The sequence below is a fragment of the Acomys russatus genome, chromosome 13 (assembly GCF_903995435.1).
Source record: "Acomys russatus chromosome 13, mAcoRus1.1, whole genome shotgun sequence".
Classification (NCBI taxonomy): domain Eukaryota; kingdom Metazoa; phylum Chordata; class Mammalia; order Rodentia; family Muridae; genus Acomys; species Acomys russatus.
The window spans coordinates 47,308,589-47,581,482 of record NC_067149.1 but is presented as its reverse complement, the minus strand read 5'-3'; the positions used below and the strand labels follow the sequence as shown (position 1 = coordinate 47,581,482).

The window sequence follows — 272,894 nt, the reverse complement described above, 5'->3', positions numbered from 1 at the left end:
TGTCAGCCACCCTCAAACCACCTTTTTAGATTAGTAAACAAGACCTGAAAACATCTGCCTTGCTAACCCTTATTCAGTTTGCTATGAAAATGGTCGCCTTATCAGAAACCTCGGTTGTAAGGCCGGGCACGGTTGCTTACGCATAGAGTGCTGATCAGCAAGGGCTGTTTAGTGAAACCTTATTTAAAAAGTAATAATAAATAATAGTCCAGGGTGGCCAAGGCTACACAGAGAAACCCTGTCTCGGAAAAAAAAAATAATAATAATAATCCAGGCCGCTGGAATACGCTCCTACAATTCTTTCATACGTTTAAGTCTTGTCCGTACAAGGTGGAAGGCAAGAACTAGCTCCAAAAGTCGTCCCGGCCGCCATATGCACACTCGTATGAGTGTGTGCCCCGAGCGGCATGGGAAGTTTAGGTCTGGCTAGGCTACAGGAGACCTTGTCTAAGTTAAAAATAAATAAATAGACAAATCATTCAATCTCTGTGTGGTAGCACAGGACTGGGAAGGGAGATGTAGGGACGTCCGCGTACTGAATGCCAGATCAGTCAGGCCGGAACAATGGCTCCGCGGGCAAAGGCGCTGGCCGCCAAGCCTGAAAGCCTGAGTTTGATTCCTGGAACCCAGATGGCTGAAGGAGAGCCCTAGAAGATGTCCTCTGACCTTCACACGCATACATGTACATAGTCACAATTAAATAAATGAATGAGAGAGGCAGGGAAAGATACTACGGGGTGAAACCCTGTCTCAAGAAGAAAAAGGGAGGAAAAAAAGGTACTGTTCTGCTAGTCAAAGGGATGGCCCAGGTTCAAGAAAGAGGGGAAATGGACTCTACTCAGTGTATTCACTAACTTTTCTGTATTAGAAATTGAAACCAAGTCCTTGAATATATTAGGTAACTGTGCCCTGAGCTGTAACTCCAGTCTAGTCTCCATTTCTTGGGGGGGGAAAAAGTTGTATACAAGGAGATATGGACACAGGAAAGTATGACAAATTATATACAATTAGTAAAATAAGTTATAATAAGACATAGATTGTTTAGTACTTAATCTGAAAAAAGTAGTGAAATTCAAAAACAGTTCTCTCTCTCTCTCCTTTTTTTTTTTTTAGGTTTTTGGAGGCAGGATTTCTCTGTGTAATTGTCCTGGCTGTCCTGGACTTGATTTTGTAGACCAGGCTGTCCTCAAATTCACAGAGATCCACCTGCCTCTGCCTCCCGAGTGCGGGAATTAAAAGTGTGTGCCAACATGCTGGTCCTAAATTTATTTTTTAATGCAATAAAAATTCACATAATCAGAGTAACAGAAGTGGGCAAATCTCATTGAAAGAAAAAGGGTATAAGTTCTTGAGTTTCTTAAAAAAAAAAAAAAAAAAATGCCTTTTACAAGTGGATCTCAAAAAACCAAAAAGAAAAACGAATGCCTTTTAATTTCAACAGTTAATAGGTTGTTTGATTTTGCAATAGTAGGGATTGAACACAGGGCTTCTCACGTGCAAGCCCTCTGCCACTGAGCAATTAAAAAAAAAAAGCCCACAGGGCATAGTGGCACACGCCTTTAATCCCAGCGCTCAAGACTACACAGAGAAAGCCTGTCCTCTCAACTCCACCCAAAAAAACAACAAAAACCCAACAAAACTATTATTTTATTTTGTGTTTGTGGGTGCCATGCCACGCACTGTGCCATGAAGTGTATATGCAAACCAGGGGACCACCTGCTGGAGTCTGTTCTTGTTCTGCCATGGGTTCCAGGAATTGAACTCAAGTCATCTGGCTGTCAGCAACTGCCTTCATTGCTTAAGCCATCTCAGCAGCCCCTCATCTTGTTGTTTGTTATAAAGACATTATTGATTGTATGTATGAGTGCTTTATCTGCATATGTACTTGCCTGTTAGAAAAGGGCAGCAGATTCCAGTATAGAGAGGGTTGTGAGCCACCATGTGGTTGCTGGGAATCAAACTCAGAACCTCTGGAAGAGCAGACAGTGCTGTTAACTGATGAGCCATCTCTCCAGCCCTTGATTTTGTTTTTTGAGACAGAGTTTCTCTGTATAACAGCTCTGGCTGTACTGGAACTCACTCTGTAGACCAGGTGGGCCTTGAACTCACAAAGATCTACCTGCCTATGCTACCTGGACTCCCTCAACCTTTTTTTTGTTTGTTTGTTTTGTTTTTCAAGACAGGGTCTTTCTGTGTTAGCCTTGGCTGTCCTGGACTCCCTTTGTAGACCAGGCTGGCCTCAAACTCACAGAGATCCACCTGCCTCTGCCTCCTGAGTGCTGGGATTAAAGGCATGTGCCACCACGCCTGGCTCTCCTCAACCTTTTTTAAAAACTTTGTTTTTGGTACAGGGTCTTGCTAAGTTGCTCATGCTTTTTTTTTCCCCCTTCTTTTCTGAGAGACAGGATTTCTCTGTATAGTCTTGGTTGTCTTGGAACTTGTTTTGTAGACCAAGCTGGCCTTGAACTCACAAAGATCTGCCTGCCTCTGCCTCCTGAGTGATGGAATTAAAGGTGAGCACCACCACTGTCCCACACTTGTGCTGTTTTTGAACTCAATTCTCCTTCATTAGTTTCTACACCTGGTTGATTCTCAAACATTTTATTAGGAATTCATTCTAAGCCAGGCACAGTGGTGCACGCCTGTAATCCCAGCACTCAGGGAGGCAGAGGCAGACAGATTGTTGTGAGTCTGAGACCAGCCTGATCTATAAAGTGAGTTCAGTACAATCAAGGCTACACAGAGAGACCATGTCTCAGAAACTAATTAGTTAATCATAATAATGATAATAATTAATTATAGCTGGGAGTGGTGGCCTTTAATTTACCAGCACTTTAGAGGCAGAGGCAGGAAGATATCTGAGTTCTTGGCCAGCCTGGTCCACAGAGTGAGTTCCAGGACAGCAGGCTACATAGAGAGAGACCCTGTCCAGGAAAAGAAAAAAAAAAAAGGAAAGAAAGAAACAAAGAAACAAAGAAAGAAAAAAAGAAAAAAGAAAAAGCCCTTTATAGGAGATAGAGAGATGGCTTAGCAGAACATAGTACTTGCTGCTCTTCCAGAAGAGCTGAGTTCAGATCCCATCACCCATGGTAAGTGGCTCACAATTGCCTGTGACCACAGGCAGCTCCAGGAGATCGAATGCTCTCTTTAAATTTCTGAGGACATGTGCTCACATACAGCACATATACACGTAAATAGGTAATAATATTTTCCTGAGACAGGGTCTCTCTGTGTAGCTTTTGCTGTCGCAAACTCACTTTGTAGACCAGGCTGGCCTCGAACTCACAGAGATCCACCTGCCTCTGCTTCCCTGAGTGCTGTGATTACAGGCATGCGCCACCCCAGGCTAATAATACATTTTAAATGACTTCACTTCAGGATAGCCATACCTGGTAATCTGGCATTCAAGGTCATCCTCTGCTACATAGTAAATTTAATATCAGCTTGGGTTGTATGATCTTGTTTCAAAAGTCAAAATAACATGTATGTATTTTTAAAGTATTGAAAGACACCAAAATTTTTATGTAGATGGTATATATGGATATTTATATCTTCCATATAGTATCAATTAAAGCTAATAAACTTTCCTGGCAGAATAGCCCATAATTCCAGCAGAGTAACTCTTAAGACATGAGAATCATGGGTTCAAGACCAGCCTAGAAGCATTTAAGATTTAAGGTTCCTCCTTGGTTTTTGTTTTGTTGTTGTTTTTGTTTTTTGTTTGTTTGTTTGTTTTCAGTTTTTCGAGACAGGGTTTCTCTATGTAGCCTTGGCTGTCCTGGACTCACTTTGTAGACCAGCCTGGCCTTGAACTCACAGTGGTCCTCTGCTTCTGCTACCCCAAGTGCTGGGATTGCAGGTGTGGAAACTAAGGAAGGAGAATTGAGTTCAAAAATAATATGAGCAACTTAGAAGACCCTATACCAAAAGTAAAGTGTTTTTTTTTTTTTTTTTTAAAGGTGAGGGAGTCCAGCACACAGCTTTTTCTTTTTTCTTAGTTTTTTGTTTTGTTTGTTTGTTTGTTTTTAAACTGGGAGACAGGGTTTCTCTGTGTAGCCCTGGCTGTCCTGGACTCACTTTGTAGACCAGGCTGGCCTCAAACTCACAGGGATCCACCTGCCTCTGCCTCCCAAGTGCAGGGATTAAAGGTGTGTCATCACTGCCCGGCCAAGCCAGTGCTCTTAACCACTGAAGTATCTCTCTAGTACACATTTCCAATTTTTAAAAAGGAGGAGAAGGGGGAAAAAATCTTAAAAAGCTGTGTGCCATGCAGGGCATAGTGGCTCACGCCTTTAATGCCAGCACTCAGGTAGGCAGAGGCAGGCAGATCAATGTGAGCTCGAGGTCAGCCTGGTCTATAAAGCAAGTTCAGGACAGCCAAGATAACACAGAGAAACCTTGTCTCAAAAAAACAAAACAAAACAAAACAAAAAAACAAAACAATGTATTTATACTATATACTAAAATTTTAGTTTTTTATTTATTTTGTTTATGAATGTTTTGTCTACATGTATGTACATAAATCAAATATGTGCCTAGTGTCCAAGGAAGTCAACAGAGGACATCAGAACCCCTGGAACTGGAGTTAGGGACGGTTATGAGCCACCATGAGGGTGCTAGGAACTCTACTTGTAAGCCACCAAGTCATGGAATTTTCTCTCTCCTGTTTTGGCTTTTTTTTTTTTTTTTTTTTTTTTTTTTTTTTTAAGTTTTTTGAGACAGGGTTTCTCTGTGTATCTTGGAATCACACTGTAGACCAGGCTGGCCTCGAACTCTCAGAGAAATCCTCCTGCCTCTGCCTTCTGGGTGCTGGGATTAAAGGCATGTGTCTCCAGCGCCCGGCCCCGTTTTTGGCTTTTTGAGTCAGGGTCTTAGGTAACACAGGCCTCTATATAGCTCTTTGACTGAGGATGACCTTAAACTCCTTTTTACTTCCCTTTCCAGGTATTGGGGTCACAGGCTTCTCTTGGGTTCTCTTGGGTTCGCTTGAAACAAATTGAAGGTTAGACCAAATAACAATGTGTACAAGACACTCCTTTGAGCCACTCGTGATTATGTATGCCATTTATGCAACAGATTCCATTTTAAAAAAATAGTTGAGTTTAGACCGACCCCAGCCACCACATTCCGTCAAGGCGCAAAGGTGTGTGCAGATGAAAAACTACACTTCCCAGAAACCTCTGCCAGTGAGGCGCAAGGCAAGATGGGAAGTGCTGCTGGACGAACAACTGTCTTATTGGTGTGTCACCCAAAAGGCCGCCTGAGCTCGTGAGCGATTGGTAGAATTTTGTGGACGCTCGCTGATTTGAGTTGTTTTTCAGTTGCGTTGTCGGATGCCGAGGGTTAGCGCTTGGTGAGTGTTGATTTCCAGGAAAAGGGTTTTAGGACAGACGTTGGGAAGAAAATCTGATGGGATAAAAGCATTCGTGATCAGTGCGGAAGGGAGCTACAGAAAAATAAACCTTAAGAGGTCTTCCGGGTTCTCATGGAAAAGTTTGCCTGCAAAAAGAGAGCTCTCCCGGACGCGGAGAGCTGTAAGAGTAAGTGAGCTTAGATCTGGTCAGGAACTGCGTGAACGGGCAAGAGAACAGGATCCAGACGTCCTGGAGATGGAGTTCCGGTTTCCCCTTTCTCCTGCTTGTCTAACGTTCGATTTGTCTTAAGTTTGTAAAATAAGGGATAATAAAAATACTTAAGAAAGTAAATTATGCAGATAAAAACATTTTCGGGACCGGGTTGTCGTCAATATGTAGAGAGTGTGTTTGCTCAGCATGATCGTGCCCTTAAAGTCTATCTCTTACACCTGCAAAAAGTAAACCCACTAAAACGTGCATTCCTGCCTTAAAAGGTAGTGTTGAGATGGCCGTCTAGAAGATTGGCTATCGTAGTAGAACTGCAAATACAGCCACATTCTAGTGAAAATATTTGGTTGTTTTAAATTTTTATTTATTTTAGCTCTTTGAGTCGGGATCATTCTGCAGCTCAGATAGGCTTGCAGTTCACGATGTATACTAGACTGGTCTCGAACTCATGTCAGTACTGGCCAGCCCTCCAAGTGCTGGGAGTACAAGTGCACAATCATTTTGTGGGTTTTGTGCTTGTATTTATTTGAGACAAAGCCTCACTCTGTTGTCCAAGCTTGCCTGGAACTCTGCACCCTAGGATGCCCTCGATTTTGGGTAGTCTTTCCAGTGCTCGGTTTGATAGATTGGCTTGATAGATCGCTTTGAATGGAAAAATTCAGGAAAGGGATGAAGGAAATGGTATTTAAGATGAATTTTACAGCTGGGATGGTGGCGCATGCCTTTAATCCCAGCACTCGGGAAGTAGAGGCAGGTGGATCACTGTGAGTTCGAGGCCAGCCTGGTCTACAGAGTGAGTCCAGGACAGCCAGGGCTACATAGAAAAACCCTGTCTTGAAAAAACAAAACAAAACAAAAATTATTAGAGCCAATTATAAAAAATAGTTATATAATCCCAGCACTTGGGAGGCAGATGCAGGCAAATTTCTGTGAGTTCAGTACCAGCCTGGTCTACAGAGGGAGTCCAGGACAGCCATGGGTACACAAAGAAACCCTGTCTCAAAAAACAAAAAACAAAAAAAAAATTATAAGTGGTTAAGAGCACTGTCTGCCCTTCCAGAGGTCCTGATTCAATCCCCAGCAACCACATGGTGGCTCACAACCATCTATCATGAGATCTGATGCCTTCTTCCGTCATGCAGGTGTACATGAAGACAGAGTTCATACGTGAAATAAATAAATACATCTTTAAAAAAATAGCTGTAAGATGGCTCAGCAAGTTGAGATGCTTTCTGCCAAGCCTGACAACCTAAGTCTTGGTATCTGAGTAGGAGGAGGAGAGAACTGACTTTTTAGGTTGTCCTTCAGCTTCCACATGCGTACATACACTCACGTGTGCATGCGCACGCACACACACACACACACACACACACACACGTGTGCACGCGCACACACACAGACAAATATTTTTCTTTTTTTTTTTTTCTTTTTTTTTTTATATTTTTCAATCAAAAAATAAGATGGTCTTTCCTCCCCAGTTAGATGTTTTCAGTTGAGATGGAGATTATGACTATACAGATTTTTTCTTTTGCTATTAAATAAGATATATATATATATATATATATATATATATATATATATATATATATTATTTTATACATTCTTTCTTTCTTTTTTTCTTTTTCCAGACAGGGTGTGTGTAACAGAGCACTGGCTGTTATGGACTCTTGTTGTAGACCAGGCTGGTCTCAAACTCACAGAGATCTGAATAAGGTATATTTAAAATTTTTATTTTGTTTTTCTGGTGCTAAGGTTAGAACCCAGGGCCTCACATATCCTGGGTTATCTTTGGCAAAGATAAAAACAGTTGAAAAAGTATATCAAAGAAAGTATTTTTGGCTTTGTATTCATTCTAAATTTAGCATGATAGTTTACCTTAATTTCTATATACTGTGTTTCTTGTTTTCTTCCCCCGGCCCCCATTTCTTTTTAAGTTTTTTGAGACAGGGTTTCTCTCTGTAGACTTGGCTCTCCTGGAATCACTCTGTAGACCAGGCTGGCCTTGAATTTACAGAGATCTGCTTGCCTCTGCCTCCCTGAGTGCTGGGATTAAAGGCGTGTATTTTAGTTATTATTGTGTTTATGGGCATGTTTGTAGAGGTCAGAGGACAACTTTGTGTGGGTCTCAGTATTAGGGTCAGGAACACACTGAAGAAAGGACCCCTGATTCAAACAGTATGCAAACAACAAAGAGCATTTATTCTGCAGGATCCAATATGTTGGGGTGACCATTCAGACAAGATGGTGACCCCGGGTGAGCTTGAAGGCTCTTTTTGCAACATTTAAATTCCAAAAGGGGCTTAAGTAATCATTAGGCTAGAGAGCCCAGGCAAACATGGGCGACTCTGGCCAGGTCATGAGTTCATCATAAGGCAGAAGATCTCCAGACTGGCAGGATATCGTTCTTAACCGATTGTACCAGCAGTAAGAAGCCATCTTTAAATAACCTTATCTTCCTCTGGCCAGGTCATGGCCATCTCTGGTTGGCTGCCTACTCTTTGCAGCATTTCCAATGACAGAGGGACCCGCCTCAGAATACTGGAGGGCCAGGCCTGCTCTGAACGAACAGAAACAGGCCTTTTGCTAGACTTATTTCACCAGACCACCCACCAGGGGTTGTACTTAGATTGCTAGGCTTGCTGAGCAATGTCAGCAGCCCCTGTTTCACTAACTAGAAACTGGCTGGTTACAGGGATGTAAGCCCCGTAGTCCAGGAACTTGAAGGCTGAGGGAGGATGGCCAGTTCCAGGCAAGAGTAGACTACATCGCAAAATCCTGAAACAGACAGTGTGCGTGAGCATGGTGCTAGCACGTACCTCCATACTGGTGCTTTGGAGTTGGAGGCAGGAAGATTAGAGGTTCAGTGCCAATCTGAGCTATGGGAATTGTTTTGTTTTGTTTTGGTTTTTGCTGTCTGCACTCCGTAAGCTATGGTTTTGAAACTAGCCTGGACTACATAAGATCCTGTTGGGGTGTGAGTGGGGAGGTCTGGGGATGCAGCTTAGTTGTTTGCTTAGTATGCAGAAAACACTGAAATTGATCCCAAGAATTATCCAGGAGTTTTGTTTGGTGACACATGCACTCTGGAGTTGGAGGCAGAAGGGTCAAAGTTCATAACAAGTTCAGAGTCATTCTGAGATACACAGAGAGTTGAATGCTGTAACCTATATGAGACCTTGTTCAAACAAACAAACAGACAAAAACACAGTCAGGAAGTGGTGCATGCCTTTAATCCCAGCACTTGGTGAGGCAAAGGCGGGTGGATCTCTGTGAGTTCAGGGCCAGCCTGGTCTACATACTGAGTGCCAGGACAGCCAGGGCTACACAAAGAAACCTTGTCTCAGAAAAAAAAGAAACCCATAATATACCATGTTCAGGGCTGTAGCTTAGTGGTAAATGCTTACCTTGCTTCAGAATGCTACATTTAAAAACTGGGTATGACTGTTTACCTATAATCCCAGTGCTTGGGAGGGAGAGGCAAGAGGGCAGACAGCCCAGACACTAGCCTGGTCTATGTAATGAGTTCCAGGTCTCTCAGGGCTACGGAATAAGACCTTGTTTCAAAACAAGACCAGAGCCAGTGGTGGTAGCACACAGCTGTCAGCTGTTTACTTGCTCCGCCTCTTGACCTAGAGTTAATTTTATTGAGCCCTGTTTACAGAACGTTCCTGAACTAAAGGTGTTGCTAGGGCTAACCACACAATTCCCAATCTCGGTTCTCAGTGGGATCAAATATCCTGCAACAGGCTGGAGCTCTGCTCCAGTGGTTACTCTTGCAGAAGACCCCAGTTTGGTTCTCAGCACTTACATGGTGGCTTCCAACCATCCATAGCTCCATTCCCAGGCTATGTGATGCCCTCTTTTGACCTCCTCGGGCACCAAGCACCCTTGTGTAGCACATACTTGCATGCATGCATACATACATACATACATACATACACACATACATACATACAAATAAGATAAATCTAAAAGAAAAGTTTTGGTTTTCTCTTTCTTTTCTTTTCTTTTTTTTGTTTTGTTTTGTTTTGTTTGAGACGGGGTTTGACTGTGTAGCCTTGACTGTTTTAGACTCACTTTGTAGACCAGGCTGGCCTGGAACTCACAGAGATCTGCCTGCCTTTGCCTCCTGAGTGCTGGGATTAAAGACGTGTGCCACCAGGCCCAGGTGGTGTTTTCTTTAATTACAAGCTGGAGAAGCAGTAAAAAAGACACGTGATGTTGCTCTAAGTGAGGAGGGGATTGTGCTGTATGACTTGTGTTTATTTATCTTCCTCTTGCTGGCCCTCATCGTCATTTCCTGTATTTGATAGGTGTGAAAGACAGAATGAACTTTACTCCGACACACACACCCGTCTGCAGAAAGTAAGATATTGCTTATTTGAGTTGTTAACTAATCAATACTTCTGTAGGTTTCATACAGTCAGTATAGATGTTAAGGGGACAACATACTTCCTAATTCTCAGTTCTTTATTCTTTATTTTTTTTCTTTTTCAAGAAAGGGTTTCCCTATGTAGCCCTGGCTGTCCTAGACTCACTTTGTAGACCAGGCTGGCCTCTAACTCAGAGAGATCCGCCTGCCTCTGCCTCCCGAGTGCTGGGATTAGAGGCGTGGGCCACCACACCTGGCGGCTGCACAATCTGTTGAATACCTTGGAACTGAAGTTACAGATGGTCACGAGTTGCCATGTAGGTGCTGGGAGCTATTGTTGGTTATTTTGTTTTGTTTTTCTGAGACAGGGTCTCTCTGTGTAGTCCTGACTGTCCTAGACTCACTCTGTAGACCAGGCTGGCCTCAAACTCAAGCGATCCACCTGCCTCTGCCTCCCTAGTACTGGGATTAAAGGCCTGCGCACCATGCCTGGCAGTGCTGGGAATTAATCCTGGGTCCTCTGCAAGTACAACCAGTGCTCTTAACCACTGAGCCATTTCTCTAGCCCCTTATATTATAAATTTTAGAACACCAAACTGGATTGGTTTTCATAGGAGGACTTCTGTACTGTTTTTCTTTTTAATTTTTTTGGTTTGTTGGTTCTTTTTATGGGGATGGGTGGTACTTTTTTTTTTCCTTTTAGACAGAGTCACATTATGTAGCCCAGGCTTGCCTAGAACTTGCTACATAGACCAGGTTAGCCTAGAACTCAGAGGTGCACCTGCCTCTGCCTTTGAGATAAAGGTTTGCACTGCCACACCAGCTCACTATTTGTTTTCTAGCTCTTTTTTTTTTTTTTTGGTTTTTTCGAGACAGGGTTTCTCTGTGTAGCCTTGGCTGTCCTGGACTCACTTTGTAGTCCAGGCCTCGAACTCACAGCGATCCGCCTGCCTCTGCCTCCTAAGTGCTGGGATTAAAGACGTGCGCCACCACGCCCAGCTTGTTTTCTAGCTCTTACTGTGCTAGCTTAAGTCTCTTGATTATTAAGAACAAAGAAGCTAAACTTTCTTGTCCAGTCATTCCCCTTTTTTCTTTTGTATCCTAGGCAGGCCTGAATCTCAGGATAGCTAAGAATGACCTTGAACTTCTGACCCTACTTCCTCCCCCTCCCGTGTACTGGGACACTGTTACCATTCATGTCACCTTGTCCTAACATTTGCAGTTCGGTTTCAGAAGCTAGAGATTAGGATCTGATGTTGTTCTGTTGCTTTGTGTCTATCTTGCACTGCACTTTCTAATGGGTACCATGTAGTTTCCATTCATACCATCCTAAATTGTTCTATTAGTCTCCAGTGCTTATTTTAGATATAGTTTTAAGTCATTGATACTTAGAAAATATTTCATAAAAATCTTTTGATGCATATGAGCTCTTTTTTTTTCAAGACAGGGTTTCTTTGTGTAGCCTTGACTATCCTGGACTCACTCTGTAGACCAGGCTGGCCTCGAACTCACAGCGATCTGCCTGCCTCTGCCTCCCGAGTGCTGGGCCTAAAGGCATGCACCACCACTGCCCGGCATATGAGCTCTTTAATCATGAGCACTTGAAGAGCGTAAACCCACTGGATATGGTGACTCATCCAGCCCTTGGGAGGCAGAGACAGGTAGATCTTTCTGAGTTCAAAGCCAACTTAGTCTACATAGTTGGTTCTAAACCAGCCAGGGCTACACAGTAAGACCCTGTATCAAAATAAAATACTCACAAAACTCTTATTCAAAAAATTATGTTTTACATAATTTTACAAGTGTTCAGAGGACTTAATATTTGTTTTTTAATTTCACACAGAATAACAGTTACTTCCAAACGTGGTACTGCCTCCAGCTTCAGTGATCTCAGCAGATGGAAGAACATGGCAGACTCTATGGAGTCAACTCCCCTGCCTTCCATCGAGGACCGCCTGGCCGTCCTTCGCCCGTCTCAGGAGCTCCTGGAGTATTATCAGAAGAAGATGGCTAACTGTGAGGCAGAGAGTGAAGAGCTGCTGAGGAAGTTAGACCTCTACAGAGAAGCTTGTGAGGGACAGGTGGGAGAGAGGGAGAGAGGGGTCTGAGACTTCCTACACTGGGAATCGGAGGATCCTGGAGCTCACTGCCCAAGCCTCTCCGAATTGCTGAGCCCTCAGTCTAAGGAGAGACCCTATCTCAAACAATAAGTTGGAGAAGTGATGGAGGAAGACACCCAGCATCAATTTCTGCATCAATCATGTACACACACACACACACACACACACACACGCGCGCGCGCGCGCGCGCGCGCGCGCACGCACGAGGCAGCTGGCATTCTCGGTGCTATCGTATGTGAAAGGAAGGCTTGAGGATGTTGTTGCTCATGTAACCTCCAGTCACACTAACCCTGTAGCTTGCCTCCTCAGGCTGCCCTCCCTCTTCCTCCTTCCTTTCCTCTTTCTTTTCTTCCAGTGCTAGATACTGAAGCTAGGGCTTCGTGCCTGCTTAGCAGATGCTCTGCCACTGTGCTGCACCCCCCATCTCATCCTTTTGCTTTTTAGCTCAAATGTGTGCACAGCCCAGCGCTGCTACTTGAGTTCTGTATTGACGAGACTGTCAGTTAGGATTATTCTGCACGAGCCGACTCCTCCAGACCTACTAAGAGGCATCTTTGAAACCTAATATATTTTCAACTACTCTGCTTTTTTTGTTTTGTTTTTAGCATAAACTTGAATGGAATTTGCAGCAGAGGGAGGAGGAGATTGCTGAATTGCAGAAAGCCCTGAGTGATATGCAGGTCTGCCTCTTCCAGGAACGGGCACATGTGTTACGGCTCTACTCAGAAAACGACCGGCTGAGAATCAGGTACTGAAGAGAAGGAGGGAAATGTTAAAGTTACAGCTCTGAGTTACAGTTAAATTAGGAGCTTTATCTGCACTTGTTCTCCGTGATTGTGTTCCTAAGAAACAAACTTCGAGGTAGAGACTTACTTGTAGGACAGTTCCTGGGAGGCTTTTAGGAAAAGCACCTCTGAGCAGATTTTTTTGGGGGGCCATATATTACCAATGAGAAAACTGGAGCTATGATAGGGTGGTTCCAGAGGCCAGCCCCACAACATGCTCTAGCAGTAGGATAGTCTTTCAAGGGCAAAGCATTCTGACCTTTGTATCTTGATAGTGACTAGTGTTGGGTGTAGGCTGTCCTCATAAAGAAGTCATAAACTTGGGAGAGAAAGCCTATATTCAATCATAATTCCTTTAAAAAACAAAACAAAAAACCAAAGCCAAAACAAAACAAAACAACAAAAAAAAAAACCTCAAAAAACCTTTCTTGAGTATTTGAAACAAGGTTTCTCTGTGTAGCCTTGGCTGCCCTGGACTCACTTTGTAGACCAGGTTGGTCTCGAACTTACAGTAATTCTCCTGCCTCTGCCTCTGGAGTACTGGGATTACAGGCATGAGCTACCATGCCTGGCTCTTTTCTTGTTGGTTTTGTTGTTGTGCTTTAAATTTTTTATTTATTGCCAGGTGGTGGTGATACACACCTTAATCCCAGCACTCGAGAGGCAGATGCAGGCAGATTTTTAAGAATTATTATTATGTACCTCTGGCTGTTCTGCCAGCCTCTGCCCCCCAAGTACTGGGATTAAAAGCATGTCCCACTGTGCTCAGCCTGGGTGTTTTTATTTTATAATTTTGAGACAGTGCCTGGAGTTCACTTTGCTGACTGTGTTGGTCAGGCTAGCTTTGAGCTCCTATCTCTGAATGCTGGGAGTGTACGCTGTGCCACTGTTTTAGTTAACTTATTTATGTTTTCGTTGTTGTGTTTGGGAATTCCTTATGGGTTTTTTTTTGTTGTTGTTTTTTTAAATATTTATTTATTTATTATGTGTACAGTGCTCTGCCTCATGTACCTCTGCAGGCCAGCAGAGGGCACCAGATCTAATTATAGATGGTTGTGAGCCACCATGTGGTTGTGGAAATCGAACTCAGGACCTTTGGAAGAGCAATCAGTACTTTTAACCTCTGAGCCCCTTCTCCAACCTGGGAATTCCTTATGTTATAGATACTAAATTCTTATCAGATATGTAACTTTCATATTTCTCCCAGTCCACAGATTGCTATTTTACTTTAGTAATGTCCCTTCCATTAAAGCATAGAAATTTACATTCTGTTGTATAATTGTTTTTTATCACCTCTGTGACTTTTAAGACATCACTGTCAAACCTAATATCAGGGAACTTTCCTTCATGTTTCCTTTATGTTTATGTGGTTCGTGTGTGTGTGTGTGTGTGTGTGTGTGTGTGTGTGTGTGTGTGTGGTGTGCAAGCACACATGTATGGGTTGAGTGTAAATGACTGTGAAGGTCTGACATCAGGTATCTTCCTCATATTTAAAAATATATATTTCTTTCATCATACTTAAAAATATATATTTAGTTTAAAACCAAAATACATAAATGAATGAAAAAAAATTTAGCCAGAGATGGTAGCATATACTTTTGTTGTTGTTGTTTTTGGTTTTTTTTTTTGAGACAGGATTTCTCTGTGTAGCCTTGGCTGTCCTGGACTCGCTTTGTAGACCAGGCTGGCCTCAAACTCACAGCAATCCGCCTGCCTCTGCCTCCCAGTGCTGGGATTAAAGGTGTGCGCCACCAGCCCGGCTTATTTATTTGTTTGTTTGTTTGTTTGTTTGTTTGTTTATTTTTGGTTTTTCAAGACAGGGTTTCTCTTTGTAGCTTTGGCTGTCCTGGACTCACTTTGTAGACCAGGCTGGCCTTGAACTCATAGCGATCCGCCTGCCTCTGCCTCCCGAGTGCTGGGATTAAAGGCGTGTGCCACCACATCCAGCTCTAGCATACACCTTTAATCCCAGCATTTGGGAGGCAGCACTTAAGACTATCCTGGACTATAAAGTCCAAGGCAGCTAGGGCCACAGAGTGAAACCTTTTCTCAAAATAAAACAAAAAAAGTTTGATTCCCAGAATAATACTTATTTATGTATACAAATGTTTTCCCTGTTTGCCTGCATGTATGTACACACACACACCTACCACCTGTGTGTAGGAGCCAGCAGAAGTCAGAAAAGGGCACTGAATACCCCGGATCTAGAGTTACAGATGGCTGTGAGCTGCCAAATGGATGTTGAGAATCAAACCTGGGGTGTCTGCAAGAGTATCAGTGCTCTTAACCATCGAGCCGTTCCCACAGCCTTCCCTCTTAATTTTGACAGGGTCTCACTGAGCCTGAAGCACTCGAGTGTGCCTAGAGCAGCCGAGTTCTCCAGCATCCTTCCCTTCCTGCCTCTCAGCACTGCGATGTTTACAACAAGGGTGCTGGGGATCTGATGCTTGCACACCAAGAGCTCTTTCCACCGAGGCATCTTCCTGGCCTTTCTTTTTTTCGGTGGCCAAGGCTGGTCTAGAGTTCCTTATCATCTTTTTTTGGTTTTCCATGCGCTGGGATTACAAGTGTGTGCCATCATGTCTGCTTGCCACATGTCTTATGATTTGGAAAGACTGATATGCCTTAAAATCTTTTTTTTTTTCTTTTGTTGTTAGTTTTTTCAAGACAGGATTTCTCTATGTAATAGTCCTGGCTGTCCTGAACCCCCTTGGAGACCAGGCTGGCCTCCAACTCAGAGATCCGCCTGCCTCTGCCTCCCGAGGGCTGGGATTAAAAGCGTGCACCACCATGCCATGCCCGGCTATGCCCTAAAATCTTTCCTGTGTTCTGTCCGTGTGAAAGAATTACATATATCATCCATAGTAAATTTCCTGTGTACTGCTAAAAAGTAAAAGAGTTACCACCGCCTAGGGAGTGACTCCCGAAGCCCTCTCCTGCCTGCCTCATGTACACATGAGCTGTTTCCTTCCTCGTCGGGATGGAGACTAAGGCGTTTGCCTCATTGGTCCATTTTCCTGAGACCAAATTAGTCTGCTCTAGCAGAGACACGCCTGCCATTGAAGCCTACTTTGTGGTTCTCAGAGTCCTTTCGCTCTTGTCTGGTCACACTGATGACTGAAGGAATGACTGTGTGTGCACTTCCTCTGTGACCGTTTACCTTTATTTGTCATCATGACCAAGTAGGGGCAGCTAGTGTGAGAAGCTTCCCACTGGCTTACCTCAGAAGACAAAAAAAAAAAAAAAAGAAAAAAGAAACAAACTAGGGCTCAAGAGATGGATCAGTGGTTAAGAGCACTCTCTGTTCTCCCAACGGTCCTGAGTTCAATTCCCAGCAACCACATGGTGGCTCACAACCATCTATAGTGTGATCTGATGCCCTCTTCTGGCCTGCAGGTGTACATGCAGGCAGAGCACTGTATAGGAAATAAATAAATCCTGAAAAAAGACAAAGAAAAGAAAAAAATAAATTAAAAACCAAACTAATTTGGAGGTTGTGCCAACTACTAAGTGTGTACCTCCTAATTAAACATTGGAACCTGGGGACATGAGTCTGAAAACCTGGGAGACTGACTATGAACTAGACCTGGGCCAAAATCCAATTACTAGGATGGTCCCTGTATGCCTTCTGCCATGACGGTGCTTCACGTTACCAAGTGACAGTGTCTCCTGAGACCCTGTATCCAGCAGGCCTTATATTTTCCCCAGTGTGACAACCAGAAGAAATGGCCGTAGACCCTTTAGTGAGGCTGTTGTGGAGACACAGGGTCTTGTATCCTGGGAGATCAGCCTCTTCTTTTTCAGCTTATAGTCTGTAGGAGTTAATAGTTTTTTTGTTTTTGTTTAATGTAGCCCCAACTGTCCTAAAACTTGGAATGTAGACCAGACTGACCTCCAGCTCACAGAGAGCTGTCTGCCTCCCAAGTACTAGGATTAGAGGCATGTACCACCGTACCTGGAGGGATTTTTTAAAAAATTGTGTTTATTATTGTGGTGTGTGTGTGTGTGTGTGTGTGTGTGTGTGTGTGTGAGAGAGAGAGAGAGGGGGGGGGGGAGAACACAGCGTGCAAGCAGGAACATGTGTGTCCCATGTATGTGTGGAGGTCAGAAGACAACTTTTGGGAGTCAATTCTTTTCTTCTACGATGGGTTTCAGGGAATGAACTCAGGTGCCAAGTTTGTACACTAAGCACACTAACTCACCGAGTCATCCTGCTGGCCAGAGATTGTGAGGTTTTCCTTGTCCTTGTTTTGGAGGAAGGCGGTGGTCAGTCCTCAGCCTCTTTTTCTTCTTGATTATTCTAATTATTTAAACTACACCCATGACTTCATCACCTGTCTCACTCTTAGGAACAGGATGGACTACAAGTCATCTCTGTGTCATTAGCTCCAAAACCAACCAACCAACCAAACAAACAAACAAAAACCCTTTATAGAGTTTGCTTCCTTGGACTGTTCCTAACTTTAAAAAAAATATTTATTTATTTATTATTTGTACAGTAAGTATTCTGCCCACATGTGTGTGCCTGCAGGCCAGAAGAGGGCACCAGATCTCTTAATAGATGGTTGTGAGCCACCATGTGGTGGCTGGAAATTGAACTCAGGACCTTTGGAAGAGCAGACAGTGTTCTTAACCTCTGAGCCATCTCTCCAGCCCAGACTGTTCCTAACTTAAGCTGTGTTAGCTTGTGTGCCTTGGGGGACAAACTGCACCATGAGATTCTCTTCCGGAATGTCCATCAGAAGCACGTTAAGGAGAGCCGCCTCTGAGGAAATACGGGGAGTTTGACTGGGCAGATGAGAATGTCAGCTCTGAAGCTGAGTGGCTGAGGCAAAGAAAATGGATTTTTATTCCCCATTCTCAGCCCTACTGAGAAGGCACAGGACGCAGGCGTCCCTGAGGAATGAGAGGCCTGAGCAGGGAAGCGGGTGTCCTTTCTCTTTGAGCAGTTCTGAAGGGAAAGTCAGCTGTGAGCCATGCACAGGCTATATTCTGTATCAGAGCTGAAGGAGGACTCCAACTGCTGTTCTCTCCTAGGAACAGCCCAGCAACCATTCCCCAGCCCTTCCCAACTCTGAATTGAAATGCTTAGGGCTGGAGAGGTTAAGAGCACTGACTGCTCTTCCAGAGGTCCTGGGTTCAATTCCCAGCACCCACATGGTGGCTCACAACCATCTGTAATGAGATCTGGTGCCCTCTTCTGGCATGCAGGTATACATGCCAGCAGAGCACTGCATACATAATAAATAAATTTTTAAAAGAATAAAGAAAAAGAAAGAAAGAAATGCTAACATTTTAATGGCTGGAGTTGAGGGTATATAGGTCTTTCTCCTTTTTAGCTTGTGGGTATAGTCATTCTTTTTTTTGTTTTGTTTTTTGTTTTTGTTTTGTTTTGTTTTTTTTTGAGACCGGGTTTCTCTGTGTAGCCTTGACTGTCCTGAAACTCACAGAGATCCACCTGCCTCTGCCTCCCAAGTGCCGGGATTAAAGGCGTGCACCACCACACCCAGCCGGGTATAGTCGTTTTAGGGCATCAGGAGCTGGGGGTGTAGCTCAGCTGTGGAGCACTGGCAAAGCATGTACAAGGCTCCAGGTCCAGTCTCCAGCACTGCATAGACTGTGCTGGCATAGACCTGTTATCTCAAAGGCAAACAGCAGGGTACTTGCCTGTATAACAAGCTCAAGTCCCACCTGGGATATGTGAGACTGTCTCAAAAAAAAAAAAAAAAAAAAATCAGGAAATCTTTTGAATCTTTTTCTGTTGTTGCTGCTGTTATGTTTTGTTTTAGACTACTGTGCAGTCTTGGCTGGTTTGGAACTAACTGTGTAGACCAGGCTGGTGTTGGACTCACTGAGATCTCCTGCTTCTGCCTCCTTTGTGCTGATACTAAAGGTGTGTGCTACCACAACTGGCCAGAGGGGAATCTTTTAAATAGAAATGTTACTTACTGGAGTGCTAATGTCTACCTTTTATGAGAATTGCAGGGAACTGGAAGACAAGAAAAAGATTCAGAGTCTCTTATCTCTTGTGGGAACAGACACTGGTGAAGTGACCTACTTTTATAAGGAGCCTCCGCACAAAGTAAGTAATCTGTGCTGTGGTGTGATGAGGGTGACCTTTATAAGACACAGGTGAGGAGCCACACTCAGAGCATCTCTACCTGCCAGAGATGCTGCATGGAGAGCAGTTAGCTAGCCAGTATCTACTGCAGGCTTAAAGCTGCCCCCCGCCCCATTAAAAAACCTACGAGGGAGCTGGAGAGATGGCTCAGAGGTTAAGAGCACTGTCTGCTCTTTCAAAGGTCCTGAGTTCAGTTCCCAGCAACTACATGGTGGCTCACAACCATCTAGAATGAGATAGTGGTGCCCTCTTCTAGCCTACAGGCATTTATGCTGGCACACATGTGGACAGAATACTATACAAATAAATTAGAAAGAAAGAAAGAAAGAGACCTATATGGTGCTGGAGAGATGGCTTAGCAGTTGGGAACACACACTGCCCTTCTAGAGGATTTTATTCCAAGCATCCACATCTGTAACTCCAGTTCCAACTCTCTCTTAGACACGGACGTATACACAGGCAGAACACCCATACACATAAAATAAGTAATTCTAAAAGAGTCGCTGTAGGACTAGGCACATCCTCTCTTACTGAGGCCAGACAAGGCAGCCCAGGTAGAGGAACAGGATCCAAAGAGAGGCATCAGAGTTAGAGAGGGCTCTCGTACCCATTTTTGGGGCATCCATGAAGACAAAGCTTTGCATCAGCTACATATAGGGGAGGGGCGGGGCTAGGACCAGTCCATGCATGCTCTTTGGTTGGTGGTTCAGTTTCTGTAAACCCCTGTGCTCCCAGGTTAATTGACTCTGTATCTTCTTACAAAGTCCTTGACCCCTCCATCTCCCTCAACTCTTCCATAGGACTCTCTGAGCTCTGTCTGATGTTTGGCTGTGGGTCTCTGCATCTGTTTCCATCAGCTGTAAAAAGAGTTTTGTGGGTATTTTTGTTTTGTTTATATGTTCATTTGTTTTCCGAGACAGGGTTTCTCTGTGTAGCCCTGGCTGTCGGGAATCACTTTGTAGATCGGGCTGTCCTTAGACTCACAGAGATCCGCCTGCCTCTGCCCCCTGAGTGCTGGGATTACAGGTGTGCACCTTGCTCCTGGCTGTTGTTTTATTTTTTGAGGCAGTGTCTCACTGTAGCCCTGGTTGGCCTGGAACTCTTTGTAGACCAGGCTGGCCTTAGACTCACAGAGATCCAGCCGCCTCAGCCTCCCAAGTGTTGGGATTAAAGATGTGGGCCATGGAGGCTGGAGAGATGGCTCAGTGGATAACAACACTTGTTTTTCTTGCAAAGGACCCAGGTTCAGCTCTCAGCACCCACATGATGGACATACATGTATGAAGGCAAAACACTTAAACAAAATAAATAAAGATGTGGGTCACAATTTTTTACTTTGTATGTTAAAAACAAAAACAAGGTATAATGTGTAGCCCAAGTGAGTCTGGCCTCAGTAGGTAAGCCAGCCTGGCCTCACACTGAATGTGTAGGGCACCTACCTTGCTTGGCTGCCTTTTCACTTTTGTAAAGAATTTCTTGGTAGCATTATTGTATATATCTAATGTGCACATTTTTACTATTTTCTTAATGTCCTTGTCAAAGAACACCTTACTTTTTTGAAGAAAGAACATATTTTGAGACAAGGACTCCCTTTGTACCCCTTGCCTGACCTGGAATTAGATATATAGACCAGGCTGGCCTCAAATTCTTTTTTTTTTTAAAGATTTATTTGTTTATTATGTATACAGTGCACATCAGATCACATTATAGATGGTTGTGAGCCACCATGTGGTTGCTGGGAATTGAACTCATGACCTCTGGAAGAGCAGTCAGTGCTCTTAACCGCTGAGCCAGCTCTCCAGCATCTGGCCTCAAATTCTTAAAGTATCTGCTGGGACTAAAGGTGTGCACTACCACACTTTGCTCAAAGAGCACTTTTCAAAATATATTTTGTTAAGTAGCCCTGTGAATGTATTTATTGTTAATTAGTTTGGATTAACACTGGACTTTATCCAAAAAATTGTTACTTTGCCCATGTTGTCTCTCACATTCATGGTCTGTGTTTACATGATTCTATCAGTTTTGACCAGTTTAGCTTATAAATGTTAGATCTGTAGAACTAAGGCTAAAAACTACACTTGCACACATATTGAAACTACCTCTATATCCTTTGGTTTTTAGGTCATCATTCCCCAGAAGACTATCCAGGCTGGAGACGTGTGTGAGCCCTCAGCTTCCAAAGCAGGTAACCTCTGCACTGATGCTTTCACTGAAGTTGCGTTGAAAGTCCCAGTGCAAGCAATTAGAAAAATTCCCTACTAGACAGAGATAGTGGCATTCGTAATGAGGACTCTGGCAGGCTAATACCATGCCTCCCTAGAGCAATGCAGGGGTGAGCTGCTGTTTAATGCAGGGGGTGGCGGTGGTGGTGGTGCATGTGTTCATACGGAAGCATGCGTGTATGGGTGCACATTCATATGAATGGCAGAAGTCTATGTCAGTTGTCTTCACCTTTTTAAGCCAGAGACATTGTGTTAGTGATCAGGGTAATTGGTAGATAGCCATCACCTTTTGTAAGCACTATGTAGCCTTGTCTGCTACTAGCTATTTTTGCATATACAGTTGTTGTCAACCATAGTTATGCTATTGTGCTAGAAAACACTAGAAGTTACACCAACTGTCCAGCTGCACCGTTGCACCATCAGCCATCCTCCCCCCACCTTTCCTCCTCCATACCGTTCCCAGGCTCTAGTGAACTCATAAAGGTTTTGTTGCTTGCTGCCCTTTCTTTTGGAAATTGTGTAGTTGTTAATGGGATCAAGAATAGCGGCACACTGACCACTGGAACACCAGACTCAGATTGGAGAAAGTTTATTGAACTCTGAACTAAAACCGAACATAAACTGACTGGTCAGGGCCATAATCTGGGCTTGGAAGCCAGACTATGACACTGGCCTGTTTCTAAGGCAGGCTTTTAATATGAAAAACCATAACCAGGTAGCAACCAGAGACCCAGGTGGGGAGCAGGGGGAGGGCAGCATGAAGTTATTTTGATTAGCTAATCACAAGAAGAATCTGTTTTGTTCTAAGCACATCCAGGTGGCTAGACAAAGCATTTTTAAGCTGATTGGCTAGGATATAGGCTTGGGGACTTTCTAATTCCCCACCATTCTGGGAGAAGGGAACATAGCAGGGGGTCTCTGTTTTATTTTTTTAAAGATTTATTTATGTATTATTATGTATACAGTGCTCTGTCTGCATGTACACCTGCAGGCCAGAAGCAGGCATCAGATCATTTTATAGATAGTGTTAAGCCACCATGTGGTTGCTGGGAATTGAACTCAGGACCTCTGGAAGAACAGACAGTAACCACCGAGCCATCTCTCCAGCCCCAGATGTTGCAGTCTTAACACTAATAGAACATACATTTATCTTTAACTCAAGCAGAACATGCATTTATTATCTATTGTTTTATTCTAAGCAGCAAGTATTGAACTATTCTGGTCTCAGGCACGTAAAGGCTAGAGAACTTGAACTTAATTTCACCTTATGATCAAAATGGAGACTTGGAGGCAAAATGGTTTTTGATAGGCTAGAGGTGACAGCGGATGAGAACTGAGGAGCTGCAGTTAGACCAAGAACTCAGTCTCAATGGAGGGGCTATAGAGTTTAAGCAGGTTACAACTCAGTGTGTCATAACCACAGTATTTACATTGGATTTTTACTAAGAAATACTTGCAACTCTAGAGGAACATTCTGCCAGAGGATGAGTGTGATTACCCAGGTGAACGGCTGCAGAATTCCCTTAAGAGATTTCTGTGTAGGAGCCGGGCGCTGTGGGCCTCTAGGTAAAGGAAGCTGACCTCCTGCCAGGCTAGCGGATGCTTGGGTAGCAGAAGCAGAGAGAAGAGTTGAGCAGAGTTTGTGATGAACCTTTGTTTTCTATTCTAGATCCTAGAGGAAGCAAAAAAAGAGTAACAATAAGAGAAAAGGAAGGCATTTCTGAGCGTTACCAGAGGGACGTTCAAACACTCAGCCTGCAGGTGATATGTTTGTCTGACAGACCAGGGTGGTGTCTCTCCTCACATTTAGCTGTGTGTAATGGTTATACAAGAACTATCTCTTTGCACCTGGATTGCATTCAGGCATCACAAGGTCAAAACAATTTTCAGATTATTCTTAATATTTAAATACTTTTTTTCCCTAGCAAAATTAGAGATAGTTTTTGTTTTGTTGTTTTGTTTTAAGACAGGATCTCTCTACACAGCCCTGGCTGTCCTAGAGTTTACTATGTGGACCAGGCTGGCCTTGAACTCACAGAGAGCTGCCTGCCTTTGGGATTAAAGATATGTTGCACTACATTTGGTTTAGAGATAGTTTTTGTTTTGTTTTGTTTTTCTGGTTGTTTCTTTGAGACAGGGCTTCTTTGTGTAACAGCCCTAGCTGTCCTGGAATTCTCTTTGTAGACCAGCCTGGCCTCGAACCCAGAGAGATCCGTCCACCAAGCTGGATTTAACTATAAAATTCAATGTAGGAGAGAAAGCCCTACATAGTTATTGACACACTCCTGTAACCCCAACATTTAGGAACCTGAGGCAGGAGGATTGCCATAAGTTTGAGGCCTGCTTGGCTCTATGTAGGGAACAGCAGGCCAGTGAAGGATACCTAGGAAAACCCTATTTCTGTATATCCCCCCCTGAGCCCCCAAGGTGTGAGGTGAGAGTGAGGGTACTGCTGTTATGGGGTACCTGAAGAGAAAAACTCCTGAGATGCCTGAATAAGTCACATGGATGCTTTATTCACTGCCTTTAATTTGCTGGAGTTTTTAAAGGCAAAATTAGAATTGTGAGTCGGGTGTGGTGGTAATGCATGCCTTTAATTTCAGTACTCCAAAAGCAGAGGCAGGTGGATCACTGTGAGTTTGAGGCCAGCCTGGTCTATAGAGTGAGTTCCAGGACAGTGAAGGCTACACAGAGAAACCCTGTCTGAAAAAAACAAAAACACGAACCAGCCAAACAAACAAACTAATAAATGCAACTGTGATGTATCCAGAAGGCAGTGTGGATATCTGCAGCACCAAAGTGTTGTTGACAGAAACAGAGATAGCTGTTAAATGTCAGGCAGTTCTCATGGCCTTTAGGTCATAGACACACTGTATATATTTATGGCTGGTCCAGAGACAAATTTACACTAGGAATTTATGGTTGAGATAATTTTAGCACTTAAATATTCATAAGGTAACTTTCACAAAATAGGAGAAATATAGTTTAGTAGCCCATTACACTGCCTCTGGCAGCCTAATACTGCACAGACCTGGAACTATATACAAGGAATGAAATTTTGTTTAGTACAGGGGTTTTGTTGTTGTTGTTATGTGTGCTCGAGTGTGTGTGTGTGTATGTGAGTGTGTGTGATCGCATGGCTAGATAGCATACGGTTGCACATTTGGAAGGAAGCAGGGGGAGAACAGCAATTCATGCCCTAGATAGATAGATGTGGTTTTCTCAAGAAAGAATAGCCTCTTAGCGCTTACACTTTAAAATCATTATTCTCTATTTGAACATTCTAGAATGTTTCCTATGCTAAGCTGTATCTAACAAAACCATCTTAAAGTAAGAATTCCCATTTGTTGAGTGTTTGACATTTTTGTCTTTGTAGTGTTTTGTTTTTGTTTTTGAGACAGGGTTTTTTAGTGTACCCTGGCTGTCCTGGAACTCACTCTATAGACCAGGCTGGCCTCAAACTCCCAAAGATCCACCTGCCTCTGCCTCTCAAGTGCTGGCATGAAGGGTGTGTGCCACTGCTGCCCAGCTTTGTTTTGCAACAAGATTTCGTCCTGTAGCCCTGGCTGTCAGGAACTTCCTATGTAGACAAGGCTGATCTGAAACTCACAGAAATCCTCCTGTTTCTGCCTTCTGAATGTTGAGAGTAAAGGTGTATGCCATCATGCCTGCCTAGAATTTACTTGCTGATTGGCCAAAGGACTAAACAGACAGTAGCATAGGAATGTTTGTGTGTATGACAAATCAACATTTGGGGTATTATTCATTTATTTAGTGTTTGTGTTCTAAAATCTAAGAAAATAATAAGCCATGTACATCCTTTGAAAAGTTCCTATCCTTATTAATGCAGCAGATTATCAACTTAAAAAAATTATTTCTGCCTTTGGAAAGTATCTCAAAAGTTATAACTACCAGACCACAAGAAATAAATTACATTATTACATTATATCCATTTTGTCACTGTGTGTCTGTGTAACTATGGCTTTTTTTTTTTTTTTTTTTTTTTTTTTTTTTGAGACAAGGTTTCTCTGTGTAGCCCTGGCTGTCTTGGAACTCACTCTGTAGACCAGACTGGCCTGGAACTCAGGGAGATCCACCTGCCTCTGCCTCCAGAGTGCTGGGATTAAAAGCGTGCGCCACCATGACTGGCTTAACACCATTTATAAGGCACTAACTCAAGAGAACTGGGAGTCAGTGAAAGTGCTCATCTGGTAAAGTGCATGTTGGGAAATGTGAGAGCCTGAGCTCAGATCCCTACCACCCACATCAAAAATCTGGGCTGGGGACTGGAGCAACGGCTCAGCAGTTAAGAACACTGGCTGCTCTTTCACAGGACCCAGGCTCAAGTTCCAGTACCCACACGCAGCTCACAACTTCCTGTAACTCAGATGCCTACCTTTGACCTCCTTAGCAGGCACCAAGAATGCACAAGGCAAACACACATGCAGGCAAAGCACACACACACACATACACACAGTTTACATATTTATTTATATTTAAAAGAAAAACTGGGCTGGGCTGGCAACACCTATCTGGAATCCTAGTCCTGGAGGAGTAGGGACAGACAGATCCCTGGAGCTCGCTGGCCATTCAGCTTAGGCAGTTGGTGAGCTCTTAGCTCAGCGAGAACCATGTTGTAAGAAAAAAGGAGATGGAGATTGATTGAAGGAAACATTTTTACTTTCACTCACAAGTATACACACAAGTATGCACAGAGCACAGGCATATACAACAGACATACAAAACAGAATCAGAACTGAGATTTTTCTGCTTGTTTTGTTGCTGTTTTGTCTTTGTCTTTTTTCGTTTCTTTTGGTGAGTTTGTTGTTTGTTCCATCTTACTTTGTGTCTAGTAGGGGCTGACCTCCAGAGATGCTGAGTGACAGAGGCAGGGATGGCTAACTCACTCTCTTGGCCCATGTAGGTGGAAGCACTTGAGGCACAGCTGGGAGAGCAGACAAGGCTTTCGAGAGAACAAGTAGAAGGGCTCATGGAGGACAGGCGGATTCGAATTGACGAGATACAAGTTCAGCACCAGAGAAATCAAGAGAAAATCAAAGAGCTGACCAAAAGGTAAGGACTCCTAACAGGCCTCCTATTTTTCTGAATGGCTTAAGAGATGGCCCAGCAGCCTAGTCTAAGTGAGTCCAGGACAGCAAGGCTACACAAAGAAATGCTGTCTTGAGGTGGGGGTGGGGGTGGGTAGATGGCTCAGCTGTTACGAGCACTGCAGCACTGTCTTGAAGAGGACCTGGGTTCAGTTCCCAGCACACACATCCGGTGGCTCACCCCATCTGCCACTCTGTTCCAGGGGATCCAGCACCTCTGACCTCCAGAGGACAAAGTACCTTGTGCAGATGAGCTCACATAGGTACACATTTTAAAAGAGTCTCAATATTGGCTGGGTGTGGTAGCGCGCCTTTGATCCCAGCACTAGGGAGGCAGAGGCAGGCAGATTGCTGTGAATTTGAGGTCAGCCTCGTCTATACAGCCAAGACTAAACAGAGAAACTCTGTCTTAGACATTCCCCCACCCCCACCTCATGCAAAAAGCAATCTTGATGGTAATATTCCCTTGACTAACATTTGCTGAGCCCTGGGTTCATGCTCTGATATCAAGAAGAAGAAGTAAAGATTAATGGTTATGGGGCTGGAGAGATGGCTGGGCAGTTAGGAGTGAAGAGGACCCCTCCTGGCACCTGCAGCCTCAGCTCCTCCCACAGCTGGCTTTTATACTGTGTGTACCAGCACAGCTGGCTTTTATACTGTGTGTACCAGCACAGCTGGCTTTTATACTGTGTGTACCAGCACAGCTGGCTTTTATACTGTGTGTACCAGCACAGCTGGCTTTTATCCTGTGTGTACCAGCACAGCTGGCTTTTATCCTGTGTGTACCAGCACAGCTGGCTTTTATACTGTGTGTACCAGCACAGCTGGCTTTTATACTGTGTGTACCAGCACAGCTGGCTTTTATACTGTGTGTACCAGCACAGCTGGCTTTTATACTGTGTGTACCAGCACAGCTGGCTTTTATACTGTGTGTACCAGCACAGCTGGCTTTTATACTGTGTGTACCAGCACAGCTGGCTTTTATACTGTGTGTACCAGCACAGCTGGCTTTTATACTGTGTGTACCACCACAGCTGGCTTTTATACTGTGTGTACCACCACAGCTGGCTTTTTTTTTTTTTTTTTTAAGATTGATTTATTTATTATGTATACAGTGCTCTGCCTGCATGACAGAAGAGGGCATTAGATCACATTATAGATGGTTATGAGCCACCATGTGGTTGCTGGGGATTGAATTCATGACCTCTGGAAGAGCAGCCAGTGCTCTTAACCTCTGGGCGGCCTCTCCAGCCCCTGACAGCTGGCTTTTATATTGGAGTTATACATGTCCACCACCATAGCCAGCTTTTCCTGTGGGTTCTGGGGAGAAATTCAGGTCATCTTGCTTATATAGTAAGAACTTCACCATCTGAGCTCTTTTAAATTTTTAATATTTATTTTTTATTTTATGTGTATGTCTGTTTTGCCTGCATCTTTTTCTATATACCACTTCGCATGCCTGGTACCTGAGGAGGCCAGAAGAGGATGTCAGATTCCATGGAACTGGAGTGGTTGTGAGCTTCTGTATGGGTGCTAAGAATTGCACCTGGGTCCTCTAGAAGAACAGCAAATGCCTTTAACTATTGAGCCATCTCTCCAACCCAAAAAATATTTATTTTTGAGACAGGTGCCTAAATCCCTATGTAAGCAAGGATTACCTTGAACAACTTAGAGTCCTGCTCCACCTTCCAAGTGCTGGGCTTACAGGAATACTCTCCTGTGGCCCATGTGTGTAGTGCTGAGGATCAACCCTTCTGCAGGACCTAGATGATGTTGGACAAACACTGAACCAGCTGAGCTACATTCCCAGACCTAAATTTATCCATTTATTCATTTTTGGGTTTTAGTTTTTTATTTTGAGACAGGGTCTCACTATTTAGTTTAAGGGTGCCCTTGAACTCACAGATATGTGCGTGCCTCAGCCTCCCAAGTGCTGGGACTAAATTCCCAGCAACCACATGGTGGCTCATAACCATCTATACTGGAACCTGATGCCTTCTTCTGGCATGCAGGTATACATGCAGATAGAGCATTCATATATAAAATAAATAAATAAAATCTTAAAAAAAAAGAAAAGAAAAGTTGGGCTGTGATGGTGCACGCCTTTAATCATGGCACTTGGGAGGCAGAGGCAGGTGGATCTCTGTGAGTTTCAGGACAGTCAAGGCCAGTAAGTCCCAGGACAGCCAGAGATGTTACAAAGAGAAACCTTGTCTCAAAAAAAAAAACCAAAAGAAGAAAGAAAAGATGCATACCACTAGGCCTGGCTATTTATTTGTTTTGGGGGGAGTATTGAATATTAAACAAGGGCTTTACACATGCAAGGCCAGCACTATACCACAAAGCTATACTCCTAGCCCATTATATGTGATTTTACAATATTTCAGTTTTTAACTCTGTATATACCTATGAGTCTGTACTTGAGAGTGAATTACCACTCATACAGTCCACAAGAAGTCAGAGTAGCGTGTACTGTGTGCTCTCAGCCACTGAGCCATCTCTCCAGCCCAAATTGTTTATATTTTATATTAGTTGTCCAGTATGTAAATAACCATCTTTCTAATTGGCACTCAGGAAAGTGTCTGTGAAGACGATTGGGAGCCAGGAAGTGCGATAAGCACAACACACCTCAACTAATAGAGCGTGTAAGACTGTCAGCCGCCAGACTGTGCCTTTTAGAGCTGCTAATCTTTTGGAGTTCATATTGCACAATGTGTGAGGAACCTATCTCTTTTGCAGCAGCCCTGTGTCTCGGCGGTGCAGCGTCCATATCTTCTTGCTCACCGTTGTTCCTTTTTCATAGCCTCCATCACACCCAAGACCTGCTCTATGAGAGCACCAGAGACTTCCTAGAACTAAGATTTGAAAACCAAAATAAAGAGAAGGTATGGATGCTTGAAAAGGATCACTTGATGGCAAAGATTAACCAGTATAGAGTGCAGTGTAAGAAGAAAGAAGACAAACTTGGAAGAGTTATCCCGGCTTTACATGAGACTCATCATACTCAAAATGAATATATTAAGGTAGGGCCACTAGTGCCGGGGAGAGTCGGAAAGCCCAGGCTTTCTTGGGGGCTGAGCTGAGGCTCACTTGGTAGCATGCTTGCTGAGCATGCAGAGGCCCTGGGTGTGATTCCCAGCACCACAGAACACCAGGTGCGATGGTTCATGCCTATAATCCCAGCATTTGGGAGATTAGAGATGGGAGGATCACAAATTCAAGGTCATCCTTGGCCGCATAGTGAGTTGGAGGCCAGCCTGGGCTACATGAGACCCTGTCAGAGACTTGGAGAACTCCAAAGAGCCTATAAATTGTTATATAAGATCCATTCAGTTCATGAAGTTAAGTAGTGGTAACGTCATGTGATAGATGCCAAACCGTAACTGATCATGATTGCATTTGAGGATTTGAAATACTAAGCTAGACAGAATTCAAAACCAGCTGTGGAGTAAGACCCTGTCTCAAGAAAAAAAAACAAAGAGCCAGAGAGATGGCTCAGCAGTTAAGAGCACTGGAGTTTTTCCAGAGGTCCTGAGTTTAATTCCCAGCAACCACATGGTGGTTCATAACCATCTGTACTGGGATCTGGTACCCTCTTCTGGCACACAGGCAGAACACTGTATATGTAATAAATCAATCTTTTAAAAAAAGAAAGAAAGAAAAGAAAAGAAAAACATCACATTTCATTCATCCATTCACTCAATTTCTGATTCAATACATGGACCAGACTCTGGGTACAGCACTGTGTAAGTTAGTCTTTTTCCACTGTGCTTATATTTTCATGAATAAGGAAAATCATAGCCTATCAAGTAATTTTATGTTAGTCAAACTTGTTGGAACTCCACTTCAGAAGGGGACTTAGGGATACTGTCTTAAGTCTGGTGCTTTTGCTGAGGCCTGCAATATAAATTAAGAGAAGGCATTCCTGACCGAGAGAGATAGAAGCCCCTGAAATAGGTTTGAGGAGAAGGAAGGATGCTGTCATTGCTGTAAAACAAGCAAGGAGGAAGTGAGGGCTGGCAACGTAGCTCACTGATAGAGATCGAGTGTGCATAAGGCCCTAGTACCACAAGAGAAAGAAAGAAAAAGAAAGCAACGAACAAACAAACAAAAACAAAAGAGGCACTGCCACGTAAGCCCTGGGGTTTGGCGGAAGCCAGCTGTAGACGGCCCTGTCTGTCACCGTGAAGAATATAAACATAGCTCTAAGGGTTAAGTCTTAGGAGGGTTGTGCAAGGAAGTAACATAATATGATGGAAAGGTTATCTGTCATCTTGTTTTTGGCCTCTTAAAGCAGGGTTTCAGGCAGCCCCCGCGGGCTTCCAGCTCACTGTGTAACTGAGGGTGGCCCTGAGCATCTAATCTCCTGCCTCCACCTCCTGAGTGCTGGCACTCGGGGTCTGTGCTACCACAACAACTTATTATTTTGAAGTGAGAGGTGCATTGTTGTTTCCCAGGCAGGGCTTGAACTCCGGAGCTCAGAGATCCTCCTCCTGCCTCCACAGTGGCTGGATTCTAGGTGTGCGTTTGTGTATGTGGATCTTGTTTTTGTTTCTAATTTTTAAAATTGCATTTATATATGTGTGTGGGGGGTTGATACATGAACATACCATGACACAAGTGTAGAGGCCAGAGAATTTGCAGGAGTCAGTGCTTCCCTTCCACCGTGTGCATGCCAGGCTTGTGGCCTTAATTGCTAAGCCATCTTGCTGGGCCCCTGGTTTAAGGTGTGGAAGGATTGTTTTTGTAACTCCTCCTTGGAACATTTGTAATGCCTGTTGTCGATGTTTCTTCTTTTTAACTAGCTAAAGCACATGTCTTACTTGAAACAAATTCTGAGGTTCATTTGCTTCTCAGCCAAAGATAATTTTTATTTTTTGAGACAAGGTCTCTTTGCCCCAGGTTGGTCTGTGTAGCTGAGGATGACCTTGAACTCCTGGAGCTCCTGAGTGCAGTGCTAGGACTGCAGGGTGTGAGTACAGGGGTCCTGGCTAGTTTGAGGTCAACTCAACACAAGCTAGAGTTATGCTAGGGGACGAGGGGAGCTGAGGGCGCCTCAGTTGAGAAAACGTAAAGTTGGGCTGTAGGCAAGCCTGTAGGGTATTTCTTAATTAGTGTCTGACAGGGGAGAGCCTACCCCCTTGTGCGCCCCCGGCTCTGTTATAAAGCAGGCTGAGCAGGCCATGGAGAGCGAGCCAGGAAGCAGGACCCGCCACGGCCTCTGCCTAAGCTTCTGCCTCCAGGTTCCAGCCCTGTTTGAGATCCTGTCCTCACTTCCTCCAATGATGGGCTCTGATCTGGAAGTGTGAGCCAAATGAACCCTCTCCTCCCCACGTTGCTTTGGTCATGGTGTTTCATCGCAGCAATAGTGACCCTAACTAAGGCACCTGGGGCCCATTTTATCTTGAATAATATCTACATATGTACACTTGAGAGAAAAGGTGGAGAGGGAAGTATAGATGTGGCAGGCTCTGGTGTTTTCTCACATCCATTTCTGCAGACTTTCTCTGAGAATCTCTTCCCCCCTCCTCTTTACCACAGTGCTATTTTGAACAGCATGGTTATAGAGCTGAACACTAAAACCTTTCGTCCCTTTGGCCCACAGTCTCTGAAGGATAAGCTAATACAAGAGAAAAAGCTGTCCAACATGTACCAAGAGCAGTGCATTTCCCTAGAAGAGGAACTTGCTCGAATTCGGGAGGAAGAAGGAGCGAGGAGAGAGATATTCAAGGTACCGTGTTCACACTTGTGCTTAGTGGGACATGCAGACGGCTGGCGAGACTCCCCCTCACACACTGCTCACCCCCATTTCAGGATCGCTCCGACAAGATGGGGAAGCGCTTGCAGATAATGACGAAGCGCTACGAGGCCTTGGAGCATCGGCGGATCCTGGAAGTAGAAGGCTTCAAGACAGACATTAAGGTTCTGCGACAGAAGCTGAAAGACCTGGAGCAAATGCTCTATAAGGTACTCTTCGCTCCTGAGGAAGGAAAGAGGAAGCGGGGCGGAGTGTACAAAGATGGTCAGGCCTTCCTCTGCATGGCCAAGGATGTGTTGGAGATTTCAGTAGTGTGTGAGAATAACAAGGCTCCAGCACTCCGAAAACCCAAACGCTGTGCTTTGTCCTTTTAACCTCTGAGCCATCTCTCCAGCTCTCTGTATTGCTCCCTTAAGTAGCTTCTCTTTCCTCTCTCTTCTTGGGAGAGTTGGGCATATCCTAATCTGTCAAAATTAGACATCTCTCTCTCTCTCTCTCTCTTTTTTTTTTCTGAGAGACAGGGCTTCTCTCTGTAGCCCTGGCTGTCCTGGACTCACTTTGTAGACCAGGCTGGCCTCGAACTCACAGCAATCCACTTGCCTCTGCCTTGATGCTGGGATTAAAGCTATGTGCCACCACACCTGACTTAAACATCACTTTCAAACATGGATGCCTCTTTCTACGATCTACCTTCATTGTTTGGGATTAAAGGTGTGTACAACCACTCCTGGACCTAAGCTGAAACTTGTTCTATACCAGGCTGGTCTTGAACGCAGATATGCTTGCCTCTTGTCTCCTGGATTAAAGGCGTATTTGTATTCCATCCTGATCCCACAGACCTAGGTCTTTGGATGTGATCTCTTGCAGAGCAGCCATGTTCTGTTTTTTGTTTATTTGTTTTGTTTTTGTTTTTTGTTTTTTGTTTTTTGAGACTGGGTTTCTCTGTGTAGCCTTGGCTGTCCTGGACTTGTTTTGTAGACCAGGCTCGCCTCGAACTCACAGCAATGCCTCTGCCTCTGCCTCCCGAGTGCTGGGATTAAAGACATGCACTACCATGGTGGGTGCCATGTTCTGAATTAAAATTCTTCTGCATAAATGGAAGTTAATGCTGAGAGATGATGTCAGGAAGACCCCAGGGATATGCTAGCCAGCCAGTAAAGCCAAAGCAGTGGCCTCCAGGTTCACGGCAACACCGTCTCTCAGGCCTACACCTTTATCCCAGCACTCAGGAGGCAGAGGCAGGAGGATCTCTTTGAACTAGAGGCCAGCCTGGTCTACAGAGCAAGTTTCAGGGCAGCCGGGGCTGTGCAGTGAGACCCTGTCTCAGCAGAGAAGCCCAGAGGGTGGAGAGTAACAGAGGACAAACCGAAGTCAGTCTCTAACCCTCACCCCTGTGTGCATGGGCGAGTACACACATTCCCTCAAAAGAGATGTTGGGATTGGTTTTGTTTCTCTCTCTCTCTCCTCTCTCTCTCTCTCTCTCTTTCTCTCTCTCTCTCTCTCATTGAGATTCTGTGTGTATTGTTTTGTTTTTAACGATTTTACGTGCACTGATGTTTTGTTTGCATATATGTGTGTGTGAGGGTGTGGTATTCCCATGTGGATGCTGGAAATTAAACCCATGCCCTCTAGAAGAGCAGTCAGTGCTTTACCACTGAACCATCTCTCCAGCCCCAAGAATTGTCTGCTTTTAAAGTATCTAGGTTGCCTCAAGAGCTTTGATGGGGATTTAACAACTACCCTAAGTCCTAAATAGTTGCTGTGTTTTGAACAAAGTTAACCATAGGGAAGGGAATGTTTTTTATCATTTTTGACAAATTTACCAATAATGCTACTTAATGGTCTTAGGTTTTTTTATTTGTTTTGTTTATTTTTTAAATTTTTTTGGTTTTTCGAGACAGGGTTTCTCTGTGTAGCCTTGGCTGTCCTGGACTCACTTTGTAGACCAGGCTGGCCTTGAACTCACAGTGATTGGCCTCCCTCTGCCTCCCAAGTGCTGAGATTAAAGGCGTGAACCACCAAGCTGGCTTAGTTTTTTTTTTTTAATTAACTTTATTTATTTCCATGTGCAGGTATATGCCTGCACCCTGGCGCCTGTGTGGAAGTCAGGGGACAACGTGTGGAAGTCAGTGTCCCCCTCTCAGTTCACTCCTTCCATCATGTGGCTCCTGGGAATGCAACTCAGATCCTCAGGCTGGGTGACAAGTGCCTTTCCAAGCCACTGAGTGACCTCACCAATGCTGATTGGTCTTTTTGTTAGTTACTTATTAATCTCCATCCCATAGCTTCTCTGTCCTTTTATTTTGCTGTGTGTTTTTTAGGTGGTTTCTCGTTGCCTAGGCTGTCCTCAAACTGCATAGGTAGGCAAGGGTGACCTGGAACTCTTGATCTTCTTGCCTTCTTCTCCCAAATGCTTTAACTAATTAAACACTTTCATTTTTAAAACGAGTCACTGAGGGTTTAGTACTGCATTTATCATATGTAAAAAAGGAGCCAGCCTGTTCTCTGTGGCTTGATTTCTCTGCCTTAGTGTATACCATAACTTGTTCTCTCTTTTCTAGGCAACAATGAATAGCCATGGAAACCGAGACCTTGCCATTCTGTGTGAAGTCCGTGATAGCAACAGACGAGCGCACAAGATACAAGGGGAGCTGAGGAACCTCAAGTCCAAAGTGTTCGGTCTGGAACATGAGCTGAGGCTGTGCTGACGGCTCCTTCCAGGGGAGGCTGTCCTCCTGAAACCTGAGGCAAGGGCCCCTGGTCTCGTGATGTGGACATGGAGCTGTCCAGAGCAGCGGTATCTATTTTAATAAAGATGATGTGAAGGGCCTGATGGCTCACGCCTATAATCCCAGCACTTGGGAAGTTGAGGCAGGAGGATTGCCACAAATCCATGGTAAAGGAAGGTGGATCTCTGTGATTTATGGCCAGCCTGGTCTACAATAGTGAGTTCTAGGTCATCCAAGGCTAATTAATGAGACCCTGTCTCCAAAAAAACAAAAATAAAACATCAAAACTAGAAAGAAGAAAAACAGCGACAAATCGGTTGCTGGAAATCTGCTCTCGTACTAACGTTGCTATTTCAGTGTTCCGGTAACCTTGTGGGGCATCTGAGTTACTCGGACACTCTCCTACATTTCTTTTATGTATTGATGGACTCTTCGGTCTTTAAAAAGACAGTGATGGGATGTAGCTTAGCTGGTGAAGTGCTTGCCCAGCACTCAGAAAGCCCTGGGTTTCTCTCCCTAGCACCATCCAAAGTCAGCGTTGGTGGCTCACCTATGATCAGCACTGGAGAGAGATATAGGTTGGAGAACCTTATGGTGAGTTCCAGGCTAGCCCAGGGTACATGAGACTATGTCCAAAAATAGAGGGGAAAAAAAAAAATAGGTATTTTGCTGAGCTTGGCTAAGTGTTGGTAGAAGAGCATGTTTCCTGAAGGACCAAAGTCATTCATTGAAGAGCATTCCTTCTTGGCAGGGAGGGGAGGGAGCAGCAAATTTCAAGCACATTGGCATTCGGTTATTTAACTGTGTTCCAAGTGACTGACCACCAGGGGGCAGTACAGCTTCTGCTCCCAAGTAAAAATGGTAGAGCGAGCAAAACCAAAATGATACGTGAAAAAAGTTTGATTTTGCCAGTGTTTCTTTAAAAATTATTTAAATTAAGTATTTTCAATAAAATATGTAGTTTAAAATCTTTCAATGTTCTATGGTGTCTCTCTTTTTTCTCAAGACAGGGTTTCTCTGTGTGGCCTTGGCTGTCCTGTACCAGCTTTGTAGACCAGGCTGGCCTTGCATTCACAGCGATCTGCCTGCCTCTGCCTCCCAAGTGCTGGAAGGCACTGTTTATATCATTTTTAATATGTAGTCTGGAGCCTGGAGCACAGTGGACGTTCAGTTACAGTTAGCCTATGACCTGTGCTCTCTGCTTTGGTTTCAGTTTGATTTCTGTAATTGCCCACTGTTACCAGTCAGATTTCAGTATGTATTTAATACCATTCATTCCTTCAGAAATATAGTTAAGATGGGTGTGGTGGCTCACATCTGTAATCCCACGTGGATTCTGCAGGTAGATCAAACATCCAAAATACAGGATTGCAGCAGGAGACACTATCAATTTAGGTTTCAAGTTCAGCTTATTGGACATTCTAGGCACAAAGGAGTATCAAATGGACCATATTGCTTAGTAAATGGAACAGGCAAGTGAAAATATTGATTTCTTACAAGAAGGGAGAAACAAGAGGAGGGGCTGGCTTTTCCATGAGTGCATGGGTTGGCCCTCCTGCTCAGATGGGCAGGTGTCCAGGAAACCCACAGCTCCAAAGCCTGGGAAGGTGTCCCAGCTCTGAGGAGGGACAGTGTCCCAAGGGAAGGGCATCCTGAGACACAGGAGCGCAGGAAGCACAGCTCTGAGGGGAGGCCTCCTCAGCAGAGGTGTTGCAGCTCCCAGGGGAGGGCATCCCCAGCTGAGCTGAGGAGCACAGCGGCCTCAGCCCTGCTCTCCAGCTGTTGCAGCTCTCTAGGGAGGATTTCCCCAACTCCTGCGAGCTGAGGAGCTCAGGAGCCTAGGCCCCGCCCCTTCTTCTCTTCTTCTCTTCTGGGGCCTCTTGGCTTCTTCTGATGAGAGTGTCACGCCAGGCAGCAAATCTCATGAGAGATTTATTGGAGGGACAAATCCATGAAGTAGTGGAGGCCTCTCCTCCCAGGAGAAAACTGCAGAGAACTGCAGAGACATGGCCTTTATAGCGACAGAGATTTCCAGGGTGAGGATTGGTGGAATTTCAAGTCCTGAGTTTGGGGGAGCTTAGGGATTGGTGGGTTTTCCTGCTCAAGGATTGGTGAGTTTTTGTTCAGCCTTTTCACCTAAATTAGCATAATCTCAGTAGGGTTCCACTGGGCTGGAGATGGCCTTTGTGACAGAAGCTGGAACTGCTATTGTGACAGAGAGGTGTGGGGGAGGGGCATATTAACTCATGCCTCAAGGGGTTTACACAGACTTGAACTCTAAGCTAAACACAACTTTTCCTAACTAAACTATGAACTTAAACTAAGGGGTCAGATTCCTGGTCCTGATCCCTGGCTGACAGCGCCAAACCCTGTAAAGCTTCCTGCTTCCAGGGAATGGCTAGTTTATACACTGTTGCCACAGAGATGGTGATGGAGCTCACAGACTAGTTGCAGTTGGACACGCCTCCCTCCCCCTTCCCTGCAGTTCCCTGTCAGCAGCAGCCACAACTGAGGCCTCAGGTGCTGCTGCTTTCTCTGTGGCTTCAGCGCCTCAGTTTCTCCAGGCATCTGATCTCAGATCCTCAGGCTGTGGAGATTTAGCCTCAGCTGCTCTGGAGTCCTGAGGTGTTGCTATCCGGAGTGTAGAGAGGCCAGCAGCACAGCCTGAAGATCTCAACATCCCTTTCAGTGATAACAGGAGGTGGCCCCCAGGGGAGCTGAAGAGGGGGTGTCCAGGGAAAGATGTAGTGGGAGCTCAGAGGCCAAAATTGAAGGAGACCTGCCTGGCTGCAGAAGCTCCTCAGGCAGAGCCTGGGACTCTTTCCTGCTGAGTATACAAAGTTTACAAAGTTAACAAAGCAGACTGGCTTTCCTGCTGCTTGGATCCTCCTGAATAGCCAATAGCATGCTCACATTCAATTTGAGAGACACAGTAAATAAGTCCTGTTTTGGGGAGGTAGCTAGAGAAAAGAGGTGGGGGAAAGACGTTGCTAAAGCTGCAGTTTTCCTCCAACAGCACCTCCTCTTCTTCCTTGCCTCACAAAGTGGTCCCCTCCCTTGGCTAAGATTATTGTTGGTGATGATGCACCCTGACCTACTGGTGGGGTAACCTCACCCTGCATGAATGGGATGGACTGAGAGTTTGCTAAATTGCTAGTCAGGCCACCAGCAATCGGATCAGCCCAGAGACAAAACCCAAGTTCCTTCCCAAGGCACAGCAGCTTGGGTATGAACGGAAGAGGGAGGACAGAAGACAAAAGTGAGGGAATGGGCCAGGCATGGAGGCACACACCTCTAATCCCAGCACTCAGGGAGGCAGAGGCAGGCAGATCGCTGTGTGTTTGAGGCCAGCCTCGTCTACAAAGTGAGTCCAGTGTAGCTAAGATAACACAGAGAAACCCTGTCTCAAAAACCAATACCAAAAAACAAACAAACACCAAACACCAATGACAAAACAAAAACAACTAACCATCCAATCAAACAAACAAAAAGCTGAGGGAACAAGAGGCTGGAGAGTTAGCTCAGCAGTGAAGAGCATTGGCTGCTCTTTCCGAGGACACCGGATGGTTCCGGTACCCACATCACCAGGAGGCCCACAACTGCCTGTAACTCCAGTTCCAGGGAATGAGATGCCCTCCTCTGTTCTCTGAGGGTACAAGGCATGCACATAGTGCACATACATTCGTGCAGGCATCCACACATACAGATAAAAATAAATCTGGTTTTGTTTTTGTTTTTTGTTTTTGGTTTTTCGAGACAGGGTTTCTCTGTGTAGCCTTGGCCATCCTGGACTCACTTTGTAGACCAGGCTGGCCTCGAACTCACAGCGATCTGCCTGCCTCTGCCTCCCGAGTGCTGGGACTAAAGGTGTGCGCCACCATGCCCGGCTAATCTGATTTTTAAATAAAGGATAGGTAAATGGGTTACAAAGAAAAGGGTGTAGCTTTGCAGAAACATCCTCAAAGAGACTCAAAGTAAGACATGAATTTGATTCTTTGCTCCATCGTACTAGAAACCTCCAAGAGTAAAGTGTGTTTGCATCCTGCTCTCAGGCCCTCAGCTTGACAAGATCAAACTAAAGCCTGGTATGAGGAGCCTCACTCGGAGTAACATACTCCATTCAAAATAGTGATCAACTAGACTAATTTTTTTGACAATTTCTTTTTTTTTTAAGATTTATTTATAATGTATACAGTATGCATCAGATCACATTATAGATAGTTGTGAACCACCATATGGTTGCTGGGAATTGAACTCAGGACCTCTGGAAGAGCAGCCAATGCTCTTAACCGCTGAGCCATCTCTCCAGGCCCTTTTTGACAATTTCTTACATGTATATAATGTATGTGGGTAATTTTCACACTCAGTTCCTATGTTTGAAAGGTGAAACTGCCCATTCCATGTGGAGAAGGAGATGAGACCTTGATGGGTTCGCATGGAGAGAACCGTGTGGCCGGGAGGAATGGACTCTGGCTCGCAGTGGAGAGAAGCAGCTCAGATGGAAAGCGGGTACAAGAACTTGTGGGGATGCTGGCTGGGAAGTAGCGCAGAAAGCAATGACTAGAGCGATGACACGCGATGCAGGGCTGTGAGGTAATGAGATAGTATCTGCCCACCCCAGGTGAAATAAGGCTCATTTAAAATTCTATCAGAGGGCTGGAGAGATGGCTCAGGGGTTCAGAGCACTAGCTGCTCTTCCAGAGGTCCTGAGTTCAATTCCCAGCAGCCACATGGTGGCTCACAACCATCTGTAATAGGATCTGATGATGCCCTCTTCTGGTGTACATGAAGACAGTATACTTATATACATAAAATAAATCTTAAAAAAAATAAAATTCTATCAGAAAGCTGGACACAATGGCATACACCTGTAATCCCAGCACTCAGGCAGGCAGAAGCTGGCAGATCTCTGTGAGTTGGAAGCCAGCTTGATCTATAAGGCCAGTCCAGGACAGCCAAGGCTACACAGAAAATCCCTGCCCTGTCTCGAAAATAAATAAATAAAATTCTATCAGATGTCTTTGTCTTTTATTGATATGGTAGCAGGTTAATAACTGCCATAATAATTATAGGCAATTAATAATAAAAATTAATAGCCTATTTATTGTCTACAACAGAGGAGCCTCACTCTGGGTGAGATACTCATTCAAAATAGTGATCATTTAGACTTTTTTTTGACAGTTTCTTACATGTATATAATGTATTTGGGTAGTTTTCACACTCACCCTATTCCCCTCTCTTACTCTTTTCCTGTTGGACCCACCCTTGCCCCCCTTTTTTCTTCTAGACAGGGTTTCTCTGTGTTGCCTTGGCTGTCCTGGACTGGCTTTGAACTCACAGAGACCCTCCTGCCTCTGCCTCCCAAGAGCTGGGATTAAAGCTGTGGGCCATGACCACCTGGCTCTTTCCTATTTTCATGTCTTTTTTGTTTGGTTCGGTATGCTGGCTTTTTGTTTGGTTTTGGTTTTTGTTTGTATTTGTTTTTTGTTTTTTGTTTTTTGTTTTTTTTTTGAGACAGGGCTTCTCTGTGTGGCCCTGGCTGTCCTGGACTCACTTTGTAGGCCAGGCTGGCCTCGAACTCACAGAGATCTGCCTGCCTCTACCTCCCAAGTGTTGTTTTATTTTTTTGAGTCAGGGTCTCATTACATAGCCCAGGCTGGCTTCAAGCTCAGAGATATCTGCCTGCCTCTGCCTCTCAAGTACTGGTATTAAAGATATGCACCACAACATCTCATTATGCCTTTTTTCTTTTGGTGATCCGCTGAGTATAATTAGGGTTGTTTGCATGAGCTTGGGTTGGGGTTATTTCCTGGAATATGGACAACTTACTAATAGCCACGCCACTAAAGCTACACCTGAACTACAGCCAGCCAGCATTAACTACCAAGAGTTTCTCAGGATGGGGTGGAGCCTCATAGGCCCCTCCCCCATCCAACCCATCCATCCTGGATAGAATATTGACAACCCCAACTAGTGCAGGTTTTGTGCAGATGACTGCATCTGCTATGAGTTCATAAGTGCAACAGCCGTGCCGTGTCCAGGAGACAGCTTTCCAACACACTTCCCCCATCCTCTGGTTCCCACATTTTTTTCAACCCCACCTTCTGAAGTGTTCTCTGGGCCTGGTAGTGGGTGACATAGGTTGTGAGTCTCTGTCCTCCTCTGTCATCCTTTGCAAATAGAAGCTTCTCTCAGGCTAGGTTGAGTTAATTTAAACATAAATATGTAGGAGGCACTATAGCTACATATCCATATAGCAAAACGTCAGTAGTGTAAGGGTCTAAAAAGCACTGAAGGAAGACCCCAGACTCAAATAGTATGTAAAAACAAAGAGTATTTATTCTACAGAAACAGAATGCATGCAGGGGCCAGCCATACAAAATGGTGGCAGCCCTGAGGAGGAGCTCACAGGCTCTTTTAAAGACTCCATGACTCTAAGTAGGACTGACTGGTGCCTGAGGAGGCTACATGGCCCCAGCCATGGGCCTTTAAGCAATGTCTGATCCTCTCAGTAGTACAGCCTTCTCTAGAAGCCTGGCCCCTGGCTTCTGACCTAGTTTACAGTATCAGACACATAGTCCCTCTTCTGGAGTGAGTCTTAAGTCCAATCAGAATGCTTACAGGTATTGTCACTATTGCGCTAGTAGACACATCTGGCCTGGCACACCAGAATGAGGGTGTTGTGCCCAGATCACTAGATTCCCCACCAGGAGTCCGAAGCTATATGCACAAGCAAGGAGCCTTTATTTCTGCAGAAGTCCAGCATGCAGGGATCACTGTTTAGACAAAATGGCGACCTCGAGGTGAGTTCACAGGCTCTCTTTAAAGGCATTCTGGGGAATTCCAAGGGAGGGGTTAGTGACCTTTAACACGATTGGACCATTCAAACAGAAAAAGTGCAGGCAGACTGAAAAGGTGAGGGCAGCCTTAGACAACAGTCACGAGTTAGTCATAAGACAAGAGAGTTTCAGACCGGTGGCAAGCTAACTTTAAGCAGTCTTATCTTCCTCTGGCCAGGTGGCTAGGCTGTCCCTGATTGGCTGCCCATTTTCTGTGGCATTCCCAATAACCTCTGAGCTTATTTCTGAGGAATGGAGGCTCAGGCTTGCTCCACGGTTACAAGAAAATGAACCCTGTCATGGAGTCGGCTAGAATTATTTAACCAGTCTTCTCAAGGGATGTCAGCGGGGAAAGACTGTTGATGACCTTTCTCAGCTGCCTGCACAATGTCTTTTGGCACCATGAACACTAGCCATCAGGGAGAAGCTTCCAGCAAAGCTCCAGCTTGATTTATTTCGGGTGCTACAACCACAATGTGTGGTATCTTTTGCAATTGGGTCTTATAGTCTACTTTGTTTATTTGTTTGTTTTTTCTTTTCTTTTTTGAGACAGGGTCCCTCTGTGTAGCCTTAGCTGTCCTGGAACTCACTCTGTACACGAGGTGACTTCAAACTGGGAGATCTACCTGTCTCTGCCTCCTGAGTGCTGGGATTAAAGGTATATGCTACCATTGCCAAGCGCTTACAGTTTACTTCTGATGGGGAACCAAGAATAATGGGAATAGCATATGTTGTTTGGTGGACTTTTGGAGCCTCACAGGGAGGTATTTCACAGCTAGCACTTCGGTTTTCCTTTGGTAAACCTCTGGCTTTTCTGGGAAGGACTGGGCTAATTAATAATGACTTGAGTGTGATTCTAGTAACAGGGTACTATTCTATGAACTCCATATTCCCCTCCTATTTTTATCTTCTTTTTTATTTTTCACTCATGGTTTTGTGTGTGTGTGTGTGTGTGTGTGTGTGTGTGTGTGTGTGTGTGTGTGTGTGTATGCAGATGTAATAGAGGCCACACACCGGATCTCCTAGACCTGGAGTCACAGGCAATTATGAAGCACCTGATGTGGATGCTGAGACTTGACCTCAGGCCCTCTGAACAGAGTGGCAAGCACACTCAACTACAGGGGCATCTCTCCACCTCCATTTTTTGGGGGGGAGGATGGGATCTCATGTAGCCCAGGCTGGCCTTCTGCTTGCACCTCGGGATTGCAGGCATGTGCCACTATGTCCAGTGAATTGGATATGCTTTCCATAGAATCCCAAAGGTTCAATTTTACCAATGAAAACTTGGGAGCTGTGGAAAAAGCCTGCCAGCTCAGAGAGGCAGAGAAAGCTCCCAGCTGACCTTCCTACTCTATTGATGTCCCAGAGGAAAAAGGCCAAAAGCTTGCAAGCTCAGCTGACTGCCCAGGAGCAAAAGCCTTGCTAGCTCACCTGACCCAACAGCCCAGAAGGAAAAAGCCAAAAGCTCTTCTCCATGATGTCTTAAATACCCCTCAACTCAAAGTACCCTCTTACTGTTTAATCCCTGTCAGCTGGTTACTTGCTCTACCTCTTGACCTAAGGTTAACTTTATTAAGTCCTGTGTACAGAAAGCTCTTGGACTGAAGGTGTATGCTAGGGCTGAGCCACACCATAATCATCTGTTTACAATAAACAAGTTCTTATACTTCATAATTTCAGAGTTCACAATGGGATGAAGTGTCCTGCAACAGAGCAGTAATAGTTTGATCTATTTTGGGGTTTTACTTATGGCTCTTGGATCATCACTCTTTCCCCAAGGCAGGTCGTAAGGGTTCTGAGTTTGTCCTGCCTTCTTACCTTGGAGCCATCCATTGTCTGCCTAGGTATGGTGGTTTATGACTGAATTCCAACATGTGGGAGGGAGCCTGAGGAAACAAGACACTGACGTTGAATTCAGTCTAAGCTACACAGTGAAAGAACTCACAGTGAGAGAGGAAGGGAGAGGGAGAGGGAGAGTTAGTTCTCTGACCTCTCCTGACACCACTAATAGGTCAAAAATTCTTATTCCAGAGTGGTCCTTCCTGTGTGCCCCTGAGAAAAGAAAGCTACACAAAGCCAGGTGCGGTAGCACATGCCTATAATCCCAGTACTCGGGAGGCAGAGGCAGGTGGATCGCTGTGAATTTGAGGCCAGCCTGGTCTAGAAAGTGAGTCCAGGACAGCCAAGGCTACACAAAGAAACACTGGAGAGAGAGAGAGAGAGAGAGAGAGAGAGAGAGAGAGAGAGAGAGAGAGAGAGAGAGGAGAGAGGACAAGTTAGTGATCTAAAGGGATGGATGCTGTAAAATTAAGGCTGTCTACAGAAGGAGATGTGGTCTTTGATATGACTGAGGGATTGAGAAGAGTTGGATGCTTGGATAGTTTAGTTTGGAGACCTCTCTCTCTCTCTCTCTCTCTCTCTCTCTCTCTCTCTCTCTCTCTCTCTCTCTCTCTCTCCTTTTCTTGGCTCTGGTAATGAGAACCAGTTATATGAAAGTGTCCTACCACGGAGCCACATCTCATCCCCCAGGAACAGGAATTATTGAGTTGAACTGGTAGCCAGTGAAATCAGTCTGGGATTGAGGGAGTCAAAGCTGGCTTCATCTGCCCCACTGACTTCCTAAGTAGGGAGGGCACAAAGCCAAAATCGGTCCAGACTAGGCAAGATGTGAGGGGCCCAGGAGAAAGGCTAGAACCGCAGGAAAGAGTTGGCTGCCATTTGAAAGGAGACTCTGCAATGGAAAAAAAAAATTTTTTTTAAAGAGTGTTAAATCTCCATATGAAAATATTGTCTTATGGGCAAAAACTGAAATTTTCCACTTGTGGGCCGGGCTGGGCCTATGCCTTAGTTTCAAATCAGGCCCATACATAGCAACTGTGAATACATCCAGGACTTCAGGAGCCATTGCTTAATCACCTGATATCTGAGTGACATCACAGCATAGCCATGGGGCTGTGGATAGGCTGTTCTTCACTCTGGAGATGGTACATGTGTGCCTTGGCATGACCAGACAGACCATAGTAAGCAGATGTAAGAGTGTGTGGAGTAAGACTGGTCTGAGAAACACGGAGGCCTTGCCTCAGTGGCCTTCAGGGAGTTTGACCTCAAGTGGCATCTATGACTGTTTGTATTTGCTGACTTTCTTGGCATCTTGTCTTCTTTGCCTCTTGGCTGCCATAGTCTCTGTCTCTGTCTGTCTGTCTGTCTCTGTTTCTCTCTCTCAGCTATTCCTTTGCATAAGGTCCTGAATTCAATCCCCAGCACTGGGGGGAAAAAGTGTTGTTGGAACTGTGAGGTGAGCTATAGCTCAGGGTGCAGCACCTGTCTAATATCCAAGAGGCTCTGAGCTCATTCCCAGCAACACACACACACACACAAACACACACACACACACAGAGGCATACACACACACACACACACACACACACAGAGGCATACACACACACACACACACACACAGAGGCATATCCACACACACACACACACAAAGGCATATACACACACACACACAGGCATATCCACACACACACACACACACACACACACACACAGAGGCACACACACACACACACACACACACACACACACACACACACACAGGCATATCCACACACAAATTGTATTTTATCCACATACACATATCCCTTCACAAGTTGTATTTGTAGACCCAATTAAAACTAGATACAAGGTTGTTGTTATTATGATGATGATGATGATGATGATGATGATGATGATGTTTGTTGAGACAGGGTCTCTCTGTGTAGCCTTGGCTGTCCTGGAACTTGCTCTGTAGCCCAGGCTGGCCTCAGACTCACAGAGATCCGCCTGCCTCTGCCTCCCAAGTGCTGGGATTAAAGGCGTGTGCCACCACGCCCAGCTCCAGTGCTGATCTCAAATGAGTACAACTTTAATATGAATATGTTGACTGCCTCGGAGCCCTTTAATTGTCAGTGTTGCCTTGACATTTGGCGAGACAATGAAATATTAAATATGGAACCCAGAATCTGAATGAGTCTAATGTCCTGACGTCACACAAGTGTTTTATAAGATTTCATTTGGCTTCCAGCTCCGTAATCAGTCGAGACTGATCTGTCTGGAGCTTTTTCACTTAGATTGCCGGCCCCTCCAGCCTTGCATCTGCTGTGTTACTTCCCAGACCAGCTCCTGTTGCTTCTCTGGGAAAGAGCTCTGGTCTCTGTGTGAACAACCATGTTCTCTTTCTTACTTTATACCAAAACAATAAACTCCTTCCTTTCGAAGAACCATGTGAAACTTCCCCCTCCCCCTTTTTTTTCTGTGACAGGGTCTCTCTGTGTAGTCTTGGCTGTTCTGGACTCACTTTGTAGACCAGGCTGGCCTTGAACTCATGAGACCCTGTTTCTGCCTCCTGAGTGCTGGGATTACAGGCATGCACCACTCTACTCGGCACCAGGGACATTTTTTTAAAGATTTATTTTACATATGTGTGAGTGTTGGCCTGCATGTGTGTATATTCCCACATATGTCTGATGTCTCAGAAGTCAGAAGAGAGCTGGAACTGGAGTTACAGATGGTTGTAAGGCACCATGTGGGTGCTGGGAACTGAACTTGGGTCCTCCATAAGAGCAGCAAGTGCTGCTGAGGCACCATAACCTTGGATTTAAAACAAGTGTTCTTCTTCTTCTCCTCCCTTCTCCTGCTTCCCTCCCTCCGTATGGCACATGTGTATGAGAGAGTGTAGGTACACGTGTGCATGTGTGCCTATCAGAGAACAACTTTTTGGAGTTGGTTCTATGGACTGTGAATTCTGTAGGTTAAATTCAAGTCATCAGGCAAGTGCTTTTATCCACTGAGTCATCTCTCTCTCTCTCTCTCACGCACACACACACAAACATACATATATATACATGCGTACATACGCACATATGCACACACACATACACATTCACACATATAGACACATACAACACATACACAGATACATATACACACATATATACACATGCACACATACATAATACACACACACATATACACACACATGCACACATATACACACACACATATACACACATACAATATACATATACACACACATACACCTTGGATTCCCTCTCACACAAATGAGTTAGTCAGCTTTCTTTCACTATAGCAAATGTCTGTATTAACTCAAACATTTTATTTATTTTTATTTTATGTGCATCGGTGTTTCGGTTGCATGTATGTTTGTGTGAGACTGTCAAATCCCCTGGAACATGAGGTACAGACAGTTGCAAGCTGCCATGTGGGTGCTGGGAGTTGAACCTGGGTCCTCTGGGAGAGCAACCGGTGTTCTTAACCACTGGGCCATCTCTCTAGTCCCTTATTAATCAACTTACAAAGAAAAAAAACAAGTTTGGTTGGGGTCACTGTTTTGGAGATTTTAGTCGATTGTCAAGTTAGTCCAGCCTTGGTTACATAGTGGGTGTGAGACCGTCTGGGTGATGTCCTGAAGATGCGGAGCAGACAGGCAGGCAACTCACGTGAGAACAGTAATGCAGAGGCCAACGCGAAACTTCTTCGATCACTTTACATCCTCTAAAGGAGAAGCTAAAAATAGAAGCACACACCTATGATCCCCGTTAATGCCCGGCTGTTGCTCTGAAGAGGTCCAGGGTAGGGTCTCTGGTGCTGGATGCAGACGCCCAGTTCACTTCATCTCTTGGGTGGCCAGAGCTGATGGCTCAGGCAACTGACCAGGATTGCAAGAAGAAAGAGGAAAGGGAGCGCAGGGTTTCTTCTCTAGGGGCTAGCTGTACTGCCGCCGAGGAGGAAAACTTAAACTGACCACGATTTTCCTGTGGCTGAGGCTGTAAAAGAGGCTTCTGGTTTTCTCTCCAGGCTGGAAAGATGGCTCAGAGGTTAAGAGAACTGGCTGCTCTTCCAAAGGTCCTGAGTGCAATTCCCAGCAACCACATGGTGGCTCACAACCATCTATAGTGAGATCTGGTGCCCTCTTCTGGCATGCAGCTGTACATACAGGCACAACTTTGTACACAATAAATAAATAGCTCTTAAAAAAGAAGTGGGGGCCTCACCCTCTGTTGACAAGGGTGGGAAATTTCGCTTCACCCTCGCTCATCCCAATCTTGACAAGGCTTTAGTGGGACTTACTGCCTGCAGAGGGCGTAGGGAATCGGAGAGCAATGTCCTTTTCTAATTTTCCCTCTCCTGGGCCAAACTAAATTCCAGAAAACCACATACAGTGGGGATTTTTGTTTTCTTTCTTCCATCCCCAGTCCGGTGGCGGCAGGGCTCAAAGAGCAGTCTGTTCTGGGAAGAAACCGGCGTCTGCCTCTCTCCCCAAACCAGCCCCGATCAAATCCCAAGCAGCCGGGCCTTAGATAACGTGGCTGAGAAACCCTAAACCAGCAGCTCGGACTCGCATCAGTGCCCAGCATCGCTGTCTGGAAATCGAGACCCGCCGCTGAGATGCCTCAGTGATTGCGTGTTAAGTGGCACAACAGTGCTCTCTCTCGTACTGGGTTTACAGCCTGGACCAGTGGCCCAAGACAAAGAAGGTTTTCAGAAAGTCTGTCCAGGGCTCGAGCGCCGGTGCTGCTCTGTGGCACTTGGCGCATGTACTGGGTTTTAGTACCATTGTTCTTTCCCAGAAAACCAGAAGGTAGGTTACTGTACCGGCGAGGAAGCCATTTGTCCAAGGTGTCTACAGTGGTCCTGGCAGGTGAGTGGGTGCAGCTGTTGTTTGAGGCACCATGTGAAAGACAGTAAAAGAAAAGCACACGGGTGTTTTCTTTTCTTTTTTCGTTTTCTTTTTTTCCTCTGCTCTGAAGTTTGCTTCTAGAGCTTTGACCGTGTTGGTTAGGCAAGTCATCAGCTACAGTTTCAGAAGCTGTTTTACTGTTCATTTCTGTTTTACTAGGAGAAGGTCCTTAGATGGGTGACCTGTGGAGGAGACAGGGACTCATATAGTAGAGATTAGGTGTTATTACAGAGTGCTTATTAAGGCCAGGAAGAGGTGACACACGCCTTTAATCCAAGCACTTGGGAGGCAGAGGCAGGTGGATCTCTGAGTTCAAGGCCAGCCTGATCTACAGAGCAAGTTCCAGAACAGCTAGGGCTGTTTGTCTAGAGAAAAAAAAATTTTTTTAAGACTTATTTATTATTATGTATACAGTGCTCTATCTGCATGTACATCTGCATGCCAGAAGAAGGCATCAGATCACATTATAGATGGTTGTGAGCCATCATGTGGTTGCTGGGACTTGAACTCAGGACCTCTGAAAGAGCAGTCAGTGCTCTTAACCTCTGAGCCATTATCTCTCTAGCCCCTGAGGAAAAAAAATTTAATTTATTTTTAATTTATATATTCACTTTATATCCTGATCATACACACCTCCCTTCCACATTCTTTCCCATATACTCCCTCCCCTTCTCCTCAGAAAAGGGAAGCCCGCCATCCCACCCCAGCAATTCAAGTTGCATCAGGACTGAGCTCACCCTCACCCACTGAGGCCAGGCAACGAAGCCAACAGGTTTCACGTCATAGACAGCTCTCACCCAACTTACTAGGGGACCCATATGAAGATCAAACTGCCCATTACATATGTGTCAGGGCTTAGGTCCAGTCCATGCATGCGTGCTCTTTGGTTGGTGCTTCCATCTTTGTAAGCCCTCAGGGATTGAAGAAAATATTTTAGAAGAAATGTTTATTGGATGGTTGCTCAGCTGGATGCTACAGAGGCATGCAGATCATAAGAAGCAGAAAATGAGATCAGAAGTCAGGCATGGCGGCTCATACCCATAACCCCAGCATTTGGAAAGAAGAATGGATGGATGAGCACAGAACTCCAGATGGAGTTACACAGTGAGTTCAAGGCCAGCTCGGACTAAGAGAAAGATCTTATCTCAAACAGAACAAAACCAGAACAAACAAAAGATGTGCTCTGATCTAAAGGCTTAGATCAGTGACAGAATATTTGCTCAGTATATATGGAGACCTTTAAAGAGTTCCTTTCCTTTAATTCCAGCACTCAGGAGGTAGAGGCAGGTGGATCGCAGTGAGTTCGAGGCCAGCCTGGTCTACAAAGGGAGTCTAGGACAGCCAAGGCTACACAGAAAAACCTTGTCTCAAAAAACAAAACAAAACAAACAAACAAACAAACAAACAAACAAAAAAAGAGTTCCTTTCTTCAGACTGGGCGTGGTGGTGCATGCCTTTAATCCCAGCTCAACGGAGGCAGAGGCAGGTGGATCTCTATGAGTTCAAGGCCAGCCTGCTCTACAAAGAAAGTTCCAGGACAGCCAGGACTACACACAGAGAAACCCTGTCTTGAAACACCCCTCTCTCCAAAGAGTTCCTTTCTTCAAGATAAAAGCATAGAGATAGGACTAGGCATGGTGACACATGTCATTAATCCCAATACTCGGGAGGCAGAGACAGGTGGGTCTCTGAGAGTTCAAGACAGCCTGGTCTACAAAGTGAGTCTAGGACAGTCAAGACTACACAGAGAAACCCTGTTTTGGAAAAACCTAAAGAAAGAAAAGACAAAGAATAGAGATAGGAGCAGGGCACTATGTCACACACTTTTGATCCCAGCACTTGGGAGGCAGAGGCCAGCCAAATCAAAACAACAACCCCCTACCCCCAAATGAATAGAGATTAGGAGCTGCTGCTGCTGGTGGTACATATTGTAATCCCAGCACTCAGGAGGCAGAGGCAGGCAGCTCTCCAAGTGTAAGACCAGCCTGGTCTACAGAGCAAGTTCCCTGTCTTCGAAAACAAAACAAAACCCAAAAAGAATAGAGATAGGAAAGGCCAGAGGCTCAGAGTACCCCTATAGACTATTCTGAACATGCTGGGAACATCCTCAGAGACACAGAAGGTGGTGCCAGAGAGCTGCTTTCTGGGTCCTTGGTCAGTGCAGCTCCCTGAGGGGGAGTGCAAACTCATGTGTTTGTGCAAATTTACAAGAATTCCAAGCACTTGTGAAAAAAGAAAGTGCCAGATCCTCATTGGTGGTCTGTGACTGCCTAGAAGAATGGTACACTTGACTTCGGACCGGGCAAGGTTCTGCTTAGAGGCTTAGAGTAAGGAGTCGACACACCTTAGATCCAGGTTCACATTTCCTCACCATTATCTCTAGTATCAGACCACAGGATGCAAAAGAAGAGTGTCTTTCTGGAGAAAGGTAAGAGGGTGTCCTTCAAGTAGGGTGTAGAATGCCCCCTCTTCCCAACCCTGCCTCACACCAGTTGAAGCCAAGGACTTCAAGCCTGCTAAGTAAGCGCTTACATAGGGCATCACCTGCAGTTCCTTGAGGCGGGGTTAGCGATAGAGAAAAAGCAGAGCTTCAGGGGAAGGCCAGTTGACTTACGCTTCAGCATCAACTAAAGAGAAATGAGTTTTTCTGCCCTGGGTGATAAGATAAACTTTCAACTGTAGTAAAAATAAAAATAAAAGTGGAAAAATAAAGAGAAATCAAAATGGCTTTTCTGGGGGCTGGAAGTGTAGCTCTGAGGCAGAGCTGCTTGCCATACAAGGCATAAAGACTTCATTTCAATATCCAGCCCTAAAAGGATAGCGGGAGGGGAAAGGGGGGGGGGAGGGGAAGGGGAAGGGGAGGGGGAGGAGAAGGGGGGGAGGAAGAAGAACACTTTTTACTTGTGTCCTATGGGCTTCCTAGCAACAAAGCAAGATTCAGGGGAGGAAAATAATTGATATAATCCTATTGAAAAGCCTGGGCAAGGGCTGGAGAGATGGCTCAGAGGTTAAGGGCACCGATTGTTCCTCCAGAGGTCCTGAGTTCAATTCTCAGCAGCCACATGGTGACTCACAGCCATCTATAATGTGATCTGATGCCTCCTCTGGTCTGCAGGTGTACATGCAGGCAGAGCACTGTATACAGAATAATAAATAAATAAATACTAAAAAAAGAAAAGAAAAGCCTGGGTAAGCATTCGGGAGGCAGAGGCAGGTCTACAAAGCAAGTCTAGGACAGCCAAGGCTACACAGAGAAACTCTGTCTCAAAAAACAAAAACAAAAACAAACAAAAAAAAAAAAAAAAAGAAAAGAAAAGAAAAGCCTGGGCAAATAAACCTGTATTTTCTTCCCCCAGTCGATAAATGCCTGGTGGATTCCCTTGCACTGAAGGAAGGCAGGAAGACTGGCTGCCATGATTTGGAGGCAGGAGCTAGGATATAGCTCAGTGGGTAGAATGCTCTTCTAGCATGCATGACGTTCCAGCTTTGATCCCAAGTACCACATAAACCAGCCTTGATGGCATAGCATACCTGGGTCAAACTTGGTCACCTAGAAGAGAAAATGTGGGCATATAGCTCAGTGGTAAAATTCCTGTCCTGCGTGAGGCTCTAAGTTTGGTCTGTAGTGTACAAACAACCAAGCCTGACAGTGACAGAACCTATAGCCCTGGTGTCCCGGAGGCTGAGGCCCTCAGGAAGATCTTGAGCCAGCCTGTTGTGCAGTGAGCCCCATTTCAAAATACAAAGCACAAACCGGGCACAGGGATGCACACCTGTAATCCTAGCATGCGGGAGGTAAAAGCAGGTGGATCAAATATTCAAGGTCATCCTCAGGTACAAAGGGAGTTTGGGGACAGCTTGGGCTACATGAAATCTCATCTAAAAAATAATGGGTGTGTAGGGTGCATTCTCACTTTGAACTAGAAAATAAGTGATGGGTTGACCAGTGGAAGATTTCAAAGCCCATACTTCTGCTCTGGGGGTACCCTCATATCGTTTCCTGCATACTGTGCCAAAATTTGAAGCAGGGGTTATGATAAACTCATGATTTCTTAGTTTGTGAATTGCTGAGGGTATTCCACAGCTCATAAATTTTATTTTGATCTGAGCATAATGCGGTCATCCTTTCTTCTTTTTTTGTAGCTTCCTTCATCTGTTCTTTCTTTCTTTTTTTTCTTCTTTCTTTCTTCTTTGAGACAGGTCTCTCTGTGTAGCCTTGGCTGTCCTGGACTCACTTTGTAGACCAGGCTGGCCTCGAACTCACAGTGATCCACCTGTCTCTGCCTCCCAAATGCTGGGATTAAAGGCTTGTGCCACCCTGCCCGGCTCATCCTTTTACTCTTTATGGCTTAATAGTGCATGTTATTTTCAGTATTGGGGATTGAATTCTAGGCCCTATGACCTACACATGCTAGACAAATCCTCTCTCTTCAGTTCTTTCTTTCATTTAAAAAAAAAAAAATTGTGGCCTGCAGAGATGGCTCAGAGGTTGAAGAGCACTGACTACTCTTCTGGAGGTCCTGAGTTCAATTCCCAGCAACCACATGGTGGCTCACAACCATCTATCATGTGAACTGATGCCTTCTTCTGGCCTGCAGGTGTGCATGCAGGCAGAACACTGTGTACATAATAAACAAATAAATCTTTAAAAAAAATTTGAGGTAAGGTCTTGCTAAGTTTGCTGAGGCTGCCTTTGAACTCAGTCTGTTGGCCAGACAGGCCTTGAACTTGAGAATCTTCCTTCCTGTCTGAGATCACAGGCCTGCACCATTAGGCCTGTTAATCTTGCACATATTCTTCCACAGACATGGTAATTATTTATCACTTTTCCTGTCTAGTATGCAAAACTGTGTGAGGTCACAGGCACAGGGCTTTGGCAGAGTGCCTGCTGTTTATTTCATCATCCAGGTGAAAAGGAAAGATCTGACTACACTGGAAAGTAAGAGGAGTGGCAGAGAAAGAAGGAGGGTTCAACTCTGACGTGGCAATGTGTGCCTATAGTGCCAGCGAGTGGGGAGGGCAGGCAGCAGGATTATTTGAGCCCATGGATCAAGAGACATCCTGGGTGACACACTGAGACCCTGCTGCAAACAGCAACAGTGCAGCAAGAGCAATTCATTCAGCAAGCGTTCCTATCTGCTGCTGGGAACCACCCCATACAAGCAAACTCTGTAGAACAATGTGTAGATAACAGACCAAAAACAAAACTCATGAGTTAGGGGCTGGAGAGATGGCTCAGTGGTTAAGAGCACTGGTTTGTTCTTCTAGAGGTCCTGAGTTCAATTCCCAGCAACCACATGGTGGCTTACAACCATCTATAACAAGATCTTGTAGACAGTCACACATGCAGGCAGAAAATTGTACACATAATAAAATAAATAAATTTTTTTAAAAAGAATTTTTTTGTGTGTGGGGGAGGGAGTGTGCATGTGTGTGCAGCCACCTGCACTGAGAACCAAACACATCCTCTACTACTGACAGACATCCCAGCTCGATCTTGCCTTCTGTATTCCCTACCCCCAGATTCGTTTTGTCTATGACCTTGGCCCACTTTAGGAAGCTTGCCTTGACCTTTCTTTCAAAGCTTCTATAACCAGAAAAGAAGACCTTTTTTGATTTGATGCTGAGATCCTTGCCAAGCCAAAGCCTGGGGAAAGCTCTTTCCAAATGGTACCTCAGGTGTGGTGGTTTGAATAGGTTTGGCCGCCATAGATTCATGTGCTTGAGTGCTTGGCCACAGGGAGTGGCACTTCTAGAAAGTTTATTGGAGGAAGGTATGCTGGAGGAAGTGTGTCACTGTGTTGGTGGGCTTTGAGGTGTCCTGTGCTTAGGATCCACCCAGTGTGGAAGAGGGTCTCCTGGCTAGTTGAGGAACATAGTCTTTTCCTGTTGCCCTTGGATCAAGATGTAGAACTCTTGGCTCCTCCAGTACCAAGTCTGTCTGCATGATGCCAGACTGAACCTCTGAAACTGTAAGCCAGACTCAATTAAATGTTTTCCTTTATAAGAATTACCTTAGGCCAGGCGGTGATGGCACACGCCTTTAATCCCAGCACTCGAGAGGCAGAGGCAGGTGGATTGATGTGAGTTCAAGGCCAGGCTGGTCTACAATGCTAATCCATGATAGCCAAGGCTACACGGAGAAACTCTGCTTCAACAAACAAACAAACAAACAAACAAAGAATTGCCTTAGTCACTTGGGCATGGCGGTGTGGTGTATGCTTTTAATTCCAGCAGAGGAAGGCAGATCTCTGTGAGTTTGAGGGCATCCTGGTCTACAAAGCAAGTCCAGGACAGGCAGGGCTGTTATATGGAGAAATCATGTCTCGTGTGGGCGCTGTTGGAGAGGTAGCCAACTGAGCTCATTCTATTATGATGATGGACTCCCTTTTTCAGCAGGGTTTTCTCTTCCCCTGTCTCCTGATCTGGGACACCTCGCACCCCCCTTTCCCCCAGCTCCTCTAAGGAGCTTAGCATAGCCTTGGGGAGGATTATAGGCCTGACCCTTTTGTTCCCTTTTTTTTTTTTTTTTTTTTTTTTTTTTTGTTTTTGTTTTTTTTTTTTGAAACAGGGTTTCTCTGTGTAGCCTTGGCTATCCTGGACTCGCTTTGTAGGCCAGGCTGGCCTCCAACTCACAGAGATCTGCCTGCCTCTGCCTCCCGAGTGCTGGGATTGAAGGCGTGTGCCACCACCGCCTAGCTTTTTCCTTTTTCTAAAGATTTATTTATTACATATACAGTGTTCTGCTTGCATGTACACCTGCACACTGGAAGAGGGCATCAAATCTCATTATAGATGATTGTAAGCCATCCTGTGGTTGCTGGAAATTGAACTCAGGACCTCTGGAAGAGCAGACAGTGCTCTTAACTGCTGAGCCATCTCTCCAGCCTGCCTGACCCTTTCCAGATAAGAAATCTGTTCAGCAAGCATCTGGGGGATTCCTGGAAGTACCTTACCCTATGCTAAGGAGATCCCAGCCTTATGCAAATGACCTTTAATAGTACCTAGAAGTTCTTCCCCCACACATAGCATAATTAAGTCCTGTTTTTTCCTTCTTGTGATAGGACCAGTGCTACAGCATGTAAATGAGGTACTGTAGCACTGCATGTAGTATCCTTGGACCTCCACCCACATTGAATCATACACATTCACCCACAAATCGCTCCTCACTGCCCAAGGGTTATAAATAAAGGCTGGCATGAGTGCTCACGCCATTCCTCCACCATGACAGTCTGAGACTCCATTTATTCTGGGGAAGAATCACTGCAGGATGCCTGGGGCTTGACTGCCAGTCAAGGCAGTGATGGTAGAGCTGCCTTGGCAGCTGATGAGGCCCACTCCATTGGCGCTAGCTTGGTGCACCGTTGGGCCTGTGTCTCACCGGATGCACCTGCCATCTGGCTTTGCACTTCGTCTGCCATGTTTAGCACAACACAAAGGGTTGTAACAATTTGCTGTCGTCATGGGCTTGTGGAGCTCCGGAGTCTCCATTACCATCTGACCCCAAAAATCTCATTCTAAAATAGCTAAACTGTAACATCTCCCCCATATAAGACTGGGGATCTCCCCTGGAGTTCGGGCCTTAACCTAAAGTGCTCTAGCAGTTCCTGAGAGAAACAGGAACTTGGGACTTTTGATCTCAAGGTCCGTCCCTTCTCATCTGAAAGCAAGCAGCTCCCAGGCCAGCCTTCTGGATGCTGAATGACAGTCTTGAAAAACCAAAACATTGCCAGGTATGGTGGCACACGCCTTTAATTCCAGCACTCAGGAGGCAGAGGTAGGCGGATCTCTGTAAGTTCGAGGCCAGCCTGGTCTACCAAGTGAGTCTAGGACAGCCAAGGCTACACAGAGAAACCCTGTCTTGAAAAACCAAAAACCAACCAACCAAACAAAAACCTCAAAACAAAAAACCGTAACTAAGGCACACAGGTAATAGGATATAAACTATTTTTCCTTTCATGTGCAGCCTCAGTGTCAGGAAGTAAAAGTCACTGAAAGACATCAGAAGAATGAGTGAGTATCCAGTTAACATGACAATGAGAAGACATGATAAACAATATATTTAGCCAGGCAACGGTGGTGCACGACTTTAAGCCCAACACTTAAGCAGCAGAGGCAGAGGCAGGTGGATCTTTGAGTTCAGGGCCAACCTGGGCTACATCGAGAACTACATAAAGACACCCTGTTTTAAAAAGTACCAGTAAGAGCCGGGCGTGGTGGCGCATGTCTTTAATCCCAGCACTCGGGAGGCAGAAGCAGGCGGATCGCTGTGAGTTCGAGGCCAGCCTGGTCTACAAAGTGAGTCCAGGATGGCCAAGGCTACACAGAGAAACCCTGTCTCGAAAAACCAAAAAAAAAAAGTACCAGTAACAAGCTGGGCGTGGTGCTGCATGCCTTTAATCCCAGTACACGGGAGGCAGAAGCATGTAGATTTCTGTGAGTTCGAGGACAGCCAGGGCTACACAGAGAACTCCTGTCTCAAAAAACCAAAACAACAACAACAACAACAACAAAACAATATATTTAATATATTAGCCTGCATATATGGGTCAGCACGAATATTTCAATCCATATACTTAGCTTTGGAGTTCAGTTGATAAGGAAAGAAATTTGAGTGCCAAAGTCTGCGATAACACTGGAAGCCAAAAAAAAAGGAACGTACGTGTTAGAGTACTTGCCCAGCGTGCATAAGGCCCTGGGGTTCAATCTCTAACACTGCAAAAGAAAAAAAAGGGGGGGGGTGTAGAGAAAGCAGGGTGCCATGGAGGCATATGTAGCAGAAAAGTAGACAGAAGACAGGAGAGAGGAACCTCCAGAATGTCCTGGCCTCCTCTACATTCACCTCCATCTTTAGCAGGGAGTTATAAGAACAGAACATGGGGCTAGGGTGTGGCTCAGTGGTGCAGCTTGTGTTCAGAGCACACAAGACTTGAGCACAATCCTTAGCGAGGAAACGAGGCAGATTGAAAAGTGAGACAAAGCAGGCTCAAGGTTGATAGACGCAGGGTGCTTTTATTTGTCCTCTGAATTTCTTGGCAACTTGTTGCTTGGGCCAGAAATTTGACCTTTAAAGTGTCTGATTTCTTTTTTTATAAAATATCCTTTCTCTCCGATGAGAAGACGTGTTCCCTGTTTCTGCTCTCTCCCAGTTCCCACGCACAGGTACTTCGAGCATTTGGTTGAGTGAAAGTGATGGATGGCCATCTTTCAGTAGAGAGAGAATCACGGTAGGGGACAGGCTGCTGCCCATTTCGATGACAAAATGCCGCACGTGACACTTAGTGGTGATGCTACTGATAAAACAAAGAGGCTTCACAGGAGGCCCAGCCCCTTCCCCTCCAGACTCAGGCCAACTTGAATGTGCTCCCCTCTTGCCTTGGGCTTTTGGAAAACAAACAAATGAACATAAGTGTCCAAAGCTTCCACACCTGTGGCTTTAGGCTGTCACACAGATGCTTCCTAGGGACTTCAGTCAGAACTATCCCCTTGCAGTCTCCTTCCGCTGAAGAACACTGAGGAACCGCACAGCCGACTTCTGTCCTTGTACAACATTTGCATGATATGTGCTTGATTTTAATATGTCCTGGAACACACTGGGTCCTTCTGGTTTTTTCCTCTGTATTGGCGGCGGAGGTGGGGGGGGGGGGGGCGGGCATTTTTATGCTAGGCTGGCCTCAAATTCAACTAGGTAGCTGAGATGGACTGAATTTCAGGTCCTCTTTGCTTTTACCTCTGATTCCTGGGATCACAGCTGTGTGTCACCATGCCCAGCTCTCTCCACATTCTTCTGAGAGTGGAACATTTGAGCCTCCACCTGCTGGGTGACCTTTGACAAGTCACTCTGCCCTTCTGGGTTTTTAAACTATCTCATTTAAATCAGATAGTACTGCTTTCTCTGCCTAAAGTCAGGGCATTGGAATGTGGAGTGTCTGGTGGACCCTTTCAACCCCCAGTGACTTATTTTTCTCCTGTGTTTGGGGGCGGGGGAGGAGAGCTCCAGATTTTTTTTTTTCTCGAAACTTGGATTCTCTGTGTACCCTTGGCTGTACTGAATTTGCTTCTTTGTAGACCAAGCTGGCCTCAAATTCACAGTGATCCCCCTGTCTCTGCCTCCCCGAGTGCTGGGATTAAAGGTGTGGCCCAAGCGCCAGCTATTTTAAAGGTCTTTTAAAGGGTTAATCATGAGGGTTGGGGAGAAAGGAGGGACTCAGAAGAAAGCAGTGCATATCCAACTATGCTATGGGCTCCATAAAGAAGAGGTGCCTCTCCTTTTCATTTTTCTCCCCCCCCCACTCTTTTTAACATATTTTATTTTACATGTGTGTGTCTGTGGAGGTAGGTACATGCATGTTAGTGGAGGTCGCAGCAGAAGCTAGAAAAGAACATCGGGGTTACAGGGGATTTGGGTTCTGGGACGCAAACTCAGGTCTGGTAGAAGAGCATTATGCACTCTTGACAGATGAGCCATCTCTACAACTCCATCTCACGCCCTCCTCACTTCCTCATTTCTTTTATGGTTCCGGGATGGAACCAGGGTCTCCTACATGCCAAGTGCATGGTCTACTACTTAGTTGCCCCTCCACTCTTTTCTTCTTCTTCTTCTTCTTCTTCTTCTTCTTCTTCTTCTTCTTCTTCTTCTTCTTCTTCTTCTTCTTCTTCTTCTTCTTCTTCTCCTTCTTCTTCCAATTCTCCAACATCTCTTTCACCCAAACACCCAAAATGGGGGTAGGGGTGGGACCCAACGACTCCTAGTTGCGCTCCCTGGTGCCTTTCAGAGTGTAGTTGGTGGCCAGGAAAAAAACGGTATTCAATTTCATTTGGAAGACAGAGTTAAAGCTAAATTAAGTGTCCTTTGGAACTAGAGTTATTGTGACAGAGAAAAAACCCTGAGGCCAAAGTCACAGTGGCCACTTCAAAAATGAGTCCCAACTCCACGTACCCTTCGGAGGAGCACCTTCAAATATCTTGGTGGTGACTGGGTTTCCTTGGGTCACAGAGTCCGCGTGTTCACTCGCATCTTCTTTCATTCCCATATCACCCTCATCATACACCTGACACACCCTCCCACATAACCCTAAGAGGGTGGCTGTATCTGGGACCAGCTCTCTGGCCCCACCTCTTGCCTGCCCTCAGCCTCTAGGGGGCGGGGCCCACCTGTGCCTGGGGGCGGGGCCGAGGCGGGGGCGGGACAGGTAGGGTGAAAGGTAAAGCTCGGAGCTGAGAGAAAGCGCCCTAAGTGTTGCAAGCAAGCGCAGGGTCGGGCGGGCACCTAGGAGAGCCTCTAGGGCAGCGTACTGGAGCAAGAAAGGAGAGAAGGAGGGAGGTGGCGGGCCTGCGACGAGGAGAGGCGTGGAGCGGACACTTGAGGAGGAGGAGCCGGGCTCCGCGGCCGGAGAGAGACCTGAGAGGCGCCCGCGCTACGGAGGGACCCCAGCGCACCGAGCATGAGCGGGCGGCCGGCCGGAGAGCGAGCCGGGGAGACTGCCCGTAGGCTGCGCTGAGCCGCAGAGTCGGGCCGGGCGGCGAGTGGGTTGCCGGTGCTAGAGCGGCCGGCCAGGCGAAGAGCCATGGGGAGCCCCCGCGCCGCGTTGCTGATGCTGCTCCTGCGCCCGATCAAGCTGGTGAGGAGGCGCTTCCGGCTGCTGCTGCTGCTCGCCGTGGTATCGGTGGGACTCTGGACTCTGTATCTGGAGCTGGTGGCGTCGGCCCAGGCCGGCAGGAACCCCCTGAACCACAGTAAGTAGCGCCGGGGGGCGAGGAGGTGGCGGAGGTGGGCGGGCGCTCCGGGGCGGGGACCCGCCTCTCCCAGCGGATTCCAGGTGTCGGCGCCGCCCCGCACTTTCCTGGGGACCTGGGCCGGTGGGGCCCGCCGGTGGTCGCTGATCCTGGCCTGCCCACCCAGGTTAGAGTCGGGTCGGGACGCTCTCTTACTTCCCGAGCGCTGGTGGAGATTTGGGGCGCTTTCCACCCTGCGGGACTCACAGCCTCGAGAACGGAGAAACGCGCGGTTTGCGAGCGCGGGCTCCGGGGATGCGGCGCGTTCGGCCGCAGGCGGTCGGTGCTCCCCTTCCCCCTCAACTTTGTACTTGCTAGTGTGGTTAGCTCGCAGTTTCCCCTCCGGCCGAACTTTCAGGGGTTCTTTTTCAGTCGCACCTCGGAGAGAGTCGCCTGGCCTTCCCGCCTTGCGTGGGCCACTGTTTACAAGTTATCCCAGGTCCTGAGTACGTAGTTCTCTGCTCGTCAGACTGCTTCCACCACTGTTTGAAGTCCTCCCTGCAAAACCCGCGCATCCTACAAACTCCCTAGATCCCGCCTAAGGCGACCCTGCCATGAGTAAATTCCTATTTGCACCTTTATTTCACCAAAGCACTCAAGTTTCTGCTTAGGAAAACGGGAGGAAATGGCTTTTCCCTTCTTAAATGGATATGATTATCCACTGTGATTTTCAATCTGCCTTTGACAGGCCTAACAAAGTGTAAAGTCATCTAGGAGCCAGAAGGGACTGGATAAGTTTCCAGAAGGTTCCGGTGCCCTTCTCCAGCCTAAAGGGGGTGCTTCTAGTTTATTTTTCTCCCTGAGTTTCCTTCCTTGTTTTAAGACATTTAAAGAATACCTCCTGGTAGATACTTTGGTCAACAGCTGTGTACCCTTCGCTAGATGTGGTGCTTTATCTTTTGTGGCCCAGAAGAAGAAATTACTGCCCTAGGCAGTAACTACGCAGGATCGGTTTGGAGGTGTGTGCATGCAGCCCAACCCTCTCTGTGGCAGTGGACATAATTCTGGCTGTGAGCTGGGGGACTGGCTGTCACAAGAGATCAAGCTACAGATGGAGAGGAAAAGAGGAATCTGGCCTCCGTGATCTCCAGGGTCCCTCTCAGGTGGATGCGGAGACTTATGGCCTCTGCCACTTGAGCATTTTCCAAGGCGGGAGAGCCCTGCGCCTGGGGAAGACGCTTGCACACAGCCACAAAGCATGGAGTCCGACATAGAATCCTTCCTTCCCTTGGTCCCAGTCTCTCTCCTTGGGTTTGGTTTTCTCTTTGTAGAGGCTGTCACAGCATGGCCACCCAGCTGCAGATGGCTGAACTTTCCTGGAGTGTGTACAGGCGAGAGGTTGGAGCCTTCTCCCCAGAACACCCTTTGCCAGCATGCTTAGTGGGATACTCTATAAATTAGGCAGGAAAGCAGTTGCTTTGCCACCCTGAAGTCAGTGGGCTGCCTTCATTCCTCCTCCCCTTGCCTCTGACTCAGGTGTGCTTTCTCTTAGAGCAGACCCAGGTGGCCACGATAAAGCTGCACTCTGGCTCCCAGTCTCTGGATCCTGCTGACTTCCTCATACCAGACTTGTGGGCTTTTAATTTGTATTAAAAAAATATATATTTCCTTTTCCAAACTGACCCTTCTCCAAAAACATGTTCCCAGAGTCTTACTCCAGAGTTAGCTTAGTGTTCCTTGTGGGTTCTTTCTTCCTTTTTGAGACAACCACTCTGTAGCCTAGGCTAGTCTGAAACTTGCTATACATATTGCAGACTAGGCTTGATTTCAAGATCTTTCTGCCTCAGTCTCCTGAGTGCCGGTTATGGGTATGTGCCATGCAGCCGACCTTCCTTCTTGTGATCTCTCTCTCTCTCTCTGGTTTTTCAAGACAGCGTTTATCTGTGTAGCCCTGGCTGTCCTGAAACTCATTCTGTAGACCTGACTGGCTTCAAACTAAGAGATCCACCTGTTTTTGCCTCCAGAGTGCTGGGATTAAAGGGATTAAAGGTGTGAGCTATCATACCTGGTCTTCCTTGTGAATTCTTTTTTCTTTTTTTCTTTCTTTCTTTCTTCCTATTTTTGTTTTGTGTGTTTTTTTTTTTTTTTTTGAGACAGGGTTTCTCTGTATAGCCTTGGCTGTCCTGGACTTGTTTTGCTGACCAGGCTAGCCTCGAACTCACGGTGATCCGCCTGCCTCTGCCTCCTGCGTGCTGTGCCCTGTTCTCCTTGTGATTTCTAAAAAGAGCCTAAGCCTGGGCACTGAAGATAACCATTTCCTCTTGTTAGATACCTAGGACCCTAAAGTCCATCAGTGGTGAAATGTGTCTTAGTCTTGCCTGACTTCCTTAGGGTGAGATTTAGGTGGCTGTACTTGTTTCCCCCTCCACCCCCCCCCTTCTTTTCCAAGACAGGGTTTCTCTGAGTATCTCTGGCTGTCCTGGAACTTACTCTGTAGAATAGGCTGGCCTCGAACTCAGAGATCTACCTGCCTCTGAGTCCTGGGATTATAGGCATGTGCCACTACCACCTGGTATTGTCCTTTTTGTCACTAAGAAGCCCAGATGTTTTGAATCAAAATTCCCTCTTGTGCTGTGTCTTACTCTCAGCTCAGAGCTATTCCTCTGGGGAAGAAGTAGGGGAGAAGAAGGAAGGGGGTTGCCAGTGCTCCCTCCTCACCCTGCATACCAGTAGCCACCAGAGTCGTAAAGACACTCCTCCCAGCACTGCACCCAGGCTTCACCACAGCAACCAGAACCCCATCTCGGCTCTCTTTCCCAATGAGCCGCCCTGCCACTTTCTAGGATTCTCTGCCAACTCAGGCCACACCCGCCTTCCTGTCATCCGTGAGGCTGGCCCCCGTTGCCCAGAACCTGTCATTTGCTTGTCCCTGTGTGAGGGTATATTGGTTTAGCGCTGGAAAAGTGTATAGAGAATGGCGATCCCAAACTCAAGGGTGGTAAAGTAATGACAGGGGAGCATGCTTCCTGCTTCATCTTCACGAAATAACCCGGTAGTTTAGAATATAGATGGTGTGCAATTTGGGCTCTATATGCAGAAAAAGATATAACGACGATCAGAATAGCTTTAAAGGAAAACAACAAAAATCATTAACAAATAGAAAAGGGCCCTTTGGCTGAAAGAATTGCAGCCATTCATGCAGTCATATTTGTTTAGTACCTAGTGCAAGGAAAGCACTGTGCTAGGTCATTTTTTTAATTAATCAATTAATTATTTGCTTTCTGAGACAGGGCTTCTCCCTTTAGTGCTGGCTGCCTGGAACTCACTATGTAGACTGGCTGGCCTTGAATTCTCAGAGATCCACCTGCCTCTTCCTCCTAAGTGCTGGAGTTAAAGGCGTGCGCCACCATCACCTGGCTGTGCTTGGTTTTTTTTTTTTTTTGTTTTTTTACGCTATGATAGGCAAATTATGCTGTTTTAGTTAGGGTTACTATTGCTGCAATGAAACACCATGACCAAAAGCAAATGGAAGGAAGTCAGGACAGGAACTCAAACAGGGCAGGAACCTGGAGGCAGGAGCTGATGCAGAGGCCGTGGAGGGCTGCTGCTTACTGGTTTGCTCCCCATGGCTTGCTCAGCCTGCTTTCCTATAGAACCCAAGACCAGCAGCCAAGGGGTGGCACCGCCCACAATGGGCCTGGCCCTTCCCCATCAATCACTAATTAAGAAAATGCCCTACTGGCTTGATAGTACCCTAAATTGTTTTTGTTTTTCGAGACAGGATTTCACATACAGCTTAATTATATGGAGGCATTTTCTGAGTTTAGGCTTCCTCTTCGATGACTACAACCTGTGTCAAATTGACATAACACTAGCCAGTGCACATACAGTTTTTTTTCTATAGCTTTCTGTCTAGGGTTAGAATAAAAGTGCTTCTATGAAAACAATCAGAATACTATACATTAGATTTTTTAAAAGTTGAAAGTAGATGTTGCTGTGATATTTCTGAAAATGGGGTGCAGCTCTCAAGTAATTTCAAAGAAGTGGAGACATTTGGGGAGATGGTAAGATTCTGATAAATTGAGGCTGGAGAGATGGTTTAGTGGTTAAGAGCCCTTGGTGCGCTTGCAGAGGACCCAGATTTGGTTCCTAGCATCAACATGGGGGTTCACAGTGACTTAATGCCCTCTTCTGGCATGGCATGCATGAGTTACGCTTGTTGATGCACAACACACACACACACACAATTAAAAAGTGCTGAATTGAGGCTGGGGTGTAGCTCAGTTTGTAGTGTGCTTGCCCAGTGTGCACAAAGCTCTAGGTTTATTCCTCAGGACCATATATAGCCGGATGTGGGGCACACCTGTAGTCACAGAGCTCTGAGGAGGAGACAGGAGGCTCGGATGGTCAAGGTCAACCTTATATACTAACCCTGTTCAAGGCCAGCCTGTGCTACATGAGACCCTGCCTCAAAGAACAAACAAACAAACCAAAAAGCAAAAACCACCACCACTGCCAACAAACTGAAAGGAGGAAAAAGAAGACCAATGGAGAGGGGAAAAAAAGCTGCTCTCAGGCAGCAAAGACCAGGTGGCAGGGAAAAGGGAATATGGAACAACTGAGTGTAGTAAGGCAGGAGGGGTGTAGGTAAACGAAGCTCAACCGTGAAAGACTGTTGGGCCACTGAGCTTCATCTCAGCTCTTTTTTTGTTTATTTTGTTTTGTTTTTCAAGACAGAGTTTCCCAGTGTAGCCTTGGCTGTCCTGGACTCGCTTTGTAGACCAGGCTGGCTTTGAACTCACAGCATTCCACCTGCCTCTGCCTCCCTGGTGCGGGGATTAAAGACCTGTGCCACCACCACCCAGCCTTTAAAAAAAAAAAAAAAAAGAAGAAGATTTATTTATTATTATGTAACAGTGTTCTGTCTGCATGTACACCTGCCTGCCAGAAGAGGGCATCAGATCACGTCATAGATGGTTGTGAGCCACCATGCACTTGCTGGGAATTGAACTCTGGACCTCTGGAAGAACAGTCAGTATGCTTAACCTCTGAGCCATCTCTCCAGCCCATTCACCCCAACTCTTGTGCAAGACTTTGTGAATAACAATTGGCAAAGAGACCATAGCATCTAGTTCGTGGAAAGCAGAAAAATGGTCTAAGTTTTCGGGTGGGATAGCATTGCTATGAGGAATCAGGCAAGGGCCATGGAAATCTGTTTAATAATACTTTGAGGATGGGTAGTGGTGTTGGACAGGGTCTTAAGAACAAGTCCTTGCTGTGCCCCATATGAGTCCTTAAGATGCTGCATGGTAAAGCTTGCATTGGAGTGGTTCATCACAGTAGTGGTGGTGGACCCAAGGTGACTGCTGCGTTCTGACATGCACCTAAGTATTTCAGGCACACCTAATAGGCTGGTATGCACTGGATGAATAGCAGCCCAGGGAACAGACTGTTAAGGGGTCCGTTGAGCACGTAGGCTTTACCAGGTTATATCCATAGCTGGGTGTGGTAGAGCACACCTTTAATCCCAGCATTCAGCAGGCAGAGGCAGGCAGATCTCTGTGTGTTGGAGGCCAGCCTGGTCTACAGAGCAAGTTCCTGGACAGCCAGGGCTACACAGAGGAACCCTGTCTCCAAAAACAAAAACCAACCAACCAATCAACCGAACGAAAAAGTTATATCCGTTTGTTCATATTGGATCCAGTTATGGTTCTGCTGGAGGGTAGAGTTGCACTAAAGTGGTTTCTAGGTACTTTGCTATATATAATGGACCTAGAGTTGGGGTCAACTTGGAGCCAAGAGATGATGACACTTGGTACAAAAAAAAAAAAAAAAAAGCTAGCACAGAGAGATATACTGGTTGTATTTCAGAATGGGCTTGACATGTTCCTAACCAATGTGCTAGACACCAACATGCTCTCAAGCCTAGGAGACTACTTGTCTTTTGCTGCCCTTCATGTCTAGTTGGCCCTTGTGATTTTTTTGATTGCCTTAAGTCCAGGGAGGGAGGGAGGGAGGGATATCCACCGATGTCAGGCAGACAAGTTGCTCCCATATCATCACAGCCATCCTACTTGAAATGATACAAACTTCCTGCAGCAAGGAAACCCAGAGCAGAGCTGTAATCCCAGGAGCGAGTGGCAGGGAGACACAAAGTCTGACCGTATGGGTTGGAGAAGAACCTCGCACCAGAGGGTTCCTCTTTGCTGAGGAACTACTGGCTTTTTTTCTTGTACTCTGTTCACCTTTTTGTTCCTTGATATTTGTTCTATCACCTGGCTACTGTGGGCCCCTTCAAATTAGTACTCAGTTCTGGGCACATACCAGGTACCTACTTGCTTAAATACCTCTTGTAACTGAGGCTGTAGAGATGGCTCAGTGGTTAAGAGCACTGACTGCTCTTCCAGGGGACCCAGGTTCAATTCCTGGCACCCACATGGAGGCTCACAACTGTCTCTAATTCCATGTCCAGAGGATCAACCCACTCACACATATGTGCATGCAGGCAAAACAGCAGACAAAATACAAAAAGTAATAAGTAAGTGGTGACGCACCTCGCCCTGGCAGAGACGGGCAGATCTCTGTGAGTTTGAGGCCAGCCTCATCTACAAAGCAAGTCCAGGCTCTGTTAAGCAGAGAAACCATTTCTCAAACAAACAAACAAACAAACAAACAAATCCTGGTAACCAATGCTATCAAAGCACCTGATAATTTCTATTATCAGACACTAATTTATCAGTGACTAACTCAAGAATAAAAACCAGGAATTCTTGTCCTGAGTACCATCAAACACAGAATCTCTAATGCCTTTGAATATGATCATCAAAGATAAGAATTGAGCAGTCCCCTAACCCTAACCCTAGCTAGCCAATGGTGGCTCATGCCTTTAATCCCAGCACTCGGGAGGCAGAGGCAAGTAGATCACTGTGAGTTTGAGGCCAGCCTGGTCTACAAAGTGAATCTAGGATAGCCAAGGCTACACAGAGAAACTCTGTCTCAAACAACTCAAACCAAACAACAACAACAAAAAGGGATTAAGCAGTCACTGGGTGGTGGTGCTCACACCTTTAAGCCCAGCACTTGAAGGTTGAGAGGTAGAGGCAGACGGATCTCTGATTTTGAGGTCAGCCTGTTTATAGAGTTAAAGGAAGGCCAGGACTACACAGAGAAACCCTGTCTCAAAATAAAATAAAATAAAATAAAATAAAATAAAATAAAATGGGCAGTCTGGAGCTGGAGAGATGGTCCTAAGTTTGGTTCCTAGTACCTTTGTTGACAACTCACAATGCCTATAAATCCAGATCCAGGGCACCTGAACTCATGTGCCCCTATACACAGACATATACACATAATTTTAAAAAATTCTTTAAAAAGAGTTGAGGTGCCTCTGTCATTTGTGAGTGTTGTCTAGCAGGCATGTAGTGTTTGACTGGAGGAGACTGTGTCCTTATTTGTGTCTCTCCTTTACTAGGACTCTGTAGTGTCTGTTCTGATGGAGCTTGGGAGTATCTCGGCAAGACATTCCCCAGCTTCTTCCTGTTCCAGCGGGGGTCCTTAGTGTCAGTGTGGTGGCCTTGGAACTGCCAGACGCTCCTTGTCCTCGGAGTTGTTCGGGGCTTGAGTCTCCTGCTTTGCAGCACAGGGTCTTCTCAAATAACCACGTCCGTGCTGGTTCACTGGAGGCTGGAAGGTGCACTGCAGTAATTTTCCAGGCCACAGAATCTGGCCGGGCCCCGTAGTGCTGAGCTTTATGGAGCAGAGCAGAGCAGAGCTGAGCAGCCGCTATGGAGTTTGCTTTGGAAGGTGGCCTGGAGACTGTTCTTGGAGTTGCTGCACAGTCTAGTGTGTACCCACTCCCTCCAGTCTCAAACCCCTCCCCTTAAAGAAAATCTCCACTTGAGCTTTTTCTTGTATCCCAAGACGGTGAGGTCTAAACCAGGCCAGCCATACATTTAAGCTGTGACCTTTTGATCCACCTAATTAATAGATCTATAGATTAACTAACACACAAAAGAAGACTGCTGGGGCAGACAAGTTTGGACCATGTGTATAGAGTCTGTTAGACTGAGTGAATAGGTTGTGTATTCTGAGCAAAGCATGATAGGGATTTAGTTTTTTATACTCGCAGTTTCTGTTTTTATTCCACCCCCCCCCCCTTTTTTGGACAGGGTTTCATGTTGCCCAGGCTAGCCTCCAACTCTCGACGTAGCCAAGGATGACCTTGAGCTTCTATTGCTTTTTCCTTTCTGAGTGAATCTGATACCTTGGGTTACAGACACGCACCGCCACACTGGTTCCTTCCTGTGCTGGGATGGATAAGCCAGGGCTCCCTGCACTTTAGGCCAGGGCTCTACCAACAGCTAAATCTCTGGCTCAGGCACCTCAAATGTTGGAAACATCTGTTAGATTAAACAAAAATGATTGTGTGGGTTTTTTTGTTTTGTTTTGTTTTTTTGCCATGCTGAGTTTGAGCTAAGACTTTATACCACTAAACCTATATTTGTAGCTTAAAAAATAAAAAGTTATCTTTAAGGCCAGCCTGGTCTATAGAGCTAGTTCCAGGACAGCCAAGGCTATACAGAAAAGCCCTGTCTAAAACAAAACAAAACAAAACAAAAAAATTGTCTGTCTGTCCCTATCTATCTATCTATCTATCTATCTATCTATCTATCTATCTATCTATCTGAGTTTTACCTGGAACTCACTATGTAGACCAGGCTGACCTTGAACACATAGAGACCTGCCTGCCCTTGCCTTCTAGTGCTAGGTTAAAGGTGTGCACATGTGCTACTGTGCCCAGCTATTCCTCTTCCTCATTTCCTCTCCTCCTTCTCCTCCTGCCAGTGGATCTCTGTGAGTTTGGCATCAGCCTGGACTACATAGTGTGTTCCAGGCCAGTCAGAGCTACACAGTAAGGCCCTTGTCTCAAAAAAAAAAAAAAAAAAAAAAAAAAGATGTGTGTATGTGTGTGTGTGTGTGTGTGTGTGTGTGTGTGTAGATGGCTCATCAGTTCAGAGCACTGGCTACTCTTCCAGAGGACCTGTATTTAATTCCCAGCACCCACATGCCAGCTCACTGTCTGTAACTCCAGTTCTGGGACTTCTGACACCGTCACACAGACAGATATGCAGGCAAAGCACCAATGCACATATAATAACTAAGTAAGGAAGGAGGGAAAGAGAGAGGGGAAGGAGGAGGAGGACGGGGAGAGAGAAAGGACTTCCAAGAGATTTTCTATATAAGCACCCGGGAAATTGAGCAATGTATGTCTTTCAATTTTCAGTTTGCACATCTTGACTAGTAACTGGGATGACTCACTGTAAAGCTTAAGGGAAGATGTCTGTGGAATGGTTACTTTTTTGTGTGTGTAGGGAACTGAATGGAATAAAGCCTTGACAGTTCCTGGAAAAATGTGGCATTTGGAGACAAGGCGGGGTTTTGATCTCAGTTCTGTTAACTCACCGATTTAAGACCTCACTTAAGGTAATTTCTTTCCAAGCCCCAGTGCCTCGTCTGGCCCAGGGGTCATATTGCTTGGTGTAGGGCTTTTCTTCTCAGCAAGGTTAATGAGTCTGCCACATACAGGTGACGAAAGGTCTAGAAGTTAAGTGCTCAGGGAATATTGGTTCCCCCCACCTCTTCCTTCTTGAAGTTTCCAGTCTGGAGGAAATGGAGAATGCTGAGGTAGGCAGGGGTGAGTGGGTATTCTCTTGGACAGGCCGTGTGGCCCATGTTCCTTCAGGTTAGCCTATGACCAACCTACGCACAGCCCCAAGGATTCGCTAGGCCACCCCTGCCCAGCACTTAGTTCATCCTCCAGCCGTGCTTTTCCTTCATGACGCTCAGTGCGGGGCCTTTCCATCCCTGCTGTAGGTATATAACATTGGGTCGGGAGGTAGGTCAGCAGTCAGGGACTTGTGGAGACTGAGCGCTGTTTGCTGGTAGAGGCATGAGAAAGCGCACTGGCTGGGATATAGCAGCCTGGGCTACATGCTGAGGGCGGAAGCACTGGAAGGCAGGCACATGCGCAGTAATCTTAATTTTAAATTTTAGGAGCCAGGCGTGGTGGCACATGCCTTTAATCCCAGCACTCGGGAGGCAGAGGCAGGCGGATTGCTGTGAGTTCAAGGCCAGCCTGGTCTACAAAGGGAGTCTAGGACAGCCAAGGCCACACAGAGAAACCCTGCTTCAAAACAAAACAAAACAAAAAAACCAAACAAACTTAAATCTTAAGCCTTTACCTCTGCTCAGGCAGAGGCAGGAGGATCTTTATGAGTTTAAGGCCAACCTGATCCACATGAAGTGAGTTATAGGCACCCCAAGGCTACATACAAGCAAACAATAAGATAAAAATAATTTAAATCTTAGCTTTGACATGCTATGAGTAATAGAGTAGATAAAATACATTTATTTTAAATGATTAAAAAGAAAGGAAAATAAAATTAGAAGGGCTGGGCGAGGGTGGCGCATGCCTTTAATCTCAGCACTCAGAAGGCAGAGGCAGTCGGATCTCTGTGAATTAGAGGCCAGCCTGGTCTACAGAGTGAGTTCCAGGATAGCCAGGGTTGTTAACACAAAAACCATGACTCAAAAACAAACAAACATACAAAAATTAGAAGGGACTTTATTAATTACTGTTGCTATGATTAAAAAAAAAAAAACAAAAACAAAAACCCAAAACATCAAAAGCAACTTACGAAAATATGGTGGCTAACGTTTGTCAACTTGACACTCCTGGGAGAGGGACCCTCAATTCACAAGTTGCCTTTCTTGGCTTCCAGCAGCCATGTCTGTGGGGAATTTTCTTGCTGGCAGACTGAAGTAGGAGGCGTTGTCATGCCTGATCAGGCGAGCCTGGGCTGTAGAAGAAAGGTAAATAACAAAGCAGAGGAAACAAAGGCTGTGAGCATTGTTCCTCCACAGTCTCTGCTTCCCTTCCTGCCTCCAGGTTCCTGAGGTGGCTTCCCTGCCTAATGGACTGTGACCTGTTGGTTTTGGCCGTCGTTTATCACATCAACAAGAAAGCAGATAGGATAGGAAGGAATGGTTTATTTTGGCTAACAGGTTGGGGCACAGTCTATCATGCTGGGGAAGGAAGGCATGGTGGCCAGGCCATGGAAGCAGCTGGTCACTTTGTGTTGTCACTCAAACAACACCGGGACATGAATGACATGAGGGCCAGTGCTCCACTTGCTTTCGCCTGTTCATTCGTTTTGGAGCACCAGCATGGCATGAGATGGGGCTACTGCTAATTATTAGGGTCTTTTCTCTTCAGTCAAACCTTTCTGGAGCCGGGCATAGTAGCACACGCCTTTACTCCCAGCACTTGGGAGGCAGAGGCAGGCAGATCGCTATGAGTTTGACGCCAGCCTGGTCTACAAAGAAAGTCTGGGACAGCCAAGGCTACACAGGCAGCAGCAATGAAGACTGCACAAGGGAGGAAAAGGAGGGCGGAACCCAAGGGGGAGACCGTTAGCCTCTTTTTTTTGTTCTATTGACTCTTTTTGATCTATAACTCCCCCCTCCCTGGAGACAGGGTTTCTTTGTGTAGCCTTGGCTGACCTGGACTTACTTTGTAGACCACACTGGCCTCAAACTCATATCAGTACACCTGCCTCTGCCTCTTGAGTGCTGGGATTAAATGTGTGAGCCACCATACCCAGCTGGTCTATAACTTTTATTTGATTCTACTTCAACAATTTTAGATCCCTTTAAGATGCCTTTTTAGCCGCTCGTAGTGGTACATGCCTTTAATCCCAGCACTTGGGAGGCAGGGGCAGGCAGATCACTGTGAGTTCGAAGGCAGCCTGGTCTACAAAGGGAGTCCAGAACAGCCAGGGGCTACACAGAGAAACCCTGTCTCGAAAAAACAAAAAAAACAAAACAAAAAAACAAACAAAAAAAACCCTTTATTAATTATATGTTTTTGACAAGTGTAAACAAGTTTATAATCTAATATTGTTGATTGCCCCCAAAACTAAGGGACCTTTATCTGCTTGCTGTTCTGATTGTCATACCTATGTTTTTTTGTTTTTGTTTTTTTTTGTTTTTTGTTTTTGTTTTTGAAGCAGGGTTTCTCTGTGTAACAGAACCCTGGCTGTTCTGGGACTTACTTTGTAGATCAGGCTGGCCTCAAACTCAAAGAGATCTACCTGCCTCGAACTAAAGGTGTGCATCACCATGTCTTGTTTATGTTCTTGTGTGTGTGTGTGTGTGTGTGTGTGTGTGTGTGTGTGTGTGTGTGTGTTTCTGGTCCTTGGAGATTTCTTTTACATTATGACATTATGAAGGGCTTAGCTGTGTCCATAAGAAGAAACCGGTAACATCACATACAACACTAGTAAACATTTTGCAGTGTTTTCCTAAAGAAGTCCTTTAGCTCAAGCACTTTTAAAAAGAGTTTTGTTGTCTGTTTGCTTTTTGTTTTTGTTTTTTTTCTTTTTCTTTCTTTCTTTCTTTTTTTTTACTTATTATGTATACAGTGTTGTGTCTGCATGCTAGAAGAGGGCACCAGATCTCATTATAGATGGTTGTGAGCCACCATGTGGTTGCTGGGAATCGAACTCAGGACCTCTGGAAAAGCAGCCAGTGCTCTTACCTTCTGAGCCATCTCTCCAGCCCTGCTTTTTGTTTTTCAAGACAGGGTTTCTTTGTGTAGCCCTGGCTGTCTTGCAACTCACTCTGTAGACCAGGCTGGACTCGAACTCCCAGATCCACCTGCCTCTGCCTCCTGAGTGCTGTCATTAAAGGCGTGCTCTGCTGTTGTCACCACCACCCAGCGAGATTTATTTATTTTTACTATTTATGTTTTGTATGTTTGTGCCTGTGTGCCTGTGTGAATGCAGCTGGACTATGGAAGCTGGAAGATGGTGCTGGATTTCCCTGGGGCTGGACTTAACATGTGGTTGTAAGCTGTCTGATATGGGAACCAAATTTGGGTCTTTGTGAGTGCTGAGCTGTCTTACTTTTAATTTGAGCTTCTAAGCTCTCTGTCAGTCTGTGTGTGTGTGACAGACAGGTGAATATTTCTGTGGAAGGCAGACAGCACTGACTAAGTGACAGCTGAGGGAACCAGGACCTGCTGGATAGCAGTTTGCTTGGAGTGAGAGAGATGAAGTCGGATAGCCTTGGGTGAGTTCTCTGCAGACGTTAGATTTGTCAAGGGATGGGATATCAACATAAGCTCTATTAGGCAGGAGTTTGAGATAACCAAAGCCTCTTTTTAGAAATCTACCAATTTGTGTTTGTATTCATCAGACATTTATTGAACTTTTATGTATTCCAGTAACTGACTGTAGATAGATAAAACTGTTGGAAGTTTACAGGGTGGCTTGTGACAGACATTCAGAGCTGGTCATGATAGCACATGTCTGTAATCCCAGTGCTCAGGAGACTGAGACAGATTGCTGCAAATCCGAAGCCAGCTTTGCCCATATGGTACAACTTTTTATTTTTTATTTTTATTTATTTATTTTTTGAGATAATGTATTACTCTGTAGCCCTGGCTGTTCTGGAACTCACCAAGCAGACTAGGCTGGCCTCAAACTCACAGAAATCTGCCTATCTCTGCATCCACCATGCTGGGCTACAATCTTGTCTTAAAAGTAATAGCCGAGTGTGTGGCATGGGCTTTTACTCCTAGCACTCAGTGGGCAGAGGCAGGTGGATCTCTGTGTAGGGTGTGACATAGTCAGACCCTGTCTCGAAGGAAGGAAGGAAGGAAGGAAGGAAGGAAGGGACAGACCTCCTCAATGCCAGACCACCCTAGTGGTTACTATGGTAATTCCAAGGATAAGCAGTGACTATCTAGCTTGAAAGGGAGACAGAGAAAACCTGAACCATCCCAAGGAAAGAGGTGGTAGAGTTTTGGTGGCAGAGTTGATATAGTAAAGGAGAAAATAGGAAGTTATGGGTTTCAGACACGATTCTCTGGCTCCATTCTATCCTGGTCATTTTAAGTAAGGGAGGCTGTATCTCCAAAGTGTTTCTTGTCAGAAGGAAGTGCTTTGTTCCGTCTCGCATCTTCATCTCTGGGATCTGGGATCTGCGCTTGTCCTGGAGAGCAACATTAAGGGACCAGGACACACACAAGTCAGCGTTCAACAGATATTTCCCGAGTACTTGTGGGACACCAGGCAATGTCCACGGCACTGGGGGGCACAGTATGGGTCATGACATTTTTAAGAGGTTTTTTTTTCCCCTTCTGTAGACCCTGCATTTATGATGGGGGAGGGACAGGCAATGATCACAGCAGCAAACAGGGAAGGATTTTAGGTGGTGATGGGGTTCTGGGAGGAGAAACGAGGCGGCGGCCCAAAGTGACCGCTTGGAGGTCAGAGGCTTCCCAAGAGGTGGCGGTTTGAAAACAGGTGTCTTAGCAGTACCGGATATGCTCAAGCACTCAGTGAATGTCGAGATTATGAAGCCTCTAGTGATTCAGAAAGGGGAGCCTGGAAAAAGATAGAACAAAGTTGCCGCTGGTTTTCAGTGTCTCCTTTCTACCCATCCTGCTGTCCTGGAAGCTTTGCCCTTTTACCTCCTGGCAGGAAGAGCCAGCCGCTGCCTCTGAGCTATCTCTTCAAGGATATTCTGGGCCTCGAAAGAAACCCATAGTATTATAACCCTGGATCCCAAAACAAGTACGGGTGGGGGCGGGGCCTTCCTCTCCTCCTGAAAGCTTGGCTGGAATTAACCTCTGCTCCCCCATTCCCTCACAACAGTTTTTTTTTCCCCCATACCTCCATTAGTGCACTTACCAAGGTCGGCTTGCATCAGAGTTATTTCTGTCTGGGTTTGTCTTTCCCCAAGAGATTGTGAATTTCTAGAGTGCTGGACTTAGGCATTGCCCCCTGTTTAGCTCCCTGGTACAGAGACTTTTAATACTTTGTGCATTCTGTATACTTGTAAGACTCTCATGGAGAAACTGTAGGCCCTTTCTCCAGTAGTTTGTTCACCCCCTTAAGTATTTCACATACTATTTTTTGGGAGTTACTCAGTCCCCCGACACCCCATCTCAGAATCATGGACGGTAATTTCCTAATTGTTTCCCCCACGCTCTGGTAAGTTCTCGGGAGCTGATCGATGAGAACTTTCTGCCAATAAAGCCCCCTTTAGCTGCAGGGCCGGATATTAGGTGGTAGCAAGGCAGCTGGAAAGAGCGCCTCTGTGGAAGGGAGCGTATAAACTGGATGCTCCCATCCAGCAGACTGTGCGGTTCAGAGAACTGTGGCTCTCCCCAAGCCTCGGGCTGGCCTCCTCCACATCTTTGCCATTGTCCGTGCTGAGCTCTGTTGTCATGTTGCCCCTTCTGCCTGCTTTTCAAATTCTGCCTACCTTGAGCCACCTTTATTATTTCAGAGTCAACTGACCTCATCCTCCTTGGAACTTTGTTGCAGTTAAGTTGTGCGATGCAGCCCTAGATGACTGGGTTAGGGTAGCTCATAGCACTGTTCCATAAGTATTTGTGGAATAGCTGAAGAGGCTGTGGTCAGTGTCCTCTGAGGTTGCCATGATGCCACCAGTGCCATCTGCTATTATTGTGATTATTGTGTAATGGTCCCCCCCCCCCCCCCCCCCCCCCCCCGGAGAGATGTGTAGCCCAAGCTGGCCTTTAAACACACTGTGTAGTTGAGGATGATCTGATCCTCTGCCTCTGCCTCCGAAGCACTGGGCTTTCTTTTTCTTTTCTTTTCTTTTTTTCCGAGACAGGGTTTCTCTGGTAACCCTGGTTGTCCTGGACTTGCTTTATAGTCCAGGCTGGCCTCGAACTCACAGTGATCCTCCTGCCTCTGCCTCCAAGGGCTGAGATTAAAGGTGTGTGCCACCATGCCTGGCTAAGCACTGGGATTTCAAGGGTGTGCCTCCCAGAACGTTGTGCACCCTAGGCAAGTACTCTACCAGTCCAGCTACGTCTCTAGCCTGGTGGTGGGTTCTTAAATCCCCTCTGTGTCTCTTGATTGGTTTCAAGGTGCTGTCTCTAATGTATCATATGGTTACCTGTCTTCCAGCCCCAGATCTTAGAGATTGAAGTTTTTGAGATGACTGGTGTCTGCATTTTTTATTCTGGACTCCTGGCAGACACCCACAGTAGAACGTGAGGATCACGCTCAACACAGTTCAAGTGATTGCTGCAGATTGATCTGAGCTACTCTTTAAAATAGAATCTGTTCGCCCAACTTCATGACTTTACTAGTGAAGAATTTAAGGCCTAGAGAATTTTAATTAACTGGTGCAGATGGCAGAACTGGGCTCTCAACTCCTGAGAAGCGTTTGGCCTGCTCATTCCTCATTTATTCCCCTTTTAGCTGTTACTTTCTTCTTCCTCCTCTTAAACCAGTACTTCTCAACATGTGGCTTGCAACCCCTTTGGGGGGGCGGGTTGTCCAACGACCCTTTCACAGGGGTCACTAAGGGCATTGGAAGACACAGATATTTATATTATGATTAATAACAGTAGCAAGCCAGATGTGGTGGCACATGCCTTTAATCCCAGCACTCGGGAGGCAGAGGCAGGCGGATCGATGTGAGTTCAAGGCCAGCTTGGTCTACAAAGTGACTCCAAAAACAGTCAAGGCTACACAGAGAAACCCTGTCTTGGAAAAAAAAAATAACAGTAGCAAAATTGAAGTTATGAAGTAGCAATGAAAGTAATTTTACAGTTGGGGGTCAGCATACCACGAGGAGCTGCATTAAAGGGCCGCAACATTAGGAAAGTTGGGAACCACTGCCATAGAACCCAGTGCGTCATGCATACCAGGCCAGTGCTCTGCCACTGAGCAATGCCCTCAGCCTGTGTTTATCTTCTCTTGCCAGTGAGGCAGCTAACGTCACTGCCACTTAGTTGCTGGTGGATCATGTTCCCAACTCAACAACTGCTCTTAGTGGTAATCTGTGGCTTTCCTGAAGTTTCTCTTTTGACACCTGCTTTGATATTAGTGGTTGAGAATAGCTTGCAAAGATGTTCTTATTGATGTTGAATTCTCACATTGCAAGGGGCAGGTCAAGACTTGACATTCTTCATCCAGCAGATTCCTTTGCTTTAGGCTCTCGTCCTGAGAACAGGGCCCATGCTGTGCCGAGTTTCTTTTCCTCCTCTTTTGAAAGTTTTCTTTTTTAACTGCTATTTATTTGTGGTGTGTGTGTGTGTATGTGTGTGTGTGTGTGTGTGTGAACATACATGTAGAGATCAGAGGACAATATGGGAGTTGGTTATTGCCACCATGTTGAGTCTTCGGGATTAAATTTAGCTCATCAGTCTTGGTGGCAGATGCCTTTACCTGTTGAACCATGTCACTGGCTCCTAAACTGGGGCCTTTAATGGTGGCAGTGTGTGTGTGTGTGTTTTTTCCAAGACAGGGTTTCTCTGTGTAACAGGCAAACCTTTCTGAAGACCAGGCTGGCCTTGAACTCACAGAGACCCACCTGCCTCTACCTCCAGAGTGCTAGGATTACAGGCGTGCACCACCGCGCCGCCTAGGCTGTATGCTGCAGTGGACCCTGGAGTCTGTTTCAAGCAGCAACTAAGATGGGGCTTATATTCAGAACTGATTAAAATTTAAAAGAAAGAAAGAAAGATAAACAGACAGACAGACCTGGTCTGATAATTGTATACCTGTTATCCCAGCTACTAGGGAAGCTGAAGCCGAAGAATCGCAGGTTCAGGCTTGCCTGGGTACAAAATGTATTCAAGGCCAATCTGGGTAACTTAAGGAGACCCTGTACCAAAGTAAAGCCTAAAAAGGAAAAAAAAGAGCCAGATGTGGCAGCACACACCTTTAATCCCAGCACTCAGGAGGCAGAGGCAGGTGGGTCTCTGAGTTCGAAGCCAGCCTGGTCTACACAGTGAGTCCAGGACAACCAAGGCTACACAGAGAAACTCTGTCTCTAAAAACCAAACCAAGCAACAGAACAAACAAAAAACCCAAAGCCAAAATACATTTTATAGCTGGGTGGTGGTGGCACAAGCCTGTAATCTCAGCACTGGGGAGGCAGAGGCAGGTAGATCTCTGAGTTCGAGGCCAGCTTGGTCTACACAGTGACTTCCAGGACAGCCAGGGTTACACAGAGAAACCCTGTCTCAAAACACCAAAGGGGTGGGGCAGGGAGAGGCTGTGGCTATAGCTCAGTGGTAAAGTTCCTGCTTGGCATCATGTTTGAGGCTCTAGGCTCATGCCCCAGTACTGTTCCCCCCTGCCCCCCCCACAAAAGATAAAAGCAGGGGTGGAGGGGGGCCAGGAAAGCCCATAAGTCTCTTCTCCTTTGAGCACATAGTAAAACTGGACATCAGGGGGTGCGGTTTTGAGTCTTGCTCTATTTGAACTGGCTGGGTGTCTTTCTGTAAGTCAGTTCTGCTTTTTGCTGTCTGGGGCTCAGTCGACACAGAGCCCTGACTATGATCCCTGGTCTTACCTAACCCTGACGTTGTCCTCAGAGAAATGGCATTTGCTTCAGCTTTCAGTATCCTGAGTTGAATGTGGCCAGAGAAAGTTTTAACTAAAAAGGAGGCTAGGGAAGAGGCCTGGGTTCAAATTCTGCCTCCTTACAATCACTGGCTATATCAACTTGCCTTCCTCAAGTGAGATGGAAGGCTGGGCTGGGGCCCACTCTTGTCTTCCACCTCCCTGCTCCCCACTGGAGAAGTGGGGCGGCAGCCCTGTAGGTGGGGCCTATCAGGGAAGGCTTAAGGTTGGACGATGATGTGGGGAGCTTTAGAAGAAGAAGCTCAGTAACTTAGGGGACATTTCCGTAAGCCCTGGTCACCACTGTCACCAATCTCCTATCCTTCCCCTAAGCTTCTGAGCTCTAGACTTGACTGAACCCTACCCTGGGGCCTCGCCCTCTGTTTTTCCTGCCTGCTGGGCAGCCCACACATAAACACACCAGTGTGCTTAGCTCAGGACTGGGAAGACTTCTGTCCAGGGACCGGCTGAGGGATTGCCCGCTAATTTTGGCAGTTCCTGCCACAGGCTTGACCAGACCGTCAGGAGTTGGGGATTGGAAGTAGGAGCTACTGAGTCATAGGTGAAGCCACGGGGAGGAAGCCCTTGGCAGAGATGCCCATCCTGGAAGCCAATTTCCCCTGCAACCGAGAGGGAGTAATAGCAGCAGTGCTGTATTCTTCTTTCCAGGCCTGCTTGCTTCGGTAGCTGTCCTGAGAGCATCCCTTCGGTGGTCTGTTTACTGGCAATAGTGATTCTGACTGTACCCTGGCACACCTCAAGCTTTCAACAAGCTTGTTTTCCCTTGGTTTCAGTGCCGGGAGTTCAGACTAGGGTCGAGTGCATCCCGTGGATGCAGGTGTGGAGGAAGAGCATCAGCAGAGCTGTCAATCTCCAGGTGGCCCAGCCAGAGAGTGACCACGATGGGAGGGTGGGAGGTTGAGCTGTGTGCCTTTTTCCTAACCCCTCCTTGTCCTGGGGCAGGGCAGACAGACTCCCAGTCTTTACCTCACCGCAGGACCCTGTTTGCCAGAGTTGAGAGGAGGAACTGCCTGGGTGGAGAGCTCCAGGCTAATTTTAGACTTGGAGGCTCCCAGGCAGCTGGCTGGGACAACTGGGGTCTGTCTCCTTGCAAGGAGCTGTACTTGTGGCTCTACAGATCTCCTGGGGGGTGGGGAGGGCAGGGAGCACATTCCTGCCTTTGCCTCTGCTACAAGGAAAGCCAGTGAGGTAGGACACTGTGTACAAAGGGTAGGGCCCAGGAACAACTTTCTCCAACCTCCTTTTTATTTGTGTTAAGATGCTTCCAGCTCAAGCTGGGTGGTGGTGGTGATGGTGGCGGTGGTGGCGGCCCACACCTTTAATCCTAGTACTTGGGAGGCAGAGGCAGGAGGATCTCTGTGAGTTTGAGGCCAGCCTGGTCTACAAAGTGAGTTCAGGACAGCACACAGAGAGACCTTGTTTCGAAAAACAAACAAACAACCCCCGCCCACAAAAGACACTTCCAGTTCAGCCAGGTGGTGGTAGCACATGCTTTTAATCCCAGCACTTGGGAAGCAGAGGCAGGTGGATTTCTGTGAGTTTGAGGCCAGTGAGGTCTACAGAGTTGAGTTACAGGACCACTAAGGCTACACAGAGAAACAACAAAACAAAGCAAAAAAACCTTCCAGCCTTCATGTTATGTCCAGGTGGCTTTGGCGACTAGACATCACTAATACAGCACCCCAAAGTGTGGGTCTTTGAGCCTCTGAAAGCAGGCAGGGGGGACACGAGAGTGCATGTCCAGCCTCGCACTAATTACCTAGCTAATCATCTAATTTTATACTTTTCAGTCTTTCCTATTGGCACACATATAGTAAATGGAGAAAAACCAAATGACCGAGTCACACATAGGGCTAAAGAGATGATGGTCTCTGCTGGACACAGCGAGCTCCTTGCTTTTGTTCCCTAGCTCCCAGGACTGACTCTGTGGTACTTTCATTTACCCATCTGAAGTCCACCAGTGAGCTGGCATGCCAGGGGTGTTATTTTATGGTATTGTCTCTTCAACTCCTGTCCCAGGAAACACTGGAAGGGAAGCCAGAAAGATGGAGCCTCTCCGGGTTTACAGCTGAGAAGACTGAGGCTGAGAACTTTGTTGTTCAGAGCCAAGCCTGGTGGTGCTTGCCTGAGACCCCAACACTCTGGAGGCTGACGTAGGAAGGTTATGAGTTGAGGGTCAGCAGTGTGGGCTACACACACATACACTGAGACTGTCTGAAAACTAGAGGAGGGAAAAGCCACAATTGGTTCTGGTTCTTATTTAGAGATGTGGTGGTGGGGTGGGGTGAGGGGTGGGGCTAGGGGCGTGGGCATGGGCGTGGTCTCTATTTTGCCTGGTGGCTTCAAAAGTCTGCACTCAGGCAAAACTCCTGTCTTAGTCACCCAAGTACTTGGGACTACAGCTCTACCACATGTAGTGCGTGCACGTAAAGTTTATTACTCTTCCAATACAAAAATCAAAAATAGATGCTGGGAGCTGGGGGTGGTGCACACACCTGTAATCCCAGCATTCGAGAGGCAGAGGCAGGTGGATCTCTGTGAGGGCGAGGCCAGCCTGGTCTACAAAGTGAGTCTAGGACAGTCAAGGCTACACAGAGAAACCCTGTCTCAACAAACAAACAAACAAACAAACAAGATGCTGGGAGTGACTGAGAGCCAGTCTAACATTTATGAAGCTTCGAGTTGATCTCCAGCAAACAGAACAAAAATCCTCCTGAAAGCAGAGTGTTGGGGGTCGGGGGTTCTAGGAAGAGGGCTTAGACTTTGAAGAGATGAGAAAAGTTCCAAAGGAATTTTCTCTGGTTCATAAGCAGAGAGGTAGATACCCAGCTGTTGTCCTGTCAGCCGTCTCTCTCTCTCTATGTATTTTATTCTCAAAAGTAATTAAAAATTTGAGGAAGTTTTCAGGTTGGAGAAAGTGATCTGCTTAGGTAAGGAGGAGAAATATAAGAGAAAAACAAACAAGCAAGTAAATTAGCAGGTGGGGTGCTAAGGGCTAGGCAGAGCTGAAGTAAGAAGAGTCCACCTAGTGCTTGATATTTGATCTCTGTGGCCCTGTGGGGGGCAGAGATGTCTTTATGTCCAGTTTACAGAGGACAAAACTGAAGTTTCACAAAGGCTCCTCACCTTGTTGAAGGTGTCGTGGTGAATCGCTTGTACTGTCAGGTGCAAATGCCATCACCGGAGGGGGAGGCAAGGGGGGGGCCGGGATAGGAGGTGACATACTCATGGGCTGGTTGGGAGGTGGCTGGGGAGGGGGAGAACCCCTCACCTCCCTAAGCTTGTTTCTCAACTTATGAAACTGAGCTGCATTTTGCTTGTCAATAATTTTTTTTTTTTTAATTGGTCCTGGCTGCAGACCTGATACAAGGAAGACGAGGGTAGAGTGGACTATTTAAAGGGTTGGAGTCTGTGTCCATGAAACTTCAAAGGCAAAAGAAGAGATGTTCTGACTCAGATAACTGCAAACTGAGGTGGCTGCGCCAGTTTGCCCAACTTAGGGGAAGTTCTTTTGAAAGAAGAAAGTGATGGAACAAAAAGTTGAATCTAGCTGGGCGTGGTGGCACACGCCTTTATTCCCAGCACTCGGGAGGCAGAGGCAGGCGGATCGCTGTGAGTTCGAGGCCAGCTTGGTCTACAAAGTGAGTCCAGGATGGCCAAGGCTACACAGAGAAACCCTGTCTCGAAAAACCAAAAAAAAGTTAAAAAGTTGAATCTACATAAGGGCAGAGCATTGGAGAATAAGTTGTTTTAACAGATAAGTTAGAAATAATAGTGTACTTGATGTAATGCATACTTATACATAAAGTTTAGTATTTTAAAAAGTGGATATGACTCACTGTAAATGGGCTTTGCAAATAGCAGGACACCACTAAGTGAAAGGAAAGAAGTGTAAGTGGTGTGTGGTGACCCAGGCCTGTGGTGCCATCGCTTAGGTGGCAAAGGCATTGCTGTAGATCTGAAGCCAGTCTGGTCTACAGAGTGAGACCCTGTCTCAATAAAAAAGGGGGTAGAGAGGGAGAGAGAGATGTCAGCAAAGGGTCCTCTGCACACGCATGAGGACATGAGTTCTGGTCCTTAGCACCCATGTAGATGCTGGCCAGTGGCACATGTATATAACCCCAGTGCTGTGCAGATCTTGGAGCTTATTAGCTAGATAGCGTGGTTGAATCATGCAGCGAGAGACCCTGTCTCAAAAAATAAGGAAGATGACTGATTCCGCCTCTGGTCCAGAGAGAATGGATTAATTGAAACTGCAGAAGGGGGCTGGGAGCAGTGGCGCGTGCTTCTAGTTGTAGTTTGAGATAGGAGGCTCATGGGTTTGTGGCTAGTGTTGTTTACCTAGTGAGTTTCAGGCCAATAAGATTCTGACAAGTGTGTGTGTGGGAAAATAATAGTAAAAAGGAAAGACCTATGTAGTTATATTTAGAATGAAGAAAAATATACCACAACGCTGGCTAAAGCAGAAATAGCTGCATTAATGTCAGACTGAGCAGACTGCAAGATAAAGATACTTATCAAGGGTAAAGAGGAACACTGCATAAAGACAAAGGGCCAGGTATCCCAAGAAGATGTGGCAATCCTCTGGGCTGTGTGCTTACTGATAGAGCCAAAATAACCGAATCAGAAATGGATAAGACTACAAGGAGAAATGAATGAGTCCGTAGTTACAGCCGGAGAATTAACCCCTCTTTCAGAAATGCATCTGTCTACCGGGCGGGCAGAAAGTCAGCGAAGACGTAGTTGAACTCAAACAGCGCCATCAATCAACTGGATATAATTGGTAGCCGTGGACTGCATGGTCCAGAAACAGCACAGCACTTGTTCCTCTGAGGCTCACGTGGAGCGGTCACCAAGATAACTCGCACTCTGGCCTATCAAGTGCACCTCAACAGTTTAGGAGGCTAGAATTGTGCATCCTATCCGTTCAGGCCATGTAGAGGTAAACGGTGTATGTGCAGCGAAGAGAAGATCTGAGGCGTGTGCTCTTGCGCTTCTGCCACTGGAAGCTAGGAAGTGTAGAGCAAGTCAAGTTCTGGGTAAACAGAGGGAATACTGAGCACTGGAGAAGAACTCAGTGAAACCCAACACAGGAGACTAAGAGAAAATCGACAGACTCAAAAGCTGATGTTTTGAAAATGTCAATGAAGCCGGGCGGTGGTGTCGCACGCCTTTAATCCCAGCACTCAGGAGGCAGAGGCAGGTGGATCTGTGAGTTCGAGGCCAGCCTCGTCTACAACGTGAGTACAAGACAGCCAAGACCACACAGAGAGACCCTGTCCCAAAAAACCAAAAATAAATAAATAAATAAATAAATAAGGGGGTGCTGGAGGGGTGGCTCAGTGGTTAAGAGCACTGACTGCTCTTCCAGAGGTCCCAGCTTCAATTCCTAGCAACCACATGGTAGCTCACAACTGTCTGTAATTCCAAGATCTGACAACTCTTACACATACATACATGTAGGCAAAACAACAACGTACATAAAGTAAATATGAATAAATTTGTAAGAAGAAATAAAAGAGAGTTGACTACTATAAGCCTAATGATATTAATAGGGCACTAAAAGAGGAATTGGGGGTATGGCTCAGTGGATAAAGTGCTTGCTCTGCAAGCAGAAGATGTGAATAGGGACCCCCAACTCCCACATAAAATCTGAGTGTGACAGTATGCCTCTGTACCCCGCCCCTCCACCCCCCAGTGCTAATGGACAGGTAACAGACATGTAGTTCACTGACCTGAGGCAGGGCATGTCTGTGGACCAGGTAACACACCTGAATGGCAAGCTTCAGGTTCAGTGGACAGCACCGTTTTGAAAAATAAAATGGTAGCCGAGAGATGGCTCATTAAGAGCACTTGGCTGCTTGCTCTCCCAGAGGACCCAAGTTAAGCTCCCAGCACCCACACCAGGGACTCACAGCTGCTCCAGCTCCAGGGCATCCGGTGCCTCTGGCTTCCAAGTGCACTGCACTCATGTGCGTGTATATATACACACGCACACAAATATACATAACCACTAGTATTTTTTTGAGACAGGGTCTCTCTACATAGCTCCGGCTGCCCTGTAACTCACTATGTAGTCTAGGCTGGCCTCAGATCTGCCTGCCTTGCCTGTCTCCTGGGTGCTGGAGACAGCATGCCCACCATACCCAACAATAAAAACAAATCTTTAAATGAGAATATGAACAGTTATGTACCCATAAACATCTGAAAGATAGAATGGAATAATATGTGAGCAGAAGTGCTAGATCATCTGAATAAGCTACCTGTTAAAGACACAGAGTCAACGACCTAGAACAAAAAGTCCGGCCCCAGGTTGCTGTCAAGTACTACCAAGCGTTTAAGGAAGATGCAGCTGATTTTCCACGTTTCCTTCCAGAAAGCAGAAGCCGAGGGAATGCTTGCTAATTCTTCCTGTGCGGCCAGCATCACACCAACCTCTAAACCAAGACATTACACAGGAGCACAAGTGAGCAGAAAAATCTAAGCTTCTACAGCTAACATCACACCCAGCAGTGTGAGGCACAACGATGTCCTATAACATCAACAACTTTAAAGTGTTGAAACCTCTTTGCCCTTTGTCGTAGAAGTCATGGCTAACGGGATAAGACAAGAAGAGGAAATAACACGTATAAAATGATTGACAAGGAAGGAGTAAGTAAATGTTCATTGTTCACAAATTCTATGACAGCTGGTGTAGGGAGTCTGAAGGACTCCCAGAAACTAATAAGGCTAGTAAGGCTTCAGAGCACAAATTAATATGACTGCCAATCACTTTTTTTTATATTTTGAGAACAGGTCTCTTTATGTACTTGGCTAGCCCTGAACTTGCTATGTAAACCAGGCTGGCCTCAAACTCACAGAACTCCACCTACCTCTACCTCCCAAGTGCTAGGATTAAAGGTGTGCACCACCGTGACCAGCTGCGATTTTCTTAATATTTACTCAACAATGAACAAATGAAATTTGAGATTGAAAACACATTAAGGTTTATATTATCATTTGTCTAAAATGAAATATGTAGGAATAAGTACAAAGAACATGTATAAGACCTCAATAAGGAAAGTGATAAAACTGTGATAAGAAGAAGTAAGTGATTTCCTATGTTTGTAGATAAAATAAGTCAGTGTCATTCCTTTCCTTGGGTCTCCTATCCAACCATAAAAATCTTGCCTGTTATATCTTTACAGCAACCATGCTAATTTGGAATCTTTACACCTTCCCCCCACACCGTGAGTGAGTGTGTGTGTGTGCTACAGATAAGTACTCTATGCCTGGGATATATGCCCACCCCTGACTTATTTTTATTTTTAGGCAGGGCCTCACTAAATTGCCCCTCCAGCCTTAAACCTTTGGATCCTTTCTGCTCACCTTGTGCATAGCTGGGACCACAGTCCTATGTCACCAGACTCAGCAGAATCTCAATACTTTCTTGCTTGAGCCACAGTAACAGCTTAAATAGTCTATCCTCTCTTTATGTCCTTGGGACCATTTCATCTTTTTTTCATCTTTATGGTCGTCATCGCCCCCCCCCCCCCTTCCCCGCCAGACAAGGTTTCTCCGTGTAGCTTTGGCTGTCCTGGATTTACTTTGTAGACCAGGCTGGCCTTGAACTCACAGTGATCCACCTGCCTCTGCCTCCCGAGTGCAGGGATTAAAGCAGTGCGCCACCACGCCCAGCTCATCTTTATGTTTTAATTTCCTGTGTATGGGTGTTTTGCCTGCAAGTGTGTCTCTGCAGCGCTCGCATGCCTGCCTGGTGCCCGTGGAGGCCAGAAGAGAGCGTCAGATCCCCTGGAACTGCAGTAGTTGTGAACCACCATGTAGGTGCTGACAGTCAGACCCAGGTCCTCTGGATGAGCAAGCTGTTCTCTTAACCACCGAGCAATCTCTCAAGCTGCTGGCTGGGGTTGCTGAGGGGGGTCTAAAGTCTGACTGACTTCAGGGACTCTGGTGCAGCTGTTGACATCTCCAACACCCAAGAAAACTGTGGGTGAACATACCTTATCCACACACTAGCACATGGGACCATAGGTTAAGCCACTGTGGCCAATACTCCAATATACTGCTGTGCCTTGAGGGAAATTTCTGAGATACGGGTTTCTCCATGCCAAAGGCTCTGGGTAGTGCTAAGGCAGGGACACTGGAAAAGGAGTACAGAAGACCCACAGAGCCAGCGTTTTAAGAAGCACCAGCTGTTCTGAGAAGCAAGCTATAAAAAATGCCAGAGTGGAATATGGGGGGCCTCTGAGGACAGTGGTGGGAGCATCGGAGCATGGGGGGCTGAGCCCGCTGTTGGCATGTCCCTGATGAGAGCAGTGACAGGTGCACATCTGCTGTATGGTGGAGGCAGTGTGAAAAACTGCCTCCTTTGGCTGAGAACTAGGAGATCAGGGGATCCAAAGGGCACCTAGAGTTTTGGTTGGCTCCTGGCTCTGCGCAGCATAAACACAGGTGTCATGGCGGGGATAACTAGCCTTTGTGGGGCTCCTCTTACATCTGTCAGTTAAGTAGGTTCTATTTTTCCTTTTATCGATAGGTTAAGTAAACTGAGGCTGAGAAAGGTTAAGAGACGTGTCCCTAAACATGTTCTACCTGACTTGAGACTCACAATTACTTCAGTGCTTTCCAGAAATAGTCTATGTCCCAGTCTTCGGTTCCCCTGTCATTTTTGCCTTTTGTTTTTTCTTTTGAGACGGGGTTTTATATAAGCTAGGCTGGCTTCCAATATGCTATGTAGCCAAGGGTGACCTTGAACTTCTGATCCTCCTGCCTCTACTTCCAGAGTGCTGGGATTAGAGGCAAATGGCCACGTGTTTGGTTTATGTAGTGCCGGAGATTGAACTCGGGGGCCACCGCACACTAAGGCAGAATTCTACCAGCTGAGCTACATTTTCAGCTTGCCTTTTTGTTGCTTTAGGTTGGTACTCATTTTGAGACAGGGACCTCACTCGGTAGCCTAGGGTTACCCGGAACTCTTGGTATCTCCAGGCTGTTCCTATATTTTCAGTTATCCACTTGCCCCCTCAGCCCGTGGAGTGCTGGGATTACAGGGATGAGCCACCACACCTGGCTTACACTGACCTCTTGAAGTAAATGTTAATATAGTTGACCAATGCCCTGGTCCCCGCATGCACCTGCAGAAATAAGAACCTTAAGGGTCTTACTGTAGGAGGCCAGTAAGAAGTAGGTGAGATGTGACACCTGTGGGCTTGTTTCTATTTGTGGCATAGGAAGTACCCACTGGGATTCCAGACTCTCTGGCTCAGGGGCACTGGGCACAGCTGTGCAGGTTGTAGACTATGAATGTCCCTCCTCCCAGGGGATGAGTGACAACGGCAATTCAGCGTGAGTTGCATCTGCCAAGCAGCATGTCTGCACAGAAGGCCCAGGGGTACTCCTCCTGGGTGCTCCTCGACTGTGCTGGAGCAGCCCAGGGGCGTCTTGCTCTTGTGTAGGAGTCTTCTCTGTGAAATAATGGGGACCTGCCACTCACTGCCTCACCCTCAGTGAGGAGTAGGTTCCCAAGAGTGACAGGTTGCTGAGCCTGGAAGGGGACAGCTGACCCCCACAAGTCATCCTCTGACCTTCATGTGCATCGTGGTACACACTTCCCCAGTGATAATAAAGGAAATGTGAACGACTTGAGTGAGTAGCGAACAGGCACTGCTTAGCCTCAACACCCCATTCTCTTTATTTTTCAAGACAGGGTTTGGGTTTCTCTGTGTACCTTGGCTATCCTGGACTCACTTTGTAGACCAGTCTGGCTTTGAACTCCCAGTGGTAAGAGTGTATGCTTTAGGCGTGACATTTGGCATACATACCAAAGTAATCTCATTGCTCATGCTACTCAGTTGATGGATGGTCAGCCGTTGCTTTGAATTTCCTTGCTGCCCATCCCTGGATCCTCAGGCCTTCATACCAACCCAAAGTAATGCCTGGTCAGTATGGGGCTTCAGGACAATGTCACCTGGTCGGTGTAACATCTGTTTTCAAGGGTCAGTGTTCATGCTGTAGTGAATTTTCTTCATCCTTTAGTTTCTCTCTCTCTCTCTCTCTCTCTCTCTCTCTCTCTCTCTCTCTCTCTCTCTCTCTCTCTCTCACACACACACACACACACACACACACACACTTTTTTTTTTACTCTGAATGTAGATCTGCATACCAGAAAAGGGTACCATATCCCATTGAACTACAGTTACAGATGGTTGTGAGCTTACCACGTGGGTGCTGGGATTTGAACTCAGGGCCTCTGGAAGAGCAGCCAAGTGATCTTAACCACCGAGCCATCTCTTTAGTCCCTTCAGCCTTAAAATGGGAATCAATACTACTAGGATTGGAAGGGTAGTCATGAAGAGGCTGGGTGGCGATGGTTATTTCCACACCTTAACTGAGAAAGCATCATCCACTTGAATATGGGGGTTGAACCCAGGGTCTTGTGCATGCCTGGAAAGTGTCCTGCCCTTGAGCTGCGTCCTAGCCCCTCCGTTCTTACCTTGTCTTTTACGCAAAGGCTTAGAGAAGTTTGCACAGAGAACTGTGGGCTGAGGATTGCCCGGAGAGATGACCTACTGTTGCCGAAAGCTGTTGGCGCCCCATTTGCTGCTAGTGAGCCATGGAGGAGGCCTGAGACATTCGAATTCAGCAGCTCTGTGTGGGGACCAGGAATCATTTTTATGAGCCACATTTTTTATTTTTTTGAGACAGGGTCTCTCTGTGTAGCCTTGGCTTTCCTGGATTCACTCTGTAGACCAGGCTGGCCTCTAACTCAGAGATCTGCTTGCCCCTGCCTCCCGTGTGCTGAGATTAAAGATGTGCGCCACCACACCCAGCACGAACCACATTTTGATGATCTTGATTGACAGACAGGGCTCTGGGAGCCATCTTGCTCTGTCAGAGACAGAGACAGAGCCTCTCCTGCTACTGCTGCCTTTTCACTTAGAATGTGCTGTGGGCAATATGGCCCTTCTGGCAGGGACTCGGTGCATAGGAGGGAGTGGTGAACTAAAATGCTCCTGAGCCAGCTGGAAAGACCCCACCCTCAGTAGATTGGTCTCCTGCCCTGGGTGGGATCCAGGACCCGCTGAGGCAGAGAGCAAAGGGTAGGGGAGACCACACCTGGGAATCTTGTTGGGCTTCCTAGTAAACTGGATGGGAGGGATTGGGCTTCCTGATCAGGAGGGTGAGATCTGCTATAGGCAAATTAGCTTGTCCATCACATTCCCTAGGCTATACCCAGTAGTTGGCTGACCTGTGTGTGCCACCTGTCAACAGGGCTTTCTGCGCCCTAAGATTGAGCCCCCAGTTCCTCCTGCCCTCGAAGCTGTCAGTTGCTCTGACTGGCTGCAGTTGTCTCGGTGAGCCCTCTTCTGCCTGGCAGGCACGTTCAGCGCTTCTTTATTACACACTCACGGGTCTCCCTTGGGAGCAAGCTATTGGATTACAGACCAGGTGATGCTCCCAGTGTTGTATTCTAAATGATAAGGACGCGGGTGATAGGGAGATAGCGCCGAGAGACACGGGAAGAAATATGTTGGCACATACCTGTAATCCCAGGATTTGGGAGACTGATGCAGAAATATCATCTATGAGTTTAAGGCCAGCTTGGTCTACATATCTAGTTTCAGGGCAATGAGAAAGACAGATGGACATGAATATATGGGGGGGGGACAGACAAGGGGGGAATGTATGAAGACTGAGAAAGAGGGGGCTAAGAGGGATATGTAAGGCACGTGAAGTCAAATTTGGATGGCGGGCCTGGGGGATGCAGTGTAGTAGTAAAGTGGTAGATTGCTTGCTCAGCGTGTGCAAGGCTCTAGGCGACATCCTCAGCGTAAGCCTTGGGGTGACAGTGAGGAAATGAGTATCCAGATGATCCTTGCTGTTGTTTCACTGTGGCTGTGACAGCCTTCCTTGTGACATGGCATCCCTGATCACTCTGTCTGGCCAATCAAGTTCCTGGGTAGGCCAGCCTCCCAGGATGCGATGCAGCCTTTGAACAGAGGCAGTGAGGTAGGAAGTTTGGGGCTTGCATTCCCAGCTGAGGTGTCCCAGCAGAGAGATCCCAGGGATTGTGGGGCGTGTGCAGCGTGACCCACCTGGACACAAGACTTCCCTGGTTTACGGCCCTGAATACCTTTTTCTTCTCACTTACACACCTATCGCCACTTAGCAACCACACCCTCTTGTTTGTCTGCGCTCTGCTTTCTCCACCACCAGGCAAGGGCTGCCACTCATACCATCTTCCCTCCTCCCTCCTTACTGGTGCGTCTCCTAGGAGCCAGAGGTTTCTGGGATCAGTTGACAAATCCTCCCTGGGCTCTCGTACAAAGCCCGGTTTCCTGTCTGTGTCTCAGATTTCTGACCTATAAAATGAACCTCAGGCTTACTGCTTGCTGTGTGGAGCTGTGAAAGAGGTCTTTTGGGGAAGTGTTTCTTGTCAGATGAAAGATGCCACAGTGAGATCCCCGCAGTCCCATCTCGCTTTCACTCCACCTGCCCCTCCTGCCCCAAGTCCTGTGTTCGCTTCTCACTCTTTACCATGCAGATAAGAAAACCATGTAGGTCTGGAAACCCATGAAGACCTCACTCTCTAGATCCACTGACCTCTTACAATCTTCATCTCACCGGCTCCCACCCCATTAGAAATGGCTGAACACCTCCTTCCATCTCTGAAGAAGCATAAACGTAAATGCTCAGGGAAAAGAAAGAAAATTCAGGCTGGGGTGAAGCCCAGTGGCTGAGCATCTGTAGATGCCCAAGGCCCTGAGTTCCATCCTCCAAGCCGCGGAAAGAGAAAACTCAACATTATAGACTAGAGTTTAAGCCAGATATAAAATCGCTCATCTCCTCATCCACCCTGTATCCTCACGACTGTGTGCTTATGTTTATCTGTTATCTCTTATTTGAGACCAAAGTCTGGTGTGTGACTGCAAGGCACACTGCAGATATTAATTACTGACTGAAAGAAGGAAGGAATTAACCGTGAAACTTGCAGTGGTCTTCAGGTCTCTATTCTGTGGTATTCTTGGGTAAAATTAGGAGAATGGTCTCTTTTTTTTTTTTTTAGGTGGCCGTGGTGGCACATACCTGTAATTCCAGGGGAGGCAGAGGCAGGTGGATTGCTGTGAGTTCGAGGCCAGCCTCGTCCACAACGAGTCCAGGACAGCCAGGGCTACACAGAGAAAACCCCTGTTTCAAAAAGCCAAAAAGGAAGAGTTCCTTTACTGTTAATTTGGGCTCTCCTGCTGATGCACTGGGTCTTCAACTCAGTGACAGAGTGATGGTAAGTGACACCATCATAATGTCAAGCACATAGTGGCCTGCAGGAGGGCTGTTGGGTCAGCTTCTAAAGGAAGCCGGTTGTCCTTTGCTTTCTGTTAAGGCTGAATGATCTTGCTGCTCATTGAGGGAGGTAGGGGGGAGACATAGTGAGACTGTCCTTCCTCAGAGTTTAGGGTTTGCCTGGGCCAAGAAGCCGAGCTCTGAGCAGCTGAAGTGGAGATGCTGACCCCAGGGGCAGGCCATGGGGACAGGAAGTAGGAGGGCTAAGAAGGGAGCCCAGAGGAGGGCGTGGCATCGGGTAATATGAGAAGAATGAATAAAAGAACTGTGGGCCAGCTTCTCTGGGTTCCCGCTGGATGCGCGGCCTCATCAGCTCCTTTTTCCCCAGGTCTCCACCGAGAGGTTGTGGTCCTGTCTGCCTCAGGGGTTCCTCTTGGAAGGTTTTTCCCTCCTGTTCCTTTTGGCTTGTTAGGCCCAGTTTTCAGCCAGGAACACCTAAGCTCAGTACGAGGACGTGAGTGAGCCTCACGGGTGGCAAAGCCCAGAATCAGATAAGGTCCCCATGGTGCCAGTGGCCACTCTCTGAGTCAGGACTCGGGTTTCTCTGGGTCACTGGCCAACCTCATTAGGCCACTCGGGGATGATCATTAGGTGTGGCCCATTCCTTTGTGCTGCAGAATATTTTGCCAGAACGACAGCTCAAGCCGCCTTCCATTATCTAGCAGGCAGCTTTCAGACAGTGAGATTTTCATGTCATGTTCTGCCGCATCCAGAGTTGGTGACAGAAGAAAAGAAAGTGCACTAAGAAGAAGTGGCCACACAAGGCCATTTTTAAAATACAATAGACTGAATTAATTTTATTAATATGTGCATCGGATTATTGAATGGTGACTTCAGGATGGTACTTTCCTCTTAAAGATGATCCTTGCAAGCCGGGGAGTGGTGGTGCACGCTTTTAATCCTAGCACTAAGGGAGGCAGAGGCAGGCAGCTTGCTGTGAGTTCAAGACTAACCCGGTCTACAAATCGAGTCCAGGACAGACAAGGTTACAGGGAGAAACCCTGTCTTGGTGGAGTGGGGGTGGGGGGTGGGGATGAGGGGTGGGGTGGGGTGGCGGAAGTTGGGGTGGGGAGTGAGGGGGAAGCAGGGAGAGAATGGTCCTTGCAGCCGGGGGTGGGGAGGTGGTACTTGGAGGCAGAGGCAGGCAAAACTGAGTTTGAGGCCAGCCTGGTCTACAGAGCTAGTTCCAGAGAAACCCTGTCCCCAGAAACCAGGGAGGAAAAAAAAAAAAGGATTGCCCTTTCAGGTACAAAAATGCAAAGCTGTCTACATACTTGAGATGTTTGCTTGAGAAGATTCTTCAGCCTCAGTTTGATACTAGCTTCCGTTATCCTGGGGGAGATGACGCGCTGACAGGCTGCTGTCCGCACTATGGTATTTTGAGCACCCCCTGACAGAGGTGTAGGGTGAGGCCACCAAGAGTTTTTCCGTGAGCCGTGGGTGGACAGAGTGCTGGTGACAGCACCTACCGAAGTGGTGGAGGTGGCCCTGAGCCTGACACCCTGAGAATCCCCAGAGCAGGAAGGACAAGGTCAAATGTCAAAAAACAGCATAGTGCCCCCTCCCCCACCCCTTTCCCCTCCCCCCCTCTTTCCCCTCCCCCCCATGCCACCGAGGGAAGGAGTGATAATAATCTTTATATCCTTCCCCTTTCTCATACCCCATTAGCCATAAGCTGGGGAGACAGTCTCCAAACCCCCATCCCCGTCCCTTTTTTTGCAAAGATCTTCCCTCATGATTTTGTCAACTATGTATCAGATTGAAAGTTGTGGGGAAGAAAAAGGAAGGAATGAAAGAAGGCCGAGGGGGAGGGGAGGGAGGAGGAAAAGAGCTCAGGAAAAGTGAGAGGACAAGGGGCAGGGGCATCCATGCAGTGGCCTCTGGTCTGGGAGCTTTGACACCCACAGCCATCCAAAGCTCCCAGCAGGCCTCAGGAGTGATTACAGGTATCGCGTGGAGGAGGCAATTAAAGGGGCTGTTCAGTTCCACTTTAAGAATCAGGGGCATTGGGAAGGGGCAGGAAGGTTGGTCTGCTGTCCTCACGGTAGACACGATGTGCGCCGAGATAAAGAACACACAAACAGCAGACGGAGCTGGTGGTCTGCCAGCTCTGCGCGTTCCCCCCTTTGTGCCAAGTGTGGACCTATGGAGCTGTGGCACGCACTGATGTGTGCACGGGCTAGAATGGAGCTCAGATTGTGCCTGTCAAGTCAGGTTTTGAGATCCCTGTGTTTGGAAACTAATAAGCAGAGTGGGCTTGTAGTGGAACCCCCTCCTATCCTGACCCCAAATCACACATTATAAGATATATCATTTTCTTGTTAATATCTATCACATCCTGTGAAGGGATGACAGGGCACCAACCAGGAAGCAGATTATCCTGTGCCCAGAAGTGAATCTGATTTGTAGATTACAGTTTCTTCTGCCTATGATCCCAGGTCATCAGGACAGAGGGCCCGCCCAGGTGTGTCCAACAGCTGCCTTCCTGCTTGAACTCTATGCTCTTCCAATCACTGCCTATCAGTGGGTTACCTATATCTGTAAGCAAATATCTGTATTACTTTATATTTAGCGGACAGTAAATCCATCTATCACAGAAGTGCTAAATCTAGCCAATTAGCATTTTTCATGACCTCACAGGTGTGTGTGTGTGTGTATGTGTGTGTATGTTTGAACACTAAACATCCACACCTGTAGAATATTCCTTAAGAACATTCTGAGTCCCAGTGAGGATCTGGTAACAATAGTTTAGGCCTCCAGCCAGACCCATGAACATTTGAAAGTAAGCATATGTGGACAAAAAGCTATACTACACTACAGCTTCTGTGACAAGATTTTTTTGTCTGTTTGTTTTATTTTACTGGGTGGAGGAGAGGGATTTTGGTTCATGGCGTGTAAATCATAGGCATTCAATAAAAGTAAAAAAAAAAAAAAAACCAAGATGATTCTGGACTAATCCAGACAGTGGTGGCGCACGCCTTTAATCCCAGCACTCGGAAGACAGAGACATGTGGATCTCTGTGAGTTTGATGCCAGCCTGGTCTACAAAGCAAGTCCAGAGCAGCCAAAGCTACACAGAGAAACCCTGTCTCAAAAAACAAAAACAAATGAAAAACAAACAAACAAAAAATAATATCCTTGACTAGAGTGTAGTTTAGTGGTAGATTGTTTGCATGAGGCCCTAGGTTTGATCCCTGGCAGCTCGTGGTATTAAATTCTATTTATTTTTCTTTTTTTGTTTTGGTTTTTCGAGACAGGGTTTTTCTGTGTAGCTCTGACTGTCCTAGAACTCACCTTATAGACCAGGCCGGCCTCGAACTCACAGAGATCTGCCTGCCTCTGCCTCCAAATGCTTGCTTTTTAATTTCTTTTCTGATGATCTGCCCTCAAGCCCTGGCTCTCCCTTCCTCTGGGCATATGCATTCTTATAAGAAACTCACTATTAAGTTATGTAATGAATTAATTATTTTGTCAGCTGTTGAGTTTTAACTTTCTTTCTTGAAGGAATTAATGTCTAATGAGTGAATAAAAAGATGGCTGGCCATCAAGCTGACCTCACCTAAAGAAATCATAGCATGTAGGCCACACCTTTAATCTCAGCACTCAGGAGGCAGAGGCCAGTGGATCTCTGAGACGGAGGCCAGCCTGGGCTACAGAGAGAATTAAAGAGGAGAAGGAGAGAGGGGTGAGGAGAGGGAGGAGAGAGGGACGGGGGGGGGGGCGGAGAAGGGGGAACAGCAGCACAGAGGTTCTCATATACCCCTTTCCTCTGATCTTCACCTCTGGGCTACACTGCGGCCACCCCCACTTCCCAGCCCAGGATTAGAGAAGTTCTTCTTTTTCTCTTTGTTTCTAGTTCTTATTTACTTGAGAACTGCTTTGAACAAACCCAAATCAAGAACCGGCTCTTGTTGGCCTCTGCGTGGGGAGGAAGTTTGCCCCTTGGTTGGCTTGGCTTCTGCGACTGCAAGCCTTTCTCACGCTTCATCCCATTTTGAGGGCTCTCTCACCGTGCGAGATGGTGTCTACCTACCACACACACTTCATTGTCGTGGTGGGGAGTGTCCCAAACCCCCCTGTGTTTCGCATTACCCAGGCCTAGGATTGCTATCTTCAGGGAGATAAGGGTCTGAATAGGTCTGCCTCTCAAGCTGTCCTGCATCTGGGTTGATAGGACGAGAACAAAGACCTGAAAACAAAGCTGTATGGAGCCTGTGTGGGGTTTCCAGCCCCCCACCATGAAGAGACCCAGCTCAGACACGTGGGAGCTCTGCCATGGCAGCCTCACCCATCTTCTTCTCTTTGCTTTCATTTGCATAGATCTGAGCCAGTTAACCGTCAGCCCGTGCCCAGACTGTACCCCAGCTCGTCTCAACGCTACAGGGTGCAGCGGAGTGCTCCCACAGCCAGCCCTGGAAAATCCTGTGGGATTCAGCTTTTAGACACTGAACTCTTTTGAATACACCAGGCGGTTTATTATTCTAAAGGAAGATATGATGGTCCCTATTAGCAACATGAAGTTTTGTTTTATGTGTGTTTAGTGTCAGATCATGAAACTATTTGGGGTGCACTGCTGTAATCCCAGCTCTGGGAAAGCTGAGGCAGGAAGATTTTGGGGGTAGGTTTGAGGCCAGCGTGGGCTACATGAGACCCTGTCTCAAATAATGAAACAGTAACAACAGCAAAAACCATAAATTAAAAATAGAGCATAATATTAGCAGTGGTCCCTAAATGTTATCGTTTTTGTCCCCAGATAAAACAGGGCCAGATCATGAAAGTTCAAGTCTCCTGTCTCCCAATCTAGTGCCTTTTCAATCACATCAATGGTGGAACACAGCAGAATTTTCTAATTTTGATTCTCCCTATTTTTTTCTTTTCATTTTCTTTTCTTCTACTTAAAAACATGTTTTGCAGCTGGGCGGTAGTGATGATGCACAGCTTTAATCCCAGCACACAGGAGGCAGAGGCAGGCGAATCTCTGAGTTCGATGCCATCCTGGTCTACAGAGTGAGTTCCAGGAGAGCCAGGGCTACACAGAGAAACATTATCTCGAAAAGCCAAAGCAAAACAAAAACAAATCTGGGCCAGAGAAATGGCTTAGCAGGGAGGCGCTTGTGGAGTAAGTCTGGTGACGTGAATTTGATTCCTAGACCCATGTTCAAAGGAAAGAACTGACTTCCAAAAGTTGTTCTCTGACCAACACATGTATGCCGTGGCACATGCATGTCTGTATTCACATACGCAATGATTATAAAACAAAACTCAAAACCGCTGGGCATGGAGGTGAAGGTTTGTAACCCCAGCTACTCTGGAGGTGGAGGCAGGTAATCACAAATTCAAGGCCTGCCCGGGCAACTTAGTGAGACCCCATCCCGCAATAAAAACGGACTGAAGTGTAGCTGAGAACACTTACAGGCCCGTATCCTCACCAAAAAAAAAAAAAAAAAAAAAAAAAAAAAAAAAGCCAACCAAACCAAACCAACAACAACAAAAACATTTTTGAGGGGCTGGAAGGGTGGCTTAGTGTTAAGAGGTCCTGAGTTCAATTCCTAGCACCCGTATAATGGGTCACAACCTTCTATAACTGTAGTTCCATGGGATCTGATGTCCTCTTCTGGTGTGCATACATGTAGACAAAACACCCATGTACATAAAATGCATAAGTAAACAAATCCTTTAAACTTTTTTTTTTTTTTTTTGATGTGGGCATGGTAAGTCATATCTGTAGTATCAGCTACCCAGTAGCGTGAGGCAGGGGGATTATGGGTTTGAGGACAGCCCTGGAATATAAGAAAGATGGGAGCGTGTGAGCTTAGCATGTGGGTGGCTCTGGGTTCCAACCAGGACCATTTGCATGAACACATAGGTACAGTTTTCATTTAAAAGCCTATAATAGAAGAGAGAAAAACAATTGCCTGTCATGTCAGCGCCCAGGTAAGCGAAGCGAGAAGGCATCAGTGTGACTCTAGGGTGGCTCACACGGCAAGACCCACCCACAAACCAACCAAGCCAAAGTCTCCAAGCCACAGAATGCAAAGCGGTAGGGTTTCAGAAATTTCATATGCTTTCTTCTAAATTTATCTCTTCCCTTTCTTTCTGTCCTCCATTCCTCCTTTGTTCCCTCCCTCTCTTCTTTTCTTTTTGTTTGCTTGGTTTTTGTGAGACAGGGTTTCTCTGTATAGTCCTAGCTGTTCTAGACTTGCTTTGTAGACCAGGCTGGCCTCACAGAGATGTGCTTGCCCCTGCCTCCCTCCCAAGCGCTGGGATTAAAGGCGTGCGCTACCTCCCTGCCTCTCTTTTGTTTTAAGGTAGTGTCTCTCCATGCCCCTCTCACTGGCCGGCAACTCAGTGTGTAGACCAAGCTGGCTTTGAGCTTTTGGTGTTCCTCCTGTGCCCGCTTCCCCAGTCTTGAGTTTATAAGTGTGTACCCTCAATCCTGGCTTTCAAATTTTCTATGCTTATATACCTCTTATATTATAGACATAGGTGTATTTTAAAATAAATTCAATTTTAGAGTAATTTTATATTTACAAGACGATTACAAAGATGCCCTAGGCCACAGAGATCTTATATCTCTCCCAATTTTCATATCATTTTACTTTGGTAGAATGGTGTGTTTGTCACAATTGATGGTTCAGTATCAGGGCACCAACGTTAATTAAAACCAGGCTAGGGGTGTAGCTCAGTTGCTAGAGTGCTTGCCTAGCATGCGCCGAGTCCTAGGATGGATCCCTGGCTCACATACACCTCATGTGGTGGTGCAGTCCTGTCATCTCAGCAATTCAGAGGTGGAGGCAGGAGGGCCAGAAGTTCAAGGTCACCCTTACCTAAGTAGGGAGTTGAAGCTAGTTTGGGATATATGAGACCCTGTTAAAAAAAATTTTTTTTTGAAGTCCACACTTTTTGTTTGCTTTTTTTTGTTGTTGTTTTGTTTTGTTTCACTGATGCTGGGACTGAAGCCAGGCCATCATACACGGGAAGCAAGAGTTCTCCCACTGTGCTACACCCAGCCCTATACTTACTTTTATTTGTGTAGGTGTTTTTCCTGCATGAATGTCTCATACCATATGTATGCCTGGTACCTCAAGCAACCAGAAGAGGGCCTCTGTCTTCTGGTCCCAGAGTTACAGACAGTTGTGAACTCTCACGAGGGTGCTGGGAATTGAACCCAGGTCCTCTGGAAGGAGAGGCAGTGCTCTTAACCACTGAGCCACCTCTCTAGCCCTTCCTTTCCAGTCTGTTTTTTTCTATCCCGGAGTCCCATCCGTCTCGTCATGTTTCCTTGATGTGTGTGACATTTTGATTATTTGTTTATTTTACTAGCTTCCCTTTGGTCGTACATGGCAATCACCCCTGTGTAACTATTTTGAGCACCTTCTGGCTTAGTGTATAAGATATATATTGTGTTGGGTCTGTGTGTCTCTGTGCGCTTTGTGGGTGCTGGGGGGGGGGATCTAACCCAGGCCTCGTGTCTGCTCACTAAGTAAATGCTCTACCCTGAGCCACACAGCAGAGGCACCTTACACACTTTTTAAATCAGCTGCCATGTGCGCTGAGGCTCTACCCCATCCCCCCACTTCCCTGGGAAACAATGATAGTAACCCCAACTATAAAAATAACATGGGGCTAGGTGTTGCCTAGAGAGCCAGATGCTTCTTCCCACTGCCTTGGAGCTTGAAAGCTGCCGTAGTCAGGGATAGCTGATGTGGGTGACCCCACACAGCTCAGGGAAAGAACCAGGCACCCTGAAGTACTGCTGCTGCAGCTCCTCAGCCCACAGGAGGACGCCATTTGTTAAGACTGTGTGGTTGAAACACCCATGCAAGCACTGGGCTTGTCTAAGGATGCCCATGTAACAATGGGACAGAACCGCGGCGGGCAGAACGTTTCCTAGTGCTGCCAGTCGGGATGCTTGAAGGCTACAGCTGAGAGGATAGCTCAGCACGTTAGTATGTGAGAGGCCCTGGATTCTGACCCTAGTACTTTGTCCCCATAAAAAGAAACCTCTGGGGCCAGGTGTGGTGGTACCTGACTTTAAGCCTAGCAGAGCCATTCAGATCTCTATGAGTTCAAGAACAGCCTGGTCTACATATGAGTTTCAGCACAGCCGAGGCTACATAGTGAGACCCTGGCTCGAAGTGAGGAGGAGGAGGAATGTTCTGGAGGCCATCATTTGTAACTAGAAGTGATCTGGGAAATGACTTGGTAAAGGTCCCATCACAGTACAACAGGTTGTTCTCTTTAATTGCCTCTTCTCTCCCCGTATCTCTATGGCAGCATCCTATTCTTATTAGTTAATGAAGATATAAGACTTTTAGATCCCACAGGTCCCTGTCACCACAGAAAGACGATTACCTACTTTGAAACAACTTCCTTTATAAATTGTATCTTGGGCTTAGGCCTCTCCCTGCTCATCCTCCTTGGAATTAGTCAGAGCCTGTGACCTAAGCCCTTGGATTAGCTTCCACCATTCTCCAAGGCCCAGGCTCACCCTCTTTCACTTCCTCCCTCTGAACTCTGACCTCTGACTTACACAGGCCCAATAGGACCAGGACTCTCAGTCCCCACTGGAGACCACAGACAATGGATTCCTTTTGAGATTAGCCCTCCTGGACTCTGGACTTGAGAGCTAGACACCTCTGCAAACAGAGGACATCGCTTCTCAGAGAAAAGTCAGGAAGCCAGGGTCCTTCCCTTGAATATAGTTGTGTGAGTTGACAGGACAGGAGACGCTTGGGCCCCAAAGAGCATTGCTAGGCAGTTGTTGCACTGAGGGAAAGGAGAACCTGCCTCAGATCATTCCTCTCGCCCAACACAGAATTTCTGCCATGTCTTGCAGGCATTTGAGCCAGGGACACACCTGAGACACTGTTCCAGGACTTTGGAGATGACAGGCAGTTTGTCCTGAGGCCCCTCTGGCCAGCGCTGTAACTGAGCCTGCCTCCCCTTTAGAACATAGTCCCCATTTCCAAGGGGGTGGCTAAGTTCATTGAACAAAAGGGCTGACAGCAGGGAAATACTTTGCAATATGCAAATACTTAATAATAAATGAGCATTAGAAGCCAGCTTGAGGCCACTGTGCTTTAGGAAGCCCATCTGCTGGGGTGGGATAGGAGACTATTTTCAGGGCAGGAGGGACTCCAGGCAATACAGAATGCTGAATGGCCTGCCTCCCGGGGGACTTACATGGTACCGAAACCCAGATACAGAATTAGAGAAGAAACAACAGCTTTGCTGGGGGACTCTTCCCCTCGCCCAAATGTTGATTTCATTGACCTAAATCAGTCCTCTGCTCTTAAGCGCTGGGACCTATTTTAAGAGAGTCATAAAGATACAAACTCGGAAATGCCTGGTGGGGGTGGGGGGGGGGGGCAAGAGGATGTGGTTGCACTCCAGGACAGGATCCGGCTCAAATCTCACTCCCCGCCCCTGGATTCCAGGCAGGCAGGAAGGAGGGCACTGAGGTGGTGTTCGCAAGAAGGTGCCAGGAGCAGACTGCTTCATGCCCTGCAAAGGAGGGCAGAGAGTGGGCTCTGGGTGATGGGAGTTGAAAAGAAAAGGTGCCTAGGAACCTCTTCTCGGTTACAGCCCTTTCACCTCTGTCACCCTGCATGGGAGTCACCCACTTGTCTACAGGCTCTCGCTAGACCTGCCCTGCTTCCCAGGATTGAGACTCAGGACACACCTGTGTTCCCTGCCAGGCCTAGTGAATCCAGTCCCAGGTTACTGAGTCATAAGATACACTAGTCTTCGGCTAGTCCTTTAGCCCTTCCCCTTACTTTTCAGGTAAAGCTAGTGATGGGTCCTGGTTGCCTAGGCTGGCCGGGACATGCAGCATGGTGTCTGGAAGGCCTCTAACTCAAACCAGGTTTCATCAGGGGTGGAGCACCATGGGAAACAGCTCTGGGTGTTACTGGGTGGGGCCGAGATGTGGCAGCTTTGGGCAGGCTGAGGGCTCGGCATAGCTCTGCACATTCGGCCAGTGTTGATCTTTGGTGATGGAGTCCTCGCCCAGCATGTGAGACCTGTGTGTGTGGGGGGGTTCCTCCGAGGCACCAGGGATTTGATATGAGTTAGTTTGCGCGTGCTGAGCTTGCTCACTGTTTTGTAAGCCCGTGGAAATAAGAACGCTTTTGTGTCAATTCCTTGAGGAGGTAGTGTGGTCTTCCTTGGGGGTGACACAGCTCAGGGATGGAGTGGCAACTTTCCCCTCCCAACTCCATATTCCTCCAGTTTCTTCCTACTGGGATCTGAGAAGTACTTGGGGGAGGGGGTGTCACCTGAGCTGAGAGGGGCACAGGCTCTTTCAAGAACAAGCCAGTCTCCATCGAGATGTTCACACCAGCTCATGCCCAAGGGTGCAGCGTGAGTCATTTAATCTAATTGGTTTAATGAGTAAGTGATCTGTGTGCAAAGAGGAGGGGGATGGGCATGAGAGGGAGGGACTGGCTGTCTACAAATCCTAAGGGGCCAGCCTTGAAGAGAAGCCTCTTGTCAGCTTTCTAGGGATCTGTGAGAATTACGCTGGGGGGTGGGGTGGGGGGGCGGTGAGTGTGGGTGGGGGTGCTTTGTGAAGAAGGGAGAATAGAGACCCAGATGTCCTGGTGGCAGTGCAGGTGGCTCAGGTTCTCCGTGCCCATCCTAAAAAAAGAAAAAGGAACCATTCATTGAAGTATATAGTTCAGGAGGGGCTGGGGATGTGACTCAGTGCTCAGTGGTGGGGCTGTCATCTACCTTACACAATCCCCAGCACTGTGCCCTCCCTCAGTGCAACACTATTTAATTTCAAAACGGTTGTTGTTGTCTCTCCAATAAGAAGCCAAGTACACAGAGGCAATCATGCACTGTTTCCTCTATTCCCCAGACAAGGCAACCACTTTTTCTTTCTTTTTTTAATCTCCAGGAATTTGCCTGTTCTGAACATTTCCTATGAATGGCCCATGCAACAGGTGCCCCATTGTGTCTGGATTTTTCCTTTGCTATAACAACAGTATTTTTTTTTTCTTTAGGTTTATTGACGTAGCATGGGTCTGAGCAGTCCTTCCTCAGAGTTCACAGGATTGTGCTAGGGCCAGCTGTACCCTGAGGACACACCCAAAACCAGGGATGCTCAGACCCTCACACCGAGGGGCAGTCTTTCCACACAACTTGGCACACCCTCCTGTGACTAGAAGTCATTCTAGGTGGCTTGTGGTATCTGGCATAGCATAAATGTGATGTAAATAATTGCTGTACTGTATGCTACACATATAACGTTCCAACTACGTTTTGTTTCCTCTTATTTTCCTTCTCTTATTTCTCCTCTTCCTCCTCCTCCTCCTTTTTGTGAGACACGGTCTCATTTACCCTGGGCTAGCCTCAAACTCATAATGTAGAGCTTCTGATTCTCTTGCCTCTACTTCTGAGTGCCGAGATTACAGCTTCCCACGATGTCCTGTCTATGGGTGCTAGGAACTGAACCCAAGACTAAGGATGTTCTGAGCAAGCACCCTACCCGCTAAGCTGTTTCCCCAGCCCTTTTTGGTTTTGTCTTTTGAGATATACGTTTTTTTGTTTGTTTGTTTTGTTTTGAGACAAGGTCTCACTATGCTTTGCTGGCTATTCTGGAACTCACTATGTAGACCAGGCTGGCCTCAAACTCACAGAGATCCTCCTGTCTCTCTTGTCTCCCAGTGTTGGGATTGAAAGTTTGTGCCATTACCCTGGTTCTGTTTTTTTGGAGACAGAGATCCCCTACATATCTTCAGCTATCCTGGGACTCACTGTGTAACCCAGGCTGACCTTGAACCCACTGTCTGATCTCCACCCGTCTTCATTAATTGTTGATGGACATTTGGGTGTTTACAATTTGGGGCTGTTAGGACTGGCACTGCTCTGGTGTTCTGGTGTTTTTGTATTGTTTTATATGGCTGGCCTAGAACTATGATGTAGACCTTAGACCAGGCTGGCCTTGAACTCATGGACAGTCTTCCTACCTCTGTCATCAGAGTTTTGGCTTTTTCCTTTGTTTGGGAATTCTAATTTCTGCATATCTTCTCTCTCTCTCTCTCTCTCTCTCTCTCTCTCTCTCTCTTTCTCTCTCTCTCACACACACACACACACACACACACACACACACACACACACACACACACACACACACACGAACTGAGCAAGTTACAGGAATACTGTGCCAGTCAGTTTTTATGTCATTATCATGACACAAGTTAGAGTCATCTGGGAGGAGGGAACCTCAATTTAGAAAAGCCTCCATAAGATCGGGCTATGGGCAAGCAAGCCTACAGGGCATTTTCTTAAGTACTGATGGATAGGGGAGGACCCAGCCCATTCTGGGTAAGGGCTACCCTTGGGAAAGTGGCCATGGGTTCTAGGCTCTATAAGAAAACACCTGATCCAGGTGTAGTGGCCCATGCCTTTAATCCCAGCACTTGGGAAGCAGAGGCAAGAGGCTTTCTGTGAGTTCAAGGCCAGCCTGATCTAAAAAAAAAATGAGTCCAGGACAGGCAGGGGTCTGTTACACAGAGAAACCCTGTCTTGAAAAAACAAAACAAAACAAACCAGGAAGAAAGAAAGAAAGGGGAAGAAAAAAAAAAGAGGCTAGAGAGCCATGGGCAGCAACAGTAAGCAGCTCCTCCCTCCATGTTCCTGTCCCGTGTGAGTTTCTGCCTGACTTCCATCCCTCATGAATGGTGATGTGGGAGCATAGCCATATACCCTTTCCTCTCCAAGTTGTTTTTGGTAATGGTGTCTCATCATAACAATAGAAGCCCTAAAGCAAATACCCCCCCAGGCACATACTCAAATATGTTCTAAATTTTTAATTCCATTTATTTATTATGTATGTGTATATATGGGTGCAAGTTATGGAAAACATATGGAGCTCAGAGGACAACTGGTGTGAGTCAGCTCTTTTCTTCCAGCACGGGGCTTGAACTCAGGTCATCAGGCTTGGTGGTAAGGGCCTTATAGTCTAAGCCATCCTAGCTCCTAAACAACAGTGTAAATGATGGTGAATTGTTTTAAGTGTTTGAGTCGAACATGCTAATGGCGAGGCTTCACTTTCAACACATGCACACCCTGAGATCCAAAGGTTTTGTGTTGGAATTCAGTCTAGAAATCATAGCAACTGCATATGTATAAAGCACTGATTGGAGATAGTTAAATGGCCATTGGTTGGGAAGTCATTTGCTCAAATGTGCCATTAAACTTTATTTTTTCCAGTGTTGGGGGTTGAACCCAGGACTCTACACTCAGTAAGTTTTCTACCACCTAAGCTCAGTCATAGGTAACCGAGATTCTTCCAGAAAACTTTGCTATTCAAGGACTGAGAACCAGTAGCCCCATCATTCTTGGGGAGCTTGCTGGATGCCAATTCTTAGGTCTCCCACAGATTGTCCACTGCCTCTCACCCCATCGGTGTTGGACATAGAACTCAAGGCCTCGTGCATGCTGAGCAAGCACCCCCACCTCTGGGACGTGCCCATCATAGCTCCAGGGACATTGGATTTGCACTGTTGCCACTTACCAAGACGTACGTATTCAGGGGACCCAGGTCTGGAAGCAAATATCAAGACTTTGATCCTTCTAAGTTTGGGTTACCTCAAGATGTTCAGTTCACACGGGGACTGGGGAAACTTAAAAATGCACAGAAAGAAAAGTCAGGGGACAGGTGGGGAAGTGGACAATAACAAGGGATATTTGTGGGCGTGTCACCAGGAAGAACTGTCCCTGGGCTGAGCCAGCCACAAAGTTAAGTTAGTGGTGTTCGAGGCAGGAAAAAAAAGAGCTTTTAGCAAAAAGACAGAGGAAAGACATGTGAGAGCAGAAGCAAAGACTACAGAGGGTCCTGGCGGACCTCTGTGTTCCGGGGTACAGAGAAGGTCGTGTTTTCATGCTAGTTTTATTTACAACAACAACAACAACAACAAACCTTATGGTTCTAGCCATGTGTCGGTGAGGGCAGGAAACTCAGAAATGCACCCTCCCCCAAAATACCTCTTTGGTTCCTCCTCACAATGAAGCCTTCCCTGACCTTCAAGGTCCTCTGTGTTTCACTGTGTACCCTGTTGTTGCCTAACCACTGGGCCTGAGTGTTGTTAAAAACAAAACAAAACAAAACAAAACAAAACAAAACAAAAAAACCACAGAGTTGGGGGACAGGCCTGGCTGAGAAAATACAGCCGCGCCCGTGTCCATGGCTGTGGAGGGACCTGAACTGTGACTTCTTGCTTCCTGATCACACCATTTCCTTAACTCTGTCCTCCATAAATGAGGGCCCCGTAAGACGAGCTTCTCAGGGTTGTGTAGAGGAGTCCCTGAACAGCCCGCGCGGACTTTGAAACCACATAGAACTAGTTTGAGTCTTACTTCAGCCCATTTGTGAGATCTGGAGCAAAGCCTGTAAACTGTTTAAACCTCGGTCTTATCAGTAGGATGGGGAAAGGCGTACCTTCCTGGTTCTGTGCTGGGAATGCATGAGCGTGCAGTGCCTGGCATAGCTCGGGAAGCCAATAAACCGTAGCCTCGAGGCCCAGCCTCATCTACACTGAGCACGTATTGGCAAAATTTGTTGAGGCCCCTGAGTGATGGCGGTTGGAAGAGGAGGCAGTAGAGGCCTTGAAATGATAACAGACTTGACAAAAGGCGGATAGCTAAAAAGTAGCAGGCAGGGATTTGGTCCAGAACTCTCTGACTTTTTTTTTTTCCTTCTTCTTCTTCCTAAACTCTCTGACTCTTAACTTCATTTGTTACACCATACTTGACCATCAGACAAGCGGCTGTGGCCCACACAGTGCTTGGTAAAGCTAGCCTGTTGACTGAATGTACCTTTATTTTAAGCTCTTTTTAAAAGCTTTATCTCCACGATGAGCTATTCTATGCACCCATCGGAACTCTAATATGCTGGTCCAAGAACCAACTCAAAATAGGTAACAGAGTGTGGTCTCTCTGAGAAAGCTGTATCTGTTTTTGTGTGGTGGTGAACGCTGGGGAAACCTAGCTCTGTGCTCCAAGCTGCCCTAGGGAATAAATTTGCATCTTACCCAACAAATTGCCTACAACAGACTCTTTGAGACATGGAAAACACGTTCCCCTAAGACCCAGGAAAGCTAAACAGCTAATAGCTTCCCAAGAGATTAATGTATTGCTAGGATACAGATTGCGATCAGAGATCATTGAACGTGAAAGTTTATGTTCAAGAAGGAAAAAAAAAAAAAAAAAAAAAAAAAAAAAACAAAACCAAAAGGTCCAAATGCTCTGCCTTAGCTGTCTTTACAAATGCCCCAAGTAGGAGAAAGTTCCCGAGCCTGTTTAGATATCAGGTAAAGTGTGAGTGGATGTGGTCCAAAAGTCAGTAGCCCTGCTCTGGGGGCCCGGCTTGAGAGTGGGAAGGCTCCCTCTTGCCTTTTGTCTCTCCCATAGTGTTGGTTCCGTCTCCAAAGCACATTTTACTTTCTCCTCTCCTTTTGGGGGAAGGAGCCAGTGCAGACAGACCCATTTCTGAGCAGTTCTTATCAGCTCATCTTCTTCGGCGCCCTCGGTTTTCTCTTTGGTTCCACTAGACCAGGCATCAGAGGTTCATTAAACCGGTCATGTGCTGGCTTCCTGATGAATGCCTGCTGTCTCTCAGGGCCAGGCCGAATGGAGTGGAGCTTCCCACGGTGTTTCGGATAGGTGGTATCCCTGAAATGTTCCCTCTGAAAGTGACCTCTGATGTACCGGGTCAGTCACTTGTAATGGCCCCACGCTCACACCCCCCACTCTTTCGTCAGAGTGATGCATCTAGATCCACTTCTGGCTCAGGGAAGGGGGAGGCGATGGGGAAACCAATGAGTTGTGTGCACTGTACATGGAGAGTCTTCGGATGAGCTATTTGTGCTTTTTTTAGTCGGCATCCTTGTTGACCCAGCCACAGAGGGATCCGAGGTGTGTATAAATGTATATAGGTCAGTCCTTAGAGTCATCTGAGGGAATTTAGCAATGGTGTAAGGCTAGAAAGTGAGTTTTCTTTAATGAGATAAGGCCTAACATGAGCCCAAGCTGGCCTAGAACTCACTAGCCTGGGTGGTGTTGAACCTGCAGGACTCTTCCTGTGTTAGCCCCCCATGTGTGTGTGCTGGGATTACTGAAAGCGGTGATTGATTATAGGACGGCGTGACTCTCTGGTCTGGGTTCCTAACATTCTATTGCTGCAGTAAGAACACATATTATTATTTAGTTAGTGTACAAAACTGATATCATTATAGTCTTTTCAAGCATGTGTTGTGCCTTATGTTCATGCTCCACATCACCCTCCTTTGTCATACATACATACATACACATACATATGTTGACACATACATTTAACATATGAGAAAAGATACACAGTGTTTATCTTTCTAACTTACCTTGTTTAACGTGATGATCTCCAGATCTATGCATTTTCCTGAAAAGGGCATAATTATATTCTTCTTTGTGGTCAAATGAAACTCAGTTGTATAACCACATATTTGTCTGTCTGTGTGTCTATCCATCTATTTGTCTGTCACATTTTCCTTACCTGTTCATCTGTTAATGGCTCTAGGCTGATTTTATATCTTTTTTTTTTTTTTTTTTTTTTTGAGACAGGCTTTCTCTGTGTAGCTTTGGCTGTCTTGGACTTACTTTGTCTACCAGGCTGGCTTCGAACTCACAGAGATCTGCCTGTCTCTGCCTCCTGAATGCTGGGATTAAAGGTGTGCACCACTACACTTGGCTTTGATTCTGTATCTTAACTATTATGACTAATTCTGCAATGAACATGGATGTTCAAATATCTCTGTTGTGGACTGAGTTGGATTCATTCTGGTATATACCAAGAAGTAATATAGCTGGATCATAAGGGATTATTTATTTATTTAGAAGCAGAATTGCTAAACAGTCAAGGCTGACCACAAACTCACTGGAATCCTCCTGCCTTAGCTTCCCAAGTGCGTAGACACCTGTCTTGGCAGGTCTCCTGTTAGTTTTTGGGCATCTCCATAGTGGGTTTTGTTTGGCTGCTCTAGTTCATGTGCCATCAGGAATATTTCTAGGGTTGCCTGTTCTCTGGAGTCCTTGCCAGCATTTGTTTAGGTCGTATATCATGATTAGGATTCAGAAAATATGGTTTTTAACATACCGAGTAACCAGTTGGCTTAGTGAAAAATCTCACTTTTCTTTAGAGCCTTAGAGCTGGGTTTTGAGTTTTATGCATTTGTGTGTTTGATTATTAGTATCATTGTCATCATCATTATTATTGTTTGTTTTTTAAAGACATAGTTACTCTGTGTATCCCTGGCTGTCCTGGAACTCTGTAGACCAGACTGGGCTCGAACTCAGGGATCCACCTGCCTCTGCCTCTTGAGTGCTGGGATTAAAGGGTACTACACCCAGCTAGAGCCAGTTTTGGTTTGGTTTGGTTTGGATTTTCAAGACAAGGTTTCTCCATGTAGCCTTGGCTGTCCTGGACTCACTTTTTAGAGCAGACTGGCCTCGAACTTACATATCCTCCTGCCTCTGCCTCCCAAGAGCTGGGATTACAGGTGTGCGGTACCACTCCTGGCTCCTAGAGCTAGTTATTTGACTGTAGAGAATATAAAGCTATCACTCCACAGTTTAATCAGCCATCTTGAGTCAAGGTTGCATTGACTTTGGAGGTCAGAGCAGGCCCGTAGAGGTTATTTTATGGAGCAGTAATCAAAAGCATCTGAACCAAAGGAAAACAAACTACAGCCCAGAGGACTGATTCTTTCCTCAAGTTTTAGAAAATCACATTTAGATATTTGTTTAGTGTGTGTGTGTGAGTGTGTGTAGGTGTAGGTAAGAGTACAATTTGTGTGGGTCCGTTTTATCCCTTCTCCACGTGGATCCACTGCAGGTCATCACCTGCCCCCAAGAGACAGATTCTCCCCTCCCCCAGAGAAAGAGTTTCTCCGTGTAGCCTTGGCTCGCTTTGTAGACCAGGCTGGCCTTGAACTCGCCCAGTAAGAGACAGATTTTTATTGTGAGGTTAGAGAACAGAAATGGCTTGCTGAGCTCTTGGTTCTCCTTAACTCTTTCTGAGTCCAAATTCCCTTCTCAAGCACACTTGCAGTTGTTTATCTTAATGATTTAAAAAGATTTGGGGCAGGGCGTGGCGGCGCACGCCTTTAATCCCAGCACTTGGGAAGCAGAGGCAGGCAGATTGCTGTGAGTTCGAGGCCAGCCTGGTCTGCAGAGTGAGTCCAGGAAAACCAAGGGTACCCAGAGAGACCCTGTCTCAAAAACAAAAACAAAAAGATTATTAGGAGGGTCATTGAGTAACTCAGCGGGTGAGGGTGCTTCCTGCTAAGCCTAAACTTTAGTTTCATCCCCAGGACCCAACTGATGGATGGCCAGGAGAGAACTGGCCATAGAAGGCTGTGCGCGTGTGTATGCACGCGCACGCACACACACACACACACACACACACACACACACACACACACATGCACGTATAATTTAAAAAAATCAGACTGGCACTATAGATCAATTGGTAGAGTGCTTGCTTTGCATGCAAAAGACCCTGGATTTAATTTATAGCACTGCACATATATACCAATACATACGCAGCTACATACGTGCCACCTTTTTGTGATTCTAGGCATGGGCTTTAGGGCCTCTTATGCATGCTAGGCAAGTGCTTTGTCACTGAGCTATATACCAGCTGTTACTCATTTATCTTAAAAATTGCTTCTTAATCTAAAGAAAAGATCTTTTTTTCCCCTTCTGTGTAAAATGTTAGTAGACTAACATGTCAAAGAAGGACCTTGTGTTTCTGTGCATTTAAGTTATAGTTTTGAAATAAGGATAGTAGAGAAAACCATGCAGGGAGGATAATAAATGGAGTATCAGCGAAGTCTAACATCATTTCAGACCGAGGCCACAGGTGACGCCCAGCCTTGCTCCTGAAAACCTCAGAGCCTTCTTCATGTGGTACCAGAGTCAGGCCTAGGACTGATCCGGCCCTGCAGCTGCCGGCTCTCAGATTCTCAGGGAATCGTTCTTCAAGCTGCCTCGGCTGACCTTGACCTTGTTTCCCTGAGTAGGCTCGTGTTCTCAGAGTCCAAGCCAGACAGACCCGGCAGTATTTGGCTCTTGCCACCAGACTCACAAGCTAGATGTCCTCCCTTGATAGCAGAGGAGGACTTGCTCTGGACCAGAACAGAGACCTGGGGTTTTGTCATGGGTCTTCTCTGAACTTGCTTTGTGAGCTCAGACAAAGACACCTTAGTCTTCCAGCCTTTAGCTTTCTAGTGGAGTTAGTATTGGAGCTTGTAGCAATGATCTCTTAGTTTCCCTAGACTGCAACAAGCTGGTTTATTTGTTTGTTTGTTTGAGACAGGGTCTCTCTATGTAATCCTGGCTGTCCTGGAATTTGTACACCAGGCTGGCCGTAAACTCAAAGAGATCTGTCTGCCGCTGCCAGCTGAATGCTGGGATCAAAGGTGTGCGCCACATGCTCCAGGCTGGGTTGGAGCTTGACGATGTTCTCCTGTCTCAGTCTCTTACAGTTTGGGATTACAGGCAAGAGCCATGATGCCCAGCTGAAAGTGTCATTTTCAAAGTCTAAGCAATGACTCGTTTTCTTTGTCTTTCCAAGGAATAAGTGTAGGACACCATCTCTTTGTATAACCTGGGGAGAATAGTCTAAGTGATCCATTCTACCATTTTCTGGATATTCTGTAAGGTCTCTAGACATTGTAATGTTTGCATCTTTGATACCTCTAGCTATATCTACATTTGTTACCTCTGCCCTAGAAATAGAATGACTCCAACGCCCCCCCAAAAACAAACAAACAAACAAACAAAAAACACCCTACCTTCTCCTTTAAAGCTTGAGTTAGTTATGTACAGAGAAACTGTTTTCACAGGGAAGAACACCTCCCACCTTGCCTATATTTGCATGAAGTTGCAAGGTTCCCACATGTAGGAGTGAGGCTTTGAATCCTAAGCAGACATCAGGGGTGTTGAGAGATGAGCCCGGTGGTGTGATTCCTTGTTTTTTATATTTTGTGATCTTTCCCCAATTTACCTTAAAAAACCGCATAAGAACAACAACACCAAACAAAGGCAGAGTCCTGTAGCCCGGGCTGGCTCGAAGTTCACTGTATAGACCTCAGACTTACAGGGATCCCCCTTCCTCACTGTGTTCCCCATAACTAGCTCCCGAAGTTACCTGTGGCTTAAGTCGGGACTAGAGGGAAGAAAAGTAGGCCTGTGGTTCTCGCAGGGTCAAACCGAAGCGGGAGACTAGTTTTCCTGTTGCTGAGTGTTCATGTCATATTCCACACCACCAGCATGCCTCTGGCGTGACATATGTCTTACCCCAGGAGTTCAAAATATCCAGAACCAGGCACGTGGTGCGTATCTGTATTCTCAGCGCTCAGGAGGCTGAGACAAGAAAATGCAAGTTCTAGACCAGACTGACTCCATACGCACACACCAACGCACGCGCTCGCGCACGCGCACACGCACACGCACACACACACACACACACACACACACACACACACGCTCATTGTCAGCTACAGTGTCAGACTAGGCTAAAAAGGTTCTAAATGGTTACTCTGAGATGCTGCTTCTGGGAGGGTAGACAGCTGACAGTCTCTACACCTGTGTCCTGAGCTACAGATCGGAGGGGACCAGGACATTTAAGCACTCTTGGAAGCCGGGTTACATTGAAATGGCTGTTTTGACACTGCCTAGTGTACTAACTAGTACTTCAGTAACCTGGGTAATGCCTCGCCTTAGGCCTCTCATAACTTCTGCCTCTTCTCTTGTTATGGACTGAGAGTGGTTCAGCCTGATCACAGCGACATGCCACTCTTTTTCCTAGCCAGGGCTCCCCAGACTTTCTGCAATCCCAGGGGATCCCAGGCTTTGCTATCCTCTCTCTTATATTGATATGGCAGCCTGACCTCATTGGTCTTCAGTACCTACTAGATTTTTTAATTTTTATTATTATTGTTGTTGTTATTTGCAGTTCAGTAGTGTGCCTTCCTGGAAGATTTGAAATCAGGGTCTCAAAGAGACACCTGTACATCTATATTTTGGCAGTTTCCCCCCTAACCCCCGAATATCCAAGTGGTAGAATGAAACCAACTTTCCATGGTGGATGAGTAGATAGGCAAAATGTGATAGATATCCTTTGTTTTCTTTCTTTCTTTCTTTTTAAAGATTTTATTTATTTATTATGTATGCAGTGCTTGAAGGCCAGAAGAAGGCATTAAATCACATTCTAGATGGTTGTGAGCCACCATGTGGTTGCTGGGGATTGAACTCAAGACCTTTGGAAGAGCAGCAGAACAGTCAGTGCTCTTAACCTCTGAGCTGTCTCTCCAGCCCGTGATATATATATCCATATACAATGGGATATTGCTTAGCCTTAAAGTAAAGAAGGAAAATTTGACACGTGGTAGAACATGGTTGACCTATGGAGTAATGTTATAATTATGAAAGAAGCCAAATACATAAGAGCAAATATTGTATGATTCTATGCATATGCGATATAGTACATTTAGTATAGTGAATTTATAGATAGTAAAGTTCACAGAGAAACTAGCATAGTGGTTCCCAGGGACTGGGAGGAAAAGAAGTAGAATTTACTTTATGTATACAGAATTTCAATTTGGAACCATGAAAGACCCTAGGAAGGTTACATTGTACGACATAAGTGTTGTACAACATTGTTATTTTTTTATTTTTTTATTTTTTATTTTTTGTTGTTTTTCGAGACTGGGTCTCTCTGTGTAGCCTTGGCTGTCCGGGACCTGCTTTGCAGACCAGGCTAGCCTCGAACTCACAGCGATCCACCTGCCTCTGCCCCCCAAGTGCTGGGATTATAGACATGTGCCACCATGCCTGGCTGTACAACATTGTGTTTTGGGGTTGTGAGCCTAGCCTTGGATGGCCCAGCCATCTTTCCAGCCTCACTTGCAAATTAAAAAATGATCAAGTTTATGTTACATATTCTGTTGGACTTTTGCACTGCTAATATCAAAATACCTGGCAGAAACAACCTAATGGGAGGTGGGCGGTCCTTCACTCGTGGACTCGGGGCCTAGTGCGTCATGAGGAGGAATACAGAGAACACAGGAGAGCTAGATATACCTGTTAGCTAGAGACATCTCCCCGAGACTGGCTTCTCTCACGAAGGCTCCACCTGCCACAGTTCTCCTTCTTCCAAGAGTCTAGTCGGAGTCTTAACTCTTATCAGGTGATTAAAACATTCATTAGGTCAGAGGCTTCATGCCAGTCATCCCCGGGAACACCTCACAGATTCCCTAGCGGTACACCAGGAATCCCTCAGGGGCCTCTCAGCCCTACCAAGTTGATAATCAAGATTAGTTTGTCTTATATGTTTCTTTCAACACATATCCACATCTCAAATTTAGAAATGAGAAAGAAGGCTGGGCATGGTGGTTAGTGCCTTTGGAGGCAGAGGCAGCTGGATCTCTGTGAGCTGGAGGCCAGCCTGGTCTACATAGTGAGCTTCAGGCCTGTCAGAGCTAAATAGTGAGGTGGTAGAGATGAGGACCGGGGTAAGAGAAGGAACGGAAATAGTGTGGGACTAGAGCCCCTTGCCTTGTGACTGTGACATCTGTGCCCTGGTGGCTGTTCACCAAGGACTATGCCAGCCTTCAGCTGGTTGTCAGCTCCTCAGAATGTCAGGGTCTGTGCCTCTCAGTTCACCCAGTCTCCAGCTCAGGATTGTGAGGAGACACCGCCCCTTTGACATTGACTTACTCACATGTTTCAAGTGCTTGTTGATGTAGTGGGAATCTAACCATGAGAGAGACACGATTTTGTTTTCGCAGTGCTAATTTTCAGGCCTTCCCTAGCTAGGGCAGGCTCAGGTGCAGTTAAGCACTCTGGCACCCTGAGCCTCAGGCCAAGAACCAAAGAGTAACTTCAGACTGGTCTCTAAAGCTGGCTCGCCTTTGATATTAGACAACCCAGTGAACTTACCTTTAGGTCTCTGTGCTCCTGTCAACAAAATGGAAAAAGTTCATGGCATTTGAATGAACAGAAAAGAAGACCAAGAAGCCTTACGTAATGGCACACACCTTTAAACCCAGCACTCGAGAGGCAGAGGCAGGTGGATCTCTGTGAGTTCAAGGCCAACCTAGTCTACAAAGGAAGTCCAGGACAGCCAAGCCTACACAGAGAAACCCTGACTCAAACAAAAACAAAAACAAAATAAAGAGACCAAGAATATTTGGTAGTGACTCTGCAATGAGAACCTGACCCTTATGGCCCAGCCCTCTGCACTTAGCACATACAAACCCCCAAAATTTCAATTATTTGACCTTTTGCGGGGAAGAAGAGGGGCAAGCCTAACCTCACAATAACCTCTCTGTAACCTTGGCTGGCTCAAACTCTGTAGACCAGGCCAGCCTTTGTCTCCCAAGTGCTGGGATTGAAGGCATGTACCACCACACCTGCGCCCAATATTCCTGTTACTGTCCTGTATGCCGTCCTCTCCTCTCCTCTCCTCTCCTCTCCCGGTCCACCTCCTTCACAGGAACAGGTTGCAGCAACCTCAGCTAGGCTTTGGCAAGTCACTTTGCTCAGACCGTGCAGGTCTAGCCGCTGGCAGGCGCCCACATCAGATTATACACCTTCTTTGTTTTCCAGCCAGATGCAGAAAAGAGGCTTAGAAGAGACTGTGTTCGGTAGCTCAATGGTAGATCGCTTTCCTGGCTTGCTCAGGCCCTAAGTTGGATCCCCAGTATTGCAAATGTGTGGGGGTGGTCTGAAAGCAGGTATCAAGTGCAATGGGCTGGGAGGCTAAGGCTCCTGGCTGTGGGTCCAAACCAAGGCCCTGTGTAGCCCAAGAAAATGTCCTTGGCTTCTGTGTTCCCTTCGGATTCCGTTGCCTTTTTGTACAGCTGACAGAAGGTCCTGTCCAGGACACTTGTTAGGAGATCTTTTTGAAGAGCAAGTGGTTTCTCAATGCCATTGTCTGGAGGCTGTGACGACTTCAGTCTCCCATCTGTAAATTGGGAATTTTGTTGGCGTGAGTGATTGCTGTGGAGGGAAACTGAGATGGTGTATGTCGAACACGCAGCAGAGACGAGCCTGGGCACAGATGGCCATTTGTAGCTATGGTGGCTGCCCGTGTGCGCAGCACAAGCTTACCTGTTAATGGGTGGAATATGGGATAATTTGTGGAGCAGATGTTTCAACAGACCCCTCCTAGGTCTGTGTCGTTATCTTACTGTAATCACCCCGAAAGTCTAGGCTCTTTGTCAGTAACAGGTAATTGTTAAGTATTTCCTGCGTGTCCTTTCTTGTCTTTTAAAAAATTACTTAAGAGAGCCAACATCAGCCTCCTGTGTGTGGCTGTGATGCGCGGATGCCACTGTGCCCAGTTTCCAGCCCATCTCCTTAGTGGCTTGCTGACGTTCTCACTCACTTTTCACAGCCACACTCCCCACTGTTTCCCTCGTCATGTCTTCCCCACCTTCAGGCGATGATGGTTTAGTTCAGCTTGGTTTTTTTTTTTTTTTTTTTTTTTTTAGGTTGCTTGTTTTTATCCTGGCTCCCACTTTTTTTCTTTCAATGATTCTTCTGTCTCTGCAGGTCCTCCAACAGTGGAAACCATTTTTCCCTCTCAGTCAGGAGAGAGAAACCCTGCTTCCTCCTTTTACCTGGAAAGAGGCCAAAGAAGTAACCCAGGGCTTTTAAGATTGCATTTGCTTTTCAGTTTTAAGATTTGGTTTTATTTTAAGTGCACGAGTGTTTTGCCTGCACGAGTGTCTGTGTACCATGTACATAAAGTGCCCACAAAGGCTGGAAAAGGGCATCAGATCCCTTGGAACTGGAGTTACCAAAGGATATGAGGTACCATATTGGGTGCTGGGAACTGAACCCCAGTCCTCTGCAAGAGCATCTAGTGCTCTTAGGAGCTGAGCCATCTCTCTGGTCCTATTTTTTTTATTTTTTAAAATTAGGTGCATCCCTGCATATGGAGGGGCACATGAGCACAGGTTCTTATGGAGGCTACAGCCATCACATCCGAAACTGGAGTTAAGGTGGCTGTGAGCCATCCAGTGTGGGTGCTGGGAACCAAAGTGGGTCATCTGAAAGAGCAGGGACTCTTAGCTGATGAGCCATCTCTCCAGGCCCTGAGCCCAGGCTTTTGACTAACCACTCATGCGCTGTCTTATGCCCTCCAGAGCCTCCATGGACAACATTAAACCTTTAGCTGAGGTCTAGGGATAGTCTTGCTGAAACTCCTCCACTGCTGTTACACAGTCAGGATTTTCCTGTATTGTTGCTTCTCCTAGACTCTTTTGGACCATGCAGACAGGTTTCCTAATCACAGAGAATTTGCTCATAGTCTTGCCTGACATTTCTGAGTCTTTGAAAATAGAAAGTCCTTGAGCAAAATCATGTCAGCAACATCCAGTGAGCCCAGCTTGCTTTGTCTGCCTGTTTGCATCTGGCAGAACTGGCTTGCACTTGACCTGCATGTGGGCACCTGTTAGGACCAGGCCATTTCCAAATTCTTAGATAAGTGGGTCCTTTTATTAACTCTGGAGGCCCGCCCCATCAGTCCCTAGAAATGGAAAAGGCCACGTATGTGACCTTTTCTCTCTATCCCAGCTGTTAGCAGGGTATGTACTCAGTGTGCATCAGTCAGCTGCCCAGTGATGCCTGGTGACCAGTTAGCTCACTGGTCCATTGGCTTATTTTTTCCCTGTCTCCTGATGGCTCACTCTTAACCACATAGTCTACATGTTAGACATATGCCCTACTGTTGCATCCCTCAACTCCCTATTTGAAAGACCCTCAGGGAGGTAAAGGGTGGTCCCATGTTTTCCTTGAAGAGTTTTTTTTTTTTTTTTTTTGTACCATTCCACAGAAAGACAAACCTAGTAGGTTCAGAAAAGCCAGCCCTACCAGAGTGTCTGGGAACAACCTAAGTGGCTCTTGCCTGAGGAGTCACCTGCAGGCTATGGGCCTGTCTTCAAAGCCCTGGACTTTGCCAGCTCTTGGTTTTCCCAAAACTGTCGCATTTCATTAAGGGGCTTAAGTTCACATTCCCTGTGCATGGACTGTAACTGTCATAGCGCTGACTAGTAAAATGGACCCTGAAATGTTATGGGTTGTTTAACTTCTTGTAATGATGGTAAGTGATAACGATGATGACATCAAGGTAACTCATGCTAGGCCCTTCCTTCTGGAGTCTGTGTTGATCATCACCCATACTCGAAGAGTGGACACTTACTGAGCACGGCCATGTGCAAGCAGGACCTGTATTCTCAGAGCAGCAGCAGCAAATAGAAAGGACATTTGGGATTTCTTTCTGTCTTTTCTCCTCATCTGCTCCCTTGGCCTTATCTTCTAGCTGGATGTTTGTGGGAGCAGGAAGCGCTCCAGCAGCTGTAGGACAGGTACATCCCTGGCACTGGCTCAGATGCCCTCTTTTGGCCCCTTTTGGGCAGTACCCACGAGGCCAGTGGGTGCAGTTCCCATGTTGCTGGCTACAAGCCTCAGCCTGCCCACGACCACAACCATCCCAGAAGCTCAGGTGCTAGCTCGGCGGGAAGCTGATGGTACAGCTGACTGTTCTCCATTCCCCTGGGCCGGACTGTGCGCAGGGTTGGAGGCCTGTCAGGGAGGAACGCTCATGAGAGCCCTGCCTCTGTTTATCTGTTCAGGAGCAGGGAGACCTTAGGACTCCACCTTTTTTACTGTCCTCAGCCCTCAGCCATTCCCTCCTCCTGATGAGCTGGGCAGCCACCAATGATCCCCAGGGCGGGTCATGAACACAAACACAGGATTATTTCTTTTGAGAAAGGGAAAGTGCCAAAACCAGGAATAATTCACATCCAATTCTGCCTGGATGCTCTTGTTTAGTTCTCTGGCTGGTTGATGATGATGGGATTGTGTATTTGGGGCTCCGTTCTCCCCTCTGCATTTCTTTGGCTCTTACAGAGAGAGAGGGTAGTTACCTAGTGACTAAATTGGAAAGAGAGGAAACAGTCTAGGTGTGTGTCCGTGTGTGTCCGTGTCCGTGTGTGTGTGTGTGTGTGTGTGTGTGTGTGTGTGTGTGTGTACATGGAGTCACTAGAATATAGTTTGGTGTGGGTTTTTTTGTTGTTGTTGTTTGTTTTTTTAGATTTTTTTGAGACAGGGTTTCTCTGTGTAGCCTTGGCTGTCCTGGACTCACTGTGTAGACCAGGCTGGCCTCAAACTCACAGTAATCTGCCTGCCTCTGCCTCCTAAGTGCTGGGATTAAAGGCGTGCGCCACTATGCCTGGCCCTAGAATGTAGTTTGGAGATGGTAGGAGAACAGGGATGGGCTGGTGACTCAATGGGCACAGGATACCATATGACATTGATGGAAGTGAAAATGCTCATGCACACTTAATAGGGAGTAGGAGAATTAAGAACACAGCCTTTTGTCCTGGCCTCAAATCTTGGCTTTATTGAGATTTATTTGTTTTTATTATATATGTATGAATGTTTTGCCTGTGTATATGTCTGTGACCCACATGTGTGTCTGGTGTCCACAGAGGCCAGGAGAAGGTATTCAATCCCCTGGAGTTACAGATGGTGGTGAGCCACCATGCATGTGGTGCTGGGGATTGAACCTGTGTCTTCTAAAACCACAGACAATACTCTTAACCACTCTTTAGTCTTATCTCATAGAATACTAAGCACTACAAAACAGGATTGCTTATATGGTTTGCTTGTTCACTTACTAGAAATTACAACTAAAACCCGGCATTGTGGTGCATACCTTGAATCCCAGCACTCAGGAGGCAGAGACAGGTGGATCTCTGTGGGTTTGAGGCCAGCCTGGTCTACAGAGAGAGAATTCCAGGACAGCCAGGACTCTTGTTAGTTACACAGAGAAACCTTTTTGGAAAACCAAAAAGAAAAGAAAAGAAATTACAACGAAAGCTGAGTGTGGTGGCGCGCACCTTTAATCCCAGCACTTGGGCGGCAGAGGCAGGTGGATCTTCGTGAGTTCGAGGCCAACCTGATCTACAAAGCGAGTCTAGGACAGCCAAGGCTACATAGAGAAAACCCTGTCTCAAAAAACCAAAAACAAACAAAAAAAGAAATTACAACTAATTTTTTTTTAAATAAAGGAATCAGTAATCTGTGTTTAAATTAATATAAATATAGCAGGCCTCTGTGCAAAAAAAAAAGCATATATGCATATGTGTGTGTGTGTATACACACACACACACACACACACACACACACACACACACATGTTAACTGTTGTGGTTATAGAAATTCTGATTTTTATTGCATCAAGTTCCCTAGGGTATCCCCGACTAGGAAGCAAAGACTTCATCACACTCTGCTGTCAGAGCCTTAGGCATGCCCTGAAGACTGTCTCTCAGGTGACAGGTTCTCCGCTTCATCTTTGCCAGACTGTGACAAGCTGCTCCTATTTCCTTATCTGGGCTGGGCTCTGCTGGCTTGAAGCCATGGTCGCTTTGTCTTTCTGAAAACACTGACTCCTCAGGCTCTCTCCTCAAGTTCTCTCTAGGGACAGAACCTTTTCACCCCTCAACTCAGGGCTGGTTCTGGGCTCCTGTAAACTCGTGCCCTGGATGTCATAGGCTCTTGTCTCCTCAGCAGTCTCCTGTTTTCTGGCGTGACAAGGATTCTGTCTCTTCAGCGTCACTGTGTTTCATCACTTTTTCTGTTTGCATTTTGAGTCTCTGGAGAGTGAGTTTCTATATAGACCCCAGGGTTTCTCTGAACTCTGCACTCCCCCTGAATCTTCGGGTCTGTGGTGTCCTGTGGAAGAGGCTCCCCTCCCTCTCCCCAGGCTCCCAGGCTGCTCACACACTTTCCAAAGTCCTGGGAGAGCAGCCCCAGGCTGGAAACAGTACAGTAAAGATGCCTGTGTGTGCCACGGGACCCCCCCCACCACCACATCCATGCCTTTTCAGACAGTTCCCGAGCCCTGCCTTTCCTGGTAGCTTTCTGGGCCATCTCTAGTTTCCCTGTGGATAAGTAGAGCTGGCAAGGGTTTCTTTTTTGGAGGGCGGGGAGAGGGGTGGACAGGGTAAGTACCCTCTTGTTCCATGGCTTAGCCTTTATTTGGGGGTAAACTTGCATCACCCATAGTCGGGCTAAATCTGTTTCCACACGGCCAAGAAGCAGAACGTGGAGCGGAGAGATGGAGTGACTCATTCACTCAGGGCTGCTGGCCCTTCGCGGTGAGCTCAAGACTGGAACGTGTTCTGGAGGTCGCCACCGGGCTCTCTTGGTCCTCACCATGAAGTGGTGATGTATGTGCGTGTGAGCTGGGTGCTCACCTTATCATGGCAAAATAGAGCTTTTAGCATGGAGTCCGCATGGCAGTGCACACCTTTAATCCTAGCACCAGAAGCAGAGGCAGGTGTATCTCTATGTGCTGGGAGCCAGCCTTACATATATAGCAAGCTCCAGGCTAGACACAGCTGCACAGAGACCCAGTTTCAAAAGTAACAACCCCCAAACCAAACCCATACCTCCTAGCATGGTGCTAGACAAGATAATATGTAGATCCTCGTTACTGTTGGCCACTGTAAGTATCATTCTCCTAATTACTTAGGAGTGAAAGCAATACACAGTAACACAGAGCTTGGAAGAAGTCTGGTTGGGTGTTGACAGAGGTTTGGACATACTCTTATGTGGTGGGCTAGAAGGGAGAGTGCACTGGGTCAGCTAGCTAGCTAGCTAGTTAGTTAACAGGCTTTGGAAATGTATGCTAACATGCAAATTCAGTATTAACGTTTCTACTTCCTAAGTTGTTTGCTTTTAAATCTACATATTTATTTATTTAAATTGTGCTGGTAATGTCACCCAGGGCCTTGTGCACCACCCAGCAAGGGCTCTGCACTGAGCTGCTGGCAAGCACTTTGTTGTAACTAAACTCCACCTCCAGCCCTGAACCGTTAAGTTGGAAATGCTTCTAAGTGTTTCTTGCAGCTGGGATGGAGTCAGAGCTCAAGCCTGCCATCCCACTGTGGGATCTGTAGTAGCAACAGCAGCAGCCTCGGCAGGGAGGGGCCTTTCAGTCCTCCTGTGGGCCCGGCCCTGATGTCCACATGCTGTATTGGCAAGAGTATCAGATAAAGGGAAGTGAGCAGCAGCTCCTGCCTGCAGCACCGTGAGTGAGACTGAAGATTGAATCCCAGGATGCTTTGCATAAGTTGCCTTTTCACTGTGGGACCTTGGGCTGGTGACCATACCATTTTGGACCATACCATTTGTTTTTCTTATTTCTGAGAGAAAGGGTGAAAGGAGGCAGTGGAGTTGACCTGAGTTAGAGCCTTTGAAAAGTGATGCCGAGGGATATGTGTGTGCTATAGCGTCACAGAGAGCCAGGATGCTAATCTTCAGGCCTTTGAAGTCTGTATTGCCCCCAGGAGGGTGTTGGCAAAGCTCTGGCTGATGGTAAACTTGATAGCCCAGGTCTGTGAGGGCAGAGCGTGAGGCCCACAGCTGCGCTTTATCTGTCACCTGAGATCCGGGTGTCTGTCTCCCCTCATAAATGTGACACCTGCTGTAGAAGGACCAGGCCCTGGCAGCTGGTGCTTTGGAAGGAGAGGTCCAGCCAGAAGTAGGAGGAATCACTTAACAGGGGACAAGTGACAAGTGTCAGTCATTCAATCAGCACATTCTTTAGCTCCAGTTGCTCCCAGGGGAGCTAAGCAATGGCTGGGTATTCACTGGCAGGATGGATGCAGATGCAGAGATGGGGAGGATCCAAATATAGAGTCCGGGGCCTGAGGTGGAGTGTGCTTAGTGAACACTGGCAGGGCCATGGGGAGGTGAGAGAGGACCATGAAGCCCACGGAGCAGAGAGGACCATGAAGCCCACGGAGCAGAGAGGACCACAAAGCCCACGGAGCAGAGAGGAAATATCTATTGCTATGACTACCAAATCTCCGCCGCCCTGGCTGGTTACTTTCTGGTCAGCAAGCACAGAGGAGAGTCAGAGCGCTTCTAACTCTGTGCATTGTACACCACAGTTCTCTTATCTCCTGACTCAAATCCAAACCCCCAATTCAGAACCAGTTAGAAGAGAGAACGTGTCAAGCGCGCCTTGTGAGTCAGACACATACAGTTCGCTGCCCATAGCAGGCCTGGTGGATGGAGCAGATGTGTCTGTTCCTACCTTCCCAACGAAGAGAGCAAGATTGTGCTGGGCGGTGGTGGCGCACACTTTTAATTCCAGCACTCATGAGGCAGAGGCAGGCGGATCGCTGTGAGTTTGAGGCCAGCCTGGTCTACAAAGTGAGTCCAGGACAGCCAAGGCTACACAAAGAGACCCTGTCTTGGAAAAACAAAACAACAACGACAAAAAAAAAGAGGTGCAGTGACTCGCTCAAGCCATTATAGCTGTAAGTGGTGCATGTAGTTAGACCCTTGCTCAGAGTCTTGAAGACTACAGTATTGACCATCCAAATCTCACATATCTCAGAACCATATAGACATATCTGTGACCTGTATGTAGGTGAGGGCCTGGCTCTGCTAAACTTCACTGAGTTTCCTGTCTTTTTCTCAGTGGATCTTTCCTTGGCCACAGAGAGAGCTTTCGGTTAAAGGGGAATAGAAAATAGAACTGGTGTCAACGACAGTTGTTCACTTAGTGCAGACCTGAGTTCTGAGCACAGCAAGGCGGCCAGGGGTCTGTGGCCAATAAGTTAGATGAAGGAAGTCAGTCGATGCTCAGTTATCAAGAAGAGACATCAAACGCATTGGAGCTAAATTAGCCTGTCAGGATTCTTCTAAAAAAGAGTGGAGGTGGGGCTGGGAGGGTGGCTCAGTAATTTAGAGCATTCGCTATGCAGTCATGAGAACCAGGGTTCAGATCCCAGCATCCGTGGAGTAAGCTGGGCACCCCGCAGGTGTGCAGGGGGATGGAGACAGGAGCGTGGAGTAAGCTGGGTACCCCACAGATGTACAGGGGGATGGAGACAGGTGTGTTGCTGCGGCTTGCTGGCTTTTAGTCTAGCTAAGAAAACAGGAAGCTCAGGAGAGACCTATTCTCAAAGGGAGTAGGTATGGCGGAATTGAGAAGGATACTCGATGCCTTCTGGTCTCCACACATGCTAAGGCCTTTGACTCCAGGACTCCTCAAAGCTCTGCTAAGGAGTGGCCACAGGGGAGAGCATAAATGATGACAGACCTGGCTTGTGAGGGCTGTCTTCTCTGATCTTGAGTGACAAATAGATCTGTGGCGTACTGCTCCAAGCTTCTCTTTCTCCATCTGTAGGACAAGAATGATCGCACCTGGGGCCTAGAGAGATGGCTCAGAGGTTAAGAGCATTGTCTGCTCTTTCAGAGGTCCTGAGTTCAATTCCCAGCAACTACATTGTGGCTCACAACCATCTAGAATGAGATCTGGTGGCCTCTTCTGGCCTGCAGATGTACACTATATACATAATAAAGAAATAAATCTTAAAAAAAAAAAATGAATGACCGCACCTGACTAACTCCAGCATCTTAAAAGGCTCAAATGATGCCGTGCCTCTGAGATGCTTTCTAAACACAAGACACAACCCATAAGAAAAGCAGCCCTAATCCCCCTCATACTCCGGTCTGTGACTCTGTGCCCGTCCTTCCAAACATCAGCACATAGCACACAGTGTGATGTCTACCTTCCGTGTTCCTTACTAACGGTTTTACTCTGGTTGTTTGTTTTGTGGGGAGATATGGTCTCGCTGGGCAGCCCAGGCTGGCCTTGGAGTCAGCAATTCTGCCTTAGTTTTCCTAGATTTTTGGTGTGTTGTAGGTATCTGCCACCACCCTTAGCTGTTTATGCTGGCTTTGTTCAGTGAGCTGTGTCTCTGTTGGTGCTCCCCTGGCACTTCCACCTTCTGCCAACTGTTAATCCCCAGGGGTGGATGAATGTCAACTCTTTTATGTAGTTCGTTGTTTGTTTGTTTTTTCCCCAAGTGGTACTTCAGTCTGACTCCTTCTGTGCTGGGCGTGAACTCCAGAGCCGAGATGTAGCCCGGCCCCACGAGGGCATCTTAATAAAACAACCCGATGGGAGAGGCCCCTGCACACTCACGGTCTCATCTTACCCTTGTTACTATTTGTTCTGTGGCCCCAGATCAGTCCTTTCATCAGCCTTGCTCACATTTTTCTTACCTGGAGTGAGGATGAAGAGTCTGATTTATGGGCTTTGCTCACTCTAAGCCCAGCAGCCCCGCCCAACCAATCATTTTATAGTCGAGAAGGCATGGGCCATCTAGTGAACTACCGAATCCTCACCCTCACCCACTGCAACCCTTTGCCCTCTTCGTTTGTGTAGGAATGCTTGTGGCACGTCAACCATTTCCTGTTCCCTCTCTCTCTCTCTCTCTCTTTTTTTTTTTTTTACCTCCTCAGATGTGTGCAGACTAACCAGTCCCAGAACAGACATCAGTGAGTCGCACGTAGCCCTCAGATGAGCACAGAACTAAATTTGTGGGACAAATACCAAGTCCCAGGCTCACTTTCCCCTGCCTCCTCCAGCAGTCCCATGGTTAAAGATCAGAGAAAAATGCCCCTTACCCTTCCTCCTTTCTCCTCCTTCCCATAGTTCCCTGCTGCTGCCCTGGCAATGACCTTTGTCACTATTTCTTGACTATTTCTTGGTGAGAAATCACCTACCCAGTGCAGCTAGGTGCTGTAGTGGGTCCCCACAGTGTGTGACAACAGCGCTGATCACCTGGCAATGTTCCTTCTCTGATTTGGAGTAGGCAGAGGTCCTTCCCGCCCTCTGCCCTGGGGACTGTAGCTAAATTTGTGTCTGCCACCTGCCTTGCCAACCTCATACCTACCTTGTGAAGTGGGGTGAGGATCGGTCACCTCTCTTATCATTACCTCTTCCAGACGTATGGGCTCCCGAGTTAAGTTGACCTGTCTTCCTCTTCTTTCTCTTTCATAGGGTATGGCAGCTGGAGAGAGCTGGCCAAGGCCCTGGCCAGCAGGAACATCCCAGCTGTCGATCCGAATCTCCAATTCTATCGTCCCCAGAGGCTGAGCCTCAAGGTACGTGGCAGGTCTGCTCTGTTTTCCATCTTCCTGCTGCTACATCAGATAGGGCCTTCAGTTGCCCTCAGCGGCTCCACGGCCTTAAGGGAAAATCCCTTTCTCTGAGGTTTATGCAGAAGGTAGGCAGCTGTGGAAACCCAGCCTAGCCTTAAAGCTCTAGCTGCCAGCAGACAGAGCTGTCTTGCCTTCCTCAAGGGGGCCGAGTTGTCTTGTTTCTGCTTTTACAACATTGTTCAGACTATCCAAGTCAGAGCTGTTCCAGGCCAGTGGCATCTGTGTCAGACAAGCATCCTAAAGCTAAGGGTATGGCTTAGACCTTGCGTGAGGCCTGAGATTTCGTCCCCATCTATATCTATATATATATACATACACACACACACACACACACACACACACACCTCACACCACACACACACACCACACCACACCACACACACACACACACACACACACACACACACACACACACACACACACTGCATTTCCTGCATACTAACCAGTATATCCTGGAGACACCTGATGACAGTAGCAGATGTTTGACATAGAAATCCAGAGGTGGTAGACAGATGCCGTTCCCTGCAAACAGCTGGGGTGTAGTTTGCCATGAAGCATTTCTCTGTACTGTTTCTTAGGTGGCAGAGTAGGAAAACATTCCAATTTGGACCCTCCTCCCACCCTACCTTTCATCCTTGCAACAGTTGAGCCTAAAGCAAAAATGGACCCCCAAAGCCGGACAAGACCAAAATAAATCTGTGGGCCCAAATGGTAGGAAGGGCTTGGGGTGTCTTTGAGGGGCTCCCATTTGTTGATACCAGTGACAAATCTGGATAGAACTTGGGGGTGGGGTGTTGAAGGAATAAGAAGTCACAGCTCTTGCCCCAAGGGGGTCCAGAGTCGTTTTTTTTTTTTTTTTTTTTAAATCTGGAACAGTTTGAAAAATTCAGGGAAGTGAACAGACTTCAGGAGCGCACATTGACAAGACTGAGATACTCTCCTCAGGGATGTGGTGTAAATAATGAAGGCGACTGTGTCCCTTAAGCTTCCTTGGGGCAGGAGCTATCTCCACAACCTCCTACTTTCCCACAGGCATCTTCAAGGAGCCACGAATCCTGTCCTGACTCAAGTTTGTTTCTTCCTTCCTTTCTTTCTTTCTTTCTTTCTTTCTTTCTTTCTTTCTTTCTTTCTTTCTTTCTTTCTTTGAGACAGGGTTTCCCTGTGTAGCCTTGGCTGTCTGGGATTCGCTTTGTAGACCAGGCTGGCCTCGAATTCACATTGACCTGCTTCTGCCTCCGAGTGCTGGGATTAAAGGTGTGCGCCACCACGCCTGACTCAGACTCCAGTTTCTTAATATTCTCGCCAACTTCGTTTTTTGTTTTCCTGATAGGATCAAGATATTGCCCGAAGCAGGAGTAAGAATAGTAGCTACTTGAGGTGGAACAAGCCTGTCCCCTGGCTCTCAGAGGTAAGGAACTCTACTGAGCCTGATCTTTTTTTTTTTTTTTTTTTTTGGTAGATGAGTGTTTTGTCTGCATGTATGTGTACCTCTAGTGTACCTAGAACCTGAAGAAGCCAGATGACAGCATTGCATGCCTTGGAATTGGAGTTACAGTCAGTCACGAGCTGCCATATGGGTGCTGGGAATTGAACCTGGGTCCTCTGGAAGAGCAGCCAGTGCTCTTAACTGCTGAGCCATCTCTCCAGCCTCTGAACTTGGTCTTTAAGAGGACTTAAACAGATGAAGTAGGGGCACAGACGTTTGCTGCAGGCCTGCTGTGTGCATATCATTGTACACTAGCTGTTTGGACTCTGGAAGGTGGCGTTGTGTTAAGTCCGCTTTCTCACAGGAGCAAGTTCCTGACACAATCCACTTGTAAGGAGGAAGGTCTCTCTGGCTCACGCTCTCAAAGCTTTCAGGTCTTGGTTATCTGCCCTGCTGCTTTGGGCCAATGTTAGCGCAGCACATCTTGGTGAGAGCCAAGGAAGATTCTACCTTCTGGGTGGACAGGAAACAAAGAAAGAGGGGAAGGAGCTGGTGGTAGTGTAACATCCCCTCCAGCAGCAGGCCTCTGTGACCTGTTTCCTGTAGGCTCTGCCTCTTAAGGATTCCACCCATTGCCAATGGCACTGCAGGTTGTGACCGATGGGTACTTCAGAGACATTGTAGATCCAAACTGTAACAGTCATGACCTTTATTTTATAGGTGGGAAAACAGTGTCTGGGGAAGGGACACGACTTTCATAGCTGTGCCAAACCCCAGTCTTAAAGATAACAACCTCCCCAAGAGTCCTATCTCAAACCATTAAGACATTCCAGGAAGAAAGGGACCCATTGTTAAATAAGATTTAAACAAAACACAACAAAACATAAAACCCCCCACTGTGCTGGACAGCTGTTCTTGGAAATCCACATTAACAAATGAGAGATTCTGAGAAGTCCTGGGGAAATCTGTTTAGCTTGGTTTAGCTCAGTGTGTCCCAAATTTATTCGCCCCTGAGTGGCCTTTTTCATAAATGCCTGTTAAGATTCTGAGCTACCAGTGTTCTAAAGAAACATGGGTTAGGAATCTGCTGCAGAACGCATTTATTATGGGGCCAAAAATCAAAAAGTGCAGCGACACAGCAGGACAATCACCTGGACCTTCACAGCAAAGAATCAGTCTCTTAACAAAATCCCAGCCATCCTGATACCTTTTACTGATTTTTTTTTTTTTTTTTTTTTTTATGAACACGTACAAGTCACCTTGATTGAGTACGTGCTTGTACCAAACCTGTGGAATAGCCTCGTGCTTTGGAGAATCGTATTTTACAGTGTGTCTAGAACCCAGAAACCCCTGTGGGCCTGTGGAGGAGACTGCTTTCCTTGGCTGTGCGGTGTGGGCCACTCCATTGTCTCTAGTGTTCCTATTGCAGATTGATCTTGACGCTTGGGTGGTTTTGTTTCCAGCCCACCCACTCAAGGCAGGAGTAAGGGAGACAGTGTTAGCTCCTCCACTCTGTGAGGCGGCCTCTTTTTAAAGCCCAGAGCGAGGATGGATTACAATGCTGGCACAGTTGTTGTAGGTGACATCATCAGGCAACTGGAGAGAGTATGCTGGGCCATTGCTGTAAAGATCTGGTGAACCAGCCTTCTCTTTATTAAGGGCAGCTTGGATCATTTTTCTTTTCCTTTCTTCCCCTCCTCTTCTCCCCTCCCTTTCTTTTTCTTTCTCTTTTTCTTCTTCCTCCTCCTCTTCCTCCTCCTTCTCCCCTCCTCCTTCTCCTTCTTCCTCTTCCATGTTGTTCTGTCTTGTTGTTTATTTTTGAGACAGGGTCTCATAACCCAAGCTGGCCTTTTAAACTCAATGTAGTTAAGAATGACCTTGAACTCCTAATCCTCTGCCAGTGCCTCCCAAGTGCTAGGATTACAGACATGTGCCACCACTTCCAGCAGGTTCGCAATTATAGCCATGTGCCACCATATCTGTCCTAGAATTTACTTTTTTTTTTCTCAAGACAGAGTTTCTCTATGTAGCCTTGGCTGTCCTAGACTTACTTTGTAGACCAGGTTGGCCTGCCTCTGCCTCCCTGAGTGCTGGGACTACAGGCGTGCGCCACCACGCCCGGCTCCCCTCTGCTAGTCTTTCCTTGGCTACTGCCTGTACGTTTACTTCTCCTTCTGCTTGGCTCTCAGGAGGCAAAAGTTCCTGGGAGGATGGTGTAGAGATGGGGAGAACTATATTTCACATTCTATTTATCCCTTCCTCTGATGGTAGACAGATTGTCGCTGATCTGGGGCCATGTTGGCTAATGCTGCTGTGAGTGTTGTGTAAGATCTGCTGTGGATTAGACTTTCCTGTTTTTAGAGCCCAGAGCACCACCACTGCAGCTTGTCTCACCTTCTCCACACTTGGGTCACATGGTGAGGCACCTATAGCACACCCATTCCTTATGAGCCTTCTATAAGAATGGGGAGGTCCACAGAATGGGCCTCCAGCCTTCACTAAGCTCCAGAATGGCTCTTATCTTTTTTTTTTTTTTTTTTTTGTATCTGGAGCCCCTTCATTCCACAGGGGAGCACCCTCAAATCAAGAGCAGACCACAGGTTAGGAGTATGACTTATTGGTAATGTGGCTCACTGGCATGAGACCCAGAATTTAATTCTCAGCACTGTCTAAAAAACAAACAGGGGCAGGAGGGCTGGCTGGAGAGATGGCTCAGAGGTTAAGAGCACTGACTATTCTTCCCAAAGGTCCTGAGTTCAATTCCTAGCAAACACACGGTGGCTCACAACCATCTATAATGAGATCTGGTTCCCTCTTCTGGCCTGCAGGTGTTATATGCAGGCAGAGCACTGGATACATAATAAATAAATCTTTAAAAAAAAAAAATGTGGGGAAGGAGTAGACCAAGCTGTTCAGAACTCTGCCTGGGAATCCAGTAGGTGGGAACCAGTAGCCTGCTGGCTGCACACTGAGGTCAGGTAAGGCCTCACTGGCCCCAAGCTAACCCACCCAGTAGGTGTGCTGGCTTGTGACAGCAGCAGCAAGCTGCACCAAGTCAGTGCTCACAGCTGAGACACCCAATCTTTCCTGTCCCTCTGCTCCAAGTTTAGGTGACACCAGTTTATGCATCTCATGTCTTGGTCTTTTGAGCTGTCTGTCTGTCTGTCTCCCCGTGTCCTCGCCAGGCTAAGTGTTATATATACCAGTGAGCTGCACTCCCCTCTCTTTTATCTAACTGCACAACGAATATGTTAACTGGTACAAAGTGCTCAATGATGAAATGTGTTGCTCCGGATTCAGCTTCTGCAAGCATTTGTTCATTTAGATAATTCAGATGTGCTGGGACACATGGGAAGAGGATACAGAGGACCTTAGAAGTATTTGAGAAAACTTTCAAGGAGTAAATAGGAGGCTGCCTTGTGGGGAAGAAAGCAAAGGATCAGGAAACAGTATTTGTTAATTTGCTTTTTTTTTTTTTTTTTTTTGGTTTTTCTGTGTAGCCTAGGCTGTCCTGGACTCACTTGCAGACCAGGCTGGCCTCGAACTCACAAAGATCCACCTACCTCTGCCTCCCAAGTGCTGGGATTAAAGGTGTGCGCCACCACACCCCGGCTCCAGTATTTGTTTTAAAAAAAAAAAAAAAAAAAAGCTTGGGATGTCCAGAGCTGGATGGTTTGGGGCCAAGACTGGGGTTGGATGTGGGTAGGTATGGCAGGCAGGTCAGTCCTAAAGATCACAGTGAAATTTTATTCTGTAGACGCCTGAAGTTTTCGGCTGTAGAGTGCCTTGCTTCTTCAGAAGAATCCTGGACACTGAGCCCAGGGCGGCACCTCCCGCCCACCCCCATCCCCCATCCTGCTGCTGGCCTGACAAGCTCACTAAGGCCCAGCATAGGTGGAGCGAAGGAAGGGAAGGGGGTGGAGCAGGCCTTACCCTCCTTGCATACTCCCTCTGCCCCTCCCATCCCCACAAGGTAATTGCTGTGTTTTCAGGGGGTCACTTCCTGAGCCCCCCAATATCCTCCCTTCTAAATGAGGCAGTCCAACAGATACCTTTCCCATGATGGCTGACTGCAAGCTCCAAACCATCACAGCTAAAGCGATGGGAAAGCCCTCCCCTGCCCGGCTAGGTAAAGGAGAGGCCACTGAGGCTGATATGCCACAGTGCCGCACTCTTGCTACTTTAAAGTCCCTAAAATGAAATGACACAGTTCTGGTGGAGTTAGTTGTCAGTCTAGGTCTGTGTCCAAGAGTCCCCAAGATACCTCCACAGTCAGAGGTTGGGGTCAAAGGTCTGTGGCACAGCCAAATGCTAAGTGAGGTCTACCTCAAAGAAAAGGCTAATTCTCTCATTTACTCTTGGGAGCTCTGCTGGCTTCCCACAGCACCTCAGGCTCCCACAGCCAACCTTGATCGCCTGGGGACGAGGAGCTGCGAGAGACTGGTGTCTACTTGCCCTCAGGCCAAAGCTACTTTCATGGCAAACCCATTCTCATGTGCATCTGGCACCCTAGCTCTAGGCTTCATACAGCTGACCACTCTGGAGGCTGAGCTCCCCCTGCTCTTCCTGGGGGCGGGGTCGGGGGTGGGGAGCAGGACTCTCTGACCTAGAGTCTCCTGGGGAGGGGGGAAAAGCAGACCACTTGGAGAAGACAACCGAGTCCTTTAAGCTGGACTTGAGGAATTCCCCCAGAAGCAGCATAAAGCCCCCATTCTTTCCTCCCTTGTGGCCTCAGCCCGCCTCCCACCTACCAGCCCACATACTTTCTCACCCACCCCAGCCCCCTCCTTGCATTCCAGTGAGTGATGGCTACTTCCCAAGGTCCCACATTCCAAGTATTGACCCAGCTAGTGTGCTTAAGGGTCGGAAAGTGACAAGGTAGCCTCTGTCCTCAGAGTCCAGCAGTGGGACAGTGTCCATGAAGCCTTGCCCATCACTGCAGCCTAACTTAGGCCCTCATCTCCTGTAGAACACCTCCCTCACCCCACATCCTACTTTCAAAAAAGAATTGTGTGTTGGGGTACACACACACACACACACACACATACACACACAAACACACACATATACACACACATACACACACATATACACACACATACACACACATATACACACATACATATATACACATACACACACGTAAGCTGGTATCTGTGGAAGTCAGAAGATAACGCCTGGTATTATTCTTCCGGGGCCATCCATCTCTTGGCCTGGGGCTTACCTCCTGTCTCATCCCACCCCCATATTAGGATTCCAAGTTCATGCCACCTTTTTCGTGTGTCCTCTGGGGATGGAACTCAGGCCCTTGTGCTTGTGTGGCAAACGCTCTACCAAGTGAGCCATCCTCCCGGCACCCCATCCCGGATCGCTCTGCACAGAGGATTTCAAAAGGAGTCCTTCAGTCTGGGGACCTGCTCCACTTCTGCCCACTTTTTTTTTTTTTTTTAAGTTTTTCTTTTTCGGTTTTTCGAGACAAGGTTTCTCTGTATAGCCTTGGCTGTCCTGGACTTGCTTTGTAGACCAGGCTGGCCCCGAACTCAGAGCTCCACTGCCTCTGCCTCCCGAGCGCTGGGATTAAAGGCGTGTGCCACCACCCCCGGCCTCTGCCCACTTTTTTTTTTTTCAGTCAGGAGTGACTAGATTTTGGATCTGACTAGCTACAGTTGGGGTTGGGATGGGGCAGGACAGGACCTGTTTCATAGTGTGGGTAAGACACCACCGGGAGGGTGCTAGGCTGTGGTGAGGGGCTGCTGAAGGAACTGGACTGGAGTAATCTGAAACTATGAGTCGCCTGGGACCCTATCCCTGCTTCTCCTGGCTCCCTAACCATGGCCCCTCCAGCCACCTGGTACATGGGTGTTGCCTTTGTCCTTCCTGTCTTCAGTTAGAGGATCAGGCCTGTCCCCCTCCAATGCCATGCTGCCAGGAGCCTGTGAGCTACAGGAGACCCTGGTACTTCTGCACAACCCAGAGGAACCCCAGCTAGCACCACAGTCTTGCTCAGCTGCTTCCCCCAACCAGAGTGTGAAGACTACTGGGTAGATAAGGTTTCATGACAGGCAGACAGCTGCAGAGAGACATGGGAGGCACAGTGGGCAGGACCTAGGCTGAAACCTAGTCAAGCTGCTCCCAGCTCCCTCTGTCGCTTCTGCCACCTTGCCTTGCCTGTTATACCCTTTGCCTCAGGGGATGCAAGGCAGCTCCCTTCCCGCCTGGAAGGAACGAGGTGTGTATCTGTAGGCATGTGAGTATATACCACCCTACCCTTAGAGTCAGGCCACAGGGCTGGTGTTAGCTTTGCATCCTTGTGACAAACATGTCTGAGATAACCAGCTCAGAAAGAAGAGAGGACTGTTGTGGCTCAGGCTTTCAGAGGCTTAGTCCTGGGCTTGCTTTGGCCTTGTGGCAGCTTAGTACATCGTGGTGGCAAAGGACTGGAAAGTCAAGAAAGAAAGTAGCTGGGACCACAGTATCCCCTTCAGGGGCACTGCCCTTAGGTCCTCACCCCCTAAAGCCGAGGAGCATCACAGGTTAGGAGCCAGATCTTCCATAGAGTATGCAAGAAGCACTGTGCCCATCTGCTCACTCTGCTCCTGCCCCCACACTCACAGGGCTGAGCGCAGGCTACTCCGTCCAACTCACTCATTGTCCTTGCTCTGCTCTACACAGTTCCGGGGCCATGCCAACCTGCATGTGTTCGAAGACTGGTGTGGCAGCTCCATCCAGCAGCTCAGGAGGAACCTGCACTTCCCCCTCTACCCCCACGTGAGTGCCTGTGGGGATGTCCGTCTCCCTTCATCTCATCTGCCCCACCCACCTCCTTCTCAGTCTGTTATAGTCTGTATTAGCCCCTTAGTCTCTTGGGCTCTCTCTCTCTCTCCCTCTGTTTAGAGTATCTATCTTGTCTTCTCCTTTGCTAAGGCTCTTGCAGCCTGCCCACTCTGCAGCATTCCAGTTTAGGCTCTCCATGTTTATCCAGGGCCAACATGCACAAATGTGCAAGTTGTGCCTTGCACAGGGTCACCTGGACCGAGGATGAGTGGGGCCTGACAATTATCTTGTATTCTGCATACCATGCCACACCCCTAGTCTCTCTGGTTCCCTCCTGGTCTCCCCACCATCCTTGAATAGACTAAACTCAAATTCCTTAAATTCTTCTTCCTCATTCTGAGTAATAGATCATCTTTCTCGATGTAGATCCGCACAACCCTGAGGAAGCTGGCTGTGTCCCCCAAGTGGACCAACTATGGTCTCCGCATATTTGGCTACCTGCACCCTTTTACCGACGGTGAGGGAGCCCCAAAGCCTCATTCTTCCTCCTGATTTTTGAGTTCTTTGGGGGGAGGGGAATACTAGAAACATAAGCCTGAGCCAGGAAATGTGTCTGCACTGAGTCCTTGTTAGTCCGTCATCCAGAGAGGGGAAACTGAGGCATGGCGAGCTCTCATCTAGCATACTCAGACAGCTGCCCCGCACCCCCCCCCCCCCACAGCTAGAACTGGCTGGTCTCCATAAGTCTTCTCCATCTTCACATTGCTCCCCCAGAGTAGAGTCTTCCCTCCCATGCAAAGTTGGGGGCCAAAGCATATGAGTGAAAGGAATCAATGCCCTCGTGCCAATGCCCTCCTTGACTTCCCTATACGCTCTGCTGTTGCCCAGGGAAAATCCAGTTTGCCATCGCTGCTGATGACAATGCCGAGTTCTGGTTGAGTCGCGATGACCAGGTCTCAGGCCTTCAGCTTCTGGCCAGTGTGGGCAAGGTAGGTTCGGCTCGGCCCTTGATCTCTCATTGGCCCCTGAAGACAGTTGCTGATGTGGTATATGAGACAATTGGGAGCCTCCTTGACCATTAACACCGTTGGCTTGAAGAAGGGACAGGAGCCACACACAGTGCCCTTCAGCTCTGCCCTGCACTGCAAAGGACGTGCAAGATGTGGGCAGAGTGGGGACCCAGCCACACACATCTTTCAGGTTACCATTGTCCCTTAGCCTTGCTAAGGATTCATGCTGGGTCGGCTGCCCGTGGGAGGATCCCGGTCCATCCATCGGTGGGGGCAGATGTGTGTTGGCCAGCCTTCCTCCTTAACTCTCTTCTCTCCTACCCCTCTCATCTCACTCCCCCCCCCCCCAATCTTCTCTCCTGTGCTCTCTTTCCTCCTCTCCTCTCTCCCTACACTTCTAGACAGGAAAGGAATGGACAGCTCCTGGAGAATTTGGGAAATTTCAGAGTCAAATTTCCAAGCCAGTGAGGTGAGTAGGGAGGGGTACCGCCCACACTCCAGTGAGCCCCTTCAGTGTCAGAACCGGGAAGGCCCCTCCTCACCCTCTCCACTAGCCTGCTGCTCAGGGTTACTGTGCCTCAGTGTCCACATGGTCTGCCTAGCCAGAAGCCATCTGCCATGCCCTTCCCCATTTCATAAATGCCTTTTTAACCAAAAAAAAAAGAAAAAAGTTAGGCAGGGTAATGCATGCCTGTAATCCTAGCACTTGGGAGGCAGAAGCCTTTGTGAGTTCTGATCTACAAAGTAAGTCCAGGATTGCCAAGGCTACACAGAGAAACCCTATCTTAAAAAACCAAAAAAAAAAAAAAAAAAAAAAAAAAAAAAAGAAAGAAAGAAAGAAAGAAAGAAAAGCCTTTTTAGAGTATTTTTCTTTTTTAAATGAGTGTGTTTTGCTTACACGTGGCTAGGTGTGCCATGTGTGAGAGCTTGGTACCCTCAGAGGACAGAAGGATTGTTGGGTCCTCTGGAACTGGTCTTACAGTTATAGGCTAACATGTGGATGCTGGGAACTGAACCCTGGTCCTGTGCAAGAGCAGCACTCACTCTGAACTTGTAAGCTGTCTCTCCAGCCCCGTTCCTCATGTTCGATGAGGTGACTGAGGCCTACAGAAGCTCTGTGACTGGTGGAAGGCCACACAGGCCACACAGATATTGAGTGGCACTCAAGGCTAGAAAAGAGGTCTTTTTTCTTCCCATTTTCTCCAGACCTAGAAATGCTCAACACATAAAGACTACCTGATGGTTGCTCTGGGGCTTAAGGGAGGGCTTCCCAGCTGGGCATGGTGGCGCATGCCTTTAATCCCAGCACTTGGGAGGCAGAGGCAGGCAGATTGATGTGAGTTCGAGGCTAGCCTGGTCTACAAAGCAAGTCCAGGATAGCCAAGGCTTCAAAGAGAAGCCCTGTCTCAAAAAACAAAAAGAAAAAGAAAGAAAGAAGGGAGACAGACAGACAGACAGACAGACAGACAGACAGACAGACAGAGACAGAGACAGAGAGAGAAAGGGCATCCCTACAGGGAACCAGAATCATGACCTTGTCGTGATCCTAGGAATTCCAGCCTTTTCCAGAAGCTAGAATGACATTAAGAGCTGGCCTGTGAACTTAGTCCAGCTTCAGCCTGCCACCTGGTGGCCTGCACAGTCACAGGTGACACCATGTGCCAGCTAGAAGTTTCCTTGAGCCGACCTAGTTTGCAAAGAGCCCTCGCTGCTTGCCAGAGCACCTTGAGTCCTCTCAATGGTTGGCGTGGACCCCAAAGCAAGGCTTCGTGGTCCAAATTACAACTCCATTGCTCACTACGTGGGTGACTTTGGCAGTGACTGTGCCTCACAGCCTGGCTCACAGCCAAGGAGTGTCAGTAAAAGCACTGAGGATGGTTCTGGCGCGCAGCAACTGCTCACAAAGGCTTAAACCGTGAGTGCTGTTTCACGGGGTCCCCAGCCAACTTGAGAACTACTTATATTTGGCCCTTGTGGAAAGAAAACCAAGGTTAGCCATCAGGAGTAGGTAGGAGTAGATAGTTAAATGGCAAGTTCCTGGGAGGAGAAAGGGGCACTTGGGGGGTTTATGGTGGGAAAGGTTGACGCAGGGAAGCTGAGGAGAAGCCTGTTTCCTGTCTCCTTCCGCCAGCTTGTCAGCCTCACGCAGGTACTACTTTGAGGTGCTACACAAGCAGAACGACGAGGGTACCGACCACGTGGAGGTGGCGGTGAGTGCCTTCCCGCCCCGCACGCTTACCCAACCCCGGCTGTTCACCCCCTCCCCCCCCCCCCCGGCATTCCCGTATCTCTTGAACACTGCCCCAAATCCAGGGACCTCTAACCTCTGTGCCCTTCCTCTAATTCTAGTGGAGACGGAATGATCCTGGGACCAAGTTCACCATCATCGACTCTCCCTTCTTATCCCTCTTTACAAGTGAGTAGGCTCTGGCTGCCTGGATGCAGGTGAAGTCAGAGGGCTGGGGATAAAGGAGGTCCAGAGAAGGAGAAGAGCCGGAGGGACCAGACAGTTAGGGAGACTTTGTTCTCTCCGGTCAGAGGTCTCACGTCTGTGCTAGATAGCAACACTGTGGTGGCGCACACTGTTAATCCCAGCACTCTAGGCAGAGGTCAGCTTGATCTACAGAGAGTTACAGGACAGCAGGGGTTACACAGAAAAATCCTGTTTGGAAAAACAAAAGCAAACACACAAAAAACCAATGTGCTAGGCACAGGCATGGCAGTTTGTTTCTTTGTTTGGGGGCAGGGGGAGAGTAAGCAGCTAACACCCCCTCCCCAGGGATCTCCATGGAGAAGAATTTCCTGTTAATTAATTAATTAAATGTATCTGAGTGCTCTGTGTACATGTACACCTGCAGCCAGAAGAGGGCATCAGATCACATTATAGATGGTTGTGAGCCACCATGTGGTTGCTCAGGACCTTTGGAAAAGCAGACATTGCTCTTAACTGCTGAGCCATCTCTCTCCAGCCCTGGAGCAAAATTTCTTTTTCTTTCTTTCTTTCTTTCTTTCTTTCTTTCTTTCTTTCTTTCTTTCTTTCTTCCTTCCTTTCTTCCTTTCTTTCTTTTTTCTTTTTTTGAGAAAGGGTTTCTCTGTGTAGCCTTGGCTGTCCTGGACTCACTATGTAGACCAGGCTTGCCTGGAACTCACAGTGATCCACCTGCCTCTGCTTCTTGAGTGCTGGGATTAAAGAGGTGTGCCACCATGCCTGGCTGGAGGAAAACTTCTTAAATCTCTGCCAACAGTAATTCCTTTTAGCCTGACCTATTTGCACATGATTTTATGAATATGGGCCCGTAAAGTAGGTGTGTACACCAAACATTTACTGATAGCAAATCATAAGGAAATTCATTTTAAAATTATGCTTTTTATATACAATTTATTACATATTAAAGCAGATTTGCATATTAATGAAATATACGGACTTCGTTTTTACATCATTAAATCTTGGTGCTGGAGAAATGATGGCTCAGTGGTAAGAACACTTGTTGCTCTTACAGAGGATCCAGGGTCAGTTACCAGCGCCTACATGGTGGCTTACAATCATCTTTAATTCCAATTCCAAGGTACCTGGTATCTCCTTCCGATCTCTGTAGGCGTCAGGCAAGCGCATGGTACACATGCAGAGATTTGAGCAAAACCTTCACACATATAAAATAAAAAATTTTAAATATAAACTTTTTTTAGAAAAAGAGTACTTAATTGCTCTTCCAGGCACTATGAAGTAGCTCATAGTTAACCTGTCACTTAACTCCAAGAGCTCTGATGCCCTCTTCTGACCTTCACAGGCACCAACACATGTGGCATATACTCACATAGACTACAAACACATAAACAAAATAAATAAGTAAATAAATTTTAGGCTAAGTATGGTGAAACATGCCTTTACTCTCAGCACTTAAGAGGCAGAGACAGGCAGTTCCCTGTGAGTTCAAGGCCAGCCTGGTTGATATAGTGAGCTAAAGGACAGCCAGGGCCACATCACTGTGAGACGCTGTCTCAAAACCGAAGCAAAAAGCTTTTTATAAAAAATAAAAAATTAAACTCTGGCTGAATATTTGATGCTGGTGAATGGAGAGCATCTTCCGGTATTTCAGGTAATCAGTATTGTATGTGCGTGCATGTGCCGGGGGCACATGTGTGCAGAGGCCAGAGAGCATGTCTGGAGCCCTCCTTTATGGCTCTCTATGTTACCCAGTAAGACATGGCCTCTCACTGAACTGAAGCTGGTTTGGAGCGGGCTGCCTGACAAGTGAGCGTCGGGCTCTACCTGCTTTGGCTCCACAGCACTGGGCTACAGGCCACGTCCAGCTTTTATGAGGGAGATTCAAACTCATGTTTGCGAAGCAGACACTCTTCCTCGCTGAGCCATAGCCTCAGCCCCTTGATCAGTGTCTTAATCTTATAGTCATCATTGCCGAGAATAAGTGGTACAAATAGAGGTTATGTTAAAGGTCATTTAGGAAATTCAGTTCTAATTCTAAGCCAAAATTCGCATAACAGCTTTTTGTTGTTGTTGTTGTTTGGTTGTTTTTTTTGGTGTGTGTGTGTGTGTGTGTGTGTGTGTGTGTGTGTGTGTTTCTGTAAGAGCATTGAACTTCACGTGCACAGTAAAAACACCGTATCCTGGCATATAGCGGTTTTGAGCCTGAGCCGAGGTTTCAGGGGTTGTTGACTGGCATTGCTCGGTCAGTGCCAAGGCTGACGGTGTGGTACAACCCAAAACTTTTTGTTATTGATGCATCTTTTTTCACCACCCCTACCCAGTCATACCACTCTGTGAGGGGTTTGACCACCAGCTAAAGCTGTGATCTGGAGAAAAAGAGAGGCGGGGTGAGCAGGCTTGAGGACCGAAAATACCAGAGTCTGATCCCCAGCCTGGCCTCTGATAAAGAATGCTGTAGTTAGTGACAAGTGCAGACACAGAAGGACCACTGTAGTGCTGTGGATGCCTGGAGGCTGGGGCTGGCTCACCCTGTTCACAGGTGGTTATAGGAGATACTGTCCACCCTAGAGGGTGGAGCTGGATTGCATGGGTGGTAACATCTTACCCTCTAACTAGAGACCCTTAGGTTCACACCCCAGCACTGCCAGGAATACCCAGGAAGGACCAAATAGGGGTAGGCTATGTGAAATTAAATAATATGGATGAGTATGGGTTTCTGTCAGATCACCTTTAGTAAAGCATTTTAAGGAAGAGGTATCTTTTTCTAGTCTGTACCAAAGTGGGATATAGGCTGGTTGTGGGCTGGAGTGGGCTCAAAGGGAGCCACAACTTCTCTGAGGGCGGGGCTCCAGGCATGGCTTAGACTTTACCTGCAGGAATACAGAAGCTATGCTCGAGCCCCTCCACCTGTGACCCGGCAAAGCGTGCTGGATTCTGTCAGACCTACAGCTTCTTTCTGTTCTCTGCTCCCTGGGCACAGATGAGACTATCCTAAGGATGGATGAGGTGGGCCACATCCCACAGACAGCAGCCAGCCACGTGGGCTCCTTTAACACTCCCCCCAGGGATGAGCAGCCCCCAGCGGACATGCTGCGGCCTGACCCTCGCGACACCCTCTATCAAGGTAAGTCCTTGGCCATGGACTGATCAGCACATTGAGGGTCTGCACCCGCCAAGCTCTCTGTGTTGATGGACAAGACTCAGGAGACCTGTCTATTCTTTAGTGGCCCTGAAGTCACAAAATCCTCTCCCCTTTGGACGTGTAAAACAGACCATACATACCAAAAGCAAAAGAGGAATTATGTCCAATTCTAGGATTCTACAAACCACTGTAGAGTGGGCATTTGTCTAACCACCACTCAAGACCAGAAATAGAATCAGAAGAGGCCTTGATGCAGTCCTCCCCGGCCACAAATGTCAGAGTCTCCCAATTCTTAGTGTTCATGAACGATTGTGTTAGTTTCTGGCTTTGACGCCGAGGCTTGAACCTGGGACCATGATCTGAACATGTGCTCTATACCACCAGCTGCACCTCCAGCTGGTCATGCTTACATTTTAATTTTGTTTGTTTGTTTGTTTTTGTTTGTTTTAGTTTTTCGAGACAGGGTTTCTCTGTGTTGCCTTGGCTGTCCTGGACTCACTTTGTAGACCAGGCTGGCCTTGAGCTCACAGCAATCTGCCTGCCTCTGCCTCCTGAGTGCTGGGGCTACAGGCATGCGCCACCACGCCCAGCTCATACCTACATTTTAAAAGCTGATAGTGCACCTCATGCATTCCCTTTAAAACAAAAGAAGGTGGCAGCCAGATATGTCACCTGTTACAAGCGCAGCAGTCAGGAGGAGGAGGCAGGAAGATCCTGAGTTTGTGACCATAGCAGAGCAGACCTTGTCTCAGAAAAACAAAGCCCAGAACCAGTGAAAACTGGACAGCAGAGAAGTTCTTGAACCAAGGAAGGAAATCCACTCAATGGGATGATATTTTAGTTGAAAATCCTCAGGAGCCGCATATTGGAGTGAAAACCTAGTAGCTCAGAGAGGCAGAGAAAGCACCCAGCTGACCTTTCTACTGAGCTCATATCCTGATGGAAAAGGCCCAAAAGGCTCACTAGCTCTGCTGACAGTCCAGGAAGAAAAAGCCAAAGAACCCAAGGCCAAAGGCTTGCTAGCTCAAAAGCCCCCAAAAGCCAAAGGCCAAGGAACTAAAGAGCTAAAGAGCTAAAAGCCAAAGAGCTAATTCTACTTCTACACGCTGCTTTACATGCCCCTCAACTCAAAGTCCCTTCTGCTCTTTAATCCTTGTCCGCTTGCCCTACCTCTTGACCTAGGGGTACTGTATTAAATGCTGTGTACAAATAGCTCTTGGATTAAAGGTGTGTGCTAGGGCTCAACCACGCCAAACAAGAAACAAGGTTTTACAGTTCATAATCTCAAGGATCACAATGGGATCAAATGTCCTTCAACAGAGTATATTAAGGTGGAGCCTTGAGGCCTCTTGAAGTGCTGCTAGACAGAGATCCAGTTGTCCTGTGACCCTGTGTGTGGATTCCTCACCCCTGAAGAGTGGCAGACTCGGCTGATAGACATGGGTTGGGGCATAGTTGTCACCTGTGACTACAAATGGAAGCTGCTTGGGTGGAAGCCATCAGGCTCTCCCTCAGCCATGAGGCTTTGTGGCCCTAAGGTGTTTGTGCCCTCACTTTTTTACACACACTCCGATCCTCTTTCCTTCCTGTTCTCAGTGCCTCTGATCCCCAAGTCCCATCTGCGTCACGTCCTGCCTGATTGTCCCTACAAACCCAGCTACCTGGTGGACGGGCTCCCGCTACAGCGCTACCAGGGCCTCCGCTTTGTAAGTCATGTCCCTAGACCAAGAAGGATTTGGAGAAGGGCCTGCTGGCCTGTGCCTGGGGGTGACAGAGACAGGGGAAGGCCGATTGCACTTCCTGTGCCCTAAGCTCAGCAGACAGGGTGGCCTCTCAGGTCTCTGGGCTGCGTTCCTGGATGGGCCCACTGGAGCGGCCTGTTCTGTAGAACCTGCAGATGCATGCTCTGCCTTGGAACCTGCCTCTTCCCCCATTCTGCAGCCTGGTGACTGTGCCAAGGGCTGCACAAACCCTGCCCCGCCTTGCTCAGTTCCAGCAACTGGGTGGCCAGTGGTATTTCAAACTCACAGACCAGACACTTGGGGAGAATGTAATGGATGTGGGTGGTAGCTTCATCTGTGTGTAGAGTGAGGAGCGGAAAGGATGTGATATACCCAGCTTTAGAGTGAAGATAGAAGCCTGGCTGTAAGAAGGAAGTGGCCAAGAGTCATGGCCAGGCCAGAGAGTGAGTGAGCTGTAATTGAGGATATTTTGGTTGGTTGGTGGTGAGCTCAGCCTGTGTTTAGGAGGCAGAGGAAATGGGGCATAGAACGGGCTCAGTGCTGTGAGAGTTAGTGGGTAAAGGCTCAGAGATGGAAGGAGAGGGTCAGGTGGCAGAGAGAAGAAGGGATGGTTTTGATGACAAGGGCGACAGATGGCTCAAGGAGCTTCGCGGTGAGGGGCTTGTTCTAGGGAGCCTAGGAGAGCAGGCATGAAGAGGCTGGAGCCCAGACTGTACCATAGCAGCCCTCCCACCTCCGGGGGTGGGGGTGAGGGGTGGGGGGCAGGGGGCAGGGCTCAGCCCAGGCAGGCTGGTTCTTCCCCAGGACTTGCCCTCTGATGTCTGCCTTTATTTTTTCTTCTTTCAGGTTCACCTGTCCTTTGTTTATCCCAATGACTATACTCGCCTGAGCCACATGGAGACCCATAATAAATGCTTCTACCAAGAAAGTGCCTATGATCAGGACAGGTGTGTGTCACTAAATGGGACACGTGGAGGGACTTGCAGGGAGCTCTATAGGAGCCTAGGCTGGAGGGGCCGACGCTCTACACCAAGGAGTCCTGGGCCCTCCTCACACGCGCTGTGTGAATACACCCTCCCAGAACATACTGTCTCAACTCCTTTCTCCACTCTGCCCAGGGAGTACCTGTGAGGAACCTGGTGGCGTCCACATGTCCCTTTCTCCTACAGGTCCAGCTTCCAGGAGTATATCAAGATGGACAAGCCAGAGAAGCAGGGCCTGGAGCAGCCAGGTACAGAGGAGAGTGCAGGCCTAGCTGCAGGCAGTGGTAGTCGTCCCTTTCTGGGGGGACATTCCAGTCATACAGTCTTACACCTGCGGCGCTTAGCTTGCAGCTGCCCCCCTGAGCCGGTCCCCTCATCACGATCCAGGGAACAGAGAACAGCGCCCGCACCTTTCATTTCAGGGCCGTGTAGAGCGTGAAGCTTCTCACTCACTGGGGCAGTCGGACATGTGGGTGGCTCTGAGGAAACCCTGGCACACTACTTGGAAACGTGCCCTAGAGAAGCCCTGTGTTGCGGTGGCCTCCCTTCATGAGGGATGGGGTATGGCTGAGGCCACTTGTGATGTCTGAAATATTGCTGATACTAGCATGGTACTTTTTTGTTTTTAAGCTTTTTCTTGTTTGCATATGTTCTTTTAGTTTTCTCCTCCTCCTCCTCCTCCTCCTCCTCTTCCTCCTCCTCCTCCTTCGTAGACCAGGCTGGCCTCGAACTCAGAGATCCGCCTGCCTCTGCCTCCCGAGTGCTGGGATTAAAGGTGTGTGCCACCACGCCTGGCTGTGCTTTTGGTTTTTAAGACGAGGTCTCACTCTACATTCAGGATAGCCTGGAACTTGCTACATAGAGCAGGCTAGACTCAAATTTGTGATGATCCTCCTGTCTCTACCTTCCAAGTGCTGGGATTACAGGCGTATACCACCATGCTGCCTATTCGCCTAACAAAATGGGGAGGGGACCTGCGGGGGAGGTAACTGAGGCAGAAGAACTTGTCCAGGGTCACACAACAAGTGACAGCCCCCGCCCCCAACCCCCCACCTCCCACCCCCACCCCTGACTCCCTGGGCATGCCACATGTGTAACTCTGTCTGCTATCTTGTGTTTTCCGGGAAGAGTTGAAAACTCCTAACTGAGGAATGGTTCCTATCAACAGGTTTGGAGGACGGCCTTCTAGAAGAGTCCCAATATGAAGAAGCACCAGAGGGCATCCCTGCCTCCCTAGACCAGAAGACCAGCACACAGGGGAGAAAACAAAAGACGACTTCCGCCCCAGGGCTGGGTGTCACTGACTACCACTTGCGGAAGCTCTTGGCTCATTCACAGAGCAGCCAGTTGGTACCTCTTTCCAAACTGAACTCTTCCGCTCCCTTCCCAAATGATGTCCCAGCCCAGAGTGGACCGTTGGTACCTCTTTCCAAACTGAACTCTTCCGCTCCCTTCCCAAATGATGTCCCAGCCCAGCAGCCAGAGAAAAAGATAGGGAGAGCTAGCCCTGTGCCCAGCCAAAGTTGGTCTCCTTCTGACAAGGGGTTCCCGAGGAACCTGCCTCTCACCCAGAAAGCACGGCCCACTGCTGACCATCCTGTAAAGACTCCTGAGCAGTCTCAGTGGTTGGATCAAGTAGAGTCCTACATCGCCCAACAGAGAAGGGGTGACAGGCTGGAGCCTCAGGCCCCCAGCAGGAGCTGGCACGGGGAGGAGGAGGAAATAGTGGTCGCAGAAGGCCAGGAAGGAGAAATGGAGGAAGAGGATGAGGGGGAGGAAGACGAGGAAGAAGATGTGAGTGAAACATTCGAATACGTGCCCGTGTTTGACCCGGTGGTGAACTGGGGCCAGACCTTCAGTGCGCAGAACCTCGACTTCCAAGCCCTGAGGACTGACTGGATTGACCTGAGCTGTAACACATCTGGCAACCTGCTGCTTCCGGAGCAGGAGGCCCTGGAGGTCACGAGGGTCTTCCTGAGAAAGCTCAACCAGAGGACCCGGGGGTAAGGTAAAGGGGCTCCCCTGGGGTACATGACAGGGTTATGTACCCCATCCCATCTCTCATAACCTTCCCCCCTTTATATGTTCATTTGTTTAATCAAGATCTTTTCAGAGAAAATTCAAACACCATTAAGCCCCGTATGCCGCCATGTACAACATACCAGTTTTAAAAGTTTGCAATAGAGCTCAGTCACCACTGGTGTCTAATAATTCCAGGACATTTCCATTACTTTTGTGTTAGCTTGGGTCCCGCCCCCACACCTGTTGTTATAATGGATGAAAATCCCAACCATTAGATTTTACCAATAAAGACTCAGGAGCCACATGGTGGGGTGAAAACCTGTTGCCTCAGAGAGGCAGAGAAAGCTCCCAGGTGACCTTCCTACCCAGCTCATATCCCAGAGGAGAAACCAGAAAGCTCATAGCTCAGCTGACAGCTCAGGAGGAACAGCCAAAAAAACTGAAAGCCAAAGAGCTTGCTAGCTCAAAGCAAGCCCTTTCTTCTCCACAATGTCTTAAACATCCTTCAACTCCAAGTCCCTCCTACTCTTTAATCCCTGTCAGCTGGTTTCTTGCTCTGGCTCTTGACCTAGGGTTAACTTTTTAAATCCTGTGTATAGAAAGCTCTTGGATTAAAGGTGAGTGCTAGGGCTGAGCCATACCAAATAAGAAACAGAGTTTTGCTGCGCAGTTGTGGCACATGCCTTTAATACCAGCAACTGGGAGGCAGAGGTGGGTGGATTGCTGTGAGTTCAAAGCCAGCCTAGTCTACAAAGTGAGTCCAGAACAGCCAGGGCTGTTACACAGAGAAACTCTGTCTCAAAAAACCAAACCAAACCAAAACAAACCGAAAAGCAACAGGGTTTTACAGTTCACAATCTCAGGGTTCCCGATGCACCAACTAGGCAAGTGCTGCCCTGCTGAGCTACGTCTCTAGCCCTTTCTTTTCTTTCTTTTTGGAATAGGGGCTCAGTAAGTTATTGAGCCTGGCCTTGAATTCACAGTGTAGCCCAGGTCTGGAACCTAAGACCTCCTTGCCTCAACCTCCAGAGCAGCTGGAACTACAGACCTGCACCTCAAGGCCTGAGGAAGACAAAAAGGGAGGGGGAAAAAGCCCACTCTGCTAATTATTTTTGAAACAATTCTTTCCCACACGGTTATCCTGGTGTATGATAAACCATTAGCGCTATCCTAGTTATCCAGGTTCTCTCTGCACCTACTAGCTGTCCTGCGTAGTCCTCCCTCCCACACAGTCCCAGGCTCTGGTAACTACGCACTTCCCTCTGCTCCTGTGATATAGCTCTGTTGCTTTCACATATAAACAAGGACACATGGTATTTGTCTTTCTGTGCCTAAATTATCTGATAATTCTATCCATATTGCTGTGAAAGGCTTCTGTTTTTTTTTTAATGGGTAAGTAATATTTCATTCTATATGTAAACCAATGTTAACCCATTCATTTGTGGATAAACGCTTTGAGTTAGCATTTTGGTGGTTGTGACGAGAGCCGCAGTGCACACATGAGGGTAGATGGCTTTAACACACGGTTTCAGCTCCTTTGGGTGGGGGCAGCCGGATCATGGAGAGTCACAGTTTGTCTGCATCCTCACAAGCTGTTATTCCTACATTAGTTTATTTTAGTCATTTGACAGCTGCCAGGCTTGCTGGGGTGAGAGGTGTCATTTTGATTTTACCCTGGTGATTAATGATACTCAATATTTCTTTCTTAGTACTTGTTAGCCTTTTGCTTTGTTTTTTGTTTTTGAGACAAGGTTTCTCTGTGTAGCCCTGGTTGTCCTAGAACTCACTTTGTAGACCAGGCTGGCCTCGAACTCACAGCTGTCCACCTGCCTCTGCCTCCCTGAGTGCTGGGATTAAAGGTGTGTGCCACCACCACCAGGCTTCTTGTTAGCCATTTTAAAAAAGCTTTTAAAAATAGAATTTATTTTTATTTCATGTGCACTGAGTGTTTTGCCTGCTTGTCTGTGTGATGGTGTCAGACCCCTGGAGCTGGAGTTACAGACAGTGGTAAGCGCCTATGTGCTTGCTGGGAATTGAACCAGGGTCCTCTGAAGAGCAGCCACTGCTCTTAACCACCGAGCCATCTCTCCAGCTTGACTTAATTTATATGTATGAGTCTTTTGTATGTGCCTGTTGCCTGAAGAGGTCCAAAGTGGGTGCTAGATCCTCTGGAACTGGCGTTGCAGATGGTTGGTCTGGAACTCACTATGCGGTTGAGGCTGGCCTTGTATTCATAAGCAAAACCCTTATTTCTGCCTCCCAAATACTTCTGGAATTATAGGCATGTACCTGGCTTTTTTTCTCTTTCTTTCTTTCTTTCTTTTTTTTTTTTTAAGATTTTATTTGTTATATGTACAGTGTCCTGCCTGCACGTATACCTGCAGGCCAGAAGAGGGCACCAGATACCATTATAGATGGTTGTGAGCCACCATATGGTTGCTGGGACTTGAACTCAGGACCTTTGAAAGAACAGCCAGTGTTCTTAACCTCTGAGCCATCTCTCCAGCCCTCTTTCTTTTTTTTTCTTTTTTTCTTCTTTTTTTTGAGATGAAGTCTTGTGGGCCTGGAGTGTAGATCATGCCTGGCTGTATACTTTGTTATCTTTCAGAAGGCGTCTGTTCTGGCGTAGAGAGAAAGACGCTCCATGGATAAGAGCATTCCCTGTGAAAACTTTAGGGCCTGAGTTCAAATCCTCACATAAAAGCCTGGCATGCCATTACATGGCTGTAGCCCCAGCCCGGGTGGGCGGAGACAGGCAGATCCACTAAGATTTTCTCCCGAGTCTGTGGAGTCTGATCACCTGGATCCGTGCTGCCTCTGGTTTGCCTTGTCGTTTTTGTTTTTGTTTTTTGTTTTTGTTTTTCGAGACAGGGTTTCTCTGTGTAGATCTGGGTGTCCTAGAACTCCCTCTGTAGACCAGGCTGGCCTCAAACTCACCGAGATCCACCTGCCTCTGCCTCCCAAGTGCTGGGATTAAAGGCGTGCACCACCACTGCCAGACTGGTTTGATGTTCTTGTTCCTCTTGGCTTTTTTGTTGCCTGTGCTTTGAGGCTCACATTTTGGAATTCTTCTCCCAGAGCGACGTCCTGAGGCGTTCCCTGGGTGCTTGCTTTTGTAGTGCCATTCATTTCTAGTCTTAAACAGAAATATTAAGCCTGGCCGACTCTGAGTTGACTTTTGAGTGGCGAGAAACCTGGGCTTGGCTTCATACTTCGCACGTGTAGTACCTCCTTCAGATGAGACTGTCCCCCGACAAGGCATCTTCTGCTGCCTTGGCTGAAACCAGTTGCCCGGAAATGCCAGCTTCCCTAGTCTCCGCTATTGATCCACACCTGGGGGGAGTGTTGTTTTGAGTATCCCCGGGTTGGGTGAGTGTATTTAAAACTTTAGTATCTGCTTGGTGGGTTTTTTTCTTTCTTCAATCAGTGTGAAGTGACTAGTTTTGGCTTAAAGTGTATGTTTTTTAGCTATTCCAGCAACACGTGTTTTCTGATTCCTTTGCTTGGAGCGCCTTTGCCATCCTTTCACCCTTAAGGGCGTCTTTATTTGATGGAGAGGCGTGCCTCTTGGAAGCAGCAAATAGATGAATCCTGTTTGTTGTTGTTTTAAGATTTATTTTGATCGAATGGTTTAAATCCCAGCACTTGGGAGGCAGAGGCAGGCAGAGATCTAAGTTCGAGGCCAGCCTGGTCTACAAAGCAAGTTCCAGGACATCCAGGGCTACACAGAGAAACTCTGTCTTGAAAAACAAACAACAACAAAAGCTTTTTACCCTTATTTTTGTATTATATATATGACGCTTTTGCCTCCACGCGTGTCCGTGTACCACATGCACGTACAGTGCCTGCAGAGGCCAGAAGAGGGTGTTTGCTCCCCTGTGCTGTTGTGTGCTGCTATATGTGCTGGAAATCCAACACCAGTCCTCTGGAAGAGTAGCCAGTGGTGCTCTTAACAGCTGACCCATCTCTCTAGAACCAAGATGTATTCTAAGCTGTGTGTCTATGGGGTGGGGTGGGTGCATGTGTGGCTGCCGATGCCTGAAGAGCCTGTCAGATCCCTTGGAGCTGGATGGTTGTAAGCCACCTGACATGGGTGCTGGGGTCCCAACTCAGCAAACACTCTGGGTTTCTCTGTTCTAGCTTTGGCTTTGTAGACCAGGCTGGCCTCAAACTCACAGTGATCCGCCTGTCTCTGCCTCCCAAGTGCTGGGGTTAAAGGCATGTGCCACCATGCCTGGCCTACAGCAAACACTCTTACTGAGCTAGCTATCACCCCAGTCCCTGGATCCTGTATTTTAATTCATTCTGTTTCCCTGAACCTTCTGACTGGGGAATTGAGACCATTAATGTTAAGAGTTATTGAAAATATATTAATTCTTGTTATTTTGTTGATTTTTCTTAATGTGGGCCAATTATTCAAGGAGTCTGTTACCAAGACCCCTTGTATATTGAGTTTTAGCACTATAAAGGGCCTTAAAGATCTTTGTGGCTCAGTCGCTACATCTTAGAAGACGGAGGCCGTGAATCTGAGGGAGGTTCTCTATCTTGCCTGAGCCTCTACAGCGAACCAATGGCAAAACAAAGACAAAAGCTAGGCTCTCCTGACAGCTGGCTCTGTAGACTTCTACCACACGCCCTCTGTTCACTCTAGCCACCCTCTGCCACAGGAGGTACCAGCTGCAGCGCATCGTGAACGTGGAAAAGCGCCAGGACCGCCTGCGTGGAGGCCGCTACCTTTTAGAGCTCGAACTGCTGGAGGGCCAGCGCCTGGTGCGGCTCTCTGAGTATGTGTCCACTCGAGGCTGGCGGGGAGGTGACCCCGCTGGCAGGGAGGACACAGAAGCCCGGAACCTGCAGGGCCTGGTCTGGAGTCCACGCAGCCGTCGCAGACATGTCCTGAATGCCCAGGACCCAGAGCCCAAGTTATGTTGGCCCCAAGGCTTCTCCTGGAACCATCGTGCTGTGGTTCACTTCATTGTGCCTGGTAAGCCTTAGCAGGGCGGGGTCCTGGCGACTACCAGAAGCACACTGGGTCTGTTTCCTTGATGTGATCTCCCAAGGATTTGTGAGTGAGGTCACCTTGCCAACTGGACTCACGAAAGAAAACAGACAAATCGAACATTGCTGTATGGTTATCAGACGATGGAGCTGAGGTCCGATGCTGAGTTGAGGCCAGGGTTCCGATCATGCTGGATCTCAGGTTTAGATATGAGCATCAAGTTGGGTTGTTGTTGAAGAAATAAGAGCAAGGGTATTATATAGAGTGGGTTTTGTTTTGGTTAGTGTGTGTGTGTGTGTGTGTGTGTGTGTGTGTGTGTGTGTGTGTTTTGCCGGAGATCAAATCCAGAGCCTGGCGCATGCTAAGCAAGGCACTGGGCCACATCTCCACATCCCTTAGGGATCTTTACAACGAGAAAGGAAAACCTAAGGCACATGTAACAATGCAGGATAAGATGTAGCGATAGAAGATGGCTGGATAGCAGGTCTGTTAAAGCTGGACAGGGTTGCTGTCCTGAGTCCCGCTCAAGACTGTCTGCCAGGTGTTGCCTGGGAGGTGTGCAGAGCTGTAGAAGCCCCGGTGGCTGGTGAGCCCCGCCCTCCCTCAGGTTCTCTGCGCTGCGCGCTAAGAGATTCCTGTAGTGGCACTATCCCCTGGTGAGGATCTACGGGGCTCCTGACGCAGGTCAGAGCGGAGAGCTGTTCGCCTTTCCGTAACACTCTGCTCTTTTCTCGCTGCCTGACCGACCTACCTGGACAGTGAAGAACCAGGCTCGCTGGGTGCAACAGTTCATCAGAGACATGGAGAGTTTGTCCCAAGTCACAGGCGACTCACATCTCAACATCATCATCACAGACTACAGCAGTGAGGACATGGATGTTGAGATGGCTCTGAAGAGGTCCAGGTTGCGGAGGTGAGGAAGGCCTCCCTCCGCCTGTAGCTGCTCTCCACCTTCCCGATGTCCCAGGAATACTGGCCAGGGTGGAAACCAGAAGCCACAGCCAGCCCTCCCGAATACCGATGTCCAGATCCTGCCCATGACCCAGGAGCACCCACTGTCTCTATTTTGTGCCTTCTGACTCCCATCGGGCACCCTATAGCTGAATCCTCACATAGCCCTGCCTTTCCTCTCTTCCTGCAGCTACCAGTACCTGAAGCTGAGTGGGAACTTTGAACGCTCCGCTGGACTACAGGCTGGCATAGACCTGGTGAAGGTAATGGCTCTCAAGGGGGATTGGGACGGTGACCAGGGCACTAGTTAAGAGACAGAGAGACATCTGGAAGGTGGAAAGTAGTCAGCTACTTAGCAGAGAGGGGATGGAGATGTGTGACTAGGCTTGTCACATTCAGTTACTGTAGCAGGATGACCTGAGTGTCCTTGTTAGCTTTCTATTGTTATGGTAAGCACCATGACCAAGGGCAGTGTGGGGAGGAAAGGGTTAATTGCCTTACACATCTGGATCACAGTGAATCATTGAGGGGTGTCAGGGCAGGAGGGAAGGTGCTTGTGGGCTTGCTCTTCATAGCTTCCTCTGCCTTTTTCATTTTAATTTTTTAAGTTAACCATTACAGATGGTTGTGAGCTACCATGGGGGTGCTGGGAATCAAACTGTGGTCCTCGGGAAGAGCATCCAGTGCTCTTAACCACTGAGAGCCTGCTTTCTAGCCTTTCATCTTACTTTTTCATACAGCTCAGGACCACCTGCCCAGGGGTGGCACCAACCACAATGCTCTCTGGACCCTCTCATATCAGGCATAGATCAAGAAAATGCCACCCAGGGTTGCCCAAAGACCAATCTGATGATCTGATGGAGACATTTATTTTCTTTCTTTCTTTCTTTCTTTTTTTTTTTTTTTCCAGACAGGGTCTCTCTGTGTAGCCCTGATTGTCCTGGACTCACTATGTAGACTGAGATCCACCTGCCTCTGCCTCCCAAGTGCTGGGATTAAAGGCATGTGCCACCATGCCCGGTGAAAACATTTTCTTAATAAAGGTTCTTTCTTCTTAATTGACTCTAGCTTGTGTCACGTTGACAAAAAAAAAAAAAAAATCAGGATGAAGTTTGTTATTTATTATCTGTTGTGCCTGGACTTGTACTCAAGGCCTTGTGCACCCTAGGTAAGCACTCTATCACTAAGCTACGGTCCCAGCTCTGGGGAAAGGCTCATTTAGTTCACAGTGCCAGCCCATGGTTGCCTTGCCTTGTTGCTTTTGGACCTGTGATGCCAGAGCCCACATGGCACTGGACACTGCTCATCTCATGGCAGCCAGGAAGTGACAGAGAAAGGAGCAAGGACCCCAGTATCCTCACACCTCCTAGTGACTTAAATTCTTCTCGCTAAGCCTCACCTCCTACAGGTTCTACCAGCCCCCGCTTGCACCCCAGGCTGGAAAGCAAACCTTCATCGCATGGCTGTTGCGGGATGCTTCCAAACCATAGCAAGGAGCATCTTTGGTGCTGCATTGCAGACCCCGTCCTGCAGGGGGACTAAGTAAATAGCCAGTGTTTCCCCAATTGTCAGAATCCGCAGGCTCCATAAAACATGGGACACCTGTGGTGCACACCTGTAATCCCAGCTCTAGAGAGGCTAAGATGGGAAGGCCATGAGCTGAGGCTAACCTGGCCTACACAACACTAGGCTAGTCTTTGCAAGATAGCAAGACTCAGGGTTACAAAAATGGCTCAGAGGTTAAGAGCACTGTCTGCTCTTCCTGTGTTCAATTCCTGGGAACCACATGGTTGGCTTGCAACCATCTGATGCCCTCTTCTGGCATGCAGGTGTACATGCAGATAGAGCACTCATATACAGAAAATAAATTTTAAAAACCTTAAAAAAAAAAAAAGATAGCAGCCGGTCGTGGTGGCGCACGCCTTTAATCCCAGCACTCAGGAGGCAGAGGCAGGCGGATCGCTGTGAGTTCGAGGCCAGCCTGGTCTACAAAGTGAGTCCAGGATGGCCAAGGCTACACAGAGAAATAAACCCTGTCTCGAAAAACCAAAAAAAAAAAAAAAAAAAAAAAAAAGGTAGCAAGACTGTGTCTCAAAAGAAACAGAAAATGGGAGAGGAGCTTGAACTCACCAGGTTCTGCTGCAGAGGGCTGTGGAAACCTGCCTAGCATTTAGCTTTGTGTAAGTTGTCCAGTTGCGCCAGTAGGGAAGAGCCAGAGGATCCCTCTAGAAAGTCGCCCTGCCTCTCAGCTCTGGTCCAGAAGTCTGCTGACCTTGCCTTCCTCTCCTCCAACCAGGATCCACACAGCATCGTCTTCCTCTGTGACCTGCACATCCACTTTCCAACCGGAATCATCGATGCCATCCGGAAGCACTGTGTGGAGGGCAAAATGGCCTTCGCTCCGATGGTGATGCGGCTGCAGTGTGGGGCCACCCCACAGTGGCCTGAGGGTGAGCCTTGCCCTGGGCGAGGGAGCAGGGGGCCACCCTCTGACCTTGGAGTTTACCACCAAGGCAGAGAAAGTTTACATCTAAGCACCATCATCTTCCCCATCCTGCCTTCCTGAGCTTCTGACAGATCCCAGGCTCTACTGACAGCGACAGCCACAGTAGCAGGCAACAGTGCATTCATGAAGCATTCGCTGCGTGCTGCATGCTGTGCCCGAGAAGGCAGGAAGGGAGAGAGAGGAAGTCGATGAGAAACACATCCTAATTTGCAGGGCTGCAGTTGGGTTGTGACATCAGACCGTGGTCACTGCTGTGTTTGCTGACCCCCCCACCCCCCCGCCAAGCCTGGATGGGGGGCTTCCCCTAGACAGGCCAGGGGACTTACTTAGTGAACAGTTCTCTGCCTCTCCCACCCCACTCTCTACCTTCAGAGCCTGTGGGAACACAGCTCGTCTCAGCACAGTGTCTTCTCTGACCACAGGCTACTGGGAGGTAAACGGATTCGGGCTGCTCGGCATCTACAAGTCAGACCTGGACAAGATCGGGGGAATGAACACCAAGGAGTTCCGGGACCGCTGGGGAGGGGAAGACTGGGAGCTGCTGGACAGGTGACATGGGAGGAAGGCCTTTAGGGATCTGCTAGAGTTCCAGCCCCAGAGGCCCTCAGAGCAGCGAGGCCAGAGCCACAGAACTGTGCTGCAGGTTCCCAGGGCGTGGGAAAGTCTGCTGGTCCCCGGGAGGTTGGCGTCACTGACACTCAGGCTGTGTATCCAGTGGAGGGGGATGCTGCGTCCACTGTGTCACAGTTGCCATGGCTGGTTGTGTTGTCAGGGGTAAAGCAGGAGACTAGAGCCGAACAATGAAAACGATGAGGGGCATGTATTGTTTTAAAATCACATGTATTATCTGTAGGCCCGGCTCGCAATCACTCAAGACACAGACACATGTTGTGTATTTTAAAATAGCCTTAGTTAACCTGGGACAGGGCAGATATCAATCCTCTAAACTACCTCCCATAGTGGGGCAGGCATGGGATCCCTGTCTCAGTCCCATGCCATCTGCTTCTAATAACTTCTATCAAGCTACCTCCCGTCTATAATCCCATAAACTAGCTCATGTTCTTCATCTGGGCTGGATTCTCCATCCACGCGCCCCCCACCCCCACCCAGCCATGTGCTTCTCCTCCAGCTAACTCATGGCGGCCTTCCTCTCCTTCTCCAGGCTAGGATGATGGGTGTTCTCCTGGTCGGAGAAGGAGAAAGGGGTGAGGCCAGGGGCACCTAGGGCACCCTACTTCCTGAGTGGGGGTCAAGGTCTATAATGGGCAGGTGCTTGATGCCTGCCTAAGGCCTCATTTGTGGCCCCTCATCTAACTCCTGTGCTTGCACAGTTGCCTCCACTGCTCAGAGGGGAAACTGGCCATAGGAGTGGTTAATTACCTGTTGCTTCTCTCCCTGTAATGCATCAGAGGCCTAACAACCAGACCTGTTTTTGAGTTCCCACTGGAGGGAAGGAAAAGGAAGGGTGCTGAAATCCTGAGCCTTAAAGGTGGGGGGCGGGAGAGGTTCAGAGAGCATGTGTCAAAAAACTCAGTCACAGGAAGCCGTGACTGCCGACCATCACTGCAGACCCCGGAGCGGATGGTGCCCAGTGTAGTGGTTACCGTCAGGTGTGGCCTTCGTGCTGGGCTTTGTGCTTTGATGCAGACCTCCAAAATAGGTTTGTTGGTTTTGTTGTTGTTGTTGTTTTGTTTTTAAAGATTTATTTATTGCTGGCTGTGGTGGCACACGCCTTTAATCCCAGCACTCAGGAGGCAGAGACAGGCGGATCACTGTGAGTTCGAGGGCAGCCTGGTTTACAAAGTGAGTCCAGGACACCCAAGGCTATACAGAAAAACCCTGTCTTGAAAAACCAAACCAAGCCGGGCGTGGTGGCGCACACCTTTAATCCCAGCACTCGGGAGGCAGAGGCAGGCGGATCGCTGTGAGTTCAAAGCCAGCCTGGTCTACAAAGTGAGTCCAGGATGGCCAAGGCTACACAGAGAAACCCTGTCTTGAAAAACAAAAAAAAAAAAAAAAAAAAAAAAAAGAAAGAAAAACCAAACCAAACCACCACCAACAAAAGAATAACAACAACAAAACATTTATTATTTATTCAATGTTCTGCTTGCATGTGTGTTTGCCTACCAGGAGAGGGCACCATATCTCATTTTAGATGGTTATGAGCCACCATGTGGTCTCTGGGAATTGAACTCAGGACCTTTGGAAGAGCAGCCAGAACTCTTAACCTCCAAGGCATCTCTCCGGCCCCCTCCAAAATAGTTGTTAACCCCCCTGCTGTTGTTGAGACCCAATGAAAGAGCTGCTTTTGGTTCCATCTACCAGTAGTCCTGTTTGAAGCCTCCTTGGAAAGAGACCCCTCTGCTGCGAGCTATGCAAAGGAGAGCGTTTCCTGGCCCATGGGAGAACTTGGGTTTGACCCCAAGCATTGTGTGACACATACCTGTAACCCCAGTTTTCAGGAGGCTAAGGCAGAAGAATCTTGAGTTTGAGGTCAGCCTGGGTTACATGACAAGATTATTGTCCCCCATACAACAAACAGGAACTGTGTCTCCAGCGCCAGCCTCCTGATACTGTAAATGCAATTGGTGTGTGCTGGAAACGGTTGAGTATTGCAAACCCACTGTCACACGAGTTTGTATGTGATTAAAGAGGGTGGGTGTGTATATTTAGAGACACAGGTTTATAAAGTTATTATTCTCTTCTAGAGTGAAAGAGCATCCTTTTTCCTTTCTTTCCCTTCTTTCTTTGTTTCTTTCTCTCTTTCTCTCCATACAGGGTTTATCTGTGTAGCCCTGGCTGTCCCGGACTCACTTTGTAGATCAGGCTGGCCTCGAACTCATGGAGATTCGCCTGCCTCTGCCTCCTGAATGCTGGGATTAAAGGCATGCGCCACTACACTCGACATGTGGGGGGGGGGGGCACCTTTCTGCATCACAGGCTGGCTCCACTGTTTCCCAGCTCGCTTTACCCCAAGGGAAGCAACCGGAGGAAGGAAGGCGGGGTCTGACGAAGCTGTGGAAGGGTGGGTCTCTCAGGGGCCCTGTTGCCTAGGTGCCTGTTGCGTTCCTGTTCTGCTCGCTGCTCACACTGCTTTCTCACTCCTCCAGGATCCTCCAAGCGGGCCTGGAAGTGGAGCGGATCTCCCTCAGGAACTTCTTCCATCACTTCCATTCCAAGCGAGGCATGTGGAACCGCCGCCAGATGAAGACGCCATGACCCCAGGGACAGCTGCTTATGACTCCTTGACTTGCCATTGACCCCAGCACCCTGCTCGCTGCTGGAGGAGGGCATGCGAGGAACTGAAGCCTCGACTCTAATTGCCCTTTCCACCAGGAGCTGCCCCTTCACGCGGGGACGAGTGCCAAGGCTCTTCTGCCGCTCGCTGAGTTGACAGGTGGAAGGGCTGCAGAGGGTGGGCAGTGAGGTCAAGAGGAAACCACCACCCTGTCCACAGCGGTGCATTCCCACAGCCCAGGGCTCCTCACGGGGAGAGTTGACTATGAACTAGAAACTTAAATGGGACAGAGTTTTATTTGGGGTGGAGGTGGGTGGGGGAGAGATGGGGAATTTTTAAACAGAGACTGAAGACTGTCTAGACCCAGCACTGACTGGGGTGAAACTGGGCATTGCAGATGTCAGACCCTCCCTGTGATGCTGGTCCCGTGCAAATACTTCCAGCTCCAGTCTGTGCCTTCTAAACACACACATCTCTTCTGGTGGCTACTGAACAGCTGGCCACCAACTTGGGGCATTAACCCAACTCCCGACAGATAGAAGGTTCTCCAGACTGGACCCCAACATTGGTAGCATCTTCCTACTGAGGTGGCGTAATGGGTGGGCAGTGGGCCCATTCTCCTGACTGTCCGACATATGGACTGTGTAAAACCAGCAAGGACGAGTAAGTAGAGAAATGCCCCTCCTCCTTTGCCTTGGCTGCCAGATAAGACCTGGAGATAACTCGGAAAACGCCACCAAAGGTGACATGGATAGCCTGTTGACCGCTTAAGTGAGAATTTGGGAGAAACTCAGGCAGAGAGAGACAAGAAGGGAAGAAATGTCTATACTGCAAGCCTAGAGCCGATGTGGCCTTGCCTTCCTGCAGAGACAGACCTCCTGGCCCTGAGGAGATGAAGAGGTGTAGGTGACACCTGACCATTGGATAAGGGGCAGGGTGAGGTCGTGGAGACAAGGACAGGACAGGAAGAACTGGAAGATGGCTGGTTTCGGTTAGAACAGCCATAACTTTTTCTGTCTTTGGCCTCTCCTTCTGATGTCGCATACTTACCTTGCACTAATAATCCCAGTGCTCTCTGGCTGGGGACTTTCTACTGCTGCTGCTGAATCACCAGTAGAGCATTGGGTGCTGAGTATTAAACTCAGTCTGTGAAAGGGTGGGGGGGGGGGGGGTGAGCACAGCGCCTTTCTGCTGGGAGAAAGGGCTTGTGGGTGTGAGGCAGGGCCACTCCACAGAGCCCGACTACCATGCTGTGAATCCAGAGTGCAGCATTTATAGCTGCTGGACCCACATGGTGGGCTCTGAATGCCAGGGATGGGAGCTTGGCACATGCAAAGTGGCACCCACTCCCCGCTGGGCCTTAAGCAATCAGAAGGGCAGGGTGGTTATGTTTATGGGCTGTGGCTTTTTCTCATCCCTGCTGAGGCCCTCTGCCATTTAGAAAAGACACCTAGCAAGCAGGCTAGAGCTGTAGTTGAACAGCTTGCGTGCCAGGCTTCTCTCTAAAGCCATAGACTCTTGGCATTGTGCTGTAAGGCCAGAGCAAGCCAGTCTCAGCAGCCCTCTTATTCTGTCTCTGAGGACTAGGAGCCTCCCTCCCAGGTCTAGTGCCTTGTGTTTATGTCTGTTACCTCTTTACCATCTGCCTTAAGGGAAAGGAAACCGCTGTGGGTGGGGAGAGGGAGGAGGGCATTAAAGTCAGCGACCTGGAAAACTAATGGCTGCTTTCCTGTTGCCCAGTCATGGTAGGAAAGGGTTGGGTGGAAGAGCCAGGGGTCTATATTTGTGTCCCTCAGCAGGCTGCTCAGTGATAGGCTAAGTACCATCCTGTATCTTCTGCCTCGCCTCCTGGCTTGGTGCTTGGGAAGGACGCAGTGCTGTCCTGTGTCTCCTAGTCTCAGCAGACCTGGTTAGTGGAGATCATGGCCTCAGATGGAACAGTGTGGCTGTAATCCCAGCACTCAGGAAGATCAGGAGAGCAAGGCCGCTGAGGCTACCTAACAAGAAGCCCTTAAAGTAAATAAATATGAAAAAACTCTTTTCTGTGTGAATTGAAGATTCCCTATTAATGGTTCGCAGGTATGAGTCGGCCTTCCTAGTTAGGTTTGACCTTGGCAAAAGTTGTCAAGATTTTATTTTACGCATATGGGTGTTTTGCCTGTGTTTATCTGTGTACCACCTGTGTGCCTCATGCCCAAGGAGGCCAGAAGAGAACATCAGTTGCCTAGAACTGGAGTTATGGATGGTTGTAGGCCACCAGGTAGGTGCTGGGAATTGAACTCATGTCTTCTGGAAGAGTAGCCAGAGTAGCTCTTAACTAGTGAGCCACCTCTCTAGTCTCTCCACCCCAGCACTTGGGAGGCAGAGGCAGGTAGATCTCTGTGAGTTTGAGGCCAACCTGGTCTACAAAGGCAGTCCAGGACAGCCAGGGCTGTTATGCAGAGAAACCTGGTCTTGGAAAAACAAAATAAAAACAAAAAACCCAAACCAACAACAACAACAACAACAACAACAACAAAATTAAATCTATTCACTTAGAGTGTGTCTGGTGTGTGTGTGTATACCACAGTGTACAGGTTAGGGCAGAGGACAGCTTTCAGTAGGTAGTTATCTCTCCACACCAAATGGGGGTGTTCAGGCTTGCCAGCAAGTATCTTTACACACTATCTCACCAGCTGAAAATTGGTATTTTTAAAACACATCCAAGAGACATCATTAGTGTGAAAAGTAGACCATGCTTATAGTAGACCCTTTAAAAAGCTTGTGTGTGTATTCAGTTCAGTGACCTCTGATGTACAGGTGACAAGCCTTTTCTTTCTTTTTTTGAGATAGCCTTGGCTGTCCTGGACTTGCTTTGTAGACTAGGAGGGTCTTGAACTCACATCAGTCCGCCTCTGCCTCCCGAGTGCTGGGATTAAAGAAAGGTGTGCGCCACCACGCTGGGCTTGACAATAAGCCTTTTCAAGGACAGAGATGATGAAGACATCAGCCTGATTTAGAACCCATATGACTGAAGACAGCAAGACTAACTTGGTGGGTGCTCAGATATCTTTATAGATTCCCATTTTACAGAAAGGGAAAGTTGAGGCCTGGAGCAGAGAGAAGGGATACAGTCTGCCTTAACAAACCCAGTTACTGCTGCTGGTGAGAAGGATGCCTAGTGCAGAGCCAGAGCTCAGGCCTCCAGGCCAGTAAAGGAGCTCACAGCGTAATTCAGGTGCTGCTAGCAGGAAGCTGGGGCATCTTCTTTGCCCTTGAAGCTCTCTTGGAGGCTGTGGAAGGTGCTAGTAAGCTTGACAGGTCCCGGTCAAAGGTTCAAAGCAGTTCCAGACCCAGCTCCTGCAAGTGAGGCGGGGGTGGGGGGGTGTGGGGTGTGGAAAGATCAGAGAAAAGATAACGGAGGGGCAGAGCCTGATGGCAATTCAGACTGTATTTGCACCCATTCCACCCCCTGAAGTGAAGAATGGCATGCGCAATTCAGCAGCCCTGAAGTGCAGTTTCCAGCCAGCTCCTGTGGATGCTGCTGCTGCTGCTGGCTCATGTGCTATGGTGGGAGAAGCAAGCACTGCTTGACTAGAGCGCTGCAGGACACCACTAAGTAGAAACCACAGCTCTATCTTTTTCTTGCCAACCGGCCACAACAGCCACTGACTACAGTGGTCCTCCACCCCATCCCAAGCCGTGGGGGGTGAGGGGCCAGTAGTCTGCCTAAAAACCAGCGGGGGTGAGGGGGATATGGGCGGGGAGGGATGTGGGCGTGGCACACCTGTCATCCCTGGTTACACAGGGAGTTTAAGTCTAGCCTGGGCTACAAGAGACACTACCTGAAGGCAAACAGCAAAAAACTGAAGGGTGGTCACCCCTTCAGAGCAAAGGCCTCAGGACAGGACTCACTAAGTCCCCCTCATGGAACATGTACTGACTGTGGGAGGCTTGTAACCCAACCCTCAACAGTGAACATACTGAAGGAGGCTGACGCCTGTATCCCTCCATGACTTATTCACTGTGGGAGGCCCATGCCTTTACACCAGCACTCGACCGTGAATGCTGTTGGAGGCTGACACCTGCTCATCCGCCCTCGTGCATGTACTTGGGGTTGGGAACAATTTATAAACAAGCACGAACTGTGAAGTTCTGCAGGAGGATGGCACATTTATACCAGCACTCACTGCGCATGCTCTGTGGGGGGGGGAGGCACTCACTGCGCATGCGCTGCGGGAGTCTCAAGCCTATAGCCTAGCGCTCAAGGTACATCTACCGTGGTTGGCTCATGGCTATAACACAGCGTTCACGGTGCGTGCACTCTGGGAAATGTACACATGTATCCCATAATGCTTGTACTATGGGAGGCCCGTCAGTTCTTCAAGGACTCCCTTGCCTACAGGTCTATAGACCTTCCCCCTTGGTATGGGGAGGGAGAACCCTCTTACTCCAACCTCCCGAGCCGAGAGGTTACAAGCCCCTGGATATAAGGCTGTCTGGGCCTCCACCTTACCTGGACCTAAGCAGAGATTAAATAGGATTGCTGGAGGTCCTGGCAGCCATGGAGCCTGCCTTGTGTGCCCCGAAAGCGGTGATAAAAATGTTGATGACGACAGTAATGAAGACCAAGGTGGTGGCAGCATTGTTGAGCTGGTTTAGACGCCACTGGTTTCCTACCTCATTCAGGTTCAGCCTGGCTGTGGAGACAAGGAGATCCGGGTGGCGGTGGATGGCGGGTGGGTGGGTTAGGAGATCGGGGTGGGCGGTGGATGGCGGGTGGGTGGATTAGGGTCGATCTAGCAGGGCCAAAGCCTGGAGCTTTCCTCTCCCCACCCATGAATTTGGAGACAGCCTGGCTTTAGAGGCCTACCAGCAAGAAATCAAGTCACTGGAGTGAAATGTGTTTGGGTCTTCTGACAGCTACATGGTGATTCATGGAATGAGAATTGGGAGCAAAAACAACGTCCAAAAAGGGAGATGCTCTTACAGTACAAAAGATGTAAGAAACTGCCACTAGCTAGTGGGTCAGTCATTCAGCCGCTGTCAAGGGGTACCCACCCATAGGGTATGAGGATCTGTTCGGAAGTGTCTGGGGAGTTACAAGTGCAATGCAAGGGCCTTTCCTACCACCAGGGGGCGCCAACGCAGAAAGCCTGACTCCGGGCTGGCCTCCTTACCAATGACCACAAGAAGAATGCCAATGACCACTTGCAGGAGCAGAGAGAAGCTGATGAGGGTGATGAGGGTGGTGTAGTACTGGGAGGATGGCCCCTGCTCCAGCACCGACTTCAGCCGAGTGGCATTGGACATAAAGAGCGCCACGTCCAGCATGCTCTCCGCCACACTCTTCTTGGTGGCATAGTGGTTCAGGTTGATGGCCTGGTTCCCTCGGGGGACTGAGCGCCGGTGCTGTTAAGAGAGGAGGTTCTGGTAAAGGAGCTGTGAGGGACTGGAGAGAAGACAGGGGTGGGGATGGGCGGGAGTCGGGGGTGGGGGTTAATGCCCTTCCCAAGGGAGATGGAATGTCCTCTTGGGTGACAGTGACTGCTCAGCTTATGACCTGAAACTCATGAAAGGCTGGCTGAGTGGATTGGTGGATGGAAGCGCTGTGGACCGCTAAGCTCTGAGTTGACTAACACAGCATTGTGCTATCGACTTCACAGAGAGCAACTGTTCACTTAGATGATAGATATAGATAGATGAAGGCAGACAACAGGAGGAGATTTGAGGTGAAAGCCTGAGTGAAATGAAAACCACACTTCCTCCAGAATGGCCGGCCTCGTCCTAGCCAGTACTTAGGTCAAGAGTCCTAGAGCTAGCCGGGCGGTGGTGGCACCCGCCTTTATTCCCAGGACACGGGAGGCAGAGACAGGTGGATTGCTGTGAGTTCGAGACCAGCCTGGTCTACATAGCAAGTCTAGTACAGCCAGGACTACACAGAGAAACCCTGTCTCGAAAAAACAAAGAGTCCTAGAGGTGTCACCCCGCCAGCATGCACTGAGTGTCAAACATGAGCGCATACTAGTTGAAAGCTCTTCATTTTAAAAATTGTTTTGGGAGAGACTGGGGGTGTAGCTCAGCATATAGCGCTTCCCAGCATGCCCGGGGCCACTGCTGAAATAAATTATTTTAAAATAAAAATGTCTTTTTCATGTGTGCACACACGTGTGTGTGTGTGTGTGTGTGTGTTGGTTTTCTCTGTGTGGCCCAGGCTGTCCTGGATCTCCCTTTGTAGACCAGGCTGGCCTCAAACTCACAGAGGTCTGTCTGCCTCTACCTCCCAGAGTGCTGAGATTAAAAGTGTGCGCCACCACCACCTGGCTAAATAAAATTACATTTGAGGTATGAGATAAAGCTCTTGTTCTCCCTGACTCCAGAGGGTGAGGGCATAGTAGAGGCCACATATGACCTGATGTACACTGAGAAAGTCGGAGGGGATGGCGCGCCGCTGTCGCTCAAGAGCTCCTGGGAGACTGATTTGGCAATGGTGCTTGGAGAAGACTGAGCTAGAAGAGACCAGAAGCAGGAAGACTCTAAATAACTAGTGTGATGTCACAGGGCATGAGACTGGAGGTCGACAGGGACTCCCCATTAAACATAGACTAAGCACACCTGCCAGGAAGAAATGAGGCTGAGGACTCCCAAAGTTAGTGGAGGCAGTCACTAGTGACTCAACCCTCTGCTCTTGACCCATTGTGCTCCAAGCTGCTCACACCAGGCTCTGATTGCCAGTTATTTCTCACGGCCATCAGAATTAGACTGAGGGCTTTCCGGGTGCAGCTCAGTTGGTGGATGCTTACCTAGCATCCTTAGAGCCCTGTATTTTGTCCCCAGGATGACACAAATGGATCCTGGTGACACACACTTGTAATTGTAGTGATATACAAGGCAGAAGGGGACTTGGAAGCAAAAACCTCCAGTTTCTTCTTGCAGGCTGGGAGGCTTAAAGTCTCAGAAGAGTTTTTCCTCTCGTAATTTAGGGTTAGTCGGTTTGAAGAAAGAGTTGTTGAGCTGGCCAGCAATGCTGTGTAGTCTGTGCTCATGGCTTGAGCTGGCTGAGCCAGTCCATCAGCAGCAGGAGGCCTGCTGGTGGGAGACAACGCTTGTAAGAGATTAGGAGTTACACAGAGTTCCCAATAGGCAGACAGATAGGAAGAGGGGGGCTATGCCAGGGACTCTGTCTAATTCCTAGCAGTCTTCAGAGGCAGAAGCAGGAGGATTACATTCAAGGCCGAGAAAGTACCTGCCAGGCAATCATAAAAATCTGAGTTCAGATCCTCCACACTCACAGGACAGTCAGGCCCTGGGGAACAGAGGGAGGCAGATTCGAGAGTCTGCTGCCCACCCCCACCCCCAATCTAGTCAGTCCAGGGGCTCTGGATTTGGTGAGAGATTGTCTTAAAGTGAAGAGTAAGCTCGGCTGTGGTGGTGCATGCCTTTAATCCCAGCACTCAGGGAGGCAGAGGCAGGTAGATCAATATGAGTTCGAGACCAGCCTACTCTACAAAGCAAGTCCAGGACATGCAAGGCTACACAGAGAAACCCTGTCTCAAAAAACTACTACTACTACTACTACTACTAATAATAATAATAAAAGAAAAAGAAGAGTGATTGGAGAAGACAGCCAACTTTGAACTCTGACCTCTACATGGACCCACATGCACATCCCTCCGTTTAATTAATATTTAAAATGTTCAAGTACATTTTATTTGAATGTTTGGATGGCTCTGGCTGCAAATAGAATGTTTATCCCTTCCTTGAGCTAAATGGACAAGAGAGAGCAGAGAGTTGCTTTATTTGAAGTCACTGCCTTGGATTTAAAATAGCACCGTAACTCACAACCGTTAGAAACAACTTAATAAAGTTCTGGGGGGGAGGGAGGGTTTCTCAGAATCCCTGAGCTAGAGCAGCAACCACTGCCTTGGGTTGGTGGCTTCCTTCTGTCTTCAGGGGGCAAGAAGGAAGCCTTTGCTTCATCCCCACAGTATGCTCCTCTCTCGTTTCCCACACTGGGATCCTCTAGTGACAAGCCTTGCTTTGTAGCCTTGCCTGACAACATTGTATCAATGGCTAAAGCCTCTAGAAGAAGCCTACTCGGGAAGGACCAGGGAAACTCCAAGGCCATGAGCCTGTGCCCAGAGTGATTTCAAAGTCAGAAGTCCTTGGAAAACGGGAGGATGTCTTTCTTAATTGTAAAGCACTTTATGAAATTCACGTTTGCAGAATGATTAAAGTCAATTCAAGCCTCCAAAACTTAAAGAGAAAATTGAAAAACAAAACCCAGAGGTTGTAGATATGTCTTAGCTGTTAAGAGTATTTGCTGCTCTTAAAGACGACACAGGATTGGTACCCAGCACCCGCATGGCGGCTAACAGCCGCCTCTAATTCCAGATCCAGGGGCATCCAGTTCCCTTTTCTAGACTCCCCTGGGAACCTACAGCACATGACTTATATACATGCAAACAGACAGAACACACACACATATAACATAGAATATATATACACATATGTACATGTATACATATATACATACATATATGGAGAGATAGAGACAGAGACTCACTATCTAGCCCCCACTGTCCTAAAACTAGCTATGTAGACCAGGCTGGCCTCAAACTCACAGAAACCCTCCTTCTGCCTAAGAAGTACCAGGACTGAAAGCATGGGCCACCATGCCCCACTGATCCTAAAAAAAATTAAAAGCCCAACCCAACACCCTAGAGAGAAAAGAAAAAGTTCAAAATCATCCTCTGCTATCTAAACTTGGGGTCACCTTGGGCTTATGCACCCTGCCTCCCCACAAATCAGACTAGGGTTCAGAGCCTCAGGGACGATGGAAAGGGAGCTTAGGCACAGAAGGCATAGGATGGTCTGTCTGTCTCTTTCTCAGCGTTACCCACCACCAGGTTTTTCCAGGCCCGGCTTCCAGGCAGTGTTGAGGCTTAGGAGGTGGTGGGGGTGAAGATCTGTTGAAGCCACACCCTCACCCACAGCCTTTAGAAATGAGGTCCAAGCAGGTCTCTGTGTAGGTCAGGTGGCCTGGTTAGTTAAAAGCCAAAGATCCACAGAGACCAAAGGTCACGTGGGACACAGGGCTACAAGCTGCGGCCCTGGCTCATTTGGCAAAGGTCTGTTCTGAATCACGAGGGTCACCAACAGATTCATCGCCTGATGACACGCATACACTGCGCTGATTCCCATGCCCTCCCAAGCCCCTCCTTCCAAAAGCAGCTCAGAAGTTGACAGACTGGGCTACCTCTAAAACTTTGCAGGAGGGGGCAGGCCCGAAATCAAACCTCTAGCCTTGTGTTTGAACCCCGGCTGTGGGCAGGGCTAGGAGGGTAAAGGAGTCCTGGAAGGAGTGAGTAACTGGGAAACATCTTTGAAAATCTCTACAGAAGTGTTATAATTTCTCCCTGCCACACACACCCCCCCTTTCCTATGTGTGTATCCCCCGGCCTCGCACGTGTGCACACCATGCGTTCTGCCACTCTGCCTTTGGCTGCTGCTTCTTTAAGAGTCTCTTTTTAGAGAGGATGTGGCACTCGCTGTGGCTTTAAGGAGGTACAGGCCTCCTCTCTGAGTTCAGGTCTCACTTTCATTTTGCTTTTGCTGAGCTACTCTCAGGAAGAGGCCAGTCCTCCTCTGTCCACAGGGTGGCGTCTAAGGTTCATAGAAGCTGCTTGGGTACTGGGTTTCAGGGTGATAGTTCAGCCCCAAGGATGGGCACCATAAGACAAACCAGAATTGAGGACCCAAGCCTGAAGACATCACAAGTGGATAGGCTAGAGCCTACCAGACTCGACTGCTAAGGGACAGTTGAAGAAAGCCAATACTAATGCTGGGCACGGTGGCGCACACCTGTAATCCCAGCACTCAGGAGGCAGAGGCAGGTGGATATCTTTGAGTTTGAGGCCTGCCTGGTCTACAGAGTGAGTTCCAGGACAGCCCAGGCTACACATAAAAGCCCTGTTTCAAAAAAAGATCCAATAAATAAATAAATATTTAGAAATAAATACATACATAAAACCAATACTAGCTGGACCTGGTGGTTGTAGACTTTGGCCTTTTCCAAACCTACATTATTTGAGGTTCTTTAAATTTTTACACCTCCTTTCCAACCCACCTACCCTAGATAGGTGAGAAAAGAGGTTAATGGGAACAGAAGAAGTAGACCTTTTTGGACTCAGTTCCTGGGAGCGATTTCCCTGGCATAGTTGGCAGGATTTTAGCAGACCAGCAATTCAACCAAAGTTGTTGCTAGAACCTGGAACAGCAGCCGGAACCCAGACCCTCTGAAGTGTTCTCTGGAGCGGGTCTCTCTAGGAGCGTCTCGAAGTGGAGCGATGAACAGCCAAACAATACCAAGACCCAAAAAGTTCCCACCTCTTGTTTTGAGCTCGTATGTGTATCTCCTCTCAGAGTCTGTACTAAGATGTGTTTCAGCTGGCAAAAACCAAGCCCTCCTGCCGGAGGTGGTTCATCTTCTAGTGGATAAACATCACCTGTTCTCTCACAAGTCCGTCCCCCACCCCACACTTGGGATCAAAACAAAAACATGTGCACATCCACTACAGGTGGTATTGTCTGTAATGTCAACATATGGGAGGCTGAAGCAGGAGGATTGTGAATTTCAGACCATCCTAGGCGACACAGAAAAATGTCAGACCAAACAAAGAAATATAAAACAATACAAAGCCAGGTCAGAGAGGGGTGGTGGAGGGATCCCAGGTGGGGCCTGCAGTTGATCTGCAGCCTGCGGGGGGTGGGGGGTGGGGGGGTTGGGTGGGGGGTGGGGAGGAGACAGGGGGTGTGGGAGCCAGCCATAAAATCATTTTTGTTGCTACTTCATAGCTGTCATTTTGCTACTGTTGTGGCTGGTAATGTGTTTTCTGATATAGGGGTCACCACCGACCCACAGATTGCCCTAAATCTTGCAGTACAGCATCTTCTCCTCCCTAGCCCCACGCCTACTAACAACTCCATCTGGGCTCCCGGCTAAAGGAGAGGTATGAGATGGCGGCAAGGTGGTGCCTTAGAAGGTCTGGCCCTTTAAGGCCAGAGCCCAGGCGGGTCAGAACAAAGGCCCGGGAATGTAGGCAGGATCAGAGAGCAGAGCCATCCAGCATGAGTCATCTGTGTTTCAGGGACTCAGAATCCCTGGCTGCTGCTTGCCTTGGCCTCTCCCCGTGGGCTAAGGGGCGGCATGCAGGGCATCTGCAGAGCTTGTGCCAGGCGGCTGGAGGCTCTGGTCCAGCTTAAACTCTGCTGGCAAGGAGGTCCATGAGCCTGGGCTCCTGGCTTTGGGGCTCAGTTCTACCCAGGATGTGGGTGCTCAGCGTCCTATCTATCCGACAGGAGGAAAGCCCGGCCCGGGGAGGAGGGCTGTAGGGTGACAGAATACCTCTTCTTTCCCAGAACCCAAGCTCTTCTCTTCCCAGTCTGACATCTGTCACACAATGCCCAGTTCTCAGTCACGTTCAGGGCCTGCTCTCCTTAGGTCTTTACTTTCCCTCAGTAACAGTGGGACACTGAGTCCGAGACTGGGGTCCAGGAGGCTCTGTTCAAGGTGCACAACCTCTGAGAACTGTGCCAGCCAAGGATGCCTGGGAACCCGAAGGCCACTGTAGTGTGAGTTGGAGCAAGGGGCTGCACAGGGAGTTGGGGAGTAAACCCATGGGCCCATTCTGGGGCCCAGAGTTCCTCCAGGACCCTAAAGTATGCGTGTTTTGTAATTGGGGTGGGCAGGTGGGGTGAGCACACCAAAGACCTAATTTCCTTCCTCCTGCCTCACCTTCCCCATTCCAACTTACAACTCCCTTAGCCCTCTTGCCAGGCCCCACCCAACTCCCAAGACTGGGGGATCCCATCCTGTCAAGTCAGCTCCGTTATTCAGCCCTTCATCTTTGCTGTTCCCTCCTCCTTACAAAACTAAGGTGAACAGGGAGGGACTGCCTCTCTTAACAGAAAAGTAAACACGTTGTCACATTGTTTATTGACATTCTGGTTATCAGGGGCCATGACGTCCACCAGCCGGCTGCTCATTCTGCTTTTTCTTAGAAACAGGATTACAGGGGTGCTGTCTCACGGTGAGTGTGTGTTGTGGACGTTGGATAAAGTAACTGTCCTACCAAGAGGCTACAGAGGCGCTAAGGCCCCGGCACTATGGGTGGAGACCTGGGTCACTTCCCTGCTTTGCCAAGCTGAAGTGTGAGCAGGCCAGCTCTCCCAACCCTGTCCTTGTCTGTGCAAGCAGGGAGCTGAGTTCTTTTTAGCAGATCCACCTAAGAATGGGGAAGGTCCCGCCTCTGGGTGGAGAGTCTTAGTGTTGAGGATGAGAGGAACTGAGGCCAGGCAGCTACGGGGCCAGGCCAGGGTAGAGACAGTGAATCACTTTTGCCCCATGGAGATCCAGGCACTGGTGACCTTTGGGTGAGTCACTCCTGTCAGTTTTGAAAAAGGCCAGGCAGGCAGGCAGGCAGTCTTTCTGTGTGTCAGCTCAGACCCCAGGCTACATACAGAATAGGTCTAAAGGAACCTGTGACCAACGATGACCTTTCACTTGCCCTCAAAATGGCAATCTACCTAGGAATCTCAGGAACACCTGGAAAATTGGTGGTGAGTTCCAGGCTTCCACAACTGATTTCCCAGGCCAGGAAAGGGTGGGGCCAGCCTACTGTGGTTGTTTAAAAGATGACTTCAGGAAAGTTATTCTACTAATGGGTTTTAAGTAGGGGGTGGGGTGCTCAGCTGCCCTGTCCAAGTCCGCTTGGGAGGATGATGGGCCTGCCCCACTGTGTATTGCACCCACACTGGGACCATGTAGGCCCAACATACTGTGTAGCTGTGTGCTTTTAACATCCTGGCACCACGTAGCCCATGGTTGTGGAGGACATACTTGACATCCAGCACAGCGTTAAATCGGGGCATGTGTCTCAGCTTAGTCTTCACTTAGCTCTACAGAGTAGGGGAGAGTATCACCGTCCACTGAGGAGACTGCAGAGAGCCCCATACCACACTGCAGAATTTCCCCCCCTTCTCTTCCTGTACTGGAGTCTGTAATCTAACCCCTCCCCTACAATGTCCCAGATGCTAAAACATGCTTAGGACCTAATGAAAAAAACGTACAGACTGGAGAGATGGCTCAGTGGTTAAGAGCAGTGGCTGCTCTTCCGAAGGACCCAGGTTCAATTCCCAGCACCCACATGGCAGCTCACAACTGTCTGTAACTCCAGTTCCAGGTCATCTGACACTCACACCAATGCACATGAAGTTAAATAAATTATTAAAAAGAAAAGAAAAGAGAAAACGTATGAGTAAGGCATAGTGGCACATGTCTGTAACCCCAGCACTTAGGAGGTTGAGGGGAGGGAAGCAAGAACAACCTGGGACAGAACCAAAGGGCCCTGAAGAGGAAACATGTGGCTGGACTATGTAGCATGCGCCTGGAATCCCAGTACTCTGGGAGAGGCAGGTGGATCTCTGTGAGTTCCAGGCCAGCCTGGTCTACAAAGCAAGTCCAGGACAGCCAAGGCTACACAGAGAAACCTCGTTTCAGAAACCACACCAAAACAAAACAAAAACAGCAAAAAAAATAAAAATAAAAAATAAAAAATAAAAAAAATCAAACATATAAACAAACCCCAAATATGTTGTATGAGGTGAAAGAAGGCAGTCCCATAGTCTGGTAAAAGCACACTGTTCAATGGAAGTCTAGCCCCAGCCCCAGTGAAGCTTGCTCCTGCATCTTCCAGAGCTGTGTCCCCAACCCCTTCATGGCTGTGGACAGAAATGACACAGACCCGACTGAAGGTAAACCTTGGATTCAAAATGTTAAGAGAGAACAGGAACATCTGGGAATGGGGGTTGACCTCAGATTCCTTGGCCGTTAGGTGGGAACATCTGTCCTGTTTGCTGTGCACAGCTGGGGCTAAAGGTCCCTTGTAGAGTGCTTGCCTATTGTTCGCGAAGCCTTGGGTTTCATCCTCAGCATGGAAGGGGAGGGAAGGAGAGGAGAAGGAAGCAGGCCCTTGAGAAATCCTGAACATATACAAGGCAAGCAGGACACCCCTCCCCCCCATACCGCTGGATTATACTCCCGTGTGGTCCTTCAGGCATTTAAAGTCATCTGTTCTGACTCAGAGCCTGTCCCGGCCCAACTTTTGGCGTAGGCACCATTTAACTTTTCCACGAGCCCCGGGGGCCTCGTAATGCCCTTCTCTTCCCTTGGGCAGCCTCTGTCCTCACCCAAGCCATGCCATACCGCACCACATCAGTCCCTCCCCCCCCAAGGGAAATGCTCACGCACCCCGGATAGCACTGTGTCTCCAGGCTCTCTGTCCCTGCACTTGGGCTGCCGCGTTCATCCTTCTGGGCCGCTCAACTCTCTACCCTCTGCCTCCTGCTTCTCTTCGCACCCGTCCCCACGGAGGCGGACGGCAGCTAACCTCTCCTGGAGCAGGATGCTGAGAAGCCATGCCACAAGTTTCTCACTGTTCCCCAAACACACTCCTCCGTTCTTCCTACCGCTTCTCGAGGCCTGTCTGCCCCACGCCCCTGGGGGAAGTGTCCCCTCTTTTCTAGACTCCTTCCCTGGGTACTTCCCACTGACAGCCTCTGCTCCCTCTGTGGCAGCCTTTGGTCTTTTCTAAGCTTCTAGATGGCTCCCTCTGCTGTCTTCCCCATCTCTTTGGGACAAGGTCTCACGGCATCATAGCCCAGGCAGCTCTTGAATTTAGGACCATTTGTTTCAGATGCCAGGCTTGTACCATCATGCCCAACTTGCATACTCTTGTGTTGCACAGGGCCCAGCTCGGTGCCTTGCTTGTGTTTGGTGCGCAATGCATGCTGGGATGCTGGAAAAGGAACTTAAGTGTCTCAAGTCTTCCAAGTATACTTCTAGCCCAGGACTTCTTCTCTCTCTCTCTCTCTCTCTCTCTCTCTCTCTCTCTCTCTCTCTCTCTCTCTCTCTTTCTCTCTCTCTCTCTCTCCCTGCTTTTTCTTTTCTTTTTTAAACAAAAGAAAAGATCTTCAGAGTGAGACATTAGGGACAGCACTTCTGGGACAGGGGCGTGGCTTGCGGTGTGTGTTGGAAAACCTGCTCCACCCCCACGGACTGTCTTTTCTCCTTGGACCCCTCTCATTTGTGACCCTCATGAAGGGCTGACAGGCCCTGTACTGTCACTATCTTCAGGCCAAACCCCACAAAAGCACAGACTCCTGCGGCCCTCTGCTTGGGGCAGGCCCCTTGCCGCCGCTGGGCCGCCCTTGGTCTTCCATGCCAAGAGCAGAGATCTTGGCCTTAAAAATCAAGACTCTTTAATCCGTTGTAGGGCGGGGTGGTTTTTGCATGTTATTCTGGTGATAATCCCTGACTGGTCCCGAAAGCTCCTTCAGCCTTGGCTGCAGCCTCACTGGGAGGCTTCGGCTCTTGCCCCAGGCCCCAGGCCTGGGCCTCAAACGCGGCAACATCAAGAACAGAAGTGGGGGTGTGACCTTCGGGGAAGGGCTGCGGTGCTGCGGTTGTCCAGCAGGGGAGGCCAGCAAACAGCTCAAAGAGGTCCAGGTTAGCTCAGCCCCACCCCGCCCAGGGCCTGCTTACTCTTGCCAGGGAGCTTGTCCACCTCCCCGGCAAACACACTTTGCCAGGGGCCTTCAGGAGAGACTGCAGTTAGCCGTGCATTTAACCACACACAGCGTCCAGAATCTATCTGCTCTCCCCAGTACCCAACCCAGACCGGAGAACTTTCTGAGTCAGCACTTTGCACTGAGGTTTCTAGACTCGGTTGGCATTTAGTCCTTGAGTCCACTTTGTCTCTGGGGTTCCCCCAAGGCAGCATTCCCCAAGTCCACCCAGCCCACTTCTGCTGATTGTAGGTTGTGATCCACCTTTTAAGAGCCAAGTAAAAACGCTAAAGGGTAAACAGTAATAGTCAAATAAAGACAGTGCTGCCTGCCGGCATAGCTCTTAGAGTGTAACTAGTCCCAAAATTGCAAGTGAAGGAGCTGAGGTTCCAACAAATTGGCTGCCATATCTGAAGGGCTGTGGGCCAGTGCGGAAACCCGTAAGCCTGTACTTTTTCTTGTATATGGTCCTCAGCGTGTGTGGATTTGAAGCACACTAAAAGGAAGGTGCCGGGCTGGAGACAGACCACTTACTTCCGTTTCCCCAACACGGGCGGGGGGGTGGGGTAGGCAGACTCTCAGGCTGAGTCAGACACTCAGGGGAGATGCACCCAGGTGATGACAGTGCGAGGTAGCCTGTGTGGCCCACTGCCCTATCCCTGTCTCCTGGCTGCTCCCGTGCCTGTGCTACAGAGTTGGATGTTGATTTTGCCTTTTAATTCATTTAATAGCACCTTCTTCTTCTTCTTCTTCTTCTTCTTCTTCTTCTTCTTCTTCTTCTTCTTCTTCTTCTTCTTCTTCTTTTTTTTTTAAACAGAAAACCAAGGGTCAGAGCAGTTCAGTAATGTTGCCCAGGATCACCCAGCTTTTAAGTAGTAGAGTTATTAGGACTTGAGCCCTGGCCTGCTCTGGGACCTGGGTTCTTAAGCCACGTCACCCACATTTTACAAGCCTCAAAAGGCCTGCTATCGTGCCTCACACCTTTAACCCCAAGACTTAGGAAGCTGAGGTAAGTGAGAGGACTGTTTGAGGCTAGCCTGGGCTACACAGGGTGTCCCAGTTCTACCTGGGCTTCAAGAGTAAGACCTTGCCTCAAAAACCAACCAACCAACCAACCAACTAAATCCTCAAAGATAGAACCAGTCTAAAGTATTTTAATGTGGTATTTCTAGATTTTCCCCCCATAAAATTAAAAATTAAACAAAACCCGTGTTTCGTTTTATACCAGCAGCCAGTGTGCTCTGGCAGCTTCTGCCGCTACACTCACAGTCATATTATTGTCTTGCTTAAGAGAGCCTGAGGTGCCCTCCCACCCCCCACTCCCCATTTCTTTCTTTTCCTCGCTGGAAAGAAGGGAGCTGAGGCCTCTTGGATGCTGGCGAAGTGCTCTGCCACTTCAGTGCACACCTCCAGCCCCGGAGCCACTTGTTTTCTCCCAATCTTAATGGACAACCTAAATCCAGAACAAAAAATAAGTAATCGCTGAAAGAAAGAACCACAAGACTCTGTCTCCGAACGACAACAAAACCAGAAGTTAACGATGAAGCTGAAAGTCAACATGGCACGTGGTGTGTCCCCGACTAGAGCATACATTTCAAAAAGGCAGGAATTATTTGCTTGGAATGTAAGGCGATTACAGCAAGAAGGAATGACAGTTTCTGGCTGCAGTCCAGGTGAGCAGGCCCCCTGCGGGAGATGGTATCTGACAGCTAGATGGGAAAAGGGGAAGGTGGTGAATTTCTCACCCCGCCCAGCCTCGTGAGAGCCTGCCAAGAGGCCTATTCCATCCAGTTCAACAAAAAAAAGTCCCCCAGCGCCTATCACGAGCAGGCATCTAGGATGCAATAAAGATCTCTGTCTGCCTCATTGTCCTGCCCTCCTAATATGAAATGGCAAGGATTAGCAAGGGATAAGATGTATAAAGCGGGAAGCCGGGAGATAAAACGACCGGTCGTCCTAGCCCGATGGGTGCCGCAGGGACTGTGGACTTTGTCCCACTCAGTGCTGTAGCACCTCACCTGACACGGCAAACAAATGGGCAAATGAAGGGTACATGCATGGCCCTTCTTCAGTGGAGCATCTTGCTCGCTCAGCACGGAACACTTGAGTGTCTACTGCAGTATCCTTGGTCCTGGCTATAGATGAGATAAAGAAAGGAGGCTGCCAGGAGCATTGAGTCCCGAGGCTCAAATCTTGGGGGTAAAGACAGTCCTAGAGTGGGCCCTTCGGACTGGCTTGCCAGCATGAGTCAGCAGGACTTTGCCAGTTGGAGACCCTGACCCAGGTGAGGTGGATTGTCATCCAGCCCTTTTCCCTTCCCCTCCCAGCGGGTGCAGCTGGAGGCCTCACAGGGCGGGGTGCGGGTGGGGGGTGAGGGGGGTGAAGGGCTCTCTCTTCCTTTCCCAGGATTCCAATGCCACCATGAGATGCAAAGACCCAGTCCCTGAGCCCACTCTGCACGTACACCGTATGGCACCTCTGATGCTGCACACAAATCGGAAGAAAACCAGGGGGAAATGAACAAGCAAGCAATGGCGGAGTCGCGTGGGGAGCCAGGGATCTGATCTCTGCTGGGTGGTCCTCTGACTTGAGCTTCTCCTGCCCTGTCTCTGATGTGTGACCTCAGGCCCCCATGGTGCCTTGCTGCTTCTCTGCTTCTGGTGAGTGGAAAGAGTCTTCCTCTTATCAGAAACCAGGGTTTGCCTAGTCTAGATTTAGCAAACCCTTAACAATGTAGCTTCCTAACAGAGGTCAAGGGATCCATGGGAGACAGCTCCACCTCAGGCTCTGGCAAACTGATGGCTTCTGTCTTCCTTCAGTCATGGGGACCAAGGCAGAAACTTGTGCTTAGAAGGAGGCACCTGGCCTCCCACCTACTGAACTGAGCTACACCCCCAGCCCAGTCCTTACAGCTGCCTTAGTTTGGTTTTTTTGTTTTTGTTTTTGTTTTTTCTAGACAGGGTTTCTCTGTGTAGCCTTGGCTGTCCTGGACTCCCTTTGTAGACCAGGCTGGCCTCAAACTCACAGAGATCCGCCTGCCTATGCCTCCCAAGTGCTGGGATTAAAGGTGTGTGCCACTACTGCCCAGCTCCCAACTTTTTTTAAAAGACACTCTTAGCTGGCCAGTAAATAGCTGAGGATGACCTTGAACCCCTAATCCTTCTGCTTCCACCTTGCAAGTGCTGGGTTACAGGCATTCACCATGACTGTTACCTAGGTAGCCTTGAATTCTTGGCCTCTACTTCTAGGTAACTGGGATTATAGGCATGAACTTCCATGCCTGACCTGACTGTGGCCTTTTTTTTTTTTTTTCATTTTTTATGGTATGAGTGTTTGCCTTCATGTACAAGCATGTACCCAGTTCATGCCTGGTGTCCTCAGAAGCCAGAAGGAGGCATTGGATTCCCTGGAACCGGAGTTACAAATGGTTGTGAATCACCACGTGGGTGCTGGGAAAAGAACTGAGTCTTCTCTCTGAAAGGGCATCAAATGTCCTTACTTACTGAGCCATCTCAGCTGGGCGCGATGGTGCACATTTGTGATCCCAGCACTCAGAGAGGCAGAGGAGCTACAAAGTGAGTCCAGGACAGCCAAGGCTACACAGAGAAACCCTGTCTTGAAAAAACAAAAAACAAATAAATAAGCAAACCTTAGCACTGGCACTGTCCTGGCCAGAAGCTTTTCTGCAGCCTAGGGCAGTGCCCCCAATGTAAGGAGTCGGATGTCAACCCCGCTTGCCCTCACCTTCTAAAAATATGAAGGAGCAGGAGCCCTGCTTATCACCACACAGCTATCCAGTTGCTACTCCCTGTATGGTCCCTGCCTGCCACCTAGCACCTGCCCCCTCAAGCCTTCTTCTTGACAGCTGCCCCCCAACACCACACGACTTTCCTGTAAGACCAAGGCTAGCTTTGCCTAAGAGAGAATTTTGGAGCACCCGGGTAAGGCTAGCTCCTCAGGCTGGACTTCAGGACACCAAGGCAGGCTTCGGCTTGCATGGGAAGGCAGCCCTTCTTTGACCAGGGCTCTGTTTCCATGCAGATGTCTTGCTAGCTTGCTTGGAGTTTGAGCCCTAGCCCATTGGAGGGCTGGGCACATTTAGGACACTGGAGTTGGGACTCAGCACCACCCCTTAGTTGCCATGTGCCTTGGGACTTCTGTTAGTCACCCGCTCAAAAGTGGATAGTATTACAAAAGAGTAATGGTACCATCCTACTTATAAATATGTATATTTATATGCATATGTAAGTCTGATAGGATATAGACTGAGCTGTAACAGTCTCCTCTCTAGGCCATGCCTAAGATGGATTTTTGTTGTTGTTTTTTGAGATATGGTTTTTCTGTGTAGTCCTGGCTATCGATTTGTAGACCAGGCTGGCCTCGAACTTACAGAGCTCCCCCTGCCTCTGCCTCCCTGAGTGCTAGGATTAAAGGCATGTATCTTCTTCTTCTTTTTTTTTTTTTTTTAAATTATTTCTTGTGTATAAGTGTTTGCCTGAATGTATATCTATACACCACATGCTTATCTGGTGCCTTCAGAGTGCAGAGGAGGCATTGGATCCCCCTGGAACTGGAGTTTCAGGCAGCTGTGAGCCAACATGTGGGTGCTGGGAATTGAACCCCAGATCCTCTTGAAAGAGCAGCCAGTGTTCTTAACCATGGAGTCATCTGTCCAGCCCCCGTGGACAGATGCCTTTATTCCTTTCCTTTCTCTGTTTTTTTTTTTTTTTCTCACTTATTGATTGGTATTGAGAATTAGACCTTGTGTGTGCTGGACACGCATTCTGCCAAGGTCCCATATTGTATCATATAGTTACTTTTCTTGTTGACCAAATACCTGTTAAGGAGCAACATAAAGGAGGAAGGGTGTGTCCTGGCTTACAGCTTGAGGACGTGGTCCATCAAGGCAGGGGGGACTTGGCATCAGGGCCAGGGCCCAGCTGGTCACATTGTGTCCACACTCAGAAAGCAGAGAAGACGAAAGCTGGTGCTCAGCATTCATGTGAGACCGGAGTCAGCTGTCAAGTCAGAGGCTCCAGGAAGCAGGTGGTACACAGGGACAGTACAGGGAGCAACTGGATAGCTGTGTGGTGGCAGGGAGGGCTCGGGTCCTTTATATTTTTAGAAGGGGAGGGCGTGCAAGGTTGGCATCTGCCTCCGTACCCTGGGACACCACTCTGGGCTGTTGGACCCCATGGTGGTGCTGTGTGCACTGAGGTGGGTCTGTTCTACCCAGTTCAACCAACTTTCTGGAAACACAGTCACAGATATGGCAGTGGTTTCCATGACGATTCTAAATCTGGTCAAGTTGACAGTGTAGACTAACTGTCATACATACCTTTTCCTCAATGAGTGAGTTATTTATTTACTTCTGTGTGGATGGGGGAATTAAAGGGCAGCTTTCCAGAGGGGGGTTTCTTCTCTCTACCATGTGGGTCTCAGGGGTCCTACTCAGGTGGTTATGCTTGGCAATAGGTGCCTTTCCCCACTGAGCCATCTTGCCAGCCCTACATTTTTATTTGTTTTGTTTTGTAAAGATTTATTTGTTACATAAACAGTGCTCTGCCTGAATGGAGCCCTACATAGCAGAAGAGGGCATCAGATCACATTATAGTTGGTTGTGAGCCACCATGTGGTTGCTGGGAATTGAACTCATGACCACTGGAAGAGCAGTCAGTGCTCTTAATCTCTGAGCCATCTCTCCAGCCCCTTGTTTTGTTTTAAGTGTAAAAAAACAAAAAACAACAACAAAACCAGACCGGGGTGGGGGGCTGCAGAGATGGTTCAGAGGTTAAGATCATTATTGGTTGCCTGTAACTAGTTCCAGAGGATCCCACACTCACACCATACATGCAGGCAAACACCAATGCACATAAAAAATAAAAAGGGACTCAGGAGACAGAGGCAGGTGGATCACTGTGAGTTTGAGGCCAGCCTGGTCTACAAAGCAAGTCCAGGACAGCCAAGGCTACACAGAGAAACTCTTGTCTCGAAAAACAAACAAACAAACAAACAAACAAATAGGGATCATTAAAAAAAAAAAGAAAGAAAGAAAAGCACCAGATATGGGGCTAGTGATAGAGTCCGTGGGTAGATCACTTAGCTAACATGTTTGAAGCCAAGAATACATAGCACATACTTGGAACCAGCCCTTAGGAGGCAGAGACAGGAGGAGGATCATTAGTTTAAGAATAGCACCCCCAGGCCTAGAGAAATGACTTAGCGGTTAAGAGCACTGGCTGTTCTTCCAAAGAACCTGAATTCAACTCCATGCACCCATATGGCAGTTCAGAACTGTCCACAACTCCAGTTCCAGGGGATCTGGTATCCTCACAGAGATATGTGCAGGTAAAACACCAATCCACATAAAATAAAAATATTTTAAAAATTAAAAAAAAATGATGGGGGCAGGGTACTAAAGGGCGTGTGGGGTTTGTCTCAGGGCTGCCTGCCTGATCAGTTCCAGAAAAACCAGAAGGCCTCTTGCAAGTGCAGGAGAGAAGGGAGGGTCAGGATTGCTGACAAAGAGGACCATAGGCCCTGGGTAAGCCTAAGTTCACTTTGTTGTTTGTTTGTGTACTAGCCCCAAGTTGTTTTCTAAACAGTGACACGCATGTACGCCAACCTAGTCTGGCTGTGCTGGATACTCCTCTTTGGGTGAGTGGAGAGTCCCTCTTCTCAGGCCGTGGTGCCAGCGAGGCTCAATGGTCTAGACTCATTTCTCAAGAGGCAAGACTGAGGAGCAGGAAAAAGCACACATTCAGATACCTTCAGAGGTGGGAGCTGGGAGGGAAATCTCTCCTTTTCACTGCAAAGGGCTAACCCCACATTGAGGCATTCAGTTTCAAACTGTGGATGCTTTCCCACAAGCTGTGTGCAAGGGTATCGCTTGCAGCCTGCACCTAACCTTGTTATTCTGTCAACAAGGAAACAGCTACAAAGTGAGGGAACCATCACACAGCAGGTGTGCTGAAAGCAGACCTCAGGTTTCTATAGCACCCAGGTTAGGGCTATAAGCCCTCTGCAGGGATATTTTGTCTCTAAGGCTGTCCTCAGTAAAGAGTCACTTTGGCCTCTTGTGGGACTCTGCTCCTTGGCTCTGGAGGTGGTGAGAGGCATTCAGATCTGCACAGAAGGGACCTACATCCCAACTCTAAGGCCTTGCTTATGTCACATGCAAATAGTAGAACTGCCTAGGATGGGGGGGGCATTGCAACAGAGTAATGTAACCCAAGGGAAACTGTCATCATAACCTGTCCCAGGAGTCTGAGCCCTCCCCGGGGACTCTGTGTCAGGGTACAGGCCTCTATCCTGGCCTGGCTTGACAACAAAACCAGAGTGGGTCAGAGTTGGATAACCAAGTGCGTGAAGTTGCATGCCCTGACATCTGGATTCTTTTTTTTTTTTTTTTAATTTATTTATTTATTTTATTTTATTATTATTATTTTTGTGTGTGTGGTGGTGGTGGTGGTGGCTGGGTGCAAAACTCTTAGAATAGAGTCTCGTTGAGGCCACCACAAAATCCCTAGAGACAAGAACAATTCTAGATAAATTAGCAGCAGAAAGGGCACAGAGGGTGTCAAACACGTGGACTGCTCAGAAAAGGGCATTTGCACATGAGCACTCTTACACACTCACGGTCACCTGGGACCTGGAGCCAGGCTGAGTGTAAGGGTTAGCAAAGCCAGCAACCCTGATAGAAAAAGTCATTAACTAGGGCTATCTGGCCAGTCATATCTCAAACCAAAAAGAGAAGCCGCTGGGTTTTTGCAGCTCTGCCGTTTTGAGAGCTGGCTTCTCATGCTAAGGGCTCAGGCATGTCATAGGCACGGAATACATTTTTGTAGAATAGAGACTGCCACCCGGTTCCCACTGTTTGGGATGTGTTCTCTGCCCATTGTTTGGGCTACCACCAAGTCGGGGGCTCCCATCCTTGAAGAAGGTCCTTTCCACCAAGAAGCTTTTGAAGGTACCTGCCTGGTGCCAGCTGCTCAGTTCCCACACTGGGCCTTCCAGGTCAGTCAGTGTGCTGCTGCAATGCTGCCTGCCACTTTCTGACAACTAAAACCGTATGAGATGTGGGAGGGATAGCTCACCATTCTTGGGTTTGGTTGGTTTTAGTTTTCTTGAGAATCTCAAGGCGGAACCCAGTCTGGCCCCAAACTCTCCATCCCCCTATTTCCGCCTCCCAAGATTACAAGCTCAGAAGCTTCTCTGCTGGCTTCCAGGCTCACTCTGTGACTCCAAGAAGCTGGTTCGTTAAGGAGTGCCTTGGAGTTAAGTCTGCCTGTGCTTCCACGTGATGTGCCTCTGGGGCGGCGGCGGTGGGGCAGCAGCGGTGGGGTGCTGTGTTTGTACGTGTGTGTGGGGTCTAAGTCTGTGAAAAGCCAAACTAACAAGAGAGTAAAATAGGGAAAGGAAGGGAAGTCCCTGTGGTAAAAAGACCCCCAGTGCACTGGGAGGTGGAGCCGCACAGCTTTAATCCCAGCACCGGGGAGGCAGAGGCAGGCAGATCTCTGTGAGTTTAAGGCCAGCCTGGTCTACAGAGCAAATTCAAGGACAACCAAGGCTACACAGAGAAATCCTGTCTTGGAAAGCTAGAAAGAAAAAAAAGAAGAAAAGAGGCCCCTAGTGTTTATCAATAGTTTTCTTTTTGGTGCTGACACTCAAAGCCTGCACCTCCCTTCCCACAGATCTCCCAAACTTGCAGGGCCCTCTGAGAAATTTTTTTTTTCTTTTTAAATCTTAGAATGGAGAAAACTTTATAAGCATGACATGAAACTTACAAGCCTTAAAGGATCTTTTTTGCTTCGATGTCTGTTTTTGAAACAGGAGCTTACTATGCAGCCCAGGTTGGCCTGGAGCTTAATATGTAGCCCAGGTTAGCCTCAGCTGAGTAGTGGGATTACAAGGACGTGCTACCACACTTGCTTCAACAACAACAACAACAATAATTTTTTTTTCTTCAAGACAGGGTTTCTCTGTGTAGCCTTGGCTGTCCTGGGCTCATTTTGTAGACCAGCCTGGCCTCGAACTTATAGTGATCCTCCCAAGTACTGCAATTAAAGGCATGCGCCACCACACCCAGCTTCAAAAGTAATTTTTTGAAAGGAGGCCTAGCCACATTGCTTAAGAGGTCCTTGAATTCCTGGACTCAAGTGACCCGCCTAGCTGAGCCGCTTAAGTAGTTTGGACTACAGGAATGTGCCACTATACCTGAATAGGACCAGTAAGTGTCACTGCACAAAAATTAAAACTATTTGAATGCAATTGTTTTATGGAAAACACTGTGTAGACCCCGAGCTCCTTTTTTAATAATAATCCCTAATTATATATATATATAATATATATATGTATATATATATACATACGAATCCAAAGAACTAGCTCAGTAGCAACAGCTCATCTTGTAAAAAAGCATGGGTACCTGAGTTTGAGCCCCTAATCCCCATATAAGAAAAAATTCAGTATGATTTCATGTGCCTGACACCAGCTCTGGGGTGGGGGTGGGGGTGGAGTGGTGGGGGGCCCAGAAACAGGTAGATCCCAAGAGTTCACTGGCCAGCCAGAGAGCGAGCTTCCGGTTCATTAGGATATTCTATCTAAGGCAATAAAGTGGGGTGCCACGAGGGAAGCCAACTAGCATCCTCTCCTGGACACACACACACACACACACACACACACACACACACACACACACACACCACCACCACCACCACCAACAACAACAACAACAACAAACAAAACAAAACAAAACAAAACAAAACCATCTTCTGTGAGGTATGCACTGCCTTCATTTTCACTTGTACACAAAGGAGCTAAATTGGTCATTCCTCTGGGAAGTCAGAGATGAAACCAAGGTATCAAGCAGGTGCTGTGTGAGCTATTCTGGCTGCACCTCATGCTGCTACACAGAAGACTGACCGAGTGCCACTCAGGGTCAGAGCACAGGCCAGCTCGCGGTACTCCATGATTCTGTATCCAGCATCCCTCTCCAAGCCCAAAGTCAGAAGACAGTGACAAATGAGAAACCTTACAGCACACAAGCTACAGGTGGGTACATATCAGGTATAGCCTGACTGATTTCCCTGCTGTGGACGGAGGTCTTAAAAGAGAGTCCAATAAAGACGAGAGAGAAGAGGATGGAAAGATGGCTCTCTGTAAAAGCATTTGCTGCTCTCCCAGAGGATCGGAGTTAATATCACGCAGCTCATAACCACCTGTGACTCCAGCTCCACGGCATCCAATGCCGCTGACTTCTGTGGGCGCCCACAGAGAACCCCTGTCTCACAGAAGGAACGAAAATGGAGACTATGATGCAAAGAAGTATCACGCACACGTGCGTGTGTCTCTGTGTGTTCCAGTCGGCGCAAAGAGAGTTCAAGAGATGGTGACAGTGTTGGTGCATCCGGGGCTAACCGAGCAATATTGCTTCCTTTGCAGGAATGTGTCAAAATTACCACCAGCTTTTTGGGGCCAGGCAATTTGACAATGATCTATTAAAATTTAAGAATTTGGGCCAGTGAGATGACTCAGCAAGTAAGGGTGCTTGCTACCAAGCCTGATGACCTGAGTTTAAACTCATGTGGTAAGAGTCACCTCCTAAGGGTTGTCTTGTCCTCTGACCTTCACAGGTACACCAGGGCATGTACTTCCCCCAATCCCATTCAGCACACACACACACATGCACATGCACACACACCTGGAGAGAACCTTCTTTAAAAAGAGGTCTAGATAAAACCCCTATGAATGAGGCATAGATACAGGAAGACATCTAAAATATATTTAACTGAAAAAGTCATTAGAAATTCGTTATGGGGGCTGGGTGTGGTGGTGCATGCTTTTAATCCCAGCATTTGGGAGGCAGAGGCAGGGGGATTTCTGTGAGTTCAAAGTCAGTCTGGTCTACAAAGTGAGTCCAGGACAGCCAAGGCTACACAGAGAAACCCTGTCTCATGGGGGGGGGTGGGAAGGAAGAAAGAAAGATAGACAGAGGAGCCGGGTGGTGGTGGTGGCACACACCTTTAACCCCAGCACTTGGGAGGCAGAGGCAGAGATCTCTGTGAATTCGAGGCCAGTCTGGTCTACAGAGAGTGTCCAGGAAAGCCAAGGCTACACAGAGAAACCCTGTCCCAAAAAAAGCAAAGAAAGAAAGAAAGAAATACGTTATGATCCTACACTCATAAAAACTAAGTAAACCCCAAGGCTAAAGAGATGAGTTGGCAGCTAAGAGTCCTGATGCTCTGAGCTCGAGGCTAGGCTGGTCTATAGAGCAAGTTCCAGGACAGCCAGTGCTACACAGAGGAACCCTGTCTTAAAACAAACAAACAAACAAACAAACAAACAACAACAACAGAGCACTGATGCTCTTGCAGAGGACCCACGTTTGGCCCCCAGCCTTCCAAATGTTTTCTACAACTGTGTGGCTGAATCCACAAACATGGAATCTGTAGATTAAGGAACATGAGGATGCACAGCCCATAATAGACAGACATGGAAGACTGAACCAAGCCAGGCCATTGTGTGTGTCAAGCTGTGAGAAGCACTCCTCGTGTGACATGCTTACAGAGGCTATATATTTCCTCCAGCACTGGGAATTGAACCTAGGGTCTCCCATTCACTCTTCTACAGAGCCATATCCGGATCCTTCTTTTATTTCATACACACACACACACACACACACACACACACACACACACACACACCCTTTCTTATTGTAAGATAAAGTCTCACTGAGTCTCACAGTCTGGCCTTGAACTTACTCTGTGTCCATTGGCCTTCATCTTGTCATCTTCCTGCCTCAGTCTCCTCAATGTGGATTATAAGCCCGTGCCACCTGGCTGATCACCCAGTACTGTTTTAGAAGGAACATAATGGCGGCAGCCCAGAGGTTGGGCGAGAGAGTCGGAGTCTGGGTAGCCATGTTGGGGTGGTAAGGAGGAAAATGAGGCTGTCCACAGAGGGGGTTGAGAAAGTAGAAAGTGACTCACTTGATGCTGAGGGCTAGAGAGCCGGACTCCGCCCCCCACTTGGGAGTGTTTCAGGCTACAGTCTCCATCCTGTCCCCCTCCTGCTGCACAACCCCACAGGATGCCATGTAGAAGCCACTTTCCAGGAATGTGGCCTTCATGTAAAGAAAGGGCCCCTTTGGTAACCTGTGTGGACACACTGGCCAGGTACCAATTCTGGCATCCTGCTGTCCCCTGTGCCAGGCCGCCGAGAAGCCTGCCGGGGCCATGGTCCTTTCTGTCTGACATTCATTGCTGAACTGAACCCAAGACAAAGCCTTTTACCACAGAGACAGAGAAAAAGGGAGGAATGGAGAGGGAATTCTGTTTTCCAAGTGGACGATGGGGCCCGAGATTCCTTTCTGCTCCTGTCTCTGGGTCTAGAGCTATGACAGCCCCTCTCACCCACTGTCTTTGTGAACCATGAGGTCAGATGTAGGCCCTGCAGGGTGTGGGGCCCAGCCGTCCTGTACCTGATGTCAGGGCTCCCTGCAGCATCTCCCTCACCTCCTGCCTGCTGACAGCCCTCTGATAGGGCAAAAATAGCCCTGTCACTCTCACCTTCCTTCTCCACACATGTCAACAACTTGCCTTGGCACTGGCCCATCCTTTTTCTTTGTTGTAGTAGCTAAGATCTCACTCTCAGGGATGAATACAGACTCATCTGGTACCTTGGCCAGAAGGTTGGGAGCACTTCTGACTATAGAAGTTTCTGGAAGGGCAATACTTCATGGTCATAAAACCAGAGGCCTTTTGGCTGAGCCCTGAGTATCTGGAGGGACAGTGTCTGCTGCGGATGGACGTCACTGGGGCAGCGGCAAGGCGTCATGGGCCTGGTTTTTCCCCTCTCAGCTCAGCTTATCTTCACAGGCAGCTGGCCTGGGGCTTTGTGGGTGTGGCCTTAGAGAGCTTTCTGCAGGCCTGGCCCCACTTGGACAGAAAAACCTCTGGACAGAGTGGACTGGCTGTGGCAAGTGAGAAATAGCTGAGCAAAGAACCTCCCCTGTCCTTACCAGCCTCTTATTTCCTTTGCCTATTCAACCTTCCAGGGCTATTTGAACCCAAAGGCTTGAAGCTTCTGCCACCAGCCAGAAATACTATTCCACTTACATTAGTGATGTGCTTTGGTTAATCTGTAACCAATGAAAGATGTGGACTTTGAAATCCGAATGGAGTCAAATCCAGCTTTACTACTTATTAGGCAAGCGACGTAGTCAAAGCCCTGATAACTTCCAGGTTCTCCGTCACTGGGTTGCTCTGACCATACGGATATTGCGTTGTCGTGAAACCACGCTAGCGTCCTGGGTTATTGGGGGAGCGCCACCAGAGAGCAAGGGATTCACTGCTGACCTGATTCCGCAGCCCCGCCACAGGGCTGTGAGCTGTCAGGAAAACATGCTACCTTTGAGCTACAATCCTGGGCCCGTTTTGGCTTGAGAGCATCTCTGTAAATTGTTAAGGCTGCCTTCGATCTTGCGATCGCTAGTGGCTGGGATTCCATGCAGCACAGTCACAGCCAGCTCTCCTGACTTAACCTCGGGAATATCCAACAAAATGGATCCTGAACAAAAGGACGACACTATCAGTGTTTGGAAGTAGAATGACTGGCTTCTGGGCGCAGATCTGCAGTGGGGCAGTGCTTGCTGAACCACAGTGATCTGTTCCTGGATTTGAGATGCTGTTTTGTTGAGATGGGATCTCACTGTTTTGCTCAGGATTGCCTCAGACTCCTTTACTGGAGAGACCCTCCTGACCCCTGTCCCTCAGGTAGCTGGGATTAGAGGCCCACACTAGTGGATGAAGCCAGGCTCTTGACTTGGAGCACTATAATAATGATGATGATGATGATGATGATGATGAATAACGATTAATAATAATAATAACAATGATTATTATTATTTTGAGACAGATGGTGGAAGGGCATGCCTATAATACCAGCACTTGGGAGGCTGAGGCAGGAGGATTACGAATTTGACATCAGCCTGGGCTGCATAACAAAACCCTGTCTCAATAAATACATCAATAGAGAGGTACACAGAGGAGAACAAATTGTTATAAAGGAGCAAGCCTGCTGTCTCCTCGCTTCCTTCTGCTCTTACTGGGTGGATGGTTTCTCTTTTCCCTCTGTCTCATGTACTGTCTTGTCACATAGTGGTACCTACCAGGAGTCCCCTCATCAGAAACTACATCAATAGTATGCCTTTACAGATTTACAGATTTCAGTTAGCCTCTTGTCTTTCTTTCTACTTTCCTTTTGTTTTCAAGACAAAGTTTCATGTAGCTCAGGCTAGCTTCAGACTCACAAGTAGCCAGGCTGACCTTGAACTCCTGATTCTCCTACTGCCAAAGTTCTAGGATGATAGGCGTGTGCCATCATTCATGGCAACCACTCTTCTTTATAAAGTATCCCGCAGAGCCAGGCAGTGGTGTCACATACCTTTAATCCCAGCACTCAGGAGGCAGAGGCAGGTAGATCTCTGTGAGTTCGAGGCCAGCCTGGTCTACAAAACGAGTCCAGGACAGTCAAGGCTACACAGAGAAACCCTGTCTCAAATAAATAAATAAATAAATAAATTAAAAAAAAAAAAAAAAAAAGGACCCAGCAGAGGAGATTTTGTTACAGTCAACACTACACTCTACTGTGGGGGAGTAAAGTTAGCCCACACTAAAGAAGGCTGAAGACTTTCAGAACCACACCGTCATGGCTCTTAGAGCTCAGGTCACAGCAGCCGTCTAATATGATCGTACGTGTAGTCAGTGCTATTTTGCCATTCTCCCACACTACAGTTGGCTAATATGTCTCAACTCCCCCCTTATCTACCTTGCAATGTATGTTACACAAGCCAAGCCACTTGTCCTGTAGAACTACTCATGGTGTGGTATTCAGCCTGCAAGATGACCTCTTGAGGCTCACACCCTGGCCTGTCGCTTCCCACACCAAATCTGGCTCATCGGCTCAACCAACAGGAATGCTGTATTTCTGGTGCTGCGCGGTTTCCAGGGCAGTGTGGTAGACGGCATTGTTCTGGTTTTGCTGTCTTCTGCATTCCTTGCTCTGGGAACCGGCTGCCATCTCATCGGTCTAGCATCCTATGGAAACGGCAAGAGACTGAGTCTTGAGCAGGAAGCGGCAGTTCTTGGGCAACCAGCCAGCTGTATGCATGAGTCTATGGAGGTTAGCCTTGCTGGCCAAGCTGCCCCCAAAGCCCTGGGTGCCAGCAATGCTCCTGCTACAGGAGTGATGGGGAGGACTGGTGTGTAGCACTGCTCCAGGCTTGGGGGAGAAGTCAGGAAACTGGCCTCTTTACATACAGTCGAGCCTATAGAGAGCGTCTGGGCCTGATGACATCCTGAATACAGTCCTGTCGGCTCCCAAGGCAGAACTGCTCCTGAGTTTCAACCCAGACAAGCTCACTGCTTCTGTCTGCTCTGTCACCTGTGCCCAGTGGCTAGATCTAGAGCTGTGTGCGGACTCAGGGTTATTTGGGGGTGGAGTTGTTTCACTAGCACATCTGTCAGCATGTTCCGAACAGCTGGATCCAGCTCTCCCTTGGCTTTGGATGCTTGGAGCAACCCACTGAACACTCAGTCCTCCACTGCTTTCCTCGCAGCCTGGTGAAACGTCATGGTTTTTTGCCAGCTGTGCCTTTGCTCTTGATAAGGCTCCTCCCCTCCCCTAGCTCCTTTTGACGCCCCTGTTTGTAGTGTCCCAGCTCTGCCACACTGAGCTTAGATATGGGTTTCAGGTCTTCCTTTCCCTTTCTTTGTCTGTGTGCACGGTGTATGGATGTGGGCCTGTGCATGCGTGTGTGAGGGTGCACATGACAACCTGAGGATGTGCGGTGGAGAGGACAGGGATCAGTGCTGCCTGTATTCCTTGACTGCTCTGGAAAGCAGGCCACACTTCTTCAAAGGGTTTAACAAGGGTGACCACTCCTGGGTATCTAGCTACTCAAGGAAAATGAAAAGATGCCCAGTGAGCCACCCAGGTTCACACCTGTAATCCTAGCAACTTGGGAGACTGAGGCAGGAGGATTACTATGAGTCTGAGGAGAGCTTGACTACATAGTGATTTGGAAGAGGACTCTGAATAGATTTTATTTCTTATTGATTGATTGATTGGTTTGTGAGACAGGGTTTCTTTGTGTAGCTCTGGTTGTCTGGAACTCAATCTATAGACCAGGCTGGCCTCAAACTCACAGAGATTGTTTGCCTCTGCCTCCCAAGTGCTGGGATTACAGGCATGCACCACCACAGCCCAGCCAGAATAGATGAGGTAGGTTGGTTTCTAGGCTGTTCTAGGCTGTGGGCCCATGGGCGATGTCTGGTTCTGACCATAGGCACATCAGTTACCCTGTCTGTGCCTCCCTCTCCTGGGTACAGAATGAGGACAGTTATAGTGCTTTCCTGTGAGGGCTGAAGGAGACACGTGCTGGTGTGTGTGAGGCCTTACGGGAAGTATCTGCTGCTATGCTCTCACGCTTGGAGCTTCTGTCACGTCTCCCCTTACATACGCTACCACTGAGAACACAGCAAGGTATGAGAACACCGTCTACGCCCTGACAGACTTACAAGTGACGAGGAGCCAGCGAGGGAAAGCAGGCCAGAGAAACAGTATAAAAGCAAAGAGGTGACATGTCACACAAAGCCAAGGAGACATTTGATACAATAGATTCCTGACCTAAAATGACTCAGCTTTGATTTATTATTTATTTATTTATTTATTTGGTTTTGGTTTTTTGAGACAGGGTTTCTCGGTGTAGCCTTGGCTGTCCTGGACTCACTTTGTAGACCAGGCTGGCCTCGAACTCACAGAGATCCACCTGCCTCTGCCTCCTGAGTGCTGGGATTAAAGGTGGATGCCACATTTTTACTTCACGAGATTTTCTATACAGCAGGGGGGCTGTAGCCTCCTGGTCAGTAGAGGTGCATCAGAATAGAGGCTAGAGTAAAGAAATTGTACCAGATGCTGGGTGCAGGAGCACATACCTGTAATCCCAGCCCTCAGGATGTAGGGAGCTTAAGGGCAGTCTAGGTTGCACAGCGAGCCTCCGTCTTAAACGGGCATGTGTGCATGGAAGGGGGCGGTTGAGACAGAGTAGGGCAAGTGAAGTTCTTTCCTCTTGCCTTTGACCAAAATACCATGGAGACAGGCCTCTTAGAGATCAAAGAAAATAATTTATTTTGGAACTGATAATGGTGTTTGGGGATTTATAATGGAGTTTCTATTCACAACAAACTCTTTCTTTCTGTTTAGTTTTCACATTTGGCAGAGCTGAGGACCGTACCCATAGCCTCACAAATGCCAGGCAATACTCTAGCTCTGAGGCACAGGGCAGCCCTAACAGTTCACCCTGGAGTGTTGCAGGCATTTGCATCTCTGCAGGGGAAGCTAACCGCACTAGGAGTGTGAACAGACTTGGTGAGAGAAGGAAAGCTGGGCTCTAGAGATGGACCCCTCTAATGGAATCCTGCCCTTCCCACTGTGAAGGGCTTGTTGTTATCCCAGCAGGATGTCTCTCTGGAACCGAGTGGGAGACCCTCTTCCTGGGAAAAATTAATCTTCCACATATAAGAACATGCCACAAGCACCTGCAGATAAGTTGCCTGCCAAGAAATGAGCTCATTGGAGGGAGGAACAGGAGGATACAAGTGATGGGATAACAATTGAGTTGTGGGCTGGAGAGATGGCTCAGTGGTTAAGAGCACTGACTGCTCTTCCAGAGGTCATGAGTTCAATTCCCAGCAACCGCATGGTGGCTCACAACTATCTATAATGTGATTTGATGCCTTTCTCTGGCCTGCATATATACATGCAGGCAGAGCACTGTATATATACTAATAAATAAATAAATCTAAAAAGAAATAATTGAGTTGTAATCTGAATAAATTAATTAAATTAAAAAAAAGAAATGAGCTCATTAATATACGGGGATGTAAAGAGCTGCTGCTCATGGGCTCAGTCTATGCACGGCTGCAGTGTGCGAGCCCATAGCTGTCGCTGTGTGCGGTGATAAGTGCAGATGGCGGCCGCCTGGAGAGTGCTCACAAGGTTCCCTACTTGGCTAAAGCACAGGTGTCCTCCCTCCCTTCCCTCGGGACATGGGTAAGGGTGCCAAGTCCTCTGTTTATTGGGGAGCAATGTCCACAGCTATGTTTTGTGCCCCCTTCTTGTTCTTCCTCTAACTGGAGAGAAGAACCCAACTGCGGACTCCACAGCGGGCTCACTGGACCGGTCAACGGCACCAGCCTGGGCAAAGGAAGAGCGTGAATGGTACGGACCTAGCCATAGGCCACTTCAAGGAAAGAGTTCCCTAGTGACTCAGCCTGACTGGTAAGGAGAAAGGGGAGGGAGATGTTCCTGCCCTTCAGTCTTCCATCTGTGACAAAACACCTGATGCAATTTTCTCAAAAGAAGAAAGGTTCATTCTGTCTCAGAAATTTTACTCCATGGTCACCGGCCTGTGGAGGAGCATGGTGGCCAAGAAGGAGAGAGAGAGAGAGAGAGAGAGAGAGAGAGAGAGAGAGAGAGAGAGAGAGAGAACGATGCCAGAGACAAGACAGACAAGACAGTCCCTGAGGACACACTCTCTTCAATTACATCCTAGGTTTCTGCTGCCTCCCAAATGACCATCAGACTAAGGCTTCATCAACAAATGAGTCCACCGACGAGGTCAGACCTGCGCAGTGTGGCTGTAACAGGGACTAAGCACCCACGTGGCGGGGGGGGGGGGGCGGGGGGCGATACTTCTGTTCTACCCGACAACAGCGCCTGGAACACACCCTCCTACTGGATCTCCTTCTCTAAGGATGGACACCACTGCCTTGATGGAAAGTTTAACCATGTGTGTGCCCATAATTTGTAAAATCTTTTTATAAGCAGAAAAATGTTAAAATAGACAAAATATAAAATTTGAAAATATTTCCTTTTCAGTCAACTTGTCAGTGGGCTTGAAACCCTTAAAAAACAACAACAACAACAACAAACCCTGTACTTTGCAAGCCATACGTGGTGGTTCAAAGCTGTACACCAGCAAGCAGGAGGGGAGGAGAAGCGCTTTGAGTTTGAGGCCAGCCTGGGCTGTATACGTTCTAACCTAAATTACCCTTTCCATTTTAAGCAATAGCACCACTGTAGAACTTGATTCTGAGGAAAGAATCAGGATTATGTGCAAAGGGAAAACATCCAGTATGATAAGTTTGTTAGTGTTTGTTATGTTTCAAGAAGAAGTCTACTGCAGCCCAAGCTGGTTCAAGCTGGTTTTGTAGCTAAGGCTATCCCTGAACACCTGATCCTCCTGCCTCCATCTCCCGAGTGCTGGGTGTATGCCGCACCCAGCTCTTATGGCATTTTATTATAGTGAAAACTGTACATCTAGCAGTAGGGGTTGATTACATGATTTATATTGTGGTAATGACGAGCTATTGTTGCTGGCAACTTGTGTCATATTTATATGGTACTCAGGCCTTAGGCATAGCAAGCACCACTGAATGACACTGCCGGCTTGCCTAGTTATTATGACTGGTTCTAAAAAAAATATTTATAATGACATGAGTATTGTCCAAATAATTTCATTAAATTCCAAATATCATCCAAATAATTTCAAATTGTCCCAAATGTGAGACTTTGTAATTCAGTGTATGTGAAACAAAGGCTAACTGTGAAAATATTAGCCATTGCTATTTCTGATTATAGATTAATTTGATTTTGTGTTTTTTTCCAAAATTTTTCAAAGATTCTATAATGAACATATATGACTTTGTAGTCATGTTGTAAGAAAAAAATGTTAGGATTTCCAGGTGTGGTAGGGCATGCCAGTAATCTTGGGAGGTGGAGGCAGGTGGATCTCTATGAGTTCGAGGCCAGCCTTGTCCACAAAGTGAGTCCAGGACAGCCAAGGCTACACAGAGAAACCCTGTCTCAAAAACAAATCAGAACAATTTTAGGATTAAAAAAAAATCACTTAAAAGACGATAATAACAAAGCTAAGCATATGCTGTGGCCATCGCAGTCCTAGGAACGGGGAATCCTAACCACTAGGCACTGGCCTGCATCCTGCTATGCTAGACTTGACATGACCTCCGAGCTTGGCAGCGTCTAGCAGGTGGGCTAAGCACTAACTCCACTCAGACATGACCCCACGGTTCAGAGAGAAGTTCATAGCCCAATCATGGCTTCACTGCGATCTGAGCTGTGACCTCAGCAGAGTTTGAGGAGCTAGGCCCCTTGAAGTCCACTAATGGATGAAATGTGGGGACTCTCTACCCAGCATTCTGTAGGGGTGGGGGGACATTTCCCTGTCTTGCTCACATCAGGGTTTGCGTTGCCATGTCTGGGGGCATGCTCCAATAGCAACACTAGGTAGGTACCTCAGGCATCACTCCCACCTCCTTGCCCACCTGGCAAGGTGCTAGCATTCTGCCTACGCTGGTTGGTGTCTGAGTCTTGAGGAATGTGCCAGAAGCAAGTTGGCGTCAAGATTAACATGAATGCCTCCTTTGGCCTCCTGAGCAGCTGGGGTGTCTTGGCTGCTGTCAGTCAGGTCTGAATTCCTCAAAGCATAACGTGGGAGGTCTTTAGAGATGGGCCCTTCAGAGAGACTTGTAGTGAAGCGCTCAAGGCTGCAAGCAGAGAAGGTCATCAGGGTTGTAAGAGAGATGGGGTGGGGAAGACGTGATTTGAAATTAGACCGAAGACCGGATAGATAGTGGAGCTAAGTTAGGTTTCCTACCTTTTTCTACACTCATCAGAGATTTTCTAATATTCACGAAATTTTATTTTTGAGACAGGTTCTCCAAGCCTAGGCTGACCTTGAATTTGTTATGTGGCTCAGGCTGGCCTTAAACTTTTCATTATCCCCTACCCATCTCCCAAGTGCTAGGATTTATAGGAGTGCCCAGCCTTAATAATTATGTCATTAAAAAAAAACATCCCTCTCCTTCTAGCAGGGAGAACCTTGTCTTGTGGGAGATGTGGTCATACAAACTGAAATGCTTATTGCTCGTTCCCATCGTGGCAACTGGCTTACTGTTGCGTTATTGGAAGCTGGCAACGACCAGCAGGCTGAAAACACTCAATATTGTTGATGAATTAACTGAGTTTGCACCCTTACTTTGCCTGCAAATAGGTGTATGTTTTCCATATTATTTGCTACCAATGAAAGAATTTTTTTTCAAGTTTTAGAAAGAAAATTATTTATTTAAAAAATTATTTTATCTATGTGTATATGTAGAGCCCCCACCGTCACCCCCACCCCCACATGGGTGTTTTGTTGGCATGTGCATTGTGTGTGTGCCTGGTGATCATGAAGGCCGGAAGACCACTAGATCCTACCGAGCTAGACTTAAAGATGTGAGCTGTCAAGTAGGTGCTAAGAATCAAACCTAGGTCTTCTGGAAGACCAGCCAGTGCTCTTAACTGCTGAGCCATTTCTCCAACCCCAGAGATCATTCCTTTTTTTAATGTTTTATTTATTCTTTAAATCTTTGTGTATGTGTATGTGTGTGCGCATATCAGAATGCGTGCACTAGCTGGGTGTGGTGGTGCATGCCTTTAATCCCAGCAGAGGCAGGCAGATTGATGTGAGTTCGAGGCCAGCCTGGTCTACAAAGCAAGTCTAGGACAGCCAAGGCTTCACAGAGAAACCCTATCTTGAAAAAACAAAAACAAACAAACAAACAAAAAAAAAAAAATAAGAAAGAAAGAAAGCATGCACCACGGTGCCTTTGGAGGCCAGAGTGTTGGAACCCCCAGAGCTTGAGTTGCAGCTGGTTGTGAGCAGTGTGACATGGGTGCTGCAAACAAATCCTTGGCTCTCTGCAAGAGAAGCCAGTGTTCATGCCCTCGGCACCTTTCCCTAGCCCCATGGGAGAGAAATCACTGCTGTGGGGGGGAAAAGGACAGAGTCAAATTCAGCTCTTTCTTCTGGCTGACTGGATAACTACCAGTGACTATATTGACATCCCCTAATGAAGCCAGCGACAATTCCTTAAATGAATGATCTTCAGTTAATAACACACGTGTGTCCTGGATATGGGGGCACACGCCTTTAATCCCAGCATTCAAGAGGCAGAAGCAGGCAGATCTCTGTGAAATTGAGGCCAGCCTGGTCTACAAAGCAGGTTCTAGCACACCAAGGGCTACACAGAGAAACCCTGTCTCAAAAAACCCAACCAACCAACCAACCAAACAAACAAATAAAAACCGCACATACACTCAGATGTGTTCTCCAAATGTGGTCCAGCAGGTAGTGTCGAAGGCATTGCCAAAGGCTTCCAGAGTAACACTGGGGACATGCACTTTGGCACAGTGTATCAGTTCCAGAAAGCCGTGGCTTTATTGAGATACAACTCACAAGCCGTGATTCATGCATTAACACATACAATTTGGTGACTTTTCATACTGTCATAGAGTTGTGTAAACATTGCAATAAGCAACCATACTATCTCATATCCATGGCGTGCCATATCAGTGAGAGGATCGCCTTTAATCTTGTAAGGATCTCATAGGACATGAGGGCCTTTGTGTTGATTTCTGGTTTGATTTTTTTTTTTTTTAATTCAACCATACCATGTTACATGTGAATATTTCATTCTTTTTGGTTTTGGTTTTCCGAGACAGGGTTTCTCTGTGCAGCCTTGGCTGTCCTGGACTGGCTTTGTAGACCAGGCTGGCCTCGAACTTACAGAGATCCACCAGCCTCTGCCTCCTGAGTGCTGGGGGATATTTCATTCTTATTTATCTATTTTTGGTAGACTAGGCTGGTCTTGATCTGGCTATGTAGCCAAGACTGTTCTTAAACTCATTTCCTTGCCTCTGCCAGGCATGTACTGGGATTATAGGCACTGGGATTATAGGCACTGGGATTATAGGCACTGGGATTATAGGCACTGGGATTATAGGCACTGGGATTATAGGCACTGGGATTATAGGCACTGGGATTATAGGTACTGGGATTATAGGCACTGGGATTATAGGCACTGGGATTATAGGCACTGGGATTATAGGTACTGGGATTATAGGCACTGGCCATCACACCAGCCGCGCCTGGCTTTCTCTTTCTCTCCAACAAAAATATTCCATTGTAGCCAGTTGGCGGTGGCACACACCCTTTAATCTTAGCATTCAGGAGACAGAAGCAGGCGGATCTCTGTGAGTTCAAGGCCAGCCTGGTCTACAGAGTAAGTTCCAGGACAGTCAGGCCTACACAGGGAGACTCTGCCTTGAAAAACAAAAACAACAAATTCCATTATACATTCCTAGGAAGAACTTCATTCCATGAAATGCCTACAGGAAGGCCCAGAATCTACTCAAAGGTTAGGTTGTCAATCAGAACAGAATCACAGTCTCCTCAGAGTCAACTTCTCTTGGTGCTACTGAGGAAACCCCTAAATAAGCCCTCTGGCAGCTTTGTAGATGCCAATTTACTATAAAAAATCCATCCATCCATCCATCCATCTATCCATTCATTCATTCATTCATATTCTCTCTCTCTCTCACACACACACACAGAGAGAGAGAGAGAGAGAGAGAGAGAGAGAGAGAGAGACAGAGAGAGAGACAGAGAGAGACAGAGAGAGAGAGAGAAACAGAGAGAACAGACACATAGTCACATACACACATTAAGCTTTTTTCTTTTTTCTTTCTTTCTTTCTTTTTTTTTGAGACAGGGTTTCTCTGGGTAGCCTTGGCTGTCCCAAAACTCATTTTGCTTAGCTTTGTTGAGACAGGATTTCACTATGTGGACTAGGCTGACCTTAAACGCACTATGTAGTCCCTGGTTAGCCCCCAAACTCAAGACAATCCTCTTGCCTCTGCCTCCCAACTTCTGGGATGACAGACATGTGCCAGCACGCTCGGCTAAGGATCAGTTGACTCCAGGCTAGTTTGGAGTCAGCATTCCCACACTGAAGTGTGAGATGTGGACCAGGCCTGCACACCAGGATTCTGTGCAGGGTCTTGGCAGATTGGAAGTGAAGAGCTGGTCCTAGTCAGGTTTGCTGATACACATCTCGGATCTCAACACCTGGAAAGTGGAGACAGGAGGTTTCGAAACTCCACATCATCCTTAGCTACATGGCATGCTCAAACCAACGTGGGCTATGTGACACCCTTTCCTAAGCAACCAAGAGAAAAAAAAATGCTGGTCTTCCTTTTCTGGTGGTTTGAGAAGGGGTATAGGATGTGTGACAGGTGAGGGTGTGTGGTGGTCAAGAAAGGGTTGGGGCGCCTGACTCCAAGTCCACATTCTGAGCAGTGCCCACTCTCTTCCACTCTCGTTTTACAAAACTGGTTGACGGGTTTCTTCTTACTGCTGTTTGGATCCAGATACCTAGCCACAGAGATGAACTAGAACTGGGTCTGGTAGCACAGGACTGTAATCCCAGGTGGAGGGGAAGGGATCGGGTGACAGGAGGATCCCAAGTTCAAGGCCAACCTGAGCTGCACAGTTAGACTCTGCCTTAAAAGAAAACCAAACTTTCGCAAGAAGGAAAACAAAGATAAAGATATGGGGAAATTAAATACAAAGTTTAAGACAAAGAAAGAATCCATTCAGAAGGCTGAAGGGCCCAATTACAGGGATTCCAGAAAATTTGAACTGATTCAGATTTTTCCCCCTAGGGCAAAGGACGTAAGTTTTCAGGTTAAAAGTCTTGACCAAGTATCCGTTACAGTGAATGAGAAAAGATGGGCCCACCTCTCTCTCTCTCTCTCTCTCACACACACACACACACACACACACACACACACACACACACACAGAGAGAGAGAGAGAGAGAGAGAGAGAGAGAGAGAGAGAGAGAGAGAGAGAGAGAGAGGGAGACAGAGAGAGACAGAGAGAAACAGAGACAGAGAGAGAGAGAGAGACAGAGAGAGACAGAGACAGAGAGAGACAGAGAGAGAACACACACATAGTCACATACATACACACATTCAGCACTCTTTAGAACTGGAGGTAAAAGAATCTAAACGTTCTCAGGGGTGAAATGCAAGGGCAGCAGTTCTCAACTGTCCTAATGCTGTGCCCCTTAAATACAGTACTTCATGCATGATGACCCCTCCAACCAGAAAACTATTTTATTGCTACTTCATAACTATCGTGTGCTATCGTTATGATTCACAATGCCAATCTCTGATATACAGGATATTTGATCTGCGACCTACAGGTTGAAAACCCACTGTGCAAAGGACAGAAGACTGGCAGTGATGGCAACATGGCTGCACTAGAAGCTGAGTTCCACACTTGGCCACATACTTGAGCCTGAGTGTAAGGGTGATTTCAGTTACCTTGGCATGTACACAGCACACCGCCTTTGCTTGCTGTCATAAGGAATTACTACAGTGCATGACAGAATCAAGGCAAGCCAAGGGAAGGGGAGACATGAGTCTACAGGGCTGTGGGCAGAATTACCTTGGCACTAAGGAGATCAGAGGGAAAAAGGAAAAGAAGGTGAGGACAGGGCGGGGGGGGGGCATTGCAGGGGTTGGCTTGGGACAACTAGGCATTGAGTTAAGGATATGGGGACACAGAGTCAGCTGACCAAGAGTCCTGGGGGTCTGGCGAGGTTGTTCAACAGGGAGAAATGCTTGCCCTTCAGTCTGTCAGACTGAGTTCAATCCTGGGACCCTACTCCCGCAAGCTGCACACACACATACACACACACACACGTTTTAAAATAGAAAGTTCTGTGGCCATCAGAACCCCTGGTTACAAATCTCCGTGAAGCCCAGCTATACTCTTGCCCTCTTAGCTTTATGACACCCCTTTTCCCTACAATAAATTCTTCTGGCTTCATAGTCTCCCAGTGGATTTTAGCCATTGGCAACCAAGATTTCTCTAGAAAACCTTTTTACTCAAACAACTTGAACCAGCAATTGCAACATTACCCGAGTATTTATTAAAAATGCTGCTTTTGGCCTCCCCAGACCTATTCATCCAGAATCTCTACCCCCCCCCCCCCCCCCTTTTTCTTCTAGCGCTTGGGATGTGAAACTCAGAGCCCGGCACACATGGGCAAGTACTGTACCAGAGAGCCACATCTCTGGCACACAGAACCTTAGTTTGTTTTTAGATTTATTTATTCTATGGCCTTGGATTCATTCTGTACCCCAGGCTGGCCTTGAACCTTTAATCCTTGCTTTAGCCTCTTTAGTAGCTGGGATTAGAGGCCCAACCTGGCATAGTTTTATGTATCCGATACTTTTTGAAGTTTGAGGTTTAGTGCTGCTTACACTGGTGACTCCAGAGTTGACACCAAGTTTTCATGACGACAGACATTCAGTGGTGGAGTGTGCCACTGTTGAATAATGTAAGATTCCAAGGATACCATAAAGGACTCTCATATGTAAAAATCTGGAGCCCTGGGATCTTTTCTCCTCCTCCTCTTCCTCCTCCTCCTCCTCCTCTTCCTCCTCCTCCTCCTCCTCTTCCTCCAGCTCTCATCTTGTACAGCACACGGAAGGCTGAGTTGGTACGTCCTCTTGCCTTTGCCATCTTTAAACCTCAACTTCTGGGCTGGACAGTGCTGAAACACACCTTTAATCCCAGCGCTTGGGAGTCGGATCTCTGTGAGTTCCAGGCCAACCTGGTCTACAGAGTGAGTTCCAGGACAGCCAGGGGTACACAGAGAAACCCTGTCTCAAGAAACCAAAACCAACCGACCAAACAAAAACCCAACCCAAGCTTCTAAAGTGCTCATGTTAGAAGAGGGTGGAACCCACAGCACAAAGACCGTGGCTGACTGCCAAAGGACCTCAACCAGGAAAAGTGGGAAGCAACTGCTCCTGCCAAGAACGGGGATAGCATTTCCTGTCCCACCCCCGCAGGGGCCCCCAGCCTCCTTTCTGTCCCCTTCTCCTTTCCCCTAGTCTTGTAGGCCGCAGGTTTCTGCCTGAAAAACGATTAGCAGCGGCTAACTCAGGCTGTCTCTTTCTGCCAACGTTCTGAGCACAGGGACAGAAGGCTCTCTCTGCCAAGAAGAGAGCTTTAGCGCAGCACCCCAGCCTGTGGCAGTAGGATGTTAACAGATGTCGGTCACTCGCTCACAGCCAGTTGCCACACCTGAGAGGTGATTTTGCTTAGGGTTCCCAGTGACACCTGGCATGACCAACTGACCAGTTTCTGGCACAGAACTGAAGCCTCTGCTGATACAATGTTCCTTCCGTTGTGTTCTTGCTTTAGCGCTGTGGTTCAGGGCTGTTATTGGACTCCTGTGGTCCAAGGTCTCCTGTAGCTCCAGGACAACATCGGGCTTGCTAGGTAACTGGGGTTGTGGGTGGAGGGATGCTGGGTAAGATAACTGAGGACTTTAGATCTCCCCACCTCTACCTGCCAAAACGTCCAGCAGAGTCAGGTATTTGGGGTCAGCTATCTGTAGCCATACCAGCATGCTACCTTGCAAAGCAGGTGTAGCACACTGCTTCTCAGACTTTGATGGATGTGCAGATGTCCCAGGACTCCGGTTCTGAGGGCTGGAGAGTTGGCTCTGTGGATAAGAGCGCTTACCACTCTTTTACAGGACCCAGGTTTGGTTCCCAGCACCCACATAGGTGACTCAGAACCATGAAGAGCTCCAGTTCCAGGGTATCTGATGCCCTGTCTGACCTCTGTGAACACCAGGCACATATATGGTGCACAGACACACGTGCAGACAAAATGCCCTTTTGTCTCAAAACAAAAAGCATAAATGGGCCAAGGGTATGACTCCATAGTGTAGCATCTGCCTAGCATATGTGAAGACCTAAATTCAGTCCCAGTAATACACACACACACACACACACACACACACACACACACACACGACAGAGAGGCACAGAGGAAGAGCAATCACAATGTGCTAGGCATTTGTAAAGTATATATTCTAGGCCAGGCGTGGTGGTGCAGCCCTGTAATCCCAGCACTCAGGAGGCAGAGGCAGGTGGAACTCTGTGAGTTCGAGGCCAGCCTGGTCTACAAAGTGAGTCCAGGACAGCCAGGGCTACACAGAGAAATCCTGTCTAAAAAAAAAAAAAAAAAAGAAAAAAGAAAAAGAAAAAGAAAAAAGAAAGAGAGAAAGAAAGAAAAAAGCATTTATTCTAACTCATTTAATTTTTAGAACAACTTGGGGGTGAATGCAATTAGTCTCCATTTTACAGGGAAAGTTGAGGTATAAGGAGAGGGGGCCATGTGCTGGTATCCTGTGACAAGACACTTGAGATGACTGACTTAGGGGAAGAAAGATTGAATAGAGTTCATGGTTTCTGAGGTTTCGGCCCACCAGAGCTTGGTCTTGTCACACTGGACGCATCACCGTGAAGTGCAGGTGTCGCAGGACTGTCACTTTACAGAGGCTTGGAAGCACAGTGAGAGCAAGGGGCCAGGGTCCCACTGTCCTTTACAATGACTAAACTTCGGCCTGGTGGTGGTGGCACATGCCTTTAATCCCAACACTTGGAGGCAGAGGCAGGCAGATCTCTATGAGTTCGAGGCCAGCCTGGTCTACAAAGCCAGGGCTACACAGAGAAACCCTGTCTCAAAAAACAAAAACCAAAGCAAAACAATGACCAAACTTCTTGTTGCAGATTCCACCTCGTGAATGTTCTGCTATGGTGGACTGAGGACTAAGCCTACTACACGTGGCCTTTGGGGGGCTGTTATGACCCAAAGCATTAACCCAGTAGAACTGGGGTTCCTATCCAGGTAGTTTGGCCCCAGAGCTCCTGCTTGTTAACCAAGGTGCTCAGTCCATGACACAGGAGCAGTACTGCAGGCAAGATGCCAACAGCAGCTGCCACTAGTGAATCCCACTGCAGTCTTAATTAGCAGCTTGTTTTCAGCTAAGTAACTCAGAGGCCATATGGGATGGGGGGCGGGGGCAGGAACAGAGGTGTCATCCAGACCTGGTGGCACAGGGCGAAGTTGAGGCAGGAGAGCCGCACTTCCAAGACCTGTCTGCGCAGTTTAGTGAGACAACAGTGTCAAAACAAAGAGAAAAGGGCTGTACAATGGTAGAGCACCTGCATGGCATAGCCAGGATCCTGGGTTTGAATCCCCAATACCTTGAAAAACAAACAAACAAACAAACAAACACCAGCGGTGATGGGGGCAGAGCTTTGGACCCACTCATGGTGGGTACTGGTGCTGAGTGAACACTGAGCACCTGAACACCTGTCACATTGTGGGTGCCTTCTAGCTCTGTCTTCCTGCTGCCCTGTGCAATCTCAGGCAGGGTCCTGCTTCTCACTGGGTCTCTGTGTTCTGAGAAGCAAAGAGGACCAGGTGCTACAGCGACTGTGAGCTGCTGTGCAGCTAAGGATGGATGCTGGGGCCCTGCACAGGCTAGGCAAGTGTTCTGCCACAGCTGCCCCCAGTTCCCTCCCCCATCCTCCTTTCCGCCTGTTTTTTTTTTTCTCCCTGCAGTAACAGGGGGATTGAGACCAGCATCTTGTTAAGAAGCCTGTCTACCAGTGAGCTACACCCCAGCCTCTTATTTTAAGTAATTGATCTGAACAACGCTTACCAAAGAGGTATCGTGGGTGCAAACAAAAGCCTACATTGCATACCAGAGGCCACGGAGATGCACACGAGCTGCCTTTCCCTTTGTAAGAGTCACGGGCAAGTGTTCTTTTCCGCTTTGTAAGCCCTTTTTAGTTGAGTAAGGCGGACACCCTCTCTTTCCTTCCCTCCCCCCCCCCACCCCTGCCTTCCTCCTTGCCTTCCCCACCTCATTTATTTTCTTTATAAGTTCTTCCTATTGAGCCCAGGCTGGCCACAAACTTACAACAATCCTCCTGCTTCAGCCTCCCAAGTACTAGAGTTTTCAAACATGTGCCACCATACTCAACTTTCCTTTTTTGTTTGTTTGTTTGTTTTTTGAGACAGGGTGTCTCTGTGTAGCCTTGGCTGTCCTGGACTCACTTTGTAGACCAGACTGGCCTTGAACTCATAGAGATCTGTTTGCCCCTGCCTCCTGAGTGCTGGGATTAAAGTTGTACGCCATCACGCCCAGTTAACCTCCTTCCCCTCCCCCCATGAAGGAAATGATGGGTGAACATGAGTGTTATACCATTCAATTATAGTCAAAGAGTGTGACCCCCAAATTGACTCCTAGTGCAAGACTTTTTTTTTTTTTGTCCCCATCTCTCTCCCTTCCTCTTGACGTCACTATAGGCTTTAGCACACTTTGACTTCTTCACCCATGGTACCCCCTGGTACCCCCTCAGCCTGTGTGTCCATTTTCCCTGTCTGACAGGTGCAAACATACATTCAGAGCCAAACTCCCAAAGACACAAGCAGGATCAACACCATCAGGTGAGTGCATCTGGGCCCTTTGAGAGCTCTGCTCTTTTGTCTAAAGCCTCACCTGGCACATAAGCAAAGACAGCCACCATAGACAGCGTGACTCACGGCCCTATCTGCTGACTCGGGACCTCAAGCTTTTGCCCCACCATGTAATTACCGGAGAAGAGGAAGTGACTGAAGATAAAAGTGACTCTTCTTGCTCATAGGAAGGGGTCAGAGGACACAACGTTCTATTTTCTGCTTGTTGTTCTTTTTTGTTTTGTTTTTGTTTGTTTGTTTGCTTGCTTATTTATTTATTTATTTTAGCCACGGTTTTACTACATAATCCAAGCTGGCCTGAAATTCGCAATCCTCCTGCCTCAGCTTCCCGGATGCTGAGATCAAGGCCTGTACTACCACGTGTTTGCAGCCTAGCCTTCCGTTGGATGGGCTCCACAGCTGCATACAGCAGGCACTATGCTGGGAAGCGCAGCTCAGTGGGAGAGCACTTGCCTAGGCAGGCACCCAGCCCAGCTTTGCTGGCAGATTAGCCGCCAGAACGTTTGTGCTCGCAGCTGCAGGCGGGGTTGCTAGGCAAGGATGCACATGTGAGTGTGCACTGTGGAGGAAATGACACAAGCGCTTGTTTAGCAGAACTGGGCCACGACCGGAAGAAACACAGCGCAGACACTCTGTTCTTTAAAGAACTCTGTGCTATCAAGTTCACTTCTGTAGTCTGGCCCAAGAACTTCCTTAAAAAAAAAAAAAATCTAAGTTAGATAGGAGAAGGAGCATCTCCCACTTGCTTCCCCCACTCCTACCTCCTTTTTGAGACAGGGTCTCACTGTGTATCCCTGTCTGGTTTGAACTCACTGTTTAGACCAGGTTAGCTTTGAACTCACAGAGATCCACCTGCTTCTGTGTCCCAAGTACTGGGATCATAAGCGTGTGCCACCACATCTGAGGCCTGTCTTAAAATGCCCTCAACGTGCAAAAGGATTTTTTAAATCATTTAGCATAAGTAACTCTGGCCACACTTTCTGAAATATTTCTCTGTTCTTCCTGTGTCCCACATATTCCCTCCCACTTAACTAACAGTAACCTGCTTCTGAGGCTGTGGCCAGAAGACACAAACGCTTCTGGGGCTTTCTTCCTTTCTTTCTTTCTTTTTCTTTCAGTTTGTTTGATTTTCAAGGAATGGTTTCTCTTGTTACACAGAACCCTGGCTGTCCTGGACTCACTTTGTAGACCAGGCTGGCCTTGAACTCACATAGATCTACCTGTCTCTGCCTCCTGAGTGCTGCCATTAAAGGCCTGTGCCATCCCGCCCACCCTTCCGGGAGATTCAAAACACCCAGATACTTGGGATCCCTGCAGAAAGTTGTTCCTCAAAATCTGTTTGACTTTATTGCAGGATAATAGAAATTTTGGCTGGACACAGACCACCCAACTGATAACACCATTTTCCACTCTTACGTGCCCGTATGACCAAGCTCTATAAGTAAGAACTCAGAAGGAACAATCGTGTCCTTACCAGGGATGTGTTGGGGGCTGGGAGATAGCTAAGTGAGTAAAGTGCACATGGGAAAACAAAAATGAGAGGTCAGGGCTGGAGGGACGGCTCAGTTAAGAGCACTGGCTGTTCTTGCAGAGGACCTGGGTTCGGTTTCCAGCACCTACATGGTGGCTCACAACCATCCCTAACTCCATTTCCAGGAAAACTAATACTCTCTTCTTACCTCTGTGAGGCACCAGGAACACACACACACACACACACACACACACACACACACACACACACACACACACACACACCACTCATAAACATAAAATAAAGTAGATAAACCAAGAGAGCAATAGTTGGAATGGATGTGTCAGACAGGCCCAGGGAAAGAAGTCACCATGTTGGTCTGTACGCATTAGGTTCTTTTATGTTTCCCGTAGTCAAAAGTAAGAGACCTTTCACAGCCCAGTAAGGGACTCATGCCTCTGCAGCGCACCCTTCAGCACATGACAAGTTCCCATCCTCGCAATTAAAGAAGGATTTGCATGGAGCTAGGTGGATTAGTAGGTTGATTCCTCAACTAATTGGGCTTGGGATGGGTCAGCCAATGACTTTTCCAGGAGATGCTAAGTAGGCCTCGGGGAACCATAGAACTAGGGGAGAGGGGAATCAAAAGCACCAGGCAAAGCAAACAGATCCCGGAAGATTAGTGACTTGCCCAAAGGCTTGCAGTTCAAGAGGCCGACCCTGGACTGGACCCCCAGGCTTTCTCCTCCCCTGCTGTCCCTGGCCAGCCTGTTCGGGGCCACATTCCAAGACACCAAGGAATGCCCGCCCCCCCTGCCCCCCCCACCTCCCCCACCCCCCCACCCCCACCCCCCGCAGCTCATGAGCCAACTCTTTATGACACCTATGACAAACCTGTCATTCCTGTGTCACCTGTGAAAAACACAAACTGTTTCTGGAATTTACTCTCTAGTCCTAATTTACACATTAAAAGTAAATAAATAAAATGCGCTCCCCCCCCCCCCCCAGGAAGAGTGATGTCTGTATCTCTACAGCGGCATGTCAGGCGTTGTGTGCGGCAGTCTTCCGGATGCTAGTTAAGGTCCTTTCCCAGGGCAGGAATGGGAGAAACTCTGGGAAGAGCAGAGCCAGGGAGGAACCCAGGCTGGCCTGGCTGAAGAGCGGTGTCTTCCCACCGCATGAGCTTGCCTCCTAAAGGTCTATCCTGATCTTTTGCTTTCCTCCGCAGCCCTCTGGTCAGCAGGGCTTGACCCAAGGGACATGGCAGGGGTGTGTGGTGTGTGTGTGGTGGGGGGAGGTGGTGTGCCAGGTAATACCCATGGGAGGCCCAGCAGGTGACACTTTTTCCCTCACTGCCTCCTCTTAGACCAATTCCCCCTTGCCTGTGGCCATGTCACCTTCTTCCATTTCCAGAAGTCTTTAGTGCGTGTGCTAAGCATCTTTCTTATCCTCACCAAAGGGCTGCTTGGTTGTTCCTCCCCATGCCACTTTGTCCACAGAAGTCATCTGGTTAGCTTATTTGTTTTTTTTAACCACACAGAGAAAGAAACAAAGGGTTCTCAGCTCAGGCCTCAGCTGGCCTGGTTTTGAGTTGTGTTTGTACCCAGAGCTGACTGTCTGTCTAGCTCAGGTTCCCAGAGGCCCGAGGGCAGGACTGTGTCTCCACATGCTGGGTGGCAGGTAGCGTGCACTGTCAGCTCTCCACGAAAAACAAACAGCTGCCATGCAAGACAAGGAAGCTGCAAGGCTTAGGGAGGCTCCTGGGAGATTGACAAACGCAGGCTTGAGATTCTGACCTCTGCCAACACCACCACAGAGACCAGGTGCAGAGGCTCTTTGAAGAACCAGGGACAAGGAGTTCCAAGCAATATACAAAAGCAGGGGGAAGGCAGACTGGCTTCTGACTTCATCTTGAGTCCTAAAAATAACCTGTAGTGTTTCTTCTTCTCTCCCCCACCTCCGCCCCCAAATGAGTGGTTCTCCAAGGAGAGCTACAGGCCCCACTCAGAAGTGAAATCAGAAACTCTAGGCTTAGATTGAAAGTTGGGGGATAAACAAGAGCATGTTACCCTCACCAAAAAGAGACAGAGTTTTTTGTTTTTGTTTTGTTTTGTTTTGTTTTTTAAGTATTCAGGCCTTGGGAAGAAGTCCCATTATTTCTTTCCTTAAAGAAACTGTTTAGCTTTCAAAGCCCAGCTCACCTGCCTAGCCTTCCTTCCTCAGGCCCCAGAGGCTAAGGTCATTCCTCTTCTTTTTGTTTGTTTTGTTTTGTTTATTGAGACAGGGTTTCTCTGTGTAGCCTTGGCTGTCCTGGAACTCACTCTGTAGATCAGGCTAGCCTTGAACTCAGAGATCTACCTGCCTCTGCCTCCCCAAGGCTGGGATTAAAGGTGCGTGCCACCACTGCCCAGCTTCACCCTTGTTCTTAGTTCTTGGTTCATTCCACTATGTGGTGAACTGTAGGCCAGCCTGTTGAAAAAGAGAAAGAGAAAGGGAGGGAGGGAGGCAGTTTGGTGGGGCTAAAGTTCTTTGGAAGCCTATGGATTGGTTGGAGGACATTTAAGCCTGGAACGCTGGGGCCACACTGTCCTTCCCACAGCACTGGAAGACCTTGGAGCAGAAACCAGAGGAGGAGAAGGAGACAACAGCAGGAGTAACACCCTGGCCTCCAGGGTTAACAGTGGCAGGCTGCACAAGCAGCCAGGCCACGCTCCTCTAATTCCCCCAACCCTTGTGGTCTATGCCTCCAGGTTCCTTGCATCCCGTAGATGAACTGTGAACTTTGTGTGAATATCCAAGGGTTTGGCTAGGGGAGAACACAAGTCTGGATCCTTTGGTGGTACCAGTCCAAAGACTGGGCCACTGAGATGGATCAGTGGGTAGAGATTTGACAACCCAAGCTCAATTTCAGGGTGGAAGAAAGAGACAGACCTCCACACTCATGCTGTGGTATATGTGCCACCATGTAAGAATAATTTTTTTTAAAGTAATGAAATGAATAATGGTGCTATACTATTGTTGTAAACTCATTTTTAGCCGGGGGCAGAGGACAGCCTTTTAGGAGTTAGTTCTCTCCTTCCATTATCCAGGTCCTGGGGATTGAACTCTGGTTGTTAGGCTTGGTGGCAAGCTCCTTTAGCTCCTGAACCATTTCAGTGGCCCTTTGGTTGTTGTTTTGTCTTTAAGATTTATTTCATGGCCGGGTGCAGTGGTGCATGCCTGTAATCTCAGCACTTCGGGAAGCAGAAGCAAGTGGCTCTCTGTGAGTTCAAGGCCAGCCTAGTCTACAAATCAAGTTCCAGGACAGCCAGGGCCACACAGAAAAACTCTGCCCCCCGTCCCTTGCCACCCTCCCCTTCCCAAAGTATTACGGTGGCTAGACAGATGGCACAGCAGTAAGGAGCACTTGGTGTTCTTGAAGAGGACATAGGTTTGGTTCCCACCAGCCACATGTCAACTCACAACCAGGTGACTTAATGCTTTCTTCTGGCCTCTCTGGGTACCAGACATGCACAAGCAGGCAAAACATCTATACACATGAGGTAAAAAATAAACAGAAAGTTAAAAACTATTACAAATACTTTGGTGTCTCCAAATAGGAGAGAGGCCAAAGACGTCAAGAATGCACACTTCATGAGTACGGGGACAGGCCACTCTGCCAACTCATAAATTAGGTGCACAGCAACTGGGAGGGGTCAGGGATCAGGTGCCATTCCTCTTTCTTGGGCTTTTAAGATTTGTCCACAATGGGACACCCTTTTGCACTGCCTTTGAAGTGACCTAATTGTAGACCAGAGTGCCTAGGTAGGCCAATAAGGGGTGAGAAATGCCTAGGTGATTGCCTACCTGGGTGTCTGTGGTACTTGCAAAGTCCAAACTGCTCCATTTCTTTTCTTTTTCTTTTTTGTGTGTTAGTTAGTTTTGTTTTGTTTTGTTTTTTGAGACAGAGTTTCTCTGTGTAATGGTCCTGCTGTCCTGGACTCACTTTACCAGGCTGTCCTCGAACTCACAGAGATCCGCCTGGCTCTGCCTCCCAGCTGCTGGGATTAAAGGTGTGTACCACCACGCCCACCTCAAACTGCTCCATTTTGTTAGACTATTCTTTCCCCCTAACCTCAGCAGGGTTGGTGTAATGATGCCTATATTGAAGTAAAAGAAAAAGGAAAACACTAGTTTAAAAAAAAAAAATGACTGCTTTGTTTGCATCTTAAATGTCCTGTAGACGCCCATCTCCTGAAGGTTTGGTCTCTAAGGCACTGTTGGGAGGCAGTGGAACTTTAAGGAGGACCTTATGCCACTAGGGCATACTGTTGGAGAGGACATTAGGACCTACCCCTCTCCTTTCTCTCTCTGCTTCCTACCTGCCATATGGTAAGCAGCCTTCTCCTCCAATACTCTTACCATAGTGTTCTGAGTTGCCACAGGCCCAAAGCAACAAGGCCAAGATCCCAGAGACTAGAGAGCTGGCTCAGCAGTCAGAACCACCAACTGTTCCAGCAAAGGACTTGAGTTCAGTTCCCAGCACCCATACTGAGTGGCTCACAATGGCCTGTAACTCCAACTCCAGGGGACCCGATGTTCTCTTCTTGCCTCTGCCAGCACCTGCGCTCATAGGCACATATTCCCATAAAGACACATACACAAAACTTAAAAAAAAAAAAAAATCATAAAAATCATTAGAGAAAATAATCCTTTCTTTTTAAAAAGGATTTTAAAGATTTATTTATGTGTATAAATGTTTTGTCTACATGTATGTGTATGTATGTGTACTGCATGCATGTCTGGTGCCTGCAAAAGCAGAAGAGGGTGGTAGATGCCCTGGAAATAAAGTTACAGAGAATCATAAGCTGCCATGTGGGTGCTAGGAACTGAAGCTAGGTCCTCTGTAAGGACAGAAAATGTTCTTAACTGCTGTGCCATCTCTCCAGGCCCAATCCCTTCTTTCTCGTAAGCTGCCTACTTCAGCTATTTTATCACAGTGGCAGAAATGACAGATTAACATAATGGCATCGTAGTCAGAGTGTGTTGTCCCTGACAGACACTTGCTAGGCCTCTGTCCTTGTAGCCTAAGCGCCCACATGCTGAAAACTTCCTGCTGACACCTACCTCCCTGTCTTTATCACCCTAAGCTGCTTCCCCCTGCGCCTTTGTCTTCATACAAGCCAGTGAGGCAGCGTCCTGGCCAGAGCACAGCTTGCTTGTTTGTTTTTTTTTTACTTCCCAGGCTTGTAGTTGGGGGTGGGGTAGGGTGGGAGTCTCATGGGATCCTGGAAATGAAAGCCCATTGGGCTCTATGCCTTTTGTCATGGCTCCCTGAGCATCCACGGACAGCTGTGCACTGAGGGGTCACCCAGCCAAGAGCTCACTAGGGTTCACTGGGCATCCCTGAGTGCAGCTCGCTGCTCTGTCTGCATCAGCAGGTTTTCTGTTCTCTCTGCTCTTTGCTCAGGATGTTCTGATTTCCTCACCTTCGCCTTCCTCATTTAGTCAGAGAAGTTGGGCAACCAGCATTAGGCATTAGGCTGCGGGGTCATGACCCTGCTTCCTAGGAAAGGGCTCTCCTACAAGGTCATTCTGTAGTCACTTGTTTAGCCCCAAAGGCCCTGGCACCCTGGTTCAGGTCCATGCCCAGCTTCCACGTGGAGGCTGGGCTGGGCTCTGGCTAGGCGTGAAGGCTCTGAGGTCATCTCCCTAAAAGAAACCACTGGACCAGCCTTAGGCTAGCCTGTGACCTTGAAACCCCATGTGACAGAGTTCAGAATATGGCTCTTTATCTCACAGAGATGTGAAGATTGAATGTGATGATTTGTTTAAGTGCCTGGCTTGGCAAGTGTGGGCAAAGTAAAGAGCTGTCATCCTGGGCCTATCATCGCCCTGTGGAGCCAGGCCTGACAGCCTCCTTCGGATGCTTCTAATGCCTCCAGCAGGGCCTCAGAGCAGCTGCACTCTCAGCAGGGCCTGGAGACAGTGTGTAAAGTCACTGGGGCAGTGATAGACTGACAGACCTAAGGCAGAAGCAGGCTGTGGGACAGAGGCCTTGGCTCACCTGCCTAAGGATCCCTTTACTTTTCTTCCTTCAGTTCCAAGGATGGAAAAAGTCTACCTCAGGCACCATTTCCAGCCTTTTCCAGAAGAATCTCGCTCTCCCATTCTGGCAAGGAGCCTGTTTTCGGCAGGATGTGACTTGTGTGTCTCCGAGGCCTGAGGCTGCAGCCTGTGGCCCACCCCCACTCGCTCCCAAAGTAAACCACATTTTATCCTTCCAGACCCCAAGTTGAGGTCTGGGGCTTTGTGAAGAATCTGAGAACCCTAGTCCTCAGAGAGTATCCTTATCCTAAGCCTGCCTCCCTGACTATGGCCACTCCCACAAAAACTATCAGAAGAGGGCTAGGGTTGAAGTGCAGTGCTAGAAAATCAGAAGGAAAAGCAAGCCAGCTGGACTCTCCCCGTTCTTCCTCCCACGGCCCCTCTTCCTCAGACTGTGCTTGTGGGGAGAAGTGGGATGCCACCTTGCAAAGGACCTCCAAGCTCTCCATTAAAAAACAAAAACAAAAACAAAAAACTCTAAAGCAGAGATTCTCAACCTGGGGGTCAAGACTCCCACACAAGGGTCACACATCAGATATCCTGTGTCTCAGATACTTACATTACAGTTCATAACAGTAGTAAAGTTACAGTTATGAAGTAGCAATGAAATAATTTTGTGATTGGGGGCCACCACAACATGAGGAACTAAGGCTGGGCAGTGATGGTGCGCACCTTTAATCCCAGCACTTGGGAGGCAGAGGCAGGAGGATCGCTGTGAATCTGAGGCCACCCTGGTCTACAAAGCAAGTCCAGGACTGTCAAGGCTACACAGAGAACCCCTGTCTCGAAAATCCAAAACAAAACAAAACAGAACACGAGGAGCTAACTGTATTAAAGGGTCGTAACGTTAGGAAGGCTGAGAAGCCCTGATCTAGAGTCGTGTTTGCATAGTATTTGCATATAGTCTTCCTCATAATGGCCACTCAGAGATCTCTGGGTAGCACATTGTGAACCCTGGGAAGGACTGATTTGTTCCCAGTTTCTGGGCTGTTAGTTCACAAGCCAATCTGCCAGCTTGCTAGCCAATCTGATCTGCCTCTAGGTTGCTTAGCAACCTCTGACATCATTATCTGCCACTGCCACAGTGTGTACCAGAGGCACCAGATATAAAGGACCAATTATTTGGCTGGCTCTCTCTCTCTCTCTCTTGCAGTCTCTCTAAGGGGTGCCCTTCTCTCTCTCTCTGTCTCTGTCTCTCTGTCTCTCTCTGTCTTCCCCCCAACCCCCCCCCCCCCCCCGCTGCCTGTCTGACTCTGTCTCCCTCTCTCCTCATGGCTCACTCAGGCTCTCAACTCTTCTCCCCTTTCCCTCCCTCAAATAAATCTCTCCATATCAGCTCTGTTGAGTCTCACTCTAGTTATTTTTAATGATAACATGGACCCCTGTGGCTTTTATTTGGGACGTATGCATATTCCCTGTCAGCTTCACCACTGGGTGAAAGGACAGCCAAGTCATTCAGTCACCAGCCGCGGTGCAGGAGTAAGAGCCCGGCCCGCACAGAGGACAGCTGTGAGGCTCAGCTGCTGCTTTTGTCTTCATTTCTGCCAGTGACTGCATCAAACCCAGAGCTTTGAAATGCCAGGCTGCTGAGCTATCACCCCAGCCCTCTGTGGGGATGTGGGTTTCTGAGAGAGGATCTTACTAGGCAGCCTGGGCTGGCCTCAGACATGTGACAATCCTCTTAGCCTCATCCTCCCTAGTGCTCAGTATGTGCTGCCACACCTGGCTGGGAGTTTTAGAATGAACAAATAGATGTACAATCATTCCTGGAACTGTAAAGGACAGGTAACATTTTCAGATGGTGGTGATGGTGATGATGATGATGGTGGTGGTGATGATGGTGGTAGTGGTGGTAGTGGTGATGATTCAGTGAATGACCCGCTCTCTGGTGGTCTGAAAGGGATGGCATACTTCCCAAAGAGGCAGGGAGACTCTAGTTTCCTACATTAAATGGCAAGCTCATCAGAGGCTCCCTCTGTCTAGGGCACTCTGTTTAGTCAACAGGCCTGTCTGGTCCTGCAGGAACTCCTGCCTGGATAATGCTAGGGGTCAATCCTGACCCTCACTGGGGATGGGGGTGGGAGTTCTGTAAAGGAAGCGTGCTGTTCTGGAACTTCAGAGAGGCTTGGGCTGTTGGCTGTTAGAGCAAGGAGAGGTTTGATGCCAAGTCTGTACATTTCACGGATGAAGGAACGGAAGTTCTGCGAGAAGCATAACTTCAGCCATCAGTGTGGGTTGTTGAACTGCACTGTGCCTCAGGGGCTAACCGGTCACAATGGTGAAGTCTGGGGCTTCTGTGCGTTTGCGCTGCTAGATCGGGAACTTGCCTGTCTCTCACACCAGACTTTCTGTCTCTCGTTGCAGAGAAAAAATGGCTCTTGACCTCTACGGGAGCAAAAGGCAAACACACTTGGTACCCATGAAGCCTTGAGTGCACAGCAGCTATGTACAACCTCCTCCATTGCTTGCCTTTAACCCACTACAGGGGCCCAGGAGGCTTTAAAAGGCAGAGCTGCCAAAGCTTTAAAGAGCCACTCTGCTTCACAAGTGCCTTGCGCAGGTACAAAAACCATGGTCTGTGCCTTCCGGACAGTGGCCCTGTGCACACAAACCATCCTTCCAAAGCCAAGCTTCTTGACAAGACAGCAAGCCAGATCCCAGCCAGGAGCCTCATGAGAGGCAGAGTAACTCAAAACAGTCCAGGAGGGAGGAGGTTTGTCTACACACCCTGGCTTTAACTCAGTGAGCATTTGTTAGGTGGTGAGTTTGTGCTCAGCCTACACCTGTGATGGGGGGGTGGGTGGACCAGAATACATTTAACACTTGATGGCGCGTGTACACACACACACACACACACACACACACACACACAACTTGCTGGGGCTTTAAGGTTCATATGAGTCACAGAGTGGAAAGGCAGGAGCTGTGTTAAAAGCCAGAGAGGAAAAAAAAAAAGAGAGAGAGAGAAAAAAAGGGGGGGGGGGAAGCCAGAGAGAACATGTTCCAGAAAGAACTCAGGCTGGCTGCAGATTGACTGCTGAGAGCTTAGTAGTTGGGAGTGAAGTAGGAAAAAAGGGTCTTCCAGTGGTCAGGAGCATTGTGAGGCACCTTTTCCCTGTGCCTAGTCCCGAAGGAAAGTTTCTTTCTTTCTTTCTTTCCTCCTTCCCACCTTCCTCTCTGTCTCTGTCTCTCTTTGTCTCTTTGTCTCTGTATCTCTCTCTCTCTTCCCCTTTCTTCTTTCTTGTTTTGAAACTGGTCTCTCTATGTAGCCCTGGCTTTCCTAGAACTAACTATGTAGACCAGGCTGGCCTTGACTCACAGAAATCCTCCTGTCTCTGCCTCCTTAGTACTGGCATTAAAGGTGTGCGCCAGCACCCAGACAAGAGGGGAATTTTAAAGACTGCTTCCCACCGCTGGCTTGAATGTACTACGTGTCCTCCTGACCCTGGGAGGTGCGGCCACCATGCTTTTGCAGCAGATAGCGTCTCCTGAGACAGCCTAACACACGTCTGTAAACTGTGGCTGAGTTCAGAATGGTTCCTTGGGCAAAATCACGTAGTCATTAAGACAAGCCAGGAATCCTGAGTCTGGCATTAGCGGTGCCATTTCAGGGTCTGGCTTTGGTCTGAACTTTAGATCATATCCAGACTCCTTTAATAACCGTGTGACTTTGTCATTAACCTCTGCTTCAATACCCACATCTGTAAAGTGAAGGTAGCAATATCCCTTAGCTCACAGGCTTAGAGGAAGGACTGGGTGAGGTAAGGTTAACCCCCAGATGCTCTGCTGTCAAAATGACATCATTGCTTTGTGCCGCTCTTGGTTGCCAAGGCCTGGTGTGGTGTGTGGTTTGTTCTCTTGCCCGACCATTGACCAGATCAGGCAAGCCTGAATGAGCCCTTTCTTCCCTCAGGTGCCCTATGGACACCTTTCAACTCAGGGGTGTGGGTGGGGTGAGAAGGGACCCGGATGTCCTTTATGTAGCTGTTGTCAAAGCCTACCAGAGTTAGGGAGATAGCCAGGAAGCTGGGTGTCACTCTGCCGCAGTAAGCTTTATTAGCTAGTACACAGTTTTCTTTTCAGTAGAGAAAAGCAAGAGATGGCAGCCTAGAGCTGTAAACTCAGTACTGGGGGAAGGCAGGAAGACAGAGATCCAAGGTCATCTTTGGGCATCTTTGAGGCCAGCCAAGACTCCCTCTCAGAAAACCAATAAAGTAAATAAATAATAAACAAATAGTGAAGACCAATGGCTCCTACTTTGTTGAAGGAGGATAGGATCCTACAGTAGAGATGGGGGGGGGTCTCTTAATTTAGACATACACCCAAAATTGCTTCTGAACAAATAAATAATGCTTTTCACACAATAGATGCTGTGTTCTTTTTCACACACTCAGGGACGTTGTTATACATTACATTTTAGATGAATGCATGGTAGCTCTTCAGTGGCATGCGTTTTTCGTGTGTGGATTCTTATGATGCAATTATAATTACTTGCAGGAATGTAAGGCCGAGTTTGAAATTTTAAAGAGGCACTCCAAAGTTTGGCACCCTCTGCATCACATGAAGAGCGCATTCCACTTTTCCTGCATCAGTGCTCCTCATACCACCCTCAAGGAGGAGCACCCTCAAGGAGGAGCACCCTCCCCCGTCAGCTTAGTCCTCCTCTTGACAAACAGCAGCCACGCGCTTAGGCTCCATGTGGCCCTGAGAGCAGAACGGAAGGAAAGAAGATGAGGTTGAAAGACTAGTGTTGTCTAGCAGAGAAGGGTATTTCTATCAGAAGGCTCCAGAAATCTCAGGGTGCTTTCCTTCTTTCTTTCTTTCTTTTTCCCCCCAAGACAGGGTTTCTCTATGTAGCCTTGACTGTCCTAGACTCGCTTTGTAGACCAGCCTGGCCTCGAACTCACAGTAATCTACCTGCCTCTGCCTCCCAAGTGCATGCCTCACCGCACCTGGCAGAGCCGCCAACCTTTGTTTTATGGGTTTAAGATTTATTTATTTTATTGTCACATTATAGATGGCTGTGAGCCACCATGTGGTTGCTGGGAATTGAACTCAGGACCTCTGGAAGAGCAGGTGGTGCTCTTAACCACCGAGCCAAGAAATCCCAGTCACGTCACTGTACTGTCATAGTTGCCCACCACATGTGTTTATGTACAGCACATAGGAAATGGGAGTAGTTGGAATGTCCACAAAGTCCCATCCTCAGCCTGGAGGAAAATATGTTATTTTGTTTGTTTGTTTGTTTTAACTGTTCAGGAGGTCATATCACAGACCCTCTCAAACCCCAGTAAAGGTTCTGGACCGTCATACCAACTCCCAGGACACAGCCATACCACCATTGGCGCTTATCACCCAGTTCCAGGAGGCACACTAACCCTGCAAGCCACGTGACCTCTGTAGAAAGTTTTGTACCTTAGATAGAAATGTTTGTATTTGAGGAAATACCTTGACTTCATTTTCCACAGATAACTTTATAAGCTCCAAAATTCCCATGGGATCTAGCCATTTCCCAAATGGCTATTGTTGGAATCCCAGGTTTTGGAAGGACTAGACTGCATGAGCTAAGGTGAAGCCTAGCAGGGGCAAACTGAGCTTCCAGAGGTGAGTGAAGCCAAGAAAGAAACAAAGAAAACAGAGTCTATTCAAAGTCAAGAGTCCTTTCTGTCTGTGCAGTTTTGTAATGGTGGCTTGGCAGACTTTCAAGTCCTTGAAATGGAAGCTACTCCCACTTTGGGGCAAGATCCCCAAGCTCCCGCCCCTCAGCCCACACCTGCTGGCAACACTTCTTTCACCTCAGACCCCTGTGTAGAGACACCTTTTCCTAGGCCATCCTCCTGCTGAGCCTTGTCACCAAAGCCTGAGTGTAAAAGCCCAGAGACCATTTACCAACTTGGACCCGAGCTTAGTGGATTCAAGAGCACCTACCATTGCACTTAGTTTGCATCCAGCAAGTGTCCCACGGTGAGTGAGAAAGCATTAGGTGTGAAGGAATCAGAGGAAAACCCGGAACAGGTTTACCCGGAACAGGCAATCCAGGCCAGTGGGCGATTTGTACCAGGCAAGGAAGGCAAATTCCCCAAATACCAGGATGTTGAGCAATATTCAAAGAATGAAATTCATTGCCAATTCAGCCGTTCCTCTCCCCCACCCTGTACTCTGTGTCCCATCCTTTTCCTCTGCTGATGCCACTGTGCAAATGACTCATTGTGTCCTGTAAGCTTCCCCTGCTGGCTTCACGTCTGCCTTGGCTTCCTCACACCTGAACCCCATGGTTGCTGAGGTGTCTTGGCAGTTGTGCCAGCGTATGAAGGTTTCTACATGTTCAAGTCTCTCTGCTTAAAAATTAAGTATTTCATTCTGTTATTTTGATTTCTTTCTTCGTCTTGCAGTGATGGGGATTGGGCCTAGTGTGTTCTCCATGCTAGGAAGGTGCACTACCACTGGACTATACCCCCAGCAATCCATCTTCTCCGTCTGAGTTCACTGTGTTTTGTTCTGCTACAATTTCTACTATAGTTCTAGGCTGTAGGGCCTTGCACACGCCAGGCAAACACTCTACTACTTAGCCAAGCCAGCCTCTCAATTTTTAAAATTAATATATCTAACAAATCATTATGGAACTCTAATTAGGTTTTGGTTTTGAGTTTTCTTTGTTTGTTTTTTCAAGACAGGGTTTCTCTATGTAACAGCCCTGTTTCTCCTGGACTCACTTTGTAGATCAGGCTGGCCTCAAACTCACAAAGATCCATCTGCCTCTGCCTTCCAAGTGCTGGGATTAAAAGTGTGTGCCACCATGCCTGGCTAGGTTAGGATAAAATGAAATAGGGAAAAATTAAAATGTACTAGATCCCAGTATAGAGGCAAATATACAAATGGAATTTTGACTGGTTTTAAGGCAATTGCTGTCTTCCAAAGACAAAGAACATACAAAACCATGGCACAGGGTAGAAATCACATAATATATGTTTACCTTACCTTAGTAACTCCTCCATGCAGGAAGTAACATTCTAGCTGGACATTAGATGATGGGTAAAAGTTGGAGAGGAAACAAGGAAAAGACCTTTCAGGTGGAAAGAAGGCACGATAAGAGCCTAGCAAGCAAGAGAGGGAATCACGTTCAGGAGAGCAAATCATTTTAGTTGGCAGAACCTGAGACCTAAGAGCCAGGTGGTGGTCACGCACACCTTTAAGCCCAGCACTCAGGAGGCAGAGGCAGGTGGATCTCTGTGAGTTCACGGCCAGCCTGGTCAACAGAGTGAGTTCCAGAACAGCCAAGGCTACACAGAGAAACCCCATCCGGAAACAAAACAAAACAAAACAAAACAAAGGAAATGAAGAAAAGGGGCTGGAGAGATGGCTCAGTGAGTAAGAGCACTAGCTGCATTTCCGGAGGACCCAGGTTCTAGTCCCAGCAGCCATGTGACAGTTCACAACTCTCTGTAACTAATCCCAGGAGACAACACACATTCTTATGGCCTCTGCAGGCACAAGGTATGCATATGAACACACATACACATGCAGGCAAAACACACACACACACACACACACACACACACACACACACACGTTGAAAAACAGAGGGTGAAATACCAGGGTAGGGGCACCTAGCAGATGACCTTGAAGGGCAGACTTGAGAGTAATCTGGGGATCTGTACAGTGTTTGCTGTGCAAGCATCAGGACCTGAGTTTTACTCCCAGCACTGACATAAAAAGTCAGGTGCATCTGTCGTACCTGTGGTCCAGCTCTGGGGAGACACAGACAGGGGGATCCCTGGGGAGCCGATCTACCCAGTCATTCTAGCCAACTTGGAGAACTGCTATCTCAAAAACCAAAGTGGAGGACAGGAGAGGTAATTCATGGTTAAAAGCACTTACTTCTCCTCCAGAATTTGAGTTCAGCCCTCAGCACTCATGTCAGGAGGCTCACAACTACCTGTAACTCCAGCTCAAGGGGACCTAATGCCTCTGGCCTCCATGGGTATGTGTACTTATGTGCACATAACCACACTCAGACATGCACATAATTAATTAATTTATTTATTTATTTATTTTAATTACAATTTTTTTTTTCAAGACAGGGTTTCTCTATGTAGCCTTGGCTGTCCTGGCCTCTTTTGAGACAGAGGCTTTCTTTGTACTCCTGGCTGTCCTGAAACTTGCTATGTAGACCAGGCTGGCCCTAAAACTGAAAGACCCATTTGCCTCTGCCTCCTGAGGGCTGGGATTAAAGTCATGCACCATCATACCCAGCCAACATACATATAGTTAAAAATATTCAATATAGGACTGGAAGCCGGGCATGGTGGCGCACGCCTTTAATCCCAGTACTCAGGAGGCAGAGGCAGGCAGATCTCTGTGAGCTCGAGGCTAACCTGGTCTACAAAGCAAGTCTAGGACACCCATGACTACAAGAGAAACTCTGTCTCAAAAAAACAAGAAAGAAAAAGGGGGGGGGGGAGAAAAAGAAAAGAAAGAAAATAGGACTGGAGAGATGGCTCAGATGTTCAAAGCACTAGATGATCTTGCAGAGAAGACTTGGGTTCAATTTCCAGCACCTACATGGTTGCTCACAATTGTCTATAACTCCAGTTCTGACACCAACTTGTGGCCTCCAGGGACTCTATATGCATATGGTGCACACACACACACACATGCAGGCAAACATGCATGCACATAAAACAAAAACAAATATAATCTTTTAAAAATAATAAAAATAGGGGCTGTAGGGAAGGCTCAGCGATTAAGGGCACTGACTGCTCTTCCAGAGGTCCTGAGTTCAATTCCCAGCAGCCACATGGTGGCTCACAACTATCTATAATGTGATCTAATGCCCTCTTCTAACCTGCGGGTGTACATGCAGACAGAGCACTGTATACATAATAATAAATAACTTTAAAAAAATAAAAATAAATTATTAAAAACAAGCAAACAACACAAGATAGAGGGAGATCGAGGAAGACACCCAGTGTTGACCAGACAACCACTATTGACCTATGGCCTCCACAGGTGCCTGTGCCCATATGTAATCTAACATATATACAACAGAAACACACACACACACACACACACACATACACACACACACACATACACACACACACACATACACACACACACACACACATACATACACACACACACACACACACACACACACTGAGGGTGGGGTGGCCTGGGCCTTTTAGGGAATCTCTGAAGGGCACATGGTGTGTATATTTCTGTTTGAGACAGGCTGTTTCTATGTAGCCCAGGCTGGTCTTGAACTCGCTATCTTCCTCCTTGTTTAGTGGAATTGCAGGCATGTAGCAGCATGCCTGGCTTTATTATAGACCTCTGAGTAGAGGAAGTGCATGATTATATGTTGATCATAATGGCTGAATCTTAGAAAGACTGGAGCATTCTGAGATGGTGAGATTGGAGAAAAAAGTGGAAACACAAGTCGGCCTTTGGCAGAGGCACTAAAAGAGGGGACTTCAGCAGGACATTTTTCAGCAAGCTACTTCTAGCCAACTCAATTATTATTGAGTTAAAAAGTAGCGTTCCACTTGACAACTAAACCATCCATTTAGACTTTTCTTCCCATCTCTTTAGATAGTAAGCTGCTCCTTCTCCTTCCCCTCTTCCTCCCCCCTTATTTGATTTAATAAAGTTTTATTTTCCCAAAGTTACAGCTGCTTGAACCTGCTCACGCATTATCACCAGCAGCTGGGGCATCTCCACCCTTTGTGTTTCTGGTGTAAAGTACTTTGGCTCTGTGCTTTGAAACCAGCTTGGTAAGTCCTTTACTAAGTAGCTCCTGAAGGGCCACCCTGGCCAAGGAACCTCGTATCTTCAGTCTCAGAGCCCACAGCTGTGGTAACAAACTTATAGCTTGGGAACTTCCTTAGAGAGTTGTGGTTTTTTTTTTTTTTTTTTTTTTTTTTTTCCACTTTCTTTGGGGGGCTGGTTTTATTTATTTATTTTATTTTAATTTATTAATCTATTCATATTACATCTCAATTGTTATCCCCTCCCTTGTATCCTCCCATTCCTCCCTCCCTCCCATTTTCCCCTCCCCTATGACTGTGACTGAGGGGGGACTTCCTCCCTCTGTATATGCTCATAGGGTTATCAAGTCTCTTCTTGAGAGAGTGTAAGAGAGTTTGTCACATGTGGCTTTGTCAAACAGGACCAGATTGTTGAGCCTGTCCTGAACTTCGCCTTTGGGGCACTTCTTCTTGGCCTTGCCACCAGACTTATTTACTGGGTCTTTGTCTTTTTTGGTCGACTCTCTGGCATCTTTATTCTTAACGTTGTCCTTGGGCGACAAAGAGTGGCAACAACCACTGATGCCTCACTAAGATGTCAACAAAACAAAACAAAACAACAACAAAAACCCAACTTCCTTTCTTTTTCTTTTTTCCCTTTTTGAAACAGGGTTCCTCTGTGTAGCCCTGGCTGTCCTGGAACTCACTCTGTAGATCAGGCTGGCCTCAAACTCAGACATCTACCTGCCTCTGAGTGCTGGAATTAAAGCACGTGCTACCACATCCCACCCCCACCCCGAGCTCTCTCTGTTTTTCTACTAGCATTTTATCATGATGGACCTGTCAGTAATATAGCACATTGTTTGTATTGTAAGAACATTTTATCTGTAAATATAAATATTGAGCTTAATAATCCAATAAACAGACTCTAAGCCCAACATCCCTCTTGTGTGAAAGGTATATTTTTATCTTAACTATTTTATAATGTGCATGTACACGAAGCTGCTTAAGTCTTGAAAGGAGACAGCTAGCCATTAGCAAGCTCAGAAGCCACTGAGGGTGGAGCCTCTCCCTCAGGATCACCTCTGTTCCCTGTCTCCCATTTTTCTGAATAATACCCACAACTTGCAAACTGTTACGTTCTGAGCTTTATCTCTGGTTCTGGGTAGAGACATAGCGACCCAGTCTGTCCCAAAGATTATGACGTACAAGTTATTCTTCCTTCCTCAGCAGTTGCATTACACTGCTTGTCTTCTTCCCTCTGTCCCTGCCTCTCTTCCTTTCATACTTTTATTCTCTCTGTCTCTTTCTGTCTCTATCTCTGTCTCTCTGTCTCTGTCTCTGTCTCTGTCTCTCTCTCTCTCCTTCTCTCTCTCTCTTTCTGCTTTCCCACCTTCCTGTCTTCCTGTCTTTTGCTTTTCTTTTTAGGAGGAATGAGGGTCGTGATAAAGGATGGCATTCTGTAGCCCACGCTGACCTTGAACTGGAAACAATCCTCCTCGCTCAGAACCCCAAGTGCTGAGATTACAAGCATCCACCACAACGTCCAACTCTGTCTCTTCTCTTGTAAATCTGCCAACCCTCCCCTGTGTCCTACAATTAAGCAGGTGTTCGTGTTCACGTTGTGAGATTATAATTCATTCCCTCACTAATTTCTAAATGAAAGGAACAGACAAGCAGGAGACTTAGAACCACGGGGGGGGGGGGGCAATGTGAGCTGTGCAGTCAGGGAAGGCTTCAGGAGGGGGTGAGGTTGAGGTGGGATCTGATAGACTGGGTAAGAGGATTCAGATTACAAAGGCCTAGAGTAAGTTACAAGTTCAAGATAGTAGGGAGGCATCCCAGGCATGGGACACGCACCTGGATGGTGACACCCATACATCAGAGCCTGGGCCCTAACACAAGGCCAGGAGGACAGGGGTGGAGGTGGAACCATAATTGTTGGGACCAACTATGGTCCCAGATATAGGGACCCTTGAGCTGCCAGTCTCAGGCAGCAGGGTCACCCCATCCCTTCTATCCTCTGGGCTCCTCTTTCATACCCAGTGCCCAGCAGAGGACTAGCCATGGCAGACAGGGAGCTAGAGCCCTCCAACTATGACAGTGTGGCAGAGGCTGTGTGATCCCTCCACAGCCCTCCAGACCACTGGACTGAGCTGAGAACCTGCTCTGAGTGAAGAGACGTTCCCAATCCTCTGACCGGCCTCTATGCCACAGCTTACTTAAACGAAGGCTGGAGATTTCCAGTATGCTTGAGTATCTGGGTCCCCAGTGTGGCAAACAAACAGCAGCAAAACACACTCAAGCAGAAAGTAGAGTGTGTAGAATTTTCATGTAGATGTGTGTCTGTGGTTCTAGCATTCCTGAAGTTGAGGCAGGAGGATGAATAGTCAAAGGCTAGTCTCAACTCCATAGGAAGTTTGAGGATAGCCTTGGCTACGTGAGCTGCTGTCTCAAGCAGAAAACTTTATTGGGATGGTCAGGTGGCTCCACAGGCAAAAGTCCTGCTGTGAGAGCCTGACAAGCTCAATTTAATCCCATGAACTCTTATAAAAGTGGAAAGCAAGAGCCCAGCTTGCATACACCCTTAATTCCAACACTCAGGAGGCAGAGCCAAGTGGAGCTCTGTGAGTTCAAGTACCAGATTAGTCTATATAGTGAGTTCCAGGCTAGCCAGGCCTAGTCCCTGTCTCAGACAAAAAAAGAAATAGGAGAGAATCAACACCACAAAGTTGTCCTCCGACCTCCACATGTGTGTCATAGCTTATACACACATTTGCACGCACACATACACACACACACACACACACACACACACCCCACCCCACACCACACCTTTATACTTTTTGCTTTGGTTTTGCAGCCAAGGCAAATGCTCTGTAACTAAGCCCAGCCCCAGCCCTTTCTTCTTTTTGTATACTAGCCAAAAGTGTCTATGAAGAGTCTGTGTCCTCTCTCGAAGGGTGGGAGCCAGGTCTTCCTCTCCCTCTGTGTCTTCCTAGAGTTGTGTTTTCAGTGAATGAGAGGCACACAACAGAATGCTCGTTGTGTCTGGTGAAATAACTGACAGAACAGCTGACAGCACCTCCCGGTCCATACAGGGCAGTGAAAGACATGCTCACGTAATGCTCTCCCGTGAGGACCGGTTCCCACCCCATCCTGCAGGCTCATGTTACCACTCTCGATCCTCGCAGCAATCCTATGGGGCAGGGCTGCACTTATTCCCAATTTTACATGGGAGAAAAACTGAGACTAAAGGTTGAGGAGCTTGCTGAGTTCATACCAGCGGTGAGCTGGTCACGCTATATAGTCACCTAGGATTTGAACAAAGGAGGGAGGGACACCCTTTATCATGGATGTTTTTTAGATGGCAGCAGAAGAATCTGATGGAGGGAGAGCAGATACAGAGCCTGGAATCCCATCTTCCAGGACCTCGAATCTTACTCAAGACTGATAACTTTAGGTGAGGACCAAGACTCCTCCCAGCTCCACCCCGGAAGGATGCTCTGGGATGCCAATCTTTAGGCATTCACATTTCCCTCTTGTCCCTTCTCTTTCCTTTTTATTTCTTCTTCCTTTATTTTACTTCCCTCCCTTCCTTTCTTCTTTTCCCTCCCTCACCACCCCATGCCTTTCTAAAGAAAGCAGTAAACACCTGAAACACAGTTGTGGGAAAAAGGAGTCCTCAGTTATAATTATAGGCTGAATGGGTCACTGCTTGCTCCAAGCTGGGAAGTTGATTCTAAGTACAAGCCAAACAGTGGAGCCTGGCGAGGATCGCCCTCCTTCCCTTCCCCCACCCACCTTGTCCCAGCACTGGGAGGGAGCCTGGTCCACTTGCCCAAGTGTGCAGGGGAGAAGGAAAAGCTTCTGGGATATGTGTGAAGAGCTAAGGTGTCTCTGAAACATGTAAAAGTCCAAGCCAAGCATGACAGCACACACTTGAGAGAATAGGCAGCAGGAGGATCATGAGTTTGAGACTAGCCTAGGAAAATAAATTTCCTTTTGCGCTGACTACCTGACTGAGGTAGGAGTCGAGGTCTTGGTTTCTGGAAGGGAAGGAGCGATGGTTGCAGACTAAAAGGGCTGTGTGGGCGGCCTCAGCAGTGGCCCTCATCTCAGGTGCTGGACCAGGGCCTGCTGGCTCCTGTTCTATTTCTAAACCAGCAATTTGGAGATGACAGTGTGTATGTGTGTGACAGAACAGGATGCTCTCTGGACAAAAGTATAGAGAAACAAAACAAAACAAAAAGCAGAAAACTGCCCCTTGTACCTCTGCTGGAATGTTCTGCACACGTTCAGGCATCTAGGAATTTACTCACCTGAAATAAGAAGTACAAAACTGTGTGTGTGTGTGTGTGTGTGTGTGTGTGTGTGTGTTTAATCATCTTAATCATTTTAACCATTCTGATTCACAACGCTCTTTTGGTTCTTCATTCTAGTTTCAGTTATTGATGAAAAAAGAAGGTAAAAATGCAAACAACAACAACAAAAAATGACAACAAAATAAAAAACAAAGCACAAGTGGCTTCCAGAACTTTTATCTGAAAACCTTGAAAGACTAAAATTAAGTATGAAAAAGGTTGGTCTATCTTTTATGCACCATTACTTTGGGGGCTGAGTTTTGGAACGGTCTTGAAAATTAGAGACTTTTATTTTTGACTACTTCATAGCTATTGCAGACAGGCGCACTGATGAGAATGTAACCAGATTCTAAGGAAGCTCACGCTATGTGGCAAGGATGCTCGAGTTGTAGGGAAAGTCGGCTGAAATAGCAATCTGTGGGTGGAGTATTAACAGGCTGCAGAATTAATCATCAATTGAAGTGACAGGACAGTGAAGAAGACAGACTTCAGGCTCAGCATACGGAAAAGGATTCAGGAGAAGCAGACTTCCAATGTGCTCAGATTAGAGTCCTGTCCAGATGTAGCTATCAAAATCACAACCTGTACACAAAGCAAGTCCAGGATACTCAAGGCTACACAAAGAAATCCTGCCTTGAAAAAAACAAAAATAAATAAATAAATAAATAAAAAGTATAAAAAAAAAAGAAAAGAAAAGAAAAAAATCACAACCTGGAAAAGAACCGAGATTCCGTTCAGTGAAAGAAGACAGGAGAACAAATCTCTCTTCTTTGTTTTCTTCCTTGAAAACCAAACACAGTGGCCATTCGATGAGATGCCAATGCCCAGAGCCCCCAGGCAGGGAAGGGAGGGTGACCACAGTGGAAGCAGGCCCGCTGGCTCATTCCCAGGCCATCTGTTCTCTGCACCCTGCAATGCTCACTGTGCTGGGTGCAGCACCCCAGATTCTGATTCAAGCCCACAACTGACTTCCTGCCTCTTCTCTCTTTCCTGTGAACCCCAAAATATTAACTGGTGAGGTCTGGCATTCCTGTCTGGGACTGAGCAGCTGAAGGCACGGTTATGAGTCATAGGTAATTTCAACTGCTGTGGGAAGGACTGAAGAAGGCGGGGCAGCAGGCCCTCTTGCCGACCTTGCTGGGGGGGGGGGGGGCGAGGAGGTGGGGGAGGGTGGAGGGGGAACCCAGGAGGGGCTCGGCGTGTAAGTGGGGAAGAGACTCCAGGTTGCCTGTAGTGTCATCCAGTGTCCGTGTGCTTTCACCAACAGGGACACATTTTAGCTGATCCACCAAGAGCTGTAGAAAACTTGACCTTTGTGACAGCGAGGAAACTAAAATTATAGTCCTGCCTGTAGCTTAGAAGTTTGGCACGCTGGGGAAAGTGCCCAAACCAGACCAGAACCAAGCATGGAAATGTCATGCCATTAGCACAAAAGGTTAGTGGGCCACTTTGAAGTTGGGTAGGATCTTGGAAATTTTAAATCCATTTTGTCCCCTGACAGTAGTAGGCCCTACCCACACTGGTCTCACACTGTTTATAGGATAAAGATCTAGAACTTTCCTCTCTAGAAAAGGCCCAGGAGACCCACTTTTCTGTTTCACAATTAATCCCATGTTCCGCACTGACCCATGCTCTGTAGAACAGTGCCCACTAAACAGAATCAGTCATGATTGGGCATGGTGGTGTTTTCAACCTCAGCACTGGGGAGGCAGAGTGGGAGTTCAAGGGCAGCCTCAGCTACATACCAATTTTAGGGCCAGATGGGCTATATGAGAATTACCTTAAAATTAATTAATTAATTAATCAATCAATCATTTAAGATACTTAAAGAGTTTGCTAATGTCTGCCAAGCTGGCACACATTTTTTTGACTGACTGTTTCTGAATCCTCTCTGTAGCCACACCACGCCCCTACACCAGTGCACCCGACACCCTCTCATGGAGTTAGACTGGCCACACTGTTCTCAGGGTGAAGTTTTTTACTCGTTCAGGCCTTTGTTTTAACACCTAGCATTCTTCACCTCCACCTCTAAATAGAAATCCCCTCACCAAGTAATTCCTGGCTCATTCCTTGACACATACTCTCTGTAAGCAGATGACAAGTCACCCTGAATTGCGTGCTACAACGCCTCACATAAATTCTGCTCAGGAAATAGTTAATTTATTGCAATTCGTCTTTTTACAAGTCAAAACCCAAACATACAATTACTCTCGCTCTGATCCCTTGGATTTCAACACAGCAAGAAACAGGACCTCTAAGTTCAGCAACTCAGGGAGAAAAAGGATTGATGGTGCCCCAGACAATGAGAGGATAAGTTCAAACTAGAAGGAAATGCTTGCTGGACCCTGATATTTTAAATGCCTGTCTGAAAACTAGGCATTTGTAAAGTGTTGCCCCCTTCATAGCATTCAAGCTCAACTCTCCACAACACAAGAGCCCTATGCATCAGCCCTTTAAAAACCATTTAAAATATTTATTTATTTTTATTTTTTGAATATTCATGCATACAATGTCTGTCTGCATGTTTGTCTGTGTACCATGTCGATACCTTTCTGTGGGGCTCAACACCCCGGAGCCAGAATTACAGATGGTTGTGAGCCACCCTGTGGGTGCTGCGAATCAAACCTGGGTCCTCAGGAAGATCTTGTGCTGGTGTTCTTTACTGCGGAGCTACTTCTCCAGCCCCTGATAAATTTTTTTTTGACAAGGGTGCTAAGATCTTTAGATAGGGACAGTCTTTCCAATAAACAGTACTAGGAAAAAAAAAAAAAAGCAGATAGCTCTTTATACAAAAGAATGAAAATGAGCCTATATGCCATATTCAAAAGCAAGTACAAAATAGAGCAAGGAGCAGGCCTGCTAGGATACCTTTGTAATCCCAGCACTCAGGAGGCAGAGGCAGGAAGATTGCCTTGAGTTCAAGGCCAGCGTAGTGAGCACTAGGTTAGCCAGGGTTCCCAAGACAACATCTCAAGGAAAAATAGTGTAAAGACCTAAATTTATGAACCAAAACTATAGCATTCTTAGAAAAAATATAACGGAGGGCTAGAGACACGGCTTAGTTGGTGGAGTGCTTGTCTAATGTAGAAGGTCCTAGGTTGGAACTCAAGCACCGTGGAAGCAGAATGTGGTATCATATGAGGGAAAACCCATAATCCCAGTGCTCGGAAGGTGGAGATGAGAGAGAGACAGAGAGAGAGAGAGAGAGAGAGAGAGAGAGAGAGAGAGAGAGACAGAGAGAGGGGGGGGGGACAGAGACAGAGACAGAGGAAGAAAAGAAGGAAGAATGGAAAAGAAAAGGAAAAGAAACACGCTGGGAACCTCTTCATAATGTTGCTTTGGCAATGATTCTTTTCTAGACTATAAGGGCAAATATAATAACAAAAGGAAAGATAAATTAGATTTCATCAAAATTAAAATTTTTGGCTGGGCAGTAGTGGCGCACGCCTTAATCCCAGTGCTAGGGAGGCAGAGGCAGGTGGGTCACTGTGAATTTGAGGCCAGCCTGGACTAAATGGTGAGTTCCAGGACAGCCAGAGCTACACAGAAAGACCCTCTCTAAAATCAAACAAACAAATAAACAAACAAAAAAGGAAAAATACTAAAATTTTTGTGTATTGCATTACTGTTACGAGAATGAATAGACAACTTATAAAACAGAAGGATTTCTAACCAGATATATGATTTTAAAAGAAACCCAATATTAGAATATATAAAGAACTTTTGGGCTGGGTGCTATGGCACATTTCTGAAATTGTAGCACCCAAGATGCTTACACAAGGGGATGACAAGTTTTAGGCTATCCTGGTTTACATATCTCAGAGGGAAAAAAGTAATGAAGGAAGGGAGGGAAGAAGAGAGAGAGAAAAGAAAGAATTTAGCCAGGCGTGGTGGTGCACACCTTTAATCCCAGCACTTGGGAGGCAGAGGCACGTGGATCGATGTAAGTTTGAGGCCAGCCTGGTCCACAAAGCTAGTCCAGCACAGCCAGGGCTACACAAAAAAACTCTGTCTGGAAAACCAAAACCAAAACCAAAACCAAAAAAAAAAAAAAAAAAAGAAGGAAAGAAAGAATGAATGAAGAATGAATGAATGATTTTGGGGTTGGAGAGATGGCTCAGAAGTTAAGAACACTGGCTGCTCTTCCAGAGGACCTGTTTTCAATTCCCAGCACCCACATGGGATCTCACAACTGTCTGTAATTCCAGTTCCAGGGGATCCAACACTCTTACAGACATACATGCAGTCAGAAGACCAATGTACATAAAATTTAGAAGAAGGCAAAGGAGAAAAAGAGGAGGAGGAGGAGGAAAAAGAAGAAAAAACTCCTGTAACTTAACACCAAGAAAATAAACCATCACCCTATTTGAGCTGGCTGGGTAAGGTAGCAGTTAGAAGATGCTGCTGTGTGATTGGCTGAAGGGGAAATGTCAAAATAAGAAAAGATAAGCCGGGCATGGTGGCACTCAGGGAGGCAGAGGCAGGTGGGTCTCTGTGAGTTCAAGGCCAGCCTAGTCTACAAAGTGAGTCCAGAATGGCGAAGGCTACACAGAGAAACCCTGTCTTGAGAAATTAAAAAGAAAAGAAGAAATAGACTATTCCAAAGACAGAAAGAGGAGGAGAGCTTCAGAAATTTGCAAAAGGAAGGATGGATCAACCGGAAAGTGCAGTGAGACAGAAAGGCAAGGCTTGGTGGGGAGGAGAGCCAAGCTGGATGCAGCTCCTGTCAGGGGATGAGAGACAGAGGTCTCATGTGAGAGCATTTGTTTTCTCCTGGGTGGTGCTAAGGGTTGAGCTTCCTTCCAAGTGTAGGCTGCACCCTAAGAAGATCCCCAAACAAAACTAGCAGAGGTAAGCAAACACAAGGAACAGATAAAGCAAACACCTGAAAAAGATTAAACTCCCCCCCCCCCCAAAAGGTAGTAACTCCTCAACTACTGACCTCAAAGACACTGAGATGAGTAAAATGTTAAGTTAAGATTTCAAAATGTAGTCGCGAAAACGATCAATAGCCTTCAAGGGGTTACAAGCAAGCAGATGAGTAAAGGAATCAGTCAAAGACTCTGAGGGAAAAGGCAGCACACAGAACAGTCAGGCAGTCAGGAGAACAAACGAGAAAGTTAGCAGCATGGAAGAAAACGTCAGCAAAGAAATTAAAAAAAAAAGAGAGAGAGATGTAGAAATGAAAACACAAAGAGTCTCCTAGAAGACATGTGAGAAGCATTATTAGGATGACTAACAAGGAAGGACATCATAGGAAAAACAAGGTCCAGGAGATACTACACCTATGAAGCAATGAAGAAACACAATAGCCAGGCTTAGTGATGCAGCAAGATAGCCCCAGCTACATAGGAGGCTCAGGCAGGAGAGACATAAGTTCAAGGCCAGCCTGAGCAATTTTTTTTCCCCCGAGACAGTGTTTTCTCTGTGTAGTCTTGGCTGTCCTGAACTCGCTTTGTAGACCAGGCTGGCCTCGAACTCACAACAATCCACCTGCCTCTGCCTCTCGAATGCTGGGATTAAAGGTGCGCACCACCACACCCACCACGCCCAGCTAGCAGCATGAGCAATTTTAATAGGGAATTTAAAAGTGAGATGAGGGGTGAGGAGGCTACAGCTTGATGATAAGGCACTTACCTTGCATGGCCAAGAACTCGCATTCAACGCCCAGTTCCATAAAAAACAAACAAACAAAAAACAAGAAAAGGAAAATCTGTATAGGATCAAAACATTCAAGAACTCTAGGATACAATCAAGAACCCAAACCTAGCATCCACAGGGCAGGGAGAGCAGCGAAGGTACACACTAAAGGCATAAAGAACCTATTTAAGGAAACCACAACAGACTATTACCCAATGTAGAAAAAGAAATGGACACCCAGACACAAGGAATATTTTGAACCCTAAATAGATATGACCACAGAAGCATCTCTCCATGACATGACACAGCTAAATGTCAAAAACACACAGCCCACTTCAGCAGGGAGACGGATTGCCAAGTCTGACAACTCCTGGGACTCACACAGTGAATGGGGGGAATCAATTTCAGTGTATTGTTTTCTGGCTTTTTCACATGCACTGTAGACACACACACACACACACACACAGAGACAAGCACGCAAACTAACTAAATAAAATATGATAAAGAAATAACCCAAACATAAATCCTATGTTACTAGTGGCTCATACTAGTAATCCCAGGATCAAAAAAGCACGCTATAGTAAAACTAGCTCTCTCTCTCTCTCTCTCTCTCTCTCTCTCTCTCTCTCTCTCTCTGATCAGCAGCCCCAACAGCCAAGAGCGGAACAATGTACTTCAAGCCCTGAAAGTACATAGCTGCCAATCAGAATTGCTACATAGAACACTATAGTGAGCTGAGGGCATTTCAAGACAAGCTCAGACACAGGCAGCTCACGACCACCATGCCCGCATTACAGAAGATACTTTAAAGGAAACTACACAAAGGAGGAAGACAGAGTCTCGATTATGAGAGCCCAGGAAGGAAAACTTTGCATGAGAGGACTATACAGCTAAAGAACTAGGGAGGGCTTCACCATGGCTGGCAGGGTGGACCAGAAAACTCTAGATACTGATGGGGGAAAATGAAGAAAAAACAAGAATCCAACCAGCAAGAAAAAAACCACAAGAAAATGTCTCTCAATAGAAGTTTAGTTGAAGCCGGGTGTGGTGGTGCATGCCTTTAATCCCAGCACTCGGGAGGCAGAGGCAGGTGGATTACTGTGAGTTCGAGGCTAGCCTGGTCTACAAAGTGAGTCTAGGACAGCCAAGGCTACACAGAGAAACCCTGTCTCAAAAAAAAAGAAAAAAAGAAAAAAAAAGTTTAGTTGTAAATATCCTCAACACACGGGTAAAAAGACATAGGCTAGCATCTTGAGAGAAGACCCAAGAAACACACCTCACTCACAAAGACCCACAACCTGAGCATAAAGGATCAAAGTCAGTTTTTATCAGCCAGGCTCTGTGGCTCACGACTTTAGTCCCAGCATTTGGGAGGCAGAGGCAGGTGGATCTCTGTGAGTTTGAGGCCAGCCTGGTCTACAAAGCGAGTCCAGGACAGCCAGGCTACACAGAGAAACCCTGTCTGGAAAAAACCGAAACCAAAAAGCAACTACAAAATAGAAGAGGAAGAATAGCTGGGTGCAGTGACACATCTGTGACCCCAGTGGCATACAGGAGGCTGAGACAGAAGGAGTCCGCTTGGCTACATAGCAGGTCCCAGGTAAGCTACATAGCAAGATACTGTCAACAAACAAACACACACACCAGTGAGAAGGCTCAGCAGGTAACCTGCCACCAAAGATAAAAAGTGAGAATTGCAACGTGTATGTTGTCCTCTGACATTCATACATGTGTCATAGCATGCCACACCCACATGCATACACACATAAGAATACAAATAAATAAATGGGCTAGGCATAGTGGTGCATACCTTTGATCTCAGCACTCATGGAGGCAGAGGCAAGTGGATCACTGTGAGTTCGAGGCCAGCCTGGTCTACAAAGCAAGTCCAGGACAGTCAGAGCTGCACAGGAAACCTTGTCTCAAAAAAAACCAAAAACCAAAAACAAACAAACAAATAAATGTAGTTTTAGAAATAAAAATTTTACAAAGAAACAAAAGGAACACTATCAAACCTATCTATAAATCTAGCATTTACCCTGATACCTGAGCTGCATAAAGACACAAGAAAAGAGAATTATACACCAATTTCCCTGATAAACATAGACACAAAAATGCTCAGTAAAATACTTGCAGCACAAATTCAAAAACACATTAAGAAGATCACACACCACGGCGAAGCTGGTTTCATTCCAGGAATGCAAATATAGTTCAACATATGCAAAGCAATAAGTGTAAAATGGCACAGAAATAGGCTTAAGGTGGGGAAAAAAAAAACCCCACCCAATCATCTTAGTAGTTGCAGAAAAGTCCTTTAAGGACCGGCAAGACAGTTCACTGGGTTAAAGGGCTTGTTCCGCAGGCCCAGTGACCCGAGTTCAGCCCCCAGAAGCTATGTACCGGTGAGGAGAAAATTGAGTTCACAAAGTTATTCTCTCATTTTTGCATGTGTACTGAGGTGTGCTGTAGCACATTCCCCCACCTACCTCATGGACTACACTCAGTGATAAAGAAAGAGAGAGAAAGAGAGAGGGAGAAGCAGGGAGAGGGAGGGAGGGAGGGAGGGAAGAAGAAAGAAAGAAGTGGTGACACAGGCCTGTAATCCCAGCACTCACATGTGTCATCGCATGCCACACCCACATGCATACACACATACGAATACAAATAAATAAATGGGCTAGACATAGTGGTGCATACCTTTGATCTCAGCACTCATGGAGGCAGAGGCAGGCAGATCACTGTGTGTTTGAAGGCAGCCTGGTCTACAAAGTGAGTGCAGGGCATCCAAGGCTACACAGAGAAACCCTGTCTCAAAAAACAAAGGAACAAAAGAAGGAAAAGAAGGAGGAGGAGGAAGAGGAGGAAAGGAAGGAAGGAAGGAAAGAGAGAGGGAAAGAGAAGGAGGAGTGAGCTGCTTTTGACAAAGTTAAAATATCTCTTCATGATAAAAGCCCGGAGCAACTGCAAATAGAAGGCACATACCTGTGCATAACAAAGGCTGTCTAGCACAGACCTATAGCCAATATTATACTGAAAGGGGGGAAACTGAAAATAAAAAAATTAAAGTTAGGAATGATGCCATCCCCATCGCTCTTATTAGATATAGTGCTTGGAGTCTCAGCCAAAGCAATGCTGCCGTGTGGTGGTTTGAATGAACATGGCCTCCAGTGGCTCGTGTTTGAGTACTTGGTCCCAAGTCGGTAGACTTATTTGGGAAAGCTTAGGAGGTGCAGCCTTGTTGGAGGAGCTGTGTCAGTGGAGGTGAGCTTGGAGCATTCAAAAGATTGGCACCATTCTCACCCCGCCCCCCTGCCATTCCCACCGCCACGCCTTTGCTCAGCCATCATGGCCTCTAACCCTCTGAAACCATAGCTCCAAACTGAATGAATTCTTTCATAAGATACCGTGGCCATGGCGTTTTAGCACAGCAATAGTAAAAGTAACTAAGACAGACAGGGAAATAAATAAAAGGGATACGATAGGAAATAAGTCAAAATATCTTTATTTTTATTTATTTATTTAATTTTATATGCATTTGTGTTTTACCTTGCAAGTATGTCTGTGTGAAGGTGTCAGATGTTGGAGTTGCAGACAGTTGTGAGCTGCCATGTGGGTGCTGGGAATTGAACCCAGGTCTTTGGAAGAACAGTCAGTACTCTCAACCACTGAGCCATCTCTCCGGCCCCCAAAATATCTTTATTTACAGGTAACAGGATGCTATACTTAAAAGGCCCTGAGGATTCTGCCAGAAAATGCTTATATTACAGAAATATTTTCAACAAACTAGCGGGACACAAACCCAACATACAAAACCTAGCAACTTTTCTCTACGCCAATCACAAACTTATTGAGAAGGAAGCAGAGGAGGGGGAATCCCATTTCTAATAGCTTTAAGAAATCATATAGGATGGGCTTGGGAGATGGCTCAGTGGTTAAGAGTGCCGCCTGCTCTTCCAAAGGTCCTAAGTTCAATTCCCAGCAACCACATGGTGGCTCACAACCATCTATAATGTAATCTGATACCCTCTTCTGCAGATAAAGCACTCATATGCAATAAATGAAATAAATAAATCTTTTTTAAAAAGTCACATAGGCATAAACCTAAACAAGGGGGTGAAAGATCTCTACAATGAAAACTCTAAGACACTGAGCCGAGCGCTGTGCACGTGTTGTAGTGCATGCCTGTAAGGTCAGCATTCAGGAGACAAGGAAGAAAGACTGCTACCAGTGTGGTGTCAGCCATGCAGGGATGCATAGCAAGACTGTATTTTTAAACATAAATTGAGGAAGACCCCAGAAGATGGAATGACTTCCTGGACTTATGGGTTAGAATAACTAATATTGTGAAAATGCCAAAAAATTGAATTGTATGGTTAATGCACTCTCCATCAAAGTTCCAATGGGCTTATTCTCTATGATGAGAATTATTGTTTTTGTTTTTGTTTTTAAACACAAAGATGTTATGGTAATGTGTTTTTTATTTTAATCCCAGGTATGAGATGCGGGGCTGCTTCAGATTGACCACAGCAGCTGACTATGATTTGCCTCATGCTCTAACAGGGGCGTGGTTTTGCCAGCTGATGACAGTTTACGTTAAGAATTCTGGGGACTCTTCAGAGGGTATATAATGCCAGAGCCCTAAGAGAGGTGGAGGCTGCTGCTCCCCTTGCTGCTGCCCCTGTTGCTCCTGATGCTGTTTGTTTGCTGTTTGTTGTTTGCTGGATCGCTGAGTGCTGGTTGGAGATATCCTGACAACAAAGATCAAATTTGTCCCAAGGAACCTGACACCCCTAATCAGCAGGAAGTAGTCTCACAGTATACTTTGTTCTGTAATTGGTTATTAGCTATACCATCAATACAGAGAAAAAAGGCCCCGTGTGAAAGTGTAAGTGGTCAGTGTCGGGATGCAAGTTTTTTCCTAACTAAGATATTAAGACGCTGTCAGGTGCGACCTGGAAGGAGGAACGGCAAGTGTGGGCTTTGACCTACCCAGCTTTCTCTGGCCTAAGTGCAGCACGTCCCTGGCTTGGGGCCATAGGGTAATCATTCTCACACCCTAAAGAATGGAGGCCAAGCCGGGGCCTGACCAACCATGTTGACTTGGGCTTTCTGTGCCTCAGAAGGCGCAAACCAGTAAGTAACTCAAGGAGAAAAGTCCAGCCTCTGCCCCAGGGTGGAAGCAAGAACTACCTACTGGCCTCTTCAGGAGGCAGGAGCCACCCACATGCTAAGCGGGCTGCAGGAGATTGCCCAGGCGAGCTGCATTCCAGCTCTGGCTGAGACACCATGTGAGGCTACGTTGCAGCTTGTTACGGCGGCACCGTAGATTGGTCTTTCTTGTTCTGAGCAGTTTCTCGGTGAGCCTGGAATTCTAGGGGTAGGCTCTCCTCCTGTCAGGGCTCCCAGGGCACAAGCTTCAGCTCCACTGCATGCTCAGTGCTTACTTCTTACTAAATCGAGCCTTTTCACTGGTCACAAGTATCACACTAGCATTGAGGCTTAGTCTTAGGGGGCCTTTGGCTTTGGTTCAGTTGAGGCAGTGCCTCATTTTGTAGCCTTGGCTAGGCTGGAATTCACTATATAGTTCAAGCTAACCTCAAATTCACAACATCCTTCTGCATTGGCCTTATCAATAATAGGATTTCAAGCGTGTGAACCATCACGGATATGTTTTAGCTTTAAATTCAGTTTAGTAGATCACTATATAGCTTCTAGTGTTGGTCCTCGATCATCTTATGTCTCTATGATGTTAATTTGTTGGGAGTCACGCTCTATGCTGTTTTGCCGACCTTGTCCCCTTCCGCATGGACTATATAGTAACCAGGCAGTCATGAGTAAGGATTATAGAGATAGTCCAGGACAGAGCCGGTGAGATGTTTGCCTGTGTGAAGGCACTTGCCAGTAAGTCTGACAACCTGAATGTGATCCCTGGCACACACACAGTGGAAGGAAAGAACTTACTCCTGACAGCTGTGCTCTGACCTCTACACATGCACCCAGGCACATGTACATTCACACACATGCATGTACCTACAATAAATAAATGTGATATTAAAATATTAAAATAACAGTACAGTGCACATTCATAGCCTATAATTTTCTGCAGCTGGTAAAAACAATTGAGTACCAGCTAAGGGTATAGAAGGCCTTAGGTTCACCCATCATTACTGAAACCACCATTATCATCATCTATATAGTCTAGCATGGATATTTCCAATTCATAGTATTGTGGCTTTAAAAAAAAAAAAAGTAAGTATGGGACTGGAGCTGAGGATGTAACTCAGCTGCTAGAATTTTTGCCTAGCATGCCTGATGTCGGGGGTTCAATCCTCTGATACACATGAAACCAGATGTGGTCATGCCAGAAGGAGTATCAGAAGTTCAAAATCATCCTCAGCTACATAGTAAGACTGAAGCTAGCACGGGCTACATGAGATCCTGTTTTTAAAAGAAAAAAAGAAAAAGGTCAGGAAGCGGTGGCGCACACCTTTAATCCCCACACTAGGGAAGCAGAGGCAGGCGGATCTCTGTGAGTTCCAGGACAGCCTGGTCCACAGAATGAGTTCCAGGATAGACAAAACTATACACAGAGAAACCCTGTCTTGAAAATTAAAAAACAAAACGAAGCACCACTTAGGCATAGCACAAAGCCTTTTACAAAGAAAGAAACAAAAAACAAAAACAACAACAACAACAAAAAACAAAGGCCTGTGATCTTACATCAATGTCAGTCACAGTCATTTGTTGCAAGCTAGTGTAGAATTCAGTATTCCTTCTTATATTTTCCTTCTCAATAGGAGAATAAATAATGCACCCAGGCAGTTAGCAGAGGACTTCCACCTCAGGCAGTTAGCAGAGGACTGCCACTGCAACTGCTACACTTAGACAACACTCACCTGGGCAGAGATGGCTCCTGGCACCCTCCCTGAAAGAACCCATTCAACCTTCACAACAAGCTTCTAAGAAAATGAGGTACAGACAGGGTAAGTCATTTCCCCTAGAGCAGACAGCCCAGCAAAAAAGTGACAAGCCCGGGATTCAAACTCAGGCAGTCCAGCTCCAGAGTCTCTGCCCTTTACCATACTTCTGATGGTGATTAGTGACATTAACCCTTCCCCCTACCCTCCGGATGATGGTACTCAGGGAACTATGTGAGAATTTTCTGGAACGAACACACACATGAGCACACGCGCGTGCGCGCGCGCGCACACACACACACACACACACACACACACACACACACACACAGCTTCACCTTTGGTTCCATCTATGGGCTTCAGGGTTTAGAGTACCCATAAGGAACTATTGATCCCATCTGGAAACTATGTGTAGCTTATCACTGAGAGAACATGACCATCGGTCCAGACTGTCATCTTATGATAAGCATGGATTCCTAGCCAGTGCCCCTGAAGTCCAGACCCAGCTCCAGATCACATCACAAAGAACCACTGCTTAAAAGACAAGACTTCTGGTGCACACCTTTAATCCCAGCACTTGGGAGGCAGAGGTAGGTGGATCACTATGAGTTCGAGGCCAGCCTGGTCTACAAAGTGAGTCCAGGACAGCCAGGGTTACACAGAGAAACCCTGTCAAAAAAGAAAAGGGAGAACAAAAAAAAAAAAAAAAAAAAAAAAAGGGCAAGACTGCTGGTGGCCTGGCGGTAAGAGGCACACTAAAAGAGCAAGGGGGCATATGGTTTGAAGTTTCTAGGACCTTGGTTCTTCTCCCTTGGCAAAACCTTTAAAGTTCCAGTTTGCAGCTGTCAGAAAGCAAAGTAGGAAACTCTGACTGCTGAGATCCAGGAAAGCCGGGTGGAGATGACCCCTGGGCTCGGTGCTGTTTTAGATTAAATTAGCAGCCCTCAAACTGCCAGGTTTATTGTCACAGTGAAAAGCGTTTCCAGGCCACACGAGGAATGTTTGCTCTCTGGCAGCCAAAAGCACTTGGAACAGGCAGTGATGATCTCATAAAGCAGGAAATCTGAGCAGTTAGTCAGATGATTAACGTGGTTTGGGGCTGGAGGATCGGAGTGTCACTTAATGAAAATGTCATTGCAGAAGCAGGAGCTTCCAATTTGGGTGACAGCTCAGCGTCTAAGCTCCTTGCTCTGTGAATATGGAAACTGATGATTGGTCTGTTTGTTTGTGTTGTGTTTTTTTGAAGCGAGATAAATCTCTTTGCAGCTCTGCCTCGGAACTTGGTATGTAGATAGGTAGGTACATACATACATACCTATGTAGGTAGGTAGGTAGATAGGTAGATAGATAGATAGATAGATAGATAGATAGATAGATAGATATCAGGGCTTCTGGCTCAAGAAAAGCAGAAGTATAATATTTCATTGTCCCTCCCTCCCTGCAGCCTCCAGGCTCCAGTGCAGTCCTCAGTTCATTCTGGGTGCCTGGTGACTCCCGTTTCTTTTTAGCAGTTTCTTTCTTTTCAAAAGACTTATTCATTTTATTTGAGGTGCCTTGCCTGCTGGCATGTTTGTGTGCCGTGTGCATACCTGGTGCCTGAGGAGGTCAGAAGTGGTCCTGGGGTCTCCCTAGAACCAGAGTTACAGATGATTATAAGCCACCACGTGGATACTAGGAATCGAACCCAGGTCCTCTGCAAGAATAACAAGTACCTTTAACCACTGTGCTATCTGTCCAGTCCCTCAGCGGTTTCTCTTTAAAGATTGTGTTCTGTTTGGTGTTGGGAATGGGACCTAAGTTCTCACATGTTCTATAAGCCTGGCTCTACTCTTGAGCGACACCCTCAGCAATTTTCCTATGCTTTCTCTTTGGGTTGACTTTCAATTCTAGAACCAAGCAGCATTGCATTTCATAAAATAGGATGCATTCCAGCGTTGGCTGATGTGTTAGCCTGCTCCTCTTCCTCAGTGGTTCCCACACTGTAGACTGCTCTCAGCTCTAATCTCTGAAGAAAGAGGCAGCCAGTTAGAAGATGGTGGTTAGACCTCCTTAAGTCCTCTGCACTGTCTTTAGAGAGCTTAAGGTCCTTCAGGAAGTTTGTAGACATTTCTCTAATCTAGTCATACCTTGTGAGGTAAAAATTATTTGACAATCTGCATCTACTGATTTTCAGATAATCAAAACCAGTCGTTAGCTGGTGTCTCAGCAAAACCCAAATTCTGCCTTTCACATGCACAAGACTTTCTGGCCTTCAAAACGTCCACCAGTGTCTTCTCCAACAGATCTGCTTTCTTCTCACTCAGAAGGGGGCATTCTCGGGAGCTTCAGTTCTGTAGGGACCAGAGGGACGGGGCCTGGAGCCCTTTCCTTCAGCACGTCCCTCCATCTGTGTGGAGTCTTGTATTCTCCATAACCAGGCAGAGAGGGGGCAGATATGGGGCATGGGGGTGGGAGAAGAAATGAGCCCCAAAGCTGGATGCTTCTCTTGGAAGTCAGGTAAACAGTCCACACACCTTTTGACTCTGCTCCTGGCAAAGGCATCATTTCCAGCGGAAAATGTCCTGACAATATCATGCTTCAAAATGGTCCAGCAGAGGCAAAAATCTGGGGTGGAGGGGGGGGGGGGGGGGGGGGGGGTGGGTGTTATGCCTGGTGAGCCCTTTGCCAGCTGTGACCACCGTGAGCAAACCAACTTCTCTCATCTTTTAAATGTTCTCATCTGTAAATTGGATTTGCTCTAACAAGCCCGGAGGGAAAACAAAACAAAACAAAAACCCCAAACAACAAAAAGACAGGCCCACAGAAAGCGGTAGCTGACAGTCTGAGGTGACAGCGGTAGCTGTAAGCGAAGGGAAGCCTGTGGGGGGAAACTCAGCAGGAAACCAAGAACTCCCCTTCTGCGGAAAAAGGAACCGAAACAACCCGGCTGGGCCCCCTTGGGCCCCCCGCAGGCCGGGCTGAGCTCTGGGCTTTTGCTGTGCAGGAGTTGGGGGCCCTCAGCGGGGCTCTGGATCGGTGGTGGAGCCCTCAGGGTTGAGCGGGGGCTGGAGAGGGGGAGTTGGGGGAGGGTGGGGGGTAGACGGGGGGGTGGGGGTGGTGGACGGATGGGGGTGTGGGGGGTGCGCCCGAGGCGGCCGCAGTCAGCTGACCCGGGCTAGCTCACAGAGTCCCAGCCCAGGCGGAAAGGAGGGTGGCTTGCAGGGACTCTAGAAACGCTGATAGTTTCCAAAGCTCCAGTTTTCACACCTACATCTGCTCAGCGGCTTGTTGTACCGCCCTCAGAACTAGGTAAAGGGAGAATGAACTCCGTTCATTCCAGGCCTCGACTGTATGCACCCAACGTCCTCCATTAATCCTCACAAGAACCCTGGGCGGTGTGTACAGCCGTTCTAGGCCTGCAGGCCGATGGCTTTATAGTAGCTGGTTTGTGGACACCTCAGAGGCAGAGCCCTTACCTAGCTAGCATGCATCCTGATGACAAGGCTTGGGTTTTTCTCAATACTAGAACACCAAATAACACCCGTTCAAAAACCCCCATGGGCTTCCTTGTTTGCTTGGAGGCCGTCAGCCAGGGCAGATGAAGCTGCCTGAAATAAAGTTAAAGGACTTTCCAGAAGGGGTGGAAGGCGGTCTTTGGGTATGAAGTACACACTTTAAGTCCTCCACTGAGCCACCTCTTTCCATAAGATCCTAATTTATTATTATTATTATTATTATTATTATTATTATTATTATTATTATTATATGTTTGTTTATTTATTTATTTATTTATTGCTGTTTTTTGTTTTTGTTGTCTTTGCTTTGGAGGCTAAGGGTGAACACCGGGCCTTGGAAATAAATGTTCTACCATTGAGCTATACCCCAAGTCCATAACTGTTCAATGCCATTAACCAAAAGAGGGCAGTCCCATCTCCTATTTCTTCTGTAACCCCTTCTCCTCGCATAACGGGAGTGGTCCCAATGTCACAGGCCATTTTGTCACTTATTCCCGAGGCTTTGTAATACTGGTTCTTGGCCCCAAAGTCGCCTAGGACATGCCTATTTCCCCCTTTACAGCCCGTACTGTGCCAGCTACTGCGGCTGCTTATGTTTCTATTGGTTGCTCTCTGTGGCAGAAGGACTCTACCGCAGTGATGGAGCAGCGTCCTGACAGGAACCTCAGGACTGATTGTCTCCTCTGGACCAACCTAGGCAGGACAGCAAGACCCCATCGCAAAAACAGAATTTCATTTATTGAGTGTTTCTTCTGTAAAAAAGCATTGTTCTAGGAAGACAAGCACCGCCAGGCCAGCCACCTGGGCAGACTCTGGGGGTGGAGCAAGTTCTCAGCAGGGATCATCAGCTCCCATGCTTCTTAGTACCCTATGAAATTGGTTCCGGTTCTAGATGAAAATACTAAAAGGTTACTCTCTCATGAACTTCCGTGATGCGGCTCATGGTATTACACGCATGTGCAAGGCTCTGGGTTTGATCTGTAGTAGCACAACATGGGGGGTTGGGGGAGGGTTGAGGGGTAGGGGGCTGGCGGCAGGGGCCAGGGAGCAGGGGATGGGGGGTTGGGAAATGGGGGGGGGGCAGCTGGGGTGAGACCACAGGGCAATGAATGGGGCCAACGGGAAGGTTAGTATATAGCTAGAGAAGAAGAGAGAACATTCTAGGCAGAGGGAACAGTATTTATAGGAGCTCAGCATGCAGGAGAAATGAAGGGCATTTTACCCATTAAGGCACCCAACTGTGTGCACAGGTCTTGAGCTGTGAGCTCCCCAAAAGTCTCACCTATTTGAGACCTGAAAGAAAAACATTGCCACCTACATGTGTACTTGGCATGCTGTCACTGAGCTATGGCCCCAGAACTGAATACTTCAATGAATAATTCCTGGGTTCAAATAATTAATTTTTTCAATGTGTGGTACGTGCCCGGAATCACAGTTCTTGGGGTGCTGAGGCAGGAGGATTGCTGAGAGTTTGAAGTCAACATGATCTATAGTGTGAGACTTTATAAAATAAAATTAAAAGCCTGGCAGTGGTGGCGCACGCCTTTAATCCCAGCACTCAGGAGGCAGAGGCAGGCAGATCGCTGTGAGTTCGAGGCCAGCCTGGTCTACAAAGTAAGTCCAGGACAGCCAAGACTACACAGAGAGACCCGTCTCCAAAAAAACCACACACACACACACAAAAAGAAAAAAAAAAAAGAAAGAAAGAAAGAAAGAAAGATAGAAAAGAAAGGAAGCGAATTAATCTTGGTATGCATTGTTTTTATTACAAGTTGCAAGTTTTTTAATAATAAAGTTTAGAAAATTAGAAAAAATAGCAAAATTCCTTTCAAAGGGTTTACATACAAATTCATATTTAGTGAATGATATGGGTGTATTTTGATCTAAAAAAAAAAAAAAAAAAAAAAACAAGTAGAGAAAACAACAAGCCCCGCCACAGGCAGTTGGGATGTCCTGAGGGCACCGGGAGCCACCAATAGAAGCAGGAGAATGTTCTCTGCCAGTTACAGCCTCTCACACAGAAGGGACTCTCTCCTCAGAGCCAAGATTAGCACAACACCATAACATTATACAATCCTTTTATTCTTTGATTTCTCCATCACCAGCCTGACTCAGCATTCTAAATTTACTGAAGACCTGGGAATGCCAAGTCTACCCTCCGCCTCCTCTGAGACAGTCTCACTCTGCAGCTGAGGCTGACCGTAGGCTTGTAGCAATCCTCCTGCCTTAGCCTCCCAAATGCTAAGACTACCGGTCATGAACCTAGCCCAGCTTTGCTAAATTCTTTCTGTCTTTTTGAGACAGGGTTTTCTGTATAGCCCTGGCTGTCCTGGAACTCGCTCTGTAGTCCAGGCTGGCCTCAAACTCACAGAAAGCCACCTGCCTCTGCCTCCCAAGTGCTGGGATTAAAGACATGCAACACCAAGCCTGGCCTGCTAAATACTTTCTTACTAAGTCCAATAAAATTGTAGTCTAGGGAAGGACTACAGTCCGTGCTTGAGCAGATACACACTCAAACATCCTTGTGACTTGCTAGCCATGTGACCTTGCACAAATGACTTTTCTGAATCGCAATTCCTTACTGGAAAAGAAAAACAGGCATAGCATGTCCCTCACAGAATTAAGGGAGGTAAACGGTACACACGGCCCCTGCCACAGACAAGGCATTTATAAATAAGTTGTAATCATTGCCAGATATGAGCTGTTGCTCTCTTCCCTACTCCAGTGGTCTCTAGAACAGAACAAGGGTAGGGCGAATATTTTCATCAGTCTTCTGAAATAAAAATTGTTGTCCCCAGACCGGGCGTGGTGGCACACATCTTTAATCCCAGCACTCGGGAGGCAGAGGCAGGCCAATCACTGTGAGTTCAAGGCCAGCCTGGTCTACAAAGTGAGTCCAGGACAGCCAAGGCTACACAGAGAGACCCTGTCTCAAAAAAAAAAAAAAAAAAAAAAAAAAAATGTTGCCCCTACTTCACAGATGAGAAAACTAAGGCTCAGAGATCAGATAAATACTCAGTGATGGATTGACAGCTCCTAGAAGATCTGGGACCATCTCTTCTTGCCACCTACTCCTTCTGTCCCTTTGGGTCCACACCAACAGTGACAGCCTGAATGGGTCTTGATAGCCAAAGACACCTGGAGCCCTCTCCTCTAGCCTCCCCACCCCTCCACCATGCCTACTCCACCCCCACCCTGTGCTTAGGCCTCTGCATTTCCCTTGTTAAAGAGCTTGTTGGAGACTTAGAGGGAACGCCTGTCTGGGATGCCTTCCAGAGCACCTCCCTTCTGAGGGAGCAGATAAGTAGGTCACATCAGGATGCTGGGGGTGAGAGGGTAGGCGGCTATGGGAGGAGGAAAAAAATACCACAGGTCACATGGAAAATGGGAGACAAAATAGCAGGGTTTCTTCCTCCATCCTGTTCTTTCTCAGTCTCCTAGGGGCTGCTGCCTGAAGGCCACTATGGCTCTGGAAAGTGACATCTGGAAAGGATGTCACCAGCGATGCTGAGCTCTTAGGGCTCTTCGTGGCAAGTGTCCTGGGCAGGAGGCTTGTGTCTCCTTTGCTCTCCCACCAGACCCCTGTCCCACATACTCTCACACTGCCCAGCTCCATTTTTCACCTCTGTGGAGAAGAGGAGATTGTAGAAGGAGTGTAGACTGAAGATTCTATCCTGTGGACTTGGGAGGCTCTGGCCTGATCACCTGGAGCAGCACCCTGTCCTGTCTAGGTCTGTGTCCCGGTGACCAAGACTTCTATGGCAACCCAAACAAGTCACAGACTTTGCAAACCCTTTTCTCCTCACCAGGCCCTTCCTGCTGACAACCAGAGAGCTGTGGAGAATGCCACTGCTGGGCAGATGGTTATGAGGACCCCTGGTAAAGGAAGCTAGGCAGGGCAGCAAGACAACCCCAACACCTCCGCTACCCCATCCCCACAACTCTCTCAACCACCCCTTCCCTGCCATAGGCCCTCTTTCCTGACTGAGCACTGCTGGAGGGTTTGCTGTTGTTGTTGTTATTTGTTTTTTGTTTTTCGAAGACAGGGTTTCTCTGTGTAGCCTTGGCTGTCCTAGACTCACTTTGTAGACCAGGCTGGCCTCGAACTCACAGCGATCTGCCTGCCTCGGCCTCCCGAGTGCTGGGATTAAAGGCGTGCGCCACCACGCCCGGCTTCACTGCTGGAGTTCTAATGCTGGGGTCTCATTTTTAAGAAAACGTAGCTGCTGGAGAAGACCTAGCTGTGGAGGGCAGCTTTGTGCTGACGAGGACTGAAAACTGGCAGTGACCACACCACAGTGTCTCAAGTTTACATTCATGGTTTAAGACAGGGGGACAACAACAAAAGGATAAAAACCCTGACTTCCAGCCTGGGAAACACTTCTGTGTCCCTGGAGCGCAACTCTGCAAGGGACCAGGGTCTTCCTGTCTCCCGCTGTGTCCAGCCCAGGGGCTCCCCTTGTCCAGCCTTGGCCGCTCTTAGGCGGAGTGTAGCACTCTCCCACCTGGCTCATGTTCCAATGTTATCCCTTCCTTGTCTGCTCAGGGACGCCAAGTCCTCTGCTCCAGAGAAGGGAGTATCCCCCATCTCTTGCATGTCTGTTCCCACATGCCCTGTGGGAAAGTCCACCCTCCCTGTCAATTGCTCTCACTCTTGCAGAGCCAGTGAGAGGCAGTGCTGGGTGACAAGTGAAAGAGAGAGACATCCATCTGCACCTGGGTCTTTCATTATACTTAATCTCCCCAGTGGAGCCGACTTGTCAAACACACCTCATTCCCGAGCAGAAGGAATCCCAGCTATCTCTCATCGGAGTGGGTGTAAATCCCCACAGGTATGTGGCAGGCAAGTAAAAGCTGTGCCAGGTTTGAGGCGCCTTGTGCTAAAACAAAAAGTTTAGACTTGTAAAATGTATGTCTTTTGTGTTCTCCAGTTCCCTTAAATCCACTGCTTGCTGCCTGGGTCCTGGACTGGGCCGCTCTCTGTCTGTCTCTAGGTGGGTTGCCTCATGCAGGTCCTGAACAGATTCACTTCAGTGAGCTGAGGAGAGAAAGCAAGCAGGAAGTTCCCATGTCCCCACCGTCAATTAGCACTCAGGTGGAGTTTCTGAAACCTCACTGTGCCTTGGGAGTCACCACGGGGTTGTTAAAACAGTGTCATCAATGGTCTCTGGACCCTGAGAATTCCAGCTAACGCTTAACCTGTGGCTACTACCAAGTCCGGGATATGGTTTTCCCCTTGTGCATGTGTGTGTGTACCAATGCTAAACATTTATCTTCTCATTGAAAAGACATACATTATACTTTCAAAAAATATATATATATTTAATATATCATACTTTATACTTTATATGGTGTTTTTGCCCATTCAGAGCACAAACACCAACACTATTCACTTCTGGTTTTTGTTTGCTTTTGAAACAGGGTCTCAAGTATGCTGGCTGGCCTCAAACCTGCTCTTTGTCCAAGGCTGGTCTTGAACTCCTGATCCTCCTGCTTGCCAAGTGCTGGGATGACATGTGTGTACCACCTCACCTGCCTTTATTTTTGCTCACGTGTGTGTGTGTGTGTGTGTGTGTGTGTGTGTGTGTGTGTTTGAGAGTGAGCCTTGCTATTCTATACCCCATGCTAGTCTTGAACTCTCCATCCTCCTGTTAGGTAAAACATGGGTCCCTTGAACGTAATCATGACCTAGTCAATGTGGTAGCCAACATGGTGCAGTTGGGTATGATGAGCAGAAGGCAGGCACTGAGCAAAGCAATGACTGACATCCCAGGTAGGACGGTGGGAGGTTTTATTATGCTTCCCAGAAAGGGCACAATTTAAAACCTATGGATTGTTGACGTATGAATTATTCCATTTAATATTTGCAAATCATGATTGATCTTGGTTTATGGAAACCTTGGAAAACAAAAAAACTCCACTAGGAAGTTCAAAGCCTAGAATTCATTCTAAAGTTTTCTGGTTTTACTTTTCTCCTTCTTCTTCTTCTTCTTCTTCTTCTTCTTCTTCTTCTTCTTCTTCTTCTTCTTCTTCTTCTTCTTCTTCTTTTTCTTCTTCTTCTTCTTCTTCTTCTTCTTCTTCTTCTTCTTCTTCTTCTTCTTCTTCTTCTCCTTCTCCTTCTTTTTGTTTTGTTTGTTTGCTTGTTAGTTTGTTTGAGACAGGGTCTTCCTTAGTAGCTCTGGCTTTCCTGGAACTATGCAGATCAGGCTGGCTTTGAATTCAACAGGGATCTGCCTACCTCTGTTGGGATTAAAGGAATATGCTGTCACATCTGGCACCTGGTTTGACATTTCTAACGATCTTTAAGTGAAAGCATATTGCCATCCAGGGACCATGTGTAGCAAAAAGAAAGTTTAGGTTTAAGTCCCAGCCTGCTGCTCTTAGCACTTTTAACTAGAGTTTGCGTGGCTTTGGTTCCTTGGCCATTAGATAGAGTCACCTGAGAGGAAGGAACCTAAATTGAGAAAAATGCCTCCATAAGATCAGGCTGTAGGCGAGCCCAGAGGACATTGTCTTCATTAGTGATTGGTGGGGGAATGCCCAGCTTATTGTGGGTGGTACCATCTCTGGGCTGCTGGGCCTGGGTTCCATAAGAAAGGAGGCCGAACAAGCCAGTGAGCAGCACCCCTCTGCAGCCTCTGCATCAGCTCCTGCCTCCAGGTTCCTGCCCTGACTGTCTTTGATGATGAACTGCGATATGGAAATATAAGTGAATTAAACCCTTTCCTCTCCAAATTGCTTTTGGTCATGATATTTCACCCCAGCAATAGAAACCTTAACTAAGACAGAGACTTAGACTGCATGCAGATTTATTTTTAATGTAAAAATTTTTCAAGACAGGGTTTCTCTGTGTAATAGCCCTGGCTATCCTGGACTTCTCTTTGTAGACCAGGCTGTCCTCAAACTCAGAGATCGGCCTGCCTCTGCCTCCCTAGTGCTGGCGTTAAAGGCGTGTAGAATGTGTTTGTGAGTGTGTGTGTGTGTGTGTGTGTGTGTGTGTTTATGTACATTTGTGTTTTGTCTGGAGGTATGTCTGTGTGAGGGTATTGGATCCTCTGGAACAGGAGGTACAGACAAGTGTGAGCTGGGAATTGAACCTGCGTCCTCTGGAAGAGTAGCCAGTGCTCTTAACTGCTGAGCCATCTCTTCAGCCCCGACTGCCTACGGATTTGAAAGAGCTTTTCATTGCTCATGATAAGTTGGGTATCCAGGCTGCGATGTGGCTCAGGTATAGAACATGTATGTCATATACACAAAGCTCTGGCTTCAACCACAAGTGCCACAAAAAAGTGAGTAGACAAGCCCCCAAGACGGCCTTTAGCAAGTTGGTTTGTTTCCTGTGTGTCAGATGCCCTGCCGAGGGCTGTGGCTGACTGTGGACAGATCATATGTGAGAACTCAAATCCAGTTAAGCTTCCTGCTTCTTGGCTCAGGTGGGGTGGCACAAGCCTACAATACCCAGAGGTCTAGTTAGGAGGATGGCATGTTAGAAATCACCTGAGATAGACAGCAAGATCCTGTATCAAAGCACCAAAGAGGGGCAGGGGAATCACACGCCTGCTCTCCAGTCCTCTCTTCTTCAAGGCAAGGCCCCTGACCTACCAGATTACTTTACTGGGGGTGACCCAATCAGTGAGCCTGGTGACTGATGATCCCTGCTGCACAGAGGCACCTGGCTTTCAGGTAGAAGTCCTGGAAGGAATGTACAAGGTTCAGGCAGAGGTTCTGGAAGGAATATACAAGGAATAAAAACTGCCTATGTCCTTCCCAATCCAACCCATTCACTCCGCTTGTCCATCCTCCCATACAGCACCCAGAGAGGCACCAAATTGGGTCTTCAAAGATTGTTTCTAACCTGGTTTTGTTTTAATTTTTAAATTGTATCTGGGCAGTAATGGCACATCTCTTTGGTCCCTGCACTCAGGAGGCAGAGACCAAATTGGTGTACAGAGAAGGCCAGCCTGGTCTACAGAGTGAGTTCCAGGACATCCAGGGCTACACAGAGAAACCCTATCTCGAAAAACAAAATACAACAACAAAAACTCTGTGTGTGTGTGTGTGTGTGTGTGTATGTGTGTGTGCGTGTGTGTGTACATGTACACACTCTCAAGCACACTCAAAGATGAGTATGTGTGCACATGAGTGTGGGTGCCCAAGGAGGCCAGAGAGATAGCATCCCCCACAGGTCTACAGGTGTTTGTGAGCCATCTGATGCAAGTGTTGGGTCCTCTGCAAAATCAGTACACACTCTTAGCTGCTGAATCATTTCTCCTGCTACTCAGGCATCTTTATATTTCTATCCACTTCCCTTCCGTTCACTTATGGTCTACAACTCTACACAAATTGCCAGACACTTGCTCTTCCCCAGCTATGTCCATTGTTTTCCTACCTCCAGTGTTTGCTCACAGCACTATTCAAAGTCATGTCCATCCTTTGAAGCTCGCACAATGTCTGCCTTTTATAATAATCCATCTCAAATGCTTCTGTGTGGGAAGCAATCTGATCTTGCCTATCTGCTTCTGTTGGCTCTCCAAGGCTAAACGTGATTTATCCATCCATCTGTGTGCAGTCATCATCCCCCACAAGTGACTTTTCTTTAGGTAAAACACATTATTAGAAGTGTCAAGCATACATCTGAACTAAAACCAACCAGCTCATGGCTGACTACTTGAGTATGGTGTGGCCCCTCTGTAGGTGCTATGTAGAAGAAGAAAATCAGTGGTGTGCAGGCATTCAAAATAAAATTTTTTATTGAGCCCCCCGTCCCCCCATATATAAAACAAGAGTTGCTGGCTGGGGAGATGGGTTCAGTTAGTACCGTGTTTGCCACACAAGCCTGAGGACCTGACTTCAGTCCCCAGAACCCAGGTAAGAAAGGCTGAGTGCAACGCAGGAGCGCGTTTGTCATCCCAGGAATGGAAAGGCGGGGACAGGAGGGCCCCTCAGGCATGCCGAGAGCAAGTCTAGCCAAAGAGTTCAGCTCTGGGGTCAGTGGAGATCCTGCGTCAAAAAATAAGTTAGAGCCGGGCGCAGTGGTGCATGCCTTTAATCCCAGCGTTTGGAAAGCAGAAGCAGGCAGATCACTGTGAGTTCAAGGCCAGCCTGGTCTAAAAGTGAGTCCAGGACAGCCAAGGCTACACAGAGAGACCCTGTCTTGAAAAACACAAACAAACAAAACAAAAAGTTAGAAAGGCTTATAGGTGGTTCAGCAGCAATTACGGCACTTGGTGCTCTTCCAGGGCCTGAGTTCCGTCCCAGCACCCATGTAAAGAGCTCACAGCCACATGTAACTCCACCGCCAGAGGCTCCAATACCTCTGGCCTCTAGGGGCATTTGCACACACATGTGCAAACCCACACACAGGCACACAGACATAGCTACACACACGTATAATTTAAAATAAAAATAAATTCTTAAAAGTATAATATAGAGAAACCTAAGAAGACACCCAAAGTCATCCTCTGCCCTCCACATCTATATGCGCACTAAACACACACACACATACACACACACACAAAAGTTGTGCTATGTAAAACTGTTAAAAAGCCACTGAAAAGGAGATGCCTTCTTATATACAAATTAGTGAGCTGATTCTTTTCTATGGTGAATCAGAGACAGAGTAAATATCTTTGCATGTGCAGATATGTATATTTACTCTCACCCATATTCATGAATCTACAGACTCGTATATTGACACACCTGCTTTTCTAACCCTTTTTAAGCTACATCTTTTCTGTTCTAAGTTTAATCATGGGTTGGTAGAAAATTTGTAAATGAAATAAAAAGTAAAAAGAAAAATAAAAGAAGAAAGTGAGTCATTCATAAACCCACAGTCCAGAAATAACCAGTAAACATTTTGGTATATTTCCTGCCAGTAGTAAAACATGCAAATTTATTCTTCATTAGTTTTGAAGGCATTCAAGAGTAAATGTTTATCCGGCCTATGCCCTTTTATGTTCTTAACGTACAATTAGCTCTTTGGCATTTGCGATGGTAATCTTGGTTGTTAACTTGACACATGTGGGAAGAGGCCCTGTCAGCTGAAAGGCACCTCCATTGCATTGGCCTGAGGGCAGGCTCCTCCATGGGATTGGCCTGGGGGCAGGCATGCCTGTGAGACATTTTCTTGACTGTTGATAGATGTGGGAGGACCCAGTCCTCTGCGGTCTTGGGTTGGATTAAAAAAAAAAAAAAGTAGCTCAATGTGAGCCTGCTTCAAGCTCCTGTCTTGAGTCCCTGCCTTGGCGGTCCTCAACCGCGGACTGTTGGCTACAAGCTAAAGCAAAGCCTTTCTTCTCAAGTTGTTTAGTTCATGGTCTTTATTATAGCAACAGAAACCAAAGGAGAATAGTAGTCCTTTAAATGTTCTTCAAAAACATTTTAAAGTATCTACTCATAGCTGCCACAACCTATATTTAACTATTTTATTTATTTATTTTTAATTTTTTGTGGTTGTTTTCGAGATAGGGTTTCTCTTGTAGTCCTGGCTGTCCTGGACTTGCTTTGTAGACCAGGATGGCCTGGAACTCACAGAGATCTGCCTGCCTCTGCCTCCCTGAGTGCTAGAATTACAAGCTTGGGCCACTGCACTACATTTCAGTCTCTCTTTTTTTAAGCATATGACGTATGTATTTATTATGTATACAGTGCTCTGTCTGCATGTACACGTGCACGCCAGCAGAAGGCATTAAATCACGGTATAGATGGTTGCTGGGAATTGAACTCAGGACCTCTGGAAGAGCAGTCAGTGCTCTTACCTCTGAGCCATCTCTCCAGACCACATTTCAGTCTCTTAATGCATGCTCCCAGCTTATTTTCTTGGAGCTCCCATTTGGAAATACTTCCAGAGGAAACTCCGTTTTCTGATTCTGCGCCTACAAAGCTTGGGAGACCCCAGGCTAACGGAACAAGCAATAGTTACATGGCTGAAGAGTCTACATCTCTTCTTGGCTCTGAAAGAGAGGTGAGCGAACAGAGAAAGCAAACCCTTCAAACTGGAGGGGCAGGCGATGAACACCAGGTTGCCAAGCCGCGCAGACTCTGGGGTGGGGGTGGGGCGAGGCCTGATTGCAGCAGAGGCAGCGCTGGAGGCAGAGAGGGTGCGTCGCATAGTTACGACGCCTGGAACCCCGGCCTGGAGAGGGCGAAGGAAATGCTCCGGGTGGATGGCTTACCTCTAGGAACCCCACTAAGTACTCAGAGTAAATACCGTAAGAAAGTGTCCTCCCGCAAGGATAATGGGAACAGAGCCAGTTTGAAATAACAGAGGATTTGTTCTTTTAAATAAGGTCTGCTCTCAGGAGAAGTTCTTAGCCACAGCCTGAGCTCTTTATCACAGCCTAGCTGACCTGAGGACAGGAGCGTCCACTGTAGCGCATGCTGGCCTTCTTATCCCACCTAAGAAGTCAGGGACAGGAGGGTTGGGCCACGCTCCTGTAATTCACGGTCCAGGCTCAGGAAAGTCCTGAGCTGCTAATAGAACCATCGAGCCCCCTTAACCATACCTTACCGCAACAATAACTTTACTTACAGCGGGTTTTTTTGATCGATTCATCATATCTACATATCAAGAGTTTTTGTTTTGTTTTGTTTTGTCTTTTTTTTTTTTTTTTTTTTTTAAATGAAGAGTTTCTTAAGACACGCTTTGAAGAGATTGAACAAGACACCAGAACCAGACATGGCAGGGATGTTAAACTTACCCAGCCAAGAGTTTAAAGCTGAATTGTACTAAGGGCTCTAAAGTAGACCGAGAACAAGCAAAGACAGATTGAGAGTAGAGCAGAGAGGTGGAAATCCAAGAAGGGGGTGGGGGCGTGGCTCAGTGGGAACGAACCAATCAAGGTTGCATAAAATAAAAATCTACGTTGGGTGGTGGTGGCAAAAGCATGGGAGGCAGAGGCGGGCTCATCTTTGAGTTTGAAGGCAGCTTGGTCTACAAAGTGAGTTCCAGGACAGCCAGGGGCTGTTACAGAGAAATCTTGTCTAAAAGAAAAAGAAAAGAAAAGAAAGTAAGATTTTACAAAAAGAAAGAACCAAAAAAGATAGGCTGGAGAGATAGCTTAGTAGTAAAACACTTGCCATGAAAGCCTGCTGGAGCCCATGTAGAGGTGAAAGGAGAGAACTGATTTCACAGAGTTGTCGTCTGACCTCCACACACATATCATGACCCCAATGTCTCACAACACACACACACACACACACACACACACACACACACACACACACAGAGCGAGAGAGCGAGAACGAGACAGACACAGAGAGACAGACAAAGGCAGAGTGGAGGAGAGAGAATAAGTAAATGTACAAAAATAAGAACCAGTGGGTGTGGTGGTGCATGAACTTAATCCCAGTACTTAGGTGACAGAAGCAAATGGATCTCTGTGAGTTCAAGGACAGCCTGACCTACACACAAAGACCTTGTCTCAAAAAAAGGGGGGGGGGGTATAAAAATAAAAAATAAGCAAAAAGCCAAAAGAACAGAGCACTTTCTGTTCTGGCAGCAGACACAAGTTAGGTTCCCAGCACCATGTCACTGGGCTCACAACTGCCTGTAACTCCAGCTCCAAGGAGATCCTGACACCTCTGGTCTCTGTGGAACTTAACACACACACACACACACACACACACACACACACACACACACACACACACTTTTAAAATATTTTTTAAAAAAATCAAGGTGTGGGGGGGAGGGGACAAAAAACTAAGAACAAAAGTAGACAAACAGAAGAGAATAGTTTTACTCCCAGCACTCAGGAGGCAGAGGCGGGCGGATCGCTGTGAGTTCGAGGCCAGCCTGGTCTACAAAGTAAGTCCAGGACAGCCAAGGCTACACAGAGAAAGAACCTGTTTCGAAAAACAAACAAACAGAACAAAAAAGAAGAGAGCGGTTAAAGGAGTGGCTAAAGCCTGCAGCAAATGTGGATGGGTGTCTGAGGAAGAAGAGAGGGACAAAAACATATTCAAGAGAAAGATGACTGAATAATTCCCTTAGTGGATCTCTGACACTAATAAATAATAGAACCAGGAAACACAGAGAATTCTAGGCAGGATTTTTTTAAAGTTTCAGAAAATTAGCCAGGCGTGGTGGTGCATGCCTTTAATCTCAGCACTAAGAAGGCAGAGACAGGTGGAGGATCTCTGTGAGTTTGATGTCAGCCTGCTCTACAAAGGAGTCCAAGACAGCCAAAGCTACACAGAGAAACTCTGTCTTGAAAAAAAAAAAAAACAAAAAACAAAACAACAACAACAAAAACCCAAAACCCCAAAACCAACCAATCAAACAAAAAGTTATAGGAAATTAAAGAATAGGATTCCCAAAAGAAAGCAGTACAGTGAAATATCTAAACTGCTCCAACGGGCCAGTGAGGTGGTTCAGTGGGCAAAAGCTCTTGCCACCAAGCCTGATGACCTGAGTTTGATCCCTGAGACCCACGGAATGAAAGAGGAGTGACTCCTTTGTCCTCTGACACCCACATTTGCAGTATGGCATACCCATTGAAATGAAAGGGGAGGGCCATCAGGATGGCTCAGTAGGTCGGATGGGGGTACAAAACTTGGTTACCAGAGTTCAATCCCTGTGACCCAAGTAAAGGCAAAGGAGAAAGCCAACTCCACAGAGCGCCCTCTGACCTCCCACGCACACCATGGCATGCACACTCATGTACTCACATGTGGAACCCTGCTTTTAAAGGTCAAAGTCTAGTGCCTCTGGATTGCCAACTGAGCTCGGGCCATTATGATGGACTATCTTTTTCAGCGGGGTTCTCTCTTCGCCTTACCTGAGGACCCCAGATCCCATATCACATAGCCCCTATCACATAGCATCACATAAGCTCTCAGGGGAGATTACAGGCCTGACCCTTTCCTGATAGAACCTGTTCAGCAAGCACCCGGGGACTTCTGGAAATACCCCACCCTACGCTAAGGAGATCTTAGCTTTCAGCAAATGACTTTTAATCATACCTGAAAGTTCTTCCCCCATTCATAGGATAACTAAGTACTGTGTTCTCTTTCTTGTGATAGGATCCTGGGCTACTGTATATAAATGAGGTACTGTACCACTGCATGTAAATCAAGTGTCCCTAGCACCTCTAGCCCCATGGAATTAGATATATTTACCCTCAAAACTCCTCCCACTGCCCAAGGTCTATAAATGTCTCTGATTCACAAAATAACCTCTCTCTGGAGTGTGTGCTCCTGCCATTCCTCTACCATGACTGCCTGAGACTCAGTTACTCTGAGGCAGTGTGACTGCTGGACGCCTGGGGCTTGACGGCCAGTCAGGCAGTGATGGTGGAGTTGCCTTGGCAACCGCTCCATCGCCACTAGTAGCTTGGTGCTGAACCACCAGCGAAGCCTGCCCAGCCTGCATCTCGCTGGACGTGCCTTCCTCTTTTCTGTGCCATGCTTAGCACGGCAGCTTGGCAAAAGGGCAGTAACACTTTTGGTATCATCACAGGCGTGTGGATTCGGTCTGATACCAGCAATCTCCTTCTAAAAGAACTAACTGTAACACCCGGTGGAAAACTCATTTCTACCCCCTCCCCAGGGAGACTGGGATGCCTCACTCTGAGCACTCTAAGCTGCCACTGAGAGAAAAGCGGGACCATCTGGTCTGGTCTGGAAGCGAATGGCCCCTGGACCTATCTGCCGGACTCGGAAGCCAGGCCACCGCTGGACCATGAACGACACACACATACATTAATAATAAATAAATAGATAAATAGATAAATAAATAGATAGATAAATAAATAAATAAATATGAAAGTTTCAGAGCTGGGTGTGGTGGCACACACCTTTAATACCAGCACTCGAGAGGCAGAGGCAGAGGCAGGTGGATCACTGTGAGTTCGAGGCCAGCCTGGTCTACAAAGCGAGTCTAGGACAGCCAAGGCTACACAGAGAAAACCTGTCTTGAAAAAGAAAGAAAGAAAGAAAAAAGAAAAGAAATGAAATGAAAGTTTCAGAAATAACTAGCAAATTACAATATATTGGTGTAAATGAGCTTAACACCAACATTGAAGTGAATTCTGAGCGGTTACAATATGCATAAAGCTTCAAATGGTAGAGAAATACAAAGTATGATCTCATATTCATACTTACTGAATGACAAATGAAAAAATTACAAGTGTAGAATAAGCTATGCAAGAAAACAAATAAGTAAATTTCATTATAAAAAAGATGCATCCTGAGAAACAAGTCAACCATGTAAAGGTAACAACCACAAACTGTTGAAGGAATTGGATAACAACTAGCTTTCCCCAGGATGAAAACAGACAGCCGTAGAAACCAGGACGGCAAGCCCCTGCCTAAGGTAGGAGGCTACACTGTCGTGTGAGGTCTTCCCGGTCAAGAATGCCATCAAGATCAAATGACACGGAAGACAATGTGCAAGAAGAAAGGGAGAGATTACTGAAGCTGGTCTAAAAAGAACCCAGAAACAGCCCACATGGAGAGAGAGCTAACAGACACAAGAAATCTAAGTTCAGTGAAGAAACCAGACACCCTGACATGGGTTTAGAGGAACACCAAAGTGAAATGAGTAAGAGGTTAAAAAAAAGAAAGAAAGGAAGGAAGAAAGAAAAGAAACGAAAAAAGGAGGAAAATAAGGACACTTTTCTAGAGAATTGAGGAAACTTAGACCTAAGGCCTAAAGCAGAATGATCTAGAGAAACCAGCCATCAATGCCAGCTGCCTAAGGCAGAAGTCTTTCCCCACAAACCATATCAACTAAAGATGACATGGGATAGGGCTGGAGAGATGGCTCTGTGGTTAAGCGCACTTGCTGATGCGTAGAGGACTAAGGTTCAGGTCCCAGAACCCACATGGTGGCCCGCAACTGTCTGTCTGTAACTCCAGTTACAGGGAACACATACACTCGTCTGATCCCTGGACATGAGGCACGTATGTGTATACATACATGTAGACAAAACATTCATACATGTAAAAGAAATACTAACCCTTAAAAGAAAAGAGTCTCCAGGCATGGTGGTGCACAGAGAAACCCTGTCTCAGAAAAAAAGAAAAAAGGAAAAAAAAAAAAAAAGAAAGAAAGAAAAAGAGCTGGGGGTGGTGGCATACGCCTGTAATCCTAGCACTCGGGACGCAGAGGCAGGCAGATCGCAGTGAGTTCGAGGCCAGCCTGGTCTACAAAGTGACTCCAGGACAGCCAAGGCTACACAGAGAAACCTTGTCTCGAAAAACCAAAAAGAAAGAAAGAAAGAAAGAAAAGAGTCTACTTGATGGCATCAGTTTTAAGTCCAGCAAATGTGCACATCTAAACTATAGCTAGGAGTTTGACTCCAGTCAATGTCTAAAATCTGGTCCACAAAAAATGGAACTTTCGGAAAGAAAAGTGAATGACGGAAAGTTCTCTAAATATGCAAATGGCAGCTGATCTGTGATACATGATTTGTTAGATAGAATAGAAAAATAAACTCTATGAGGAAAGAAACAGCATTCTCAGCCTGCAGAAATGCCTTTAAGAACATGGTGGCTATGCTGGAGCTGTGGTGCAGTTGGTAGAGTGTTTGCCCAGCAGGCACAGAACCCCAGGTTGCAGTCTGCAGCACCACATAAACTGGGTGTGGCGCTGCTCAGGATGTGGAGGAGGGAGAGCAAGAAGGTCAGGGTCATCCTCTGCTACATGGTGAATTCTTGGCCTGCTTGGGATGCGTGAGACCTTGTCTTTAAGAAAAAAGAAGATAGCCGAGCATGGTGGCGCATGCCTTTGATCCCAGCACTCAGGAGGCAGAGGCAGGTGGATTGCTGTGAGTTCAAAGCCAGACTGGTATACAGAGAGAGTCCAGGACACCCAAGGCTAACACAGAAAAACCCTGTCTCGAAAAACCAAAAAGAAGAAGAAGAGGAGGAGGAGGAGTGGGAGGAGGAGGAGGAGGGGGAGGAGGAGGAGAAAAGGACACCGTGGAGAAGGTAAACAGAATGTGTGTACCACTGAGAGCAAGAAAAGAAGGTGCATTCCCAGCTTCCCAGCAACACCATCAACAAGAGAATCCTGCATGACAGAATTCATGGCAGCCAAGGGTCAGACGGTGATTACCAGTCAATTACTGAAAACACGAGGAAGCAAGTTACAGAGCAATAAACTGTCCTGGGTGTTTGACACAGTGCCCCAGAAACCAAGTCTGAATCCCCTGCAGGGTCTGTGTAGAAATATCTTCTTATTGCTGAATCTCATACACGCTAAAGCAAGACAGTTTGCCTCCTAAAGAATGTACTAGACATTTCTGAATGCGATAATTTTTGTGATCTCTTTGGAGAACAGAATATTAAAGAACACAGTAATGGGGGCTGGAGAGATGGCTCAGCGGTTAAGAGCACTGACTTCCAGAGGTCCTGAGTTCAATTCCCAGCAACCACATGGTGGCTCACAACCATCTATAATGTGATCTGATACCCTCCTCTGGCATGCAGGTGTACATGCAGACAGAGCTCCGTATACATAATAATAAATAAATCTTTTTTTTTTGGTTTTTCGAGACAGGGTTTCTCTGTGTAGCCTTGGCCATCCTGGACTCACTTTGTAGACCAGGCTGGCCTCGAACTCACAGTGATCCGCCTGCCTCTGCCTCCCGAGTGCTGGGATTAAAGACGTGCGCCACCACGCCCGGCCAATAAATAAATCTTAAAAAAAAAAAAAAAAAAGAGAACACGGTAGTAATTCAATAAAGAGTTTACATAGAAAAAGGGGTGGAGTCAAGGGGTGTAGCTCACTGAAAGAGCACTTGGCCAGCATGGGCAAGGCCGATTTCAGTCTCCAGCACAGGCAAAAAGGAAAGAGAAAGATGTTGTCTCAGATCTCAGATAAACACAACTGAGGGAGCTTGTTGCATAAGACTTGACTTCAAAGAATGTTAAAAGTTATATATATATTAAAAAAGGAAGAAAGAAAGAAGGAAAGGAAAATAGGCAAAAAGACCACATCTACTGAAACAAAGTTGAGGACCTGAGGGCTGTACAGCACTTGTTTAACTTTTAATGAGATCCTGTGTTTAATTTCTCAGCACAATAGGAAGAAAAATAAATATATACACATATGCAACAAATCCAAAGAAATAAATGAAGGTAAAATGAACATTTTTCATTTTTATTATCTTTCTAAATGTTTTTGTTTTGTTTTTCAAGAAAAGGGTTTCTCTGTGTAGCTCTGGCTGTCCTGGAATTGCTCTGTGGACCAGGCTGACCTTGAACTCACAGAGATCCGCCTGCCTCTGCCTCCTGAGTGCTGGGATTAAAGGTGTACCCCACCACCACCCAGTTTTAATTTTTAAAAAATAATTTATTTTATGTGCGTTAGTGGGAAGTTGTCAGATCTCTTGGAACTAGAGTTATAGACAGTTGTGAGCTGCCAGGTGGGTGCTGGGAATTGAACCCAGGTCCTTTGAAAAAGCAGACAGTGCTCTTAACCACTGAGCCATCTCTCCAGGCCCCCACCCAGTTTCAATTTTTAAAAATAACTTTTAGTGTCAATAGTGTAAATTCAGAGCCAGGCATGGCGGCACATGCCTGTAATCTCAACACTCAGGGAGGCAGAGGAAGGCAGATCTCTGTGCATTCTAGGCCAGCCTGGTCTACAGAGTGAGTACCAGGACAGTCAAGGCTACACACAGAAACCCTGTCTCGAAAAACAAACAAACAAACAAAGTCTAAATGCATCAATTAAAAGGCAGAGACAGGGGCTGGGGAGGTGGCTTAGTTAGTAAGGTGCTTGCAGTGTAAAGATGAGGACTTGAGCTTACTTCCCAGAGCCCACTTTAAAAGCTGACAGCTGATTGCAGTGGCACACTTAGCAGTTCAGCACTGGAAAGGAAAAACATAGCCTATCCTTGGAGCTCCTGGTCAGCCACCCTAGCCAACTTGGTTAGCCCCAGAGCAACAAGAGACATTGTCTCAAAAACCAAGGCAGATGGCCTGAGACTTGACGCCTAGTTCGTTCTTCTGAGTAGACCTATGCTTCCAGGCCCAGTGAACTCAACAGTCCTTCATGTGCCTGCACTAGACAATGTGAAGCAAACTCACAGCAACGCAAGGGAAACTCTCTGACACCCGTGTTGTAGCTGGAGATTTGAGAGCTCCTGTTTCAGAAACACGAGTATTTAGCAGGGAGCTGAAAGCAAGTACGTGGTTAAATGCAGCAGCAGCAGCAGCAGCAGCAGCTACTGGATACAGCTGACATCGAAGATGACTTCATCACAACAGTAGAACTACACCTTCTGTTCAGGCCCACGGGGAGCACTCCCCAAGACAGGTCACATTCTGAGTCTTATAGCACACCCTCTGTTCAGGCCCACGGGGAGCACTCCCCAAGACAGGTCACATTCTGAGTCTTATAGCACATCTTAATAATTATTTGAAAACAGAAATCAAGAGCCAGGCATAGTGGTGCACGCCTTGAGTCCCAACACCTTGGAGGCAGTAGCAGGCCCATCTCTGTGAGCTTGAGGCTAGCCTGGTATATATTGTGAGTTCTAGGACAGCTAGGGTTATGTAGAGAGACACTGTCTCAAAAAGAAAATAGAAATCATGTGATGTCTGTTACAAGACCAAAGCGAAAATGGACTAGTAATCAGTTATAGAAATGGAACTGGAAAATCCACAGATTGTGGAGGGTAAACAGCACACTTTGAGATAGACATGCAACTAAAGAAATTCCCAGAGAAATGGACAGTATTTTTAACTAAATGAAATAAAGACACAATTTGTGGGATGCAGCAAATTCAGTGTTCAGAAGAAAATTTAGAGCACAAATGTGGTTACTAGAAGAAACATCTAGAACTGGTAATCTATGCTTCTAAATAAGCAAAGTCAAAAAAGAACAAATGATACGTGTTGACAGACTCCTTTAAGCCTAGCTGTGGGAAGCTGAGCTGGGAAAACAGAAAGTTCAAAGTAATCTTGTGCTACACAGCCAGACCCTGTCTGAAAACATGCACATGTGTACTCATGACTACACACACACACACACACACACACACACACACACACACACACACACTCAGGAACCAGAGAGATCAGGAGTTCAAGGACAGCCATAGCCACTCAGTGCGACCGAAGATAGTCTGAGCTATATGAGCCCTTATCTGAACAACAGCAAAACAAAGCATGCAAGCAAACAACAACTTCCCCAATTAAACAGAAAAAGAAGAGCAATCAAATGAAGGTAAGCTGAAAAAAATGAATAATAAACCGGGCGTGGTGGTGCACGCCTGTAATCCTAGCACTTGGTAGGCAGAGGCAGGTGAATCTCTGTGAGTTTGAGGCCAGCCTGGTCTATAGAGTTCCAGTACAGCCAGGGCTACATAGAGAAACCCTGTCTGGAAAAACAAACAAACAAACAACAACAAAGAATAATAAAAAAGTACAGAGCAGAAACCAACAAGACAGAGTTCTCCCCCTTCCCCTCCCTCTCCCCCTCCCCCTCCTCTCCTCTTCTCAGTCTGTGTGTGTGGGCATGCCCCGTGCATGCATCTATGTGTGCTGTAGCACACGTATGGTCTGAGGACACTTTTGAATGTGGATTTCCACCTTCTACAAGCCAGATCTCCGTTGTTTGGGACTGCACATAGGGATAGCTAAGCCACAAACTTCCAGGGATGCACTTATCTTTTTCCCTCATCTCATCATAGAAGCACTAAGAGAGCAGATTCTACCCTGACTGGCATTCTGTTGGAGACCAGGGATTTGAACTCAGGTTCTCATGCTTGCAGAGCAAGCTCTTTACCCATTAAGCCATTTTCTCCTGCCCAGTTTTCCTCTCTCCCTGGTGCTAGCCATTGAACATAGGGCCTCACACATGCTAGGCTCATGGCCTTTGCTTTGTTGTTGAGGTAGGGTGTGTCTTTTTACCCCAGACTGACCTTAGTTATTTGCTACTGTGTCCAGCTGATGGAAATCAGAATCAACACAGGAAGATAGGGTCATTGTTATAAAATGCCAGCTCTTCTCAGTTTGATCTACAGATCCAGAACAATCCCAATCAAAATACATTTTTGGATATCATCAAAATGACTCTACAGTTTATATGCAGAGGTAAATGCCCAGATCTAGAACAGCTAATAATACAGTGTTGGAAGAAAGCAAGTGGAAGAGAGGTTCGATCCAAACTCAAGCATCACTATGATGTATAGAGATCAAGACGATATGCTGTTGGCACAAGAACAGATCAGTGGGATGGACTAGTGTCCACAAATAAACATACATAAATACAGTCAAATGTGTTTGGAAAGAGGAAGGGAACCTCCTCCAAACTGTATTTGTTTGTGGGGAGGTTTGGGGGTGGGCGGGGGGTTACACGGAGAGCAATGGGAGTGAATACGGTCAAAATATACTATATATATACATATATGTGTATATATATATATATATATATACATACATACATACTCATAGTAAAACTCATTATTTTGGACAATTAGTATAGACTGATGAAAATGTCTAAAAGTAAATAAATTGCCACTTGTGGTAGTCCACATCTGTACTCCCAGCACTTAAAAGGCCTATGCAGAAGGACTGCTAAAGTTTAAGGCTAGCCTGGGCTATGTAGAGAGGAAAAGGTGGGGGTAGGGGGCAGTTGGAGAGGGGAGGGGAAAGAATAAAATAAAGGACAAGAAAAGAAAAAGGAAAACAAAGCCGAGCACAGTAGGGCATGCCTGTAATGCCAGAACTTGGGAGGCAGAGGTAGGTGGATCATTGTGAGTTCGAAGCCAGCCTGGTCTACAAAGTGAGCCCAGGACAGCTAGGGCTACACAGAGAAACCCAGACTCAACAAAACAAACAAACAACAACAAAAGAAAGAAATGAGCTAGCAAATTCAGGCATTAGGCTGTTAGCCAGTCCCTGCTGGGCCTGGGAGATGGCTCAACAGGGAAAGTGTTTGCCTTACAAGTGCAAAGATCTGAGTTCAATACTCAGAACTCACAAAACAAAACAAAAAGCCTGAGTGAGCTGATGTGTGCTTAGTCCCCACATTGAGGACATGTGAACAGGAAGGTCCCAGAGGCCCACACTAATTGATTAGCCAGCCTGGCCTACTTGGTGAATTCCAGGCCAGTAAGAGAGACCCTGGTTAAAAAAAAATTTTTTTTAAAGGTGAACACCTTTAATCCCAGCACTTGGGAGGCATAGGCTGGTGGATCACTGTGAGTTCGAAGCCAGCCTGGTTTACAAAATGAGTCCAGGACAGCCAAGGCTAACACAGAGAAACCGTGTCTTGAGAAAAAAAAAAAAGGTGTACAGCACCTGAGGAATGGCATGAAGATCGTCCTCTGACCTCTAGGCGTGTTCACATACATGTGCACACCTATGTGAACTTCCCCAGATACATACACAAACAACAACAACAAAATAAGCTACCAAGACATGGAGAGATCTTAGATTACTCAGCGAGAGAAGCCAATCAGAAAAGTCTGGTTTGTATTATCTCAGCTATATGACAGTCTGGAAAGGATCATGTGATTGGTGACTGACAGGGCTTGAGAAGGATGAACAGGTCAAAGACGGGGGGCCATAGCTGGCGTAAGGTAGTGGTGGAAATGGGGGAGCGCATTTGTTCTGACACACACTGTAAAGTATACACTCTGACGACAGAACGTAGGTTCTAGTAGGGGACGCTGATAATGTGGGAGTCCGTGCATGTCCGAGGCAGGGATGCTACTGGAGTTCCCAACACCTTCTTCTCAAGTGTGCTATGAACATAAACCTGCTCTAAATGCATCCAGAAGGTAGAAGGGCTGAGGACGCAGCTTAGTAGCAGTGTGCTGAACCTGTGTGAGACCCTGCGTGCCCCAAATGCCAAACCCATGTCTTCCAGAAGAGCAAGAAGCTGACCACCTCTCCAGCTCAGACCAAGTATTTACGAGTTTGGGGTTTGTGTTTAGTCTGAAGATCATGTTTTGGTATTTTTTAAAAAAAACTTGATTTTTAAAATTTTTATGTATTTATTTTTAGATAGGGTTTCTATGTGTAGTCCTAACTGTCCTGGACTCACTTTGTAGACCAGACTGGCCTTGAATTCACAGAGATCCACCTGCCTCTGCCTCCCAAGTGCTGGAATTACAGGCATACACTATACCCCACAAAAATCTTGATCATAAAAGTCCTTTTGTGGGGGCTGGAGAGGTGGCTCAGTGGTTAAGAGCACTTGCTGCTCTTGCAGAGGACCTGAGTTCAGATCTCATCAGCCCTCAGTGCCCTCATGGTGGTTCATGACCATCAGTAATTCCATTTCTGGGAAATCCAACACTCTCTTCTGATGCCCATGGGTACCAGGCATGCATATGGTACACATACATACATGTAGGCAAAATGCTCATCACACGAAAATAAATCTAATCTGTTGTTTAGTTGTCTGACTATTAGAAAAGTTATCTCGCAACTTACAGCTGGTGCTCCTCTGCTTGACACTGTATTCTTGCTAGAAGCTTCCATTCCCTCTAAGTGCCTTCCAAGCCTGTGGCATGAAAGGTAGAATGACTGACTGTCGCTCCCTAGGAGATGGTTGCGGAGATGCTGCTGCTAATGTCTGAGTGAGACACTGTCCCACACAAGAGAGCCTTATACAGATGCTCAGGTCTCAAAAAAGTCCAGGTTTTCCCAACCTATGCCATACAGAGCTGGCCACCTACCTGCCTCTCTCTCTAACACCCCAACTTTGTATTTCTTTGTCTCTAGAGAACAGGTGGGCTGCTCTCCTGTAGCAGCTTCTGTGCAGGGTTTTGGGGAAAGCACTGTACAGACTATGAAATCATGTTATGATAACACAAATCTTATTAGCTCTTTGGCGAGAGGAAGCAGAAGGCAAGAGGAATCGAAACAATCCACTCTTTACATATCTAACGACATGTGAGGAACCAGCCTGGGGAAACTGCCTGAAATGGGACTTAAAAGAGCAGAGGCCAGTGGAGCATTCAGAGAATGGGGTGAGGAAGAGAGAGAGTGGGGGTGGGGGTGGCTACCAAGTGACCAAACGCCATCATCTTCACAACTGCTCCTAGGTTCCCTTCTCTTGGCTCCCGACAGAACTTACTTGAAGGCGGACGATTCCTCTGTCTGACTCCATCTTTGCTGCCACGGGGCCACTTTCCACTCTCTGAGTGCCTGTCGTTTGCGTGGGCTCTTCAGCCAGGCCCGTCTGTGCCTACAGACTTCTGGGGTGGGAGACACTGCTGCTGCAAAGACAGACCCGCTATTCATCAGCTGATGCGGGATGCTTGGCTTGGCCTCAGCCCCTGCCTGGGGGAGGCGCACATGTGTGCAAGTGTCTGCCCTGCACGTGGCATGGTGATAGGTGGCCTTTTGAGTTGCCCTTCTAGTCCCAGCTGGGCCATCTGAGGTTAAGGCGCCTGAAAAATACCTACCAAGGAACTCCGAGAGAAGGCTTCCTACCTCACACCGGCTGCTCGGAGTAGGGTCCCTGCTCACCAAGCATGGTGTGTCTTCAGCATAGTGTTAGGGCATAAGCTTCAGGAGTTCCCCCTCGCCCCCCTTCCTGTCCCTTGTTAGTTCTGTTTGTGCCTTCCATTCCTAAGAGTGGGGGAGAGGAGGGCGTAGCTACCCAGTGGGTAAGTAAGTAATACAGGTTGATACCTTCACTTCTCTCCTGGTGTGAGGGGGAGGCAGAGGTGTGAGCGCCAAGGGGAAAGCGGTGCCTTCAAATCCTGCATTTCCCCCACTTCTAGAAGAGAGCTACAACAGCCAGACTTCTTTTTTTGGGGGGGGGAACTGATTATTTTTTCCTGTTTACCTTAGAGCCTAAAACACTTCTGTCTTGTTCCTAGACCTGTTTTAGACCCAAGCTGCTGTGGTGGGAGTGGTGACGGCTGGCCACAGGGGAGAGTTTCCATTCAGGGAAACCGGAGGTGGGAATGGGGCAAGGCAGAGTCTGTGTTTATTCTTACCACTCTCATGTGTGAAGAGGAGAAAGTAAGAGGGAGGGAGGGAGAGAGAAAGAAGAGAGAGAGAGAGAGAGAGAGAGAGAGAGAGAGAGAGAGAGAGAGAGAGGGAGAGAGAGAGAGAGAGGAGACAGACAAACAGATGGAGCCAGTTTTTTTTCTTCTTTTTCACTTCTTTTCTTTTTGTTTTTTGCTTGTTTGGGTTTTTTGTTTGTTTGTTTTTGTTTTTTGAGACAGAGTTTCTCTGTGTAGTCCTGGCTATCCTGGAACTCACAAAGATCCTCCTGCCTCCGCCTCCCATGTGCCACCACGCCCCAGTGGAGCCAGCTTCTTGACTCTCTTACATGTCTAAGTCCCACCCTGCTACAGTGTGTGCCCAAGTTGGATGACACGGGAGAAGGTACGTCACGTGAACAAAGGTACCCATCACACCTTACCTCCCGCAGTTATATCTGCGTCAGTCAGCCTTCTGTCCTTGTGACAAGATACTTGGACAATCAATCTACCTTTGCTTCGTGGGTTCAGAGGTTTTAGTTCAGAGCTGGCAGGCCCTGCTGCTTTGGGTTGCACTCCAGAATCACGTAAAAGCACAGAGGAAGTCCGTTCACCTCCCCACAGCAGGGAGCAAAGGGAAGAAGCAGAAGGAAGGGAAGGGCCCTGGTACCGTTCTAGGGCAAGCCTCACAATAGCCTAGCTCTCTCGCTGGCTCCCACCTCCACTACCTCCCAATAGCCCCATGATGACCAAGCCTTCAACACATTTAGCATGCACTTCTTTTTTTAATAATTCTGTAATTTTTCTTTCTTTTTTTCTTGTTCCTTGGTGGTGGTGCTCTCTATGTAGCCTTGGCTGTCCTGGAACTCCCTCTGTAGACCAGGCTAGCCTTGAACTCACGGTGATCCAACTGCTTCTGCCTCCTGAGTGCTGGGATCGAAGGCGAGCACCACCACAGCCCATTGTTTTATAGCAGAAGAAATAGAAGCACTGGAGGCCAAGTAGGTGCTCATGGCTGACCCAAGATTCAAACCCCAGAAGTCTGGATAGATAAGGCACACATTTGGTTAAAGAGGAGAGACAACCGCACTCCCAGTGCCTGCCCTTCCTTCCTCTGCCTTTCTTCTTTCCCTCATAATTCAGGATGAGAAGGGGAACCCCATCCCTTTTTCTTTGGCTCACTATCTGATGTGGAGTTCTAGGATAATAACTCAAAGGAGGAGCTAAGAAAATATGAAAATCCTCTCTTAGCAATAAAACATATCAAAATATCCTCTTGAACCAGTAAAGTGGATGGATCAGTGGGTACCGGGTTCTGCAAGCAAGCACAACAACCCAAGTTAGATCCCTGATACCCATGTAGTGGAGGAAAGAAGCAGCAGTTCCTGCAAGTTGTGGTGCGTGCGTGTGTGTGTGTGTGTGTGGTGTTGTGTGTGTGTGTGTGTGTGTGTGTGTGTGTGAGAGAGAGAGAGAGAGAGAGAGAGAGAGAGAGAGAGAGTTTTGGCAAATGTGTATGTTTATATATTAAAAATAAAAATGTGGCTGGGTGGTGGTGGTGCATGTCTTTAATCCCAGCACTTGGGAGGCAGAGGCAAGTTGATCTCCCTGAGTTCAAGGCCTGCCTGGATAGAGAGAGAGTTTCAGGACAGCCAGAGCGGTTACACAGAGAAAACCCTGCCTCAAAAAAAAAATGTTATTATAGAATAAATAGCAATGTTTAAAAAAAACTGTCTTGCTAGAACTTTTTATTTGGGGGATCAGAAGTCAAATATTAACCACTTCCTTTCCCTTTGCCTTCCTGTTGTGGCAATACCCATTATCTTTTACCTACGTAGATGCATCTGGCTGGATAGAGGAAAACCCAGAAGAAAATACAAAAAGGAAAAGCACCTGACTATATTTCCAAAGAAATTTCCTTAGTGATGAGTTTGTTGGCTTTAAGAGGAAACAGCTGTGATTGGTTAGGAACCTGGTCAGGTTGCCAAGCTCACCCTGGAGTTGGACCATATCCTATCTCATAAGCATCACGTGGAGGTAAACAAGAAGCAGGATTTGGAAAGTGTTTTATCTCCTTTGTCATACTGTGACCCTGGACCAGAGGTCATCACACTTTTTCTGTAAGAGGCCAGAGAGCAAATGTTTTTTGGCCTTTGTAGATCAGGTGGTTTCTGTCACATCCACTCAGCTCAGCTGGTATTGTGTAAAAGCAATATGTAAGTGAATGTCATAGCACTCCAATAAAACTTTATTAACAACTGGGTGGTGGTGGGTAGCACATGTCTATGATCCTAGCCCTCGGGGGAGGGGCAGAGGCAAGTGGATCGCTGTGAGTTCAAGGCCAGCCTGGTCTACAAAGGGAGCCCAGGACAGCCAGGGCTACATAAAGAAACCCTGTCTCAAAAAACAAAAACAAAACAAAACCCAAAAACTTTATTAACAAAGACCGATGGTCAAATATTGTAAAACTAAGACCAGATGTAACCCCACAAATTGTAGTTTTCTAAGCCCTGTCTCAGAACTTAAAAAGAAATGTTTTTCCTTTTTCTTTTTCCTGAGTTTTCGAGACAGGGCTTCTCTGTGTCACCCTGGCTGTCCTGGACTCACTTTGTAGACCAGGCTGGCCTCGAACTCACATCGATCCACTTGCTTCTGTCTGCTGAGCGCTGGAATTACAGACATGTGCTGTCACGCCTGGCTCAGAAACATCTTTCAAGTCTAATTTTCATGGGTGTGGCAACTGCTGAGCTCCTCTGAGCTGACCCTGTGCTAACCTCTCTGGGGACACTCACATTGTAAAGGAGGGTCCTGAGACAAATGTGCAGCAAATGCACTTGCCATGAATGGAACGCCTGACATTCGGCCCTAGGGACTGAGCCTGCCCTGAGTGGGAAAGGCTGCATATTTCTGTACTGTTAAGATGATTTTTGTAGTGTGAAGTTCAAAAAAGATTTCTAGGGACACTCTCGTAGGGAAGATTTTATTTAAAGAACACACTGGAATGTACCCTCACACCAACTTAAAGCAATGAGCTGGGGGTAGGGTGAGCACCATCAATATGGTTGTAAAGAGGTAGAATTACAGAAGACAGAAGAAGACAGCAATAAGAATATCCCTTTCAGGGCTGGAGAGCTGGCTCAGTGGTTAAGAGCACTGCCTGCTCTTCCAAAGGACCCGGGTTCAATTCCCAGCACTTACATGGCAGTTTACAACTGTCTGCAACTCCAAGATCTGACACTCTCACACCAATGCACATAAGTTAAAATTAAATTAAAAAAGAATATCCCTTTGCCTGGCATGCTGGTATACACCTCTAGCCCCAGCTAGTCTAAGGGTGAGGGAGGAAGATTACTTTTGAACTCAGGAGGTTTTAGTCTTTAAAAATGCAAAATTTTTTGGGTTTTTTTGTTTTTGTTTTTTTGTTTTTGTTTTTTCGAGACAGGATTTCTCTGTGTAGCCTTGGCCATCCTGGACTCACTTTGTAGACCAGGCTGGCCTCGAACTCACAGCGATCCGCCTGCCTCTGCCTCCCGAGTGCTGGGATTAAAGGCGTGCACCACCACGTCCGGCAAAAATGCAAAATTTTTTAAAAAGGAAGATTCTGCTAGTTGTGGTTGGGGACACTTTTAATCCCAGCCCTGAGGAGACAGAGGCAGTAGGATCTCTATGAATTTGAGGCCAGCCTGGGCTCCAGGGGGAATTCCAGGACAGCCAGGACTACACAGAGAAACTCTGCTTTAAAAAAACAAAAACAAAAACAAAAACAAAACAAACGAGAAACAAAAAACAAAAACAAATTAGCCAGGCTGTGGTGGCACACACCTTTAATCCCAGCCTTTGGGAAGCAGAGGCAGACAGATCATTGTAAATTCCAGGCCAGCCTGGGCTACACAGGGAAACCTCCCTCTCCAAAAACCAAACCAAACCAAACCAAACAAAACAAAGCAAAAACAAATTAGTGTATTTAAAAATTGTTTTGTTTTGTTTTGTTTTGTTTTTGTTTTTCGAGACAGGGTTTCTCTGTGTACCCTTGGCCATCCTGGACTCACTTTGTAGACCAGGCTAGCCTCGAACTCACAGCGATCCTCCTGCCTCTGCCTCCCGAGTGCTGGGATTAAAGGCAAGCGCCACCACGCCCGGTTTAAAAATTATTTTTCAATGTGACATACAAGACTTGTAATCCAGGCTGGGCCTGGAGGCTTGAGCCTGTACTAGCAGCTTCGGTGTCTTCAGGTTGGACCTCATGCTGGGATGGAGTTTGTAATAAACACACCTGCAGGTTGTGGTAGAGAGAGAGAGAGAGAGAGAGAGAGAGAGAGAGAGAGAGAGAGAGAGAGAGAGAGAGAGAGAGAGAGAGAGAGAGAGAGAGAGAGTGAAACAGGAGGAACACACAGTCAAGACCAGCCTGTTATAGAAGGAGACCCTCTTTCAAAAAAACATAAAAAGTAAGGTGGTGCACACCTTTAATCCCAGACCTCAGGAGGCAAAGGCAGGCAGATCGTTGTGAGTTCAAGGCCAGCCTGGTCTACAAAAGGAGTCCAGGACAGCCAAGGCTAACACAGAGAAACCCTGTCTCAGGAGAAAAAAAAAAAGAAGAAATTTTAAATTACTGTGGGCTGAGGATGTAGCCCACTTGCCTAGCAGGTGAGAGACCCTGGTTCCCAATACCTCAAAAAGAAAAATCATAAACATTTATGGGCTATACACTGTATAATGTTCAAGTTAAGGCAAACATCTATTTCCTCAAACATTTATCATTCCTGTGTAGTACAAATATTCCAAATGCTTCATCTTCTTTGAAGTGCATGTACATTTTATCGCTGTGTATTGAGCAGTATGTAAGATCCTTTAACTCAGTGGTGGGGAAAGCCTGGGGTTAAGTCAGGAGGCTCCACTGAGTCACTGTGTTCTCTGAGACAAGTTACTTGTCTCCTTGAGGTATTTTATTCTTCTTCGTGTGTGTGAAAACTGAAGTTGTCAAAATAACGATTCCTAAAATTCACGCATCTCGTAACTCTTGTTTCTAATGAATGTTTATATTGAACACTTCCTCGGTAACAATGTATGTGTTCAGATCAAGGTCGATCTTTAGTATAGAAGTTAAGGGTTAGAAATATGTACATGAGCTGGGTGGTGGCCCACACCTTTAATCTCAGCACTTGGGAGGCAGAGACAGGCAGATGTCCATGAGTTCGAGGCCAGCCTGGACTACAAAGCGAGTTCCAGGACAGCCAGAGCTGTTACACAGAGAAACCCTGTCTCGAAAAACCAAAAAAAGGAAAAAGAAAGAAATATGTACTTGAGCCAGGCATGGTGGTGCACACCTTTAATCCCAGCACCTGGGAGGCAGAGACAGACATCTCTGTGAGTTCTAGGCCAGCCTAATTTACACACTGAGCCCAAGACAGCCAAGGCTACACAGAGAAACCCTATCTCAGGAAAAAAAAAAAAAAAAAAGAATTGGACTCTGTGACCTTTGTGTGTCTAATAAAACCTTCCACAGTGACCAAGGTAACAGGACATACCCATCGTCACTGTTCATTAGAGCAACCACTAGGCACATGTAGGTACTGAGCAAATGAAACAGGGTTGGTATGACTGATGGTTTGAGTTTTAATCTTTATTTAGCTTTTTAAAAAGCCAGGTATGGTGGCACACACCTTTAATCTCAGCATTCAAGAGGTAGAGTCAGGAAGATGGATCTCTGTGAGTTCAAGGCCCCCGAGGTCTACATAGTGAGTTCTAGGCCAGCCAGGGCTACATAGCAAGACTTCCTCTCAATAAATAAGTGAATTAATGAATTTATTAACGGGGCCAGAAAGATACCTCAGTGGCTAAGAGCACATACTGCTCTTTCAGAAGATCCCAGGTCAGTTCTAATCACCCACATTGGGAGGGTCACAACCACCTGTAACTCCAGCTCCAGGAAACCCACAAACCACTTCTGGCCTCCAGAGGCACCCAAACATACATAGTACAGACACATATACATATAATTACAAAAGAAAAATAAATGTACATTTAGACAGCTCTGTGTCTGTGTATGTGCGCACGTGTATGCATGCATTGATTACAACCAAACTGGACTCCTTAGTACTAGGTGCTTTCTCTATTACTGAATCAAAGTCCCATCCCTAAAGAGTTACATTTGTTTATTGTTCATTACTTGTTCATTTTTGTTTGTTTATTTGATTTTTGAGACAGAGTTTTTCCAGGGTATCCCAGGCTGGCCTTGAACTTGTAGTGCTGTTGCCTCCTGGGTGCTAGAAGAATAGGTATATGCCACCACATCTAATTTAAATTGCTTATTTATTTATTTATTTACTCTGTGTGTGTGTGTGTGTGTGTGTGTGTGTGTGTGTGTGTGTGTGTGTGTGTGTGTGTGTTGTTATATAGCCCAGACTAGCCTTGGACTCAAAATGATCCTCCTGACTCAGGCTTCCAGGTGCTGGGATTCCAGTGTGATCCACCAGGTTTAAGTAGTCACATTTAATTAGGTAGCTAACTAACTAATAGAGCTAACATAATGGCCAGTGGAGCTGACTGTTTCTGTCTCTACAGCTCAGAGATTGTTCTGGCTAACGTCTGATTTGACATTAGTAGGAACTCAGGTACTGGAGTGCCCCATGTGTTCCTCTTTGTGGCAAAAATCTCCCTTCTTTTTAACTTCAGAGTAGGGACTTTTAGCTGTGACTCATTCTTGAGTTGATGGTTAGTGACAGAGCCTTCCTGTGATTGATATGGAATGCTCTTCGCCTTTCACCTCTGTGACAGAGTTAAGACGTGACACAGGCCTCTATTCCCCGGACTCTCAAGGGCAGAGGTAGGCAGATCTCTGTGAGTTCAAGGCCAGCCTGGTCTGCAGAGTGAGTTTCAAGACAGCCGGGGCTTTGGACTTGTTGCATACATTCCTAGTTTCTCCTGTTGTTCTAACATTATTTATTAGAGCAGAAAGCGTGAGGGTTCACTCTTTGTAAAAGTTGTTTTATTTCCTTAGAAGGGAAGAAGAGACGAGAGTCATAACTAAGCTTTACAAACACATGACCTGGGCTGAGCCCAGGGCGTTTCTAAACTAAATATCCCTAGCCCTAGGCTTGG

The 272,894-nt window shown here is 47.2% G+C and overlaps 3 protein-coding genes across 5 annotated transcripts; 2 read left to right on the top strand and 1 right to left on the bottom strand.

The window, feature by feature from the left end:
• Positions 1 to 11,787: 11,787 nt before the first annotated feature.
• Ccdc77 (coiled-coil domain containing 77) lies at positions 11,788 to 35,078 on the top strand. The gene is made up of 10 exons (XM_051155266.1): positions 11,788 to 12,035; positions 12,680 to 12,822; positions 18,845 to 18,941; positions 21,102 to 21,165; positions 22,872 to 22,963; positions 26,127 to 26,275; positions 29,114 to 29,333; positions 31,916 to 32,041; positions 32,125 to 32,277; positions 34,630 to 35,078. The coding sequence occupies exons 1-10, from the start codon at positions 11,862 to 11,864 to the stop codon at positions 34,774 to 34,776; spliced, it is 1,365 nt and encodes a 454-aa protein (XP_051011223.1). The 5' UTR covers positions 11,788 to 11,861; the 3' UTR covers positions 34,777 to 35,078.
• A 24,526-nt stretch (positions 35,079 to 59,604) lies between these two features.
• On the top strand, positions 59,605 to 157,769 carry B4galnt3 (beta-1,4-N-acetyl-galactosaminyltransferase 3). Its single transcript, XM_051155265.1, has 21 exons — positions 59,605 to 60,114; positions 125,839 to 125,942; positions 127,330 to 127,407; positions 134,098 to 134,193; positions 134,626 to 134,716; positions 135,088 to 135,188; positions 135,611 to 135,678; positions 137,341 to 137,419; positions 137,559 to 137,625; positions 140,636 to 140,779; positions 142,394 to 142,503; positions 143,386 to 143,486; positions 143,709 to 143,770; positions 144,691 to 144,868; positions 144,932 to 145,525; positions 150,212 to 150,528; positions 151,303 to 151,456; positions 151,685 to 151,757; positions 153,791 to 153,944; positions 154,423 to 154,549; positions 157,111 to 157,769. Exons 1-21 carry the CDS (start codon positions 59,946 to 59,948, stop codon positions 157,217 to 157,219), a joined length of 2,976 nt encoding a protein of 991 aa, XP_051011222.1. The 5' UTR covers positions 59,605 to 59,945; the 3' UTR covers positions 157,220 to 157,769.
• Positions 157,770 to 160,356: 2,587 nt separating this feature from the next.
• Positions 160,357 to 265,118, bottom strand: Ninj2 (ninjurin 2). 3 transcript variants are annotated; one of them, XM_051155262.1, is made up of 4 exons: positions 264,941 to 265,118; positions 162,398 to 162,629; positions 161,734 to 161,917; positions 160,357 to 160,577 (listed from the first exon to the last, which is right to left on the bottom strand). In XM_051155262.1, the coding sequence occupies exons 1-3, from the start codon at positions 264,971 to 264,973 to the stop codon at positions 161,751 to 161,753; spliced, it is 432 nt and encodes a 143-aa protein (XP_051011219.1). In that variant the 5' UTR covers positions 264,974 to 265,118; the 3' UTR covers positions 160,357 to 160,577; positions 161,734 to 161,750. The 3 variants fall into 3 exon arrangements, with proteins under 3 accessions (XP_051011219.1, XP_051011218.1, XP_051011220.1); XM_051155261.1 differs by lacking the exon at positions 264,941 to 265,118 and adding an exon at positions 264,295 to 264,397; XM_051155263.1 differs by lacking the exon at positions 264,941 to 265,118 and adding an exon at positions 216,659 to 216,824.
• Between the last annotated feature and the right edge of the window lie 7,776 nt (positions 265,119 to 272,894).

Excerpts from the sequence above, each read along its gene's own strand:
- Ccdc77 (XM_051155266.1), top strand. The coding sequence starts at position 11,862 with ATGGCAGACTCTATGGAGTCAACTCCCCTGCCTTCCATCGAGGACCGC. Across the intron at positions 12,036-12,679 it reads GAGAAGCTTGTGAGGGACAG|CATAAACTTGAATGGAATTT; the intron begins GTGGGAGAGAGG and ends TTTTGTTTTTAG. Across the intron at positions 32,278-34,629 it reads TGGAGCAAATGCTCTATAAG|GCAACAATGAATAGCCATGG; the intron begins GTACTCTTCGCT and ends TCTCTTTTCTAG.
- B4galnt3 (XM_051155265.1), top strand. The coding sequence starts at position 59,946 with ATGGGGAGCCCCCGCGCCGCGTTGCTGATGCTGCTCCTGCGCCCGATC. Across the intron at positions 135,189-135,610 it reads TTCTGGCCAGTGTGGGCAAG|ACAGGAAAGGAATGGACAGC; the intron begins GTAGGTTCGGCT and ends CTACACTTCTAG. Across the intron at positions 143,771-144,690 it reads GCAGGGCCTGGAGCAGCCAG|GTTTGGAGGACGGCCTTCTA; the intron begins GTACAGAGGAGA and ends TCCTATCAACAG.
- Ninj2 (XM_051155261.1), bottom strand. The coding sequence starts at position 264,342 with ATGGAAGCTTCTAGCAAGAATACAGTGTCAAGCAGAGGAGCACCAGCT. Across the intron at positions 162,630-264,294 it reads CAAGCAGAGGAGCACCAGCT|CACCGGCGCTCAGTCCCCCG; the intron begins GTAAGTTGCGAG and ends CTCTCTTAACAG. Across the intron at positions 161,918-162,397 it reads CATTCTTCTTGTGGTCATTG|CCAGGCTGAACCTGAATGAG; the intron begins GTAAGGAGGCCA and ends TTGTCTCCACAG.